General features: G+C 44.8%; 1 protein-coding gene across 1 annotated transcript; it reads right to left on the bottom strand.

Annotated features, from left to right (window-relative positions):
* Positions 1 to 27,307: 27,307 nt before the first annotated feature.
* On the bottom strand, positions 27,308 to 235,540 carry ACYP2 (acylphosphatase 2). The gene is made up of 4 exons (XM_040429742.1): positions 235,417 to 235,540; positions 227,382 to 227,398; positions 223,767 to 223,876; positions 27,308 to 28,341 (listed from the first exon to the last, which is right to left on the bottom strand). Exons 1-4 carry the CDS (start codon positions 235,529 to 235,531, stop codon positions 28,227 to 28,229), a joined length of 357 nt encoding a protein of 118 aa, XP_040285676.1. The 5' UTR covers positions 235,532 to 235,540; the 3' UTR covers positions 27,308 to 28,226.
* Between the last annotated feature and the right edge of the window lie 24,613 nt (positions 235,541 to 260,153).

Below are 260,153 nucleotides of genomic sequence, written 5' to 3'. Positions count from 1 at the left end.
GGTGATATACAGGATGTGTATATATATATATATATATATACTGTGATTTATATTACTGGGCGTCACTGGTGTACTGGTATAGCCGGTGATATACAGGACGTGTATATATATATATATACTGTGATTTATATTACTGGGCGCCGCTGGTGTACTGGTATAGCCGGTGATATACAGGATGTGTATATATATATATACTGTGATTTATATTACTGGGCGTCACTGGTGTACAGGTATAGCCGGTGATATACAGGATGTGTATATATATATATATATATATACTGTGATTTATATTACTGGGCGTCACTGGTGTACTGGTATAGCCGGTGATATACAGGACGTGTATATATATATATATACTGTGATTTATATTACTGGGCGCCGCTGGTGTACTGGTATAGCCGGTGATATACAGGATGTGTATATATATATATACTGTGATTTATATTACTGGGCGCCGCTGGTGTACTGGTATAGCCGGTGATATACAGTGTGTGTGTATATATATACTGTGATTTATATATACTGGGCGTCACTGGTATACTGGTATAGCCGGTGATATACAGTATGTGTATATATATATATATACTGTGATTTATATTACTGAGCGCCGCTGGTGTACTGGTATAGCCGGTGATATACAGTATGTGTATATATATATATATACTGTGATTTATATTACTGGGCGCCGCTGGTGTACTGGTATAGCCGGTGATATACAGGACGTGTATATATATATATACTGTGATTTATATTACTGGGCGTCACTGGTATAGCCGGTGATATACAGGATGTGTATATATATATATACTGTGATTTATATTACTGGGCGTCACTGGTATAGCCGGTGATATACACGATGTGTATATATATATATACTGTGATTTATATTACTGGGCGTCACTGGTGTACAGGTATAGCCGGTGATATACAGGATGTGTATATATATACTGTGATTTATATTACTGGGCGTCACTGGTGTACTGGTATAGCCGGTGATATACAGGACGTGTATATATATATATATACTGTGATTTATATTACTGGGCGTCACTGGTATAGCCGGTGATATACAGGATGTGTATATATATACTGTGATTTATATTACTGGGCGTCACTGGTGTACTGGTATAGCCGGTGATATACAGGATATGTATATATACTGTGATTTATATTACTGGGCGTCGCTGGTGTACTGGTATAGCCGGTGATATACAGGATGTGTATATATATATATATATATACTGTGATTTATATTACTGGGCGTCACTGGTGTACAGGTATAGCCGGTGATATACAGGATGTGTATATATATATATATATATATACTGTGATTTATATTACTGGGCGTCACTGGTGTACTGGTATAGCCGGTGATATACAGGACGTGTATATATATATATATACTGTGATTTATATTACTGGGCGCCGCTGGTGTACTGGTATAGCCGGTGATATACAGGATGTGTATATATATATATACTGTGATTTATATTACTGGGCGCCGCTGGTGTACTGGTATAGCCGGTGATATACAGTGTGTGTGTATATATATACTGTGATTTATATATACTGGGCGTCACTGGTATACTGGTATAGCCGGTGATATACAGTATGTGTATATATATATATATACTGTGATTTATATTACTGAGCGCCGCTGGTGTACTGGTATAGCCGGTGATATACAGTATGTGTATATATATATATATACTGTGATTTATATTACTGGGCGCCGCTGGTGTACTGGTATAGCCGGTGATATACAGGACGTGTATATATATATATACTGTGATTTATATTACTGGGCGTCACTGGTATAGCCGGTGATATACAGGATGTGTATATATATATATACTGTGATTTATATTACTGGGCGTCACTGGTATAGCCGGTGATATACACGATGTGTATATATATATATACTGTGATTTATATTACTGGGCGTCACTGGTGTACAGGTATAGCCGGTGATATACAGGATGTGTATATATATACTGTGATTTATATTACTGGGCGTCACTGGTGTACTGGTATAGCCGGTGATATACAGGACGTGTATATATATATATATACTGTGATTTATATTACTGGGCGTCACTGGTATAGCCGGTGATATACAGGATGTGTATATATATACTGTGATTTATATTACTGGGCGTCACTGGTGTACTGGTATAGCCGGTGATATACAGGATATGTATATATACTGTGATTTATATTACTGGGCGTCACTGGTATAGCCGGTGATATACAGGATGTGTATATATATATACTGTGATTTATATTACTGGGCGTCACTGGTATAGCCGGTGATATACAGTATGTGTATATATATATATACTGTGATTTATATTACTGGGCGTCACTGGTATAGCCGGTGATATACAGGATGTGTATATATATATATACTGTGATTTATATTACTGGGCGTCGCTGGTGTACTGGTATAGCCGGTGATATACAGTATGTGTATGGTGTACTGGTATAGCCGGTGATATACAGTATGTGTATATATATATATACTGTGATTTATATTACTGGGCGTCGCTGGTGTACTGGTATAGCCGGTGATATACAGTATGTGTATATACAGTACAGACCAAAAGTTTGGACACACTTTCTCATTCAAAGAGTTTTCTTTATTTTTATGACTATGAAGGCATCAAAACTATGAATTAACACATGTGGAATTATATACATAACAAACAAGTGTGAAACAACTGAAAATATGTCATGTTCTAGGTTCTTCAAAGTAGCCACCTTTTGCTTTGATTACTGCTTTGCACACTCTTGGCATTCTCTTGATCAGCTTCAAGAGGTAGTCCCCTGAAATGGTCTTCCAACAGTCTTGAAGGAGTTCCCAGAGATGCTTAGCACTTGTTGGCCCTTTTGCCTTCACTTTGCTGTCCAGCTCACCCCAAACCATCTCGATTGGGTTCAGGTCCGGTGACTGTGGAGGCCAGGTCATCTGGCGCAGCACCCCATCACTCTCATTCATGGTCAAATAGCCCTTACTTTCAAAGTTTTCTCAATTTTTCAGCTTACTGACTGACCTTCATTTCTTAAAGTAATGATGGCCACTCGTTTTTCTTTACTTAGCTGCTTTTTTCTTGCCATAATACAAATTCTAACAGTCTATTCAGTAGGACTATCAGCTGTGTATCCACCTGACTTCTCCTCAACGCAACTGATGGTCCTAACCCCATTTATAAGGCAAGAAATCCCACTTATTAAACCTGACAGGGCACACCTGTGAAGTGAAAACCATTTCAGGGGACTACCTCTTGAAGCTCATCAAGAGAATGCCAAGAGTGTGCAAAGCAGTAATCAAAGCAAAAGGTGGCTACTTTGAAGAACCTAGAATATGACATATTTTCAGTTGTTTCACACTTGTTTGTTATGTATATAATTCCATGTGTGTTAATTCATAGTTTTGATGCCTTCATAGTCATGAAAATAAAGAAAACTCTTTGAATGAGAAGGTGTGTCCAAACTTTTGGTCTGTACTGTATATATACAGTGATTTATATTACTGGGCATTGCTGGTGTACTGGTATAGCCAGTGATATACAGTATGTGTGTATATATATATATATATATATATATATACTGTGATTTATATTACTGGGCGTCACTGGTGTACTGGTATAGCCGGTGATATACAGTGTGTGTATATATACTGTGATTTATATTACTGGGCGTCACTGGTGTACTGATCTAGCCGGTGATATACAGTGTGTGTATAGTCCTATGGTGGAACTATTAAAGGATTATCAGATAGATAGATAGATAGATAGATAGATAGATAAACACTGTGATCTATATTATTATATTTATATATTATAATACCACACATGGTTTGGATGTGAACCCCTCAAGACCTGACTAATTTTCATATTTTCACTTTTTGCTGGTCTCCGTCATAACTTTTTGACTTTTCCGTTCACATATGACAGCTTCTTTTATTATTTTTATTTCAAGAACAAATTGTATTTTTTAATGGCACCATCTCATTTACCACATCTTATTGAGAAACAGGAAAAAATCATTTTTGGAGTGAAACTGAAAGAAAAAAAATAGCTGCAATTCCGCCATTGGCTTTTGTTTTCACGATGTTCGCAGTGCGCTAGAAATGTCATGATATCTCTAGGCCACATGCATATGGCCGTTGCCTGGCCGTGGCCATATTGTGTCCCGCAAAAAGCGAGTCCGCAATATGCAGGCACTGGCCGTGTGCTCCCTGCATCACGGATGCGGACCCATTCACTTGAATGGGTCCGCAATCCGGAGCTGCGGTGCGAAACGGAGGCACGGAACCCCACAGAAGCACTATGGAGTGCTTCCGTGGTGTTTCTGTCCGTGCTTCCGCACCGCAAAAAAATAGAATATGTTCTTTTTTTTTACTGTGCGGACAGATCACGGACCCATTCAAGTTAAATGGATCTCGATCCGTCCCGGCCGCCGCACGGTTGTTGCCTGTGCATTGGGGACCGCAAATTGATGTCCCCAATGCACAGAGCTGCCGTGTGCATGAGGCCTTATTCTGTGTGTCAATATGATTACAGCGATATCAAATTTATATAGTTTTCATTATGTTTTACTACCTTTTAAAAAAAAAAAAATTTTTTTTGTAATGCCTGATTCTGAAACTTTGCATATTTCCATCTACAGAGAGCTTTTTATAGGTACAATTTCTGGGTATAAATGACTTTTTCACTTTTTACTTATTTATTTTCAGTGTATGATGTTACAAAAAATGTTTGTTTGGATGCAGTGACATTGTTTATTTTTATATGTTAAATTGGGAATGAGAGTCATTTGCATTTTTATTTCTTTTGTTTTTATATTTACATTTTTTTTTATATTTCCAACTTTTGTTTTATTTTTATTAATACTTTTTTTTAAACTTTTTTTACTTTAATATTTTTTAAAATATTTTTTTTTCAATTAATCACTTATACCATGGACTGCAATAGTTTACTTCTGCAGTCTATAGGGATTCTCATTACCTCCTAAGTGCAGTAGCAGGCTGAGAGCCTTCACAGGCTGCCATGGCAATTGATCGTCATCCTGCAAAGTTGCTGCAGAGGGAGGGAAAGCAATAGGAGGTCAGAGGAAGCTCCCTCCGACTAAGGCCTCTTGCACACGACCGTATGTATTTTGCGGTCTGCAAAAAAAAAAACGGATCCGCAAAGAATACAGGTGACGTCCGTGTGCATTCCGTATTTTGTGAAACAGAACAGCTGGCCCCTAATAGAACAGTACTATCCTTGTCCGTTATGCGGACAATAATAGGACAAGTTCTATCTTTTAGCGAAACGGAAATACGGAAACTGAATGCACAATGGTTCCGCATATGGACCACAAACGGAAACCGCAAAAAAGGAAACGGAAATAAAATACGTTCATGTGAAAGAGACCTAATGCTTCCTTTACATCTGCAGCACAGAGATTCAGCTGTCTGAATCAAAAATGCCTAGAATTGGCCGGACAGAAACCGCAGAGTGCAGCAGTTTGTGTCTGTCCGATTCTCTGCATTTTTGCAGGAATTCAGCCGGATCTCTGCCGGACCCCATTATACTTAATGGAGCTGGTGGGCATTCCGTTTGCATCCGGCAGTGCTGGATCCAGAGAATTCCGGCAGGCTGTTCTCTGCCGGAATAGCTGCCACAGATGTGAAAGTATCCTAACCTCTCAGATGCTGTGGTCGATATTGACCACAGCACTTGAGGGGTTAATTGACTGGTATTAGCGTTATCTCCACACCCAGTCACCGTGGGTGTGCCACAGACATACGGTCACATCTAGGTGTGAAAAGTGGTTAAAAGACCAAACATTTTTTTAGCATTGCATCATCATGCTGTTTGATGTTTTTTTATGTGGGACAAGATGTATTTTTCAATGCTAACATTTTGGGGGGCACATCATTATTGATTAGATTTAGAGGGGTTTTCCGAGTGTTTTATACTGATGACCTATCCTCAGGATAAGTCATCAGTATGCGATTGGTGGGCGTTCAACTCTGGCACCTCCACCGATCAGTTGTCTGAGGACGCCGCCAGGTATGGTGAATCGCAGTTCCCAGTCTTTCCACAACTGTATCTGCGTTGACATTTGACTTTCAGCTCTTGGTGGCCCCCCTCCTCAGTGGCTGAGATGGCTGTTCCTTCGATGTCCCTGCGCTGGCTACGCCTCTGCACAGTGGTGAGGCGTGTGTCAGCACGTCCTGCCTCCTTTATGGTGTCCTCGCACAGGTCTTGAGTTTGACACATGTGGTCCAGAGGCTGGCTCTGGATTTTTCCAATATCCATAGTTTTGGAATGAGATGTTCATTACTTCCCTTTAACACTTCTGATATCTCATGAAGCTTATACCATGGATATATTTTTTACTTAAAAGCATGTATTTTTTTCTGAAAAGCATTTTTGCAATAGCCTTTTATTACAAATGGTTATGGCAGTGTTTGTGCAACCACTGTGTCAGCCATCCCTTTAACCCCTATACAGGGATTTGGACTTCGCTGCAGGGGAGCCACTTGGCCTCTACCTCTTGGAGTAGTCCCTGTGTGGTTGAAAGCTGATCCGCAGGAGCCAGAGACAGCAGTGTAGAGCACCAAGGGATCAGGCAAAACTGTAGTCAGGGCAGGCAGAGTAGGAGAAATTTGATAAACAGTCCGAGGTCAGGGCAGGCAGCAATGGTTTAATAAGGTGATCAGGCACAGGTCAGGCAGAGGAGGGTCAGAGTCAGGAAACAGGCAGAATTTAGTACATGGGCAGACAATAGAACAGCACACCTTTGCTAGACAAACTTATTGCTCAGGCACAGTCCCATTGGGGAAGGTGCCTAAAGTACCCCAAGATGACGAGCCATAGGCTGGTGAAGATTAAGGAGTGACCTGGCCTTTTAGAGCTGCAGGGGGCACGCCCAAGGGCAGAGTGGGAAAGGCTAACCTGGCAAGCAGGCCTGCATGAAGCAACAGAGCTCCCACAGGAGGCCACAGAAAACAAGAGGCAGATCCTCACTGCCAGGACCTGGAGCGATGGAGTGAGTGAGACAGCAGCTCTGTGTCTTCTGCAGCTTCTATGTATCACAGTACATAGCAAGATGCAGAATTTCATTCAAGGTACATGGACACAATCTTCTGTGCAAGAATCAGAGGCAGATAAGACGGTTGATGTGCATCTGTGAACATAGGGGGTCATTTACGAACAGATATATGGCAGATTTTGGCATATATCTGTGGCAGATTGCGGCGCAAAGGTAATACAATCTGCGACTTTTCCCTGCTCACTCCAGGTCTAAAAAAGAGGGCATGGGCGGGGAAGGGGGCGGACCGGCAGGCCCGTCTCATTTATCATTTTCTACGCCTGTTTTAGGTGTAGAAAACGGTCTAAATCTACGCCAGCTCCTTTGATTTAGACAGGCGGTGGATACGCCAAAGTTATGTACAGGTTGGTGCCTCTGCATAAATTCGGTGCATCCACAGCAAGCTAAAGGGGTATTAAGACCGGCGTCTAAAATGCCGGTCCTAATATATGACCCCATAGTGTTTTAGGTGGTGGAAATGCCACGCACAAGACAATGCTAGCTATTTTAGCCCCCCCAAATCCTCTGTGCTACTTCTACACTTGAATTTCCACCCTGATACCCGTCAAAGATCCAAAATGGATTAAATGTAATTGGAAGACTATTTCATGTTGTTAAATAATCTGTGTGCCCTAAATGCAGAGGGTGTCCTTCTGCTCAGAACTTCAATCCCATTTCCAGACATGCAGACAAGGTTTCCGCAGATACAAATGAACAACCGGCTCAATATATTACACTGTCCCTCTGAAAGATGGTTTGCTGACACTTTGAAAACAAAGTGATGACTAGTGACTAATGTGCCCTCATGACAATGGCTGATGGAGCAGATGAATAGGGCTGAATGCAGCGTCTGTCAGTGCTAATCCCCGGCCTGAATGCTGGAGTGCTGATTGCCTAAATTCATTATGTGAGCGGCATCATCCAGCATTTTGGAAGGTACGTGTGACAAGGAATGTCTCTTTGCTGTAAATGTGTTACATTTCTTGGAGGTCTGACAGTTCTTTAATTAAATCACATTTCACGTTCCTCTAGTCATCTACATGGGTGCAGTTTTGTAATAGTGGCAGGTCTTTACATTTGGGTTACAAGAGTGGGTGGTCCCCGTTCGGGACCATCATATCTTAACTAGCGCTTGCAGCCTTGTTCTAGGAGGCCTGGCATGACCAGTCTAATGCCTACGATGGGATCTATGTAATACTTCAGTTCTGCTATGGTGGTGCTCAGGGGCTGATTGGCCATAGAACTTCCAGGAAAGTTTCCCGGTGGGCCGATGCCCAGGGGGTCGCCTGAGCCCTCCTCACGGCCGGCCAGTGGAAGTTTTTGGGGATGTATTTTGTGCTGCTGGCAGTATTTTGTGATGGACTGTGGTATTTGGCTCTGTTGGGGTGGTATAATGTGCCACAATATGGTATTGCTGCCTTCCATCAATTTGGACCCAACTCCAAAAAAAGGGGCCACTTTTAGTATTTTCTCCAGGGACACTTTAAGCTCCCAGTCCGCCCCTGGTGGCACTGCAGAGAACTTGAACACTTGCTGCCAGATTCCCCTACATATCGTTGCTGATAGGTGGGTCCCAGCTTTAGACAACCCCTCGATCAGCTTCTATAAGAAGGGTCTGTTCAAAAAGGACAACCTCTTTAACTGTTCAGATAATTTTCATAGTTTTTATGAGTGTTTATTACATTTGTATGCCAGAGTAATCTTAAAGAGTGGGAAAAAAACAGACACCCCATTATGCATTCAGCTGACAGATATCTTATGTGCACAGATTAAAGTATATCCCTGCCACTTGTAATTTTTTAGGTTCAAAATGTGTATCTTTATTGAGGTCATAGCTTTGTTTTTCTGATAAACAGCTCCCAATCACTACCATAGTCATGGATTTTAAATTATATCACACTTGCCACCTGCAGCCACCACTAGAGGGAGTGTGGGAACTTACTGTATGCTGTCTTCTCATTCAATTCCATGTATAACAGTATACAGTAAGCTCCTGAGCTCCCTCTAGTGGTGACTGCAGATAGCAAGTGTGATAACATTTTAAATCAGAAAAACAAAGCTATGAGCACTATAAAGATATACTAATAAATAACAATAATATATACATATATATATATATATTACGTAGTGCATATGTGCCGATACAGGCAGTTTGGAGCTCTGTATTAGAAAATGGAGCTCCAATGACTGTAAAGATATGGCAAGGAACTAATCAACTCAGAATATTGAGCATGTCTACTTAACAAATTATATATAATGACGCATGCCCACAGATACTCTGCCCACTCTTCCATAACTGTGCCAACCAGAGTGCCCCAACTGTTAAAATAAAACACAAATCTCAGCAAATAGCCACATCTACCGTATTTATTTTAAAACATTTAAGATTTGTATTTCAGTTTTTGGCCACTACATTTAGAAAATGATGACTTTACAAGCAAAGCACTCAGTTATCTCAGTGATCTGTGTGGAGTAATAAAGTTCTAGGATTAAAGATTAGTAATGTACAAGTAAATGTTAATACACTGCGACAATTCCAATGGTAATGTGATTCAATAACGTGTGTACTAACAAATGTAATTAAAGGGGTTTTCTGAGATTTTGATACTGATCACCCCTCAGGATAGGTCATCAGTATCTGGTCAGTGGGGGTCCGATACCAGGGACCCCCGACGATCAGCTGTTTGAGAAGGCACCAGCTCTGTGGCCTTCTCACAGCTTACCAAGCACAGCGCCGCACATTGTATAGAGGCTATGCTTGGTATAGCGCTCAGACCCATTGAAGTGAATAGCGCTGAGCACGATACCAAGCCCAGCCGCTATGCAATGTACGGTGCTGTGCTTGGTAAACTGTGAGAAGGCCGCAGTGATCACACTGAGCGCCGGTGCCTTCTTAAACAGCTAATCGGCGGGGGCCCAGGATGTTGGACCCCGACTGAACCGATACTGATGACCTATTCTCAGGATAGGTGATCAGTATCAAAATCTCAGAAAACCCTTTTAGCATGTATATACGTGTACCCTTCAGGAATTTATGTGTCCAAACTATTGGGGTGATTATTGGGGGCAGTATCCCTACTAGTGGTTCTGCATTGCAGTGGACCAAGGCTTTGGTACTAGAGGACAATCAGTTACAATCAGCAGGACCTGTAGGGTCAGCCATGTATGAAATTGCAGAATTAGTTTCAAAGACGACAAAACTGACCAGGTAAGGTCTTATTTCTTCTTTTCACACTTTGTACGGAAGTGCAGATTAAAAGCACACAGCTCATACAGTATATAGAACTTTCTTGGCAACCCAAAAAATTCACATATTAGTGTTGGCAGAAGCAAAACAGAAATGTCTTTCTAATGATAATACATACTAAACCTTAATGGCTCCATTCAACAAAACGATGCCCACAATTGTTTATTCTCATGTCCTCTCTCATTCAAATATGACATCTAGTCTACATTACAGAACATCCTCAAGAAACCCCTTTTCATATAAGGAATTAAGGGATTTGAATTTGTATACAGGAGCTCTATTACTTGAGCCCTCTATCTGTTACAATCAAGAGATGGCTCTCCGAATTGGAGAAAAAGCAGGATAGCCTGGACATCCATTAATTCAGCAGTGTAGCTATATGGGTGTAGAGTAAGCTGACGCACACAGGCCTTGGTGACTGGGTCAGGGGGCTGGGGGGACCTCTGCCACACAGGGAAGGATTTGGCATTTCTGGCACTTCAAAGCTTTGTCTTTGGACTGCTAGGCTGCACCCCCGTTGGTCTGGTAAGCTTAGCAGTGCAGCCTGGGCACTTCTCCTACTGCTCTACAGCTAGGAAGGGCACCTGCGCAGTGGTACTGTATGTCAACTGCTTTTGGCCAGTAGTCACTACGTCTAAATGTTTATTCTGTCAGTAAATGTGTCTGATCAGAGCTGTAGTCGCCTGTATGGTCAACAGTGTGACGGGTTGTATTCTCCTTTGTGAAACCTCTCCCAGCATACCTTTATACCTGTTCTGGACGTACTGGAAGCTGTAGTTTCACACTGCGCTTGTGCTGTATTTATGCAGTGTGATTGGTTCTAGGGCTATACTTATGTAATGAGCTTGGTTCTGGTCCTGTATTCATGTAATGAGCTTGGTTCTGGTGCTGTACTCATGTAATGAGCTTGGTTCTGGTGCTGTATTCATGTAATGAGCTTGGTTCTGGTGCTGTATTCATGTAATGAGCTTAGTTCTGGTGCTATATTCATGTAATGAGCTTGGTTCTGGTGCTGTATTCATGTAATGAGCTTGGTTCCGGTGCTGTTTTCATGTAATGAGCTTGGTTCTGGTGCTGTATTCATGTAATGAGCTTGGTTCTGGTGCTGTATTCATGTAATGAGCTTGGTTCTGGTGCTGTATTCATGTAATGAGCTTGGTTCTGGTGCTGTATTCATGTGATGAGTTTGGTTCTGGTGCTGTATTCATGTAATGAGCTTGGTTCTGGTGCTGTATTCATGTAATGAGCTTGGTTCTGGTGCTGTATTCATGTAATGAGCTTGGTTCTGGTGCTGTATTCATGTAATGAGCTTGGTTCTGGTGCTGTATTTATGTAATGAGCTTGGTTCTGGTGCTGTATTCATGCAATGAGCTTGGTTCTGGTGCTGTATTCATGTAATGAGCTTGGTTCTGGTGCTGTATTCATGTGATGAGTTTGGTTCTGGTGCTGTATTCATGTAATGAGCTTGGTTCTGGTGCTGTATTTATGTAATGAGCTTGGTTCTGGTGCTGTATTCATGCAATGAGCTTGGTTCTGGTGCTGTATTCATGTAATGAGCTTGGTTCTGGTGCTGTATTCATGTGATGAGTTTGGTTCTGGTGCTGTATTCATGTAATGAGCTTGGTTCTGGTGCTGTATTCATGTAATGAGCTTGGTTCTGGTGCTGTATTCATGTAATGAGCTTGGTTCTGGTGCTGTATTCATGTAATGAGCTTGGTTCTGGTGCTGTATTTATGTAATGAGCTTGGTTCTGGTGCTGTATTCATGTAATGAGCTTGGTTCTGGTGCTGTATTCATGTAATGAGCTTGGTTCTGGTGCTGTATTCATGTAATGAGCTTGGTTCTGGTGCTGTATTCATGTAATGAGCTTGGTTCTGGTGCTGTATTCATGTAATGAGCTTGGTTCTGGTGCTGTATTCATGTAATGAGCTTGGTTCTGGTGCTGTATTCATGTAATGAGCTTGGTTCTGGTGCTGTATTCATGTAATGAGCTTGGTTCTGGTGCTGTATTCATGTAATAAGCTTGGTTCTGGTGCTGTATTCATGTAATGAGCTTGGTTCTGGTGCTGTATTCATGTAATGAGCTTAGTTCTGGTGCTGTATTCATGTAATGAGCTTGGTTCTGGTGCTGTATTTATGTAATGAGCTTGGTTCTGGTGCTGTATTCACGTAATGAGCTTGGTTCTGGTGCTGTATTCATGTAACGAGCTTGGTTCTGGTGCTGTATTTATGTAATGAGCTTGGTTCTGGTGCTGTATTTATGTAATGAGCTTGGTTCTGGTGCTGTATTCACGTAATGAGCTTGGTTCTGGTGCTGTATTCATGTAATGAGCTTGGTTCTGGTGCTGTATTCACGTAATGAGCTTGGTTCTGGTGCTGTATTTATGTAATGAGCTTGGTTCTGGTGCTGTATTCATGTAACGAGCTTGGTTCTGGTGCTGTATTCACGTAATGAGCTTGGTTCTGGTGCTGTATTTATGTAATGAGCTTGGTTCTGGTGCTGTATTCATGTAATGAGCTTAGTTCTGGTGCTGTATTTATGTAATGAGCTTGGTTCTGGTGCTGTATTCATGTAATGAGCTTGGTTCTGGTCCTGTAGTCATGTAATGAGCTTGGTTCTGGTGCTGTATTCATGTAATGAGCTTGGTTCTGGTGCTGTATTCATGTAATGAGCTTGGTTCTGGTGCTGTATTCACGTAATGAGCTTGGTTCTGGTGCTGTATTCATGTAATGAGCTTGGTTCTGGTGCTGTATTCATGTAATGAGCTTGGTTCTGGTGCTGTATTCATGTAATGAGCTTGGTTCTGGTGCTGTATTTATGTAATGAGCTTGGTTCTGGTGCTGTATTCATGTAATGAGCTTGGTTCTGGTGCTGTATTCATGTAATGAGCTTAGTTCTGGTGCTGTATTCATGTAATGAGCTTGGTTCTGGTGCTGTATTTATGTAATGAGCTTGGTTCTGGTGCTGTATTTATGTAATGAGCTTGGTTCTGGTGCTGTATTCATGTAATGAGCTTGGTTCTGGTGCTGTATTCATGTAATGAGCTTGGTTCTGGTGCTGTATTCATGTAATGAGCTTGGTTCTGGTGCTGTATTCATGTAATGAGCTTAGTTCTGGTGCTGTATTCATGTAATGAGCTTGGTTCTGGTGCTGTATTTATGTAATGAGCTTGGTTCTGGTGCTGTATTCACGTAATGAGCTTGGTTCTGGTGCTGTATTTATGTAAAGAGCTTGGTTCTGGTGCTGTATTCATGTAATGAGCTTGGTTCTGGTGCTGTATTCATGTAACGAGCTTGGTTCTGGTGCTGTATTCACGTAATGAGCTTGGTTCTGGTGCTGTATTCATGTAATGAGCTTGGTTCTGGTGCTGTATTCATGTAATGAGCTTGGTTCTGGTGCTGTATTCATGTAATGAGCTTGGTTCTGGTGCTGTATTCATGTAATGAGCTTGGTTCTGGTGCTGTATTCATGTAATGAGCTTGGTTCTGGTGCTGTATTCATGTAATGAGCTTGGTTCTGGTGCTGTATTCATGTAATGAGCTTGGTTCTGGTGCTGTATTCATGTAACGAGCTTGGTTCTGGTGCTGTATTCACGTAATGAGCTTGGTTCTGGTGCTGTATTTATGTAATGAGCTTGGTTCTGGTGCTGTATTCATGTAATGAGCTTGGTTCTGGTGCTGTATTCATGTAATGAGCTTGGTTCTGGTGCTGTATTCATGTAATGAGCTTGGTTCTGGTGCTGTATTCATGTAATGAGCTTGGTTCTGGTGCTGTATTCATGTAATGAGCTTGGTTCTGGTGCTGTATTCATGTAATGAGCTTAGTTCTGGTGCTGTATTCATGTAATGAGCTTGGTTCTGGTGCTGTATTTATGTAATGAGCTTGGTTCTGGTGCTGTATTCACGTAATGAGCTTGGTTCTGGTGCTGTATTCATGTAACGAGCTTGGTTCTGGTGCTGTATTCACGTAATGAGCTTGGTTCTGGTGCTGTATTCATGTAATGAGCTTGGTTCTGGTGCTGTATTTATGTAAAGAGCTTGGTTCTGGTGCTGTATTCATGTAATGAGCTTGGTTCTGGTGCTGTATTCATGTAACGAGCTTGGTTCTGGTGCTGTATTCACGTAATGAGCTTGGTTCTGGTGCTGTATTCATGTAATGAGCTTGGTTCTGGTGCTGTATTCATGTAATGAGCTTGGTTCTGGTGCTGTATTCATGTAATGAGCTTGGTTCTGGTGCTGTATTCATGTAATGAGCTTGGTTCTGGTGCTGTATTCATGTAATGAGCTTGGTTCTGGTGCTGTATTCATGTAATGAGCTTGGTTCTGGTGCTGTATTCATGTAACGAGCTTGGTTCTGGTGCTGTATTCACGTAATGAGCTTGGTTCTGGTGCTGTATTTATGTAATGAGCTTGGTTCTGGTGCTGTATTCATGTAATGAGCTTGGTTCTGGTGCTGTGTTCATGTAATGAGCTTGGTTCTGGTGCTGTATTCATGTAATGAGCTTGGTTCTGGTGCTGTATTTATGTAATGAGCTTGGTTCTGGTGCTGTATTCATGTAATGAGCTTGGTTCTGGTGCTGTGTTCATGTAATGAGCTTGGTTCTGGTGCTGTATTCATGTAATGAGCTTGGTTCTGGTGCTGTATTCATGTAATGAGCTTGGTTCTGGTGCTGTATTCATGTAATGAGCTTGGTTCTGGTGCTGTATTCATGTAATGAGCTTGGTTCTGGTGCTGTATTCATGTAATGAGCTTGGTTCTGGTGCTGTATTTATGTAATGAGCTTGGTTCTGGTGCTGTATTCATGTAATGAGCTTGGTTCTGGTGCTGTATTCATGTAATGAGCTTGGTTCTGGTGCTGTATTTATGTAATGAGCTTGGTTCTGGTGCTATATTCATGTAATTATCTTGGTTCTGGTGCTGTATTCATGTAATGAGCTTGGTTCTGGTGCTGTATTCATGTAATGAGCTTGGTTCTGGTGCTGTATTCATGTAATGAGCTTGGTTCTGGTGCTGTATTTATTTAATTATCTTGGTTCTGGTGCTGTATTCATGTAATAAGCTTGGTTCTGGTGCTGTATTCATGTAATGAGCTTGGTTCTGGTGCTGTATTCATGTAATGAGCTTAGTTCTGGTGCTGTATTCATGTAATGAGCTTGGTTCTGGTGCTGTATTCACGTAATGAGCTTGGTTCTGGTGCTGTATTCATGTAATGAGCTTGGTTCTGGTGCTGTATTTATGTAATGAGCTTGGTTCCGGTGCTGTTTTCATGTAATGAGCTTGGTTCTGGTGCTGTATTCATGTAATGAGCTTGGTTCTGGTGCTGTATTCATGTAATGAGCTTGGTTCTGGTGCTGTATTCATGTAATGAGCTTGGTTCTGGTGCTGTATTCATGTGATGAGTTTGGTTCTGGTGCTGTATTCATGTAATGAGCTTGGTTCTGGTGCTGTATTCATGTAATGAGCTTGGTTCTGGTGCTGTATTCATGTAATGAGCTTGGTTCTGGTGCTGTATTCATGTAATGAGCTTGGTTCTGGTGCTGTATTTATGTAATGAGCTTGGTTCTGGTGCTGTATTCATGTAATGAGCTTGGTTCTGGTGCTGTATTCATGTAATGAGCTTGGTTCTGGTGCTGTATTCATGTAATGAGCTTAGTTCTGGTGCTGTATTCATGTAATGAGCTTGGTTCTGGTGCTGTATTCATGTAATGAGCTTGGTTCTGGTGCTGTATTCATGTAATGAGCTTGGTTCTGGTGCTGTATTCATGTAATGAGCTTGGTTCTGGTGCTGTATTCATGTAATGAGCTTGGTTCTGGTGCTGTATTCATGTAATGAGCTTGGTTCTGGTGCTGTATTCATGTAATGAGCTTGGTTCTGGTGCTGTATTTATGTAATGAACTTGGTTCTGGTGCTGTATTCATGTAATGAGCTTGGTTCTGGTGCTGTATTCATGTAATGAGCTTGGTTCTGGTGCTGTATTCATGTAATGAGCTTGGTTCTGGTGCTGTATTCATGTAATGAGCTTGGTTCTGGTGCTGTATTCATGTAATAAGCTTGGTTCTGGTGCTGTATTCATGTAATGAGCTTGGTTCTGGTGCTGTATTCATGTAATGAGCTTAGTTCTGGTGCTGTATTCATGTAATGAGCTTGGTTCTGGTGCTGTATTTATGTAATGAGCTTGGTTCCGGTGCTGTTTTCATGTAATGAGCTTGGTTCTGGTGCTGTATTCATGTAATGAGCTTGGTTCTGGTGCTGTATTCACGTAATGAGCTTGGTTCTGGTGCTGTATTCATGTAACGAGCTTGGTTCTGGTGCTGTATTCACGTAATGAGCTTGGTTCTGGTGCTGTATTTATGTAATGAGCTTGGTTCTGGTGCTGTATTCATGTAATGAGCTTGGTTCTGGTGCTGTATTCATGTAATGAGCTTAGTTCTGGTGCTGTATTTATGTAATGAGCTTGGTTCTGGTGCTGTATTCATGTAATGAGCTTGGTTCTGGTCCTGTAGTCATGTAATGAGCTTGGTTCTGGTGCTGTATTCATGTAATGAGCTTGGTTCTGGTGCTGTATTCATGTAATGAGCTTGGTTCTGGTGCTGTATTCACGTAATGAGCTTGGTTCTGGTGCTGTATTCATGTAATGAGCTTGGTTCTGGTGCTGTATTCATGTAATGAGCTTGGTTCTGGTGCTGTATTCATGTAATGAGCTTGGTTCTGGTGCTGTATTTATGTAATGAGCTTGGTTCTGGTGCTGTATTCATGTAATGAGCTTGGTTCTGGTGCTGTATTCATGTAATGAGCTTAGTTCTGGTGCTGTATTCATGTAATGAGCTTGGTTCTGGTGCTGTATTTATGTAATGAGCTTGGTTCTGGTGCTGTATTCACGTAATGAGCTTGGTTCTGGTGCTGTATTCATGTAATGAGCTTGGTTCTGGTGCTGTATTTATGTAATGAGCTTGGTTCTGGTGCTGTATTCATGTAATGAGCTTGGTTCTGGTGCTGTATTCATGTAATGAGCTTGGTTCTGGTGCTGTATTCATGTAATGAGCTTGGTTCTGGTGCTGTATTCATGTAATGAGCTTAGTTCTGGTGCTGTATTCATGTAATGAGCTTGGTTCTGGTGCTGTATTTATGTAATGAGCTTGGTTCTGGTGCTGTATTCACGTAATGAGCTTGGTTCTGGTGCTGTATTTATGTAAAGAGCTTGGTTCTGGTGCTGTATTCATGTAATGAGCTTGGTTCTGGTGCTGTATTCATGTAACGAGCTTGGTTCTGGTGCTGTATTCACGTAATGAGCTTGGTTCTGGTGCTGTATTCATGTAATGAGCTTGGTTCTGGTGCTGTATTCATGTAATGAGCTTGGTTCTGGTGCTGTATTCATGTAATGAGCTTGGTTCTGGTGCTGTATTCATGTAATGAGCTTGGTTCTGGTGCTGTATTCATGTAATGAGCTTGGTTCTGGTGCTGTATTCATGTAATGAGCTTGGTTCTGGTGCTGTATTCATGTAATGAGCTTGGTTCTGGTGCTGTATTCATGTAACGAGCTTAGTTCTGGTGCTGTATTCACGTAATGAGCTTGGTTCTGGTGCTGTATTTATGTAATGAGCTTGGTTCTGGTGCTGTATTCATGTAATGAGCTTGGTTCTGGTGCTGTGTTCATGTAATGAGCTTGGTTCTGGTGCTGTATTCATGTAATGAGCTTGGTTCTGGTGCTGTATTCATGTAATGAGCTTGGTTCTGGTGCTGTATTCATGTAATGAGCTTGGTTCTGGTGCTGTATTCATGTAATGAGCTTGGTTCTGGTGCTGTATTCATGTAATGAGCTTAGTTCTGGTGCTGTATTCATGTAATGAGCTTGGTTCTGGTGCTGTATTTATGTAATGAGCTTGGTTCTGGTGCTGTATTCACGTAATGAGCTTGGTTCTGGTGCTGTATTCATGTAACGAGCTTGGTTCTGGTGCTGTATTCACGTAATGAGCTTGGTTCTGGTGCTGTATTCATGTAATGAGCTTGGTTCTGGTGCTGTATTTATGTAAAGAGCTTGGTTCTGGTGCTGTATTCATGTAATGAGCTTGGTTCTGGTGCTGTATTCATGTAACGAGCTTGGTTCTGGTGCTGTATTCACGTAATGAGCTTGGTTCTGGTGCTGTATTCATGTAATGAGCTTGGTTCTGGTGCTGTATTCATGTAATGAGCTTGGTTCTGGTGCTGTATTCATGTAATGAGCTTGGTTCTGGTGCTGTATTCATGTAATGAGCTTGGTTCTGGTGCTGTATTTATGTAATGAGCTTGGTTCTGGTGCTGTATTCATGTAATGAGCTTGGTTCTGGTGCTGTGTTCATGTAATGAGCTTGGTTCTGGTGCTGTATTCATGTAATGAGCTTGGTTCTGGTGCTGTATTCATGTAATGAGCTTGGTTCTGGTGCTGTATTCATGTAATGAGCTTGGTTCTGGTGCTGTATTCATGTAATTATCTTGGTTCTGGTGCTGTATTCATGTAATGAGCTTGGTTCTGGTGCTGTATTCATGTAATGAGCTTGGTTCTGGTGCTGTATTCATGTAATGAGCTTGGTTCTGGTGCTGTATTTATTTAATTATCTTGGTTCTGGTGCTGTATTCATGTAATAAGCTTGGTTCTGGTGCTGTATTCATGTAATGAGCTTGGTTCTGGTGCTGTATTCATGTAATGAGCTTAGTTCTGGTGCTGTATTCATGTAATGAGCTTGGTTCTGGTGCTGTATTCACGTAATGAGCTTGGTTCTGGTGCTGTATTCATGTAAGGAGCTTGGTTCTGGTGCTGTATTCATGTAATGAGCTTGGTTCTGGTGCTGTATTTATGTAATGAGCTTGGTTCTGGTGCTGTATTCATGTAATGAGCTTGGTTCTGGTGCTGTATTCATGTAACGAGCTTGGTTCTGGTGCTGTATTCACGTAATGAGCTTGGTTCTGGTGCTGTATTTATGTAATGAGCTTGGTTCTGGTGCTGTATTCATGTAATGAGCTTGGTTCTGGTGCTGTGTTCATGTAATGAGCTTGGTTCTGGTGCTGTATTCATGTAATGAGCTTGGTTCTGGTGCTGTATTCATGTAATGAGCTTGGTTCTGGTGCTGTATTCATGTAATGAGCTTGGTTCTGGTGCTGTATTTATGTAATGAGCTTGGTTCTGGTGCTGTATTTATGTAATGAGCTTGGTTCTGGTGCTGTATTCATGTAATGAGCTTGGTTCTGGTGCTGTATTCATGTAATGAGCTTGGTTCTGGTGCTGTATTTATGTAATGAGCTTGGTTCTGGTGCTGTATTTATGTAATGAGCTTGGTTCTGGTGCTGTATTCATGTAATGAGCTTGGTTCTGGTGCTGTATTCATGTAATGAACTTGGTTCTGGTGCTATATTCATGTAATTATCTTGGTTCTGGTGCTGTATTCATGTAATGAGCTTGGTTCTGGTGCTGTATTCATGTAATGAGCTTGGTTCTGGTGCTGTATTCATGTAATGAGCTTGGTTCTGGTGCTGTATTCATGTAATGAGCTTGGTTCTGGTGCTGTATTCATGTAATGAGCTTGGTTCTGGTGCTGTATTCATGTAATGAGCTTGGTTCTGGTGCTGTATTCATGTAATGAGCTTGGTTCTGGTGCTGTATTCATGTAATGAGCTTGGTTCTGGTGCTGTATTCATGTAATGAGCTTGGTTCTGGTGCTGTATTCATGTAATGAGCTTGGTTCTGGTGCTGTATTCATGTAATGAGCTTGGTTCTGGTGCTGTATTCATGTAATGATCTTGGTTCTGGTGCTGTATTCATGTAATGAGCTTGGTTCTGGTGCTGTATTCATGTAATGAGCTTGGTTCTGGTGCTGTATTTATGTAATGAGCTTGGTTCTGGTGCTGTATTCATGTAATGAGCTTGGTTCTGGTGCTGTATTCATGTAATGATCTTGGTTCTGGTGCTGTATTCATGTAATGAGCTTGGTTCTGGTGCTGTATTTATGTAATGAGCTTGGTTCTGGTGCTGTATTCATGTAATGAGCTTGGTTCTGGTGCTGTATTCATGTAATGAGCTTGGTTCTGGTGCTGTATTCATGTAATGAGCTTGGTTCTGGTGCTGTATTTATGGTAATGAACTTGGTTCTGGTGCTGTATTTATGTAATGAGCTTGGTTCCGGTGCTGTATTCATGTAATGAGCTTGGTTCCGGTGCTGTTTTCATGTAATGAGCTTGGTTCTGGTGCTGTATTTATGTAATGAGCTTGGTTCTGGTGCTGTATTCATGTAATGAGCTTGGTTCTGGTGCTGTATTCATGTAATGAGCTTGGTTCTGGTGCTGTATTCATGTAATGAGCTTGGTTCTGGTGCTGTATTCATGTAATGAGCTTGGTTCTGGTGCTGTATTCATGTAATGAGCTTAGTTCTGGTGCTGTATTCATGTAATGAGCTTGGTTCTGGTGCTGTATTCACGTAATGAGCTTGGTTCTGGTGCTGTATTCATGTAACGAGCTTGGTTCTGGTGCTGTATTCACGTAATGAGCTTGGTTCTGGTGCTGTATTCATGTAATGAGCTTGGTTCTGGTGCTGTATTTATGTAATGAGCTTGGTTCTGGTGCTGTATTCATGTAATGAGCTTGGTTCTGGTGCTGTATTCATGTAACGAGCTTGGTTCTGGTGCTGTATTCACGTAATGAGCTTGGTTCTGGTGCTGTATTCATGTAATGAGCTTGGTTCTGGTGCTGTATTCATGTAATGAGCTTGGTTCTGGTGCTGTATTTATGTAATGAGCTTGGTTCTGGTGCTGTATTCATGTAATGAGCTTGGTTCTGGTGCTGTATTCATGTAATGAGCTTGGTTCTGGTGCTGTATTTATGTAATGAGCTTGGTTCTGGTGCTGTATTCATGTAATGAGCTTGGTTCTGGTGCTGTATTCATGTAATGAGCTTGGTTCTGGTGCTGTATTCATGTAATGAGCTTAGTTCTGGTGCTGTATTCACGTAATGAGCTTGGTTCTGGTGCTGTATTTATGTAATGAGCTTGGTTCTGGTGCTGTATTTATGTAATGAGCTTGGTTCTGGTGCTGTATTCATGTAAGGAGCTTGGTTCTGGTGCTGTATTCATGTAATGAGCTTGGTTCTGGTGCTGTATTTATGTAATGAGCTTGGTTCTGGTGCTGTATTCATGTAATGAGCTTGGTTCTGGTGCTGTATTCATGTAACGAGCTTGGTTCTGGTGCTGTATTCACGTAATGAGCTTGGTTCTGGTGCTGTATTTATGTAATGAGCTTGGTTCTGGTGCTGTATTCATGTAATGAGCTTGGTTCTGGTGCTGTGTTCATGTAATGAGCTTGGTTCTGGTGCTGTATTCATGTAATGAGCTTGGTTCTGGTGCTGTATTCATGTAATGAGCTTGGTTCTGGTGCTGTATTCATGTAATGAGCTTGGTTCTGGTGCTGTATTCATGTAATGAGCTTGGTTCTGGTGCTGTATTTATGTAATGAGCTTGGTTCTGGTGCTGTATTCATGTAATGAGCTTGGTTCTGGTGCTGTATTCATGTAATGAGCTTGGTTCTGGTGCTGTATTTATGTAATGAGCTTGGTTCTGGTGCTGTATTCATGTAATGAGCTTGGTTCTGGTGCTGTATTCATGTAATGAGCTTGGTTCTGGTGCTGTATTCACGTAATGAGCTTGGTTCTGGTGCTGTATTCATGTAAGGAGCTTGGTTCTGGTGCTGTATTCATGTAATGAGCTTGGTTCTGGTGCTGTATTTATGTAATGAGCTTGGTTCTGGTGCTGTATTCATGTAATGAGCTTGGTTCTGGTGCTGTATTCATGTAACGAGCTTGGTTCTGGTGCTGTATTCACGTAATGAGCTTGGTTCTGGTGCTGTATTTATGTAATGAGCTTGGTTCTGGTGCTGTATTCATGTAATGAGCTTGGTTCTGGTGCTGTGTTCATGTAATGAGCTTGGTTCTGGTGCTGTATTCATGTAATGAGCTTGGTTCTGGTGCTGTATTCATGTAATGAGCTTGGTTCTGGTGCTGTATTCATGTAATGAGCTTGGTTCTGGTGCTGTATTCATGTAATGAGCTTGGTTCTGGTGCTGTATTTATGGTAATGAACTTGGTTCTGGTGCTGTATTTATGTAATGAGCTTGGTTCTGGTGCTGTATTCATGTAATGAGCTTGGTTCTGGTGCTGTATTCATGTAATGAGCTTGGTTCTGGTGCTGTATTTATGTAATGAGCTTGGTTCTGGTGCTGTATTTATGTAATGAGCTTGGTTCTGGTGCTGTATTCATGTAATGAGCTTGGTTCTGGTGCTGTATTCATGTAATGAGCTTGGTTCTGGTGCTGTATTCATGTAATGAGCTTGGTTCTGGTGCTGTATTCATGTAATGAGCTTGGTTCTGGTGCTATATTTATGTAATTATCTTGGTTCTGGTGCTGTATTCATGTAATGAGCTTGGTTCTGGTGCTGTATTCATGTAATGAACTTGGTTCTGGTGCTATATTTATGTAATTATCTTGGTTCTGGTGCTGTATTCATGTAATGAGCTTGGTTCTGGTGCTGTATTCATGTAATGAGCTTGGTTCTGGTGCTGTATTCATGTAATGAGCTTAGTTCTGGTGCTGTATTCATGTAATGAGCTTGGTTCTGGTGCTGTATTCATGTAATGAGCTTGGTTCTGGTGCTGTATTCATGTAATGAGCTTGGTTCTGGTGCTGTATTCATGTAATGAGCTTGGTTCTGGTGCTATATTTATTCAATGAGCTTGGTTCTGGTGCTGTATTCATGTAATGAGCTTGGTTCTGGTGCTATATTTATTCAATGAGCTTGGTTCTGGTGCTGTATTCATGTAATGAGCTTGGTTCTGGTGCTGTATTCATGTAATGAGCTTGGTTCTGGTGCTGTATTCATGTAATGAGCTTGGTTCTGGTGCTGTATTCATGTAATGAGCTTGGTTCTGGTGCTGTATTCATGTAATGAGCTTGGTTCTGGTGCTGTATTCATGTAATGATCTTGGTTCTGGTGCTGTATTCATGTAATGAGCTTGGTTCTGGTGCTGTATTTATGTAATGAGCTTGGTTCTGGTGCTGTATTCATGTAATGAGCTTGGTTCTGGTGCTGTATTCATGTAATGAGCTTGGTTCTGGTGCTGTATTCATGTAATGAGCTTGGTTCTGGTGCTGTATTCATGTAATGAGCTTGGTTCTGGTGCTGTATTCATGTAATGAGCTTGGTTCTGGTGCTGTATTCATGTAATGAGCTTGGTTCTGGTGCTGTATTTATGGTAATGAACTTGGTTCTGGTGCTGTATTTATGTAATGAGCTTGGTTCTGGTGCTGTATTCATGTAATGAGCTTGGTTCTGGTGCTGTATTCATGTAATGAGCTTGGTTCTGGTGCTGTATTTATGTAATGAGCTTGGTTCTGGTGCTGTATTCATGTAATGAGCTTAGTTCTGGTGCTGTATTCATGTAATGAGCTTGGTTCTGGTGCTGTATTCATGTAATGAGCTTGGTTCTGGTGCTGTATTCATGTAATGAGCTTGGTTCTGGTGCTGTATTCATGTAATGAGCTTGGTTCTGGTGCTATATTTATTCAATGAGCTTGGTTCTGGTGCTGTATTCATGTAATGAGCTTGGTTCTGGTGCTATATTTATTCAATGAGCTTGGTTCTGGTGCTGTATTCATGTAATGAGCTTGGTTCTGGTGCTGTATTCATGTAATGAGCTTGGTTCTGGTGCTGTATTCATGTAATGAGCTTGGTTCTGGTGCTGTATTCATGTAATGAGCTTGGTTCTGGTGCTGTATTCATGTAATGAGCTTGGTTCTGGTGCTGTATTCATGTAATGATCTTGGTTCTGGTGCTGTATTCATGTAATGAGCTTAGTTCTGGTGCTGTATTTATTTAATTATCTTGGTTCTGGTGCTGTATTCATGTAATAAGCTTGGTTCTGGTGCTGTATTCATGTAATGAGCTTGGTTCTGGTGCTGTATTCATGTAATGAGCTTGGTTCTGGTGCTGTATTCATGTAATGAGCTTGGTTCTGGTGCTGTATTCATGTAATGATCTTGGTTCTGGTGCTGTATTCATGTAATGAGCTTGGTTCTGGTGCTGTATTTATGTAATGAGCTTGGTTCTGGTGCTGTATTCATGTAATGAGCTTGGTTCTGGTGCTGTATTCATGTAATGAGCTTGGTTCTGGTGCTGTATTCATGTAATGAGCTTGGTTCTGGTGCTGTATTCATGTAATGAGCTTGGTTCTGGTGCTGTATTCATGTAATGAGCTTGGTTCTGGTGCTGTATTCATGTAATGAGCTTGGTTCTGGTGCTGTATTTATGGTAATGAGCTTGGTTCTGGTGCTGTATTCATGTAATGAGCTTGGTTCTGGTGCTGTATTCATGTAATGAACTTGGTTCTGGTGCTATATTCATGTAATTATCTTGGTTCTGGTGCTGTATTCATGTAATGAGCTTGGTTCTGGTGCTGTATTTATGGTAATGAACTTGGTTCTGGTGCTGTATTTATGTAATGAGCTTGGTTCTGGTGCTGTATTCATGTAATGAGCTTGGTTCTGGTGCTGTATTCATGTAATGAGCTTAGTTCTGGTGCTGTATTCATGTAATGAGCTTGGTTCTGGTGCTGTATTCATGTAATGAGCTTGGTTCTGATGCTGTATTCATGTAATGAGCTTGGTTCTGGTGCTGTATTCATGTAATGAGCTTGGTTCTGGTGCTGTATTCATGTAATGAGCTTGGTTCTGGTGCTGTATTCATGTAATGAGCTTGGTTCTGGTGCTGTATTCATGTAATGAGCTTGGTTCTGGTGCTATATTTATTCAATGAGCTTGGTTCTGGTGCTGTATTCATGTAATGAGCTTGGTTCTGGTGCTATATTTATTCAATGAGCTTGGTTCTGGTGCTGTATTCATGTAATGAGCTTGGTTCTGGTGCTGTATTCATGTAATGATCTTGGTTCTGGTGCTGTATTCATGTAATGAGCTTGGTTCTGGTGCTGTATTCATGTAATGAGCTTGGTTCTGGTGCTGTATTCATGTAATGAGCTTGGTTCTGGTGCTGTATTCATGTAATGAGCTTGGTTCTGGTGCTGTATTCATGTAATGAGCTTGGTTCTGGTGCTGTATTCATGTAATGAGCTTGGTTCTGGTGCTGTATTCATGTAATGAGCTTGGTTCTGGTGCTGTATTCATGTAATGATCTTGGTTCTGGTGCTGTATTCATGTAATGAGCTTAGTTCTGGTGCTGTATTTATTTAATTATCTTGGTTCTGGTGCTGTATTCATGTAATAAGCTTGGTTCTGGTGCTGTATTCATGTAATGAGCTTGGTTCTGGTGCTGTATTCATGTAATGAGCTTGGTTCTGGTGCTGTATTCATGTAATGAGCTTGGTTCTGGTGCTGTATTCATGTAATGATCTTGGTTCTGGTGCTGTATTCATGCAATGAGCTTGGTTCTGGTGCTGTATTCATGTAATGAGCTTGGTTCTGGTGCTGTATTCATGTGATGTGCTTGGTTCTGGTGCTGTATTCATGTAATGAGCTTGGTTCTGGTGCTGTATTCATGTAATGAGCTTGGTTCTGGTGCTGTATTCATGCAATGAGCTTGGTTCTGGTGCTGTATTCATGCAATGAGCTTGGTTCTGGTGCTGTATTCATGTAATGAGCTTGGTTCTGGTGCTGTATTCATGCAATGAGCTTGGTTCTGGTGCTGTATTCATGCAATGAGCTTGGTTCTGGTGCTGTATTCATGTAATGAGCTTGGTTCTAGTGCTGTATTTATTTAATTATCTTGGTTCTGGTGCTGTATTCATGTAATGATCTTGGTTCTGGTGCTGTATTCATGCAATGAGCTTGGTTCTGGTGCTGTATTCATGTAATGAGCTTGGTTCTGGTGCTGTATTCATGTGATGTGCTTGGTTCTGGTGCTGTATTCATGTAATGAGCTTGGTTCTGGTGCTGTATTCATGTAATGAGCTTGGTTCTGGTGCTGTATTCATGCAATGAGCTTGGTTCTGGTGCTGTATTCATGCAATGAGCTTGGTTCTGGTGCTGTATTCATGTAATGAGCTTGGTTCTGGTGCTGTATTCATGCAATGAGCTTGGTTCTGGTGCTGTATTCATGCAATGAGCTTGGTTCTGGTGCTGTATTCATGTAATGAGCTTGGTTCTGGTGCTGTATTCATGTAATGAGCTTGGTTCTAGTGCTGTATTTATTTAATTATCTTGGTTCTGGTGCTGTATTCATGTAATGAGCTTGGTTCTGGTGCTGTATTCATGCAATGAGCTTGGTTCTGGTGCTGTATTCATGTAATGAGCTTGGTTCTAGTGCTGTATTTATTTAATTATCTTGGTTCTAGTGCTGTATTTATTTAATTATCTTGGTTCTGGTGCTGTATTCATGTAATGAGCTTGGTTCTGGTGCTGTATTCATGTAATGAGCTTGGTTCAGGAGCTATTTTCAGAAGTCACCTAGCGGTATACAGCGTATGGTGCCAACTACTTCTACGCCCGCTGAATACCCTGGGTAATTGGTCAGTATCGAGATCACTTTGTTACACAGGTTTGTTATGTTTTTGGTTTCTTTTGGTTTTTCTCTTAAATCTCTTTGGATTAGAAGTCTTTATTCACCTCTCTCATTTTATAATGCAGACTTCCAATCATATTTGTCCTAGTGAATGTTTATATACTTTATATGCAAATGACACATGACATTAAAATGAAGTAAAGGCGTTTTTAAACCTGAGATAGGAGACGGTCCCCCAGAGGTGGGACCAGAACTCGCACCTGTCGGACATTTCTCTCATATCTCATACCAGGACAACCCATTTAAGCATTAGCTATGCATTCTTTTCTCCATAAGAACTTTTTAAATTGGATGCTACCAATTTAGTGTATTTAGTTCCTTATAATGGTGGCATAGGTGTGTGTGTGGGAAGGTGTGTGTGTGTGTGGGGGCTGGTCACCAAAAAGGCTTCCCGCACAGGGTGCCATGTACTAAGGCCGGCTCTGTATATGTGTTTTCTGGCATGTAGTTGATTGTGATAGAGTAGTACTATTGGGAGTTTACACAATCTGCTGCTATTATAGGGAAAACCTGTATGTGGTTGCTTATTTTTCTTACAATGGTTTGTATATAGCAAGACCGCAAAATGGCGCAATACCACCACCCAGGACACTTGCAGTAAAAGATGGAAATCTTATTTATTGAGTATTCATTGATTAAGTAAAACTACGCGTTTCGGGGATACTTAAGTCCCCTTCATCAGGTTACAAAAGACTCAATATACAATGCCAGGTACACAACAGTCACATAATGTAGAGGAGATTGTCAAAAGCAAACAAGCTCTTTAAAATTTCGATATACAAAGACAGGTGAACCCATTTGTTCATTCCCAACCATAACACGCTCCATAGAGTCAGGTGGAGAGATGCACAACCCCCTCCATTGAATTTTTTGGAAATTATGGAAACAGCTTAGTGCTGCTTTCAATATATTTCAACGAAGAGGCCAACACTTGCCCACCTCTCCATTGAACTCAGTGGAGCGTACCGTAGCTGTAAACTGATGAATGGCAGTCTATGAATCGCTTTTCTCCCAGAGGTGGGAGAACAGGGATTTTTGGCATATCCTGAATACCCCCTAAAGAGGTTGCCCACTCCATTACTATTGGTGACCTATCCTCAGGATAGGCCACCAATATCTGATTGGCGGGGATGCAACACCTAGCACCCCTGCCGATCAGCTGTTCTAAAGTAGCTCCGGCACTTTAATCCAGCATACCTTTACTTTTGTGTTATTAGTCAGCAAAACATTACAGTGCAATCATGCTATGTATGAGCTATCTGGAAGCATATTTGTTAGGATCATGTCCCTATTGTAGTATTTTGTTTTAGTATTTTGTGCTGAATCCATGGAATTGAAGACTAGGGATCTCCTTCTCATTAGAAAAGTCAGTGCGGTCGATCCTGGAGCTAGGACTTCCTACTTTGCTCAGCCAGGCTTTCCTGCAAAAAAAAAAAAAGAATAATAATTCATAATAGTGTATTTCAATGAATTACTAAAATGGACATACATGCTGGGTACAGTTCATATCACTCAGCAGCAGCCTCCAATATTTCTAGCTCAATTGTAGTGTCTTAAAAGGGGTTGTCTCACCTCAGACATTGCAGGCATATTGCTAGGATATGCCCCCAATTTCTAATAGTATCTTCAAAACGGAGGGCACATAGCGTATGCGCTGCCGCCCTTCATTCATTCCTATGGGGGTGCCGAAAATAGCCAAGTAGCAAACTCAGCTATTTTTGTCCGCCTTATTGAAATGATTGGGAGGCGTACCATGCAAACGCGGCTCACTTTTATGGGGCTGACGGAAATAGCTGAGCCAGCGCTCGGCTATATTTCCGCTCCCATAGGAATGAATGGAGGGCCACGCATGTGTGGTGCACCCTCTTTCACTTTGCGGGCTCCGTTCTAAAGATGGATAGGTGAGACCCACACCTATCAGACATTGGGGCATATTCTAGCGATATTCCCCCCAATGTCTGATGTAAGACAACCCCTTTAAAGGGTTTCTATCACTTCGTTTGACATATTTAGGTGTCAGACACTAGCGATTCGCTAGTGTCTGCTCTAACAAACCATCCTAATATGATAGGTTTTGGGGCAGCCGTTTTGCTAAAATAACAACTTATATCTATATGCTAATGAGCCTCTAGGTGCTATGGGGGCGTCATTAGCACCTAGAGGCTCCGTCTACCTTCATAAACTGCCGCCGCCCAGCGCGTCCCTCCAGCCCGCCCATCTCCTGCTGAATGCGATCCTCTCCGTGCGCGTCTCTGTTCTGCGCATGCGCAGTGAATGTCTGACCGCTTCCCTGCTCAGACATCTCCACTGCGCCTGTTCCTCGGAGCACTATGATGTCATCGGCGCAGGCGCAGTGGAGATGTCTGAGCAGGGAAGCGGTCAGACATTCACTGCGCATGCGCAGAACAGAGACGCGCACGGAGAGGATCGCATTCAGCAGGAGATGGGCGGGCTGGAGGGACGCGCTGGGCGGCGGCAGTTTAGGAAGGTAGACGGAGCCTCTAGGTGCTAATGACGCCCCCATAGCACCTAGAGGCTCATTAGCATATAGATATAAGTTGTTATTTTAGCAAAACGGCTGCCCCAAAACCTATCATATTAGGATGGTTTGTTAGAGCAGACACTAGCGGATCGCTAGTGTCTGACACCTAAATATGTCAAACGAAGTGATAGAAACCCTTTAACTATTCTGGATGTCTCTCTGCTTAAGTGCAAGATAATCCTGAATCAGGACTATGAAAAAGACAAACATGTATGTTCCCCTTTGATTCTGTATTTTGCATCTATTGTATATTTGTATGTATGAATGCGTTCTAAGCAGAATGTCTCTTTAAGAAAATTTAGACCCATGAATCCCTCTTTCTTCCTTCAGTAGAGAGTCTTGAACTGGCCACCTGCAGTTTCACTTGAAGTTGTGTTCATGTTCAATGAGGTTTGTATAATTGCCAAAATAATTAATGCTGAAGCGGTAACAGATATGGTTGATACACTTTCAGGGATTGTCCTGGGCAGCAAGCTTAATGCTGGCCTTGTATTACAGCACATAATAAAGGGAACTGGCCAATTGTATGCTGGCTGTCTATGGTGAGTATAAACTTCGGCCCAGACTTTCTCATTTGCAAAGGTCATATCTTTGTTACCCATTAAATGTCTCCTGTTTCCCAACCAATTGTTCTCCATGAGTTTGAGTTCCTGGTTAAGTTGCCGAGCCTTAGACACAGGTTTTACTTGTGTTCTTCTACGCAGCATTGGCATACAGTGTGTAGACAACTTGCCAGAACAAAAGAAAAACTTTGCGTATCTCCAGTGAAGAATAGAAACTCACACAGTAGCTTTTTCTTCAATGCAACATCTACCACTACCTACATCACTTGCAGGAAACCGTTATGAGTGCATATGCAGTACTCCAGAGGAGGGGGCACCTGCAAACTGTTTGCTGTTTAATTCTTTATATGTTATTTAAAGGGACACTGACAGGCCCAATAAGCATATTTAGGTATATATATGCATGCACAGGTCTTATCAAGTGTATTAAAATCATCTAAGTATCCCCCCTGTCCACCTTATAAATAACGAAAACTAAAGTTTCATCTCAAAATGTTTCATCTCAAAATGTGCCCAGCCAGCCGCTCCCAACTGCCGTTCTGAAGCCCCGCCCAGCTCATCAATATTCACTTCGCTGGGCGGCGGCTACAACTCTCCCCGACTCAAGATCCTGCGCATGGCCAATTCAATCCTCTGGGCACGTCCTCCGTCTAATCTTCAGTGCAGGCGCCCGGCCGGGGTCACATCGCGCCTGCGTACAGACAGTCTGCGTCTTAGAGGCCGCTGCAGCCTCTGCTTTATGCGCATGCGCCGGGCACTTGAGTCGGGAAGAGTTGTAGCCGCCGCCCAGCGAAGTGAATATTGATGAGCTGGGCGGGGCTTCAGAACGGCAGTTGGGAGCGGCTGGCTGGGCGCATTTTGAGATGAAACGCCGCCCCTTGGGCAGATTGGAGACGAGACAAGCAGGTTATAAAACTTTAGTTTTCGGTATTTATAAGGTGGACAAGGGGGATACTTAGATGATTTTAATACACTTGATAAGACCTGTACTGTCATATATATAGCTAAATATGCTTATTGGGCCTGTCGGTGTCCCTTTAATGTCATTTATGCTCTGTGTACCCAGTATGCTTATAGATGGATGTGACGGAGTTAAGCAACTCTGACACAGCCCCCTACAGGATGGTTGGCTGCTAATCCTGGATCTGCCCCTAGCTCAGTTAGTTAGAGTGAGTTGTGAGAAAGCAAAAGTAGAGGGTGGAAGCAACTCCATGTGCTCCCTCCTCACAGGATTGGATAAAGATTCCAGAGAATCATCTTCTCCGAACATTATCTACTGAATGAAAGACCTCACCATTCTTATGCAGCACTCAAGAAAGAAAGAGAGAAAGGGACAAGAAGGTTCAGAAATCTGCATGGCTGAGCATTGGAGTCCGTAATATACCTTGCTACCTAAGCAATTTCCACTTCACTGCAGTCAGGGGAATACTGTTAAGACACCCTTCACACTTGTACATGACAGTCGTATCTCTTAAAGGGAATCTGTCACCAGAATCATCACCATTAAACTAAAACGATTGTCTTGTAGCACTTACTACCTCCTTTCCAGATGTGCTTTTCCACTTTATTCTTTATGCAAATGAGCTAGTAGGGTGCCCAGAGGGGCGTTATTTTTGTTCAAAGGCGCCCAGGAACACCCTATTGAGTGCCCAGGCCCACCCCCCAGCAGAGCCCAAGCACGCCTCTCCTCGGCTCATACTCTACGGCCCCAGCAGCGGCGTTGTTTCCCCCCCCACACTAAATCTGGCTCGGTTACTGACTTTTGCACCATACGCTGACCTTCACACTTTCTAAGCCCTGCTTTGCACCCATACAAACAACATCAAGGACACTTCAACTACCGTCAGGCAGCAGCCCCAAAACCAGGGAAGAAAGGTGTGACCTCCTTTGACTGAACGGCCCTAGGGAGCAACCGGGTGAGGAAAGCCACTGTAAATGACTGTTACAGTCAGAGCCACTACCACTACCATCCTCCACTCCCGGTCCTCCTGGGCTTGTTGCACATATCTGCCATATGTTCCTTTCTTGAAGGGAAAGTCCTTTCTTTAGACTCATGCCCTTCTTTGCTTCTTGTGATGCACCCAAAGAGACCAGGGATTGGCTGCAGTGGTCATGTGTTGTTGTCAGGACTTTTCTGCTGCAGGCTAGTAAAAAGAGCCCGGTATGAGATCTGGCAGATAAGTACTTACAGTTCGTCAATGCAGTTTGATTCAGATGATTGTCCAGTTTAATCCTGGATTTGGACAATCCCTTTAAATTTCTCTCTTTGTTTATTTGAATCTTAAAGAAGTTCTGTATTCAGATGATTTTGTGCTATATGTAGATAAAAAAACTATTGAATTCTAGCTTATTATGTATGAAAAAATAGATTTTTCACATAATGAATCGTAAGTGTCTGGTATGGTATGTCATTCTGAGCATTGTTACAGAGGAGCTACAGTCCGGTTATGATCACTCTGCTTACAAGCTGTTAACTGACATGAGGGTGCAGCCACACGGCCCGGTCATGCAGAATCATATTAACTGAACTGTGAATTGTAAATTTGGTGTTTATTGTTAATGGCCATAGAGTAACCTGTAAGACTAATTTCACATCTACGCTACGGCATTCCGGTAGTCTGTTCGAGCAAAGAAGAAGACTACCAGAATGACTGTCAGCATAGCTGGACAGACCGCCAGGGCCCGCCGGATTTTCATTTACTATAATGGAATCAGTACGGTTTAAGGTATGAATTCCGGCTTTGTGTTGGGAAAATACAGCTGCATGCAGCGTTATTTTTCTGGCAGAAAGTGAGCGTTCATGCCGCAAACCTACAGGAAACTTGATGGATCCTATTATAGTGAACGGAGATCTAACAGGCTCTTGAAGTGTTTGGGTATGTCAGATACGGTAATTTCAGGAGTCTGCTCCTCTGCCGGAACAGACTACAGGAATACCGTAACGCAGATGTGGACGTAGCCTAAAACCGCATGGCCACTAACAATGACCAACAATTCAGTTCGAATCAGTTAAAATGACCCCCTTGTGGCTTAAATGTGAACATTACCTGCCCTTACATCTGAGAGAGAGACTGCTTGCATGAATCAGTGCCAATGCTTGGAATTCCCTGCTTGGGTATTTCAGCTTTCTCTTTCAGTAAAGAGTAAAAATTTAAGAAAGGCGGAAATTCAAGTCTCTTTAATCTCTGCCCCATATTAAATGACTGTAAGTGAACAAAGCTTTAAAGAATTCATTTTGGGGACGTGATGACGTAGTCACGCTACGTTGCGCCACCTCCTCCCGCCACGTTAATCTATGCTCTATCCTGGATGATCTGAGCGTTCTATCGTTTGCAAGCCCCGCTACATCTCCAGACCTCCTTAGCGTCTCTCCCGCCTCCTTGCCGTGCTGTGACTGCCTGACGCTCCGTGGAGGATTCCTTTCCCTGGTCCTTCCCTGTTCCCTTCTACCTCTCCATTCTTGGTTCTTCCGCCTCCTTGTTCTTCACTCTCCGACGGACCTAGGATTCAGGTTTGAAGAAGACGCGCTCTGCCTCCACCCTTATGTTCCCCTTTTTTTGCTTGATCGATATTCTTCCCTTCCTTTCTCTGTGTATTACCACCGACTCCCTACCTGTGTCTTATTAGATCAAAGATCTGCTCTTGGCCTCTATGATTATATTGCTAGACTGGCAATTACTACATTTTGTATGAACTTTTTTCTTTTTTTGGATGAACATTTTTTTTGTGAACGCCATCTTCCCTTTTTGACAATCAATATTCAGGTGAAACTCGAAAAATTAGAATATTGGGCAAAAGTTCATTTATTTCAGTAATGCAACTTAAAATTCGAATTTTGTGAAAAGGTTCAATATTCTAGGCTCAAAGTGTCCCACTCTAGTCAGCTAATTAATCCATACCCCCTGAGCAAAGGGTATCTGAGATTGTGACTTTGGGGTTTTCATAAGCTGTAAGCCATAATCATTCAAATTATAACAAATAAAGGCTTGAAATATCTCGCTTTGCATGTAATGAGTCTATCTCATATATTAGTTTCACCTTTTAAATTGCATTACTGAAATAAATGAACTTTGCACGATATTCAAATTTTTCGAGTTTTACCTGTAAATAAGGCAAAGAGAGGAAGGAGAGGAGATAGTCAGAAAAAAAAGAGAGAGAAGTAAGAGAAAAAAAAATGAAAAAGGAAAGAAACTAAGAAAAGTTATTATTAAAAGGGGAAAGGGGGAAAAACTGGAAGGGGAAGAGGAAGGGAGAAGAAAAAAAGGGTGAAAGAGAGAAGAAAAAAAAGAAAAGAAAGGCTCCTAAGCAAAATATGCGTTTTGCTGAATCTCCTAAAGGCTGTCACTACAAGAGTGGGACATAAAGGGTTGCAAGATGTGGATGTAGTTAAGGTGGATCCAATATAGAAGAAATTTCTGACTTTTACACTCAGGAGGTGGGAACGGAGAGAGACGATGTAACTGTTTTGTCCAAAGGCGAATCCTCACCATTGAATGAAATTGTAGGTGCGGGAAAAAAAATAACGGAGAGTTAATTAAAGTCATCTCTAACTCAACTCGGGGTAATTCAGACTGATGTGGCACTGATAAGAGATGAGGTTTCTAAAATACAGGATATAGTAACTACTATAGAGAAATCTGTAGAGGTCCTGGAGAAGGAAGTTAACCACCTCCCGTCCGCCCATTGAATATAAACGTCCAGGTGGTGGATCTCTATCTCTGAATGCACGTTTTAAAACGTCCATTCAGACATCGCAGCTGCACGCTAATCGTACAGCTGCTGATCGGGTTGCCCGCTGTCAGTGACAGCAGGGCAACCCTTAGAGAAGGCAGGGACAGTGCCCAGGTGTCCCTGCCTTCTAGATCGCTGTATACACAGCGCTCACCGAGCACTGTGCATACAGAGCAGGAAGCGCTATGCGCTTCCTGTTCCGGCCTGGCGGTCATGTGATCGCCGGGACCGGAGAGTGCAGGAGCTGTGTGAGGTCTTTCAGACACCTCGATCATCCCTGCACTAAAGCTGTACAGCGCTGTATTGCGCTGTACAGCCTCTCTGGGGGGTGCATTTTTCCTGTAACTGCGGCTACTATGTCAGCCCCAGTTACAGGAGAAATCAACTGTGAAAAAAAGTGACGTAAATGTCCCCCAGAGGTCTTGTATGACCTTATGGGGGACAAAAAGTGTAAAATAAAAAAAAAAAAAATAAAGTGTTAAATAAATAAATAAAAAAAAAGGCTTCACATGTAAAAAAAAAAATCCCCATGTAAGGAATAAAAAAAAAAGTTAAAAATTAAATACAATAGATATATTTGGTATTGCCGCGTCCGTGACGGTCAGCTCTATAAATATATCACATGATCGACCCAGTCCGATAAACACCATGAAAAGAAAAGAAAACTGTCAAAAAAAGCCATTTTTGTCACCTTACATCACAAAAAGTGCAACACTAAGTGATCAAAAAGGCGTATGCCCCACAAAATGGTACCAATAAAATCGTCACCTCATCCCACAAAAAGTGAGCCCCTACATAAGAAAATCTCTCAAAAAATAAAAAAAACTATAGCTCTCAGAAAATGGACACATTAAAACATAATTTTTTTGTTTCAAAAATGATATTATTGTGTAAAACTTAAATAAATAAGAAGTATACATATTAGGTATCGCCACGTCCGTAACGATCTGCTCTATAAAAATGTCACTTGACCGAACTCCTCAGGTGAACGCTGTAAAAATAAATAAAAAAAACCTGTGCTAAAACAACTAATTTTTTGGTCACCTTGCCCCATAAAGTGTTATAATGATTGATCAAAAAATCATATGTACCCAAAAATAGTACCAATAAAACTGGCACCTTATCCCCTAGTTTCCAAAATGGGGTCACTTCTTAGGAGTTTCTACTGTAAGGGTGCATCAGGGGGGCTTCAAATGGGACATGGCATCTAAAAACCATGTGGAGCTCCTTTCCTTCTGCGCCCTGCCGTGTGCCCATACAGCAGTTTATGACCACATGTGGGGTGTTTCTGTAAACGGCAGAATCTGGGTAATAAATATTGAGTTTTGTTTGGCTGTTAACTATCGATGTGTTAAAGAAAAAATTGGATTAATATGGAAAATCTGCCAAAAAAGTGAAATTAAAAAATGTGATCTCCATTTTCCTTTAATTCTTGTGGAGCGCCTAGAGGGTTAACAAAGTTTTATAAAATCAGTTTTAAGTAACTTGAGGGATGTAGTTTCTACAATGGGGTCATTTATGGGGGTATCCACTATGTAGGCCCCACAAAGTGACTTCAGACCTGAACTGGTCCTTTAAAAAGTGGGTTTTGGCAATTTTCTTAAAAATTAGAAAAATTCCTTCTAAACTTCTAAGCCTTCTAACATCCTAAAAAAATAAAATGACATTTTCAAAATGATGCCAACATAAAGTAGACATATGGGGAATGTTAAGTAATAAATATTTTATGAGGTATCACTGTTTTAAAAGCAGAGAAATTGAAATTTAGAAAATTGTAATCTTTCAAAATTCCTTTGGTAAATTTTCGGATTTTTTCATAAATAAAGGTGAAATATATTGACTCAAATTTATGACTATCATGAAGTACAATGTGTCATGAGAAAACAATCTCTGAATGACTTGGAAAAGTAAAAGCGTTCCAAAGTTATTACCACATAAAGTGAGATATGTCAGATTTGCAAAATTAGGCCTGGTCAGGAAGGGGGCAAATGGCCCAGATGGGAAGTGGTTAAAATGTTCAAAATGGAAATCCCTATGTTGAGGTCTGAGGGTAACACCCTTAAAAAAAGATGGTGGATCTCGAAAATAGGTCTAGGTGAAGCAATGTGAAAATAATGGGTCTACCAGAAGGTATGGAAGGGATAATCCTGGTGATATGATTAAAAATTTAATTCTGGAAAAGTTTGGAAAAGAGCATTTTTCTCCACTATTCCTTGTGGAAAGGGTCCATTGGGTCCCAGAGGGTAAACCAATTCCTGGAATGCAACCGCGGATGCTTCTTGTGAAGATACTTGGCTAACAATATAGGGACATGATTCTTAGAAGGGCAAGGGAGTGCCCCCCCATTTTTTACAATGGAAATAGACTGTCCTTTTTTCAAGATTTTTCTAAGGATATTCAAGATAAAAGACATAACTACATCGAGGTTAAGAGACGACTTCATGAAAAGAACATTAAATATTTATTTGTGTACCCAGCTAAATTGCGGATAATCTCTGACAGTGGGACTCATTTTTACAATACTTCTGACCTTGTGGTGGACTGGCTTGATCAGAATAATATCTGAAGCTTTTTTTCTTTTCTCGTCGTGGCTGGTAGGGGTGGGGGGGGAGAGAGGAGAGGTGGTCTTAGTGGAGAGATCTGTCCAGGACAGTGGCGGATCAAGAGTTGGATGGGGGGGGGGGGTTTAGAGCTTGTGGGGTGTGTTGTGATGCGTCTCCCAGGTTGGGGGGTAAGAAGTAGGAATTGTGGGGGGGGGTTTTCTCAGTTGTTTTTTCTGTTGATTGATGTCGGTTAGAATCCGAACTTGGAATGTTCGGGGGCTTGGTAATAAATTAAAAAGACAGGCCATTTGTGATTGGGTTCGGAGACACCTTCCAGCGATTGTTAGTCTAGTCTAGTAGGGACTCATCAACAGGAGATAGAATTTTTTGGGACAGTAATTACAATTCAGCAAGGACCCATTTGGTATGGGATGCATTTCAGGCCTATATAAGGGGGGGGGGGGGGGGTTAGCAACATTTCCAACTTAAGAAAGAGTTATGCTAAGAAAGAGAGAGCTGCAAGAAGCAGTGGCCACTGCTATGGATGACTATTCCACTAAGAACACAGAGCAAACTAGGGAAAATATACAGAGGACAAGTCAGGCCTTCTCTGACTTTCTTCTGGATATGGCTCAGCAAATGCTTTTTTTTTTAAGGGACAGAAATATTTTTCTGAATCTGGTCGCCCAAGGAAAAATGTTGGCCAGGGTGATCTCTACTCAGGATCCCCAAAAAGACATACCATAGTTACTATTCGCTTTCCTGAAGGCATAATTATTAAAGATCAGGAATCTATTAAAGAGGCATTTGTGAAATATTTGAGCCTAACAATGCCCACTGTGAAGGAGCCCAGCACCGCCCCGCATCCTCCGAATATCCTCCTTGCTCCCCGACGTCATAAAGTTAGTGCGCAGTAATCTCGCGATGCGTGAGCTAGCGCATGCGCAGTTCATTCCCTGAGGCTGATGCCAGCACAGGTAAGGAACACTATGCCGACACAGCGCTCTAGCTTTGTGACGTCGGGGAGCAAGGAGGAGATTCGGAGGATGCGGGGTGGTGCTGGGCTCTGGAAAAGTTAGTAACAGCTCCTTGGGCTTCTTACTTGGCTCATTTACATATTGTTCTGTCCCCAGATGCAGATCCAGTTGTTTTTCTGTGTGTTTATCAGCTTGACATTGCATTTAACTGTGTTGTAATACATTTGCATTACATTGTATGGTAACAGCACCATCTACTGATGAGTTTATGTATTTCATCCAGCCTGTTTTCCCTATGCATTATGGGAGTCCCAGGGCATTGTGGGTAGTTCCTGGTTCTTGCTGGTCTTGTGCTGGTACAGCAAGCAGCCACCATCTTATGTCTCAGGAGCCACGCGCTCTCACTGGTTTTCCTGCCCCATCATCTGTTATTCAGCCTGTTTTTAAGCATAGTCAGTAAGGACACTATCTTGTGACATTTACCATAGTTTATATATGTTACTTGTATCTGATAGCTCATTACTATCATTGTATTATCCCATGTACTGCATGTATAGCAGATTATTCTGTGTCTTATGCCATGTACCATGGATATTTATGTTCTAAAATACTACTGTTTTATTCTGTAGTTTCACCTTTCCTGTCAATCTACTATCAATAAATGAGAAAGTTAAAGCTGAACAGTTTTCTCTTCTTCAAGAAACTACATGTCAGATTACACACCGTGCTAACGTGTATGAGGACAGTATACATATATATATATAAAAAAAAAAATTGACACAACAAAATTTTTATTTTAGATCTCAATTTGGTTATCAATGGGATCAAATTCGACTGTAGAAAATCTTGAATCTTAGCGGAGATAAATATTCAAATGAGTCGGAAATCCTCAAATTACTTACTAATTACTTCGACTTCTCCTGACGATCCTCTGCTTGCTCCTCTGGTACCTTACTGCTCTCTTGGTTTTGACACGGCTTGTTTGACTTCTCTGTTGCATGTTTTTGTCTTCCCTGCACTTTGGCCAGATTCCAATAAGGTAAAATTATTATCATGTGGCGACATCTTCACCAAAGTTCTACATTGTGGACTTTTCTCCCATTCATGGTACAACCATAACTGTGATGCTATAAAATAGCCTTTGAAATAAGGAAGATTTAATACTCTGTTCCATCGGCTTATAAAAATGCTCCAATTTAAGCCTTACTCGCTTCCTCCCCCAGAGTAGATAATTGATAATTCTCTCGATCAGTTGAAAAAACTTACCTTCAATCCATACTGGGGAGTTCCTAAGCATATACAATAATTGGGGCAGGATCACCTGTCACGACCGCTATCCAGCAGCAGTCGTGTCGCACCAGACGGAGGGGAAGGGGGACCCTTATCTACGGATGGGAATAGTATGGCCACCCCTGACTAACCCTAAGCTGGCACCTGTCTGCCCTGATACCCTAGACGGGGTGTGAACCCGTGCGGCGAGCAGGATGTCTAAACCCTCAGTCACCCTAACAAGCCTAGAGTGGGGAAAGGCCGATGGGAGCACTAGTCACCATCACTCATGTCTAGGAGAACAGCAGGGGAAGACAGCAACAAACAAACTATAGCAGAGATAGACTTATCCAGTCACGAGCAGAGAAGGCGATCCCAATCACGACAGTCCACGCCGGACAAGAGTTCCACAGCAACACCATCAAACGATCTCCTTCAAAGGTCAGAATAGAACTGGAAGTAAGGACTATATCTGGCAATGACTGCAAGTGAAACTAAAACTAATATAGTAGCTGGGAGTGGCAGACAGGACTCACCTGAGAAGGATGCCTACAAACTCCCAGTCAGGACAAAAAGGTTCACAAGGCAAAACCCGGATGACATACCCTGAACCATGGAGCAAACTCACAAGCTATCGCGAGTAGCAAGTCGCTGCGACCTTCTCCTCCCAGACCTGTCTGGATCAGTCACAGTCGTGACATCACCATCTTCACCAGGGATATTCTATCGGCTCTAGATAGCGGGAGTTGGAGCCATATCTTTATTTTAGATCTCAATTTGGTTATCAATGGGATCAAATTCGACTGTAGAAAATCTTGAATCTTAGCGGAGATAATAGTACCCAAATATTCAAATGAGTCGGAAATCCTCAAATTACTTAACAACTCCTCAGTAAAAGGTTGTTATCTATGCAGGGGGCATAAGAATAGTTTTAGACCAATTAACATCAAGACCCGAAATCTCACCGAAGCAATTAACAGCTCGAATAACCCTCAGAAGTGTGGAATTAGTATGTTGTATATAAAATAAAACATCATCAGCATATAGGGAAATACGATCTTCTGTTCCCGATGTCCCGAAACTTTCAATCATAGGATCTTGCCTGACTCTAGCAGTCAGGGGCTCAATATAAATATCAAATAATAATGGAGATAGAGAACATCCTTGGCGAGTACCCCTCCCAAAAAAAAAAATACACCTCGTAAGCATCTTATTAATATTCAGCCTCGCCCTAGAAGAATAAATCTTCTAGGGCGAGGCTGTATATTAAGACCTTAACCATATTTATGAATTTACTTCCAAATCCCATCCTCTCTAAGAACTTCCAGAGGAATCTCCACTCTACCCTGTCAAAGGCCTTAGAGGCATCCAAAGACAGGATGGAGCGAGAGACCCCTCAGAGTGCTGAATATTGGTAAATTTACGTGAGGCGTTGGGAAGGGGTCAATAGTGGTGGTGCAGAGTATTGCAGCTTCAGTACCCTGCATCACCTCTACTATATGTATGGTTCACCAGTATAAGGACAGAGGTAAATGGAGAGGTGGTGCAGTTCTCACAGCTGATCAGTGGGGGTGCCAGAACCCATTGATCTGATATTGATACCCTATGATATGCTGATCCTTAAAAACCCCTTTAAGGGCTAAAAGTATCAGAGTTGCTTTCTGGTAGATTTGCTTTTCTCTTTTAGATCATTGTCTTGATGGAGCCCATTTACACATCATCTTGTAAAGTGTCTGATACAATGCACTGATCAGCTGTTCGAAGAGGACATGGCACTTTGATGAACTTTGCAGCCTCCTCACAGCATACCAAGTACAACGTCGTACATTGTATAGCGGCTGTGGTTGGTATTGCAGCCCAGGCCCATTCACTTGGGACTAAACCTCACATAGCCTATGTGACCGATGAACGTGACTTCACTGGCCTACGAAGCTGGTTGGCGGGCGGAGCCTGGAGCCAGACCCCAACATTGAGATATTGATGACCTGTCCTGAGGATAGGCCATCAATATTTTATTCCCAGAAAACCCCTTTAAATGTACATTTAGGTGGAAAGGTTTTTAATTAAAGACACAGTACTGATATTTTGCTTCTATTCTTAGTTCTAAGATTTTCCCATAAAAGTCCCAAATAACACATTCCATTGTATAGCTAACGGCGTGTTGTCACCCTCTCTAGTGTGTAATACACAAGGACCCATGCTTCCCTGGTTGGTGAGTGTAGAAAGTGCAGACTGCTAACAGGTGCACTGAACAATGATGAATGGATTTGCTGCCATACAAATATGAGAGATCTTAAGAGACAAAGCCTCCATTTATGCTTCATTATCAATTAACATACATTTTGTGAATAGTACAAAGACATACTAAAAAGATAGCACAAGTTATCATCACATGCCGTTATAAAAGCGCACATTCTTTTTTGGAAACAACCAGAGCACTTTATACAGCCATTTGTTCTGAGTCTCTGTACAGAAATACATGGAACAGAATTAACAGGAAATTTTAACAGGTTAATGACCACTCGCTGTGCATTCACATCACCGTTTAGCTTTCCATTCTTCTGATCCGTCAGAAGAAGAGAGAGAGAGAGAAAAAAAAAGCAGGATCCTGTTGCATCAGTTGTCATCCGTTTGAGCCATTTCCGTCTGAGATTGTTTTTTAGATGGGGGGGGGGGAAAGTCCTGCATGCGGTACTTTTGTTTCTGTCTAAAAAACGGATCCTAGACGGAAATGGCCAGGCCAGAGGTGGGACCCGCACCTATCAGACAATGGGGGCATATTCTAGCTATATGCCCCCCTTGTCTATGATGGGCCAACCCCTTTAAGGATCAGGTTTTTTTTTATGGACTTCTGACGGATCAGAAGAACAGAAAGCTAAACGGTGATGTGAATGTGCCCTAAATGGTATCTGGTCCTGAAGACCGGAATTACCTTCGTCCCGAACCAGTTAAACAATATGACCATGTGGTAATACATTTATATGATTGTACATGGTCCATGGTGTTATCCGTGATGTACATAATTAAATAAAAGCTGTCTGGTGGTTTTCCTGTATAATTTTATCTGTTGTGATACATAGGGGCAGATTAATTGACATGTTTATGCTAGTAAAGTGGGGCTAGAAAGTTGAAATTGATGGCACACACCATTTTCATGCATAAAATTTGGATTTATTAATACTACTCATAGATATAATTTTCTGACAGGTGTGCTTCTTTTAATAAATTTGGGGTAATTCACTCCAACAAACTTTTGCTTAGACTGGAATATGAAATGCCAGTCCACATAAATGCGGGCCATAGTGCCTTAAGTGCCAATGGACTACTAGGAATTGGGCTATGCCAGGTTCCAGGCAAATCGGTAATAACACGATAAGTGATTAGGATCAGTAGAGACCCACTTAGGGTACTTTCACACTAGCGTTTTTCTTTTCCGGCACTGAGTTCCGTCCTAGGGGATCAATACCGGAAAAGAACTGATCAGTTATATCCCCATGCATTCTGAATAGAGAGCAATCCGTTCAGGATGCATCAGGATGTCTTCAGTTCAGTCATTTTGACTGATCAGGACAGAGATAATACTGCAGCATGCTGCGGTTTTATCTCCGGACAAAAAATCTGAACACTTGCCTGAATGCCGGATCCGGCATTTATTTTTCCATAGGAATGTATTAGGGCCAGATCCGGCATTCAAAATACCGGGATGCCGGATCCGTCCTTCCAGTCTGCGCAGACCGAAAAAAAGGTGAAAAAAATAAATGCTGGATCCGTTTTTCCGGATGACACCGGAAAGACGGATCCGGCATTTCAATGCATTTGTAAGACGCATCAGGATCCTGATCAGTCTTACAAATGCCATCAGTTGGCATACGTTTTGACGGATCCGGTAGGCAGTTTCGGCGACGGAACTGCTTGCCGGATCACTCTGCTGCAAGTGTGAAAGAACCCTTAGGGTCAATTTACATGGGCGGGCTATTAGGACAATTATCTGGAATGATCATTCATGTAAACGTGCCACTGATCACCCGACAAACAAAAATGATACTGGTTTGTTGGGTGATCCGTGGTTTATGGGGTTGTGACATCGCTCTGCATAAAAAAGCATGTATTGATGAACGATTGTAATGGCGATCATTCATTCTCATACAGAAGAGGGTGGAGGTCTGTCAGACACAGATGAGTTCAGACACAGGACTGTATGTGATCAGTGGCAGCCATGTTTACTTATGTTGTTTCCTGCCTACAACAGGGAGTCTGCCGGCAAGAAATTCACTGTTAAAGCTCCTCCTATATAGTCTTCTCACGTGGCCCTGATGATCAAGAAGAGGGAGGAGCGGGCAGAGTAATCAGGAGGAGCAAGGGTGCACAGAGTGGCTTGGGACCACCCTTGGTGCACTTAACAGCATATGGATTGAAAGTACTTTTTCTCCAGAATGAAGCAAGAGATAACAAATGTCTCATGCTCATGACTGTATTTTGCATCTGTGTCCAATACACAATCTTTGCAGATAGCACACGGACCCGGTCATTTCTATGGGTGGTCAAACAATGGATGCCATTCATGTAGTGTCTGCATTTGTATATCCGTTCCACAAATTATAGAACATGTCCTGTTCTTGTCTGTATTGCAGACAAGAATAGTCATTTCTAGTGATGGGAGTGAGAAAAATGCAGATTGCGCACGGAAGGCATCAGTATTTTGCGGATCCTTGGTTTGCGGACCACAACACAGACACAGCCATGTGCATGCATTTCCTGGTGACATTCCCTTTAAGGTACATACTCTACATGTTAGAGATTGGAAAAGGCTGTATGGCGTTTGTAGATGCTGGTCTGACAGGACAGAGAACATTATACTGTGAAGTCCCAACAGAAAGAGTGTGTAATGGGGTTCTCCTGATTTATATGGTATAAACCCTTACACTCCCTTATATTGCTCCATTGCATCTACAATAAAACAATAACTCAACTTTACCAATAGTCTTGATGAAAAATATTCAACTGCAGTGTGATCCTGCAGTCATTCTCATTTCTATCTGCCATCTCTTTATTACTAAGATGGGAAAAATATTGGAGAGAGTATGACTGCAGGATCAGACTACACAAGGATTGTTTGTAGTCTGTAACCATGGAAACACATTTCTCTTCCTGGGAGCCTCTGGGACAAAACAGTAGTATATTTTTAATCAAGACTGCTTGTAAAGTTACTTAATTTTTTTTTTCTAAAAGTATCAGAACAATAAAATTGTTTTCAGTAGTGAAGATACAGATGAGCTATCTCTGCTAACTCCACCATAAATACGGTATGAGTAAGACTTGTGCTTCCATTCACTGACAACAAGCTGAGAAAACAATAGGGAAATTAAAGAATCGATTCATGCATTTACATTTTCTAACCTTTACTACAGATATATAGTAATATATTACATTGAGTGAGGTCTTAAGTTGGAAGGAATTGTGAGAAAGTCTCATTTGTTTGACATGGCAGGCGTCCATTCAGGATACGCTTGCAGTAGAAATCTGGAATGAAGGTATGAGGTCTTGATAGAGAAACACATTTGTCCATCATTTCCACAAGGTCATTTGGGAGTTAGAGGAGATACTGAGGTCACGTGGGGGCAGAATATAAATAAAGAAGGGACGTGGCCCCAAGAAAGATTATGCCATCCAATGCCCGCGGATTTCCAGGATTAATATTAAACAAAGTGAATTAACGAAATGACAGAAATAGCATTGGATTAACAGCACACATTCTATTTGTACCATAAGAAAAGTGACTGAGCGATTCACAGGCTGCCTTATGCTATTCTGCATGCTGTCATCACAATGTAAACTCCTATCGACTCTGCTTCCTTTTGTCTACATTAAGCATTGTGACTCTGTTATGTTTTCCTCGCTACAGACTTCCGGTCGCATTGTAACTCAATAATTCCATTAGCACCAGCAAGGGAACTGGAGCATACACTAAGCAGGATAGAAGGGAGGTGCATGAGAACGGCTGCACACATTCAGGCAGCTCATTCATTGCCTTCATTAGTATACATTTACTTGTCTACGTCGAGGATATATTTAGGATATCACTTAAGTAATGCACTTGAAAGCTGAAAATATATTTAGGCTGGAGATACAGTGCTGTGAAAAAGTATCTACCCCCTTCCACATACAGTACATCCCACATTATAATTTATAAGGTTCACCGCAAGTAGCTCACTGGTCTGATGTTGCAGTGGAGACCCAAGGAGATCTATGCCAATGTATATTGAGCAATAGGCAGTGACCCTGAGAATCCTGTTGAGTGGTTGAGGACCAGATTCCACTCCTGAATCGTGAACCAGACTGCTGTATTACTTACGTCTGCTGTGGGGAGTGCACCACGACCAAAAAAGGCCCTGTGTATTTTGTCATTCCAGTAACATGTTCCTCTATCAAGGGCGATTAAAAGCCATGTCACTTTGCTTGTTACTGTGGCTAGAGACCGTGACAGTACCTAGCTGCTGTGGTCCTTCTTTTATTTATGACTGTTGGCTGCTCTGTGAGATTAGCAAAGACTGTAACCATTAAGCTGTGTGCCTATCTAAGACTGTAACCATTAAGGTGTGTACCCTTCAGAGACTGTAGCCTCCAAGCTGTGTGTCCATCAGAGACTGTACCATCCAAGCTGTGTGTCCATCAGAGACTGTACCCTCCAAGTTGTGTGCCCATCAGAGACTGTAACCTCCAAGCTGTGTGCCCATCAGAGACTGTAACCTCCAAGCTGTATGCCCATCAGAGACTGTAACATCCAAGCTGTGTGCCCGTCAGAGATTGTAACCTCCAAGCTGTGTGCCCATCAGAGACTGTAACCTCCAAGCTGTGTGCCCATCAGAGACTGTAACCTCCAAGCTGTGTGCCCATCAGAAACTGTAACATCCAAGCTGTGTGCCCGTCAGAGATTGTAACCTCCAAGATGTGTGCCCATCAGAGACTGTAACCTCCAAGCTGTGTGCCCATCAGAGACTGTAACCTCCAAGCTTATTTCCTACTGAGTTGCTCTGTGAGCTCAACAGAGACTGTAACCTTTAAGCTGTGTGTCCATCGGATACTGTAAACTGCAAGCTATATGTGCCCTTTAGAGACTCTAACCTCCAAGCTGTATTTCCTTCAGAGACTGTAACCTCCACGCTGTATGCCCATCAGAGACTGTAACCTCCAAGCTATGTACCTATTCAAGACCATAACCAACACACTGCATCCTGTCATTATTTGTAACTTCCAAGCTGAGTTCCCAATTGAGACTGTAACCACCAAGCTAAGTGCCACTGTTTGTAACCAGTACGCTTTGTGCCCAGGTAAAGTTCCGTTCCTTTGAACCGTGCTGTGTCCGGCTCTACTATTGTGCCATCTCTGAGTGGGGTACTGTGTCAGGGTCAAGGGCTATACAGTAAAGGCTGACCTTCTTACATGTGGAACATACAATCAGTTCTGCCAGCGTTGCCTTCCCAGTTGTACCTTGCCAATAACCAATAGGTGCCCCATCAGTGTGGCCCGGCTCACAGCTGGAGAAGCTCAGGTGTACGGGATATATCTTTTATTACTATGGATACCATAAAAGCATTTTAGCATAGATTTTATATAAAGTATGCATGGAAGGCAGTTTCGTGGGGATATTCTTAGAGGGGAAATGATTTACTCACAGATGTAGTAGAGCTGAGTATGTTGTACAGGTTGTCAATTGTGGTTGTATCCAGTTTCCTCCCACAGTTCACACTGGTAGGTAAATTGTCTTTCTATGAATTTGGCTGTAAGATGTGTGAAGAGAGTGGTTATAATTTGTGCACAGAGCTGCAGAATATGTTGTTGCTCTGTAGGTAGCAGTAAAGTAATGTGGCAGAAGTGATTGTGAGAGAAGAATGCATTATCTCTGACTTTCCATAATTCATAGTAACACAAAAGAAATAGTTACATAAAAATGTCAGCTCTGCTACATATGCACACATATCCTTGTGTTATAGGTATCAGCCATATTGGTCTAGAACTGCCGGACTGTTAAAATCAAAAAATTTTATCGGACATCCAAAATAAGCGTGAAATGTTCTGATCTGCTTCCATGGCTAATTAAACATTCATAAGCAGTCACATTATTCACAATCTACAGACAGCGCCAAGAATAACCCAACCGCTGCAGAGATCATGCCCTGCATTGTGAGAAGCTGAATCCTACCTGAGAACTGATCTAACAGCAGATTAAAAAGAAAAGAATCCGCCCCATTCTAGACAGTATGCTTCATTGTATACCGCAGTGTGGTTGTAGATACAGTGATCAAAACATCTGATTATTCAATCTGCCCTGATGATGTATCGCTGGGGTATTCCACGCTATGTCTGATCAGTAGAGGCTGCACATGCTCCCCTATATTCCTACCAATTCCTTAAATGTGAAGGGACCTACTGCGCCATCACAATGGCTCCTTTGGCTTTTTCTCCTGACCTAGTGATGCATTGGTATTGGAACATTCTCTGCCGCTTTGCAAATGCTCAATTTCAAATCGACCGTTTTGTGTGTACAGCTCTTCTGCAGACTAATGCATGTCCACAGTAACTGACTAAGCACAAACCCTTGTAGCGTGACCTTGTGGGCTTACTTTACTCTGTCTCCTACCTCTTGCTTACCATCCAATGTATGTTGGCATTAAGTGGCGTGCCTAGGGTGTTTGGCACCCGGGGCGGGTCCTTTCTCTGGCACCCAACCCCCCCCCCCCCACCCAATACTTGACCACATACCTCTTACATCCAGGGACATCTCCTGTCATGTAGACCTCCTCTTTCCTCTTCTCCTACGTTAGACCGCCATGAGAAATTCTTTCAGCCGCATCTCGTCTCTACAGAGTTTGTAACACAGACACGTTAGATCTTTCAGTTTTTCTATCAACCTCCCTATCCTGGTGTCCCCACAGTGTCATCCTGCTGCCACCCCCAATACTGTGCCCGTTGTGCCCCCCCTGCAATGCCCCAGGTAATATACTGCTGAAAAAATAGTGACCCCAGTAGACATAATTGGGGTCATTTATCAAACTGGTGTAAAGTAGAACTGGATTTCCAAAAGAGCTGTCAAAAATGAAAGGTGGAATCTCATTGGCTGCTATGGGTAACTAAGCAAGTTTTACTTTACACCAGTTTGATAAATTACCCCAAATGTCCCTATAGTGTCCACAGCAGCTATAATGTCCCCTAGAGTGCCCCCAGTAATAATAGCACCCTATTTTGTGCTCCAGGTAATAATCCCTGTATAGTGTCCCCAGAAATAGAATTTCCCCTACAGTGCCTCCCTAACAGCAATGCCCCCCCCCCCACACAGTAATTTGCCCCACACAGTAATTTGCCCCACACTGCCCCCACACAGTAATTTGCCCCACACTGCCCCCATACAGTAATTTCCCCTACACTGAAATTTCCCCCACACAGTAATTTTCCCCACACAGTCCCCATATAGTAATTTGTCCCACACTGCCCCCACACAGTAATTTCCCCCACACAGTAATTTCCCCCACACTGCCCCCACACAGTAGTGTCCCACACAGTAATTTCCCCCACACTGCCCTATATAGTAATTTCCCCCAAACTGCCCCACAGTAATTTCCCCCACACTGTCCCCAAATAGTAATTTGCCCCATATAGTAATTTGCCCCACACAGTAATTTCCCCCACACTTCCCCCATACAGTAGTGTCCCCCACACAGTAGTGTCCCCCACAATGCCCCATATAGTAATTTGCCCCACACAGTAGTTTCCCCGCACATTGCCCCATATAGTAATTTGCCCCTCCACATAATAATCTCTCCCAGAATTATTGCTCCCACATAGTAATCCATCCCATAATAATTTGCCCCCACACAGTATCCCACCATAGTATTTCCCCCCACATGTCCTCCTGTGTCCCCCAAAGTTGGCACATAAAATAAAAATAAAATAAATAATAAATAAATAAAAGCTACCGGTAAATACTCAACTATGTCCAGGCGCTTGCTTGCAGACGAAGGTGCGCACACTTCACTGTGCTGCTGCGCCCCATCACAGGTGCGTGCGATGACGTCATCGCGCACGCCTGCGCCGGGATTTCATTACCGCATAGGCCTCAGGCCTACTAGGCCTGAAGCCTATGGATGTGATCGGCAGCGGGGCAGGCAAGGAACTATGCGCTCCCGTTCCCCGCCGCAGTATGTGGGCATCAGCGCTGCATCAATAAGCGCTTCCATCTGTATTGATGGAAGCGCTTATTGCTTATGGGCCTGGCACCCCCGTGAGAGCTGTCACTCGGGGTTGACCGCCCCCCCGTGGCACGCCACTGTTGGCAATAAGCAGGAAAAAGACGAAGGTAAGTATTACAGGACCGCATTACACAGGGTTTGTTTGTAGGCTCTTTCCATGGAGAGACAAAGGTCAGCATAGGAGCTTTAGACATGGCTACTGGCAAAGTCGCTTCATATTTCATTTTATTTGTATTGAGACAATTTAAAAAAAGTCTGCAAAGGTGAGCATAGCAATGCATGCAACTTTGGGCCACATGTAGTTGTTTCTTAAAGGGGTTGCCCCACTAAAACTATTCTACAGTTTTCAAACCAGCACCTTGATCTGAATACTTTTGTAATTGCATATAATTAAAAATTTCGCATAGCCACAGAGTTATTAAATAAAATATAGCTGTATAGCGCCACCTGCTGTTTGCTCTTTCTTTTTCCTGCTCACTGAGATGGCCGCACATGCTCAGTTTCATCCTTCAACTGCCTCCTGAGCTGTGATAGGGAGAGCATGGACACACCCCTTAGCTGCAGCAGAAAGGACACTCCCCTTAAGCTTTCAGCTTGATATAAATCTAGCAGATCAATGAATGGGGAGATCTCTGGATCTATGTGAGGTTCAGGGCTGGTTCTGGCTTTGTTAGAAAGAGATTGTCACGTACTTTATGATTTTCACTTTTTACATTAATCACGGGATAACCCCTTTAAGGTTTGTTTCACATTTGCATTTGACAGATCCAGCAGGTTGTTCCGGATCCGTCACTGCTGGACACTGCGGGGAATATTGTCCAGCTCCATTAACTATAACGGCAAATATGCCGAGTATCACCTGGACAAATACCACTGCACTGAAACTACAAAGGTGAAGCAGCTCTTCTCACTCTGCACCTTCAGGTTCCATCAGCTTCACCCCGTTTTTCCAGCATGCGGAGTACAGATCCCATATACTTTCTATGGATCCATACTCTGCATGCTGGAAAAGCTGAGCAGAGCTGATGAAACCTGAAGGTGCAGAGTGATCTGAGAAGAGTTGCTGCAACTTTTTGGTCTTGGCAAAGGTTTAGGTATCCTTTTAAAGGGGTTGTCCCATTAAAAATATTCTACAGTTTTCAAACCAGCACCTGGATCTGATTACTTTTGTAATTGCATGTAATTGAATGTCAAATGTATCTGTATAGCACCACCTGCTGTTTTTTTTCTTATTTCTTTCTCCCGCTCACTAAGATGGCCGCACATGCCCAGTTTCATTCTTCAACTGCCACCTAAGCTGTAATAAGGCAAAAGCTGCAGCAGAAAGTACACGTCCCCAGAGCTGCAGCAGAAAGGGAACACCTTCCTGAGCTGCCAGCTTGATATAAATCTAGTAGAGCAATTGGACCAATGAATGGGGAGATCTCTGGATCCATGTGAGGTACAGGGCTGGTTCTGGCTTTGTTAGAAAGAGACCGTCATGTACTATATGATGTCTGATTTATCTTTTTTACATTAACCATGGGACAACCCCCTTTAATCACCAGCGCACATTTCCTGTTCTGTTCCCTTAGGATGTATTTTTCATGAAGCGTTCACATGAGACATTACATAAAACTGTCTACATACTATCCAGTTCTTTTCATTCATTAGAGGTCACCCAGGCTGAATTCTGTGAGTTGCTGGTGTCCTGCCATTGGGTTCATTCTGTCCACATAACAATACATGGCTTGTTTTCCTCTTTATTAATTTGTGGCTGAGTGGGTGTAACAGAAATTAGGCAGATTTTAGAACTCGCTACTCCACAAACTGATGCTGCAGGAATTCATTTTGTTCCCCAGTTTTTGCTTATATGGAGACAGAGGCACAAAGAAAAATTCTGCACAGAGGCCGTACCGCTGCCCACTATGGAGCCGCCACGCTTCTGTGTTTGTCGTACAGGTCACGCCGGGTGCTGTACGCACAGAAATGTGCACTGTATATAGAATAGAGGCAGCTGCACCGCTGTTGCCTCTATGGGTCCTGGTGGTCATGTGACTGATCACGTGATTGCTAGGATGGCCACTTGCACATCCTCAAAAAGGAAGACCTCATAGGCCACGCCTTCCCCAATAAAGCAACATCCACCAACCCCACTAAGCCACACCCCCTATCACAGTAAGGCCTCATGCACACGGGCTCAATCAAACAACGCGTCCGCAATATACGGGGCCCAGCTGTTTGTGCATTGCATCACAGATGTGGACCCATTCACTTCAATGGGTCCACAATCCGGAAGGTGCAGTGCGGAACAGAGGCACGGAAGCACTATGGAGTGCTTCTGTGGGGTTTTTGTCCGTGCCTCCGTACCGGAAAAAAAAAATAGAACATGTTCTATGGTCTGCGGGCGGATCATAGACCCATTCAAGTTGAATGGATCTGCATCTGTCTGTGGAAACCGCACAGAACGGCCGGCACACGTTCGTGTGCATGACCGCTTACAGTGTCAGCAAGAGAAAAGCGGGCGGATTGATTACCACTCTTAACATCTACAACCACCTTCCTTACATCTTCAGACCACCCAGTCCTCCCAAGACCTTAACGTAAGCTCTCCGCGGGCCCGGTTTGCTTCTCTCACCTTAAATCAGTCACTAGAGTGACATCCCGCTCCGTGACTGGCTGAGTGTGATGATGCAAGCTGTTGACTTACCGTAGAGAGTAAATAGCTTACTTCAGACTAGTCTCGGAGCGAGATGTCGGCCGGCTCTAATGACTGACTGGGGGTGAGAGAAAGCTTCAGTCAGTTTGTGGCTGCAGCACACGTTCAATGTGGAGCCACAGAAAAGGAGGGTACCCAAGCATCTCTCTGGACAAGGAGCCAGGAAACAGGACTGTCCGGCCTAAAGCCAGACATCTGGCCACCCTAGTGATTGCCCAGATCCTGGCACATAGAGCCAGTTGTCAGGCCTAACTAGAAGCAGCACAGTCCTAGCAGTGACAACTGTCACTAAGAGGGCGCTATAATGTGACGTAACTAGAAATGACCGGGCCCCACAGCAAATTTTTGAATGGGCCCCCCTCCCCCAGCAACTTCTTTGCAACTCTAGACTCCTGTGCAACCCTCACTCCTGTGGATAGTCAAGATTGCGCTCTCAGAGGAGGCGCGGCAGCCGCTCCGTCCATTTCCTATAATCGAGGTAGGGAGAGAAGAAAAAAGAGGGTTAATCCTGTACTCCAAAAATAGGAGGTATGGGATGAACAGACAGGGCGCCAGAGGTAGAGGACAAAGTGGAGTGTGGAGAATAAAAATAAAATAAAATATTAAATGGTATAGTGTAGGTACTATTGAATCGGAGATCAGAGTCCAAAAAGCAGGGCAGCCTAGGTAATAAACTATCTGCAAGAAAGCAGTATAGTAAAATTGGAGAGAAGTAAAGAGAAAGAAAAATCACCAAATGGCGCCAACCGCTAATAACATGTAGTAAATGCTATGGTGTAAAGTATCCCAAAATACGGAAAAAGAAACGCTGTTAGATATATTAATAAAAAGCCCCTATGGGGTCACAAGGAGCAACTGGTATAAAAGAATATAGAGTAAAAGGTGATTAACACCGAAACTCACTTCACCAGGGAGGGGTGTAATGGGATAAAGCTCAAGACACCCAATACAACCGCCTCCCTCGCCTGGTTCGTATGTAGAGTAGTAGGAAAATACGGCAGTCCACACCAAGGGTCTTCAGGTATAATCCCTTTAATAAGTGAATAAATCAGGTAGGCTCTACCTGATTTATTCACCTATTAAAGGGATTATACCTGAAGACCCTTGGTGTGGACTGCCGTATTTTCCTACTACTCTACATACGAACCAGGCGAGGGAGGCGGTTGTATTGGGTGTCTTGAGTTTTATCCCATTACACCCCTCCCTGGTGAAGTGAGTTTCGGTGTTAATCACCTTTTACTCTATATTCTTTTATACCAGTTGCTCCTTGTGGCCCCATAGGGGCTTTTTATTAATATATCTAACAGCGTTTCTTTTCCCGTATTTTGGGATACTTTACACCATAGCATTTACTACATGTTATTAGCGGTTGGCGCCATTTGGTGATTTTTCTTTCTCTTTACTTCTCTCCATTTCCTATAATGTCATTGTATATAAAATATCATTGTATAATACTGTTGAGGGGACCCTGACAATAAAATCTTTTAGACCTCCTCCTCGTTGGGCCCCAAAGCAGCCGCTACCCCTGCTTCCCCTATAGCTACACCCCTGGGCAGAGGTATACAAAACCAAAACGGAGTTCAAAATATCATCTAAAATACAAATCCCTCAATCTTTATCGACAAAGGAACAATGTTTACATGCTTGTAAGATTAATGAGCTGGGAATCCTAATTTACCTATGATATGGCATTGAAATGGGTTTAAATAGATTGCCTGGATGGGCTTGCATTTATTTTTGCTGACAGCAAGTGACTTCCATGTTTTGTAAGGTCTCGTTCCAGACAGAAACGTTGCAGCACGGACTCGCCTTATAAATAATTCAGTCACTAAGTGCATTATGCTTCTCCTTGTTCTGTAGCTGAAGCACCTAGAAGAAAGAGCAGGGACCTTCTGATGGAACGGCGTTCAGGATATGTGGCGCCTGACATCCACTGAAGCTTCAATGCATCCCCCCGTTATTACACGTGAAATATCTGACAGCCCCTCCATATCTGCTGCTGTGCAGCTTACCTCCTTTATTATCGGAGGTAACTGGCTCGGTAGACTAGTACAATTACATTGTTGAAATAGTTCTGTAATTAGGAGTAAGTGGGAAGCCTAATGGAGAAGAGATCCTCCACGTTTTATTATTGTACGTGCAGATCACATCCAGGACTCGCTTTTCTATTTCTATGAATAGTAAATATTTGATCAGCGCTAAAGGGAATGTGTCATCAGTAAATAATCTAGTTTAAAGGGTTTCTGTCACCAGAATGAACCCTCTTAAACTGTTAGCAGAATCCAACTCTGCTATTTTTATGTTTATTGATGCCCCCCTTACTGCACAATTCTTACTTTTGTAATATGCAAATTAGCCTCTAAATGCTATTAAGAACAGCAGCTCAGACAAGATGGCCGCCCCCATAATCTAAAAAACCTACAATCAGAAAGTAAAAACAGATTCGAAAAAGTGTTACTTTCTGGTTTTCACTGGCAGAAAAATCATAGGTGACACATTCCCTTTAAAGGTCTCACTTCATAAAATGGCATTATGACTAATGGGACTGTGACACTTTTGGAGGCATTATAACTGGAGGGGCATTTTAACTATTTGGGCACTATAGGGGCCTTTTAACTACCAGGAAACTATAGGGGGCATTATAGAGTAACTACTGGAGGTACTATATGGGATATTGTAACTACTGGGGGAACAATAGAGGGGTCTTAATACTACTGGGGGCACTACAGGGGGCCTTATTAATACTCGGGCACTATAGAGAGGCCTTATTACTACTGGGAGCAGTGCACTATAATGGGCATTATTATTAGGCACACTATGGTGGGCATGACTACTAACGGGGAACATTATCATTATTGGGGGCACGGTAGGGGGTATAATTACTAATGAGGGCACTCTGGGAGAGGATAATTACTATTGGTGGGATTTCTATATTACTGTAGGGGTGCCGTGGGGATGCCGTGTGTGTACGGGGTGGTTACTTCTGGAATTTGGCACATATACATTGGGGCTTGGGCCCAGATCTTCTGAGACCCTGTCAACGCACCTGGTTCCGGTCAGTTCCTTGTCGAATAAGATATATTTTAAGCTCTCGGACAGGGAACTGCCTCCTTTTTAATCTGTAAATGGTCTATAATAAGTATTTTTGTAGTCTCCTGGCAGCTGACAGATGGTCAGTTCATTGACAGGGTCATGCCTACCATAGTGCCAAACTAAACCCCCGCTGTGGGGCCATGGTGAGAGGAGGGCTGATACTGAAACATAGAATTAGCCCCATATCAAGGGTGACACTAGGCTCGTTATTATGGTGCCAGGTTTTATAACAATAGGACCTGATGTTTGTTTCCTTTTCAATGCCCTTTTTGTTACTTTTGGGATGATTCCCCATCCTCTTGTAGGAGTCTGTAGCAGCCACATAAATCCATAATATGCACTGTCCCCACCTAGTGGCAAGAGCAGGGCATGCACGTTCACATACCTACAGACTGACAAAAGGCCATAGACTTTACATTTTACCAGTGTAATGGAGCCCAGCAGTTGGACTTCCAAAAAGCAATGGGCCAGAAATGTACATGGCAGAAAAATCACTTTTACATCTAAAGGGGTCAAATGTCTTAAAAAACAGAAGAAAAAAAGTAGTCCAGTGCATGAAAGCCCCACCAAAGTCCGCTTATGGAGAATGAACCATGAGGAAAGAAGAGGTGAGGGGCTGTATATTGGGTGTGCATAGCGGGTAACAGGGGCGTTGCTAGGGTCTCAAAAGATCCGGGGCCCAAGCCCCAACGAATATGGCCCAGTTCTCTAAGTTCCCCTCCCCCACACACCACATTTTGCTGTACTTGCTATACGGCAGCACAGACCTGTCACATTCAGGGCCTCCAGGTGACGTCTTCTCTGATGTAGATCTTCTCATCATCTTCTCCATTTGGTCAGTACAACTTCTTACAGCCACGCCTCGTCTCTGCAGAGTGTGACACACAGACATCCTAGCTCCCTCACATTTCTATCATCATCTCCCAACCTGGAGTCCTCACAGTGTTATCCTGCTGATCGCTGTGCTCCCCAATACCCCCAAATACTATCCTGAAGAAAAATTTGTGCACCCATAGTAATAGTTCTCCTCATAGTCCCACCAATAGTAATTCCCTTCTAGAATGCCCTCATTAGTAATACTGCCCCCTATAGTGCCCCCAACCGTGATAATGCTCCCCACGTATGCTCTCATTAGTAGAAGAGCCCTCCAGTATTAATAATACCCTCACAGAGCCCCCCGTAGAAATAAGGCACCCTATTGTTCCCCCAATGATAATAAAGCTTTCTACAGACCCCTCAGTAGTAATAAGGCCCCCATAGTGCTCCTAGTAGAAATAAGGCGGATTTATAAGTCCCTTACATAGAGCCCCCAGTAATAATAAGAATGCCTATAATGCCCCCTGCAGTGCCCCCTGTAGTTATATTCCTCCCTCCGCCATAGAGTCCAATGTAAATAACATCACACCATGTCTCCAGCTCCCTCCAATATACAGTCCCATGTAAATAACATCACCACCTCCCCAGCCGCCTCCAACATGCAATCCCATGTAAACATCACCCCCTCAACATTAAGTCCCATGTAAATAAGATTATTCCTCTCCACCAGCCATCTTCAACATACAGTCCCATGTAAATAACATCGCCCCCTCAACATTCAGTCCCATATAAACAATATCACTCCCTCCCACAGCCGCCATCAACATACAGTCCCATGTAAATAACATCACTGCCTCCCCAGCCCCCTCTGACATACAGTCCCATGTAAATAACATCAGCCTGCCCCCGCCCCCTCCAACATTTAGTTCCATGTAAATAATATCACTCCCTCCCCCAGCCCCCTCCAACATACAGTCCCATGTAAATAACATAATCCCCTCCCAAAGACACCTTCAACATACAGTCCCATGTAAATAACATCAGTCTGCCCCAGCCCCCTCCAACATTCAGTCCCACATAAATAACATCACTCCCTCCCCCAGCCCCCTCCAACATACAGTCCCATGTAAATAACATTACCTCCTCACCACCCACCTCCAACACACAGTTCCATGTAAATAACTTCCCTCCCTTCAGCCCTAACATACAGTCCCAGTTAAATAACCACACCTCCCAGTATTCCTCTGCCTCTCCCTTCACTTATCTCTCCTCCTGTACAGACCTTACCAGTTTCCTCCCAACATTTCTCCTCTTCACTGCCGTCCTCCCCTGCACTGGTCACATGACCTGTGATGTCATCACAGGTCCTTCAGCTCTAACAGTGCGTTAGATTCAATTGTATTGCCCTACTGAGGACAGCAATACAGTTGTATCTAGCTGGCAGGCAGGACATTCAGGGTCTGGGACAAAACATCAGGGGCCCAGGCCCCCGGTTGTTTAAACCTAGCAACGCCCCTGACGGGTAATTCCCATTATAGCCTATGGGAGTTATAGAAACAGACAATAACAGGAATATTTTTATATTTTACCTTTGTTTTTTTCTGAGCTACACTGACTTTCTTCCAAAAAAGGTGAAAGGATCAACACACAAATTTCCCAAGGAGCCTTCAGAACCCTTGATTCAGTCCTACCTGTATGCCCTTTATGTAGATTTACTGCCAAGCTAGTCAACATAGACTACTTAGCTGGTCAATGCCACTGTAACCTGCCCAAGATGCTGTACTGTACATGTATCACAGCTGTAAATATATCTAACATAATCTCAAAAATCTGATATTAGAGATCACCACCTGTTGCACTTGGTTCGCATTCATATGACCGTATACGTTTTGCTGTCTGCAAATCGCAGATTGGCAAAATACGGAGGTGGTCTGTGTGCATCCTGCACCTTTCTCAGGCTCCATTGAAAAAATGCCTACTTTTGTCTGCAAAATGGACAAAAATAAGACATTCTTTATATTTTGCGGCTTGGCCGCACAGATGCAGCCAGCACACAGATGACACTTCTGTGTGGTGTCTGCATTTTTTGCGGCCCCCGTAGAAATAAATGGATCCGTGTGCGATCCACAAAAAAATGAGGATCAGATGTGGACCAAAAATACAGTCATGTGAATGCACCCTTATGCCTCATTCACACGTCAGTGTTCGATCAGGGATTTTCATCAGGGATTTTGAGCCAAAACCATGAGCAGATCTTTCCCTTATACCTTATGTCTGTGGAGGCTCCAATCCTGGCTTTGGCTCACAATCACTGATCGAAAGCCCTGACCGAACACTGATCTGTGAATGAGGCCTTAGGCTGTGTTCACATAATGTTTATCATGTCTGCTTAGCATGTACACACCAAGCATATCCATAATGGTCCATGACCCTTACAGGAACCAAAGAGAAAGTCCTTTTGGCCTCAGATGGGGTGATGAATGCCAGTATACTGCAATAGAGTATGGAATAGTGTAGTATACTACATTACTCTGTACAACTGTATATAGGAAAAGGGCATATATGGCGCGGTATACTTTTTTTTTTTTAACATGAGAGCACATGGGTGATGGATACCGTTGTATGGCATCCATCACAGGCCTATATGTCAAATGCAGGTCATTAACATGATGTGACTACCTTGAGCTTATTAGAGGTCCAGATTAATTTTGGAACAAGAGATAAAGAAGAATGGCTTTATCGGGAGGCGCAATCCAAAATTCCTAGGCCCTAATACAAAATCCATAAAAAAACCTCAATTTTATAAACTATTTATCTGGTATCGGCTGATGTGGTTGAGAAGCCTTTGAGTTGTTCCTTACCTCATCCATGGTGCTTATGTCCCAAAAAAAGGATAATAGATTCAGTGATGTGACAATAATCATCAATTATAGCTCTGCTCATCGATCATAAAACAGCACAGAAAAATGACCAAAGAGCATTAAAGGGGTTCTCCGGGCTTTTAATATTGATGATCTATCCTCAGTATAGGTCATCAATATCAGATTGGCTGGGTGCGATGCTCGGCATCCCCGCCAATCTGCTGTATGAAGGGAAGGCGCGCCTGGCGTTCACGTGCAGTCTCCTGTCTCTCTTCCTGTCTCTGGCAAAGGTTATTGCAAACAGCGCTGCCACTGAATAGTAACAATGCTTCATCATTCAGGGATAAGGCACAAAGTGATGTCACAAAACCTGGACAACACTGTGATGTCACAGTACATGGTTAATAAACACTGACGAAAGTATACAAAAGAAAGGGATGGAGAGGAGCAAGGCTGGACATAACTGGGAAGAATTGTCAACCCAGAGGGGATCATCCAGAATAAGGCCTTCCGAGGCCTCCTTGTTAACAGTGCCTTCTCAATGTTTTTTTATAATATGGCAGATATGGTTAATGTTATTTATTTGGATGTTATAACAGTTTTTTCATAAAGAAGCTGCTGTGGCTTATATATTTTCCATTGTCATACACTATGTCAGTGTAGTTATTTCGGGGTAAACGCAAAAGAAAGGGGGCTGAGCCGGGTATTCATTGAGTAAAATACCAGCACATACACAATACCCTAGTCACACAGTAATGTCAAAGTACATAATATTCCAGTGATTTGGTGTGGATTTCACCTCTCAGACCCGCAACTATGGCCCAAGAACGGGGGCCCCATCTATCAGTATTATAAATGGAGATATGGCTGTGCATCCAAGGCACTTTCCATTCACTTCTGTGGGAGTTCCCAAAATAGCTGGTTGCACTCACTCACCATTTTTGGACTCCCTTAGAAATGACTGGAGAAAGCTGTGCAAGTGCAGCCACCTCTCCATTCACATTGGTACAAGGTGTGGCCTCGTTTTCAAGATACAGGTGCTGTCCTAAAGGTGGTGTATCCACACTCATATTCCAAATGGAAATATTTAAATATTGATCCAAGGCATATATCAAAGAGTAACGCTCCACATTATTTGCAGAATGATAATCATTCTAGTCTTTAAGAGTATCTGTCAGCAGGTTTGTACCTATGAAAATGGCTGACCAGTTGCATGTGTGCTTGGCAGCTGAAGGCATCTGTGTTGATCCCATGTTCATATGTGCCCGCACAGCTGAGAAAAATAAAGTTTTAATCTATGCAAATGAGCCTCTAGGAGCAACGGGGGCGTTGCTGTTACACTTAGACGCTCTGCTCTCTCTGCAACTGCCGAACACTCTGCACTTTGATTCACAGGACCAGCAGTTTTGCCTGTCCTTGTCAATGAAAATGCAGAGTCTAAGGCAGTTGCAGAGAAAGTTGAGTCTCTAGGTGTAACAGCAACGCCCCAGTTGCTCCTAGAGGCTAATTTGCATATATTAAAACATAATTTTTCTCAGCAATGCGGGCACATATGAACATGGGACCAACACTAATGCCTTCAGCTACTAAGCGCACATGTAACAGGTCAGCCAGTTTCATGAGTAGAAATCTGCTGACAGACACCCTTTAAATGGGTTTTCTGAGACCAAATATTGAATTGGCTTTCTGAGACCAAAAATCTTACTTTTATGCATTTTCAGGCATCTCTGGCCCTATCAAGGCAGGTGTAGCCAGGTGCGTAGCTCCCATAGAGGCAGACCACGCAGCTGCTATGAGGCCCATGAGGAAAAGGGGCCCACAGTGAACCAAAGGCCCTGTCGCCTAATTACACTCATTACTGTCCTGCTCCAGTATAGTATTCCTATCATCAGTGGAGAAAGCTAAAGGACCTGTGATGATGACATCACAGGTCCTGTACATCTAGAAAAGGAACTGCACAAAAAATGGTGTAGTTCCCAGGTTAGATAGGAGCCTCTGCCAGGACCTTTGATGACATCTTCAGCATCATCACAGGTCCTTCAACTCCCAACAGCATGGAGAAGAACTGCAAGATGAGCTCTCTGTTGAGACTAGAATAGAGTGGTAAGAGGAGGTCCTCCTTTCTCTTCATTTGCCCGCCCCCTGCCTATTTTTACTCATATCTAACTCATATGTATGGTACTGCAGACAGCTACAACCACTATTACCTCATGTACCTCACACAATAACCATATCATATAACTGATTCTACTTAGATTGTGAGCCCCATTGGGGAAAGCTGCGGAAAGCACTGCGGAATATAGTAGCGCTATATAAGTGCATAAAATAAATAAATAAAATATCTGTACACAGTGCACTATTATACCTTGTACTTGTCACATCAGTATACTGCTCTATAATATATATATATATACAGTATATATATATATATATATAGGGCTGCACGATATGGGAATTTTGTGCGATTGCGATTAGGGCCCTAAAAATTGTGATAACGATATGCGATGCAATATTTTAAGGGAATTGTGCTAGAGATCTATTTGCTTGGATTTTCAAGGCAAAATCACACACAAATTACTGATAAGGCTGAAATGTAGTTATGCTCAACTCAAGAACTGAAATGCACAGTGTTTTTCAAAATAAAACATCTTTTAATAAAGTAAATAACATATTTGCATTACTGCAAAAGTACAAAATACAAAACTTGCTATTTTCTTAATAGCACTGCACAGGAGAGATAAATAAAATAGAATAGATATAAGAACATGTGTTCATTAAAATAAGATTTTCCAAGCACTGAACAAACAGGTACTTTTTAAAGAACACCATAGTCAGCAGCAGCAATATAAGGTAATATACCATATTTTTCACCCTATAAGACGCACTGACCCATAAGACGCACCTAGGTTTTTGAGGAGAAAAATAAGAAAAAAAATATTTTGAACCAAAAGGTGTGCTTTTGGTGGGTTTTGAACTAATGGTGGTCTGTGGATGACACCATTATGGGGGATCTGTGGATGACACACTTATGGGGGGATCTGTGGATGGCACAGTTATGGAGAGGGGAGATCTGTGGATGGCACTGTTATGCAGAGATTCTGTGGATGGCACTGTTATGGGGGATCTCTGGATGGCACGGCTATGGGGGATCTCTGGATGGCACTGCTATGGGGGATCTCTGGATGGCACTGCTATGGGGGATCTCTGGATGGCACTGCTATGGGGATCTCTGGATGGCACTGCTATGGGGGATCTCTGGATGGCACTGCTATGGGGGGGGATCTGTGGATGACACTGCTATGGGGGGGATCTGTGGATGACACTGCTATGGGGGGATCTGTGGATGACACTGCTATGGGGGGGATCTATAGATGACACTGCTATAGGGGGATCTGTGGAGGACACATATATAGCATCTTATGCTTTGTGCCATCCACAGATCCCCCCCATAAACAGTGTCCCTGCAGTGTTAATGACCCCCAATACAGGGGCTGGTGGCTGGCATCTGGATTAGGAATGACAGCCAGGAGTGGAGCAGTCCCTGTATTCTAATGCACCGGCCCCGCTCACTGTTGTATAATCTTATCTAACCTGTAGGCATTGTTAAAATATAATAATCATGTGTAATCCAGCTGTATTACGTACAACTAAATTCCGTAGCAGAGAGGAGGGAGGAGGCAGGCCGGGAGGACGGGTGGGCGACGCGTCACTCACTACTTCACGCGCCCGCGCCGCCTGCTTAATTCATAAAGTGAGCGGCGCAGGTGCATGATGTAGGGAGTGACACGCCGCCCGCCCTCCTGGCCTGCCTCCTCTCTGCTACGGAACTTAGTTGTAAGTAATACAGCTGGATTACACATAATTATCATATTTTAACAATGCCTACAGGTTACATAAGATTATACAACAGTGAGCGGGGCTAGTGCAATAGAATATAGGGACTGCACCGGTCCCCGCGGTCATTCCTAATCCAGATGCCGGCCCCCAGCCCCTCCTCCCTCTGTTGATACACCCGCCGACTGCGCTGTGCGGTGGCCGTGTATCATTGTAGGTAATCGCAGCATTTTTGGGTCGGCCAAATCGCAATTGTCGATTATCGCGATACGATTGCTTTGGCGATATATTGTGCAGGCCTAATATATATATATATATATATATATATATATACACACATACTGCATCTATTATACAGTATATGTAGTATACCCATACATCTATTACACAAATATGTACAGTAGTATACCCATTGATATGTGAGGTACAAGGTACAAAACATGCAGTGTGTACAGATATATTGTATAAACAGGAGTGTACTGACATGTGAGGTACGAGGTATAATAGATTCAGTGTGTACAGATGTATAGTATATACAGGAGTGTACTGACATGTGAGGTACGAGGTATAATAGATGCAGTGTGAACAGATGTATAGTATATACAGGAGTGTACTGACATGTGAGGTACGAGGTATAATAGATGCAGTGTGTACAGATGTATAGTATTGTGGCGAAACCAACCTCGCCACTGGGTTTTGGAGGGGCCTGGCTACTAGCCTCTTGCCCCAGGATTATGGGCCCTCTCATCAGCCAGGCCTCATTTGTTCACAAAGGACTTGGACTAACTTGAACTCTCACCCCCACGAATTAGACCAGGGTTCAAGTTAGTCCATTACGTTTGGTAATTGTATTTTGTGGATTGCGTCTCAGACAATGCTCATTGTGTTAGTTAATTGCGTCTCAGACAATGCTCATTGTATTTTGTTTATTGCGTTACAGACACAGGGAAGGGGATTTTGTGTACAATTGCTGGGGAGGTTTGAATACTGTAAATGCATGTGATTGGCTGTTTTTACAAAACCCTGTGGGTGGTGGCCTTGTTGGAAGATGTGTATAAAAAGCTTGTGTGTTAGAATAAAGTGGTTGCTTTTATACCTTCATGAAGTTTTGGCTCATGTTTGGGGAATGCGATAACTACACTCTTGGGGATTGCTATATCACAATACTCCCCTGAGTATAAGCTCTTGTAAGAGGTTGTTCCTGGTTCCTGTCTCTGGATTTAGGAGAGGTTCACCCACTGGAGCCTGGAGCCTTGTCGTAGGTCCAGGGTGGGTAGGAGACGGTGAGACCTCAACCAAGCTTTGGCGGTTCGTGGGGTCTGCAGCGCTGACGGTGTCAAGTGGAGTGCTTGGAGTCCTCTGGAAGCACTAGGGGCATCTATCGACGGAGGTACCCGGTCGGGGTGCTAGGCGTTCCGTTACAAGTATATAGAGCCGTGCACTGATATTTGAGGTACAAGCTGTAATTTATACCTCACATATCAGTACACTGTTGTATATACTTTAAAGGAACGGGTAGTGGGAGGGACTATAAATGGGGCAGGGGGGCCCAGTTTAGATTCTTGCTATGGGGCCCAATTATTTCTATGTACATCCCTGGGTGTAGCACATGCCAGCCTTGGTAAAAACAGGGCCATAGTGTTCCAAAAAATGAAACGTTACTCACCAGGCCAATTTGCTGCTGTTACAGCACTACCATGATGACATCCCCAACTACTCTGTGATTGCTGCAGTCAATTACTGGCCTCAGCGGTCACGTGGGGTAGTTGGAGACGTCATCACTGCAGTACTGGAAACAATGTTGCCTGACTAATGCACGTGACTGCTAAGGCTGCAGTGATCATGTAGGGTAGTCGGGGACATCATCACTACCGTACTAGAAACAATGACCGCCAGGGAGCACAAGAGAGGTGGCACCAGGATGGTGTAGGGTCAAACCTCTTTGATTTATTAATGTGCAAATAAGGAACAACATTTACACAACTGCAGAAAGTATGTCACAGTCTATTCGTGAAGATTTATGTTTGAACTGAATATTGCTCGCTTGGTACTGAATAGAAGAATCTTCAGAGGAGAGGCATTTTCTGTACCCTTTGAAGCTGAATGCCAATTCCATCCAGTTCTCCACTTCTAATGAGTGATCTCAATAGGTGGAGAGGTTTTTTTGTTCCAAGTGGATAAGGGAACAAAAAGTACTAAATAAAATCATAATCCACTTGAAAAATAGACTGGAATTCTGACAAAAATTAGGCTACGAACCTTTTCTATATCTGAAATGTAATACATGCCTTTAGCACATTTGAAACTTACACAAAACCTTACATTTATTTTAGTTATGGCCCTTAAAGTGCTCGACTAAGAAGCAGTGCCACTTATGCAGCGAGCCCAGGAGGAGTGGAGGATAGGAGTGGTAGTGGCTCTGCAATAGTTATTCAAAGTGGCAGTCCTTACACCAATGCTCCCTGGGGCCAGGCAGTGACAAGAGGGAGCACCCATTCTTCCCCCGGGGCACACCCTGATGTTGGAGCCCCTGCCTGATGGTAGTTGTGGGTTGGGAGTTGTAGTACATTCAATAGTATCAAACACAATTCCAAACAATTCACAGTGCAATTCTTCCCATATAACAATGTAAGGTACCTTGGAACCGAACCCGAGTTTGGTATCAAGGTTTTACAGTAGTAATTAATTCACTAAGTTATTACACAAAGTCTGGCGAGACTTCGCAAAGTAGTAACTTAGGCTCATCGGAGCCAATACACTCACTATGCGGAGCTCCTGCTCCGTACAGTATTACAACTAAGTTTTATGCGAATCAACTTCGGATGAAGCATCCGAAGTCGATTCACTCATCCCTAGTAGAGATGGCTTTCTCTCTGTGGATCCCTCTGTGATTCTCTGGGATGTAGGTCTAGTCCTCTGAGGAGTGAGCACATGAAGCTTCTATCACTTCTTAAGCTAGAAGCTGACTGTCTGAATTAGGCGCAGACCTAAGTCCATCACCTAGATCCCTAGAGGGGCTTAGTCAGGATTGATGTATGCAATACATCAAACAACATTAAATAACAATTTGCAAGTACCCGATTATGGGGAACTGCACTTACCTATTCACTGGTGCACCAAGGGTCCCATCCCCACTGTGACATCATCAGTGAACTGCTGCAGCCATTCAATGGCCTCAGCTTTGATATGTCCCCCAAGCAGCACTTAATCACAGGAGCTAGTGGATTGCTGCAGTGGTGCATGTAACGACAGACGGGACATCACACTTCCAGTCCACTAGATACAAGAAGCAATGAAGATGGGATCCTTGGCGTTGGAACAGAGCACAGGTGAATAGGCAAATGGCTTTATTCCTTTAGTCATGGCCCTGAAAGTGCTCAGCCTAAAGTTGCTGTGGGTGTCAGACAACCCCTTTAAGTAGCCTTTCAAAAGTTTGGAAGTAAACGGGATAAAGCTGCTACTAAGTAGACAGCATGCAGATAGAAGGACCCATGTAATGTGAACAATGAAGGGTCTGCACCCCAGACAGCTGATCTTGCCAGGAGCAGATTAGGAACCTAAAGTGGTCCTGGAAAAGCAAAATATTAAAGTGGCCTCTTATTGTAGGTAGTTCTAAATTACCAGCAAATGTGGCCAAAAAAGTACGCAAGGTCAGCAAACCACCAGCTGTGGTCACATTGGGGCGAATGCAAAAATACAATGGAATACTGCCTTAAGGCTACTTTCACACTGGCGTTTTGGCTTTCCGTTTCTGAGATCTGTCATGGGCTCTCACAAGCGGTCCAAAACTGATCAGTTTTGCCCTAAGGCTGGTTTCACACAGGCGTCGCGGGAAAAGATACAGGTGCGTTGCGGGAACATGAGTGCAAAACATTGTAATGCGTTTTGCAGCGCGTGAGAAAAATCGGCACGTTTGGTACCCAGACCCGAACCCTGACTTCTTTACAGAAGTTCGGGTTTGGGTTAGGTGTTGTGTAGATTTTATTATTTTCCCTTATAACATGGTTATAAGGGAAAATAATAGCATTCTTAATACAGAATGCATAGTACAATAGGGCTGGAGGGGTTAAAAAAATAAATAAAAATTATTTAACTCCCCTTAATCCACTTTTTCGCGCAGCCCGGCTTCTCTTCTGACTTCATCTTTGCTGTGCAGTAGGAATAGGACCTTTGATGATGTCACTGCGCTCATCACATGGTCCATCACATGATCCATCACCAGCAAAGAAGAAGACAGAAGAGATGTCGGCTGCGCGAACAAGTGGATTAAGGGGAGTTAAATTATTTATTATTATTTTTTAACCCCTCCATCCCTATTGTACTATGCATTGTGTATTCAGAATGCTATTATTTTCCCTTATAACCATGTTATAAGGGAAAATAATAATGATCGGGTCCCCATCCCGATCGTCTCCTAGCAACCGTGCGTGAAAATCGCACCGCATCCGCACTTGCTTGCGGATGCTTGCGATTTTCACGCAGCCCCATTCACTTCTATGGGGCCTGCGTTGCGTGAAAAACGCACAATATAGAGCATGCTGCGATTTTCATGCAACGCACAAGTGATGCGTGAAAATCACCGCTCATGTGCACAGCCCCATAGAAATGAATGGGTCCGGAATCAGTGCGGGTGCAAATCTCGCCCATGTGAAAAGGGCCTAATGCATTCTGAATGGAAAAGGATCTGCTCAGAATGCATCAGTTTGCCTCCGTCCAGTCACCATTCCGCTCTGGAGGCTGCCTGCAGCATTTGCTGTACGCCTGACGAAGCGGAGCCAAACGGATCCGTTTTCTCTGACACAATAGAAAACGGATCCGTCCCTCATTGACTTTCAATGGTGTTCAAGACAGATCCGTCATGACTATAGAAGACATAATACAACTGGATCCGTTCATGACGGATGCATGCGGTTGTATTATTGTAACGGAAGAGTTTTTGCAGACCCATGACGGATCCACAAAAAACGCTAGTGTGAAAGTAGCCTGGCTCTCTGGTCCCTATACAGTATACAGCTCTGTAGTCAAATACGGAGAACCATCATTTTATACACAGCCCTACATTTGAGATACGGAGCATTATTATAATACATATAAAGTAGTACATACCACCCTATATGCGGTACTCTTACAAACTGGACGCTATGTACCACTGTAAAGTACTATACTATACTGTACTACTATCACAGTGCTATCATATCATGATATAAGGCAGAGGTTGCGGCTCATACGAACATTGTGCTCATTCTTATTAATATTGTATTTAACGAATATGAAGTCTATGCAGATGTGGAGCAGTATTAGTGATGCACTAGCTTGCTGGTTATCAATGACTTGCAGGCTCGGGTTATTGCGGTACTAAGCAGTTTTCCAGGGCGACCGGACTCATGAAATCATAACTTGATCAGCATAATGGGATTTGTCTTGCCCTTGCATCCGGCTATGGACAGTACTTACAGTGTGGAGAATTTTTCAGCATATATCTACCAAATACAAAGGCTACACACAGTGTGAACCTGGCCTTACATTAACCATGGGCAGGAAAAAAAATTATGGAGCAAATTGGAAATTCAAATTTGATATGTCTATAGCTCTGACAGAAATATGAGCACATTAACAGCTTTTTGTGAAAATGCTAAAAGTGCAGTCACAATGACTTAGTCTTCTCATATAAAGAAACAGACATATCTATATTTATTACAGACATCATGGGACTGTTCATACATTTATGGATACACAGTAACTCTGAACAGTCGTGTGAATTCCCATAATGCACTGGCATTATATGTGTCTCCCAGGCACAATGCAGAATCTAGTGCAGGAACTCATCTACCATGTCCATTTATAATATTAGTGTCCTCTTATGTGGCAGGGAAGCTTTTATCTACCTGTAGTACCCCAGAGAGGGCACTACCATTCTTACACCTAGCTACTGTCTCTAATGGCTGCCAAAGAACGTCATCTGTGTATTTAATTCCAGGTCCTCTGATACTGTGCCTTAATAATATTGTTATGCAACTCTTATTACATATAATATGCCTGGTTGTCTGGCAGGTGGCAGTGTATCTGGCAGCAAGTACCTTTAGATAGAATGGAGTTTGCCATGCCATTCTCCCCCTTTTGTGCAGAAGTTTGTGCTAGTCCTATTTCCACCAAGGGAGGGGTTGGAGGAAGATATGGTTGAGTAAAGAGTGGAGAAATTGAGAAAGGGAGTTGAGTTTTATAGTCCAAAGGTGTCAGACATGGTGCAGTGAGGGGAGCATTCCCCCCTCCTGCTGCAGAAGCCCCGGGAAGCAGCTTGTAAAGCACCCCTGGCTCCAGGCAGTTCTCAGACAGAGTAGTAAGAGGGGGTCAACGGCCAAAGGCACCCCACTCAACAGTACTAGAACTGCTACAAAGTCGAGTAACCAGACTGAAGCCAGAGATTAGCACAGCAGAAACATAAGGCAAAGTTTTCAAGTTTACCTTCTAGAAAGATTAAGTATTGTTTGGATGACACCGTTTTTTTTGCAAGTTTATTCAAGTAAAACCATTAAACTTTACCAAGTCTGGACTCTACTTACTCGACCAACTGCAGCTCCTTTGTTGCTATGGAGCCTAACCCCGGGGAGCGACAGTATCCAGGTAGGAGCACCATAACACAAACTATTAGGGCCACAACATACCACTCGGCATTCCTTAACACTGGGACCCGATCAGCCCGGGGGGTGAGGGTGAGGGCGGCCCACCACACACTCTTTCAGCACCAGGTCTGGGTACAACTGCAACCTCCACAAACCTATAGCTATGGCCTGTTTACAACTATCAACTAAGTATAGGAAGCCATTTACAATTTTTTTCAGGATTTTTCCCTGCATATGAAATATTTGACTCTAGTTGATCCATATGGCTATATGCACATGGTGTCTATTACATGCAGAGTCTCCCCAGTGACTTAGCTAAGTAGATGAGATTTTGCGGGCCCCAAAGATCCAAGAAAAAAAAAAGACATTTGGAGCCAATCACTTGCCACCAGGGTCTATTTCTTTGATTCAAAGCCTATTAGACTTTATTGATGATGTAGGGGTGAGCCCCATGAATAACTTACTCTGGCGGGTCCCCGGACCCCCAGTCCGACCCTATGTACACGGTGCAGAAGTTTTCCACATGGATTTTGAGATCTGCAGTATGTCAATTGTTTGTGCAGCTTTCAAGCGCAGGTGACTTGCAAAGGGTGAGATCTGGGGCAAATCCGCATCATAATCTGCAAGTAACACATACGGATATTGGAGTGGATTTGGAGCTGAAATGCAATAAAAAAACCTCATGAAAATTCACATAAATTACACTGCCTTGTAAGTTAACCTAAAATTGATATTCACTGGCGTATGATACAGCATGGTAGTAGATAAACTGGCTGCCTTGCAAACCAAGTACTACTACAACAATTAACACTAAGCAAAGTAACATTTACATGGAGCCTATATGTTCCCATGGGTATTGCGATTTCCTGCACAATGGAAAAACATTTCTAGAATATTCAGTTTCCTATGAATGTATACCAGGAGCACTGTATAAGGTCAGGCTTTGAGTCCCCTGGGGTCATAGATGGATGTTTTTTACATTCAGCAGTATGCAAAGAGGTATCTCCAAAGCAAAGAGCACCACCTTCTTCTTCCTGAGAATACACGTTATTGCATTTAGTTAATTATATTCTGTCTGGCTGGGTGCCATGCCTTGGATTGAGATTAGGCAGGGTACTGGCTGTTTTTTAAAGAGACCAGCCCGGTATAGAGACTCAATGGACGTGCTCCATGGTATGGAGACTTATTGGCAACGCTCCATGGGAAAACAATATGTAAAAAGGTATCTCCTAGAGAAAGAGAACCATCTCGCTAGCACCACCTTGTGGATGTGGCTCCCTATGAGTCAAAATCTGGCTTTTTAACACGTTTTGGGATATGACAAGGGAAAATAATCTAGCCAAATATCCATCCGTAGACAGCTGTTCAGGTATGCTTGCCCCTCATCAGTACGGAGTAGGATTTTGGCTGGCTGGGAGTGATGGCTTGGTTATTTGTGGAAATGCATAATCCAGCTGCATTTCACCCCCTTATCAGGGTGGTTCTATGGACTTAGATCGGAAAAACTTTTATTGTCTATATTGCCACCTGTGAACTGTACTATAGTTTTTATGCTGCTTGCCGGACCGAAGGTGGAGAAGATAAGAGTGGTGTATGAGGCAATGAGCATGATAGTAGTCCTCAAGGTGGTTAACTACAGCACTCCCACAGGCCGCGTGAGCAGTGAATGGAGGGATTCAACCCTTCTTCTACTCAGAGTACACCCTGGACTTTTGGGGTCTCCTGACTGGTGGTGGTTGGGGGTCCCTTGATGTTAGACTGAACAGTGGGTGCAAGGCAGGAGAACAGGAGGGGGTGGCAGTGATGGGGTATAGAGAACAAAGACCAGGCTGGCTTGATTATAGCAAAAGAAAGAATAGATGATAGAGAGTCACAGTACAAATACATGCAGCTTGCTCAGATCTGAAGTATTTCACAGGATAGGCTTTTCCTAAAAGGGAAGGTTGCAATGATGGTAGTAGTTCTTCCAGGGGCTCTCACTATAAAAACCAGGAATTTTCCCAAAGGACCACAGGAATGCAATTCCTCAATATCCCTCTGCAGTGCCCAACTGCAGGGTGCAGTCCTAGATTGGACAGCCAGTCCATCTGAGAAGTGTAGCGGGCAGCAGAAGCAATAAACTCAGACCACGGGCAGTAAAGTCTAAAGTCGTATTAGTACGTTACCTTCACTTACTAAGTTGAAGCTTAGCCTCCATGGTCCTCAACTATGTTCAAATTTCAATGCTTCTTTCTCTCATAGGTAGTTCTCAGCAAAGTTTTATTTTATTTTTTTCTGGTAGCTTTCACTCACAAGGATGGTGTTTCCCTGGAAAAGGATCTGCCTTGGCCTACTTGGCAGTTAGGCATATCAAACAGGTCTTTTCTCTAGCTTCCTTGCTAGCAAACTCTACTTTAAACAAGGGGAAAATGAGACCAGACCATTCCCCAGCAACTGTAACCAGGAAACTGCCAGTTAACTGTTTCCTACCTATACATAGCCTTTTTGAGTTACATAGGTCATAGATCACAACCAATATCACAGTCAAAACTCTAAGCGCTTTAGCAATGTACTTAAAATGAACCCTTTAGCAGTGTACCAGATAATCCGTGGATCACTGCAAATGCAACATTTAAGTTTGCTGTTTAACCAAACCCTGAAGCCATGTGTCATCGCTGTGTTTAACAGTAAAGTTTTCATTAAATGCAGTGTCAGCACTATTTTCCTTACTGCAACTCTATGAGCATCACACTACCCTATAGGGGAGTACTGCCCCTGAGACATGAGAAAGGTGGCACAACAGGTCATCAAGAGAAAAAGATTTTTCCATATTTAACAGTCGCCTCTTGTGACAAATCTCAGGTATAAGTGTCATCATGAGTAGAGTAAAATACACAATGTAAACCTTGAACTTATTCAATAGTTTGACTATATATTTTCTCACATATCACTAACCCCACAATCGGTTTTGGAAAATCCTATTGTTTCTGCCAAAACTTCATTTAAGTGAAAATGATTAAGTTCTCTTTATCAACATCCTGTGTTAAAATGATCACATAAACACATAAAACTCTATTTACTTTATTCCTTGGAACGTAATAATATACAATTACTCACATAAAACGTTTCCAGACTGCACAGATCCCGAGTGATAGAAAACGGGCCGTATACATCCCACTTCTTACTGTTTGATGCCGATGAGCAAATATTTAAAAGTTGGGTCAAACATTAGTTTATGGCAATTGTCATTATAATTAAGAGATGAAACTGCACACAATATTTTAAAGGGGTACCCAGGGACTTTAACAGACAGACTTTGATCAGTGTGTCTGGCTTGTGGCACCCTCACTGATCAGAAAGGGTAATTGCTATACCAGGCATAACCATTCATGTGGAAAAGTCACTGTGTAAACCAGTAAAGGGATCCTGCACTATTGTGCTGATTGGTCGGACGCTCATTAATAGTCCCCTTTAAATATATAGATACTTTCTGTCCACTTTGCACATCTTTAAAATAAAGATGATGCTCCTCCAAAGGCAAAAATAACTGACCAAAAATATCAACACGTGGAAGAGTATAGTAGTAACCCACCCCACACATCTACCTAGCTATTGTCACGGTAGGGAGCAGTAAAAGCTGAACTACCCGCCCCACCAATGCCCTCTTCCTATCTCAGTGTTTTATTTAGCTGTTTTGGTAACTACAGATTTTCATTTTACTTACCCCCTGTCCCCTGATGAGTCTGGGGTAAATACATGCAACGCATTCGGACAGTTTATATTTCTTTCTATCTAATAGGATTTATTCATCATTCCTGTAGGTAGAGACGTTCAGGGCCTTTTATACAGGGAAAGGTTCTGGACGGTGCCGCCCTTGTCAGTGCAATGACTCCGTATTAGGCAGTCATATAGGGAAAAATAGTAGTAGAAAATTGCAGCACACAGTATTTTTCTTTTGCGGTTTTAATCTTGTATCATCATATGATCATCATGATCCAGTGCAGTTACAGGGTATATAAGGCATATACAAATCAGTATGGCGACCGGACGTTTTGGCCTGTCAGGGCCTTCTTCAGCAGTCTTAATCTAAAACAAAGCAATACGTACTGATTACTGCTGATGCCAAAGAAGTCTTAATTACAGCTCTTTAAAAGTGCAGTCACACCTCATGCTATAGTTATTGTACTCTTTACCCAGCACGAACACATTCCTTATTAAATATCTTTTGCATGTAATAACTGTGATTATACATAGAATAACATTAGTTGCCAAATCTGAGTAGAACATATTGAACTATTTATATGTAATCTGAAAGGAAAAAAAACATATGAAGAGAATAGACCGGGGGGAAAAAAAATTGTGCCGAGCGAATTCGACAGCTATACAGGTTTCCTATCCCCTGTAGATGCTCTAACTGGTAACAGAATGTCTGGAAATCATTTTACTTATTCTGGAGTTAGACGTGTATTATGCTGCATTTTCTGAAATCCAGCGAATGTGTTTCGGAGAAAATGATTTAATACATAACATTTGGTGAGCTATACAGAAAGTATTACAGAGACAATGGTATCTATCACGGTCCCTCCAGTGACAGACGAAGATCTGAAGAGACTGGCTGCATGTTAGGTTATTTGACAGCCTATCTGTTTTCACTTGTTGCAGGGTTGTTGTTGGTAATGACCACACCTCTTGTCTCAGGTGTAGCTTGTGGTCATTAATGCTCCTCTATTTAGTCAGGGCTAGCTTTAGGGTTTCCTTAGATGGTCACCATTTCCCTTTCCCTAGCCTTCAGGCCTAGTTCCTGGTCAATTTCCTTCTGTTGTCATTTTGGTGTTCCTCCCCTCCCCCTATATTGTGACAGTATCACTCCTGAACTTTGTAAAGTAAAACACTTGCAGAGGTAGTTCCTTTCCTGATTACGTCCTGGAATATTTTCCAGAACTCCTGATTGATGGGATGGTAAGAGTCAAGCGATTGAAATGTTTTAATAGAATTTACAAGTGTTCGGTTTCATTGTCCGGTCTTGTGACCTTTTCTGTTGGTGGGGTTTGTTTAATCCTTTGTTTAAAACTATGACTCTCAGACATTTCCTCTTTCCTGACATAACTGAGAAAGGTGCTCAGTGCTCACGTCAAGTCATATTTAGCATTGTCTTAGCAAAAAAAGGGCGTAAAAGGTTTTGCAATGATTTATAGGACTTTATCCTTAGCCAAAGCTGTTAGGATGTACTGTTCTAGGTCTGTCAACAAAATGTGTGGTTCTGCTCAATAAATGGAAAGCTTTTCAAGTCACCACTAGACATTTTACAGTATGCTCAGTTTTAATTGTCCTGTGGTGCTCAGATATATGCATAATTCTAAAAGTACAGACTACCTATGTAGACTGAGGTAGGTGTTAAAGAACGGAATCAATATTTATCAGGAAGTCTGTACCAAGGCTGGTCTGGCCCACCAGAGTACCAGACGATCCTCCACCTGACACCATAATGGGCCCCAAATAATGGGCCCCAAAAATGATGATTACACTTACCGGTAATCGGATTTTCCTGACCCCACGATAGCACCTTAGAGAGATGGCTCCGCCCCCAGGACAGGAAACCTGCAGCATAAAAAGGTGGAGCCACTCTCCCACCTCAGTGAGTTTCCAGAGCATGAGAGGGACTCCCCTTTACGTTAGTTTAGTTCTTACACATAAATTTTTTTATTTTTTTTGTGACACCCGTGACCACACAGCCCTACACCAAGAGGGAGGGAATAAAGAGGTGCTGTCGTGGGGTCAGGAAAATCCGATTACCGGTAAGTGTAATCATCATTTTTCCCCTCCCCCACGACAGCACCTTAGAGAGAGATTTCAGTGAATAATCATCAGGGTGGGTGACAGTACTCAAGACCTTTGTGCCAAAGAGAAGGTCAGAAATAGAGTCAAGCTGAAGCCTATAGTGCTTATAGAAAGTGGACGGAGAAGACCATGTAGCAGCCCGACAAATCTGTTCAATGGATACACTGGCCCTCTCTGCCCAAGAAGTAGACACCGCCCTTGTGGAGTGAGCCCTCACAGAAATAGGAGGAGAAACACCAGACACTGAATACGCCAGGGATATAGCTTCTCTGATCCAGCGGGCAATAGATGCCTTAGAGGCTGTATTACCTTTCCTAGCCCCACCGAATAGTACAAATAAGGCGGAAGATTTTCTCCAATCTTTAGTTACTTCCAGATACTGCAAAATACACCTCTTGACATCAAGGGAATGCAGTTCCTTCTCTCTGTCATCTTTTGGTTCTGAAAAGAAAGCTGGAAGAACTACCTCCTGAGCTCTATTTGACCTAGAAGGGACCTTTGGCATAAAACCGGCATCTGGTCTGAGAACTACCCTGTCCTCTCTGATGGACATAAAAGGGGGGTTAATGGAGAGGGCCTGAATCTCCCCAACCATCCTGGCCGACGTTAAGGCTACCAACAAAACTAGCTTAAGGGTAAGCAATTTAACTGAGCAAGAATCTAGTGGCTCAAAAGGATGTTTGGTTAAGGCATTTTACACTAAGTTAAGATCCCAGGGAGGAAATCTAGAGCCTTTCACTGGCGTAATTCTGTCAACTGCCTTAAAAAACCTAACGACCCAAGGGTCCAAGGCTAAACTCCTTCTCCCTAAGACTGATAAAGCTGACACCTGAACTTTCAGTGTACTTTTTGCCAACCCGAGGGACAACCCTCTCTGTAAAAAATCTAACACCTGAACCACCGAAAACTCTAACGGCTAAGAAACCCTTTCTACGCCTAAAAAGGACAGGAACCTTTTCCAGACTTGCACATAGATAACGTTCGTCACCTCTTTCCTACTTTTCATTAGAGTGGAAATGACCTCCTCTGAGAATCCCTGACTGGCTAAAAATTACCTTTCAAATTCCACACCGAAAGATGTAGAGACTCTACTTCCGGGTGGAACACTGGACCCTGCGACAACAGGTCTGGAATCCCTGGCAGGATCCATGGGTCCGAAACTGACATGGCTCTCAAGAGGGAAAACCATGCCCTCTTCGGCCAGAAGGGAGCTATCAGGATCACTTTTGCTCCCTCGTACCTGATCTTCCTTATCACTTATGGAATCAACTGTAGAGGGGGAAAGGCATAACCTAGAGGGAAGTCCCATCTCTGGAGGAAGGCGTCCACCCCAGATGGGCACTCCTCTGGACTGAGGGAAAAGAATTTCTCTACCTTTCTGTTTTCCCTTGTGGCGAACATGTCTACTGATGGCAGACCCCATAAATCTACTAGCTGGGAGAAAATCTCTGGATTCAGCGACCATTCTCCCTGACGCAACCTGTGGCGACTCAAGAAGTCTGCTCGAGAATTCTCGACTCCTCTTATGTGAATGGCTGAGAGATGTAGGACTCTCCCCTCTATCTCCTCGAAAATCCATTCCGTCTCTCTGCGTAAGGAATCTGACCTGGTTCCTCCCTGACGATTGAGATATGAGACGACTGCCCGATTGTCGGACATTACTCTCACATGCTTGTTCAGGATCATTGGAAGAGCTGCTCTCAGGGCCAGTAAAACAGCTCGCAGTTCTTTCCGATTTGAAGAGAACAGTCTCTGACCCTGGGACCATTTTCCCTGAAAAGTCTGATCCTCCACGTGAGCCCCCCATCTCCAGAGGCTGGCATCTGTAGTTACCAATACTGGTTCCGGAAAGGACCAGGTAACTCCCTGAGTCAAATTCTCTACTTCCTTCCACCAGTTCAGGGAAGAAAGCGTTAAGTCTGATAATTTTATGATCGACTCCAGGGACGTCCCTGCCCGTTTCATAGCAGCCAGGATTTCCCCTTGTAGTTGTCGAGAGTGTCGTTGAGCCCACTGGACTGCTGGTATGCAAGATGTCAGAACTCCCAACAGGGACATAGCTTTCCTTATGGATAAGGCTTCTCCTGACTGAACCCTCTGAACTACTTCCTGAACCCCAACCACTTTCTCCTCGGTGAGGAAGGTTTTCTCCTGCCTGGAGTTCAAGACCAGACCCAAGAAAACCTGGCTTGTTGATGGCTGCATCCTGGACTTCTGGACGTTTAATAGCCACCCTAGGGACTGAAGGACCTCCATCTCCCGATTCAGCGCCTTGACACACGCCTCCCGAGACTGGGCCACCACCAGAAAATCGTCCAGGTAAGGCATAAACGTGATGTTCTCCTTCCTGATGAAGTAAGCCATCTCCGCCACTACCTTGGTAAAGATCCGAGGCGCCATAGAAAGGCCAAAAGGAAGCGCCTGGAACTGAAAGTGAAGAACACCGGACTCGGTTCTTACAGCAACCCGGAGGAATCTCTGGTGATCTGAATGTATCAGAATATGATGGTATGCATCTTTTAAATCCAGAACCGCCATATGGCAGCCCGGAGATAAAAGATATATTGCTGACCTGATCGTTTCCATTTTGAATTTTCTGGCCCTCAGAAATTTGTTCAGAAATTTGAGATTTATTATAGTCCGGTATGACCCATCTGGTTTCTTCACCAGGAACAGGGTAGAATAAAAACCTTTCCCTAGCTCCGACTCTGGGACAGGAATTAACACCTTCTTGTTTGTTAATTTTTTTTATTTCTTGCAGAATTACGAGAGAAGACCTTGAAATCACAAATCTTTCTGCGGGATATCTCAAGAATTCCAATCTTAGACCCTCCCTCAGAAGACCTATCAGCCATTTTCCTGCCATCTTCTCCCAAGCAGGAAGGAAGAATTTCAATCTTCCTCCTACTGGGATCATGGCGTCATTGCTTTCCCTGTTTTTCTGCACGGGCTGAGGCTGATCTAAACAAAAAACCTTTATTCCCAGATCTAAGCCTTGCTCCCTGGTCTCTATCTCCCGTCTGCTTTTTATTCTGAAATCTTGAGGGGTTCCGAAAGGGCCGTTTATACAGCTTGAACTGAGTGAAGGACTCCTGGGGAAATTTTTTCTTTCTATCTGCAGCTTTTTCCAGTAAAGAGTCCAGTTCAGACCCGAAAAAAAACTGGCCATCACAGGGAATACTACATAGCCTCAGCTTGGACGGCATATCCCCCCCTTTCCAATTTTTAAGCCACAAAGCCCGGCGTGCAGAATTGGAAAGGGATGCGGCTCTCGCTTCCAGTCTCACCGCGTCCACCGAGGCAATAAAGTCCGCAGCTTTATGGAAAGTGGGTAAGGATGCCAATAACTGCTCTCTAGGGCACTTGTCCCTAATCTGCCCCTCTAGTGTATCTAACCATAGTGACATAGACCTCGCAACTACCGTGGCAGCTATACTAGGCTTGAACGCAGCCGCAGAAGACTCCGAATAATTTTTAAGAGAAGAGTCTATCCTCTTATCTAAAGGGTCCCTTAAAAACCCCATATCCTCAAAAGGCAAGGAGGATCTCTTAGAAATTTTTGAAATGGCTACATCCAGTCTTGGGGCCTTATCCCAGGATGTAGAAGCCTCTTCATCAAAGGGGTACTTCCGTTTAAAGGTTTTAGAAATGAACGGCTTCTTATCCGGCTTATTCCATTCTTTCTCTATCACTGCTGAAATAGATCTATGAACAGGAAAACACCTACTCTTCCTTTCCCTAAGCCCCTCAAACACGGCATCTTCCACCGATCTGTCCTCCCTGGTATCCTCTAACTCCAGGGTAGATCGGATTACTTTTAATAATTTGTCCGTATCTTCTGCTGGAAATAGGAACTTCCTATCCTTCGTATCATCCTCAGAAGAGGAGGAATCATTAGAGCCCTCATCCACGGAGTGAGATTCACTATTTTCTGACTCCACATCCGACTCCTGCCTCGCCGATCTTCTTCTTTTCCTACCGGCTTTCAGGGACACTTTAACTTCGGACATAAGAGATTTTAAATCTTTCAGAAGACTCGGAGTCTCTTCAGCCACCGTCTTCTCAATGCACTGCTGACAGAGCTTCTTAGTGTATGAAGAAGCCAGCGAGCATTTTCAAATAGGGCATTCTTTGTTCTTTTTCTTGGCCCCCACCTTCTTAGGCACAGTCTAAGAAAAAAGAACATACCCATATTTAAGGAAATAGCCTTAACCCTTTAAGGACCAACATCAAAACTCACAATACCGGCGGCAGGATCTCAATATCTGGATTTTCAGACCTCCTTTCTTCATCCATGATAGTAGGTAATCCTGCATGTGATTAGACATTGCAACAGTTACCCTCTGCCACCAAGTGCCCCTCTCACCTGAGAGATACATAGCCTCCTGCAGACCCACCACGCCACGGACACCACTGGGACAGTAGTACTTGTTCAAAATCTTCCTTCTGACGCCCCAAATTCAGCAACAGGGTATCCGAACAAACCGGGACGCTGTCATACCTGCAAAAGCTTTTAAACATGCCGGGATGCCGAACTTCCGGTCACCTGACCGGAAGCGCACTGCCGTGGAACGCATGGAACGCAAGCACTTCCTGTCTGACGCCATCACACCGCGTCTGCATCCGGTGGCGTCCTGGCTGGTCTGCACTCTGTACTGGGGCCATCTGGCCACACACAACACCATGGTGCGGTCCTCCTCGTCTGAGGGACTGGCACCTTCTGCCCACTGTGAACCGCGAACTTCGCCGCCTCCTTCCTACTACCCTACACCTGTGGGCGAGGAACAACTTAAGGCAGGTAATTAACATGCTGCCACTGACCCTCCGGTATCTACCAGGGCTTCCAGGTCAGGACAACTGAACTGCAGGCTCCCGTACCAGGACAGGAAACCTCACTGAGGTGGGAGAGTGGCTCCACCTTTTTATGCTGCAGGTTTCCTGTCCTGGGGGCGGAGCCATCTCTCTAAGGTGCTGTCGTGGGGAGGGGAAAAAACACATTTGGCTGCCTTCGGAGCTAATCACTTGCCACTAGGGTCTATTTCAAAGCATATTAAATTGTATTAATGATATAAGGGTTGGGCCTAGAGAATACTTTATTCAGGTGGACCCCAGGTCTGACGCTGGCCAGTTTAGTAAAGCATGGAGCTCTCGTCAAACTCCACAAATTTGTAGATTTTCTCCCAAGGTTTCTAGTACATACTTCCGTACATAGAGACTCAAAAGGAGCATGCCATGTTTGATGGAAAAAAATTCTTATTCCTCTATACAGTAGAGGCCTTATGGGCTACTATTGGTCCATTCAAAATGGTGCCCTAATATGGCCATGTGCATGAGCCCTTAGCATTTCTATTCTTCGAAATAAAATTTTTAAAGTGAACCTGTCATGTGGATATTTGATTATAATCTAACTAATTATATACAATCATTAACTACTAAAAAGTACCTTAGATGTATTCACTTACTGGTGTGACAGATGGTTACCTCATAATATACACACAAAGATGCCACATGCCGCATGCCAATGAGCTGATTTGAGTCCAGCGTGATGTCATTGAGTCCAGCGTTTTTTTATTCAGTGCTATAGCCACTCCCCTGCTCACCTGCTGCTGATTCATATGGAAAAAAATGTCAATCAGCAGCAGGTAGGCGGGAAGAGTCAGGAGCTCATGAATATTCAGGACTCATCATTATCAGCTGGAGCTTTTCAATACAAGATGTTGGCAGATTGACTGGGTCAATTAAAGATAGTGACCCAGCATTTTGCTAAGAGAATCAGTCACTTATTTATGTTGCCCTTAGTTAGGACACCATAAAACTGGTGACAGGTTACACCCCTTTAAGCAGGGGTGTAACAAATAAAACAGGTGGTCAATATGGAAATATTTTCAGGTAATTAAGTAATGATGCACAACGGGGAGAACAACAGATGTTGTCCTTGGTGGGATCTGAACCTAGTACCCCAGCATTGGTGGGCACCTGTGCTAACCACTGAGTCACCATGCTGTCAATTTCATAGTTTCTTTTTTGCATTTCATAGTTTGATGTAGCACCATCCTTTGAATATCTGGATCTTATGGCAGAATTGGTGCTCTATTTTGTCCCACACAGGTGTCTTAAAGGGAATCTGTCAGCATGACCTTGGACTATTATCTGCTGTAACACATAAGGCTACTTTCACACTAGCGGCAGAACGGATCCGACAGGCTGTTCACCCTGTCGGATCCGTCCTGCCGCTATTTTGCCGTGCCGCCGGACCGCCACTAAGTCCCCATTGACTATAATGGGGACGGGGCGGAGCTCCGGCGCAGCACGGCAGTTCGTGGTGAGAGGTCGCCGGACTAAAAAGTCGGACATGCAGTACTTTTAGTCCGGCTGCCTTTCACTGTGCACTGCTGCGCCCCCGACCCCATTATAGTCAATGGGGACGGAGCGGCAGTCCGGCGGCACGGCGAAATAGCGGCAGGACGGATCCGACAGGGTGAACAGCCTGTCAGATCCGTCCTGCCGCTAGTGTGAAAGTAGCGTTAGTTGTCCTGCAGATAAGGAGTCCAGATCACTATTTTTTATTTTCATATTTTTCCCCATTCTAACATTATTAGCTGTTGTCACAGGCAGTGGCTGTGAAGCCACCAGTTTGACTTAGGGCAAATCCTAAGGGCATTACCCTGGCAGCCCCCTGATTTTTACCCTTTATCCCCTATACAGGTATTGCTGCAGGATATCTACCAGGAAGCTACCTCTTGGAATAATCCTGGTGTGGTTGATATCTAACCCATGGTGGTCAGAAACTCCAATGCAAAAGCACAGAGGAAACAGGCAATACTTGTAGTCAGTAACAGATTTAGGTCAGGACAGGCAGAGTTCATGCAAATACTTGAAACAGGTCCAAGGTCAGGTCAGGCAGAAAGGGTCAATACGGCAAACAGGTAATGGTCAGGTCAGGCAGCGGAGAGTTAGAGTCGGTAAACAGACAGAAGTTGCTACACGGGCAGACAAACAGAACAGCACACTTTATACAGTGACTAGCAAGCTAGTATATGTATTGCTCAGGACCCTCCCCCAGGGAAAAGAGGTAGGAGGGACCTGGTCAGCAGGAGCAGTCCCCGGCCTGCAGGTGAAGAAACCTATGGTGGACCGGGACTTCCAGAGCCTCATGACCCAGCAACAGCATCGGGAGGGTAAGAGATATGGCTCCTGTGCCCGTACTGGATAGCAGAACAGTGGCGGGCATGGAGCGTTGCCATAACAACTGTCAAAATTGTGCTCAAAAACATTGTAAGGACTGTCTACATGCGCACAAGAGTCCTCTCCACTATGTAACTATGTTAGCATAGCACAGTAGTCTGGAGTGTGTATTTCATCGCAGTTTTGAATTCTGACAGGGGGAGGGAGCTGCAGCAGCAAAATAAAAATAGTGATCTGGACTTCTTATCTGCAGTACTACTTATGTATCACTGCAAATAATAGTCCAGCATCATGGTGACAGATTCCTCGTAATCTGAGAATTACCTGGATTACAGGGTCCTGTTGGCAGGCCCCCACAAATCCTTATAAACAAGCGACAAAAAGGGCTTCCGTGTGCCTCCAGGTCTGTGCGGCCACGCTGCAAAAGATAAGACATGTCCTATTCTATGCCGCATCTTGCAGATCGCAAACCCATGCACACGGCCAGTGTCTGTGCTTTACGTGTGAATGAACCCTTAGTCCAATATTTCCAGAATTTTAGCCTTTGCAATGCAAAAAGGTCAAATCAGCAACAAAATCAATAAAACACTATACCACGGATCTGTGGGTTGTTTTTCAAATAAATTGTAAAACACGCTTTTCGCGTAGGCTACTGTACAATATCTTAATTAACAGTATTGAAATTAAAAGATTATAATTATCTGGCCCATGTGGAATCAATCACGAAGGCAAAACAGGGAGGCAAGGTGCATTAAAATAATGAGAGCCGACATATGAATATTATTCCTTTTCTTTTCCCTGCTGTCATATGCATAGCTTTCTCAAGTATCTGACGTGTGTCTGCATGGTTAATATACTTCATACCCCCACTTCTCCGCACAATACCCGAAATGTAGAAAATGGTTAACGTGAGATGTCATTTGGTTGCTAGGGGAGTATTCTGGCGTAACAGGAGAATATTTGAGGAATGCAGAGCCTCCCAATGGTATTTATACAAATTAATAACAACCTGCCTCTTTATTCCCAGCTTCTCCATCAAACAGGGTTAGGTGGGAGTGCTGTACTGGCGGTGAACGCTACCAGGAATGCAGGTTGAAAGAGAATAGTTTGCTATCTTATGCAGTCAAACTGTGTTCCTCTGGATTTTTAAGCCAAGTATGCTTTTAATTAATGTCAGGATTTCTGTGAGGTTGGAATACCAATACGCTTCTTTGCTATAGTTTGCACAAAGCATTAATTCAACCTCAGCATGAGCCACAGAATCGTAGGAGCAAATCGGTAATAAAATGTGTAGAACCGCTTTCGGCAGTATAGATGTGCTAGAAAATGTCTGACAGTTCTAGATCTTATCTGCACATTTTATTCACTAAAACAAACCAGATGTGAATAATGTAAAAAATAAAGATCAGATGTCCTATCCTACATGACAACCTCTTTCTAACAAAGCTAGAACCAGCCCAGTACCTCACATGGATCCAGAGATTCCCCATTCATTGATCCAATTGTTCTGCTAGATTTATTTCAAGCTGGAAACTTAGGGGAGTGATCTTTCTCAGATGGTGTGTCTTGTCTGCTGCAGCTCGTGCCAGTTGACGGATGGAACTGAGCATGTGCGTCCATCTCAGTCAGCAGGACAGAGAAATTAGTATAAAGAGCAAACAGCAGGTGGCGCTATACAGATAGATTTAATTGAATAACTACATTGCTATAATACATTTTTAATTACATGTAATTACAACAGTAGTCAGATCCAGGGGCTGGTTTGAAAACTGTAGAATATTTTTGGTGGGACAACCACCTTAACGTAGTTCATTATTATAGAAAAAAGGACACAGCCCATGGACAAGATTGCCTCTGCTTGTGCAGGATAAAATTTTTTCCTGTCTTTGCCCTAAGTCGTCATTTAACTAGAAATTAAAAGGGGTCATTTATGACCAGATATACACCACTTTTGTGACGTATATCTGGTGCAGATTCTGTCACACGCCATGGTGCGGCAGAATCTGCAACTTATTCCCCGCTCAAGCCATGTCAGAAAAAGTCGGATTGGCGTGGGGGGGGGGAAAAGGGGACGGGCTGGCAGGCCCGTCTTATTCATCAGTTTCTACGTCTGGTTTAGACGTAGAAAATGGTCTAAATGTAAAACAGCAAGGAATCAGTCTTAAATTTAGAATCTGCAGTGGATACGTGCCTAAAAATACCGTTCTTAATAAATGTGCCCCTAAATGTTTGAAATTATCATTCAGTTTTATTATTTATGACACCCCCTTTCCTGGCTGTTCCACACGTATATGTTGTAGCTGCGGCTCTGCTATATAGGACTTTCCCCCCACTTCCCATTTATTATATTGCATATCAATACAGTGGTCACATCACCTTGTCCCTTAAAGGGATGTTCAAGGTTTGCATCAACATCCTTTAAGAGGCTCTGTTGCCAGGATCAACCCAAAATAAACCAAGCATATAGTCTGGTGAGTTGATCTAGCTGAGTACTTTTTTTTTTTGTAAGTGCTGCGGTTTTGGTGAAATTTACTTTTTTATGCAAATGAGCCATTGACGCACCAAGAGGTGGACTTACATGGTTTGAGCACTGCTCCAGTGACGACCCTGGTGCTCCAAACACACCCACCTACCCTTAGATTGATAGCACTAGACTTTTACATCTAGTGCTGACTTCTTGCGCCTGTGCACCTAGCACGATGTGTGTGCACCACATGTTTTGCTGCTTGCCGATCAGCGAAGATGATTAGTGCGTATGCGCCGTGGATGTCATTACACCCCGAAGTGGAGGTGACTGCAGATGAAGCCGACGGCGCTTCCAGTTTTGGGTGTAATGACATCAAAGGTGCATGTGCACTAATCATCTTCACTGCTTGGCAAGCAGCAGAGGATGAGGTGCGCATCAACTGTGCTAGTGAACAAGTGCGCAGGAGTGAGAAGTCAGGGCTAGACATGAAGTCTGTGTTTGGAGCACCAGAGGTGACGCTGAAGCAGTGCTCAAACTGCATAAGCCTGAAAATGTCTCCAAAATGGCAGCACCTACAAAAAAAAGGTATCATCTTACTTAGGCCTCCTGCACACGACCGTTGTGTGCACCCGTGGCCGTTGTGCCGTTTTCCGTTTTTTTTCGCGGACCCATTGACTTTCAATGGGTCCGTGGAAAAATCGGAAAATGCACCGTTTTGCAGCCGCATCCGTGATCCGTGTTTCCTGGCCGTGAAAAAAATATGACCTGTCCTATTTTTTTCACGGCCAACGGTTCACGGACCCATTCAAGTCAATGGGTCCGTGAAAGAACACGGATGCACACAAGATTGGCATCCGTGTCCGTGATCCGTGGCCGTAGGTTAGTTTTTATACAGACGGATCCGAAGATCCGTCTGCATAAAAGCTTTTTCAAAGCTGAGTTTTCACTTCGTGAAAACTCAGAACCGACAGTATATTCTAACACAGAAGCGTTCCCATGGTGATGGGGACGCTTCTAGTTAGAATACACTACAAACTGTGTACAAGACTGCCCCCTGCTGCCTGGCAGCACCCGATCTCTTACAGGGGGCGTGATCAGCACAATTAACCCCTTCAGGTGCGGCACCTGAAGGGGTTAATTGTGCTGATCACGGCCCCCTGTAAGAGATCAGGGCTGCCAGGCAGCAGGGGGTAGACCCTCCCCCCCTCCCCAGTTTGAATATCATTGGTGGCCAGTGTGCCCCCCCCTCCCTCTATTGTAATAATTCGTTGGTGGCACAGTGTGCGCCCCCCCCCCTCCCTCCCTCTATTGTAATAATTTGTTGGTGGCGCAGTGTGCGCCCCCCCCCTCCCTCCCTCCCTCTATTGTAATAATTCGTTGGTGGCACAGTGTGCGCCCCCCATCGGCCCCCCCTCCCTCTATAGCATTTACAACATTGGTGGCCAGTGTGCGGCCTCCCATCTCCCCCCCCATCATTGGTGGCAGCGGAGTTCCGATCGGAGTCCCAGTTTAATCGCTGGGGCTCCGATCGGTAACCATGGCAACCAGGACGCTACTACAGTCCTGGTTGCCATGATTACTTAGCAATAGTACAATAGTAGAAGATTCATACTTACCGGCTGCTGCGATGTTCGTGTCCGGCCGGGAGCTCCACCTACTAGTAAGTGACAGGTCTGTGCGGCGCATTGCTAAATGAACTGTCACTTACCAGTAGGAGGAGCTCCCGGCCGGAAGCAGACATCGCAGCTCCCAGGTAAGTATGAATCTTTTACTATTGTACTATTGCTAGTAACCCGCTGCCACCAATGATCGGGGGGGGGGGGGGGGAGATGGGAGGCCGCACAATGGCCACCAATGTTGTTAATGCTATAGAGGGAGGGGGGGCCGATGGGGGGCGCACACTGTGCCACCAACGATTTATTACAATAGAGGGAGGAAGGGGGGGGGCGCACACTGTGCCACCAACGATTTATTACAATAGAGGGAGGAAGGGGGGGGGGGGCTCACACTGTGCCACCAACGATTTATTACAATAGAGGGAGGAAGAGGGGGGCGCACACTGTGCCACCAACGAATTATTACAATAGAGGGAGGAAGGGGGGGGGCCGCACTGGCCACCAATGATATTCAAACTGGGGAGGAAGGGGGTCTGCCCCTGCTGCCTGGCAGCCCTGATCTCTTACAGGGGGATATGATAGTACAATTAACCCCTTCAGGTGCGGCACCTGAGGGGTTAATTGTGCTGATCACGGCCCCCTGTAAGAGATCGGATGCTGCTAGGCAGCAGGGGGCAGTCATGTACACAGTTTGTAGTATATTCTAACTAGAAGCGTCCCCATCACCATGGGAACGCCTCTGTGTTAGAATATACTGTTGGAAATGAGGTTTCACGATCTAACTCATATCCGACAGTATATTCTAACATAGAGGCGTTCCCATGGTGATGGGGACGCTTCAAGTTAAAATATACCATCGTATTGGAGAAAACTCCGATCCGATGGTATAAAAGGGACTCCAGACTTTACATTGAAAGTCAATGGGGACGGATCCATTTGAAATGGCACCATATTGTGTCAACGTCAAACGGATCCGTCCCCATTGACTTGCATTGTAATTCAGGACGGATCCGTTTGGCTCCGCACGGCCAGGCGGACACCAAAACGACTTTTTTTTCATGTCCGTGGATCCTCCAAAAATCAAGGAAGACCCACGGACGAAAAAACGGTCACGGATCACGGAAAAACGGGACCCGTTTTTGCGGACCGCAAAAAAATACGTTCGTGTGCAGGAGGCCTTAACTAAATCAACCCTACCAGGCTGTATGCTTGGTTTAATAGGGTTGATCCTGGTGACAGAGCTTTTTTAAAATAATCATTTATGAACATAGCTGTAATTTTGTAATGTATTTCTTTTACCATTATTGCTCCTATCTCCCTTTCTGGACTGTGGTCACATGACCGTGTCCATGCAGCTTTTTCTTATTTTCTGTTATGTTATGTCCATACAGGGCCAGTTATAGGGCAGTGTCTATGTAACCAGCTGGTGGGAGGAGCTATAAACTAGCTGGGCATTGTTAGGGATGGTGCTGGAGCTGTGGCAGAGAAGGGAGAATTGCATCTTGGATTTGGTTCGATACAGCAGCAGGTGCTACATACAGGATTAGTTAACATAGTGAAAACACATCAGGAGAGTCCAAATTGAAAAAAAAAACATAGGGAAGATTTAAATTGGGTAAGCAACTACATGAGCATATTTGCTAAAAACCATAGAAATCCAGGAAAACCCCTTTAAATGAATTGGTCTGATGCTATACATACAAATACAGCGCCAGCTCTATTGGATGGACTGGTTTGTCATGTACAGGCTGCAGGTGCAATGTTGACAGCTAGAGGAGGAGGCATCAAAAGTAATAAAATCAGTTACAATTTATTTTTTATTTTTTGTAAAATGTCCAATTATGACCAGGGTAAAAAAAAAAAAAAAAAAAAAAAAAAAAAAGAAAGTAAACAAACTGAAATTTAGTGGCCTACCTGCCATTTCTTTATCTTTACAATAGTGCAATGGTTAGGAGACAAAACTTAAAGAGCCTCTGTCAGCATGATCAACCCTTTTGAACCTAGCATTTTGCCTGGTAGAGTTGATCTTGCTGATTAAAACAATACCTTTCTTTTAAGCTTGCACCGCTGAGGAGATGTGTGGACTTTTATATTTATGCATATTAGGTAGTTTGAGCACCCATGGGCCGGCGTAGCTCTTAGAGCACTGTTACTGCTACACTCCTCAACCCCAGTACACTCCCCCCCCCCCCCAATTGATTGACATGGTTAGACAGCCCTGTCTAATGGTGCCTGCGCTGCGGCTCAACTAGTCATTAGTGTCAGGGTGTTCCCCTGGAATGAGTGATTTTACTAATGTGTTGTGGCCAATATACAGGCATTCATTAGTGACAGTGGAGCCCCTGACCTTCCCCACCCTCCCAGCTGTTGTGCTCCTCCACTGTCTGTAAAGCACTTGGCTCCTCCATTTCTGGGTGGACTGACATCGCCGGAGCTTCACACATAGCAGAGGAGCGCAGATGCTGGGGTGGATGAAAAGGTCAGTAAATATTCTCTCCTCCCCGCAGAGCGCTCGCTCCCTTCTGCAGAGGCTCTGCTGCCACCAATGAATGCCTACATATCAGCCTCATACCACAGTATCTGAAGATTCACATATTTATACACAAAAAGATATGGGGATAGGGAGATAGATGAGATCTTAAGCAGATCAATATGAGTGGAGGAGTGAATAAACAGTTGTAGAGGTAAATTGTTGTAGCAGTTATAGTTAAGGGATGTGAAAGTTTTATAGTCCTCTGATATCCAGACCATGAATGTGATGAACCCAAGAGATCTGAGGAACAAATTAAGAGATGTAGAAGGATATAAATCCATGAGACACATTAATTCTTGATCTGAGTGTGTCAAAGGTTGTCATGAGCTTGTATTCCCAGATTCTACTGTCCTTTTGAGACTTGAAATTCCCTTTTAATATCAAAACTTTTATGGCAGTGATGATGGGCCCATGGCTACAAAAATGTTTTGGTACAGATAGATCTTTCTACCAAATGTTCTCCTGGGGATTAAAACAAGAATGAACTATTATTGCCACACAAAAAAAGAAAAAAGGAAAGAAATTGAACTCGATATGGAAAATTATTTCGGGAGACTACGCCTGAAGGAATCATAATACAGAGAAGATAGAACCCAGACAGAAAAGAATAGCAATGTGACAGCTAAGATGAGACTTGACACCTCCAACTGGTCATAACCCCTATCTCCATAAATACAGTATATTGAGTCCTGGCAATGTTGCGTTTTGAATTTTGCTATGGGGCCCCCTCTTGGCAAAAACTACTGTGTTGCAATATACAGTCTGAGAGAGCCTTGTGACTAACAAGCTTTTTAAGCAATCAAGTAAAAAAAGTTGCCAATCCCAGTAACACTTCAGCTCTCTAGGGTCCATGTCTAGGATGCCATTCATGTCTTACAACAATTTCATAATTCTTTACGACTGTGACTGTTGCTGCAAACCCAGAAGACTGACACATTTGCAGCAAGCAAATGTTTTTGTGATTGACTGTCACCACTGGCCCTGGGAGAGATCTTAGAAGTTCAGATAGACGGAAGACTCAGGAGTCTATCTGACAGATCTCTCTTGTTTTCATTGTTGCTGACAGGTTTCCACCCCTTCGCAGATGCTGCTCATTATCAGTCAGGTGGCTCTTTATATGTTCGCCTCTCACTTGTTTCCCTGCGGCTGATAGTTCTTCTGTGGAGTGCTCTGCTTGTGTGGTGGTTCTCCTGTTCCAGTTGCTTCTCAAGCTAAGTCATTTTCCCTTTCTTGGTGTGTCTGTTCTGACTAGGCATCAGGGAGACACTAGCTCCTTCAGTTTGGAAGGAGCTGGTTGCCTCTTTCCCTAAGCTGAGGGTTTGGTGCAGTGTTTCAGCAGTCTCAGGTTCCTGTGCATGTGCATTTCTACCTTTGAGATTTTTCACATGTTGTGAGCAGCTTAGGGAGAGAATCAGGGATTGCTAGGAGGTGACCTCTTTGTTCCCTAGGTTTGGGGCCTAGTCTGTTGTTGTTTTGTTGTGGTTCCCTTTGGTTGTCTTTCCTTCCCCGTACTACTCGTGACATTGACATGTTCCTGAATCCTATAATAGAGTGATGTCACAGTTGCTCACCTGAAATGAGGAATCGTCTAGGCCTGGAAGGTAGGTAAGGAGTCCAATGGCTGAGACTATCTGGATCCCTGGAGTAGTGAATGCAAGCAGTGTCGAATACCAGTCCGGGTTAGTAACAGGTAAGCACAGCAGTTAGGATAAGGCAGAAGCATGGTCAGGTAACAATCCAAATTCGGTACATGAGTAAACACAGCAGTTTAGGATAAGGCAGATGCGTGGTCAGGTAACAATTCAAATTCGGTACACGAGTAAACACAGCAGTTTAGGATAAGGCAGATGCGTGGTCAGGTAACAATCCAAATTTGGTACACGAGTAAACACAGCAGTTTAGGATAAGGCACAGGAGCTAGATAGAGGCAGGAAGTACAATAATCTAAGGTCTGGTTTATATAGGAAGTTCCAAGGTGTGACTGATTAGGCTAAACGAGCAGAGATTGTCCAAGACTAGGAAACTATTCACTAGGTTCAGGAGCAGAGCTGTCCTGAGTAGCTGGTGGTAACTCAGTGAGCAAGGCTACTGCCTGAGATATAGGAGTTTCCTGGTTCGATTCCTGACAGTACTCCCCCTCTTCCAGGATGACTTATGTGCATTCTAGAGACTAGTTTATCAGGATATTGCTGATGAAATTCTTTGAGTCTAGGGGCATGAACATTTTCTTCTGGTTCCCAAGAATTTTCCTTTGAGCCATAGCCCTTCCACTTGTTTAAATACTGTAGCTAATTCCGATGGATTCTGGAGTCCAAGATCTTTTCAACTATAAATTCTTCTTCACCATGCACTTCTACTGGTAGTGGAGGAGGCAAATGGCGGCCTGGAAAAGTATTTTTAATAAATGGTTTCAAGAGAGAACAATCAAGAGAGAATACCTTTATAGACTCAGGGAGTTTTAATCGAACGGTGACTTCATTAATTTGAGCAGAAATTTTAAATGGTCCAATATATTTCTGTCCCAATTTTGGAGACAGTACTTTCAACTTCAGATTCTTTGTGGAAAGCCATACTTTGTCTCCTATATGAAAAACAGGAGTTGATTTTCGATGTTTATCTGCGGCTTGTTTGAATCGTCTTTGAGCATTGTGCAAATTTTAAACAATTTTTTCTTTAACCTTCTGTAATGTTGTCAAGCGTTCAGTTACTGCGGGAAGAGTAGTTGTGATGGGTAAATCTGGAATGAAAACTGGATGAAGGCCTGTATTAGCATAAAAAGGACTATGAGAAGTTGAGCTATGCTCAGAGTTATTGTATGCAAACTCAGCCGTGGGGAGATAGTCTATCCAATCTTGCAGATAAGTTATGAAGCATCAAAGGTATTGTTCAAAAGTTTGATTAGTTCTTTCAGTTTGTCCATTAGATTGAGGATGAAAGGCAGATTACAGATTTACTCCTATCCCCAAGGCAGAGCAAAAGCTTTTCCAGAATTTAGAAGTGAATTGTACACCTTGATCCGATACCACGTTGTCAGGGATCCCATGTAATCAAACTTCTTCCCAAACCATAAGTTCAGCAGTTTGTTTTGCAGTGGGTATTTCATTAGTGGGAATAAAATGGGCCATCTTTGTAAGACGGTCTACGAGAACTAGGATGGGGTTCATTCCCTTAGAAGGAGGTAGATCGACCACAAAATCCATTGAGACTGAGCCCCAAGGGCGAGAAGGAACAGGAAGTGGCTGTAACCAACCTAAAGGAGAAGAGCGTGGAGTCTTATTGCGAGCACAAATCAAGCATGAGCGTGGAGTCTTTTGACATCTTTGACATCTTTCCTATAACTTGGCCACCAAAAAGAACGGGATAGAAGTTCTTTTTAATGCCCAAATGTCCAGCCAACTTCGAATCATGGATTAGTTTTATAACATCAAGTCGAGCTGTTTCTGGTACATATAATTGATGATCCAGTTGCATCCAGTATCCATCTTTGAAGCAGAGATTGACATTCCTTGTAGGATGACTAAGGAAGGAATCATTCTCATATCCATTCTTAATTAAACTCAAGTGCTCCCTAGAATGAGTTGACTCTATGAAGTTCTTTTCAGATAAAATTTTGGTTTGACGTTTGTCTTTCTGTGTAGGTTGATAAAACATCCTAGATAAAGCATCTGCTTTACCGTTTTTTGATCCACGTCGGTACGTAATGATAAACTTAAACCGAGAAAATAATAAACTCCTTCTTGCTTGTCTGAAAGATAGTCTTTTAGCACTACGGATGAATTCAAGATTTTTATGATCAGTCAGCACAGTTATAGGATTGGTAGCTCCCTCCAAGAGATGCCTCCACTCAGAAAATGCACTTTTAATTGCTAGCAGTTCTTTATTTCCAATATAGTAGTTCCTTTCAGATGAGGACATTTGGCGAGAAAAATAGGCACAAGGATGCAACATCTTATCTCCAGGACTGCTCCTATTGCAGAATCAGATGCATCAACCTCAACAGTAAATGGTAGCTCTGGATTTGGGTGAATTAATATCAGTTCAGATTTGAAGAGAGTCTTCAATTTAGTGAAAGCATCCTGAGCCTCTGATGTCCAAGCAAAATGTACTGCCTTCTTAGTGAGTGTAATGATCTTGTAAAAATCCTTTTAATTGGTGCAATGATCTTGGAAAAATTTTGGATTCATTTTCTGTAGAAGTTGGCAAAACCAATAAATCTCTGTACATCTTTTTCATTTCTTGGAATTGGCCAATCCACTACAGCCTTGATCTTTCTAGGATCCATCCTCAGACCTTCCGGGGAAATAATATATCCAAGAAATTGAATGGTTGTCTGCTCAAATTCACATTTGTCAAGTTTGATGTATAAACAGTGTTCTCGAAGCCTTTGCAGAACATTGCAGACGTGTTTGTGATGTTGTTCCAAGTTTTCTGAAAAGATTAAGATATCATCCAAGTACACAATTACAAATTGATCCAGCATATCCCTGAAAACATCATTGATAAAGTGTTGTTGTCCATACCGTGTTCTAAAGGCAGTCTTCCATTCATCTCCTGGACAAATTCGGACAAGGTTATATGCTCCTCTGAGATCAAGTTTAGTAAATATTTTAGCAGTACGAAGCCTTTCAAGTAGTTCTGGAATTAAAGGAAGAGGATACCGTTTTATTACAGTAACATTATTAAGTCTTCTATAGTCAATGCAGGGACGCAAGGTGGAATCTTTTCAACAAAGAAAAAAGGTGCTCCAGCTGGAGAAGTAGATGGCCAGATGAAGCCTTTCTTTAAATCCTCGTCCAGATATTCTTTTAAGGCCTTTAGTTCTGGTTCAGAGAGAGAGTAGATACTATCAAAGGGTATTTTAGCTCCAGGTAACAGTTCTATTGGACAATCATATGGTAACAATCCAAATTCGGTACACGAGTAAACGCAGCAGTTTAGGATAAGGCACAGTAACTAGATAGAGGCAGGAACAGGAAGCACAATAATCTGGCAAGGAGGAAGTGACAAGGTCTGGTTTATATAGGAAGTTCCAAGGTGTGACTGATTAGGCTAAACAAGCAGAGATTGTCCAACACTAGGAAACTATTCACTAGGTTCAGGAGCTGAGCTGTCCTGAGTAGCTGGTAGTAGCTCAGTGGGATACAGGAGTTTCCTGGTTCGATTCCTAACAGTGACTTTCCATAAGATGAGATGTCACAAGCAGCCCATCTTTTCATCTATGCTACACTTCCAACTCTGGTTTGTAATGTCCACAGCAAAAGAACAAACAATTCAAATACAGCAATATATATTTAAAGGGAACCTATCATCGGGATTTTGTGTATAGAGCTGAGGACATGGGTTGCTAGATGGCCGCTAGCACATCCGCAATATCCAGTCCCCATAGCTCTGTGTGCTTTTATTGTGTAAAAAAACGATTTGATACCTATGCAAATTAACCTGAGATGAGTCCTGTATGTGAGATAAGTCAGGCACAGGACTCATCTCAGGTTAATTTGCATATGTATCAAATCGGTTTTTTTCCACAATAAAAGCACACAGAGCTATGGGGACTGGGTATTGCGGATGTGCTAGCAGCCATCTAGCAACCCATGTCCTCAGCTCTATAGACCAAAATCCCGGTGACAGGTTCCCTTTAATTTACTTGTATGTGTGAAATAAAAATTACTGATATTTTGTTTTTTTATTTCAATTACTCTAATTATGGTCAAACAAATGTGTGGTTTAGTTAAATCACTATTATTACTGGTCACAAAGTGTTTCATTAACATGTTTGCAATTGGTAGTGTCACGGTCCCTCGGGTGACTGATGTCAGGAAATCAAGGAGATTGGCTGAGCATGGAGGAATCTAACAGCCTCCTTGATTTCTCTTGATTCAGTGTTGATAGGGTTAATGACCACTTCCCTTTTCTCAGCTGTTGCTCAGTGGTCATCACTTCTACCCTTTATAGTCTCACTCCACCCTTCTGACTATGCGGTTGATAGCGTCATTTGGGTTTGTCTGAGCTGGTGTGAGATCCTCTCTGGTGTTCCTGTTCTTCCATCTCTACAGAAGTTAAAGGGAACCTTTCACCAGTTTTATGGTGTCCTAACTAAGGGCAACATAAATAAGTGACTGATTCTCTTAGCACAATGCTGGGTCACTTTCTTTAATTGACCCAGTCAATCTGCCAACATCTTGTATTAAAAAGCTCCAGCTGATAATGATGAGTCCTGAATATTCATGAGCTCCTGACTCTCCCCGCCCACCTGCTGCTGAATGACAGTTTTTTTCTATATGAATCAGCAGCAGGTGGGCAGGGGAGTGGCTATAGCTCTGAATTAAATATACGCTGGACTCAATGACATCACGCTGGACTCAAATCATCTCATTAGCATGCGGCATGCGGCATCTTTGTGTGTATAGTATGAGGTAACCATCTGTCACACCAGTAAGTGAATACATCTAAGGTACTTTTTAGTAGTTAATGATTGTATATAATTAGTTAGATTATAATCAAATATCCACATGACAGGTTCCCTTTAAGTGTCGCGTTTGTTTGTATTTGTTATATTCCCTGTTGTTGTATCTGGGCCTGAGACAGAGACTTCCATTCGTCCATCTGAGGAGGAAGGGGTTGTCTCTGGTCCTATACTTATTCCAGGGCCTTATAGGAAAATCAGGGCCTAGGTATCCTGCTTATAAATAGTCCTACCTTCAAGGTCTATTCATATTGATAGGTAGTCAGGGCCCGGATTAGGGTTGTCTAGGAGGTGACCTGTTTCTTCCCTAGTTTCCAGGCCCAGTTACTGTTCCCCTTCTCTCCTGTGTTCAGTGTGGAGTTTCCCCCCCACACTGATCGTGAAATTATTAACCGCCACAAAAACCGCCATTTCGTTCAGGTCAGTGCAGCTATGGATCCTATGTCTGTACTGGTCGAACAGCTGCAGGGACTGTCTTTGGAGGTAGCTGACCTCCGCGCGACAGTCTTACGGATTCAGAGACCACAAGCGACTGGTTCCAAGGGTGGGTACCAGGCCTGCCCTGATCCTAAGGTTGCCCTCCTGGACAGATTTTCTGGGGGTAGTGACAATTTCATTCGGTTCAGGGAATCGTGTAAATTGTACTTTAAAGGGGTTCTGCACTTTGTTTTAACTGATGATCTATCCTGTAGATAGATCATCAGCTTCTGATCGGCGGGGGTCCGACACCCGGGACCCCCGCCGATCAGCTGTTTGAGAAGGCAGCGGCGCTCCAGCAGCACCGCAGCCTTCTCACTGTTTACCGCTGGCCGAGTAACAGTCACGACTAGTATAAACTAGCATGGGCGGGGCTAAGCTCTGGTCACTTGAATGGAGCTTGATACTAGTCATGACGTCACTGGGCCGGCTATAAACAGTGAGAAGGCCGCAGCGGTGCTGCTGGAGCGCCGATGCCTTCTCAAACAGCTGATTGGCGGGGGTCCCGGGTGTCGGACCCCCGCCGATCAGAAGCTGATGATCCATCCAGAGGATAGATCATCAGTTAAAACAAAGTGCAGAACCCCTTTAAGCTGCGTCCATACTCTTCTGGGGATGTGTCCACATGTGGGTTTGATCATTTCTTTGCTTAAGTATGATGCTCAGTCTTGAGATTTTTCTCTGCCGACCTGATCACCGTCCCTCCAGTCAGTAGATGAATGTTTTAGAGCCTTCGGTCTTATTTATGATGGCCCTGATTGGATCTCTCAGGCTGAGACCAAGTTACATGGCTTACGGCAGGAAGAACGCTCCGCGGAGATATATTGCTCTGAATTTAGGAGATGGGCTACGGATACGGAGTGGAATGATCCTGCTCTCTTTAGCCAGTTCTGTCAGGGTCTATCTGAGAGGCTGCAGGACGCGTTGGCCTTTCATGAAAAACCTGAGTCATTGGAAGCAGCCATGTCCCTTGCTGTACGTCTGGATAGACGCCTGAGAGGGAGATCTAAGGGTCCTTATCCTCAGGACATTCTGTCAAATAAGGTGGCGGCTTCCTTTGACACTTATGGTAAAGAGACACCTGTGGTTACGCCTTGTGAGGAGCCTATGCAGTTGGGGGGAGCTACTCCTTGGACTGCTGGTAAGAGCTCTGGTCATATGAAGGGGGGGTTTTTGTTGTGGAAAGGAGGGACATTTTGTGAATATTTGTCCGTACATTCAGCGTCAAGGTGTAAAAAAAAAAAAACACGCTTAATCCCCAAATTACTATTGGTGGTGTAGGTGGGGAGCAATAAAACTTACTTTTGTCATTTACTGGTAGTACCCGGTTTCTCCTGTCTGCTGAGGTGGCGCTAGAGTCCAAAACTGTGGAAATCAAGGTATTTATCAACAGTGGGGCTGGGGTTAACCTGATTGATGGACAGTTTGTTCGTATTCATGGGTTGACAACTAGTGCACTAGAGAGAAGCATTTCTGTCTTTGCAATTGATTCTGCACCTCTTACCCAAAAATGCCTGTCGCAGGTGGTAAATGACATCCTTTTAAGAGTGGGTGATTTCCATCAGGAATCTATCTTGTGTTATGTGTTGGAGGGTCTGCCTGCTCCGATAGTTTTGGGCTTACCATGGTTAAGCAAACATAACCCTACAATCGACTTGCAAGCGAGACAGATTCTCGATTTGGAGTGATTTTTGCATGGACAACTGTCTTAATGCGTCTTTCTCTGTGGTCACCACTAAAACTGTACCCTCGTTCATTTCCGAATTTTCTGATGTGTTTTCCGAGAGTGGTAACCAGGAGTTCCCCCCGCATAGGGAGTATGATTGTCCCGTCAATCATATTCCTGGAGCTAAACTGCTCAAATTTTGGTTGCATAATGTTTCGGAGCCCGAAAGAAAGGCTATGCGAGAGCATATCACCGAGAGCTTGGCGAAGGGTCATATAAGACGATCCAAATCCCCAGTGGCTGCTGGGTTGTTCTTTGTAAAAAAAAAAAAGATGGTACCCTTAGACCATGTCTGGACTTCCGTGAGCTCAACCGTATTTCTGTTCGTGATCCTTACCCCCTTCCTTTGATTCCGGATTTGTTTAGTCAGATTGTCAGTGCCAAGGTGTTCTCTAAATTGGATCTGAGGGGGGCATATAATCTGGTAAGGATCAGGGAGGGGGATGAGTAGAAGACCGCATTTAATACCCCTAAGGGTCATTTTGAAAAGCTGGTCAAGTAAGGCCGGACTAGAGGTTTACCCTAAGGGTAGGCCTTCATGATGAATTTGGGTGCAAGGGGCCTGGTAGGTGTAGGGTTAATGGAAGGCGGGAGGCGGAGGGGCAGGATAGTAAGGGTGGAGTTAGGGGGACTTTATTTAAGGGGCTTAGCCCGGTGGCCATTTTAGAGCAATTTGGAAAAGCATGCAGCAGGGACCTACCATGCAGTCCGTGGAGGAGATGTTGGAGCGGTTGCGAGCGGCAGGGGAGGCCCGTGGATCGGAATGGCTGCAGGGGCAGCTGGCTGGTTTACTGCAGGGGGAGGCGGCTGGTATAGCTGGCCCGCCTCCATGTGCACAATGGCTGCGGCGGGTCCGGCCGCCAGCGCGCCTTAGCCCCAGTGAAACCCCCAGGGCTCGGCGCAGGAGCCCCTCTAGGGACCCTCCACAGGCAGGGGACGGTGGGCGCATCTTGTCCCCGTCCTCCAGAGGTGGGAGGAATCCGGGTGCGCAGCGGAGCCCCGAAGGAGGTAGGGCCACCCCCTCCCTGTCTTCACCTGCAAGCAGCGCGGGATCCAGAGCTGGATCGGCGGGTTCCTTGCTCCCCCTAGTGGCAGGAATGTCCGCTCGGCGAGGGAGAGTGTGCAGCAGGAGGACGGAGCCTGTGCCAGGAGTGGCCACTAGAGGGCGCAGGGCTCCAAGGGATCACGGGCAGGTGTCTCCTGGCCTGGGACTGCAAGAAGATGTTGTGAGGGCTGAGAATTTGGGGAGCGCACCCAGCATGGATGTCGCTGGGGTGCAGACGCCGAGCGGGTCAAGCACAGCCGAGGAATCCGTGGAGTCGTTGTCACGACTGTGACTGATCCAGACAGGTCTGGGAGGAGAAGGTCGCAGCGACTTGCTACTCGCGATAGCTTGTGAGTTTGCTCTGTGGTTCAGGGTATGTCATCTGGGTTTTGCCTTGTGAACCTTTTTGTCCTGACTGGGAGTTTGTAGGCATCCTTCTCAGGTGAGTCCTGTCTGCCACTCCCAGCTACTATATTAGTTTCATTTTCACTTGCAGTCATTGCCAGATATAGTCCTTACTTCCAGTGCTACTCTGACCTTGGAAGGAGATCGTTTGATGGTGTTGCTGTGGAGCTCTTGTCCGGCGTGGACTGTCGTGATTGGGATCGCCTTCTCTGCTCGTGACTGGATAAGTCTATCTCTTATATGGTTTGTTTGTTGCTCTCTTCCCCTGCTGTTCTCCTAGACATGAGTGATGGTGACTAGTGCTCCCATCGGCCTTTCCCCACTCTAGGCTTTTGTTAGGGTGACGGAGGGTTTAGGCATCCTGCTCGCCGCACGGGTTCACACCCCGTCTAGGGTATCGGGGCAGACATGTGCCAGCTTAGGGTTAATCAGGGGTGGCCATACTATTCCCATCCGTAGATAAGGGTCCCCCTTCCCCTCCGTCTGGTGCGACACAACTGCTGCTGGGGTAGCGGTCGTGACAGTCGTCTGGGAGGACCGTTCGTCCGGAGTCAGGATCAGCGACTGATGGGTTCACAGCACCCAGGCAGCCAGGTGAGAACATGTGGGGTGCTTTGCAGACATTGGTTAGCAGCCCGGGAGGTGTGGGGGCTGGGGGAGGTCACGGGGAAATAGTGGGGGGCTTGGGGCAAATTTTGACTAGTTTGGCGGGATGGGTTTCAGGGTTGGGGGTGGCAGGTTCGTCTCCGTTACCGGCATGGGGGGTCGCTGGGGGTTTGGGTGTGGCGGCTGGGGAAAAAAGGAAGAGGACGAAAAGCGTCGGCATGGACTCATCCCGTGTACGTTCGCCAATTGGTTGCAAGCGTTTGCGATCTTGGCGAGCGTCATTGGGGAAAAGACGCCGGAGTGTTGCTCGGCCTTGTTTTGCTATCTGGATGCGATTGGGGAGGCATACAGGGTATATGGGGGTTCCGGGTGGCTTAGGTACGACGAACAATTCAGGTAGAGGAAGGCGGTTCGGCCTAATATTCAGTGGGACCATAGAGATATAATTTTATGGTTGCGGGTGACCGCACTGGGGCGGCAGGGGCAGTCCTTTCGGGGGGATACGGGAGGCGCAACGGGACAGTCTACGGTGTCAGCAGTGTCCGTCAGAGGTTTGCAAAATGCAAGTTTAAGCATGAGTGCACAACTTGCGGGGGTACCCACGGGGCTAATTGGTGCTTCAAGGGCGGTAAAAAAAGAGGGTCAGACTCGGCTACAAAAGGGTCGGACTCCAGTTTGGGTGGAAAGGCTGGAGTGGTACTTAAATAGGTATCCCAGGCGAGAGGCGGCGGAATTGTTAAAACACGGTTTTTCGAGGGGGTTTCGTATTCCGTCGAACCCATTCCCTGTCGTCGTACCGCGAAGAAATTTGCGGTCGGCTTTAGAGTATCCGGAAGTAGTCTCCGAAAAATTGGCGAAGGAGGTTGCCTTGGGCAGGATGGATGGACCATTTGAGGGAGCGCCGTTAGCTGGCTTGAGGGTGACGCCGCTGGGGCTGGTGCTTAAAAAAGAGCCGAACAAGTTCAGGCTTATACATCACTTGTCTTTCCAAAAGGGGGCGTCGGTCAATGATGGTATCGATCCGGACATTTGTTCGGTGGTCTATACGTCATTTGATGCGGCTGTGGCGCGGGTTAAAAAGCTGGGTCCTGGGACTTTGCTGGCTAAGGCCGATATCCAGGCGGCTTTTCGGTTACTCCTGGTTCACCCGGATAGTTTACACCTGTTGGGTTGTTTTTGGGATGGGGGGTATTTTGTGGATAGATGTTTGCCTATGGGTTGTTCCGTGTCATGCGTGTATTTTGAGGCATTTAGTTCATTCTTGGAATGGGTAGTGGCGGATGTGGCGGGGTGTTCATCCATTATTCATTACTTGGATGATTTTCTGTGTTTGGGACCGGCGGGCTTGCGGGTTTGTTCTCTTTTGTTGGCTACGTTGCAGTCGGTTTTTGCGGAGTTTGGGGTGCCGTTAGCTGTGGATAAGACTGAGGGTCCGGCGACGGAATTACATTTTTTAGGTATTGTGATAGATACGGAAAAAATGGAATGTCGGCTTCCGGAGGAAAAAGTGGTTGATTTGCGGGAAGGAATCGATAAGACGAGACAGACGTCAAAAGTTCGGCTGCGGGATCTGCAGTCTCTTTTGGGGAAGTTAAACTTCGCGTGTAGAATTATGCCTATGGGCCGAGTTTTTTGTCGACGGTAGGCGGCGGCTACGGCGGGGGTGGTTGCACCACATCATTTCATTAGGTTGGGGCGGGAGTTGAAAAGGGATTTGGAGGTGTGGTCTGGTTTTTTGAAAGATTTTAATGGTAGAACGTTAATGATGGGGGAGGTGGTAGATAGTTTTGATTTTGAATTATTTACAGATGCAGCTTGCGGGGTGGGGTCTGGGGTTTATTGTCATGGCCAGTGGTGTACGGCTCGTTGGCCAGGTCAGGAATTTGGCTCTCCTTGAGCTTTTTCCCATAGTTCTCGCAATGGTGTTGTGGGGGGATAGATTTAGGAACAAGAAGGTGCGGTTTCATTGCGATAACATGGGGGTGGTACAGGCGATCAATGGTTTGACAGCTTCGTCTCCACCCGCGGTTCGCTTGTTGCATCTTGTGTTGCTTTGTTTATCGTTTAATGCATGGGTGGTAGCGGTTCATGTGTCTGGGGCTTCTAACAGCATTGCGGATGCTCTTTCTCGTTTGCAGTGGGAGCGGTTTTGGCAGTTGGCTCCGGAAGCGGAAGGCCTGGAGTGTCGGGGGTCGCTGTGGGGACTATTGGAGGTACTGTAGCGGGGTTATTGCAGGCTTCATTGAGCACGAGATCCTGGGCCGCGTACGGGAAGGCTTGGAGAGAATGGGAGCAGTGGTGTTCAACTTTGGGGATGAGAGTAGACGAAGGGGAGATACCTTTACTGTTGTTCTTGGGGCACGGTAAGGAGCAAGGTTGGACGGTGGTGCAGTTGAACAAATGTGTGGCGGGCCTGGCATTTGGTTTCAAGTTACGGGGCATGGCCGACGTTACGAAGGCTTTTCATGGTGAGACAGGTATTGAAGGGTTGGAGGAGGGGTCAGCGGACGGAGGATCGAAGAAGGCCAGTGTCGTTTTCTTTACTGTTGAGGATTGGTAGACAGGTCGACTTAGTCTGTAGTTCCGTGGGGGAAGTTTGCTTGTTTCAGTTGGCTTTTTCGTTAGCCTTTTTTGGGGCTTTTCGTTTGGGGGAATTAGTGTCCAGGAGTGTTAGGGCTGTGGGGGGTCTGTATGGGGAGGATGTGGATTTGTTTCAGGACAGGGTGGTGGTCAGGCTGCGAGCATCTAAAACGGATGTGGAAGGTAGGGGGCGGTATGTTACCCTGTTTTCAGTGCCAGAGTGCTTGTTGTGCAGTGAGGTGTTTACGGGTGTATAGGGAAGGGGTGTGCTTTGATTGTGGCCCGCTGCTGAGGCATAGTGATGGATCGTTTCTTTCTAGGTTTCAATTTGTGGCGGTATTTAAAAAATATCTTGTAGGGGTTGGGGTGGACCCAGCAGATTTTACCGGTCACTCCTTCAGGATTGGGGCAGCAACTGAAGCGGCTAGGTTGGGGTTGTGTGACGATGTTATTAAAAGAATTGGGCGTTGGGAATCCATTAGGTTCCAGTCATATGTCCGTTTGGGTAGTTTGTAAGGGGAGTGATGGTGACTTGAATAGTAATGTGTTTTTCTTTTGTTTGTGATTTTATTGCAGGCTCCAGTCCGGCACTAGTTTGGATCATTGGACACTCGTTTGTTTTCTGGGGGGTGTTGAGGGCGGATGTTCGGGAAAACGGACGTCAATTGGGGTTTGGCAGAGATGTCGCGGTTGTGAAGTGGCTAGGATCTAGAGGTATGTTGTGGGGAAGTGTGCTGAAGGAGGTTCATTGGTTTGTCAGGTTGGACAGAGCTCCGGACATTTTAGTGCTCCATGTTGGGGGCAATGATTTGGGGGTTAGACCGGCGAGGGAATTGATCAGGGATATCAAATTTGATCTCTTACGGCTTTGGTCATTGTTTCCTCACATGGTTACTGTATGGTCGGATATTGTGCCTAGAAAAACTTGGCGGGAGGCGCGGTCTGTCGAAGGGGTGAACAGGGCTCGCATTAAGGTGAACAGGGCGATTGGGCGGTTTGTGGCTAAGAGTGGGGCTGTGGCAGTTAGACATGTGGATCTTGAGTCGGGCCTTGGCGGGTTTTGGAGGGCAGATGGTGTTCACCTGAATGCGGTTGGGATAGATCTGTGGTCACTGGGACTACAGGGTGGGATTGAGAGGGCCCTAGAGATGTGGAGGAACGCGCAATCATGAGGTTTGAGTGGTCAAGTTGCGCGTTGATGGCGGGGGGAGGTCCTCGGAGCTGGTGGAATGGGTTGGTGCTTGAGAATGAGAGGGCCTCAATGGTGGGGCTGGACTCTCAGGATTGGGCACTCGGTTAATCGGTGAGGCATCCATCAGTTGGTAGCTCCGAGCTGGGTGTTTACGGCTGGAGGCAAGGTGGATTGTCCAGTTGGTGGGTGTTATGGATTTATACATGTTGAGGCTTCTAGGACCTCCCTCGTCTGGGTTAATTTATTGTTAATATATTTGTATTTTTGTTTAATAAATAACGGCTGCTGTGGCCGATTCAAATCCGATTCAAGTCTCTGTGTTTTATTGGTAAGGGGCAAGTAAAAGGGTAAAGATGGAGGTATTATGTGTGAAGGGTAGTTAACAAGGGCCCGAAAGGGTCACCAATAATTCGCTCAAGTAAGGCCGGACTAGAGGTTTACCCTAAGGGTAGGCCTTCATGAGGAATTTGGGTGCAAGGGGCCTGGTAGGTGTAGGGTTAATGGGAGGCGGGAGGCGGAGGGGTGGGATAGTAAGGGTGGAGTTAGGGGGACTTTATTTAAGGGGCTTAGCCCGGTGGCCATTTTAGAGCAATTTGGAAAAGCGCCCACCCCCCTCCCTTGAATAGGAGATGTGGAGGTAGCAGGCGGTATTGGTAGAGGTTCAGAGAGTATGGGGTATGGTGAGGATTGTATGTTATGTATGTCGCGGCAGTCGAGGCGGGGGGAGGTCCTCGGAGCTGGTGGAATGGGTTGGTGCTTGAGAATGAGAGGGCCTCAATGGTGGGGCTGGACTCTCAGGATTGGGCACTCAGTTAATCGGTGAGGCATCCATCAGTTGGTGGCTCCGAGCTGGGTGTTTACGGCTGGAGGCAACGTGGATTGTCCAGTTGGTGGTTGTTATGGATTTATACATGTTGGGGCTTCTAGGACCTCCCTCGTCTGGGTTAATTTATTGTTAATATATTTGTATTTTTGTTTAATAAATAACGGCTGCTGTGGCCGATTCAAATCCGACTCAAGTCTCTGTGTTTTATTGGTAAGGGGCAAGTAAAAGGGTAAAGATGGAGGTATTACGGGTGAAGGGTAGTTAACAAGGGCCTGAAAGGGTCATCAATAATTCGCTCATGCCCTTTGGGTTAAACAACGCTCCAGCGGTTTTACAACACTTTATCAATGACATCTTTCATCATCTGGTGGGGAGATTTGTTGTTGTATATCTGGATGACATACTAATTTATTCTCTAGACATGGAGACTCATAAGGATCATGTGAGACAGGTGTTACAGATCCTAAGAGAGAATATATTGTATGCGAAGATGGAAAAATGTGTTTTTGCTGTTCAGGAAGTGCAATTCCTGGGTTACCTGCTCTCACCCTCAGGTTTTCGTATGGATCCCGAGAAAGTCCGTGCGGTGTTGGACTGGTATCGACCCGAAAATCTGAAAGCGCTTATGCGGTTTTTGGGATTCACCAACTACTACCGTAAATTAATCTTGAACTATTCAACTGTGATTAAACCTTTAACAGACATGACTAGGAAGGGGGTCGATTTCTCTGTCTGGTTGGAGGCAGCATTATAAGCCTTTTCTGCTGTAAAGGAATGTTTTGCTTCAGCCCCTATTCTGGTGCAACTGGACGTGTCTCAGCCATTCATTGTAGAGGTTGACGCATCCGAGGTAGGGGTGGGAGCAGTTTTGTTGCAAGGTCCTTCACCTAGTAAATGGCACCAATGTGCTTTTTTCTTTAAAAAACTTTCGACCACTGAAAGAAATTATTACGTGGGTAATAGGGAATTGCTGGCAATTAAGTTGACTTTTGAAGAATGGCGCCATTGGTTGGAAGGAGCAATTCATCCTATTACGGTAATTACTGATCACAAAAATCTGGCTTACCTTGAGTCGGCTAAACGACTGAATCCAAGGCAGGCCAGATGGTCGCTGTTTTTCACCAGATTTAACTTCATTGTCACCTACCGTACTGGGGTTAAGAACGTCAAGGCGGATGCTTTGTCTCACAGCTTTCCTGGGGGGGGGGGGGGGGTGATTCTAAAGATCCTAGTCCTGTTTTGTCTGAAGGGGTAGTCATATCTGCCCCATATACTGATCTTGAGGCGTTGGAGGCCCAAGAGGATGCTCCGGACTCTTGTCCTCCAGGGAAATTGTTTGTTCCTTCATACTTACGTCATAAGGTATTTGAGGAACATCACTGTACTGTCTTGGCTGGACACCCTGGGAGTAGATCCACTGTCGATCTCATCTCGTGCAGATTTTGGTGGCCGGGGCTACGTGTGTTGAGGACTATGTGTCAGCCTGTTGTACCTTTGCTCGTGCTAAGGTGACACATACTCGGCCTTCTGGATCTCTTCTTCCATTACCTATCCCGTCCAGACCTTGGATGCATTTGTCCATGGACTTTATCATGGATTCACCGAATTCTTCGGGAAAAAAACGTGATCCTGGTGGTAGTTGATCGGTTTATCAAAATGGCATATTTTATAGCATTGCCTGCTCTACCTAATGCCAAGACTCTTGCACAGGTGTTTGTCGATAGCATCGTGAAACTAAATGGCATTCCATCTGATGTGGTGTCTGATCGGGGGACTCAGTTTGTTTCCAGATTCTGGAAAGCGTTCTGTACTAAACTGGGGGTACAATTGTCCTTTTCTTCAGCTTTTTATCCTCAGTCGAACGGACAGACGCACCAATCAGAATCTGGAGACTTACTTGAGATGTTTTGTTTCGGAGAACCAGGAGGAGTGGTCTTTATTCTTGTCGTTAGCTGAGTTTGCCATTAATAACCGTATACAGGAGTCAACTGATAAGTCACCGTTTTTTGGGGGCATATGGAACCCATCCACAGTTTGGCATATTTTCTGGTTCTCAAACTTCCGTTATTCCTGAGGAGGAATGATTTTCCTGTTCTTTGTCTTCGATTTGGCGGAAAATTCTAAATAGCCTGAAAAAGATGGGCAACGGGTATAAGCGTGTGGCTGACAGGAGACGTATGAATGGTCCGGACCTGAGAGTGGGTGATTCTGTGTGGCTGTCCACAAGAAACATTAAGCTTAAGGTACCTTCTTGGAAATTGGGCCCAAGATTTATTGGTCCATATAAGATCACTGCCATTGTTAACCCTGTAGCCTTCCGTCTTGAACTTCCTCAGGCTTTGAAAATTCATAATGTATTTCATAAGTCGTTGTTGAAGAAATGTGTCGAACCTGTTGAGCCATCCTCCTTGTCTTCCGCTCCTGTCATGGTGGACGGTAATTCAGAATCTCAAATCAGCAGGATTGTGGACTCCAGATTTCTCCGTAGATCCCTCCAGTATCTCGTCCACTGGAAGCGTTACGGACCAGAGGAGAGGATGTGGGTTCCAGCGGCCGTTGTTAATGCGAATCGTCTGGTGAAGGCCTTTCACAGAGCCCATCCTGATAAGGTCGGTCCTGGGTGCCCGAAGGTCACCCGTAGAAGGGGGGGTACTGTCGCGGTCCCTCAGGTGACTGATGTCAGGAAATCAAGGAGATTGGCTGAGCATGGAGGAATCTAACAGCCTCCTTGATTTCTCTTTATTCAGTGTTGATAGGGTTAATGACCACTTCCCTTTTCTCAGCTGTTGCTCAGTGGTCATCACTTCTACCCTTTATAGTCTCACCCCACCCTTCTGACTATGCGGTTGATAGCGTCATTTGGGTTTGTCCTCTCTGGTGTGAGATCCTCTCTGGTGTTCCTGTTATTCCATCTCTACAGAAGTTAAGTGTCGCGTTTGTTTGTATTTGTTATATTCCCTGAGACAGAGACTTCCATTCATCCATCTGGGGAGGAAGGGGTTGTCTCTGGTCATATACTTATTCCAAGGTCTTATAGGAAAATCAGGGCCTAGGTATCCTGCTTATGAATATTCCTACTTTCAAGGTCTATTTATATTGATAGGTAGTCAGGGCCCGGATTAGGGTTGTCTAGGAGGTGACGTGTTTCTTCCCTAGTTTCTAGGCCAAGTTACTGTTCCCCTTCCCTCCAGTGTGGATTCCCCCCACTGATCATGACAGGTAGTTTCTTTAGTTTTACTTTTCCTACCAAGAACAGACATAAAAATATACAGAGTAGAAACATTTATATGATAATATATATATGCTCGACAGAGTTATAGCACAGAGCACCCACACAACATAGGAAATGAACCCATTAGAGTTGGAGACAAAGTACAAGTTTGGGCCCAACATCTTCCCTCTTGCAAGATCTAGTGCAGATCTAGTGTGAGAGGTGCAGCGTCAGATTGAACTTCCTTAGGGCCACCAGAAAAACTGATTCTGAAGGCCCAGGCTGTGAGCAGTGTTATTATTGCTCATCCAGAACTTCTGGTTCAGTGGTGGACACAGAATGATAAAGGCTCCAGTGAAAGATAATGACGTTAGGAAGCATTAAGTTTTCTTCACAAGATACTGTTGTGTCCCTTTTCCAGCTGGTCACCTGTATAGTTGCAAAGACTGTATATACAGGGTGTGCAGAATTATTAGGCAAGTTGTATTTTTGAGGATTAATTTTATTATTGAACAACAACCATGTTCTCAATGAACCCAAAAAACTCATTAATATCAAAGCTGAATATATTTGGAAGTAGTTTTTAGTTTGTTTTTAGTTTTAGCTATTTTAGGGGGATATCTGTGTGTGCAGGTGACTATTACTGTGCATGATTATTAGGCAACTTAACAAAAAACAAATATATACCTATTTCAATTATTTATTTTTTCCAGTGAAACCAATATAACATCTCAACATTCACAAATACACATTTCTGACATTCAAAAACAAAACAAAAACCAATCAGTGACCAATATAGCCACCTTTCTTTGCAAGGACACTCAAAAGCCTGCCATCCATGGATTCTGTCAGTGTTTTGATCTGTTCACCATCAACATTGCGTGCAGCAGCAACCACAGCCTCCCAGACACTGTTGAGAGAGGTGTACTGTTTTCCCTCCTTGTAAATCTCACATTTGATGATGGACCACAGGTTCTCAATGGGGTTCAGATCAGGTGAACAAGGAGGCCATGTCATTAGATTTTCTTCTTTTATACCCTTTCTTGCCAGCCACGCTGTGGAATACTTGGACGCGTGTGATGGAGCATTGTCCTGCATGAAAATCATGTTTTTCTTGAAGGATGCAGACTTCTTCCTGTACCACTGCTTGAAGAAGGTGTCTTCCAGAAACTGGCAGTAGGACTGGGAGTTGAGCTTGACTCCATCCTTAACCCGAAAAGGCCCCACAAGCTCATCTTTGATGATACCAGCCCAAACCAGTACTCCACCTCCACCTTGCTGGCGTCTGAGTCGGACTGGAGCTCTCTGCCCTTTACCAATCCAGCCACGGGCCCATCCATCTGGCCCATCAAGACTCACTCTCATTTCATCAGTCCATAAAACCTTCGAAAAATCAGTCTTGACGTTTCAGCTTGTGTGTCTTGTTCAGTGGTGGTCGTCTTTCAGCCTTTCTTACCTTGGCCATGTCTCTGAGTATTGCACACCTTGTGCTTTTGGGCACTCCAGTGATGTTGCAGCTCTGAAATATGGCCAAACTGGTGGCAAGTGGCATCTTGGCAGCTGCACGCTTGACTTTTCTCAGTTCATGGGCAGTTATTTTGCGCCTTGGTTTTTCCACACGCTTCTTGCGACCCTGTTGACTATTTTGAATGAAACGCTTGATTGTTCGATGATCACGCTTCAGAAGCTTTGCAATTTTAAGAGTGCTGCATCCCTCTGCAAGATATCTCACTATTTTTGACTTTTCTGAGCCTGTCAAGTCCTTCTTTTGACCCATTTTGCCAAAGGAAAGGAAGTTGCCTAATAATTATGCACACCTAATATAGGGTGTTGATGTCATTAGACCACACCCCTTCTCATTACAGAGATGCACATCACCTAATATGCTTAATTGGTAGTAGGCTTTCGAGCCTATACAGCTTGGAGTAAGACAACATGCATAAAGAGGATGATGTGGTCAAAATACTCATTTGCCTAATAATTCTGCACGCAGTGTACAATGCATTCAGGAAGTCTTTCACTTTTTTAAAAATTTTAAGTTGCGTCCTTGTACTAAATTTCCCTCGCCAATCTGCACTGAATACCCCATAGTGAGAAAGTGAAAACAGAATTTTATTAATTTTTGCTAATTTATTAACAAGAAAAAATTTCAATTTCGCATAGACATAAGTATTCAGGTTAGGACACTTGAAATTTAGCTCTGGGGTGCTCCCATTTCTCTTAATCATTCTTAAAATGTTTACACACCTTGATTAGAGTCCACTTATGGTAAATTTAGTTGATTGCACATGATTAGGAAAGACACACCCCTGTCTATATACGGTCTCAATGCAATATCAGAGCAAAAACCAAGCTATGAGGAGGAAAGAAATTCCTGTAGAGCTCAGAAACAGGATTGTGTGGAGGCACAGATCTGGAGAAGGGTACAAAATATTTCTGCTGCACTGAAAGTCCCCAAAAGAACAGTGGCTTCCATATTTCTTAAATGGAAGATGTTTGGAACAATCAGGACTCTGGTTGTGGTGAAAAGTTTAAACCTGAAAGTGTTGGCACCTAACAGAGTGATGAGAGTGGAGTTATAGAAAGCGATGAAGAGAAAGCAAAGCTATTAATTTTTTTTTGTCCACTGTATTCATTGAGGAAAATGAACCGTCAGATGAAATGCAGTGTGTCAAAGTAAACTCACCCTTAAAAGTGGCTTGTCTGACCAAGGAAGAAATGCAGTGGCATCCTAAAAAGATTAAAATAGACAAATCACCGGGTCCAGATGGCATAACCCCCATATCCTGTGAGAATTAAGTAATGTAATAGAGAGACCCTTATTTCTTATATTTAATGCCTTCATAATGACAGGGAGTGTTCCACAGGATTGGGGTTATCAAGTGTGGTGCCAATAATTGACAGGGCCTGGAAACTATAGGCTGGTAAGTCTAACATCTCTAGAGGGTAAACTGAGAGTTTTCTAAGAGATACTATTCTGGAGTATCTCAATGAAAATAAGTGTATAACATCCTAACAGCTAGGGTTCATGAGGGATCGGTCCTGTCAAACTAATTTAAAAACAATCTGGTCAAACTAATTAAATCAGTTTCTATGAGAAGATAAGTTCTAGACTTGACCAGGGTGTGTCAATGGATGCCATATATCAAAGCATTTGATACTGTGCCATATAAAAGGTTAGCACATAAAAACAGAATGCTTGGACTGGGGGACAATGTGTGTATTGGGTCACCATCACTAGTGGGTTACCTCAGGGGTCAGTATTGGGTCCTATTCTCTTCAATATATTTATTAATGATCTTGTAGAAGCCTTATACAGTAAAATATCAATTTTTGCAGACGACACTAAACTGTTTAAAGTAATTAACACAAAAGAGGACTGTACACTGCTACAGATGGATCTGGATAGATTGAGGCTTGGACAGAGAAGCAGAAGATGGGGTTTAACACTGACAAATGTAAGGTTATGCACATGGGAATAACACTGACACGTAAAAGGACAGTGTCAAGCTGCTTCTGCCAAAGCAAGGTCAATAAAATTATGCGTTACACAAAAAGGGGAATAGATGCATGTCACATGAGCATAGACCTGCTACTAGTCAGACCACACATGGAATACTGTGTACAGTTATGGTCTCCTGTGCACAAGAACGACATAGCAGAGCTGGAGAGGGGTCAGAGGAGGGCAACTAAAGTAATAACTGGAATGGGTGGACTACAGTACCCTGAAAGTTTATCAAAATTAGGGTTAGTCACTTTAGAAAAAAGACGACTGAGGGGAGAGCTAGTAACTATGTATAAATATATCAGGGGTCAGAACAGAGATCTCTCCTATCATCTATTTATCCCCAAGACTGTGATTGTGACGAGGGGACATCCTCTGCGTCTAGAGGAAAGAAGGTTTGTACACAAACATAGAAGAGGATTCTTTACAGTAAGAGCAGTGAGACTATGGAACTCTCTGCCTGAGGAGGTGGTGATGGTGAGTACAATAAAAGAGTTCAAGAGGGGCCTGGATGTATTTCTGGAGTGTAATAATATTACAGGCTATAGCTACTAGAGAGGGGTCGTTGATCCAGGGAGTTAGTCTGATTGCCTGATTGGAGTCGGGAAGGAATTTTTCCCCTAAAATGAGGAAAATTGGCTTCCACCTCATGGGATTTTGTGTCTTCCTCTAGATCAACTTGCAGGATAACAGGCTGAACTAGAAGGACAGATTTTTTTCAGCATTTCAAACTGTAATACTATGTTACATTTTTTTAAATTCCATCTCATTTAGAATTTTTCTCACCTTCCCATTACATTGTAAGCAATATTAAATTCTGTTAGAAAGTGCAACTTGTCCTGCACAAAACAAGCCTTCATATGGTTATGTGAACTGAAAAATAAAAAAGATATGGGTCCTGGAAGGCAGGGAGTAAAAACTAAAATAAAGAAACACCTGAAAAATGTAAGGAGTTAATTAATTTAGAAATTGTAAGCAGTCTTCTATAAAGAAGCATATGAGAAAAATGTAAAGATGTCGTGATGCCTGCTGTATACTCTTCATAGGTGTTAAATGTGCTGTGAACACACGGAAGCAGTAAAAGCTTCAGTAGTGAGTTGAGCAGCTGTCATTTACATAGGAAATAGGAGAATGACTCTTAGATATGAATGAGCTCTTGTACTAGTGCAGCGTAAATGCTCTCAGGGACAATCTAGACTATCTCTCGTATTGTCAGCAGTCATAAGCATTGTTTTAATGCAGACGTCTGACGAATTATCTGTATTATAAGAAATGATAACGTAGATGTACATTAAATTGACTTTTGATTTTTGAATCACAAATAACACATTTCTGTACATGCCATGAAGGGTTTCATACAGTTTTTATTTTAATAAATTGCATTCCTCAGTATTTCAGATGTTAGCTGTTAATCTATAGAAATACATGAATATCTAATAAATAGGGGGGAAATGTATGTTTGTATGGCAGAAAACTGGTACAAATGTACAAACTGGCGACATAAATTGTGACAACACTGGTCACTTTTGAAAAGTGGCATACAAGTGGGCATGGTTTGGTCTGGTAATGAGTTTCAAGACAGATTTGTCGATGTGACTGTGACTTTTTTGAAACTTAAAAAAAAAAAAAAAACTCACACTAGACGGTGGTGCAGAAAATGGGGGAGGGCAGCATTTTTTAGCTTAAAGATGCACTAAATTTATCAACCACTGTGCGACTTTTGATACATTTTGCTCACCATGTGAGTGAACCCAAAACTGTTGGGTTGTATCTTTCTTGACACATTCCTCCTATAGTGTTTGATTTAGGCCTCATGCACACGACCGTTGTTGTGTTCCGTTCCGCAAAATGGGGTTCTGTTGTTCCGTGATCCGTTTCCATTTTTGTTTCCGTGTATCTTCCTTTATTTTTGGAGGACCACGAGACATAAAGGAATGTATAAAAAAGTCTAAGACAGGTTTGCCATGCAAATGATAGGAAAAAAACGGACCCGGACGCACGGACGCGGATGACAACCTTGTGTTTTTTAGCGGTCCCATTGACTTGAATGGGTCCGCGAACCGTTTTCCGCAAAAATAATAGGACAGGTTATATTTTTTTGACGGACTGAAACCACGGACGCGGATGGCAAACGGTGCATTAGCCGAGTTTTCAACGGACCCATTGAAAATCAATGGATCCTCCCCCCCAAAATGTGTGAACCCAATCTTATTTCTGTTTCCTGAGTGTTTTTGCTACTTGTCAGGTTCCATTACTAGACAATCACTTTAGGGTGTATTCAAATGGTGCGGCCATACTGCTGTTTTTGCCATGATTTTCCAGATCCTCCAGGATCCTGCAGATATATGTATCCTTGTCAGATTTTACATAGCAGGCTTCAGTAACTGAGAAGAAGCATCTCAACAACTGCAGTAAGGGAGGCCTGACGAGACATTAGAATGATGAAAAGAATAGGAAGTAGTGGCTATCTCTGTATTAGGGATACAGTGTGTGTTATCATGAGCCACAATGCTGTGATTAGTCTGTGATTGGGCAAGGAATATTTGACCTGGTCTTAAAGTGGGTTGTCCCATCTCGCTGATTTGCTTTTATTATGTTTCTTTTAGCCTAATAATAAATGAACCCTAACCACTTAATTTTTGCTATGGCCTCCTTCTCTCCCTATTCCTAATTCTTCTTTCCCCTTGTTTATAGCTCGTTGTCATGGATTACGACCACCTCTGTGATACTGCAGCGGTGGCTGTGCTTGTGCTGTAATTTGTTTACTTGTTATTCCCTGTGCTGGCTGGGAACATGGGAGTGCACATATTTGTGCATGCGCAGCATCTTCTGAACTGGTCACCACTCTACATCACAGTAGTAAACTATGGAACAGCCGCTGGGAATGTGTACAATGTGCTGCCCCCCAGGGCCGATCGTGTCCCAGGTTTTAAGGGAAGCGTCAATTTTGACGTAAATTTGTTTTCCCTTAGTCCTAACAGCAGCACAAGTGGGGTATTTGCCCCTGTGAAGCTGGTCAGGACAGGCGGAATTTTAATGAACAAAAATTTCTGCCTAAGTATCTTAATTAACAATTAGCCAATTAAGCCCCTACCCCATATAACCCGGCCCCAACTGGACGGGGTTGCTTTATAACAAGTAAATGACAAAAAAATCATACAAGGGGAGGGAAATTTGTGTGCTGCTGTTAGGACTAAGGGAAAACAAATTTACGTCAAAATTGACGCTTCCCTTACGTCCTAACCAGCAGCACAAGTGGGGAAGTAGCAAGAACCTCACCCAAATTGGGAGGGCTCCCTACTCCCCTCTCAGGAGAGGGCGGCACTTAAAACGGATTGTCCAAAGGCCATTCCCTCCGTCTGTCTAGACTCTAGACGGTAATGCGAAATGAAGGTGTTCAGAGAACTCCAAGAAGCGGCTGCACAAATCTGATCCAGGGGAATCAGTTTCTTCTCCGCATAAGAGGTGGATACAGCCCTGGTAGAATGGGCGGAGACGAAAGAAGGAGGCGTCAAATCTTGGGACAGAAAAGCCAGACGGATTGCCTCTTTAATCCACCTACTCAGCGTGGGTTTTGAGGCCTTCAGACCCCTGTTTTTCCCTGTATAGGTCAGAAGGAGGTTTTCCGATCTTCTAAAATCGCTTGTTCTGTCCAAATATATTCTAAGACCTCTTGAAATGTCCAATGTACGGAGCCTTTCCTCCTCGGGAGAAGTTGCAGCCGGTGAAAAGGTGGGCAGACATATTGTCTGATTAATATTAGAAAAGGTAGGAACCTTTGGTAAAAAGGTTGGTAAAAACCTTAACAGGACCTTGTCCTGAAGGATTTTTAAATAGGGCTCAGAAGCCCCCAGAGCCTGAAGTTCCCCAACTCTCTTAGCTGATGTGATAGCCAGTAAGAATGTGATCTTTAGGGATAGGAACCTCAAGTCCACTTCATTCAAAGGCTCAAAAGGGGGGACACATAACCCTTTTAGAACCACCGATAAGTCCCACTGTGGGATTGGTCTCAGGACTCTGGGTTTAAGTCTTTCGGCTCCCTTCAGGAACCTCTTGATTAGGGGGTCCTGAGACATCGGTCTGCCAAGGCATGCCGATAAGGCAGAGACGTGAGCTCTGATAGTAGATGGGCTTAGACCCTTGTCTAGACCATCCTGTAGGAATTGTAGAATAGCGGAGAGAGGAGGGTCTGAGGCAACTACCTCTCTGTTATTGCACCATTGCAGGAATATTCTGTAGATTCTAGAATACTTCTTGCTTGTAGATTCCGCTCTGGAGTGAGAGATTGTTCTCAGGACCTCCACAGATAACCCTCTAGCTTCTAGAAGGGACCTGTCAATCTCCAGGCCGTCAGATTGAGTCTCCTCAGATCTAGACAGGGACCTGTGTCCTGATACACAAGGTCCTGTATTAGGGGAAGTCTCCAATAATTGCCCTGACTCATCTTCATGAGCTGGGTGAACCAAGACCTCTTTGGCCAGAATGGCATGATGGCAACCACCGAGGTCTGGTCTTGTTTGATCTTCATCAATACCCTCGGTATCATGGAAATTGGAGGGAAGATGTATGCCAGCCTGAACCTCCATGTTATGGACAGAGCGTCTATCGCTACCGGGTTGTCCTCCCTGTAAAGGGAACAGAACCTGCTCACCTTGGCGTTCAATCGGGTAGCCATCAGGTCGATTTCCGGCGTGCCCCACCGCTGGACAATCATAGAGAAGATGTTCTCGTTCAGGGACCACTCCCCTGGAACTGGTAGACCCCGACTCAGGCGATCTGCCTGTACATTGAGATCCCCTCTGATATGGACTGCCATCAGGTGGGATAGATTGATCTCTGCCCAAGAAAGAATAGAACCCGCCTCCCTCAGGAGGGTTAGGGACTTCGTCCCTCCCTGTCTGTTTAGGTAAGCGACCACAGTAGTGTTGTCTGTTCGGACTCTCACCGCCTGACCGCGGATGAGAGGAGCAAAATGAAGGAGGGCTAGTTTGACCGCTCTCAGCTCTCTCCAGTTGGATGAGAGGATTTTCTCCTGGGGATTCCAAGTACCCTGTACTGGATAGTACTCCAGATGGGCCCCCCAGCCCAGCAGAGAAGCGTCCGTGGTCAAGGTGATCCAACAAGGTTGGATCAGAGACCTCCCATCCTTTAGGTTCTTCCACCACTTGAGCGAAGAACAGACTTCTACCGACAGGGAGTGCATCCTGTCTAGGTCTTTGGGCTTGCGAGTCCAAGCTGCTAAGACCTTCTCCCTTCAGAGGGCGTAAGTGCCATAAGGCCCACGGAACTGCCTCTGCAGATGCTGACATGTGGCCTAACATCCTCATAAGAACCCTTATGGAGACTCGTCTGGGTGGCATAAGAGACTGTGCGGCTTTTATTACTTTGTCCCTCCTTTGAGGGGACAGGTATAGGGTCATCAGTTGTGAATTGATCACAAAGCCCAAGAACGTTCTCGTGGTTGACGGGACTAAGTGCGACTTGTCCCAATTTATCAACCACCCCAGACCCTGGAGAATCTGGAGAGCTTGTTGAAGCTGACTCTGCAGGACGTCTGCGTTTGCGGCCTTTAAAAGCCAATCGTCCAGGTACGGTACGACTTCTAGCCCAAGGAGCCTTAAATGGGCGACCACAGGAGCCACTACCTTTGTGAAGGTGTGCGGAGCTGAGGATATGCCGAAGGGCAATACAGCAAACTGGTAGTGCTTCACTACCCCTTGCAAGGCCACAGCAACTCTGAGATATTTCCTGTGTGCTGGGCAGATGGGAACATGAAGGTAAGCATCCTTCAGGTCTATGGTTACCATCATATCTCCTGGGTTCAGGATGTTTAAGACAGAGCGAATGGTTTCCATCCGGAAACGCTTCTTACTGATGAAGCGATTTAAATAACGTAAATCGATGATCATCCGCCAGTCTCCTGACGGTTTTGGCACCAAAAAGATGGGGGAATAAACCCCCTGCCGCCGTTCGCGAGGAGGAACCTCCTCTAATGCTCCTTTCTGTATATACTGGAGGACCGAGTCTTCCAGGATTAACTGTTTGTCGGGTGGTAGGGTCCTTGTTAGGACGAATTTGTCCCGAGGAAGGGAAATAAAATCTATTGTGTACCCTGACGCTATCACCTGTAGCACCCAAGGGTCTGGAATTTTTTGCACCCAAAAATCTTTGAATAGACTCAAACGTCCACCGACTGGGGGACTGAAAACTGTTCCTTCCTCGGGGACAACAGGGGGGAGGGGAGGGGGGTTGACGGCCTGTGGAGAGTCATAGATCAGGCTTGCGGTTTCCACGACCGCGACCCCTACCTCTTTTATTATTTTCAGAACGCCTCTGGGTTCTGCCTCCCCCCTGAAACCTTCCTCCTCCTCTACCCCTTTCTCGACCCCGAAAGGACTGCTGGGGGAGGGATTTACCCTTCTTGTCCGCTAGGTTCTCCATGAGAGCATCTAACTCGGAACCGAACAATCTACCAGGTTCGTAGGGAAGGGAGCAAAGGTTAAATTTGGACGTGTTGTCCGCCGCCCATGGTTTTAACCAGAGTGGGCGTCTACTGGCTGAAGAGAGCGCCATCGACTTGGCCGCTAATTTTAACTGTTGTTGGGAGGAGTCTGTTAAGAAATCGATCCCCAGTAGGAGGGTCTTGAATTGGTCCAAGACGTCGTCCCGGGCAACCCCAGAATCCAAGTCTGATTGGATTCTGAGAGTGCGAGCACGGATGAACTCCGATACCTCAGAGCACGCTATAGCAACCGAGGCAGAAGCGGAGGCAGCCGAGTAGTTGCGTCTAAGCGTGCACTCTGCTCGTCTATCTAAGGGGTCCTTTAGGTTGCTGCCGTCGTCTGAAGGCACTAGGGTTCTCTTGGAGAGCTTTTATATGGCCATATCCACCTTTGGAGGTGGAACCCAAACTAAGGAGTCCGCATCCTGTAGAGGGAACATTAGTTTGAATCTTTTTGTTAACACTGGCCCCTTCTCCGGGTGTTTCCACTCGGTTGCCATTAACTTCATTAAAGACTCGTCCACTTTAAAGGCCCTTGGCCCCCTAAAGGTGGACTGTGGAGCTTCCCCTTGCTCAACATCATGGTCCCTCGACCTGATGGAGCGCAATAGTCTCTGAGTCCTTTCGGCCGGAAAGAGGAAGGCCGAACTCTCCTCCTCAGAGGAAGAATTGTTCTCAATGGAGACGATGTCTTCAGACATGGGAACAGGACCAGGAGAAGCCTGTCTGGGCCTCTTGTTGGAGACTGCTCCCTTAATTTCGGCGATAGACGTATCCATGAACTGTTTCATCCATGAAAACATATCCACCATCGTTGGTTCTGGGTCCGCTCTGGGACGGCAGCCTGGACATCGATGGAATTCGTATGAATCCGGCAATGGGGTGCTGCAGGTGGAGCAGGCGAGATGTTTCTGCTTCTGGGTAGCTTTGCCTAGGACACAGAGCACAGAATAAGAATCTGGACCCAAATTGGTACAAAAAAGGGGAAGCAGTACCTTACCGTGAGGTGGCGATGCCATCTTAGAAGCAAGCAAGGTGACTTCAAGGAAAACTTCCTGGCGCAGGAGTAATCAACAGCAGAAGTCAGTTGAGCTCAGAAAACTGAGAGCAACATTGACCTGCCTCACACAGGTGCCTTAAATAGCACAAGGGGGAGGAGCTTACCGTCACTCCCCCACCCAGGGGGTGGAATCCCGGTTAGAAGGTATAAGTCTTTAATAATTATACATTATTCTCCCCATCTTATCACTTATTGGTGCCCCAGCAACCGGGGCACGAACTTTAAGCATATTGTTTTAAGCTGAAAGCGCTGAACACAGCGCTGAAGCCGGAGCCGCGGACCGGAAGTGACGAGTGTGACGCACTTCCGGTACACGCGCGATGCCGGCGGAGCGAAGCGACTGCTTCAGCGGCACACGTGGAGGGAGGCAGGGAGCCAAAACCGGCGCCATCTCCCCCCAGTAACAGGCAGAGCCTTCGGATCGCTGCAGCAGCAGGACATCCAGGAGTAATCACCAGCAGATGGAGATTCACCGGAGGCACCCGAGGTAGGCGGAGACAGGTCAGGATACCTAGGAAAAGAAAAGGCAGAATTAAAGAACATAATAACCATTTTATAACTTTATGGTCAATACTGGGAGACTCCAGTAAGGAGTCTAGCCTGTCCTGGAGTCCACAGGACAATAAAAAAGCAACCCCGTCCAGTTGGGGCCGGGTTATATGGGGTAGGGGCTTAATTGGCTAATTGTTAATTAAGATACTTAGGCAGAAATTTTTGTTCATTAAAATTCCGCCTGTCCTGACCAGCTTCACAGGGGCAAATACCCCACTTGTGCTGCTGGTTAGGACGTAAGGGAATGCCGAGTGGTGATGTGGCCTTACTAGATTCGCGTGTCACTGTGCTCTTACCTGGATACCGTTGGTCCCCAGGATTAGGCTCTGCAGCAATAGGGGAGGGTGATAGTTGGTGGAGTAAGAGTCCATAATTAGTGAAAGTTCAACAGCTTTACTTGAATAAACTTGCATCCAGACAGTATTGGGTCTTTCTCTTGGCTTCAGCAGATTTTCGGGTAAACTGGCAGGCAAACTTAAATATTCAGCTTTTTCTCTCTGCGGTGCTAAACTTAGGCTTCAGTCTGGTAGCTGGACTTTCTAACTGTTCTAGTACCTTTTGAGCAAGGTGCCTTTGGATGTTGATCCCCTCGTGATACTGTATCTGTAAGGAGTCATGGTGCTCTATGAGCTGCTTCCATTTGGAGACTCACTGCGCCATGACTTGACTTGTCTGCCTCCAACACTAGACTCGACTAGAATAGACGGACTATAATTTACCTCTCTGGAGCAGGAGAGGTAAGTGTTTTATTTTATTTTATTAAACATGAGGCAATAGGGGCTGCTGGGGGCTAACATGAGAGGCAATGGGGGCTACTGGGGTGATATGAGGCAATGGGGGCTGCTCGGGGCTAATATGAGAGGCAATGGGGGCTGATATGAGGCAATGGGGGCTGCTGGGGGATAATATGAGAGGCAATGGGGTGTGGTGGGGGCTGATGAGAGGCATATGGGGGCTGATGAAAGGGTGCTGGGGGCTAATGAGAGGCATATGGGGGCTGAATAGAGGCATGGGGCTCTTATCTGAGGTCTGATTGGGGGTCATTCACATTTGGGTTGGCGCCGAGGTCTGACTGGGGGTCTGATCTGAGGTCTTGTTGGAATCTTATTAACATTGGGGATCTGATTGGGACTGTTAGCTGAGGTCTGATTAACATTAGGGGTCTGATTAGTGGTCTGACCTGAGGTCTAATGAAAAATATTTTTTTCTTATTGTCCTCCTCTAAAACCTAGGTGCGTCTTATGGGCCGGTGCGCCTTATAGGGCGACAAATACGGTAGTGCTTAGTACTAACCTTGGGAGGGAAGATGTTTTACGTAGTACCTACCCTCCCACTCTCCCCTAGTGCTGCCTTCTTCACTGCTCTCGCTTGCACTGTAGGATCTTCCCCCCAGGTCCCGACCGGATGTGGCCGCTCCTTTTCCTGTTCAGCTGACTATCAAGCCACATCCAGTAAGTAATGTACATCTGGTATGTAAAACATCTTCCCTCCACAGGTTTGTACCATGCGCTAATTAGACAAAATACGCGGAGAACCCCTTTAAAGTTTATATCAATGACATGCCTATAACATGGAGAGAATAAGGCTCTGCCGTTGTTCGTCCCTTCACCCTTCTTCCAGCTCGTTATTAGTAGCTAAATGTAACACTGTGTAAAACAATGGCTGGCAGCAAATCAAGAAGTAATTACTGAATCTCTGTCACAAAAGCATGAGAATGTCAGAGTACATAAACATAACCCTTTGCACTCTCAGACAGCTCTTTTGATTTTTCTGAACCACAATATATTTTAAAACAAAATTGTTCTACCAGTGACATAAATTCTTCCATTGTCTCATTAACCATTCTCAAATATCATTTCACGTAGGAAGCTAAATACATTTTAACATCCTTTCTTTTCTTCTTTATTTTCTTCTACCTAAAGGGTAGTTCTGAAAATAGCCGAGCCATGGCTCACCTATTTTCCATAGTGCCATAGCAGTGGACTTTCAAAAATGGCAAAGCATGTTTGACTATTTTCAGAAGTGCCATAGCAGTCAATGGAGGGCAAACAGTATGTTTCACTTTGGGGGCCCTGTTCTGGAAATAGGAGTGGGTTCCAGAGTTGGGACCTGCACCTATCTGACATTGGTGGAATATCCTATCAATATGCCATCAATGTCCCAGATGGGAATAATGCTTTACAGTTTTTTGGGAGGGAGATTATGGCCCTTTTTAGTTAATCAATGTAGTGTTTGGTACCTAATGAATAACTTATACTCACCTGCTCATTGCCCTGGTCCATCCAGTGAACTTCCAGTCAGTTTGTTACTTCCTGTTGGGGTACGGTGGAGTCACAAGCACCACTAAAGCCAATAACCGTCCTCAGTCATGCACACGACCGTATGTATTTTGCGGTCCGCAAAAAAAAACGGATCTGCAAAAATGACAGATGACGTCCGTGTGCATTCCGTATTTTGCGGAACGGAACAGCTGGCCCCTTATACAACATTACTATCCTTGTCCGTGACGCGGACAATAATAGGACATGTTCTCTCTTTTGCGGAATGGACATACGGAAATGAAATACACACGGAGTAACTTCTGTTTATTTGCGGACCCATTGAAATGAATGGTTCCGCATACGGTTCGCAAAAAAACTGAACGGACATGGAAAGAAAATACTTTTGTGTGCATGAGCCCTAAGGAGAAAACTTGGAAAGAACTGTCAATCATCAGTAGGTAGGTAGTGAAAGAAGATCATGAATAACCATGACTCTTCTCGGGCAGTCATTATTCTTTTCCAGGTCAGGGCTATGATGAATATATCGCTGGTTTTTGGCACCCATTTACTTTTAGCTCATGAGTGACACCACTGTAAGCAGCATATCTGTCACTGCTTTTTGCTGCCATCAGTGAGGGCAGCACAAAGTTTTTGACAGGTTCTCTTTAAAGCAATGTACTCACAAAGGCAGGCAGCATTCACACTACCATGTCACGCAGGGACGGATTGGCCATAGACCTGACAGGGAAATTTCCCGGTGGGCCGATGCCCAGAGAACTGCTCAAGCTCTCCTCTCTGCCACTGGCCGGTTATATAATAAGTGGTAATTAACACTGTGAGAATCAGGTACTCATGTACCCGGCCAGCGACCACACATGTCCTCCTGAATTCAACTGCTGTGGCCCACATCTTACCTCCTAAGCCCCCCTGCTCCATACCTTAATCAAAGACAGCTGGAGGACAGCAAATGGCATCTATTGATGACCACCACAAAGGGACAGCTTTTGGGGCATTATATTGTGCATTGTGGTATATGGTTCTGATGGGATGGTATTTTGCACTATGGTATTGCTGACCCTGCCTGCTTGTGTTGCCCCGCCTTCTGTCAATTTAAACACACCTACAACATGGGGCCACTTTTAAAAAGTTTTTTTCCAGGGCCACTGTAAGTTCCCAGTCCGCCAATGATGTCACGGCCCACAAAACACGTGCACCGGCCGTGTGCACCCTGCAGACCCACTGACCTCAATGATTCTGTGATCCGCATGTTGCATGTCCTGTCTTTTTCGGCATGGCCTCACAGACCTTTGTCCACAACATGCGGATCGTGGACTCATTTATCAAAACTGGTGAAAAGGAAAACTGGCTTAGTTTTATGCCTCTGTTTGACATATACGTTACAATAAAAAAGGATACAAAAACGTAGCACACCACGTTCTTGTATCCTGCACAGTCCGGTAATAAAAACATATACAGAAATGTATACATTTTTTTTACAATGGAACTCTATGGTGAACAGATGCCACTGTATGGCATCAGTCTGAGGCATCGGTTTGACGTATACGTTTTTTGTATATGTTAAAAGGATGGGGAAAATGTGATGTGAACCCACCCTTAGTGACCCATAGCAACTAATCTGATTCCTGCTCCTTTGGAAAATGGAAGATAGAATCTGATTGGTTGCTATGGGCAACTATGCCAGTTTTGGTAAATCCCCCTGAATGAGCTCACACCCCAATGTGGGGTGCACCTGGCCGATACTTGTGATTTGCAGATCTGCGGTTTATGGTCCACAAAATAGACACGGTCGTGTGAATGTGGCCTTACGGAATGGTTTTTCTGTACAAAAATTCTGTCAAACATAGGCTTTAAAAGGAACCTGCCAGGTGGTTTATGCTGTCCTATCTGACAACTACATACACTCACCTAAAGAATTACTAGGAACACCTGTTCTATTTCTCATTAATGCAATTATCTAGTCAACCAATCACATGGCAGTTGCTTCAATGCATTTAGGGGTGTGCTCCTGGTCAAGACAATCTCCTGAACTCCAAACTGAATGTCAGAATGGGAAAGAAAGGCGATTTAAGCAATTTTGAGCGTGGCATGGTTGTTGGTGCCAGACGGGCCGGTCTGAGTATTTTACAATCTGCTCAGTTACTGGGATTTTCACGCACAACCATTTCTAGGGTTTACAAAGAATGGTGTGAAAAGAGAAAAACATCCAGTATGCGGCAGTCCTGTGGGCAAAAATGCCTTGTGGATGCTAGAGGTCAGAGGAGAATGGGCCGACTGATTCAAGCTGATAGAAGAGCAACGTTGACTGAAATAACCACTCGTTACAACCGAGGTATGCAGCAAAGCATTTGTGAAGCCACAACACGCACAACCTTGAGGCGGATGGGCTACAACAGCAGAAGACCCCACCGGGTACCACTCATCTCCACTACAAATAGGAAAAAGAGGCTACAATTTGCACGAGCTCACCAAAATTGGACTGTTGAAGACTGGAAAAATGTTGCCTGGTCTGATGAGTCTCGATTTCTGTTGAGACATTCAAATGGTAGAGTCCGAATTTGGAGTAAACAGAATGAGAACATGTATCCATCCTCTGATTGCTACTTCCAGCAGGATAATGCACCATGTCACAAAGCTCAAATCATTTCAAATTGGTTTCTTGAACATGACAATGAGTTCACTGTACTAAAATGGCCCCCACAGTCACCAGATCTCAACCCAATAGAGCATCTTTGGGATGTGGTGGAACGGGAGCTTCGTGCCCTTGATGTGCATCCCTCAAATCTCCATCAACTGCAAGATGCTATCCTATCAATATGGGCCAACATTTCTAAAGAATGCTATCAGCACCTTGTTGAATCAATGCCATGTAGAATTAAGGCAGTTCTGAAGGCAAAAGGGGGTCCAACACCGTATTAGTATGGTGTTCCTAATAATTCTTTAGGTGAGTGTATGATAGAGAAGCTGAGCTGTGTAATATATAAGTTTATATGATTTGGAACAGGATTTCTGAGTAAATCTCCTAGGAGAGACAGTAAGAGTCCTGATTACCCCACATACACAGGTTGATTGAAAACCTTCTGTGTAAACACTGATACAGGAAGAACTGTCTATAGGGGCGGACTGGGAACTTAAAGTGGCCCTGGAAAAAAAGGTTTAAGTGGCCCCATGTTGCCGGTGGGTCCAAACTGACTGAAGACGGGGCAACAAAATTAGGCAGGGTCAACATATGTAGGCAGGGACAACAGAAGTAGAAAGGGCCAGCAAAACCATAGTGAAGGGCAATATACCACCCCAGCTGAATCAAATACCACAGTGCAGCACAATACACTGCCATCTGCTCCACAGTATTCAACTGTATCACTGTCCTGAGGATGTCCATACAGTTGAATTCAGGAGGGCACCTGTGGCTGCTGGCCAGGTGCGTAAGAGAGAATCAGTTCATTATGAACCTGGCTAGCGGCTGTGAGGAGGGCTTGGGATGCCCTCCTAGGCATCGGCCCACCGGAAAATTTCCCTGCAGGGTCTATGGCGGCCCCTGGCTGTCCAGATTTACTCTGCCGTTTCATAGGACTCAACTTTTCTTTTTCCTTTATCACATCCTACTCTCTCATGTGGCAGAAGAAATCACCTGACCGCATTACTTTTTGTATCTGTTTAGTACCTTGATTGTTGGTTTACAGTTGTTTAGTTGGTCATTGGTACTGACTTTTTGCACATATTATATACCGTATTTTTCGCCCTATAAGACGCACCGACCCATAAGACGCACCTAGGTTTTTGAGGAGGAAAATAATAAAAAAAAAATTTTGAACCAATAGGTGTGCTTTTGGTGGGTTTTGAACTAATTGTGGTCTGTGGATGGCGCACTGTTATGGGGGATCTGTGGATGGCGAACTGTTATGGGGGATCTGTGGGTGACGCACTGTTATGGGGGATCTGTGGGTGACGCACTGTTATGGGGGATCTGTGGGTGACGCACTGTTATGGGGGATCTGTGGGTGACACTTATGGGGGATCTGTGGGTGACACTTATGGGGGATCTGCGGGTGACACTTATGGGGGATCTGTGGGTGACACTTATGGGGGATCTGTGGGTGGCTCTTATTGGGGTCTCTGGATGGCATTGTTATGGGGATCTGTGTATGACTGTTATGGGGGGGATCTGTGGATGACACATATATAGCATCTTATGCTATGTGTCATCCACAGATCCCCTCCATAACAGTGTCCCTGTAGTGAATGACCCTCAATACAGGGGGTGGGGGTCGCATCTGCTTTTATAATGATAGCGGGCCCGTGCAGTCACTGTATTCTACTACACGGGCCCCGCTCACTGTAATAGTTAATTAGGTATATACCGGTAATCGCATAATCAGCGCTACTTACAACTACAAGCGCTCGGTAGGTAGCAGAGAGGAGGGAGGAGGCAGGCCGGGAGCACGGGCGCTGGCAGCGTGAGTCACTACGTCATGCGCCCACGCCGCCTGCTTCATTCATAAAGTGGGCGGCGCAGGCGCATGACGTAGTGACTCACGCTGCCAGCGCCCGTCCTCCCGGCCTGCCTCCTCCCTCCTACCTACCGAGCGCTTGTAGTTGTAAGTAGCGCTGATTATGCGATTACCGGTATATACATAATTAACTATTACAGATACGATTATACAGTGAGCAGGGCCCGTGTAGTAGAATACAGTCACTGCACGGGCCCCGCTGTCATTATAAAAGCAGATGCCGGCCCCCAGCCCCTCCTCCCTCACAGCTGATACACCCGCTGCGCGGCATCGCGGCTGGTGTATCATTGAAAATTCAGCAAAATCAGCAGCATTCGCCCCATAAGACGCACTGCTATTGTTCCCCCACTTTTGGGGGGGAAAAAGTGCATCTTATAGGGCGAAAAATACGGTACATTACAGGTTAAGCTTGTAATTTATGTATTAGTATTCGTTAGCATTGTTATTGTTGTTTTGTGCGTGTTTATTTTGCTGGGGACAAAGCTTCACATACTTCCTGACAGAAAAAACAGGAAAAAGCCAGGGCACACCCTTTCCCATCCCAAAGCGCACATAGTTATGACCAAACTCAGCCAAGACAGTCCTATTTAGTGTGTGTGTCCTATAATAATTATGGTTCTGAGATATACACTCTAAATAATCATATAAAAGCTACCTCTTTCAAACATCAACCCCCATTCTTAACCTCCATTGATGGCCTTTATTTCCAGGGATTACTTCTGTATATGTTCTTGAAAGGGTGTACAGGCTAGCTTTAAAAAAGGAACATACAAATAACTATGTGATAGTCAACAAAATACACTCCTCAAAATTGAAGTTGCAACACTGAGAAGGATAATTGTGGAATTATGGAAATCACAGGCTCAACAGACATGTTAATGATATGCAAATGCTAAAAATTAAAACAAAATATTCAAAACATCTTGATTTATTCAGTGCCAAGTGTGAGTGCCACGCACAGTAATACAAACACTTACACACACTTGCACTCCTTGGCATGCTATCAATGAGGTTGTTTATGGTAGTCTGAGGAATGTTCTGTTCTGCCATGCTGAATGTACTTGGGCACACGGATCATCAAGATCCACTGCTGGCAGTTCCTTTTGCAGTTGCCAACCAATGATGTCCAAGATTTGTGGGAGATGTTTGTAGCTGGCCAGCTAAGACCTGTCCTAGGTTGCTAGTATAGCTTATATGTGTATACAGCTAGACCTGCCAATAGCCTTAATATAGTTCCTATGTTTATGTGTTAAAGACAAAAGCAGAGTTATTTACTGTGACATAATGTTTTGGATGTCATATGTTATATTTTGTGTTCACAGAAGCAGAAAAAGATAATATGCCTTTAAGATTCATTTTGTAATGTAAGGTAAGCTCAGTGACACAGCAGAAACGACAGTAAGCATAGTGTTAATCTGTTGTTGCTGGGCAGAAGTGTAGACTAATCACAGCCAGCTTCTCAGACAGCCTGTCTGGGAATTCCTCTAGCAGGAGCTGCTGGAATAATTACTCACCAGAGACAGGAGCTGAAGAGACACACAGTTCCAGTCAGAGTCCAGTTTTATGGGAACAAGAGGCCAAAATAGGTATTTAAATCAGTTATATTATGTTCCTACTGTTAGTATAGTTATTAGAACTGTATACTGAACCAGTTATATGTGTGTTTACTTACAGTTCCACCATTTCCAAATTGAAAATAAAAATTGCAAGCTACAAATTGCAAGCATTCAGATTCTATATTGCAATCCAAATTGCATACAACCATACCAGATCATACTCAACCAATCTGCAAATAGTCACTGCTAACTGCAAGTGAACTATTAGTTAGACCTCAGATATACCTTTTAGAGAGATCATAAAATGCTTAAATAACTTAAAGTGAAAGTACAGATACTCAAGAGAGAATATATCCACCATTTTATGTTGAATGACAAGATTGAACAGTTGAACCACCATCTTAATCATACCGCCATTTTGTGATATCTTTTCAACACGTGTTATGTACATGGACTATCTGCTGCGGAGGCGGCAGTGTTATATATGAAGTAAAGTTGAAGTTAATAAAGAAGTTATTTCAAGCATTTGGTGTGCTCTTTAAACCTACTGTTTCCATAGAACGGCGCTAGAGGTATTACAGAGTAATAGACAGTCTGGTTAGACTAAAAGTCAGATATCAAATTTCTTCTAATGCCACAGCGCAAAAGGCACTTCATAGTGCTGCGCCTGACATAATGTTTGGGAGACAAGTCCAGAGACGCTACAGGCCATGGTAGCACGTTTAGGGCACACAAGCTGCTCACAGTAGCAAGCGCAACATGCAGCCTAGCATTGCCCTGTTGAAAAACAGCTCCTGGGTCAGTTTGTAGAAATGGCAGTTTCAATTGTTCCATAACCAAATCCATGTGTGATGTTCCCATGTGAAGGCCTCTTCATGGTGTTGCCCACATAGTACCCAGACCAATCTCTGGCGTCCGTTGCAAAGCAGGACTCATCGCTAAAGAGGAAAAACCTCCAATCCAGTCTCCATTGCAGACTGACTGTGCACCATGATAGCCTTTGAGAGCTGTGCCATGAGGTCAATAGAACTTCTGTAACTGGACGTCTGGCTTGTAGTTCAACTACTTCTGTTGGCCTTCTGTTCAACACCTTCTGTGTAGGCACTGTTTGCCGCCCTAGGCTTGGGATGTGACGTCCAATTTCACTTGTAGTACAGAATGGATCACTACGCCATTCTTCTAATCAGACGATCTGTCTGTGCCAAGGTTTGCTTCTGTGCACCTCTTACTGTCACTCCAATTTGTCCTTGTTCTCCCAACCACCAAGACATGCAACACTGAACAGTGCTGACACATAGTGATCTGCTGGAGTGATAAACCAAGGTCTCATAGTTCAAGGATTCCGCCCTTCTCATTTTGTGACAAGTGGTGATAACTTGCACATGGACAAACAGGAAGCATCGCACAATCATCCCACCACTTGATCCAAATTTTGAGGTTTCAGGTGGCTTAAACTTTGCTTTCAATCTGGCTTTTCTAACCTTCCCACGTGCCACAGATTGGAGCTAGGTGCTTGAAAATTTGATCATCTGCAGAACTTAGCGACACCAGATACTTCCCTAGTGACCCAATCATATACCGCATGGGTGACAGATCACAGCTGCGGCCAATGATTTGCTTCAGTGGTCACGTGACACCCATCAAGAGGATGTTGATTCCCAGAGACCCTGGACCTGCTGAAGCGGCCATAGAACAATGCAACTGCGATCCAGCGGCAGGGACCAGATAAGTATAAAGCCCACCGTGGATCCAGCCACTCTGAAAAGGTCTGTTATAAAGGTTTAGTCTTGAATAGCCCCTTTAATGCAGTATTGATAACTGGTAAACTTTAAAATTACAACATGTTTATTTCTGTAATGCAGAAATATATCTATAATACACATATGGGCAGATTTACTAATGAAAATGCACTGGAATTCTGGCTAGTAAATGGGGTGCTTACTCTTCTGCCCCATTTACAGAATCCACACTCGACGCGCATTTCGCGGTCTGCTTCCTCAAGGGGTGTGGATTGGTGGTCTTAATCTTGCTGTGGTGGGACTGATTCCTGGTCAGTATGATGTATACCCTATAAATTATAACTCTTTGTTTATAATGTCTTGTACTATCTTGGTAGACCTACTCTTCTGCACTTGCTGTGATTTCTCTCAATTTCAATGTACGACCTAGGTCAGTGGTGGCGAACCTATGGCACGGGTGCCAGAGGTGGCACTCAGAGCCCTCCCTGTGGGCACCCACGCCCTGGAAAAAGTCTAATATGCCTTAGACTTTTCCTGCCATTCATCAGCACAGGGCGCACTATGAACAGCGCAGGCAGCGCACTGAATGTAGCTATTATAGCGAAGTGATAAAGTACATGGAAGATATACTATATTGGACTGTAGTATTCAGGGTAAATTGCTGTGTTGGCACCTTGTGATAAATAAGTGGGTTTTGGGTTGCCGTTTGGGCACTCGGTCTCTAAAAGGTTCGCCATCACTGACCTAGGTTATTACTAGCATTAGATATACAACTTTTACATGCATTTTCATTGGATTTTTGATAATTAGCAACCTTTGACCAGTCCATGCATTTGCACTATTGGATTTCCCACTCTTGGACTACCATTCCTATGAATTTTACATGTTTTTAACTTATTGTGTTGTGCCAATCATGTTTGTACTTTGATTACCAATAAAATTATATATATTAATTATGAATTGCGTTGGATTATGTTAATTACTATATATTAAGTCCATATATCTCTGTTGGTTCTATGTGTTGTCACATATATGGGTTAAGTACTACTATAAGGGGAAGTTTTTTTGGTGTTTCATGCATAACGGATCCGTCTGGTTTCCGTTATCCAGGATGGAAAACAAAGTCCTGTCGACAGGACTTTTTTTCCGTCCTGGATAAGGGAAACCAGACGGATCAATTCTGCTTGCCTATAGACCTTTATTATGACGGATCAAAACGGATTACCTCTAAAGTATGAATCTTTCAGGAGACAATGCAGGGCCCTCCCTTGATAGTTAATATTCCCGGAAAACCCCTTTCACCTGTCCTTTAGGTTGTATTAGACTGTATTGATATGGATACAGTAAAGGGGATTTGTTCAATTGATAAAGTTTAGTCCAACACTTTTTTAAAATAAAATAACGAAATTCTACCTCCTAGGGCTCGTTCACATGGCAGATTTTGCAAAGGCCGCAATTTTTTTTAATTTCAATGCTGCAGACCTGGTTTAGCCCCATTGAATGAAGTTAACTGCGAACAAACACCTGTCGCAGCTTCCCGGAGAATCTGTTCAGACATCGTGCCAAGAGTGAACATGCCCTTTCTTGGTGCGGTTGCGGCTTTAAACCGAACGGCAAGGCAGCTTCCCATTGAGAACAATGGAAGGCGGATTCTATCTGGCTGCTGCCCTCATTTCAGTCAAAAAACCTGTAAACAATTTAATAATTAAATAAATAAAAAACAAGAACAACCGTGTTCTACATCTACACTTTCAGTCTGTGCCACAAGCAAACAAAACTAAACAGATTGCAACAATTTTGTAGCTCTGATTCCAGCTGGAAGCTCTACAAAAGCCTCTCATTATCTCCTGATACAGAATGGCTCCCTTAAATTTATATTGATTGAAAATAGGTACTGTACTGTCATACATAGCTAGAGGCAAGTTTATAACAGGCGATCCAGTGACATGAATCGTAAATCTTTCAAATGGCAACTTAGCAGCTTAAGATACCTAATTGTATAAGTCAAGAAGAACTATCAGCAATAGTGTTTTCCCTGAAGAGCAAGGAAGCTTCAGCGGTATTGATTCAGGAACCATCTAGAAGCAAGTTTTTTGTTACAAGCAGGTTGACATCTAGTGGTTACATGTGGAACTACAACAACAAAATGTTCAGTCAGCAGTGGATCTAATGTTATTTGTATTACGTTAGGGCTGAAACGATTGCTCAATTGAATCGAGTAATTTGCCACAAAAAAATTATCGATGCAAATTTTTTTAATTGAGGATTCGTTTGTGTCATGTGACCACGGAGCGGGAGTGAAGCGCTTGCTATTACTTACCGCTTCGTGGTAACTCGCCGGCCCGTACCGCGCTGCACTGGATCCTGACACATCGTCAGGTCATAGTGCACGTAAGCGCGTACTATGACTCGACGCTGTGTGACGTCAGGATCCAGTGCAGCGCGCGGAGAAGAAGAGGAAGGAGCTGTGGAGCGGCGCCCCTACAGGAAAGGTAGGTATTTTATTTCACTGGCGCTGGGGACATGGAACTGAAGAGGGACAGCCGGCTATGGATGGCACTGCGGGACATGGAGGGGCTAATCTAATGTTACTGGGGGACATGGAGGGGCTGAATTTATGGCACTGGGGGACATGGAGGAGCTAATCTGATGGCACTGAGGGAGTGGGGGACATTGCAATGGATGGCATGGAGGGGCTGATGGCACTGGGGCAGTGCAGCTGAAGGCACTGGGGGAACAGCTGATGGCACTGGGGTGGGGGAGAGCTGAAGGCACTGGTGGAACGATGTTGATGGCACTGGGGTGGGGGGAGCTGATGGCACTGGGGGAACTGATGCACTTGGGCTGATCGCACTGGGGGGGATGAAGGGTGTTGAGGACTGATGGCAGGGGTCTGATGAGTTTTTATAAAGGAAAACAGTCTAATTCATTTTTTCTTATTAGATTTATTGATTAATCGTAAAAAATAATAGATAGAATACTCTATTACTAAAATAATCGTTTTCGGCAGCCCTACATTACGTTATGCAAGTCTTAGATCATTTTTTAAGTCAAAATGTCTGGAATGTCAATTATCCCACCAATTGTTTGGCCCTTTTATTCCAACAGATGGATAAGAATATAAAAGGCAAACCAGTAAGAATAAAATTTTTGAACCAATGACCTATCATCCGTCCAGTACAGTGCCTTGAAAAAGTATTCATACCCTTAAACTTTTCCACATTTCTTCATGTTACACCCACAAACTTAAATGTATTTTATTATTATTTTATGTGATAGAGCAAAACAAAGTAGCAAGTATGTGTGAAGTGAAAAGAAAATGATACATGGTTTTCAGATTTTTTTATGAATAAATATCTGAAAAGTATGGCGTGCATTTGTATTCAGTCCCCTGTACTCTGATACCTCTAAATAAAATCCAGTGTGACCAACTCCCTTCAGAAGTCACCTTATAGTAAATAGAGTCCCCATGTTTGTAATTTATTCTCAGTACAACTAAAGCTCTGTGAGGGCCTCAGAGGTTTGTTAGAGAACATTACTGATCAAACAGCATCATGAAAACCAAGGAACACACCAGACAGGTCAGGGATAAAGTTGCTCCAAGAGAAAGCATTAGCGAAACGATCGTCGGGTGGCTGCTTCAGACCAGGGTCAGTAGGTACAAATTGCACTTGCACTTTAAACTGTGTTTTTCTCCCCCGTTCCTTTTGCAGTCCCTGCTTGGTGTGGGCTGCACCCAGGCTTACACTCTCTTAAATGTTTGGAGTGTTTTTGTATGCATGCCCTGGGTGCTACTACTACTATATGTGCCCCACTAAGCTGATACTGCTTTATCTGTGTATGGGGGGATACTAGTCCCTTATTGGTTTGGAGCTTACTCTGTTTTTATACAATTATTTGTAACACCGTAGTGTTCCCATTATGTGCTGCTTTTGTATATGTTTTTAACTGATAAACCATTCAATATTTTTGGATATCCAATAAAGGAAATAATTAATTAAAATTGCTCTCTGTGTGGTTGCTCTTTGAGCTGTGTAGGTGATAATCAGGGATAAAGTTGTGGAGAAGTTTATAGCAGGGTTAGGTCATAAAAAAAAATATCTCAAGCTCTGAACGTCTCACGGAGCACTGTTCAATCCATCATCCGAAAATGTATGGTATGTAAGCCATTTTTGAAAGCAAGCCATAAAAAGTCCCATTTGCAGTATGCCACAAGCCATGTAGGGGACACACCAAACTTGTGGAAGAAGGTCCTCTGGTCAGATGAGACCAAAGTTGAATTTTTTGGTCTAAATGTCTTGCAGTAGTGCCGCTGCCTTTTTCTGAAGCTTAGTCTAGGCTATGTGAAGTCAGGTTCATCAGTCACAAGGCCTAGACGCAGCTCAGTCCCATTGAAGTGAATGGGGCTGAGCTGTGATACCAAACAAGGCCACTTTACAATGTACGGCTCTGGACTTGGAGAGATGAGAGAAGGCTGCGGCGCTACTGCTTTCTCAAACAGCTGATCGGCTGGGGTCCTGGGTGCTGGACTCCCACCGACCAGAGGTTTGGTCATCAGTGCAAAAATCACAGAAAACCCCTTTAAATAACAGCCTGAGTAATTACACACAGGGCTGGCATGAAGGAGTCAGTGGCTCCCTAGGTCACCACTGGGAAGGACAAACTCACACACAATATATGGATTACAAAAAACAACTTTCAATTTCTTTGCACAACCAACTGGACATCCTGTCTGTCAGGATCAACCCTACTAAACTGGTACAGTGGACCCTGCTGATTAAATGATGATTTATGTGTAGAGGAGAAAAAATACTTTTATTCTTTATGCAAATGACTGCTTTAGTGTCGGGTTCTAGCTCCTCAGTGCACTTCAGCTGCTCAGCTTTCCATTGCTGGCCATACATCTTGGTGCACTAAAACTTTGAAAGTCTCATCGACTTTCAAAAGACAGAGACAGGTATCACTTTATTCAGCAAGATTGACCTTACCTGGCATTATGCCCGTATATAAGTATAATTTTGATGGTGGGTGGTTACCATCTTTAGATTTATTCCAGAGGGTCGTTTTGGAAAGCCTTGAAATATTATCTTTTTATTTACTCCCCTTTATCACTTTTCGGGGCTAAATATCTATTTTGGAAACTGTTGCAAAGGTAGTCACACAAGCACCATTCTCTTATATCTAAAACAGGGGTCAGCAACCCTCAGTACCCTGGCCGTTGTTAAACTACAACTCCCAGCAAGCACACTTCTTGCTGTTGTCTGACCTTCCATAGAAGTGAATGAAGCAAGCTGGGAGTTGTAGTTCCACAACAGCTGGAGTGCCAGAAGTTGCTGACCCCTGGTCTAGATATCAACCTCTAAGCATTTACTTCTATAAATGTGCTTCCACAGAGCCACGTTTTTCCATCTCTTAGACCAGGAGCACCCAACGTGCCTCCAAGGGGCCATATGCGGCCTTCGATACCATTTTGTGCACCCCCCAACCATCTGGTCACAGACATGCCGGTGTGTATCTAGTGGCTGTTCACATTTATTTTTGATGTATTCTCGGTATTGATCGGAGTCCTGGAAGTGCAACTAGAACCTATCAGACATTTATGGTCTAAAACTCAAAACAACTGATATGCCATAAACCCTTAAGTTGATAATATCCTTTTAAGTTTTATTTTCACCCCTTATTAAACAAAATGTCAAAAGAAATGTCATCTTGCTCAGCGCTGTCAGCTTCCGGCTTGATAAAGGGGGTTATACCCCAAAACACGTTGTCCAAGTGAGATTTTAAATAAAGGACCATTGATAAGTCCCAACCCCACCAATTCTGGACCACATCATTCTTACTCAGCAGCTGACAGTGCAGCTCAATATGTCATTCCTTTTAAAATTTTGTTTATGCTGACCCTACCAGTCTTCCTAACCCTGGAATAGCTGGCCTAGGACATCAGGCTTGCAGTCACGTTATCCTTGTGTGGGTTATATGTGCATACTTCTTCAAAGTAAGGTGAGCAGCCATATTGCCGAGAATGAGTGCATACCCCATTGTGGAACATATTACACGTGGTCCTTTTTGTTGTTTTAAACCTCTTGCGTCAGTCTGATAATGTGTCCTCCTACCAAAAAAGTTTGTGTAACCCTGCCCTAGACCATCTGCTATCCTTTGCTAATGCTGGGTTTACAGAGATCCATGTCTGGGCCGATTATCAGGAATGAATGTTCCTATGAACGCTTTTTTTTTTATAATCGCCCATCTAAAAGTACTGGAGATCACCGAATCAAGGAACAAAACGTGTGAAACAATCGTTAACGCAGACACTGAAGGGCACGTTGTGTAGTGTGGGCAATGTGTAGGCAGGCGTTATCTTGATGGAACACCACATCAAAGTCCAAAAAAGTAGTAGGACTGGTTCCACTATGTCCTGGACATACTGAAGTCTGGCCAACTTTCCCTCCATGAACACCAGATGGGAATGACCATGGTAGCTAATGGCGCCCTAGACCATGACACCTGGTGTTGGTCCGTATGTCTCCGCACTATGCATGATGGTAGTAGGGTGCTACTGAGAACTGTGATGCGGCCATCAAGGTCAAACAATAGCGTTCAATGATGACAGAAGGTTCTGACTTGGTAGTAATGATGGCTACAAGTGTGGTTGATTGTGTTCATATGAATTTGATAGTAGCTGTAAGTGGAAAACTAGAAATAATTCATTTGGAAATCAATCTAGCGAGGACGTTTTCTCTCTTTACGTCTAGATTACAGCTATTAAGTATATTTTTAGCATTTCAGGGTAATGGTTGTTTGCTGCAGCTACAGGAGACGCTAAGCTCTCCTCCCACGGTAGGTGGATTTGGAATTGTCCCAGGGTGATGAACAAATAACATTGTCATTCAGTGTATAATGGAAACAACATGGGCACAGCACCCTAAATATAAGGTACACCTCACTTTTGGCTCGGTTTAAGGCTAAATATATCCCTATATCTTTTTTTATCCCATCAGCACAGGCATTTTTCCATCACTATAAAAGGTTATAGACAATTCATTTTTAAAATATAAATCGGAAAACCAAGTACGATTCAAACTGTAGAATTTCAGATAGGGTGAGTATGTTGCTGACAAAAAAATCCAGCACTCTAGGGCGTTATTAACATGTTGTAGTTGGGTTACAGTTTTTGGTGCTACTTTTTGTAAAGCTGTTGCAAGAAACATTGGTTTCCCCATATATTTTTAAACATGTATCTGCTTTGAAAATCTCCCATCATATAAGCTGAATATTTACATCTAACATATTTAACCAGGGATGGACTGGCCCATCAGAGGACCAGAGGATCCTCAAGTGGGCCCCGGCTCTGATCACATAGTGGGTCCCAAAGATCCCGGTGAAGAACAAATATTTAGAGCTTACTTTGGATCCAGTCACTTGCATTACATTGTACTGAGGATATAACGGATGGCCCCTGTAAGAAGGTACAAGGAATCATCGTGGATGATGGGTACATGTCACGGAGGTTCCTGGCCTCGGTGGAGAAAGAGCCGTTTTTTATTTGTCAGCAGCAGTTGCTGTTTGACACCTTGATTCTTAGAAAGGCTGTAATAGCTGATCCGGGACGGCTTTTACTGGGAGTCGTCAAAGTGCTGGGTGGGTGACTACTTCCCATGTTCCAGGCCGGGTTTTGCCAGGCATAAAAAACAGCCAGCACTGCCAGGTGGGGAGGATTACCTCCGTCTGATAGTAGAGCTCAGGAGGTCTGTGTGCTGTGATCTGAGGACTGTGTTGGGATCCGCGGCTTGAGCCGCGCTGGAGGGCTCAGACCCCTATGAGGTCAAACAGGGCGCCTAACGCCTGCCTGTGGACTTGACAAAGCAGAGCTTCCAACAGGGTGTGAATTAACACCCAGGAGAAAAGGTGACTGTTTTGTATATGAACTTTTCATGTGTGTGAACGATCACCAAGCAACTTGCGCTTTTGTTTTGCTTTCATGTATGAATAAACACTGATGTTTTGAACCAAGAACTTGTACTTTGCCTCTGTGGTGTACCCGCTAATCCTAACTACCAGAGCAAATCCCCACACCCCCAAAAATTATTTCCTCTGGTGGGCCCAAAGAACCCCAGTCCAATATTGTATTCAACTGTATACCTTATAATTTCTTTAGCAGGATCCCTTGGGATGAGCAAACCTGTGGAAGTTTGGGTTCGCCGGGTTTGGCTGAACTTCAGGTCAAAGTTTTGGCTTCGGGAACTAAACTTGACCCCGAAGTCAATGGGGACCTGAACTTCACTTTATTCATTTCCATTATTACATGGTTATATCAGAAAATAATAGCATTCTTAAGACAGAATGCAAAAGAATACGGCCACTTAGGGGTAAAAAAACAAAACAAAAAAACAACTCACCTCATCCACTTGATCAGGGCCGGTTCTAGGTGAAATGGGGCCCTGGGGCAAAAAACAATAAGGGGCCCCCCACACACACGACACTTGCTGACTTTAACGCCCCCCCCCCCCCCAATCACTACAGAAATACAGCACCCCATACCTCTTACATTCGGTGACGTCTCTTTTGATGTAGATGTTCTCTGTCCTCGTCTTCTCCTTTCAGACCTTCAGACCAAACCACCATTTTGTCGCCATTTTCCGTCTCTGTAGTATGACAAAAAAATGTTAATTTTAGTTTACTACTTTTCCATCACCCTCCCATATTCTAGACAAATCATCCTACTACCTCCAATACTTTACTGCAGAAACAGATAATACTAGTACCACACAGAGCCCCCCATATAAAATACCCCTTCTTTGTGGCCTCAGTAGAAGCCCCCATAGTGACCCATAATAATGTGCCAGTATCAAGTGCCTCTCCTACACCCCCTATGTGCCAGTAACAAGTGCCTCTCTTCCCCCCCATGTGTCATTAACAAGTGCCTCTCTTCCACCCCCCATGTGCCAGTATCAAGTGCCGACCCCCATGTACCAGTATCAAGTGCCAAACCCCCCCATGTGCTAGGATCAAGTGCCAAACCCTCCCCCCATAGGCCAGTATTAAATGCCAACCCCCCATGTGCCAGTATCAAGTGCCAACCCCTCCATGTGCCAGTATCAAGTGTCAAACCCCCCCATGTGCCAGTATCAAGTGCCAACTCCCCCCTTATGTGCCAGTATCAAGTGCCAACCCCCCCATGTGCCAGTATCAAGTGCCAACCCCCCCATGTGCCAGTATCAAGTGCCAACTCCCCCCTTATGTGCCAGTATCAAGTGCCAACCCCCATGTGCCAGGCTCAAGTGCCAACCCCCCATGTGCCAGTATCAAGTGCCAACTCCCCCCTTATGTGCCAGTATCAAGTGCCAACCCCCATGTGCCAGGATCAAGTGCCAACCCTCCCATGTGCCAGGATCAAGTGCCAAACGCACCCCCATGTGCCAGGATCAAGTGCCTCCCGCTCCCCCATGTGCCAGTCCGGTATAAAAAAAAAAAACACTTATACTTACCTCCATCACACAGCAATGCGATGCAGGCCTCTTCTGGCCTATGTCCCGCGCTATACGACTCAGGCGGCCTCTGATAAGCTGCGGGCCTTGTGCCGGCAGCCTATCAGAGGAACAATAAAGGGAGACGCCTCTCCCTCCCCTGCCCTACTGATCTAGCACAGGCATCTGTATCGCTGTCCTGAGTACGGCGATACAGATGACTATGGAGATGAACGCTTCCATAATGAAAGCGTTCATCCCCCTGTGACCTGCCCCCGCCGCGGGCCACCTCCCCGGAGCCAGAGCAAGGCCCCCACTAGCGTGAGGCCTAGTAAAAAAAAAAAGTTCGGGACCAGCCGGTGTCGGGTGGTGGGCTTGGGGGCCCCTAAGGACTCGGGGGCCCATGGGCAATTGCCACCCTTGCCTGCATGGAAGCGCTGGCCCTGGCCAGGTGAATGGATGGACAAGCTTATTGCTATGACCACCTGAAGTCTTCAAGTATAATTGGACCTGCTTGAAATACACCTCTACATACCATATACTGATTTAAAGGGAATCTTCCACCTCCAAAGTCGGTTTCAAAGTAAACATATGGTTATGAAGGGTAAGTGCCGCAAAACATAACCATATCTTTCTTGTGAAAATCTAAACTTGAGCAATAATGCTATGTATTTCTATGCAAATAAGACTTCCGGTGCACCATGGGTGGAGTCTCTGTGTTTGGTGCACTATCACTCTGCTATAACACCGACCAGCACCTCTTCCCCTTGTTTGATTGCCGGTTCCTCAGATTTCAGAGCTGGTAATGATGACACAAGGGAAGCCAGAAGCACCGAACAGAATGGCCCCAGCCCATGGTGCACCGAAAACTTTATTTGCATAAAAATAAAAAGAACCATTTCACAGGATTAGAGGACCGGATTTTCACAAGATAGATATAGTTATGTTTCAGGAGACCTACCCTACATGGCAGTATGCTTACTTTGAAACTAATTTTGGAGGTGACGGACTAGCACCTGTTTATTTGTTGACTTCATTGTATAAGCCTTTGTGGATCCAATGCAGATGTGAACAGAGCCTTATGTAGAGATTTATTTTTATAATGCAAATATTAATAATTGCCTGGTTTATCCTGCACTCAAGGAGTTAATAATAACCCTGCATTCGTGAGAATTGCATTCGGTGCATAAATGCCTGCAGATTACTTGAAAGTAGTAAAGCTTTGTCGCACACATTGGCGCGATGAGTCAGTTGTGATATAGAAATGCCATTTGAAAGAATAGGATTCCTCTTGCTCGATCACACAGTCTTTGACGTATTGTATTCTTACTGATGCTTTCTACTTAACGTGATATATAATGCTGCAAGGAAACCACGGAGCAAAGCTTCTGCAATGAAGGGTGAACACACAATATTTAAAGAGGACCTCCCACCTCTCCTGACATATCTGTAGGGCTTTTGCACACAGATGTAACCATTTTTGCAGTCTGCAAGTTGCGAATCTGCAGAACACGGATACCTGCCATGTGCGTTCTGCATTTTGCGGAACGGAACGTCCGGCCCATAATAGAACAGTTTTATCCTCGTCCATAATACGGACAAGAATAGGACCTGTTCATTTTTTTTTCTGGGTGCCTCGGAACGGACATACGGAGGCAAACAGCACACGGTCTACTGTTCGCATCTTTTGCGGCCCCATTGCAGTGAATGGGTCCGCATCCGACCCACAGAAATGCGGACAAAAACAGCGTTGTGTGCATGAGCCCTTAGTAAATGATTGTATTCCACATGAAATGAAAATTGTGAAGCATATATTCTTATGACTCTATGTTGTGTCGCTATTATTCCTACTAGAAGTTTATGAATAAAGTGCCAATTGAGTGTTACCAGTTGGGGGATTATGTGGGTGTTTACTTGCACAGTCTGACACTGTCCAATCTGTGCTTGTAGTGGCAGACTGTGCAGGGACACATCCCTTTGACAAGGGGAACGATATACAGTGGCGGAAATAATTATTTGACCCCTCACTGATTTTGTAAGTTTGTCCAATGACAAAGAAATGAAAAGTCTCAGAACAGTATCATTTCAATGGTAGGTTTATTGTAACAGTGGCAGATAGCACATCAAAAGGAAAATCGAAAAAATAACTTTAAATAAAAGATAGCAACTGATTTGCATTTCATTGAGTGAAATAAGTATTTGAACCCCTACCAACCATTAAGAGTTCTGGCTCCCACAGAGTGGTTAGACACTTCTACTCAATTAGTCACCCTCATTAAGGACACCTGTCTTAACTAGTCACCTGTATAAAAGACACCTGTCCACAGAATCAATCAATCAAGCAGACTCCAAACTCTCCAACATGGGAAAGACCAAAGAGCTGTCCAAGGATGTCAGAGACAAAATTGTAGACCTGCACAAGGCTGGAATGGGCTACAAAACCATTAGCAAGAAGCTGGGAGAGAAGGTGACAACTGTTGGTGCGATTGTTCGAAAATGGAAGGAGCACAAAATGACCATCAATCGACCTCGCTCTGGGGCTCCACGCAAGATCTCACCTCGTGGGGTGTCAATGGTTCTGAGAAAGGTGAAAAAGCATCCTAGAACTACACGGGAGGAGTTAGTTAATGACCTCAAATTAGCAGGGACCACAGTCACCAAGAAAACCATTGGAAACACATTACACCGCAATGGATTAAAATCCTGCAGGGCTCGCAAGGTCCCCCTGCTCAGGAAGGCACATGTGCAGGCCCGTCTGAAGTTTGCCAATGAACACCTGAATGATTCAGAGAGTGACTGGGAGAAGGTGCTGTGGTCTGATGAGACCAAAATAGAGCTCTTTGGCATTAACTCAACTCGCTGTGTTTGGAGGAAGAAAAATGCTGCCTATGACCCCCAAAACACCGTCCCCAGCGTCAAGCATGGGGGTGGAAACATTTTGCTTTGGGGGTGTTTTTCTGCTAAGGGCACAGGACAACTTATTCGCATAAACGGGAAAATGGACGGAGCCATGTATCGTGAAATCCTGAGCGACAACCTCCTTCCCTCTGCCAGGAAACTGAAAATGGGTCGTGGATGGGTGTTCCAGCACGACAATGACCCAAAACATACAGCAAAGGCAACAAAGGAGTGGCTCAAGAAGAAGCACATTAAGGTCATGGAGTGGCCTAGTCAGTCTCCGGACCTTAATCCAATCGAAAACCTATGGAGGGAGCTCAAGCTCAGAGTTGCACAGAGACAGCCTCGAAACCTTAGGGATTTAGAGATGATCTGCAAAGAGGAGTGGACCAACATTCCTCCTAAAATGTGCGCAAACTTGGTCATCAATTACAAGAAACGTTTGACCTCTGTGCTTGCAAACAAGGGTTTTTCCACCAAGTATTAAGTCTTTTTTTGTTAGAGGGTTCAAATACTTATTTCACTCAATGAAATGCAAATCAGTTGCTATCTTTTATTTAAAGTTATTTTTTCGATTTTCCTTTTGATGTGCTATCTGCCACTGTTACAATAAACCTACCATTGAAATGATACTGTTCTGAGACTTTTCATTTCTTTGTCATTGGACAAACTTACAAAATCAGTGAGGGGTCAAATAATTATTTCCGCCACTGTATATTAGTGTAGACAGAAATGTTATGTGTAACCTCCATATTTGCTGTATTTTCCTTCCCTCTGCTAGGATCTGTAACTGTACATTCTCTCAATGCAGGTTGAGTAGTCAGGCTCTTCCTCCTGCGCAGTCAGTGGCAGCATTGCTGACGGTCATAAGTGTGAGCCAGTTGTATTCAATGTGTCATGTGCCAGTCTGTAAATGGTACATGTGTGGCATGGGGCCTGTGTATGAATGGGGTGTGTGGCACGCTTCCTTATGTGATTGCATGCGTCCCAACTTTTGAAAAGAAGGAAGAGGGATACTATGCAGTTTTTTTTCCGTACTAGGCCACGTCTCTAACTCAGCTCAAAACATAGCTGAACACCTAATCCCACCATAAATACCCCCACATAGTAATTATTCCCCCTTTATGCCACCACACAGTATTTATGCCCACATTGTGCCCCATTCACAGATTATACCCAGATATGTGCCCCCTCACAGTAGTTATGCCCAGATATGTGCCCCCTCACAGTAGTGATGCCTAGATGTATCCCCTCACAGTAATATGCCCAGATATGTGCCCCCTCACAGTAATATGCCCAGTTGTGCCCCCTCACAGTAATATGCCCAGTTGTGCCCCCTCACAGTAATATGCCCAGCTGTGCCCCCTCACAGTAATAGGCCTAGCTGTGTCCTCTCGCAATAATATGCCAAGTAAAGTGCCCTCTTCACAGGCAGTAAAAAAATAAATAACTAAACTCCACATACTCACCTCGTTCCCCAGCAGTAGGATAGATGGAGCTCCTGGCTGGACAACCCTGCCCCCTGCCTGGACCTACTGTGTGGAGGGCAGACAGGGGGGGGGGAAGAATGATGGGGCAGAGAGCGGACGGACGGCTCTCTGCTTCATCATTACAGGCTGTTGTCTGTGCTTCCTATGGAAGCAGGGACAGCTGCCAGAGAGCGGGACATACGTACCTCCCCCGTACCAGGACCGCGGGATAGCCACTGAAATCCAGGACTGTCCTGCCGTATCTGGGACGGTTGGGAGGTAAGTGATTGGCTTGTTTTCAGTATAAGAGTGGTGCATATGTGTGGCTTGTGCATTATCTGTCTTATGTGTGAGCAGTATGACCACATGGCACGCCAGGTACTCGAACACTGCATGGCTGAAATACAACCGTGACATGACCACGCCATGTGATCGTACCCTTAGTGTTATGTTGGGCTCATGCACACGACCGTTGGCTGTATTGAGGTCCACAAATTGCAGATCCGCAAAACACGGAACCGGCCATGTGCATTTGTAACATCCCGGAGTATGTCACTAAACTCTTTCTCCCCGCTACAACATGTTAGGTGTATGTGTATTGTCATCTTGTGTAATCTAACACTGCATTCTCAATTATATGTATTATCCAGGCCTGTTTTATGTATTATGCTGTAATTTCCATGTACACCAGCAGGTGGCAGCAATATGTTTAGCAGGACCTTATCCAGTTTAGTATTGCTAGACTGGAATAGTTCATTCCAGTCTAGTCTCCCTCCCTCTTTGAGCAGAAGTGGGCTGGCCCATGTCCTGTTTCATGGGGAGGAAGGAAAGTTCTAGTTAGTGTACCAGCCACCGCGGCTAGGGGTAGGCTGCGTTAGTAGGAGCTCCCAGAAATAGGGATCTCAACCTAGGATACAGCCTCGGCTGAGGCCAAATATCCCTCTTCCCAGTCTGAGCCCTTCAGCCTCGACTGTGGACCAGCAAGCAGCTCCTCCAGAACTACAGAACTCCAGGAAGGACCATTTCCTGCCAGCAGTCCTGTGAGTAACTTATCCAGAGACCAGGAGAAGCCAAATTCCTCCTCAGCTAGTCAGGCCCACACCAAGCAGACAGACAGAGCAGAAGATAGATACCTGCCAGATTCACTAGGCATATGATAAGAAGCAGAATATATATTAATTCCTGCCACATATTGCCAATACCTGCTGGGACCCAAGACTATTGCTGTACTCGTATGGATTATGCTGCCATTAAGTAAAGACAAGTTTGATTATATCACCAGTCTGGATCTCATTCCTTATTATCAAAGTTCCTCAGTTACTCCTACGGACAACACTCATTTATTGCAAGTGAGCCAGGATCCAGGAGTCCAGCCGTACCAAGGTAGAAGACACCGTTGACACTACACCAAGACATTATCCCCACTCTGGCATTCCTCACCTGGTACGTGAGTTATATCATCTTAAAGGGCCCTGAGACTATAACCTGTGCACATTGCAATTGGCATCACGAACAAAAACTATTAATATTGCGCCAGTGTGCATCAGTCCCAATCCGGCTTACTGCACATTCTGCATTTTGCCTCTAATAGAAAAGTCCTATCCTTCTCCGTAATGTGGACAATAGTAGAACATGTTCTATCCTTTTGCGGAATGCAATGCGGGCATACAGAAACGGAATGCACACAGAGTCATTTCCCATTGAAGTGAATGGTTCTGCATACGGGCCACAAAATAAAACAGAACGGGCATGGAAAAAAAATACGTTTGTGTGCATGAGCCCTTAATGGGAGATGTTTGTCTCTTGTCTGCAGAAATATTGCCAGAAGTGAGCAAAAGTCTGGTACATGTGATGGATGATCAATGTGTAATTCAAAACCATGTGAATGGTGTGTGTGTCTGTGTCCTTTATGTGAGTGGCGCATGTGCTGTATATATCCAGTGTATGGAAAGCGCCTGACTGTATAGGGAGGGTGCTTAGGGACTGATGGTCCTCCCCCCCCTCCTTTTCCCCTTAGGGGCATTTAGGAATCTGGCCCCGTCTCAGTAATGGTTAAGTAGGTTGCAGATTAGGGTCATTGAGGGTTAATCACTGGGGAACCTCCTTAGACAGGATGAGGGCGGTGCAGGAAATCCTGAAGGTCACATACCTTCTCTCTGTCCTGGTCACTTCCTCTTGCAAGTGGAAGCAGATTGGCCCTCCCTCCCTCCCTTTGCGGTTATTCTTGGGAGGCGGGTCGAAGTGCACGGTTCTGTTCAGTTATGGATACTTGGTTATTCTGTTTTGTTTTTCTATTTTTAAGAGACCCTGCTGGGAGTCCAGCGGTTTTGGATGTTGCTCCGATGATTACAGCTTTGAAGAAGCTGCGAATTTTGGTCGAGTTTATCAATAAAGTGAAAAAAAAAAAAAAGAAGTCACAACTGGCGGCATTTGAGTACAGCGGAGATATGGTGGTTGCAGATGGAGTAACTGCCCGCTGGGAGTCCAGCGGTTGGCAGACAGCTCGGATGATTACGGTTTAACTTGCCCGCTGGGAGTCCAGCCTTTGGCATACCATTCCGATATTATGGCTTATTAAGGTTTGCCGCTTTAATAAAGAAGCTGTGGCCGATCACCATCCAGCAATAAAGTGATACAGTTGTCGTGTCTTTTGTTATGGGTCAAGGTTGGGTAAAGGGGCCAAGGGTGAGTTAAAGGTGGTATCCCCTCCCCCTGTTACCCTGGATACCAGCAGTCTGAGGCTGGTGCCCTGTGAATGAGTGGGGCATTTTCAGCATGTCGTTGTGTCATGTCCTGCATATGTCCAGTGTGTGTAGAACATGTGTGCCACGTAATCCTACATGTTAGTGGTGCTTCCTGACAATCAACTGATAGTCAGTGGAGGTGAAGACCTGCATTTACATGCAGCGATCTCCTTCACTGTATGGGGAAGAGCGATCACTAATGCCATCGCTCATCCCCATACAGAATCATTATTTGCCGGCAGCAGAGTGTTGTTTAAATGTCATGATCTGCTGCCGGCAAACGATGATTTAGGTGTCCACACCAACGATCCTATTACATGATGAACTAGAGTTTTGTTTGTTCATTGGATAGTCGGGGCACCTTTACAGCGGCAGATTATCAGTATCGCTAGTTAGCAATAATGTGCCTGAACATCGGGCAGTGTAAAGGCCCCTTATGTCTTAAAGGGGTTGTCCAAGTTATATTTATTGATGACCTATCCTCAGAATAGGTCATCAATATCAGATCGGCTGGGGTCCGACACCCGGCACCCCAGCCGATCAGCTGTTTGAAGAGAAGGCGCGCGCCTTGCCAGCGCTGCCTCCTCTTCATTGTTTACCTGCTTGCCGTTGCATCTGCAGCGGTGAGCAGGTGTAATTGCACCCAAGCCGTCCCATTCATTTCAATGGTACTGATCGCTTCTATTCACTTGTATAGGAGGGTCACCTCATACTTGGGACTGATGAGGATCTCCTTAGTCATACCATGGCAATCCTTCTTTTATGGTTTGTCTAACTGATGTGAACAGTAACCTTTAAAATAATAACAGATGTATGTGCTAAGGCATGGAGCTTAGTGGCAAGTGATTGGCTAATGGTGGCAATAAACATTAGATAAAGTGATCAAAATTGACAATTTAAACCAAAATGATCATTTTCTGGATTACTGTAAATTTAGCAGCAAACGTTTTAGCTGACCGCCAATGTCTGAAAAGAAGTCAGATGAAATTTGTATTTGATAGTTTAATGAAAGATCCTTCTTTCAAAAAAGGTTCCCAGAAATAACTTTCCTTCATGGCCTGGTTTCATTGAATATGTAAGGCCAGTTGGAACAACTGTAATGGACTAAAATGTGTACGGCGGGTCTCCGAAACCAAATGTTTGTGGTTCTACCATTAACCCACTTCTTTCTAATCTGTATGGCCACCTTATGTCTGCTCCAAATAAGGTTGATTAGTCCTGAAACTTGGGGGCCCATTATTGTGTCCGAGGCAGAAGACCTTCTGGTATGCCATTCTGATCCCAGATGTTCTAATAGTAAAAAGGGATAAAATAACCATGAAGATGCAATGTGCACACAACTTAAATTTTATATAATATATATTTTTTACATGACAGGCTGATTTACAAAGGCAAGTATAAATCAGTACTTTGAAAGGTTGGGATTTGAGAACCCCCGGCCGGGCCCATGTAACAGTAACAGCTCTTTGTACTGCAAGCCATCCGGAAAACAGACCTTCTGGCAAATGTGAGACCCTGAACTGACGAGGCAGAAAAGGAATTCTCTCATCTCCAAAAACTTCAGCAAGTGAGATATTTACATCCGCCCTGGCGGCCCCTCTGTGTTTTGGCATGTACAAGGTCGTAGTTAAAAAGAAGAAACTTCTAGAATTTAGTCTTTCATTTGCTGAGATGCAAATATCTGGAGCTCACTGCTGGGATTTTCATACTGCTGTCAATTCCAAGCCTCAATGGACAAATGGTGTCAGTAAGAAGACGAAAACGCAGCCTCTCGAAAACGCAGCCTCTCGTATAAGTAGTAAAAGCAATGTGATGTAATATAGGTCTTATGAACCTCTCTCAGGAAATAACCTGTCCATATTACTTACTAACCCTTTGAACAGTGAGATAACTTGAAAGAAGGCAGATCACGCAACTGCTACATGGCCCGAGGAAAGGGAGGGCCCTTTTTATTTTCCCAACAAGAAAACCCTGCATTAGGGGAGCTCAATACAAAGAGATTATTTCAGCTTCAATTTCAGTCAATGGTAACCATATAAATTGCTAGGCACTGAGCTCCCCCTAGGGGTGGCTGCAGGAAACAAACATTGTAATAGAAGGGACGCAGTTATTTATCATATATTTATGCCGGTTGTCTGGTGTGAGAAATATGGTGCTCAGCATAAGCGCCATCTTTATTAAGCACCTATTCCGCTTCTTCCAGCATAGAATTTGGTTACATGACTGAGCGTTTTGCGGATCTAACAAATTGTGAATCTGCAAAACATGGATACTGGCCCGTGTGTGTTCCACAATTTTTTGCGGAGCCGCTGAACGGAACTACGGATGCGGACTCATTCATACGGTCGTGTGACTGAGCCCTTAACCCCTTAAGGACTCAGCCCTATTTCACCTTAAGGACAAATCTGACCAGTGTCACTTTAAGTGGTGATAACTTTAAAACGCTTTGACTTATCCAGGCCATTCTGAGATAGTTTTTTCGTCACATATTGTACTTCATGACACTGCTAAAATGAAGTCAAAAAAATTAATTTTTATTTATAAAAAAATACCAAATTTACTAAGAAATTAAAAAAATTGCAAATTTCCAAGTTTCAATTTCTCTACTTCTATAATACATAGTAATACCTCCAAAAATAGTTATCACTTTACATTCCCCATATGTCTACTTCATGTTTGGATCATTTTGGGAATGATATTTTATTTTTTTGGGGATGTTACAAGGCTTAGAAGTTTAGAAGCAAATCTTTGAAGTTTTCAAAAACCCAATTTTTAGGGACCAGTTCAGGTCTGAAGTCACTTTGCGAGGCTTACATAATAGAAACCACCCAAAAATGACCCCATTCTATAAACTACACCCCTCAAGGTATTCAAAACTGATTTTACAAACTTTGTTAACCCTTTAGGTGTTCCACAAGAATTAATGGAAAATAGAGATGCAATTTCAAAATTTCACTTTTCTGGCAGATTTTCCATTTTAATAATTTTTTTCCAGTTACAAAGCAAGGGTTAACAGCCAAACCAAACTCAATATTTATGGCCCTGATTCTGTAGTTTACAGAAACACCCCATATGTGGTCGTAAACCGCTGTACGGGCACACGGCAGGGCGCAGAAGGAAAGGAATGCCATACGGTTTTTGGAAGGCAGATTTTGCTGGACTGTTTTTTTTGACACCATGTCCCATTTGAAGCCCCCCTGATGCACCCCTAGAGTAGAAACTCCATAAAAGTGACCCCATCTAAAAATGTACACCCCTCAAGGTATTCAAAACTGATTTTACAAACGTCGTTAACCCTTTAGGTGTTCCACAAGAGTTATTGGCAAATGGAGATGAGATTTCAGAATTTCAATTTTTTGGCAGATTTTCCATTTTAATATTTTTTTTACTTTTACAAAGCAAGGGTTAACAGACAAACAAAACTCAATATTTATGGCCCTGATTCTGTAGTTTACAGAAACACCCCATATGTGGTCGTAAACAGCTGTACGGGCACACGGCAGGGCGCAGAAGGAAAGGAATGCCATACGGTTTTTGGAAGGCAGATTTTGCTGGACAGTTTTTTTTGACACCATGTCCCATTTGAAGCCCCCCTGATGCACCCCTAGTGTAGAAACTCCAAAAAAGTGGCCCCATTTTAGAAACTATTGGATAGGGTGGCAGTATTGTTGGTACTAGTTTAGGGTACATATGATTTTTGGTTGCTCTATATTACACTTTTTGTGAGGCAAGATAACAAGAAATAGCTGTTTTGGCACCGTTTTTATTTTTTGTTATTTACAACATTCATCTGACAGGTTAGATCATGTTATATTTTTATAGACCAGGTTGTCACGGATGCAGCGATACCTAATATGTATACTTTTTTTTATTTATATAAGTTTTACACAATGATTTCATTTTTGAAGCAAAAAAAATATCATGTTTTTGTGTTTCCATAGTCTGAGAGCCATAATTTTTTCAGTTTTTGGGCGATTACCTTGGGTAGGGTATGATTTTTGCGGGGTAAAATGACGGTTTTATTGGCACTATTTTGGGGTGCGTGTGACTTTTTGATCGCTTGCTATTACACTTTTTGTGATGTAAGGTGACAAAAAATGGTTTATTTAGCAGTTTTTATTTAAAATTTTTTACGGTGTTCATCTGAGGGGTTAGGTCATGTGATATTTTTATAGAGCCGGTCGATACGGATGCGGCGATACCTAATATGTATACTTTTTTTTATTTATGTAAGTTTTACACAATGATTTCCTTTTTGAAACAAAAAAATCATGTTTTAGTGTCACCATAATCTGAGAGCCATAGTTTTTTCAGTTTTTGGGTGATTATCTTAGGTAGGGTCTCATTTTTTGCGGGATGAGATGACGGTTTGATTGGTACTATTTTGGGGTACATATGACTTTTTGATCGGTTGCTATTACACTTTTTAACACAGTTTTTATTTTAAATTTTTTACGGTGTTCATCTGAGGGGTTAGGTCATGTGATATTTTTATAGAGCCGGTCAATATGAACGCGGCGATACCAAATATGTATACTTTTTATTTTATTTATGTAAGTTTTACACAATAACAGCTTTTTTAAAACAAAAAAAATGATGTTTTAGTGTCTCCATATTCTGAGCTATAGTTTTTTATTTTTTTGGCGATTGTCTCAGGCTCATTTTTTGCGGAATGAGGTGACGGTTAGATTGGTACTATTTTGGTGGGCAAACGCCTTTTTCATCGCTTGCTGTTGTACTTTTTGTGATGTAAGGTGTCAAAAAAATGGTTGATTTAGCACAGTTTTTATTTTTTACGGTGTTCATCTGAGGGGTTAGGTCATGTGATATGTTTATAGAGCTGGTCGATACGGACGCGGCGATACCTAATATGTATACTTTTTTTTCCCCCTATTCTTCACCAATTTTTTTTTTACTTTATTTGGGGAAAATTAATTTTTTGGGGGGGGGGAAACTTTATTTTTTCAACTTTTTTTTCACTTCATTTTTTGACCCACTTTGGGACTTGAACTTTTGGGGGTCTAATCCTTTACAATGCATTCCAATACTTCTGTATTGGAATGCATTGGCTGTATGAGTTATACTGTGTGTATTACTCATATAGCTTCCGGCCTGTGAGATCCAGGGGGCTGGATCTCACAGGCTCTTCACCGGAAGGCAGCACGATGCCTTCCTTAGACATCGCGCTGCCTTCCATGCCATCGGGTCCCCGCTACAGCCGCATGGGGACCCGATGGCACCGCCGCACAGCCGCCGCAACCGCAGGTAAAAGCCGCAGACCGCAGGTCTGAATTGACCGCAGGTCTGAATTGGTCACATGACCCCCCCCCGGCGTTGTGACAGGATGCCCGCTGAATGATTTCAGCGGGCATCCTGTTACTATTAACCCCCGCCGCGCCGCAATGTCTGGTAAAATTTAGGACTCGGGAAACAGGGCGTACCGGTACACCCTAAGTCCCTAAGGGGTTAAGTGGGTGAGGTAGAGAGTGACTTTTTTTTTTGTCAAATTTCTTCTGCGGGGCGTTGTGCTTTGCATTGCCTTGGAGTGGATGTTGCATTCGTACTGGAAAATTGGGTGGAGCAGGGGGGCCCATACTAAGTTTTGCTATGTGCCGTATGAGATCTGTGTACACCCCTGCCTTTGAAGGTCCTCCATATCCTAGTTATGAAATTGGTTTTGTCCACTAGTTTATTTCAAATGTGCCATCAATGCTTAAAACCATTGTATTATTATTTTATTCATTCCATAGCTGTGTCATCAGTCACTGTCACCACTGATGTTCCCAGTCTAAATGAATCTATTTTATGTGTGTAAGTAAACCCATGCCAACACAGACTATACACACAAACGCCATACATATCCCAAAAAACTCCATACATAGGTTGCCCTTGTTTGGATTTGAATCCAGAACCCTAGTGCTGCAAGACATGAGTGCTAACTACTAATTGGTCCATTCCTGTGTGAACCTGACCCTTGGATTCCCTTACCAGGGACTGAACACCAGATTGTCTTCCTGATCATATGCTTGTTTTTCTATTTCCAGTGAAAAATGCTTAAAGAGAACCTGTCACCATAAAAATATAGTCCAATCTGCAGGCAACATGTTACAGAGATTGAGGAGCTGAGTATATTTGTGGTCATGGCTGCGGAAGATGAGACACTTCGGTGAATGGGTCGGCTGGGTAGACAATAGTAAAACTAACTAAATGGCTGGTGGTGTGCCCTTAGCCAAGTGTGCGGGTAGGCCTATAAGGGGGCAAAAAAGCAAACGTAGGAAATATATGCATATTTTATTATACATGCATGCTCAAAGAGCCAAATGACAGAAGGCTTTGGATATTCCTGCATGTGGATAAGGGATATATCGAACAAAACGTGAGGATTTCCAGCGACCCATTTTTCGGATGACATGCCCGGGCCCCCCAGGTCTGGAGGCTGCGGAAGCCGCTCTGATTCGAAAGGAATGCCCGGATATGACATTAGGATCGAAACCTAAGCCGGAAGCTAAGGATCGGATATGCGAGATGAACTGTGAGGATGTGAGTGAGCCATTTTTGAATGAAGTAAAGGACTAGCAGACGGAGCGTCACCTAACACGGTGAGAAGTTTTTTCAACACTTGAACGGGGCACCATGCATTGAAGGTCTGAAAATATTTAACCGAGAACAAAGTGATCAGACTGCCATTCTAATTGGCCCTTTGTCAATCCTCTATCTCTGAGTGAGGTGCTGGTAGATTCCCTAGGTCTTAAGAAACCATAAAAACTTAAAATACATGGCAGCCTTAATGATGGTGCTAGGATATGGCCCAAAAGGATTCCCGTCTAGTGAATTAGATAGCTTCTTGAACAGGTCGCCTGATACTTGCTGTCTAACGGAGGTGGAACCCTTGCAACTTTTCTGAATACCCTTGATGGTTGCTTTCACCGCCTGAGATGAAAAAAACAAGCAAAAAAAACTGAAGCACTATCCGGATGCTCGAGCATAAAATAATGCTGAACTCCAGCCAAGTACAATCTGATGGTATTGTAGGAGAGCTTGAGCTCCGTATGACAGTAAGCTAGAAAAGCCAAAATGTATGTAATTTTATCGGTGTTGGCCCCGGGATATGAAAGCGAGAATTTGTTAATTATTTTTTGTGTGTGCAGTTCTGTAGTTCCTGGCGGTATTGGCTAACAGTGACCTATGGATGAGAGCTTTTGCGGAGGCAATGTGGGAATTTAGTCCATTGTCAGGGTATGGAAAGCTGGCGGGGTTAGCCCTGTACGGTCCGCTTCTGGCATTACCTGGAAAAAAGCGGGAAAGTGAAATCCTTGGGCTGGAGCAGGGTACCTACAGAATCGGGATCCCTAACTGCAGACAGAAGATTATCTCCCTCCCAGGTGGACTGAGGTAGGGCTACGAGCACCGTGTGAAAACTTCCCGTGAAGCCGGAAACCAAAAACTGAACGAAGGAAGGGTCGTGGTGATCCAGCAAAAGGGATGCTAACAGCTCTACCTTGACCCCGACTAGTCAGAAATGCTTTGAAGCTCTATGAGGGCAGGTGGTTTGGGGGTGGGCCCTGAAGCAAACTGAGCAGACATGGAGAGCTCGACAATTATTGTAGATTGTAGTTATTGCAGATTTGACTTTTGCCTAGCAAAACTATAGGTCTACTTAATTATCCACTGCTGGGGCTTGCCTTTGGAAGCCAGATCGACCAGGGACGTGCCTATCTTGAGAAAGGGAAGCTAAATTGGGGCACCAATCGGACGAATGTAGAATGGACTGGCAAGATGTGCAGGAAGGAGCCTTGAGGAAGACGAAGTGCCGGCAAAAAAGCTCCATATCTAATACGGCCCAATTGGTGACGTGCCTAAACTGAGCTAGGGCGGCGGCGGCTTTGGCTGAGAAGGAGCAATGGTAGTCGTAGAAAGCTGAACCGCCATACTTATGCCCCAAACCGCCCCCTTATGCCAAAATGTCCTTCCTAATATTCTCGGGGATGAAGTGGGAAGGAGCTATGGCAGGGGTACTGGGAACCCTACCTGGAGAAGGGCAGCGAGAAGTGGAGGGGACTGAAACAGGCGGGACTGGAGTACCGGCCGTGGAGGTTCGGGACTCGACAGCCAGCAGCCGAGACTGCATGTCTGATACCGCGCTGGAGATACTGTTGATGGATGAATGCAACTGTTGCAGGGAGAGTTGGATAGTGGACATGGACACTTGCTCCTCAGCAGGAGCTGATGTGTTGGTGACCAAAAGTCTATATAGTTCAGCCTTGTTAGCGGACGCCGGATAGCGAATGCCCCGATGGTTCAGTTCAGTGATTAACTTGCTTATGGTCCAGCTTCGCAGGGACATGCAGCTAGCATGATTGGAGGGTTAAGATCCGGAAATGAGATAGCGTCTTCGATATCGGATGGGTGCGACATGATTGCAGCTGTGGAGCAATAAAAATTAAGCCTAGACTTGAACGAACCAGAGCGCCCCTCAAAAAGTGCAATAGAAAAGAAGAGGAATTGGTTTGATAGCTGAGAGCAGACGGTAGCGAGCCCACAAGACTGTGGGAGAACGACTCGGTAGAACGTGGAAGTAAGAAAAATAATGCAATGAGAGAAAGTGACCTGCTGTTAGGTGCACTGTTACCTGGATCGAGTTTAGCTGAAACCTGGTGAAAAAACACGAATGCAAATAACTATAGAAGGAATTGAATGATGGGACCTTGCAATGACATGACTAGAAAGCGAGTGGAGCAAACCTGATTGGCGTGGAACTTAATTGATGACCTGCCGGGTGAGGGCCTGGTTGTGATATGAGCTATGCAGCCTGGGTAAAGGACCGGGCTAATGACCTAGAAGCGTAAACCTGGCGGTATGGTAGATTAGCCCTGAGCGAATTTGTACTACGTGGCCTGAGAAACGTGACAGGCGGTTAATATTAGCGAACGTGACCTCGCTGGCGTGGCAGGATGGCCCTGATAATTTGAACTACGTGGCCTCAGTAATGTGACAGGCAGAAGAAATTAACAAACGTAATGTCACGCTGGACAGGATACAAGAGACCACAGAAAACCACAAACAAGTGTTTAGGCCAGAAGCTGGGGATAAAGGTCACCTCCTTACAAATCCCTACCAGCTCTCCCTAGACTACTGTGCCCACGTTCAGACCCTGAAGGTGGGAATAAACGTGCCCCCGTGCTTAAGGCTGAAGATACCCTAAGATGGTGACAGGGGAAAAGAGACAGCCTGCTTCCTCAGGACCTGGAGGAGGCAGGTGTCTCCCTAACAGCCTAGACAGAACAAACAAAAGAAAACCAAAACCAACTTATCTTGTCACAGAGCAGAAATGGCAAATCCTTCCTTCCTTCCTTCCACAGAGCAAGATAGGAGCTATAACCCGCACAGGACACTGGGAAGAGGCGTGATTTAAACTCCTACAAACGACCCCACCCAGAGCACCTGAAGGGAGGCGGATACAGCTCAACTCCAAAACAAAAACAAAAAACTACACATGTGCTGCTAACCTGGCAGACCTCCGCACATAACCTGAGCAGGGCATGACACGTAAACTTGGCCGACGTGGCAGGTTGACCCTAAACAAAATGTACTACGTGGTCTGAGTAATGTGACAGGCATATAATGAATGTGACCTGGCCGGGGTGGTAGGTTGGCCCTAATCAATTTAAGCTACGTGGCCTGAGTAACGTGACAGGCAGAAGATTTTAAGCAAACGTAAACCTGGCCGACGTGGCAAGTATACCCTGAATAAATTGTACTGCGTGGCCTGAGTAATGTGGCAGGCGGTTAACATTAACAACGTAAACCTGGCCGACGTGGCAGGTTGACCCTAAGGAATGGTACTACAAGGCCTGAGTAATGTGGCAGGCATTTAATGAACTTGACCTCGCCGGTGTGGCAGGTTGGCCCTGAACAATTTGAACTACGTGGCCTGAGTAACGTGGCAGGCGGTGGATGTTTTTTAACAAACGTAAACCTGATCGACATGGTAAGCTGACCCTAAATGAATTGTACCATATGGCCTGAGTAACGTGACAGGCAGTTAACAAACGTGACCTGGCCAGCGTGGCAGGTTAGCCCTGATCAATTTAAGCTACGTGGTCTGAGGAACGTAACAGGCAGAAGATGTTAACAAACGTAAATCTGTTGGCATAATAAAGTACATAAATAAACACAAACCTGTGAATGCAGAAGGTATAAGCAAAAAATCAACGTGAATCTTGAGCAGAACAAGCAGAAATTAGGACCGTGCCTTTGACCTAGACGAGCAAGGAGGCAAAAGTGGGGCTCATTGAACCTGGTGATGGAAGGGTTAAACCAGCAATGCACGGGACGACTCAGGCGCAGACCGGCCGTGAATTCAATGCAAACTGCTAGCCTGCAGCAAAAATTCGTACCATGTGACCAACCACATGTCCTGGCCATAACAGATCCCCCTATCCAATTTTAATAATTACTGAAAAACCACAAGCTGGAACAGACCCCCGTTAACAAGAAACAACCAGATTTATCACACCCATCATCGGTCCTGTAAAATAGAAAGCAATACAGAGAATGTGAACAGATTTGTAGTGTTACAGCTAGCATTCTCTGTCCACTTGTCCATATATTGCATCTGACATTTCATAGGTGAGTGATTCGAAAGACTAGACATTGACCCTGTCAACATGAGCCAGTAGATCTCTGAAAATGAACAGCTATATATCGGCGCTGAGGTCACGTGGTCGCGACCCGGAAGAGAGCTCCGTTGCCCGGGGAAACAGGACGCCCAAGCGGCAAAGCTCAGAGCTCGCGGCCCACGTGACCTCGCAGCGCCGGCGGGAGGAAAAGCGGCCGGAACAACCCGGCAGTGTGCGGTGGGTGGCTAAGAGAGGGACGCGGAGGCTGAAGGCAGGTAAAAGGAAGCAGGAGAGAGGGGGCGGACTTACCCGAGATACCGGTAACTTGCGCCGCCCGAGATGAAACCCCGTCGGGGCCCTGCTTACCAGAAGGCGATAAGAAGGACGTGAAACTTGGGGTGAGGATAGGCACCTGAAACGCACGCAAGGAGCATACACCCCCTGGGGGTATATATATGTATCTACGCCCCTTCCACAAATGCAGGCTGAGAAAACTCAGCCTTCTAATATGTATAGTTTTGTGGGTAAATATTCAGTTGTATTGTATTGTATTTGTATTTTATTCATTTAAAGGGATTCTGTCACCTCCATTTGGCCATATACAGCGCTTACATTGTCCTATAGCACACCTATACATGAATGTAATGGTACCTTTGTTATTTTCTCTACACTTGCAGAAGCTGGAAAAACGAAGTTTAATTCATATGCAAATGAGTACTCCCAAGTGCCTGGAGGTGGCGTTCACTGTGTAGAGCCCAGGCTGCTCTGCCTCATTTCATTGTTACTCCGCCCCAGCCTCTGCTTATGCCCGCCCTCCTATTCCCTTGCCTCATCCTTTGGTCCGGCAGAGATCCTGCGCAGTGCTTCGCCGGGGCATGCACACTGCGATGCCCGTTGTGGGAACGGCATCGCTTCAACTAGTACGCATGCGCCGGCGAGGCAGGACCATGTGAGTTAAGGAGTCATGTGGGCGGTCCTACTTAATGACTAACCGCAATATCTGCAAATGTGCATTCACATAAGGAAGACTGTCAGTCGCTCAGTAGGGCCGCCCACTTGACTCCTTAGCTTATAAAGGGCAGAGATTTAAATTAATAAAATACAAATTATACTGAATCCTTTCCCATAAAACTAAACATCAATTTGCTCAGCTTTTCCTGCTCTATAACATGCTGCTTGCAAATTGCACTGCATTTTTTTGGTGACAGGTTTCCTTTAATTAAAAGTCATTTTAGCAATTTTTATTCATGCCTTCTTTTATAGCGTAAATTCTAATTGTTAAGTATTATGTCTGAATTATTCTTAATAAACTTTAAAGGGGTTGTCTTACTTGTTAGAAGGATCCCATGACAATAAGCTGATCACAAAGTATCCTACTGTTGGGACCCGTGCAGCGCTTAGACTGGGCTGCTGTCAAAAGGAAACAACCAAGCTAAGGCCCCTTAGTGACCGCCGTAAAAAGGCGTATTGGTGGTCACTAAGGGGGTAGAATATAAAATTATATTTCTAGGCAGCAAAAAAGTCATGACATTGGGCCAGATGAAAAATGTTCAGTATTCGGAGACATTGTGCAGGAATTAAATGGCTCATCACCAAGCATCCTCCATAATGGTGTCCATCCCAGGAAGGAGATGAATCAGTCATTAAGAACACTCAGGGACGCATTTATCAAGAGAAGCAGACTTTCGCTGTTTCCGAGCTCTTGTACAGCTGCTCTGGGCCAGATTTCCAGGGTAATTGGGTTATATAATATTTATAATGTCCAGCTCTAAAGTCTTTTTTGAAACATCTTTTTGTATCTCTTTATTTGGTCACATATGTAAATACATATACAGTATAATGCACAATGCAGGACAAAGAGGGCTCAAAGTCTTGATTTGTAGGCACACTGCACTTGACTTATGATAGAGAGGTGGTATGTGCTGTGTCAGTAATAATTGCATGATTTTCCTATTTTATGATGTAAAGTCATGATTTTATGAAAGACACGGAGGTGAGTATTGCTTAACCCTTTCTTTACTGAACCACACAGCGGCAAAGAAAAAACAAGAATATAACCACCAATGGGCTGATAGCCCCGCCTATTTAGTCCCATATAAAGGAAGCTCCATCCAAGCATATCTTCCTCTTTCTTTGTCGACTTGACACCCTCAAGGAAACGCAACGAAACTCCATCCGAATAAAAACCAATAAACTGGAACCAGCCATCCAACTTGAACCAAAACATAGCTGAGACGACAGCGAAACACTGTCAGCCAACGAAGGTGATCAACCTCTCATCCGACGTTCTCCAGGTTCATCCTATGAGGAGAAAAATAAATACATAATAGTAGGGAGAACAAACGCAACCAAGGCGTCTTCAAAACAACATTGGAACAGATAATCAAGTGCAATATAAATACATACACATATCATGATATTCACAAAAACCAACGTCAACGCAGGGAGGGAGAAAGAAGGGTGGGTCAATACTCGCCTCCGTGTCTTTCATAAAATCATGACTTTACGTCATAAAATAGGAAAATCATGCAATTTTATTTCAAGACACGGAGGCTCCTATTGCTAGTTTAAAGCCGGGTGACAATAGAGGTGAACACGTGCAGATCCGGCCTAAAATAAAATTCTCTAAATGTGGATGCCCGTGACCAATCTGCCAGCCTCATGACATCCTCCAGGCGTGCTCCCGACATAGTCAAGGACGTGGCTGAGGCCCCCCAAACCGAATGTGCCGTAAAGATCGCAGTGTCTATACCAGACAGGGATAGAATCCATTTCACCCACCGAGCCAGAGTGACCGTGGTAACTGGGGCGAAAGGTCTCCGGAAGGAAATGAATAACTGTGAAGAGGACGAGGACCGAAGTGACAGAGTCCTGGATGATATTAGTCTTAGTACGTCTAGAGATGTTAAAGGTCAACCTCTCCGGAGTGAAAGAACGGGCGTCATAATCCAAAGCCCGGACATCTGAAACTCTCTTACATGAAATAAGACAAAAGAGGGTGACCAACTTGGCAGACAACTGTCGAAGTGATAAGTCCTCATTAGCAGGCCAACACCGTGGATACGTCCCAGGAACTAGTAAAACGAGGGCGAGGGGGCTGAGCGAGGCGGGAGCCCCTAAGTAACTGACATACCAAAGGATGGCGACCCGCAGGACAACCCTCAAAACCCCATATGCCCGGAAGAAATAGCCAATCTGAACACATTTATGGTGCGGTAAGCCTTGCCTTCCTCGTAAAGGGAGGAGAGGAACTGGATAACCTCACTCACAGATGCAGTAGTGGGATCCAGGTTCCGAAGGAAGCACCAATTAGCCCAGGACTGCCAGGCTGCCCGATAGGCCCTTCTGGTTCCAGGGGCCCACGCGCTTTCCAAGAGGAATCTAGCTGTCTCCGAAACCTCTTGGGATTGCCAGGATTCCCTGATACTCTGCACGCCAGCAGACGCAAGGAGCCCTCCAAAAGCAAAGGATGCGGCTGGTTCATCGGACCTACCAGCAGAGTCAGCTGGCTGGGAAGCAAGAGGGATTTGTCCATCAGCAGTTCCAGCAGTTGTGGGTACCAAGACTGGGTCCCCCAACCGGGAAGTATTAGAACAAGCTCCGATGCTTGGCGACGCACGGTGGCCAAGACTCGAGGAATCAGGGAAAACGGTGGGAAGGCGTACATCAAGTCGTCCGACCAAGGTTGAAGAAAGGCGTCCACCGCCTCCGCGGCAGGATCTGGTCTCCAGCTGAAATATCTGGGAAGTTGGGCATTCCAATGAGACGCAAAGAGGTCGATAGAAAACGGACCCCAACGTGATGAGATGGCGGAGAAAACCCCCCACATCTAACCTCCAATCGCTGGCATCTGAAATGTAGCGAGAGTTCCAATCGGCCAACGTGTTGTGGAGACCGGGAAGATATTCTGCCACTACCGACACATTGTTGGTCAGGCAATAGTCCCAAAAATCCTTTGCCAAGTGTGTCAACATGGTGGAGCGGGTCCCCCCCATCGAGTTGATGTAACAAACCGCGGAAATATTGCCCATACGGAGACGGATGCAAGTCTCGGCTCTCCCACTGGTAAAGCTGCGGATCGCAAAGGACCCTGCCAGAAGTTCCAGCGCGTTGATGTGCAGATGAGACTCGATCGCTGACCATGGACCTCCGGTAGATATTCCCTCGCAGTGGGCTCCCCAACCGTGGAGGCTGGCATCCGACTCCACCACTGTATCCGGTTGAGGGCCGAAAATTGCTTTGCCGTTCCATGCGGAAAGGTTGCCGATCCACCACTCCAGTTCGTCTCGCGTCTCTTGATCCAAGGAAATCAGATCCGCATACGCCGCACCCGCCTGCAGGTGGGCGATCTTGAGTCGTTGGAGGGCACGATAATGCAGTGGTGCAGGGAAGATGGCTTGAATCGAAGACGACAGGAGACCTATTACCCGAGCTAGATGTCTGAGAGAAATCTGCGACAAAGCCAGAGCAACTCCTTGCGAATCGTCCGAACCTTTGCCGACGGAAGGCTGAGTGTCAATGAGGTAGAACTCACCAGAAAACCGAGAAACTCCATGGTCTGGGAAGGGGTAAGACATGACTTCTCGTGGTTGATTATGAACCCCAAGCTGGAGAGGAGGTTCATAGCCATGTGAAGATGGCCCTGGAGTGTAGCACAGTCCCTGGCCATGATCAGGATGTCGTCCAGGTAAATTATAAGTCTCACCCCCCGGCTGCAGAGGTAAGCTACCACCGGCCGCATGAGTTTGGTGAAACACCAGGGGGCGGAAGACAGACCAAACGGGAGGCACGTGAAGCGCCAAATGCTCTCTTGCCAGCAAAACTGGAGAAGATCCCTGGAGGAGGGAGCAACCGGGACCATTAAATACGGATCTTTGAGGTCCAGCTTCGCCATCCAATCGTCTGGCAAAAGCATGTCCCTTAGAAGGTGGATGCCCTCCATTTTGAAGTGTCGATACCTGACAAAGGTATTCAGAGCCTTCAGGTTGATGGCAGGGAGAAAAAACCCCGCAACAAGAGCGGGGAGAAAAACGAACCAGGTGAGGGAAAAGACCACCGGGGAACACTAGGGGTGGCGGAAGGGGAAGGGGAAGGCACAACAAACCCCCTCAGACCACCAGGAGGGTAGAGGAAAAACCTAATAACAAGAGTAAAATAGGCAAATAACCTAAAAACCAATCTATTTTAAATACAAACAAATAAAAGAGGGAAAAAAACCACAAGATAATGTCAGAGGGAACACTCCCTATAGGAGAAAATATATCAAATTTGAGAATATACAGACAAAATGCCACAAAAACTGAACCATATTAGTGTGGATACTTAGCTGGGTGGCAGCAGCAAAGAAAGAGGAAGATATGCTTGGATGGAGCTTCCGTTATATGGGACTAAGGAGGCGGGCTATCAGCCCATTGGTGGTTATATTCTTGTTTTTTCTTTGCTGCTGTGTGGTTCAGTAAAGAAAGGGTTAAGCAATAGGAGCCTTCGTGTCTTGAAATAAAATCAATCATTCTGCTTCTACATAAATGCATTGATGAGGCTTAGTAATATGCACTCCTTGCCCGCTCTAATGTAAATTGCAAGCGGTTGCAAGATAGTCATTGAAAATTTGACAGGTCGTTGACAAAGAGACTAATTGCCAACTTGAGGGCCAAAATTCCCAATTAAAGCCAAACTTTGACTGAAATGAACCCCTGCCCTTAATGACACTATGCAACTTTTTTGCATTTTTCACTAAACCTCAGACTGCTGTGCTTGTTGAAAATCATGCTCACCTACTCTGTTCCAGCTACCTTCAGCAGTCCTCCAGACCCCATCTTGTAAACTTCCAGAAGGATGAGGTCACATGAGGCACTGCAGTCAATAACTAGACTCAACAATGACCGCAAGTGGCACATCAATGTGGGGATACTGGGGAGTGGTGGGGAGCATGTGAGTATGATTTTTTTTTCAACAGGTACACCACGCTGGGGTTGACAGTTAAAAAAAATTAAAAATTTTTAAAAAAAATTAAGTATTCCAGAGCCCCCCCTAGCTCCAGAAGTTTCCAGTCTGTCTAGCTGTAGTGAGGGAGGAAGAAGGAGCAGTCTCCGTGTGCTCATCTCCTACTAAAGGAGAAGGATTTGCATGGCTTCAGGGAGATAGACAGCAAGGTAACCCAGCTTAAGGGGATCCAGACCTTGCTGCTGCAGTTTGAAAATAAGTTAAGGCACCCTATGCAACCCAAAATAGTGGACACTACAGCCATGGTTGCCAGAGCACAGCTATTATCCAGAGATCCCTATAGCAGATATTTTAGCCAGAGTAATCTGAGGGCCAATGCCATGGTTATCTGCATAGCTTATGTTTACATTGCATACAAACTACTGCTGGATGTACTACAACTCCTGCACACAGTAAACTCTTGTTAAGTTTAATCTGGCCTGGTCTCTGACTCTCTTAACACTACATGCTGACCATTGCATTCCCAACACATGCCCCGTCTACCACCCTCATGGACATTAACACCATGGTCACCCCTGAACCACCATCAGGCAGGGAGCCCACAGCTACAGGGAGTGTCCTGAGAGAACACAGTGTCCCCCTCCATTACTGCATCAACCCCTGGGAGCGATGGCCTCAACCAGCATACCATGACACATCATCAGGGCCACTACCACTCATCCTGTGCTCGGGCTCCTCAGGGGCTCACTGCACTTATTCTTAGAAAAGGTCAATATCAGATAGGTGGGGGTCAGACATGCAGCACCCCCACCCATCAGCTGTTTTGGGCAGCCATGGTGACAGACACTATACAGTTTACTGAGTGGAAGCCAAAAGCTCCACGCCCTGTAGTTTCCAGCGCTGGCCTACTGCAGTGCAGCTCCCATTCACTTGGATGGAAACTGAGCTGCAGTACTATGCCACGGCCACTATACCGTGCAAGTAGCCATGCTCCATACAAAGTATAGTTTCTGGTGATATAGCTGCATGATACAGCTGATCAGTGGAAGTATTAGTATTAGATGTTGAATTCCCAGTGATCTGATACTGAAGACCTGTCCTCATGAGTAACTACTATCCCATTATTGCTACAACCACTCCAATTCCTCGCCACTTCGCCCGTGACTTGCTGCAAACATCTGGAGCTGACCCTATTGACGTCTAAGGGCTCTTTCACACCTGCGTTCTTGTCTTCCGGCATAGAGTTCCGTCGTCGGGGCTCTATGCCGGAAGAATCCTGATCAGGATTATCCCCATGCATTCTGAATGGAGTGAAATCCGTTCAGGATGCATCAGGATGTCTTCAGTTCCGGAACGGAACGTTTTTTGGCCGGAGAAAATACCGCAGCATGCTGCGCTTTTTGCTCCGGCCAAAAATCCGGAACACTTGCCGCAATGCCGGATCCGGAATTAATGCCCATTGAAAGGCATTGATCCGGATCCGGCCTTAAGCTAAACGTCGTTTCGGCGCATTGCCGGAGCCGACATTTAGCTTTTTCTGAATGGTTACCATGGCTGCCGGGACGCTAAAGTCCTGGCAGCCATGGTAAAGTGTAGCGGGGAGCGGGGGAGCAGCATACTTACCGTCCGTGCGGCTCCCGGGGCGCTCCAGAGTGAAGTCAGGGCGCCCCAAGCGCATGGATCATGTGATCGCATTGGACACGTCATCCATGCGCATGGGGCACTCTGACGTCACTCTGGAGCGCCCCGGGAGCCGCACGGACAGTAAGTATACCGCTCCCCCGCTCCCCGCTCCTACTATGGCAACCAGGACTTTAATAGCGTCATGGGTGCCATAGTAACACTGAAAGCATTTTGAAGACGGTTCCGTCTTCAAATGCTTTCAGTACACTTGCGTTTTTCCGGATCCGGAGTGTAATTCCGGCAAGTGGAGTACATGCCGGATCCGGACAACGCAAGTGTGAAAGAGCCCTAAGGGAGAGTTTTCTAGGCATGCTCAGTGACCTGTGCGGAGGTCAGTGTACAAGGAAAGAACAGATAAGCGTTGAAAATCATCTACTGTGAATGGTTGATCCTCTCTTATCTACAGTATACACAGAGGTAATTTCATTACAGGTAGGATTAGAATAACAGAAAAGCAGGTAACTGAAGTTAAGTGATCTGTATAGATCAAAAAATAGCGCCTATTATTAGGCCTATTGGCTAGTGCGAAAACTGCAGGATTTTATGGTTTTGTTTAAATATAGATATTGACATGGAAAATCAAAAATTATCAAAAATTCTTTAAAAATATGTTAAACATAAAAAGGTGATTTAAACTTTAGGTAATTTTCTGATCATACAGTCCCTTTAGAAATCTCATCCGCAGGCTGTGCAAAAAATCCATGCGGAATCTGAGCGAGAACTGACCTACAGTGTTCAGCTTATTAAAGAATTCCACAGCGTGTCAATTTATGCAGGTTTTTTTTTCTCTGTGGATTTCAAACCTTTGAAAATACATAGGGATTATTCTGCAGCAAATACAGAGAAAAGTCCACAATAGATCTACATGTGACATGTGAGGAATTTGTTTTGGAATGGAGTTAAAATTTCCTGTGGAATTTCCTCTGGTAAGAATTCACCTCGTGTGGATGTATCCTTAGAGTATGTTCAAATAATTCTATTAGCATGCAAAAAAATTCGCCTCAGAAATGGCATCAAAAATTCTATGCATTTTCTGCATTTTTTTTCGTGTGGAATTTGATGTATTTTTTAGGCCTTGTATTGAATTTCCATGTGGAATCCACACCAGGAATGGACATGTTTCTTTTTTTTTCTGTAAAGCAGATTATCACTTAACCCCTGTGGAGCAGGGCCCGAACAGCTGCTTTGGGGCCCGAACTCAGAAGAGGCCCGTCCGGGGGGAGGACTGAAAGATTTTATTGTCATAGCATCTTAAACAGTATTATACAATGAAATGATATACAGTAACAGTATATACAGTGACATGAGATACAGTATACTGTATATGTGTAGGAAATGCACGGAGCAGCTCTACTTACATTACTGCTGTGGAGGAAAATACAAATGACAGTGCAGATTTACCTCTGAAAATAATGGAAGGAAGATTAAGATCAGATTCCACAGTGCAAAACTTGCCAAAACCCAGTTGGAAAATCTGCATTGCATTAAAGAAATTTTCAAGTTGAGGATTTAAAATCCAAACTGCAATTCAAGAGAAGTGTGGATCCCATTGTGCACATTTTCTGCAGTGTATGGATGAGTTTTTTTAAAAAAAATCTTATCCAATTTGTTGCCACTGAAAAATGTTGTAGCAATTCCACTGTGGATAATCTGCAGCATATCAGTCCCATGCTGGTGTACCTTATGTAATGTATATTCTACTTTAGATTAAAGTTTTGATATGGCTTTAAAGAATCATCAACATCCAAAAAATAGACATCACATGCGCAAATCTTTATACATTGTTAATGTAGCAAAAACAGATGATTGACACCAACCACCCCTCCTACACCCAGAAACCCACACACTCATCCACAAACGTAATCATTTTATCAGAGACCTAAAATATGAAAACAGAACTGAACAACTGAGAAATAAACCAGTCTAATATGCATTTACTAGAAAACTACTTGTAAGAGGGTTGAAAACAGTCTTACAAGAAAAGTTGTATCCTTTACAGTTTAACCTGTTGCTGTAAGTTACCATTGACCATGTTATGGTGGCAGTGCCTCCCATATTGAGCTATTGTGTGATTGTTGCTGAGGACATGCCAGTTTTGTATTTTGTTGTATTTTTTGTTTGTATTTTGTAGTATTTTTATTACATGCTTTTATATAAAGCCCTCAACTAAAGTGTGTAAGTAAATGCACAATGTATCATATGTTACGTGATATCACATGTTATGTGCCTTTAAGCTGCTGTGAGACACCTGCGAACTTGTAATGATGTCACAGGTAGCCTGTGACATCATTCTGCCACTACTTATATAATCACGGTATGATATTGATGTACATATGAATGTATTGCACCGCACGGTTTATTGTGAGAAATTCAGTACATTTACTGGAAAAACTGTGCTGTGAACTGTGACTTGAAGGGGTTAATGGCTAAGACCATATATTTACGTGTTGTATTAAGGAAGGGTTAATTTCCTGTTATGAGGGAAGAGCTTAGCTAAGCCATAGGTCAGTGAAGGGGTCGTTTAAAGCTTCCTTACACTATGAGTGTGTTTCTGATATATATGGAGGTTCCGACAGAGTCTCGTGGTCAGTCAAAGCTTGCAGGCAGCTTAGACTGGGAGCTGGGGAAGTGCTGCTGGTGACAGAGCCAGGAATACTCCTCCATGATAGTCAGCTAGCAAGTGGAGGTGTGTGATACTAGTCTAAAAGGTGTAACACTTCAGGTCATACAGTGGATAGAGCCACAGAACAGCTCACCACTGAAATGGGGAAAGGTAGCCTGGATCAGGGGCAGTCAACTTGCACTTTCTTGTTCCTGCACCCTGGTAGCAGCTAGAGACCTGTGAAGAAGCGAGGTCAGGTGCTGTGCTGTGCAGTGACTACTGTGGCCTATAAAGCAGCTACAACCATCTTGCTTTGTGTCAAGCTAGATGAGACTCAATCCAGCATGAAACACCAGCCTCAGTAAATCTGCTCCAAAGTGTTTTTATTAGCAAGAAATCTATACGTTTGGTATTTTTCTAACTGTCAATGGCGGACTTTGTATACAGTAATAAATATTACAGTATACAATACATTATATGTATCCCAAATTCTGCCATTTAGAAATACAACTCCCAACCAAAACAAGCTCTAATGTGGCTATGCCAACTGAGAAACAAACAAAACAAACAGTTATGGGTTTTTAACCACTTCCCGCCACGCTAACGCCGAAAGGCGTCATTTCTGCGGCGCTCCCAGGTCACACTAACGCCAATAGGCGTCATCTCGCGTGAGCCGAGATTTCCTGTGAACGCGCGCACACAGGCGCGCGCGCTCACAGGAACGGAAGGTAAGAGAGTTGATCTCCAGCCTGCCAGCGGCGATCGTTCGCTGGCAGGCTGGAGATGTGTTTTTTTTAACCCCTAACAGGTATATTAGACGCTGTTTTGATAACAGCGTCTAATATACCTGCTACCTGGTCCTCTGGTGGTCCCCTTTGTTTGGATCGACCACCAGAGGACACAGGTAGCTCAGTAAAGTAGCACCAAGCACCACTACACTACACTACACCCCCCCCCCCCGTCACTTATTAACCCCTTATTAGCCCCTGATCACCCCATATAGACTCCCTGATTACCCCCCTGTCATTGATTACCCCCCTGTCATTGATTACCCCCCTGTAAAGCTCCATTCAGACGTCCGCATGATTTTTACGGATCCACTGATAGATGGATCGGATCCGCAAAACGCATCCGGACGTCTGAATGAAGCCTTACAGGGGCGTGATCAATGACTGTGGTGATCACCCCATATAGACTCCCTGATCACCCCCCTGTCATTGATTACACCCCTGTCATTGATCACCCCCCTGTAAAGCTCCATTCAGACGTCCGCATGATTTTTACGGATGCACTGATAGATGGATCCGATCCGCAAAACGCATCCGGACGTCTGAATGAAGCCTTACAGGGGCATGATCAATGACTGTGGTGATCACCCCATATAGACTCCCTGATCACCCCCCTGTAAAGCTCCATTCAGATGTCCGCATGATTTTTACGGATGCACTGATAGATGGATCCGATCCGCAAAACGCATCCGGACGTCTGAATGAAGCCTTACAGGGGCATGATCAATGACTGTGGTGATCACCCCATATAGACTCCCTGATCACCCCCCTGTAAAGCTCCATTCAGATGTCCGCATGATTTTTACGGATGCACTGATAGATGGATCGGATCCGCAAAACGCATCCGGACGTCTGAATGAAGCCTTACAGGGGCATGATCAATGACTGTGGTGATTACCCCCCTGTAAAGCTCCATTCAGATGTCCGCATGATTTTTACGGATGCACTGATAGATGGATCGGATCCGCAAAACGCATCCGGACGTCTGAATGAAGCCTTACAGGGGCGTGATCAATGACTGTGGTGATCACCCCATATAGACTCCCTGATCACCCCCCCTGTCATTGATCACCCCCCTGTCATTGATTACCCCCCTGTAAAGCTCCATTCAGATGTCCGCATGATTTTTACGGATGCACTGATAGATGGATCGGATCCGCAAAACGCATCCGGACGTCTGAATGAAGCCTTACAGGGGCATGATCAATGACTGTGGTTATCACCCCATATAGACTCCCTGATCACCCCCCTGTCATTGATTACACCCCTGTCATTGATCACCCCCCTGTAAGGCTCCATTCAGACATTTTTTTGGCCCAAGTTAGCGGAATTATTATTATTTTTTTCTTACAAAGTCTCATATTCCACTAACTTGTGTCAAAAAATAAAATCTCACATGAACTCACCATACCCCTCACGGAAACCAAATGCGTAAAATTTTTTAGACATTTATATTCCAGACTTCTTCTCACGCTTTAGGGCCCCTAGAATGCCAGGGCAGTATAAATACCCCACATGTGACCCCATTTCGGAAAGAAGACACCCCCAGGTATTCCGTGAGGGGCATATTGAGTCCATGAAAGATTGAAATTTTTGTCCCAAGTTAGCGGAACGGGAGACTTTGTGAGAAAAAAATTAAAAATATCAATTTCCGCTAACTTGTGCCAAAAAAAAAAAATTTCTATGAACTCGCCATGCCCCTCATTGAATACCTTGGGGTGTCTTCTTTCCAAAATGGGGTCACATGTGGGGTATTTATACTGCCCTGGCATTCTAGGGGCCCCAAAGCGTGAGAAGAAGTCTGGTATCCAAATGTCTAAAAATGCCCTCCTAAAAGGAATTTGGGCACCTTTGCGCATCTAGGCTGCAAAAAAGTGTCACACATCTGGTATCGCCGTACTCAGGAGAAGTTGGGGAATGTGTTTTGGGGTGTCATTTTACATATACCCATGCTGGGTGAGAGAAATATCTTGGTCAAATGCCAACTTTGTATAAAAAAATGGGAAAAGTTGTCTTTTGCCAAGATATTTCTCTCACCCAGCATGGGTATATGTAAAATGACACCCCAAAACACATTCCCCAACTTCTCCTGAATACGGCGATACCACATGTGTGACACTTTTTTGCAGCCTAGGTGGGCAAAGGGGCCCACATTCCAAAGAGCACCTTTAGGATTTCACAGGTCATTTACCTACTTACCACACATTAGGGCCCCTGGAAAATGCCAGGGCAGTATAACTACCCAACAAGTGACCCCATTTTGGAAAGAAGACACCCCAAGGTATTCCGTGAGGGGCATGGCGAGTTCCTAGAATTTTTTATTTTTTGTCACAAGTTAGTGGAAAATGATGATTTTTTTTTTTTTTTTTTTTTTCATACAAAGTCTCATATTCCACTAACTTGTGACAAAAAATAAAAACTTCCATGAACTCACTATGCCCATCAGCGAATACCTTGGGGTCTCTTCTTTCCAAAATGGGGTCACTTGTGGGGTAGTTATACTGCCCTGGCATTCTAGGGGCCCAAATGTGTGGTAAGGAGTTTGAAATCAAATTCTGTAAAAAATGACCTGTGAAATCCGAAAGGTGCTCTTTGGAATATGGGCCCCTTTGCCCACCTAGGCTGCAAAAACGTGTCACACATCTGGTATCCCCGTACTCAGGAGAAGGTGGGGAATGTGTTTTGGGGTGTCATTTTACATATACCCATGCTGGGTGAGAGAAATATCTTGGCAAAAGACAACTTTTCCCATTTTTTTTATACAAAGTTGGCATTTGACCAAGATATTTATCTCACCCAGCATGGGTATATGTAAAAAGACACCCCAAAACACATTCCTCAACTTCTCCTGAATACAGAGATACCAGATGTGTGACACGTTTTTGCAGCCTAGGTGGGCAAAGGGGCCCATATTCCAAAGAGCACCTTTCGGATTTCACTGGTCATTTTTTGCAGAATTTGATTTCAAACTCCTTACCACACATTCGGGCCCCTAGAATGCCAGGGCAGTATAACTACCCCACAAGTGACCCCATTTTGGAAAGAAGAGACCCCAAGGTATTTCGTGATGGGCATAGTGAGTTCATGGAAGTTTTTATTTTTTGTCACAAGTTAGTGGAATATGAGACTTTGTAAGAAAAAAAAAAAAAAAAAAAAAATCATCATTTTCCACTAACTTGTGACAAAAAATAAAAAATTCTATGAACTCACTATGCCCATCAGCGAATACCTTAGGGTGTGTACTTTCCGAAATGGGGTCATTTGTGGGGTGTTTGTACTGTCTGGCCATTGTAGAACCTCAGGAAACATGACAGGTGCTCAGAAAGTCAGAGCTGCTTCAAAAAGCGGAAATTCACATTTTTGTACCATAGTTTGTAAACGCTATAACTTTTACCCAAACCATTTTTTTTTTACCCAAACATTTTTTTTTTATCAAAGACATGTAGAACTATAAATTTAGAGCAAAATTTCTATATGGATCTCGTTTTTTTTGCAAAATTTTACAACTGAAAGTGAAAAATGTCATTTTTTTGCAAAAAAATCGTTAAATTTCGATTAATAACAAAAAAAGTAAAAATGTCAGCAGCAATGAAATACCACCAAATGAAAGCTCTATTAGTGAGAAGAAAAGGAGGTAAAATTCATTTGGGTGGTAAGTTGCATGACCGAGCAATAAACGGTGAAAGTAGTGTAGTGCCGATTTGTAAAAAAGGGCCTGGTCTTTAGGGGGGTATAAACCTGTGGTCCTTAAGTGGTTAAATGCAGGGGGGAAAAAAAACAAAACGCTGTGTCCTGAAGTTCAAAGTAGACCACGTTCATAAGGGGTTAATAAGAGGGCGCGGTCCCACTACTCCCTTTAGTGATACTGACTTGTTTGTCATTAGTAACACTTCCTTTTGGAACCAATCAAATCTATTTTGGGACCTCCCTTCTTATTTGGAACACTGGACATCCTTCCTACAGAGCAGCCAACATTTTTATTATTATTAACATATCTGGACACATGATTCGGTTATTAATATAAAGTGATTATGTTCTCAAATAATCCAAGCAAATCCATATCCAAACGGTTATCATAATAATATTAATACTAATAATAATAATTTTTATTATTATTATTGTTCTTCCTTTTCTTTTAATCAAAATCCTCATGTAAGATTTGTATGGTTTATTCACACATATCATCTTTAACAGACTATCAGACATAGGGAGTGTTCACATCAATGCTATTTTTCCTTTCTTCTGATCAGAAGATCATAAAATAAAGAATAAACGGATCCTGTGCATCAGTTACGCACATTTGGTGTCCATTTGAGCCATTTTTGTCTGCGATACGTTATTTTCTTTCCATCTAAATAAACGGCTCTCAAAAAGAAATGGCTCAAAAGGAGGCCAAATGCACATAACTGATGCACAGGATCCGTTTTTTTACAGAATCATTTTTTTCTTTAATTTTCTGTTCTTCTGATGGATCAGCAGAATGGAAAAATAACTGTGATGTGAATTCCCGTACTAGTGGGCTAGAAAATTAAAATGAACCAGGTTGCAGCATAGCTTTCGGGGCGCATAGATTGTAGTCACCTCTAGATCTGGTACCTGCTGGGGCTCAAAGGCTTTAAAAACAAGACATTGGGGAGGTGTTGACATGGTTCCCCAGTGCGGTGGGGGCGTCTGGTTGCTGGGGCAAGCAAATCAGTTGCATGGGCCTTTCAGAGATCGGCAAGGTGTGTCAGGGCTCCAGAGAGTCAGCTCCCTCAGCTGACAGCTCTGCCCATCGTGCAGTGAGGCCTACATGAAGCTTTTTCCAGCGCTGTATTTAAAGGAAATCTCTCACCAGGATAAATCGCTACTGAAGTAAAGCCATAGCCTAATAACACTGTTTGTATGTGACCTGAGGGAATGCAGTTTTGGCCTCAGAGAACTGGCAGAGGAGCCATCTTGACAAGATCCTCATAATGTAGGATTCAAAACAGCCGTAACTAAGGGGAAAACTCAAGGAAAACAGTGGTAAGTGAAGAAACGAAAGATTGCTTTATGCATAATGCTGCTGTAGCAGTGACATATTCCTTTAAAGGAAATCTGTCACCAGGATAATCGCTATTGAAGTAAAGCCATAGCCTAATAGCACTTAGTACCTTATTTCTAGATGTGCCTTTGTTCCAGCAAGGTGCCCAGAGGGGCGTCACTCTTGCAGGAAGGAGCCCAGGCACGCCTCCTGCTAGTGCCCAAGCCCATGCTGGGAGCAGGGAAAAGGGGCAGAGTTATGGCTTGAATGTGATGTAGGAGGGGTGGGTGGACACAATGTGGCAGGAGGCATGCCTGGGCTCCTTTCTGCAAGAGTGACGCCCCTCTGGGCACCTTACTGGCTCCTTTGCATACCAAATAAACTGGAATTTCAGAGAATAAAAAACATCTATTGCTGGAACAAAGGCACATCTGGAAATAAGGTACTAAGTGCTATTAGGCTATGGCTTTACTTCAATAGCGATTATCCTGGTGACAGATTTCCTTTAAAGGAATATGTTACTCCTACAGCAGCATTATGCATAAAGCAATCTTTCGTTTCTTCACTTACCACTGTTTTCCTTGAGTTTTCCCCTTAGTTACGGCTGTTTTGAATCCTACATTATGAGGATCTTCTCAAGATGGCTCCTCTGCCAGTTCTCTGAGGCCAAAACTGCATTCCCTCACTTCACATACAAACTTGCTGTAGCTAGCAGCTTCCTGGCAGCCAATCAGATTAGATTACTGAGAGACCTCACTCTGAAGCCTAATGCAGGCATGCAGTGTGAAGGACAGCCCCTCTGTCTTCCTAGCCGTAGAAAGGGACAGGAGACATTAATGAAAGCTGTTATTATAAGGTAATTACAGATCTTTTGACAATCATTGACAGACTAACTCAGGTATACATGCCTAGCTCTAATAAACTAGCAAATAAAAAAAATATGACAGTTATCCTTTAAGGTCTGCTCCTGTATGTACAGGTGCCAATGATCTGGCTCCCCCTGCTATTCCCCTACGGTTTTGCTGAAGATTCCTTTGGCTTGTTATTTTCTGGACTGGTTTGTCACTACGCTCTGCCTCTGGCGATTTGGTATTTTATTGATTTCTTGGCTCCTTGACTTGTTGGTGTGAAGGTTTCCCTGTTTGCTTCTGGCGTTTTGGTACTTCTTGGTTCATCTGGCTTTTGAGATTTTTTTTCCATATGACTACTATGTCTGTTTGTTGTTCCCTACCTGTGCGTCTTTCGCTCACATATGCCAGTGTAGGGACCGCCACCCAGTTGTGTGGTCACAGTCTAGGGTGACCGTGCAAGTAGTTAGGGAAATTGGGTCTGGAAGACTTAGGGCTGCACTCAGGGCCGGCCTTAGGTGATCAGGCGCCCGGTGAGAGCTAACCTTGTGGCGCCCCCCCCCCCCAAAAAAACAAAAAACAAAACACTGCTTGTTGCTGGCATCATGGCATAGGCTGGCTGACTATCCAACCAAGTAGTTACCAGCCCGCACACCCCAAAGGCCGGTGTAATGTTATACTTCCCTACTTCGTGAGATTTCCCTACCTTCGTCACTTCCGGTCGCACCGGACATAACGTGAGGAGGTGTGCAGCGCCGCGCAGGCGCACAACGACAGGTTAGGGAAATTTCACAGCAGAGTGCGCATGCGCCAGGAGCCTCGCCGGCGGTTAGGGTAGGAAAAAACTATGGGCCAGTGCGCAGGCGCAGTGATCGGATGGATGTTCTCAGCTGGACACCGGCCGACACTGCGCATGCACCGGGAGCCTCACCAGCGGTTAGGGAAGGGAAAAATTACGTACAGGCCAGTGCTTTTTCCCTACCCTAACCGCTGGTGAGGCTCCCAGCGCATGCGCAGTGTCGGCCGGTGTCCAGCTGAGAACATCCATCCGATCACCATGTGTATGTGATATGTGCACTGGCCCATAATTTTTCCCTACCCTAACCGCCGGCGAGGCTCCCAGCGCATGCGCACTCTGCTGTGAAATTTCCCTAACCCGTCGTTGTGCGCCTGCGCGGTGCTGAACACCTCCTCACGTCATGTCTGGTGCGACCGGAAGTGACGAGAGTAGGGAAATCTCACGAGGTAGGGAAGTATAACGTTACACCGGCCCTGGTGTGCCATCATTAATTTACCCTACTTTTCCCTCCATGGGCACAACAATGTTAGCACCTGTGCCTATAACATAGTTCAGAAGGTGCTAGAAGACACCATGGGAAGGTTTATCATTCCCCCTGCACCAGAATTGTGGCACTAAGAAGCCACCCATTTTTGCACAGGCTTTGTTTTGCTCAAACAATTGTGACTTTTTGCTCAATCTTGCCACTTTGCTAAATTGGACAGGGTATGGATCAGTTTTCTAGTGCATGTAAATTACTATAAGGTAACTTACCTTATAGTCCGGTTCGACAGTCTCCGGAGCAGTCCTTCAGTCTGTCTGGGCTGGGGCGGGCTGTAGTTGGCAGACCTTGACGTGGTAAGTGACACAGGAACAAGCGGGATGCGAGCGGAGCGCCTGCTGCTCCAGTCCTACACACTGGTCAATCAGCAGCAGGATCTTTGCGCTGCGAAAAGCTCATTGGCCAGTGTGAACTGTGAAATGGTGCAGACGTGCCAGCATGGGTGTAGGAACCCCCAAAAATCTGGGGGGGGGACAGCATTTTTGCTCGCCGGGTATATTCTTATTTAGTAAACTGCGAGTTGTTTATATCGTTACATTTTAAGTGTGTGTGTGTGTGTGTGCGTGTGTGCGTGTGTACGCCCCCCCCCCCCACCCCCACCCCCACACACACTTACAGTTCTGAAGACTCAGGGGTGCTGGCTGGCTTGGCCTCAGGGGTGCTGGCTGGCTTGGCCGGGCAGAAGGAGTGTGGGAGACTGAGGCCTTTTTCTCCAAGCTGCTCCGGATCAGTGCTCTGGGCAGCTCAGCTCTGGGCTGGAAGTGGGCACAATAAGAGAAAAATATTTTTCATTACACCTCAGGTCAGACCACCAATCAGACCCCCAATGTTAATCAGACCTCAGCTAACAGCCCCAATAAGATCCCCAATGTTAATAAGACCTCAGATCACACCTCAGCTCAGACCCCAATATGAATGACCCCCAATCAGACCTCAGATAAGAGCCCCAGTGCCTCTCATCAGCCCCCCAGTGCCTCTCATCAGCCCCCCAGTGCCTCTCATCAGCCAGTAATAACAGCCCCCCCAATCATGTGCCAGTAATAACAGCCCCCCCAAATCATGTGCCAGTAATAACAGCCCCCCCAAATCATGTGCCAGTAATAACAGCCCCCCCAAATCATGTGCCAGTAATAACAGCCCCCCCAAATCATGTGCCAGTAATAACAGCTCCCCCAAATCATGTGCCAGTAATAACAGCTCCCCCAAATCATGTGCCAGTAATAACAGCCCCCCAAATCATGTGCCAGTAATAACAGCCCCCCCAAATCATGTGCCAGTAATAACAGCCCCCCCAAATCATGTGCCAGTAATAACAGCCCCCCCAAATCATGTGCCAGTAATAACAGCCCCCCCAATCAAGTGGCAGTGTAACGGTCACGTACACACACACACAGGGGGGAGGGAAGTGACCACTGCGCTCCACCCTTACCCCTGGCCCTGCCTACTTGCCTCGTGAGTCCTAATGACAGGGGACAACTGGACGGCAATCCCTAACTTGGAATAAGTGCAGGGATGACAGACAAACAAACAACAGGACGTGAACGGACCAAGTTAATACCAGGAAAGCTGCAAAGTACAAATGGAGCAAGCAGAGAATTGTCAGGAGAAGCCGGGGTCATAAATACCAGGAGAGCAGAGAAGTACAAGAGGAGTCATAAGAGAGTAGTCAGGTGGAAGCCGAGGTCACAATACCAGGACGGATGCGCAGTACAAGAGGAGCAGGCAAAAGGATGGTCAGGGAACAGGATCAGGCAAGTATTCAGCAGTCCAACAAATAGCCAGGAACCTAGAAATTAACAGGCAACCTGTAGCCAGCAGCCTGCCTGTATTTATAGTGGGGAGTGAGGGTCATGTGACGTGGCCAGCGTCACATGACCGACAGACCAACCAGTCGAGCACCGAGTGATCAGCTCGGCGCTCAAGGCAGACTAGGAGCAGGGAGCCACCCAGCTAGTAAAGCCGCCCTGGGAATGAGGTCAAACACAGAACCTCATTCCAAAAGCTAAGCAACAGGTCTGCGGGCAATGGGGGACCAAGTGCACCTTCGGAACCCTGTGACAGGCAGTAATAGCCCCCCCCAATCAAGTGGCAGTAATAGCCACCCCAATCAAGTGGCAGTAATAGCCCCCCAATCAAGTGCCAGTAAAAAATAATTAACACTTATACTTACCTCTTTAGAGCGATGCGATGCAGGCCTCTTCCGGCCTGTCACTGTGTCCCGACTCCAGCGCTGTACGGTTCAGGCGGATCGCGCCGCCCTGCCGGCCTAGTAGTGCCGGCAGCCTATCAGAGGTACAGGAAAGGGACACACCTCCCTGCCCTGCTCCTCCGCAGCCTTCTGTTTGTATCGCTGTCCTGAGGATGGCGATACAAACAGATCACTATGGAGATGAGCGCTTCGCTTCCACAATGGAAGCGCTCACAGTGCTCCAGACTAAAAAAAATACCTAGTAGCCATTGGCTCCTGAACTGAAAAATTTAGGAGCCAAATCGAAACCGAATCAAAATTTTGGTATCGTGACAACGCTACGCCGATCAGATCGGCGTAGGGTTGTTTTGATACCAAAATTTTGATTTGCTTTCGTCACCATAAAAAAGTATTGCGATACTCAATACCGCGCAAAAAAAAAAAAAAAAACACCAAAAAAAGCCGCGTGCATTTCGGATTTTATGAAACATTCGGCCCATAATAGAACAGTCCTATCCTATTTTTTGGGGTGACAAGGTGACTAAAAAATGGCGAATGCTCACCGCATAGGAGTTATTTTTTAATAATTTAATAGTTTGGACAGCGCTATGTAATATGTTTATTTATTGTTTATATATTTTATATGTAAAATTGGGAAAGGGGGATTTAAACGTAATATTTTAGGGTACTTTCACACTAGCGTTTTTCATTTCCGGCGCTGAGTTCCATCCTAGGGGCTCTATACCAGAAAAGAACTGATCAGGCATATCCCCATGCATTCTGAATGGAGAGTAATCTGTTCAGGATGCATCAGGCTGTCTTCAGTTCAGTCATTTTGACTGATCAGGCAAAAGATAAAACCTTAGCATGTTACGGTTTTATCTCCAGCGAAAAAAACTGAAGATTTGCCTGAATGCCGGATCCGGCATTTTTCCCCATAGGAATGTATTAGTGCCAGATCTGGCATTCAAAATACCGGAATGCACCCACACTAAATCTGGACCCATTCACTTCTATGGGGCTGTGCACATGAGTGGTGATTTTCACGCATCACTTGTGCATTGCGTGAAAATCGCAGCATGCTCTATGTTGTGCGTTTTTCACGCAACGCAGGCCCCATAGAAGTTAATGGAGCTGCGTGAAAATCGCAAGCAAGTGCGGATGCGGTGCGATTTTCACGCACGGTTGCTAGGATGAAAGTCTATTCACTGTATTATTTTCCCTTATAACATGGTTATAAGGAAAATAATAGCATTCTTTAATACAGAAGGCTTGGTAGAAGGTCAATATAATAAACATTGGTGGCGCAGTGCGCCCCCCCCAATATAATAAACATTGGTGGCGCAGTGCGCCCCCCCAACACCCCAGTATGATAAACATTGGTGGCGCAGTGCGCCCCCCCAACACCCCAGTATAATAAACATTGGTGGCGCAGTGGGCCCCCCCAATATAATAAACATTGGTGGCGCAGTGTGCCCCCCCAACACCCCAGTATAATAAACATTGGTGGCGCAGTGCGCCCCCCCAATATAATAAACATTGGCGCAGTGCGCCCCCCCAATATAATAAACATTGGTGGTGCAGTGCGCCCCCCCAACACCCCAGTATAATAAACATTGGTGGCGCAGTGGGCAGTGCCAATGAGGGTTAAAAAATAATTAACTCACCTCCTCCAATTGATCGTCTCCTGTTCTTTCTTCAGGACCTGTCAAAGGACCTGTGGTGACATCACTGTGCTCATCACATGATACATCACATGATCCATCACCATGTTAATGGACCATGTGATGAGCTCAGTGACGTCACCACAGGTCCTGAAGAAAGAACAGGAGACCGGCAGCTACGCGATCAACTGGAGGAGGTGAGTTAATTCTTTTTATTATTTTTTAACCCTCATTGGCACTTCCCACTGAGCCACCAATGTTTCTTATACTGGGGTGTTGGGGGGGGGGGGGGGGGGCGCACTGTGCCACCAACGTTTCTTATACAAATACAGGAGGCGGGTGCCGGAATCAAATAGCCGGCACCCGACCTTTGTGACAGGGAGCTGCGATCAGCGGCAGTTAACCCCTCAGGTACCGCACCTGAAGGGTTAATTCAACTGCAGCTGATCGCAGCTCCCTGTCACAAAGGTCGGATGCCGGCTATTTGATTCCGGCACCCGCCTCCTGTATTTGTATTACAGGTCAGTTATCTTCATTGGTGGCGCAGTGGCCACAGCCCCTCCCCTCCTCCTCCCGTCTCTCTTCTTATTGGCAGCGGCGGGGGCAGCAGGCAGGTCAGACACAGGGGAGGAGGAATCAGGTCAGACAGGGGAGGGGGAGATGGAGGGGGCGCCCTGAGGGAGAACACAAGTGCAGCCTCGCCTGCCGCATATTACATTGCGAGCTGTCGGCCGCCCAGCGCCCCTGTTGCTATGGCGCCCTGTGCGGCCGCACAGCCCGCACACTCCTGGCTGCACTATCCCTGAGTGAGTGAAGTATACATCGCCTTATCCTGATAGGTGTAAGGACTTTCTCACATCTTCGTCAGAGGCTTTGTACGGGGCTTCCGTCCCAGTTTCTGCCAAAAGAGTGGCCAAAAAATCCTCTATGCAGGAGTTTTTTTCTGCTAAAAAAGTGGACACCCGAACTGAAAACAAACGTACCCCATTATAGTCAATGAGGTCTGTTTGGGTCAGTTGAGTTATGGACCAAATATGGCAGTTCTTTTATTTTTATCCTTTAATGTAGTGCCCTGGTTTAGCTCTGTGAAATGGTTGTTTACCCCGGAAACTGCTTGGTCATTTCAATTGACTTGATTTGAGGCACAATGCAAGACTATGGCAACTGTGAACTGCAACATTGTTTCTGTTAGAATGTGTTTCTCCAGCTTTACCACTCCCACTACAGGGTCCTAGATCATTGAGAAAGTGTATAAAAGTGGAGCCGTAAGAGCCCCTAGAGGTCTTCAGATAGGGACCAGTTTTTAGTAGGAGACACAGGGGCAGACACAGACAGCAGAGAGCCCCTGTGCAAGTAATGTACCTGGGCCCCCCGCCCCCCAAACCACACATACAGATAGAAATATATATACGAGCAAATAAAAAACATCTTGTTACTATGGGTCAATATGTTTATAATATGTAGCTATGCCCAGAGATGTGCCCCCTTCACAGTAGCTATGCCCAGATATGTGCCCCCTTCACAGTAGTTATGCCAGATATGTGCCCCCTTCACAGTAGCTATGCCTAGATATGTGCCCCCTTCACAGTAGTTATGACCAAATATGTGCCCTCTTCACAGAAGCTATGTCAGATATGTGCCCCTTCACAGTAGTTATGCCCAAATATGTGCCCCTTCACAGAAGTTATGCCAGATATGTGCCTTCTTCCAGTAGTTATGCCCAGATATGTGCCCCCTTCACAGTAATTATGTCCAGATATGTGCCACCTTCACAGTAGCTATACCCAGATATGTGCCCCCTCACAGTAGCTATGCCCAGATATGTGCCCCCTTCGCAGTAGCATTGTGATTTGTGACACTACATTGTGCTGCTGCTCTGGAGCCAGGGCCATATTTAGATTTTATGCTGCCCTAGGCACTTTAGTGCAGGCTTCCTTTCTCAAATGAAGTCCAGATTTTTTAGATAGCACATGGTAAAATCCTCTCTAGGCCTTCAGCTATCCCTCAGGACTCCCTCATACGCTTGCACAATTAAAGGGCTGACCTGCTTGGCAGCTGAAGGCATCTGTGTTGGTCCCATGTTCATATGTGTCTGCATTGCTGAGAAAAATGATGCATTATTATATGCAAACGGGGGCGTTACCATTAGTCCTAGAGGCTCCACTCTCTCTGTAACAACCGCACCCTCCGCACTTTGACATGGCCAGTAGTGATGACATTTTCATTGCTAGGCCCTATCCAAGAATACAGGGAGCGGCAGATGCAAAGAAACCAGAGCCTCTAGGTGTAACGGCAACACCCCCAGTGCTCCTAGAGGCTCATTTGCATATATATAAAAAAAATTCTCAGCAATGCTTTCACATATGAACATGGGACCACCACAAATGCCTTCAGCTGCCAAGTACACATGTAACAGGTCAGCCAGTTTCATAGGTACAAATCTACTGACAGATGCCCTTTAAAGCTTTTGTCCGGGTTCAGAGCTGAACTCGGACATACCCCTTCTCCCCCCACTCAGCCCCTCTAACATTTCATGCTCTGATGCTCTCCCTTGCCCTGCGCTGGTCCTTCAGCTATGGAGTTTAGGCACAACCAGCAGCAGATTCACAGTAAGTACTGATCAGGGTCCCCCCAAACCCAGCCAGCAGTCTCAGCTGTGGGCGTATTACTCCTCTCTGACAGTGGAGAGCTGTCAGTCCCTGTGTATTTTCGGATCTGAAAACTTGTGCCGTGCAAAAGGGCTGGGAGCTGCATGCTGAGAAAAAGGCCCTTAAAGCCTGCTGTGGACCACAGGTGGAGAAACTGCAAACCAGGTTAAGGTTTTTGTTCTGTGGACTTTTCATGGTGTGAACAAACACTTAGACTGCAAAATGTCACTTTTTGTTTTTCCTTATGTGTGAATAAAACACAATACTGTTTAAGTTAAAGACTTTGTGGTTGCCTCTATACTGCGTCCGCTATCCTGTCTACCAGAGCAAATACCCAGAATTGGTGGAGGATGCGTGCAAACGCAGTGAGGTAGGCCTGAAGGCAGAAAAGTTTTAGTTTTTCCCGGGCACGAGTCTACAGTCATGTGAAAAAATTAGGACACCCTTTGAAAGCATGTGGTTTTTTGTAACATTTTTAATAAATGGTTATTTCATCTCCGTTTCAACAATACAGAGAGATTAAAGTAATCCAACTAAACAAAGAAAACTGAAGAAAAGTCTTTTCAAGATCTTCTGTAAATGTCATTCTACAAAAATGCCTATTCTAACTGAGGAAAAAGATAGGACACCCTCACATGTATTCCCTCTTAAATTGGCTCAGATCTCACACAGGTATATCACACCAGGTGCACATAATTAGTAGATCGTTACTCTGCATGTTGAATGAGGCTTGCCCTATTTAAACCTCAGACATTTAGTTTGGTGTGCTCCTGACTGTTGAAGTGAGAGTGAGCACCATGGTGAGAGCAAAAGAGCTGTCAGAGGACTTCAGAAAAAAGATTGTAGCAGCCTATGAGTCTGGGAAGGGATTTAAAAAGATCTCAAAAGATTTTGAAATCAGCCATTCCACTGTCCGGAAGATAGTCTACAAGTGGAGGGCTTTCAAAACAACTGCCAACATGCCCAGGACTGGTCGCCCCAGCAAGTTCTCCCCAAGAGCAGACCGCAAGATGCTAAAAGAGGTATCCAAAAACCCTAAAGTGTCATCTCGAGAACTACAGCAGGCTCTGGCTACTGTTGATGTAGAAGTACATGCCTCTACAATCAGAAAGAGACTGTACAAGTTTAACTTGCATGGGAGGTGTGCAAGGAGGAAACCTTTGCTTTCCAAGAGAAACATCGAGGCCAGACTGACATTTGCCAGCGATAAAGTTGACAAAGACCAGGACTTCTGGAATAATGTTCTTTGGACAGATGAGTCCAAAATTGAATTATTTGGACACAACAGCAGAGGACATGTTTTGCGTAAACCAAACACAGCATTCCAAGAAAAGAACCTCATACCAACTGTGAAGCATGGAGGTGGAAGTGTCATGGTTTGGGGCTGCTTTGCTGCAGCAGGACCTGGTCAGATCACCATCATAGAATCCACGATGAATTCTACTGTGTATCAGAAGGTGCTTGAAGAACATGTGAGACCATCAGTTAGAAAATTAAAGCTGAAGCGGAACTGGACCATGCAACATGACAATGACCCAAAACATACTAGTAAATCAACCAAAGATTGGCTGAAAAAGACGAAATGGAGAGTCCTGGAATGGCCAAGTCAAAGTCCAGATTTGAATCCCATTGAGATGCTGTGGGGTGACTTGAAAAGGGCTGTACGTGCAAGAAACCCCTCAAACATCTCACAGCTGAAAAAGTTCTGCATTGAGGAGTGGGGTAAAATTTCCTCAGACCGATGTCGAAGACTGGTAGATGGCTACAAGAACCGTCTCACTGCAGTTATTTCAGCCAAAGGAGGTAACACTCGCTATTAGGGGCAAGGGTGTCCTATCTTTTTCCTCAGTTAGAATAGGCATTTTTGTAGAATGACATTTACAGAAGATCTTGAAAAGACTTTTCTTCAGTTTTCTTTGTTTAGTCGGATTACTTTAATCTCTCTGTATTGTTGAAACGGAGATGAAATAACCATTTATTAAAAATGTTACAAAAAACCACATGCTTTCAAAGGGTGTCCTAATTTTTTCACAAGACTGTATGTCCTATATTAAGCTGGCAAGGTTACAACCCATTTCCTTGGACAAATTGGAGGCGGTTGTGAAAGTCCTTGTAGAGGCTAACTTGCAGCAGCGGGAGGCTAACAAGCAGCAGCAGGAAATTAACCAGCTGCTATTACAACATGTGATGGCGTTGCAAGCGGCATGAGCGTCCCAGAACGTCCACGATGCCCTTAAAGCTGTCCATGTGGCAATCCCTAAGATGACCCCCTCGGATGATGTCGGGACCTATCTGGCGGTGTTCGAAAAGGTGGCCGTAAGGGAGAGGTTACCCCGAGACCAGTCGGCTGAGGTCGTTGCTCCGTTCCTGGCGTCTGGACCCCAGCAAGTGTTTTTCGATCTACCCGATGATCAACCGACTGACTACTCGACCGTAAAAGGTGAGGTCCTGGCAAGACTGGGGGTAAATGTATTGGTCCGGGCCCAGCGGGTGCACCAGTGGGAATTTAACCCGTCTGAACCCACCAGACCACAATATTATGACCTGCTACACCGGTTTCAAAAATGGCTGCAGCCTGACATATTGGCTATGCTGGACTGTCGGTTGGCGGATGTGTTCTGGAGGGCTTTGCCGTACCTTCTCCAGCACTGGATTGTCCAGGTGTCTCCTGGTAATGCCTTAGAAATGGTCGACCTGGTGGAGTGCTACAAGGCCACCAGAAAACTACAGGGGGGTTCTTTTGGGAGGGGGCCCATCAAACCCCGGAAATCTCCCCCCCAGACCCAGCAGCTGGTGCCAGCAAAAATCCATCCGGGACGTACCCCTTACATACCGATCCCCGGTGGTCTGCTGGCGGAGTCAGGAGCCTGGACACATAAGGGCCAACTGTCCCCATCTGGATGAACCCATGGATACCAACTATGGCTACCTTCACTCATTGTATGGCAGGAAGCTGTGTGCCACAGGTACCTCCGAGACTATAGACAATAGCCACTCTGACAGTGGCACTGCTGGATTCAGGGAGCCTGGTGTCCCTGGTAAGAACTGCCCTGGTGCAGCCCGCCGAGTATACTGGCCGAAAAGTCGGCGTTGTGTGCATTCATGGAGACTTGAAGGACTATCCCACCCCCCTGGTCTCTCTGTCAACAGTGGCCGGCAGGTGGACTTATGAGGTGGCCGTCGCCACAAAATTACAGTATGAACTAATAATTGGGAGAGACTTCCCACAGTGCCCGCCAATAATGTGCCAGTAAGTTTCCCGGCACTATGGCCGGACACGAAAGTTACCGATACCCGTGAGACAGATGTAACCCTAGCAGAGTGGCCCGGCTCAGGGGGGAGACCAGGACCCTGGGAACCTGAGTCCGAAGGGTTGACAGTAGGGGTGACCGCCACTTCGGTGGAAGAGGGGGAGACAACCTCGCTAAGTGTGATGGTGGAAGACATGGAGAACTTGCCGCCGGGTCCTGAGCTGGCAGACCTCAATGTCTCCAGGGATAATTTTGTTTCTGCACAACACCGGGACCCAACCCTATCCCGAGCCTGGGAAAATGTATTAATAATAGATGGGGAAGCACAACATGCGGGGGCAGAGTCTGTGTTTCCCCGTTTTGTGGTTCATCTGTATCGGGTAAACCAGCTGTGAGGTGAATCCATTGAACAGTTGGTGGTGCCCCAGGCTTATCGCAAACTCGTGTTAGAGTTAGCCCACCAGCATGTTCTCGGGGGTCATCTGGGAATGCAGAAAACATGGGACCGGATACTACAACGGTTTTACTGGCCTGGTGTGTTCAGGGAGGTAGAAGAATATTGTAAGTCTTGCCCAACCTGCCAGATAACGAGCCCCCAGCCACATTTCCGCAGTCCCCTGGTACCCCTCCCGATTATCGAGGTCCCGGAGGCGGTGCAACTGCGTCATACATCAGCCAAACTCATAGCTAAGGAGTTAATGGAGATGTTTTCTCGAGTGGGTCTGCCTAAGGAGGTTCTGACTGACCAAGGGACCCCGTTTATGTCCAAGGTCTTGAGTAAACTCTGTAAGTTGCTCCACATAAAACAGCTACGGACGTCCGTGTATCATCCGCAAACGGATGGCCTGGTAGAGAGGCTTAATCAAACATAAAAAATATGCTAAAAAGAGTGGTGTCTAAGGATGGGAGGGACTGGGACCTTCTTCCGCCCTATCTCATGTTCGCAGTACGAGAGGTGCCCCAGGCTTCTACTGGGTTCTCGCCCCTCGAACTGCTATACGGCAGACACCCTCGCGTCTGTTGGACGTGGCCAAAGAGGCGTGGGAACAACAACCCACACCGCACAAAAGTGTTGTTGAGTACGTCACCCAGATACAAGGACGGATAGAAACAGTGTTACCTCTGGTTAGGGAGCATATGGAGGCAGCGCAGTGAGCCCAGAGTAGGGTCTATAAACAGCAGGCTCGGGTCTGGAACTTTAACCCAGGTGATCGGGTATTGGTTCTGGTACCAACCGTAGACAGTAAGTTCCTAGCTAGGTGGCAGGGGCCCTACGAGGTACTTAAAAAAATTGGAGAGGTAGATTACAAGGTACACCAGCCAGGGAGGCGAAAGCTGGAGCAGGTGTACCATGTGAATCTGCTCAAACTATGGAAAGATAGGGAAACCTGTACTGAAGACCACCCGCGACCAGGGTTTCTAGGGAAAGCGGTTTTGGCCCCTCTGTCTGAAGCAAGGTAAGCGGCTGCGACAGTGAAAATTGCTGACAGCCTCTCCTCTAAACAGGCTCAGGAAGCCAGGGAGTTCAATAGTCGGAACACGGATGTGTTCTTGGACCTCCCTGGACGCACTTCCATAATCAGGCATAACATTATCACTGAGCCTCAGGCAAAAGTCCGGTTAAAACCATACCGGGTACCCGAGGTTAGAGGAGACTAAGGAACTGAGGTATGTCATTGGACGTGGAGTCATCAAGTAAATAAAATAGAGGCAATTCGGAATTGGCCCGACCTGTCACCACTAGACAAATAAAGTCGTTCCTGGGAATGGTGGGCTATTATATGAGGTTCTTTCCCCATTTTGCCACTTTAGCGGCTCCGTTGACAAGGCTCCTGAAGGGACGGAAGTCCGTGATGGTCCGCTGGAATGACCAGGCGGAAGAGGCTTTTTCCGCATTGAAGTCGGGCGTCACCAAAACCGGTGACCCGCACAGGACCGACTTCAATGCGGAAAAAGCCTCTTCCGCCTGGTCATTCCAGCGGACCATCACAGACTTCCGTCCCTTCAGGAGCCCTGTCAACGGAGCCGCTAAAGTGGCAAAATGGGGAAAGAACCTCATATAATAGCAAGATGGAGTTTGTGGTACAGACCGATGCCTCTGAAGTAGGCCTCGGAGCTGTACTCTCTCAGGAAATGAATGGGGAGAAACATCCAAACTTACCCCAGCCGAGACTAGGCACAGTATAGTGGAGAGAGAGTGCCTAGCCATTAAGTGGGCACTCAAGTCTCTCCGCTATTATCTGTTGGGGAGAAAGTTTCATCTGGTGACCGACCACTCCCCTCTCAAGTGGATGAGCCAAGCCAAAGAGAGGTATGCTTGGGTCACCAGATGGTTTTTGTCGTTACAGAACTTCAAGTTCTCAATGGAACACAGGGCAGGCTGCTTACAGGGAAACGTGGATGCCCTGTCCCGGTTACACTGTCTGGCAAGTGTTCACCCCCTCAGGGTTGAACAAAGGGGGAGGTATGTTGGAAGGCTCAAGGGTCCGTCATTGACGGAAGGTATGTGTCACCGAGGTTCCTGGCCTCGGTGAAGTAAGAGCCCGTATTTTCAAGTGTCAGTGGCAGCTAGTGCTGGTTGACACGTTGCTATGTTAGTATGGCTGTAAGCTGATCCGGGCCAGCTCTTACTGGGAGTAGCCAAAGTGCTGGGTGGGTGGCTCCTCCCCACACTCCAGGCTGGATCTTTACTGGCCTACATCAAACCCAGCCAGCAGTCTCATCTGTGGGTGGATTACTCCTCTCTGACAGTGGAGTGCTGTCAGTCCTTGTGTATTTTGGGATCTGAAAACTTGCGCCCTGCAAAAGGGCTGGGAGCCGCATGCTTAGAAACAGGCCCCTAAAGCCTACTGTGGACCACAGGTGGAGAAACTGCAAACCAGGTTAAGGTTTTTGTTCTGTGGACTTTTCATGGTGTGAACAAACACCTAGACTGCAAAATGTCACTTTTTGTTTTTCCTTATGTGTGAATAAAACACTGAACTGTTTAAGTTAAAGACTTTGTGGTTGCCTCTGTACAGCTTCCGCTAGCCTGTCTACCAGAGCAAATCCCCACACCACCTACCAATCCTTTTTATGACCTCGTCACTCTATCCCCAAACTTTTTAAACAACGCTTAAAAACCGCCAAGAACTGAAAACGCGACAAGAATAATTCATCCTCATGCTTAAGTGTAGGACCAACCTAAACCATATTCTTGCAGACACCTAACCGGGCATAACAAACAACCCAGAACCGCAAACATCTGAACACAGCTCCCTCTACCTTCCTTAACCGTTTTTTGACCTGCGGATTCTAATCACCACCCTATCTTGGAAAAGAGCAACATCTTTCCCCATTAACCCACCCATACACCGGGCACTGTTACACACCAACTCACCCAACCTAAATGCCCCCAAAAATGCAAGCGAAGAAAGCCAGCTTGAACAACTTCACCTCCCCTGCTGACCGACACACCTTATCTAATTGCGGGCCCATTTTAAGCAATAAAGAAAAAGAAACTGGCCTCCTTCTATCTTCCACCCTCTTCCCCGTCTCCATCCCCTCAAGACCTGTTTCACAAAAAATGTTTTTGTCGCATCAGGCAAACGCCTCAATTTAAAACCAAAGGCTAAACCCGCTACCCATTTATTCAACCGCGCCACCGACCAGCCGTCTTCCTTTACCTGACCTAAAAACAATAATAACGGGATATTCCCTTCATCCACCCGTGCTCCCAACTCACCACACCACTGTTCCCAATCACGCCAAGCTTTACCGTAAGTCGCCCTTGTCCCCGCACTCATTGATGCCTGTAGATGCCCTTCTATGGTACCTCCAAGAGCTCCCACAGGGACTCTGGACACGGCAACTCCTCGATATCCGCTTCCGGCGCCAGGTGACGAAACCGTCCCCACTGTGGCTCATTTTTTGGGGGTGATCTGTACATTTCAATAATACCATTTTTAAGTGTGTGTGACTTTTTGATCACTTTTTGTTACATTTTTTTGAAAGGGGAAGTTACAAAAATGACGAATTGGCCATTTTGAATTTTTTTGCTTCCATTACGCCATTAGCAGTATGGGATAAATAATGTTATATTTTAATACTATGGATTTTTTCACAGGCGGCGATGCCCATGATGTGTATTTTTTTTATTGCTCATGTATTTTTATTTTGGGGAAAGGGGGGTGATTTATATTTTTTAAAATTTTAAAAACTTTTAAACTATTTTTTAAGTCATTTTTCTAAGTGACTATAACTGGTAATCATTACATTGCCTATTGTGTTCTTTGATGGCTATATATATATATGGGTTATTCCAGTTTTAGCTATCGCAGCCTTCTTGAGGCTCCAAGCTAATACTGGTAAATAACAGGTTCCCACATCCGACATCTCAGCTGAGAAATACGGTTACGGGTGCGGGAGCGCGAAGGTCTGGTGTCCGCACCGCTCAGATGCCGTGGTTACATTTGACCACGGCATCTGAGGGGTTAAATGTATGTGATCATCATTAGGGCTGATTGTATATATCCGCCCCAGGTCTCTGCTGTTTGAAACAGCAGAAATCCAGCGCCTATGGTGCCCGCTGGTGCCATCTTTAAAGATCGCCAAGGGGTTAAAAAAAATCAATAGGCTATGTTCACATAAGGTTTTCTCTTTACAAAAGGCTTGCACACATGGAAAGCACCTGGCACATATACTGTACTTTTGGACTCCATCAGGCTAGTAAGTATCAGGATACTTTTCTTTCATATACATCTGGCAGAAAGCTCAGTCGTAATGTGAACAGAGCCTAGGGCCTCATGCACACGACCGTTATTTTGGTCCGCATCCGAGCCGCAGTTTTGCGGCTTGGATGCGGACCCATTTACTTTAATGGGGCCGCAAAAGATGCGGACAGCACTCTGTGTGCTGTCCTTATCTGTTGCTCCGTTGCTTGGTCCGCCAAAAAAAAATATAACCTGTCCTATTCTTGTCCGTTTTGTCCATTTTGCAAAGCACACACCGATCGTGTGTATGTAGCCTAAAACTGACATTTTGGAAATGCGCAGAAGCTACGAGTGCATTGAGCATTTGTTATTTCTGTGTGTAAATAGCTGCAGTTATTCTGACATTTATTGTATATGTTAAGCCCTTACTATAAGAGTGACTGCACATTGTACTGTACATTATTGCCTTTCACATATGTCTACATTTCTTACCTAGACATTTGGTTGCTATGGCAATAAAGGTGATGTTTCAATACTGATATATTATTCACAAGAATTGTAGGGTAGAAAAAGAATTTATAACGTGTCTGTTCACATTTATTATACAGTAGTACTGTGTACTACAATGGTTTACACAACCTGAATAATTAGGACGTTTCTTGTATTGTACTTGTAATTGTACATGATGAAAATAGCTTGTTCCATGGAAACCCAGCATAAGGCCCCTTTCACACGGGCGAGAATTCCACGCGGGTGAAGTGAACGCATTGCACTCGCACTGAATCCGGACCCATTCACTTCAATGGGGCTGTGCAGATGAGCGGCGATTTTCACGCATCACTTGTGCGTTGCGTGAAAATCACAGCATGTTCTATATTCTGCGTTTTTCACGCAACGCAGGCCCCATAGAAATGAATGGGCTGCATGAAAATTGCAAGCATCCGCAAGCAAGTGCGGATGCGGTGCGATTTTTCACGCATGGTTGCTAGGAGATGATAGGGATTAGCAACCCCGGACCCCATTAAAGTCTATTCACTGTATTATTTTTCCTTATTATATTGTTATAAGGGAAAATAGTAGCATTTTTAATACAGAATGCTTAGTAAAATAGAACAATAGAAACATAGAAACATAGAATGTGTCGGCAGATAAGAACCATTTGGCCCATCTAGTCTGCCCAATATACTGAATACTATGGATAACCCCCGGCCCTATCTTATATGAAGGATGGCCTTATGCCTATCCCATGCATGCTTAAAACCCCTTCACTGTATTTGCAGCTACCACTTCTGCAGGAAGGCTATTCCATGCATCCACTACTCTCTCAGTAAAGTAATACTTCCTTATATTACTTTTAAACCTTTGCCCCTCTAATTTAAAACGGTGTCCTCTTGTGGTAGTTTTTCTTCTTTTAAATATGCTCTCTTCCTTTACCGAGTTGATTCCCTTTATGTATTTAAAAGTTTCTATCATATCCCCTCTGTCTCTTCTTTCTTCCAAGATATACATATTAAGGTCCTTTAACCTTTCCTGGTAAGTTTTATCCTGCAATCCATGTACTAGTTTAGTAGCTCTTCTCTGAACTCTCTCTAGAGTATCTATATCCTTCTGGAGATATGGCCTCCAGTACTGCGCACAATACTCCAAGTGAGGTCTCACCAGTGTTCTGTACAGCGGCATAAGCACTTCACTCTTTCTACTGCTTATACCTCTCCCTATACATCCAAGCATTCTGCTGGCATTTCGTGCTGCTCTATTACATTGTCTTCCCACCTTTAAGTCTTCTGAAATAATTACTCCTAAATCCCTTTCCTCAGATACTGAGGTCAGGACTGTGTCAAATATTCTATATTCTGCCCTTGGGTTTTTACGCCCCAGGTGCATTATCTTGCACTTATCCACATTAAATTTCAGTTTCCAGAGTTCTGACCATTCTTCTAGTTTTCCTAAATCCTTTTCCATTTGGCGTTTCCCTCCAGGAACATCAACCCTGTTACATATCTTTGTGTGCCTTGAGGGGTTAAAAAATAAAAATAATTAACTCACCTCATCCACTTGATCGTGCAGCCGGCATCGTCTTCTTTCTTCTTCTTTCAGGACCTGCAAAATGACCTTTGATGACGTAATCTCACCAAGTGTTGAGCGCAGTGACTTCAGCGCAGGTCCTTCTGAAATGAATATAGAAGATCTTCTATCTTCATTCAGCAGGACCTGCGCTGACACCATCACGCTCTCCACATGGTGAGCGCGATTACGTTGTCCAAGGTCCTTTTACAGGTCCTGAAAGAAGAAGAAAGAAGACGATGCCGGCTGCGCGATCAAGTGGATGAGGTGAGTTAATTATTTTTATTTTTTAACCCCTCAAGGCACATTTTACTAAGCACTCTGTATTAAAAATGCTACTATTTTCCCTTATAACAATGTTATAACAATGTTATAAGGGAAAACAATAAAATCTACACAACACCTAACCCAAACCCGAACTTCAGTGAAGAAGTTCGGGTCTGGGTACCACATTTAGTTTTTTATCACGCACGTGCAAAATGCATTGCACTCGTACGGAAAACATTGAACAACGCAATCGCAGTCAAAATTGACTGAAATTGCGTGCGCACTCGCACGGGTTTCCCGCAATGCACTCGGGACGCATCCGGAGCAAATCCGGGGCGCCCATGTGAAAGAAGCCTAAAAATTTAGGGAAAATTTGATTCGCCGCGAAGCTGAATTTCCCTATGCTTTGTGGTAACAAATGGATTTTCCCTAAAATAGTGTAAAAAAACACAAAAAAATCATACCTCATCCATTTGAGCGCAAAGGGCCAGCCACCACCATCTTGACTGAAGATCTAGTAATCCCATGCACTGTGACATATGATGTCACCATGCTAGCCGACGTGATGACGTTATCATGGACCGCGCAATATTTCGTGCTAGATCTTCAATCAACATGGCGGCCAGCTCTTTGCAATCAAATGGATGAGGGTAAGTATGGTTTTATAAATTAAAAAAAAAAAATTGCACCAGATTATTGCTATCAGGTGCCGCGATCATGTATTAATGCGGCATCTGAGGGGTACAATGACAGGGAATGCGGCTCCCTGTCATCTCACCCACTACTTACAAAGAAATGCGCTTCGTGACAAAGTAATTCATCACAGAGCGATTATAGATATTTTTTTATTCCGTGAAGCAGCCGTGGTGCGTCCGTTTTTCACTGAAGGCTGATAGGAGATTCTTTGGAAATAAATTTTCAGCCGAGCAACGTCAGTGCATTATGGATGACACACGGATGATAAAAACGGACCAACCACGGATCCTTCACAGACATCTTCACGGATGAAACAAGTACGCTTTTTTTCACAGACGTGTCACTGACACGGAAATGTGGACGAGGCCTCACATGTCTTTTCTAAAATCCACATCCCACTTATCCCTTTTCTGAACTTTATGGATTTATGTCTTTTTTCAGCCATGTTGACTATGTAACTACTAAATATATTGATGCTACTGGGAAATCGAATTTTGATTTTAATAAGAATCTGCTTTGGAAAACAAGACCCTACCATATTATTCACTTTTCAGACGCAGGAACATATTTTGCAGACAGGTGATCGTGTTACTGTTACGCTCTATGTCTGCATGTTTCCATTTATGTGCCTCATTGCGTGTAATTGCAATGGTATGAATAAAGCCTAAAAAATCCAGAAAGGCTCTACTGTTCTCTTTAACACTCTGTCAATGATCTCATCCACACTTCTCCCTGTACGCAGATACACTTGTTACTGACACTGGTTTCTCACTTCTGTTAACATTAATCTCACTTTCCATTACAATAATATTATTGCAGCCAAATACATGGCTTTGTCATAACTGTCCTACTAAATAAAAGTGAATACAGTAAAAACCTCTATAAAACCAAAGTACATACAGTATAGCCCTACTCTGGGGTGAGGAGGCGTATATGTACTTTGGTTTTATAGAACTGGGAGCCATGCAGTTGCACAGGGCCACAAGATGATTTCTCTCTGCAGTTTTCACACTCTGAGTTCATATACATGAGACTATTGCTCCCATACATCTAGATCAAAAAGGAGAAAAGTTCAAAAATATATTTTCATACCGTATATACAGTACAGACCAAAAGTTTGGACACACCTTCTCATTCAAAGAGTTTTCTTTATTTTCATGACTATGAAGGCATCAAAACTATGAATTAACACATGTCGAATTATATACATAACAAACAAGTGTGAAACAACTGAAAATATGTCATATTCTAGGTTCTTCAAAGTAGCCACCTTTTGCTTTGATTACTGCTTTGCACACTCTTGGCATTCTCTTGATGAGCTTCAAGAGGTAGTCCCCTGAAATGGTCTTCCAACAGTCTTGAAGGAGTTCCCAGAGATGCTTAGCACTTGTTGGCCCTTTTGCCTTCACTCTGCAGTCCAGCTCACCCCAAACCATCTCGATTGGGTTCAGGTCCGGTGACTGTGGAGGCCAGGTCATCTGGCGCAGCACCCCATCACTCTCCTTCATGGTCAAATAGCCCTTACTTTCAAAGTTTTCCCAATTTTTCGGCTGACTGACTGACCTTCATTTCTTAAAGTAATGATGGCCACTCGTTTTTCTTTACTTAGCTGCTTTTTTCTTGCCATAATACCAATTCTAACAGTCTATTCAGTAGGACTATCAGCTGTGTATCCACCTGACTTCTCCTCAACGCAACTGATGGTCCCAACCCCATTTATAAGGCAAGAAATCCCACTTATTAAACCTGACAGGGCACACCTGTGAAGTGAAAACCATTTCAGTGGACTACCTCTTGAAGCTCATCAAGGGAATGCCAAGAGTGTGCAAAGCAGTAATCAAAGAAAAAGGTAGCTACTTTGAAAAACCTAGAATATGACATATTTTCAGTTGTTTCACACTTGTTTGTTATGTATATAATTCCACATGTGTTAATTCATAGTTTTGATGCCTTCAGTGTGAATCTACAATTTTCATAGTCATGAAAATAAAGAAAACTCTTTGAATGAGAAAGTGTGTCCAAACTTTTGGTCTGTACTGTATGTTCAGTGTTACTGACAATGGATCTATACATTGTGGCTGGTTGTGAGATGTCAATAGAATGGCTAGGAATAAGGGCTGTGTAGCAAACCTCCAAATGTTTTGGACGGTCAAAGAAGGACACTTATGGTTCATTGTGTGAAAGATCCATTTTTCCTGCATTTCTTATACACTTCAATAGTTTTCTCTTACGAAGTAGTGCAAAAATTATCTCAATATAGAAATTTCTAAAATTCATATTGTATCAAATAATGAAATAAAATACAAGGAGGGCTCTAATATGTACATGGGAACTAGCCAAACACTTTCTGGATCAATATTGGAAATGTAATAATGAAAATCTATACATTGGGTCAAAAAGAGTGACAATTATGGGGCAAAGAGGGACAGAGGGACTTGGGTCAAAAAGAGGGTCTGTCTCTCCAAAAGAGGGACACTTGGGGGGTCTGGTGTAATATGTTCTGGTAATAGGGACTATGCATTGTGTTTGGGAATCAAGTGTCTGGTAATCTGGTTGATGGAAATGTGAATGATGAAAAGGCGTCATTAAAATATATATTGCAGGCGGTTCTAAACATTCTATAAACTACTTTTCACTCTAAAGTGTAATTTCATCAATTATTCTAGCTCCTATGCCTCCTTGAACTGTTTTTTTTATTTTTTATTTACCTTATTTGCAGTTTTCTCTTATCCCCCATGCTTGAATCCTACTTCCTGGTTTGTCATGTGTCTACTGTCCCATCCACCTTGGTGCAGTGAGACATGTCCTGACATCAGCTGGACATGTGACAGTAACCACACCCTGTGTTTTTACCAATGACATTTGTACCAAATTGAAAAAGAAAAACATGGGAAAGATGTACATGAGGTTAGCAACTACTGTATATGAGCATACCTGTTAAAATAATAGTAATCCTGGAAAACCCCTTTAAAGGGAATCTGTCAACAGTTTTATGCTGTGAGGTTCTAACCGCTTCAGCGCACAATAAGAAGACTGATATTCATACGCTTCTGTCTTTCTTCGACCCTCTGCCACTGATTGACAGTTTTTTCCAACTGAAGGTTTTACCACTATATTAACTGGTGGAAACTCAGCGGTCAGGATCAAGTAAGTACGATTTCCTCCACAGGTCCTGCCATGCTCGGTGGTCTCCCCATAATGCTCCTGGGGTTGAACAACCCTTTTAAATAATGGCAATACACCACCATTCAAGGCATGCCTTTCAGACCATTAAAGCGGCTCTGTCACTCGGATCAACAGTATACAACCAGGCATATAGCCTGATATGGTTGCTGACGCTGATTAAACCGATACTTATCTTTCATCTATAGGTAGTAGCGTTGTGGAGAAATGTGAACTTTTATAACTATGCTAATTAGCTATTGGAGCACCAGGAGGCAGGCTTATGCAGTTCGAGCACCTCTCCAATGACGCCCCTGGTGCTCCATACTGATGCCCCTCTCCTTCAAATCACACCCCTCTCCCTTGTTGAGCCTGATGAGCAAAGATGCATACTGCACACGCGATAGGTTCAGAGATGTGAAAAGCGCATGCGCAGTATGCATTTCTGCTCATTGGGATGAAGCCAAAAATGTTGTGTGCACACTCCGTTCTAGACAGCAGGTGAGCAGGCGTGAGATCTGTCAATCTAAAGAAAGGGGGCATGATTTGAAGGACAGGGGTGTCAGTATGGAGTACGATGGACGTTGCTGGAGCAGTGCTCGAACCGCATAAGCCCGCCTCCTGTTGCTCCAATACCTCATTAGTATATTTAGAAAAGTACACATTTCTCCACAACTCTACTACCTACAGATAAAAGATAGGTAAGATAGGTATAAATCAGCTATATGCCTGGTAATATACAGTAGATCGCAGCATAGAATGAAAGGAATAGAAGAAAAACAGAAGTGGAAAGAGAAATGCAGGCAATTGTTTCAAGGCATAATAATGTTTACAATGTTACATACACAACGAATGCAGGAATCTAGAAAAGTTATAGGTGATTTATTGTCTATAACTCACGAGCCCTGCAAAGAATTACAGCAAATATAAAGTTCACAATCCTTCTGCATGGCCTCTAAACAGTAACAGGGTTCATCTGTTCAGGACTTCAAGGTTCCTGATCCAAGACACATTGTAGAAGGGAGAATGAAATAAAGATATAAAAGGTCAAATACAGTATATCCAGCATACAGCTGTTTGCTACAAATGTCCTCCCATGTAGTGAGTTCTGCTGTGTTTAAGAGCCTCGCCCCTAGGCGTACACTGTTATCCAGTCTGGACTATCACCAAACTTATCAAATTACTAAAGAAAGATAACTGTCCAGCTGCAAAAACATCTGTGCTCCTCATGAGATCTACAGCTGCCTCCACTGGCAAATATAAGAACAGAAGGTGAACGTGTGAAATACCGAACATAGCACACAACTAAAAAAGAATACAAATGCTGAGAAAAACCCTTTCTCTAAGTCCACAGGATAAAGGATCCACCGTTAGACTACCAAATAATGGAGCTTATGTTACAGAGGCTCAAAGGCTCATTAGGTTCCGCCCTATCATCTCTCTTTCCATTTGCTACTTCTATTGCTGTATTACCATGTAATGATTCACTGTGATATACAATTCCTACTAAGACCCCTGGCACTTATCTGCTATTGCAGAAAGCCCCCGAGGAGCCAGAGCAGAGGATAATAGTGGTACTGGCCCTTAATGAGATGATGTGTCACAGTGTACCTCCTCAGGCCATTGCTCTCTGGTGATCAGAGCAATGATATGGTGGTTTAAGGAATCAGAAGTAAAGGAATAAAAGTCTCTCTTTACGCAGTCACAAATATATTTTGTAATAAATCCAGTAGTAGTTTGCACAAAGTGATGAGGTATGGTGGCTGGATAAGTGGCAGTTAATGGCACCTCTGATGTTCTATCTATCTTGTTGATGACTCTCCCTTGAACTTCTAGCTAACAGCTGTGAACTGTTACTTGTGTATTTAGGTGTCCACTGTGTAATAAAGGCTTAAGGTTGGTCTGGCTTGGATGTTATCTAGGTGGTGGGTGTCTAAACAGTAGTCCCTCACCTGCAGAGTCTGTAAAGCTGTGGATTGCTGGTCACTCTGCTGACTATGAATTCTGTAGCTTTTAGGAAAGCTGTATCTTGTATTTTTTTTTTTTTTTGCAATCTTACTGGAGCAATACAGTAATGGAGTAATTCTCACAGGAGAATTGGATTAAGACTGGCCAATAAGACCCTTGGAGTAGAAGCAATTAGACATGCTTCCTTCCTCCTCACTGTGCTAACTAGAACTCCCCCTCCTGGAAGGAAGCAGGACCAGCCCACTCCTACCAAGAGGGGAGGAATGGGATAGTTAGTCTCATTCCTATTGTCAACCACTGCCAGCCATACCCTATCTGCTGATGTACAGTGCATACATGAACTTCGCAAAAACATTACATACTAAACAATTGCTGACGCCCCCAGGACTAGGGAAAGTTTCAGCTAGCCTTACATTTTCCCTACACTTGCTATGTAAATAAATGGCAGCCTGTAAACACACAGGGAAGCCAGATTAGCTCTTTTCACTGGCTAGAGAGATCCCCTTTATAATGTCTATATTTTCTAGCAGAGGAGGTAGAAAGGGGTTGAGGCTGTCTTTGTAGGACTATGGAGGGAATTTATCAAAGGCCATACACTATATGACAAAGGTTGAATTTTTTATGTTAGCACCATTTTGTGCAGAATTGTGACTTTTCAGTTTTTCCCCTCATATCTTGAAAAGTGGGCGGGGCCTATGTGGAGGGGTGTGGCTTCCCCTCTTTTAATTTATACTATCAACTTTTGTAAAATATAGCACACCAGCTTTTATGGTGCACCCACTGCCAGACGATGTGCCAAATTTAATAAGAGGCTTGCTTATAATAACAGATTTGGCGCATCTAAGGCTACTTTCACACTGCCGTTTCTAGGTCCGCCTGTGAGATCCGTTTCAAGGCTCTCACAAGCGGCCCAAAACGGATCAGTTCAGCCTCAATGCATTCTGAATGGATGCGGACGGATCCGTTTTTACTGACACAATATGGTGCAATTGAAAACAGATCCGCCTCCTATTGACTTTCAATGTAAGTCAAAACGGTTCATGGTAATGCAAACGGATCCGTTCTGAACGGATACAAGCGTTTGCATTCTAGGTGCGGATCCGTCTGTGCAGATACCAGACGGATCCGCACCTAACGCAGGTGTGAAAGTAGCCTTACTCAATGGCACTTCTTATTAAGACTGTCCCAATCCTTCTTACACATATGGAGCTGTAAATAAGATGCTGCTGACCTTATTCTTCCATCAGCCATTCAAATGAAGAGTGCACCACGTAATACATTGTCCACCATATCTCCTAGAATGGTTCTCAAATAGAGGGGGTCCCAAATGAAGGGTCAATGAACAGAGGTAGCACTACAGTAACCCGGCACAGCCACTACACAGTAAACGGAGCTATGTCGTTTTCGTGCCTGGGGAAGGAAGTGGATGGAGGGGTTAGGGCACCGGAAGTCAGGCCTCCACCAATTTACTACGGATGATAATTAAATCTTGGAGAACCCCTTTAAACACATATGACGTGCAACATATAGCAGAACTTATTCTTTTCCGTATTGTGATAGCTCATGATCATTTACTTGAAGTTCGGAAGACTACAGATAACAATCATACTGCGATATCACGATGAGTTGTGCCAGAAGATAGCTCTGCTCTGCTACAGTTGAAGATACAATATAAACTAAATGCAGATTGGGAGACAAGCAACAGCACATGGAGCATAACCATATGATTGCATATCTATAAGACTTGGGCAATTATCCCACACTGGTTATCAATGACGTGTTTCCTTAGTCTGCAAACTTGTACGGTTGTCAAATTACAAATGTGTAACCAATTACAGATGGAGACATGCTGAGAGCTGCCAGTGTGGGCAGCCATGGCTGTATCAATATAAGGATGTATGTTATGTAAGGAAAGGAGACATCTGCACTACGTCCTTCATCGCTTGCTGCTGCTTTTCTCCCAGCATCAGATCCGACGGGTGCTTTATAATTTTCTCATCGCTGAGTGCATTGCGGCCATATAACTCTATAGTAACTGTGCTGTTCCTTTCATATTGAATTTCTGCACTGTATTATTTCTTGTTTTACCTATGTTGTTTAAGTCTATTGTTCTCTGCTGCCATCTGCTGGCCGGAATTTGTATGCTGCACGCCTCGTTCGTTGTCTATAAAGTTTTATCTCTGGGCGTGGTTTTGCAGCCTTGGGCCTGGTCACTTCCTGTAGCCTTTTTCAGTGCTGCATTCCTTTGTGACTGGAGACACACACCTCGGCTTGTGAAGGCATCAGTTTTTGACCAGCAGTAGCCTCAGCAGTTAGCATCAGAAAAGACATCCACATGACAGCATCTACTGCATTCCTGTATTGCATCACTGTATGTCACTGCTCTGGATCAAATAAACCCACGTTTGATTGCATCCTCATGTCTACGTCTGGATCCATCTAACCTGAGCATCTGCCGGTCCGGTCTGCTCCACTGCTTGGATACGAAGGTAGGACAGTCACAAAGTCATTATCAGTTACACCTTCAATCGCCTTCATGTGGGGACAGAACAGTCAAAAACTGCCTTAAAGCCTTATACCCAGTCAATATCCGTCTGAATGTCCAATGCCCGGCTACAGGTTCCCTCAGAGCCCAGTGCCACACTCAGGAACCTCCCCTGCAACAGGCCCACTCCCAGCAAATCTGCCCAGCAACAGTGCACGTCCCATAAGCCTAAGGGGAAGCACGGCGTGTCCGCAGTAGATATAGTCTCGCCTGGAAGTCCTCCACTACTCGCCAAGCCACTTTCTACATCCTATATTAACCCTTGCTCGCATGATATAAGAACTGTTCACGCACGCGGGGCCTCCCTTATACCAAAACCCTGCAATTCACTAAAAGGACTTTGGGAAACACATCGGGGTGCCTCATCTGAGCCGCACTGCAATTTTCAGCCCCCAATTCAAAAGTTCATTTTCTTAAAGAGACAGCGCACCTTAAATAAAAATGGCCGAAAAGGACCTCGTACAGTTCCCCAGTGATGAAACAAAGCAAATGCAACCTGATACTGATCATTATGAAGAGCTGGAGGTAGAACCCACACTTCCAGCAGACCAAATCACTCGACCAAGGCGCTCTCTCAAACCAACTATAAAGATCACAGAAAACTATCACACCATGAAAGATGAGCTATGTGACAACCTGGAAGAGCTATGGGAACGAGTTTCCTCCCTCATATCAGGACTTAAGTCCTCCTCAGGCGATGCCACCAGTTTACAAGTTGCCGTCGGGCGGCTAAACGCAGCCCATGAAAGATACAAGAGACTGTCCACAAGGTATATAACCTTTCTAAAAGACTCTAATATTGAAGAAGCCCCGTCAGAGTTGTGCAAGGCAGAATCAATAGACAGACAAAGAGACGCCATGGTGCTGGACGCTAAAGATAAAGTGGAACTCCGCATCTCTCATTTACAAGAAACCAGATCACACAGATCACATTCATCCAAACATTCCTCGCGGTCCTACAGATCATCATGCTCTAGAAGCTCTGCCCTGAGCGACAGATTACTAGAGGCCCGCATAAATGCAGAGCTATCCAAAGTGAGGCGTTCCTTCACCGAAAAAGAAGTCCTTGCGAGAACAGAAGCACAGACGGCGGCGGCCAAGAGGGCAGAAGCGGAGGCAGAAGCCAAGAGGGCAGAAGCGGAGGCAGAAGCCAAGAGGGCAGAAGCGGAGGTAGAAGCCAAGAGGGCAGAAGCGGAGGCAAAAGCCAAGAGGGCAGAAGCAGAGGCTCGAATAAAGATCCTTGAATCAGAGAGGGAAGAGGAAATCGCTTTAGCAAGAGTAAGACTACTTGAGCAAGCATTGAGCCAAGGCCTTGATTCAGTCTGCTTACCACCAGAGGAGATAGACGATCCAGTTGATCGCACCAGCGACTACGTACTGAAACAGTTATCTGCAACACCCCCAGTGTGCAGTACCGTCCAAGCCAACAACACTGAAACCTCCAAGTCAGCTCTACCTGCAGTGGCAGCGATACCCACAGCACCCGAGCAATCCAATAACAGTTGCCCAGACGCGCCCTCTCAAGGGCAGTTATTACAGCAAGATGGCTACGAGGTGTTTCCTGGCCTACCTCCACAGCTCAAGCAGCAGTCATCAGAATCTACAGAGGCTAGACCACAGCTCAACCCTGCAGCAACATCATTCTACCCGGAAGCATCTCACCCTTTCACGCCACGCAGCCTATACGCCCCAGGGGCATCACAAGTTGTCATGGCAACAAGCAGTGAGAAATCAGATATGTCTGAGTTTGCCAGGTTTATGGTGAGCAGAGAGCTAATTAACACCAGTCTCTCAAAATTTGATGACCGTGCGGAGAGCTACAGAGCCTGGAAGGCAACCTTCAAAGCCGCCATCGCCAACCTCAACCTAACTGCAGAGCAGGAGCTCGACCTCTTGATCAACTGGCTGGGCCCAGGCTCCACAAATCGCATCAAGAGCCTTAGAACTGTCTATGTGGGACAAGCAGAAGCAGGTCTCGCTGCAGCCTGGCAGAGACTCGAACGCACCTTTGGCAGCGCAGAAGCAATAGAGAAGGCACTATTCAGGAGACTGCAGAACGTCCCCAAAATCAGTCTCAAGGATGTCCATAAGCTTCAGGATTTAAGTGATTTTCTCATGGAACTGGAGCTTGCCAAAAGAGACCCTCGTCTGTCCGGGCTGTGCTACCTGGATACAGCCCATGGGGTGAACCCAATTGTCGTGAAGTTACCATACAGCCTGCAAGAGAAGTGGGCGGCATCAGTCTCAAGGTACAAAAGAGTGCATGACGTCACTTTTCCCCCATTTATTCATTTCTGTAGATTCATCAATGAACAGTCCCAGATGAGGAATGACCCCAGCCTTGACTTCCTGGAGTTCAATACTACAGCTTCAGTGACCCCATCATCAAGGTATGAAAGTATTATACATAAACACAGAGACTTTAAGAGCAGCGTGAATGTTAGAAAGACTAACCTACCATCATCTGCAGTACCCACTGGTAGACAGTACACTACCTCATCAGGAGACAAGGCCTTCAATCGTGAATGTCCCATTCATAAAAAACCACACTCGCTGAACAAATGCAGAGGATTTAGATCCAAAACCATACAGGAGCGCAAGAAAGTCCTCACCGAGCTTGGGGTATGTTTCAGATGCTGCGCTTCATTGGAGCACATGGCTAAGGACTGTAAATCCATTATCAAGTGTGAGGAGTGTCATAGTGAAAGACATGCCTCAGCTATGCACCCAACTACACTCACAAGAGATTCACCTGCTGTCGTCACCACCAGTCCTGCTCAAAGTCATGGCGGGGAGCCCCAGAACAACGCTAACACAGCCACTGCTGTTTCCTGCTCATGCTTGGACGTATGTGGGGAGGGCCAGAGTGAGAAATGTTGTGCCCGCATATGCCTAATCAAGGTCTACCCGGAGGGGCTACCAGAAAAGGCAGTAAAAATGTATGCCATCATTGACGACCAAAGCAACCGCTCCCTAGCAGGACCTAAATTCTTTGAAGCCTTTGGAATAAAGGGACCATCAGAACCCTACATCTTAAACACCTGCTCGGGTCGCATAGAGACTAGCGGCAGGAGGGCACAAGGATTCATCGCTTGTTCCGTCAGTGGAAATACGGAAATACCTCTACCGACGCTGATCGAATGTGATCAAATACCCAACCATAGGGATGAAATTCCTACCCCGGAAGCTGCATTTCACCATCCACACCTAAGGCACCTAGCCAACGTTATCCCACCTATGGACAACAACGCCGAGATTCTACTCCTGCTTGGCAGAGACAATCTAAGGGTACACAAGGTGCGTCAACAGTGTAACGGTCTCGACTATGCACCATACGCCCAGAGACTGGACTTGGGATGGGTGGTCATAGGAAATGTATGCTTGGATCAACCAAGAATCCGCTCTTTCAAAACGTACGTGCGTGGAGATGGACGCACAACTTGCATTAAGCCTTACCCTCATCACTATGAGCTGAAAGAGAAGCCTCCAGACCTCATACAACCACCTGACGACATTCCTCCCTTTGCCGACAACTTGGGAAGATTAGTCTTTCACACAAGCAAGGACGATGATAAAGTAGCTTTGTCAGTAGAGGACAGAGAATTTTATCAAGATAATGGACAACGAGTTCCTTAAAGATGAAACCAATCACTGGGTTTCTCCATTACCCTTCCGAGCTACCAGGGTGAGACTCCCAAACAATAGGGAACAAGCTCTGTCTAGATTTAACTCTCTTCAGCGTACCATGAACAGTAAGCCTGAGATGAGAGAACACATCGTTACCTTTATCGACAAAATATTCTGCAACAACCATGCAGAACCAGCTCCATCCTTAGTGAAGAACGACGAATGCTGGTACTTGCCTTCATTTGGAGCGTATCACCCACGGAAACCTAATCAAATTAGGGTTGTTTTCGACTCAAGCGCCAAACATCAAGGTGTATCTCTTAATGATGTCCTTCTCACAGGTCCTAATCTGACGAATAACCTAGTTGGAGTGCTGATGAGGTTCAGAAAAGAGCTCGTTGCCATCACCGCCGACATTGAACAGATGTTCCACTGTTTCGTAGACAGAGAGGACCACCGGAATTTCCTCAGGTTTCTGTGGTACAAGAATAACTACACCAACGCAGAGATGGCAGAATATCTTATGAGGCTACACGTATTTGGAAACAGGCCTTCACCTGCCGTGGCAACTTACGGCCTTCGGCGATCTGCATTAGAGGGAGAATCCGAGTACGGCAAAGACGCCAGAGACTTTGTAGAAAAGGACTTCTACGTAGACGATGGACTCAAATCACTACCGACTGAAGAAGCGGCTATCGATCTGCTCAAAAGGACTCAAAGTATGTTGTACCAAGCTAAACTTAGACTACACAAAATTGCTTCAAACAGCCTGGTCGTTATGAGGGCCTTCGAATCAGGCGATCATTGTCATGGTCTTACCTGCTTGCTGCTCTCCTTCGTTTGACATGTGCTGGCGGCCATCTTGGGTTCTGGGTTTCTTGTAGCCTTCCACCCTGCGGCTCCTCCTTCCCCTGGGAGGAGCTGGATGCCTAGCTCATATATATAGGAGGTCTGTGGCTTCAGTTCCTTGCTTGGTCCTCCTGTGTTCACATGCTTCTAGACTGCTGCTGCTTCTGGTTCCTGATCCTGGCTTCGTCTGACTACCCTGCTGGTTCCTGATCCTGGCTTCGTCTGACTACCCTGCTGGTTCCTGATCCTGGCTTCGTCTGACTACCCTGCTGGTTCCTGATCCTGGCTTCGTCTGACTACCCTGCTGGTTCCTGATCCTGGCTTCGTCTGACTACCCTTCTGGTTCCTGACCTCTGGCTTCGCAAAGACTCTGCTCGGTTTCACCATCCGTTTGGACTTTTGCTTTACAGCTTTATTTTCAATAAAGCCTTCTTATTTTCACTTATCTCTTGTTGTACGTCTGGTTCATGGTTCCGTGACATTAGGACCAAGCCATGAATTCTGACGGTACAGGGCCATCCTCGCTACCCACGCTGGTTGCCAGACTTGATCAGCAGGATCACCTGTTGGGTCGGTTCGCTGTGGCGTTGCAAACCCTGCTTGAACGCACGGCTCATTTCGCTCCCGTTGCCGATGGGTCGGTTGTCGCTCCTGGGCTCGCTCCTACTGCCGCTCCGGTTGTTGCGCCAGAGTCTACCCCGACACCTGTTGTTGCGCCTGCGGTGTTTCGGGGTATGACCGGTTCTGCCCCTCTTCCACAGCGCTTTGGGGGAGAGCCAACTCAGTGCCGAGGTTTCCTTAACCAGGTGGGCATTTATTTTGAGTTGCTGCCACATGCCTTTCCTACTGAGAGATCAAAGGTGGGCTTCTTGATCTCGCTGCTCTCGGACAAGGCCTTGGCCTGGGCCAGCCCTTTATGGGAGAACAACAATCCGGTGGTTGCCGAGTTTTCCGGTTTTGTTGCTTCTCTTCGGAAGGTATTCGATGTGCCGGCTCGTGCTGCCTCTGCTGCGAAGCTCCTTATGTCCATCAGACAGGGTTCACGATCCGTAGCTGAATACGCCATTGAGTTTCGTACCCTGGCAGCAGAGGTGGGCTGGAATAATGAGGCTCTGGTCGCTGCTTTCTCTCATGGTCTCTCGGATGCCTTGAAGGATGAGGTTGCAGCTAAGGACCTACCAGTTGAGCTCGAGTCTCTTATTTCTTTCCTGATTTTGATTGACACCAGACTCAGGGAGAGACCTTCCTTTAAGGAGAACCTGCGGAGGTCTTCTAACAGTTTGGTGCCTACGTTTGCTGTCCCACCCGTGCCTCCCTCTCCTCCCACGCCTCCTGGGGATGACTTGTCTGGGGGTGAACCCATGCAGCTGGGGTTTGCTCGCCTGTCCGAGGGGGAGAGGGCACTCCGGAGACGCGAGGGCCGATGCATGTACTGTGGTCTCGGTGGGCATTTTCGGTTGGCATGTCCGAACCGTCCGGGGAACGCTCGTACCCTGAGATCCTGTCGGGGGCAGATCTTGGGTGGAGTCTCCTCGTCCCCGGTTTCCCGTGTTGACAAACCACTGATCACTGTTGTCCTCTCCTGGGTCGGGGGCTCGGTGACGACCCAGGCGTTGGTGGACTCTGGTGCTGGTGGTTTGTTCATTGATAGTGTGTTTGCTGCCGCCAATTCCATTCCTCTGCAGGCTCGAGGTTCCCCACTGGCTCTTGAGGTGATAGACGGCAGACCCCTTCTGCCGCCACACGTGACTCATGAGACCCTTCCAGTGGGGATAGCCATTGGTGCCGTTCACAGAGAGTCGGTCTGCCTCCAGGTTATTTCGTCTCCACACTACTCGGTGGTCTTGGGGTACCCCTGGCTCCAGAAGCATAATCCGACTTTCGATTGGAGATCGGTCGAGATCCTCTCGTGGTCACCGCAGTGTGGGGCTAGTTGCATCCATGGGTCTGTCAAGTTGCTGTGTACTTCCTCGGACTCTCTGTTGCCTCCTGAATACGAGGAGTACCGGGATGTATTCGATAAGGTGCGCGCGGTTGCCCTACCTCCGCACCGCCCATACGATTGTGCCATAGAGTTACAATCTGGTGCCGTTCCTCCTCGTGGCAAAGTCTATCCACTGTCGGTAGCGGAGAATGAGGCCATGGAGGAGTACGTGAGGGAGGCGCTTTCACGCGGACACATTCGCAAGTCTTCGTCCCCGGCAGGGGCTGGATTTTTCTTTGTGAAAAAGAAGGGCGGTGAGTTGAGGCCTTGCATCGATTACAGGGGTCTCAATCGCATCACGATCAAGAACGCTTACCCGATACCCTTGATTTCCGAGCTGTTCGATCGCCTTAAAGGGGCCACGGTCTTTACCAAACTCGACCTGAGGGCGGCATATAACCTGGTAAGGATCAAGGCGGGCGATGAGTGGAAGACCGCATTTAACACCAGGACCGGTCATTACGAATCCTTGGTTATGCCCTTTGGGTTGTGCAATGCGCCCGCAGTCTTTCAGGAATTCATCAACGATGTTTTCCGTGACCTGTTGCAGCAGTGTATGGTAGTCTATTTGTATGACATCTTGGTATATTCTGAATCCATGGAGGCCCACATTCTGGATGTCAGACGAGTGTTGCAACGGTTACGAGAGAACAAGCTGTTCGGTAAGCTTGAGAAATGCGAATTTCACCGATCCCAGGTAACCTTCTTAGGTTACATCATTTCCGCTGAGGGGTTCTCCATGGATCCTGAGAAGGTTTCGGCTGTCTTACAGTGGCCCCAGCCCAGTGGTCTTCGTTCCCTGCAGCGCTTTTTGGGCTTCGCCAATTATTATCGGAAGTTCATCAGGGACTTTTCCATGCTGGCCAAGCCTCTCACGGATCTGACCAGGAAGGGCAGTAATTCCCAGGTCTGGCCGCTCGAGGCCATCCGAGCTTTTGAGGCCCTAAAGTCCGCCTTTGTGTCGGCTCCGATTCTGTCGCATCCCAACCCTGGGTTGCCCTTTGTCCTCGAGGTGGACGCGTCTGAGACGGGAGTAGGCGCCCTTCTGTCTCAGCATAGAACACCAGAGGGTCCTCTGCTTCCTTGTGGGTTTTACTCCCGGAAACTGTCTTCCGCGGAGTGCAACTATCAGATTGGTGACAGGGAGTTATTGGCCATCGTGCAGGCCCTTAAAGAATGGAGGCACTTGCTCGAGGGTTCGGTGGTTCCGGTTCTCATCCTGACGGACCACAAGAATCTGACCTACCTTTCTGAGGCCAAGAGATTGACACCACGTCAGGCCAGATGGGCTCTGTTCTTGTCACGTTTTAATTACGTGGTCTCCTACCTACCCGGTTCCAAGAACATCAGGGCGGATGCCTTATCACGGCAGTACTCCGAGCTGTCCAGGGAGGAGTCGATTCCGACTTCGGTCATACCTCCGAATCAGATCCTGGCCGCCATTCGCACCAGCCTGACCTCTCCCCTGGGTGAGCAGATTTTGGCGGCTCAATCTGGTGCTCCCTCTGGGAGACCCAACGGCAGATGTTTTGTGCCTGAGGAGTCGCGCACTCGGTTGTTGCGAACCTACCATAACTCCAAGACCGCGGGGCATCCTGGAAAGAATCAGCTGTCCTGGGCTGTTTCACGTCTGTTCTGGTGGCCTTCCCTACGTTCCGACATCGCCGCATATGTAGCGGCATGCTCCGTTTGTGCCCAGAGTAAGTCCCCTCGGCACCTTCCGTTGGGCCTTCTGCAACCCATAGCCACCGGGGAGCGCCCATGGTCACACCTGGGGATGGATTTCATTGTGGACCTCCCTGCATCCCGAGGCCATACGGTCATTCTCATGATTGTGGATCGGTTTTCCAAAATGTGCCACTGTGTTCCTCTCAAGAAGTTACCCTCTGCACAAGAGTTGGCCACGATTTTTGCCAGGGAGGTCTTCCGGTTGCACGGTTTGCCTAAGGAGATTGTGTCGGATCGGGGGAGTCAGTTTGTGTCCAGGTTCTGGCGCGCCTTTTGCTCCCAGTTGGGGATTCATCTCTCCTTCTCCTCGGCCTACCACCCTCAGTCCAATGGGGCCGCAGAACGATCCAATCAGGCCTTGGAGCAATTCCTTCGTTGCTATGTCTCCGATCACCAAGACAATTGGGTTGACCTCCTGCCTTGGGCTGAGTTTGCCAGGAACACGGCGGTGAACTCTTCCTCTGGGACGTCTCCCTTCATGGCCAATTATGGGTTCCAACCTGCCGTGTTACCGGAGGTATTCTCTCCCCAGGATATTCCGGCTGTGGAGGATCACCTTTCCGTCCTACGTGCTTCTTGGGTACAGATCCAGAAGTCCCTTGAGGTCTCTGCGCAGCGCCAGAGACTCCAGGCTGATCGCAGACGAGCGCCTGCTCCTTCCTACCAGGTCGGAGACCGTGTATGGTTGTCCACCCGCAACCTCAACCTTCGAGTGCCCACTCCCAAGCTGGCGCCTCGCTTTGTTGGTCCCTTCCGAGTGCTTCGCAGGGTAAACCCGGTAGCCTATGCCCTTGCGCTTCCTCCTGGCATGCGGATCTCCAACGTGTTTCATGTCTCCCTGTTGAAGCCACTGGTGTGTAATCGTTTCACTTCCTCGGTTCCTCGGCCTCGTCCGGTCCAAGTGGGCAATCGTGAGGAATATGAGGTGAGCAATATCCTGGACTCACGCCTGGTCCGCGGTCGGTTGCAGTTTTTGGTCCATTGGCGTGGTTATGGTCCAGAGGAGCGTTCCTGGGTTCCCTCCGCAGATGTCCATGCTCCTGCCTTGCTCCGAGCCTTCCACGCACGCTTCCCTCAGAAACCGTTTTGTGCTCCGCGGAGGAGGGGCCCTTGAGGGGGAGGTACTGTCATGGTCTTACCTGCTTGCTGCTCTCCTTCGTTTGACATGTGCTGGCGGCCATCTTGGGTTCTGGGTTTCTTGTAGCCTTCCACCCTGCGGCTCCTCCTTCCCCTGGGAGGAGCTGGATGCCTAGCTCATATATATAGGAGGTCTGTGGCTTCAGTTCCTTGCTTGGTCCTCCTGTGTTCACATGCTTCTAGACTGCTGCTGCTTCTGGTTCCTGATCCTGGCTTCGTCTGACTACCCTGCTGGTTCCTGATCCTGGCTTCGTCTGACTACCCTGCTGGTTCCTGATCCTGGCTTCGTCTGACTACCCTGCTGGTTCCTGATCCTGGCTTCGTCTGACTACCCTGCTGGTTCCTGATCCTGGCTTTGTCTGACTACCCTTCTGGTTCCTGACCTCTGGCTTCGCAAAGACTCTGCTCGGTTTCACCATCCGTTTGAACTTTTGCTTTACAGCTTTATTTTCAATAAAGCCTTCTTATTTTCACTTATCTCTTGTTGTACGTCTGGTTCATGGTTCCGTGACAATCATGCACCAGGATTCAAGGACATTAACTTGGGACTGGACAGTCCACCTGTGCAGAGGAGCTTGGGCCTCAGATGGGATCTCTCGGCTGACTCTTTCGGTTTTCAGATAAGTTGTGCAGACAAGCCATTCACAAAACGAGGCGTCCTATCAGTGGTAAACAGCCTATTTGATCCGCTGGGATTTGTAGCGCCCATCACCATACAAGGTAAATCTCTACTGAGACAGTTTTCTGAAACAGTCAAGGATTGGGATACCCCACTTCCCTCCGAGAAAGAGCAAAAATGGGAAGCCTGGAAGCGATCCTTGTGTGCCTTGGATGAGATCCACATCCCGAGATGCTATATTAAAACTTCACTTTCCTCTAGCATAAAGAAAGAACTCCACGTGTTCTCGGACGCCTCCACGGAGGCAATCGCAGCGGTGGCCTATCTGAAAGTCACAGAACCCAACAACCAAAATCACGTTGGATTCGTCTTTGGTAAAGCTAAGTTAGCCCCCAAGCCCGATCATACTATTCCCAGACTGGAACTTTGTGGGACTGTGTTGGCAGTTGAGATTGCGGATTTCATACAACAAGAACTGGGTGTCGACATAGCTGAAGTCCAGTATTACACAGACAGTAAGGTCGTTTTAGGTTACATCCACAATCGGACCAAGCGATTTTATGTGTACGTTAGTAACCGCATAGAGAGAATCAGGAGGTCCTCCAAACCTGAACAATGGCACTACGTACCATCCGAACTTAATCCGGCAGATCATGCCACTAGGCCTATGTCTATAGGTTCCTTTACTAACTCTACTTTGCTTACAGGTCCAGAGTTTCTGCTTGGAGAGGCAGACGAATGTGTACAGGAAACTTTCAGCATCCAGGATCCGGATAACGATCCAGATATCCGCGCTGAAGTTAGTGCATTAGTCACTGGAACAAAGCAAACCGCCAGCTTCGGTTGTCAGCGCTTTGAACATTTCTCCAGTTGGATGAGACCCATCGAGAACGTCCCTGATGGGTGAACAGGACTGTATCTAGCTTCGCAGATCTTCTCCATTCCAAGTTGGAAAACAGGACTAATCCATGTTTGCATTCTAACATGTTATTTTTACAGGTTGTTTATATTTTATGGACATTCGTCATAGTGAAATCCCCTAAGTGAATTTCAGACGGGGAGTGTGCTGTTCCTTTCATATTGAATTTCTGCACTGTATTATTTCTTGTTTTACCTATGTTGTTTAAGTCTATTGTTCTCTGCTGCCATCTGCTGGCCGGAATTTGTATGCTGCACGCCTCGTTCGTTGTCTATAAAGTTTTATCTCTGGGCGTGGTTTTAGCAGCCTTGGGCCTGGTCACTTCCTGTAGCCTTTTTCAGTGCTGCATTCCTTTGTGACTGGAGACACACACCTTGGCTTGTGAAGGCATCAGTTTTTGACCAGCAGTTGCCTCAGCAGTTAGCCTCAGGAAAGACATCCACATGACAGCATCTACTGCATTCCTGTATTGCATCACTGTATGTCACTGCTCTGGATCAAATAAACCCACGTTTGATTGCATCCTCGTGTCTACGTCTGGATCCATCTAACCTGAGCATCTGCCGGTCCGGTCTGCTCCACTGCTTGGATACGAAGGTAGGACAGTCACAAAGTCATTATCAGTTACACCTTCAATCGCCTTTATGTGGGGACAGAACAGTAACATCAGAAAATCTAATCTAATATTGGGCATCTTCACACACGGCAACAGATGTCAATAAGGCCTCAAGCACACAAATGTATTTTGTGGTCCTCAAAAAACAGATCCACAAAAAATACGGATGACGTCCGTGTGCATTCCGTATTTTGCGGAACGGATCAGATCTTATCTGGCATGAGCTTCCAGGAATTGATTCATGCAAATTTTCTACAGGAGTCTCGAACTAGGCAAGCTGACCCCACCAGTACCAACAATAATCCATTATTTAAAGTCTCTAATAAGGACTTTTATCCGGTACAGTTGAGGTCCCTTGCCCTAGATCGATACCAAGAATTAGTAGAAAGTGATCTTTGTATATTGTATGATTCCACTAAACATGTGATGTATGATACTCCCCACCGCAAACATGAGAATTTGTCTCATAAGGAAAGGGGGGCTCTCAAAAGTCTCAAAGAGATGCACAATATAGTAATTAAGGAGGCTGACAAGGGAGGAGAGGTTGTCATTTTAGATATTGGTGTCTATAAACTCCAGGTATTATCCATGTTAAATGACCTTGACACCTACAAACCTCTATCTGGCAACCCTCTCCTCCCTTTTCAGTCTAAAATGATTACTATCTTAACTCTAGGGTTGGAGAAAGTTTTTTTTTTTACCCAGAAAGAATATGACTACATTTATGTCCAACATCCCATTGTGTCGATTTTCCATGCACTCCCGAAAGTGCACAAGGGAATATTTCCTCCCCCTTTATGCCCCATTGTAGCAGGAATCGGTTCTTTCTCTGAGAGACTTTCGGAGTGGATCGATTCCCTGCTCCAACCACTTATCTCGCATATCCCAGGTTTCCTTAGGGACACTAGGTCTGTGCTGCAGGCATTCTCGGACTTCAAATGGAAGCCTGAGTTTACCTGGATTACAGCAGATGTCACTGCTCTATACACCAGCATCCCACACAACCTAGCTTTGGTTTCTCTTCGCTGGTTCCTTAATAAATATAGTGATTATTCGGATGGGCTCCAAGAATATATGGGGATAGTGGTGGAGTTCCTCCTCCAGCACAATTTTTTCATGTTTGATTCTATATTCTATCTTCAAGTCTTCGATGGGGGCCAAATTCTCTCCCTCCATAGCCAATATTTTTATGGCATGGTGGGAGGGGTGTTTTCTCCTCATCAACACCCACCCATTCAGTGGTCTGGTGCAGTGGTATGGTCGCTACATAGATGACCTGCTTCTTGTATGGTCTGGAGATGTGGCGGCCATACCACTGTTCCTCGACTATATTAATTCATGTGTGGAGTCTATTTCCTTTTAGTCTCCAACATCACAGCAGATACATATGCTTTCGGGATTTGTGTCTGGAGGGGCACTGCACCACATCTGAATCACCACTACATAAAGAAAGGAACAAGCAGGTAACACGATATTACATGCTAATTCGTGTCATCCACCCCATACAATTCGGAGCATTCCTAAAGGTGAACTCATTCGAGATCGACGCAACTGTTTGAATATCCATTTATTCGCACAAGAAGCTAGGAATATTACAGATAGGCTAACCGGTAGGGCTTATTCTCAAAAGTCTGTTGCCTCCTCTGTCACTGAAGTCTCAGCCATGGACAGAGTTCCTCTTGTGTTTCCGAAAGTAAAATCACTGCCTCAGACAAATACCATATCAAAATGTAAACGCGATTTCACTCCCTTTGTGACACAATACAGCCTGGAATATGATCGCATATGTAAAATCATTAAGAAATATCTTCCCTTATTGTCATGCGACAGTCAATGGATGGACATTGTCAAAGGGGGAGTGAAATGTACAGCAAGAAGGGCTCCAACCTTGGGTAATTCCTTAAGTCCTAGTTTGTTCTCTGAAAAGGTTTTGCAGAGACCAACCTGGCTTAATAACAAGGGCAGCTATAAATGTGGCCATGCTAAATGCATTTGTTGCAATCATACTAGAGCCACAAAAAAGTTTAAATCCACTGCCAATAATAAGGAATTTACCATACAGTCCTATCTCAACTGCAACACAAAGTTCGCAGTGTGGCGAAACCAACCTTGCCACTGGGTTTTGGAGAGGCCTGTTTACCAGCCTCTTGCCCTAAGACTATGGCCCCGGGACATATTACCCTTCAAGAACAGTGTAACAGAACTTTACCGCATGCCTGGACTGTTAATAGGACCGAACACGGTCAGCGGTGTATACTAAAGATTCTGTGGAACTAAAATCGGATGCGCAAATACACGAACACCGCTGACCCTTACCTTCTTCCATACGGAACTTTCCGCTCCAGAGACTAAGTCCCGTTCGAAGATGGGACTTAGTCGTTTTTCTGCATGAAATTGACCGACCGCACAGCCCAAATCTATGGAACTGTTTTGGGCAGGAAATTGTGCTTGCGGTCGGTCATAAAGGACTTCCACTTAACTTTTGATCCGCTGGAGGGATTTGTGTGGTTATATTTGATGTATGCTGAGTTTAAATATGTAATTTTTATGGAGATGGAATGTATGGTATGTTTAAAAACTGTATTTTTACTGTCTGTGATAGTTATGTTAATCCATAATTATATCACAGACAGAAGGGAGGATTTTGTGTGTTTGGGTGGGGATTCCTGTCCTGTTGTTCCACATGTGTATTGGCGATTTCCCTTTGTCCTGAGAGATAATTGGATTACTCCCCGGTTGTCTCCAGGACAGAGAGGAGGAAACCATGATGCATTGCGGGGATATGTTGTGTCTGTATCCTGAATTGCTACATATCTGTCCTGTGTCGCAGTCTCCCTTCTGGTCCCGTAGGGGCGTGAACGATTGGTTGCTGTACTTACATTGCATGTGTTGTAATATATTGATTGGTTGTATTTCAAAACCCTGTGGGCAGTACTATGTTTTTGGTTTGTGAATAAAAGAGGCTGTACGCGAAGTACAGTCAGTTCCTGTTTTTATACCTTCATGAAGTCTTGGCTCATGTTAGGCTCATGGGATAACTACACTCTTGGGGATTGCTATATCACAATACTCCCCTGAGTATAAGCTCTTGTAAGAGCTTGTTCCTGGTTCCTGTCTCTGGATTTAGGAGAGGTTCAGCCACTGGAGCCTGGAGCCTTGTCATAGGTCCAGGGTGGGTAGGAGACAGCGAGACCTCCACCAAGCTTCGGCGGTTCGTGGGGTCTGCAGTGCTGACGGTGTCAAGTGGAGTGCTTGGAGTCCTCTGGAAGCACTAGGAGCATCTATCGACGGAGGTACCCGGTCGGGGTGCTAGGCGTTCCGTTACACGCAGTCTATTTGATAACATGCAAACTATGTCAGTTGCAATATGTTGGGTGCACCACGAATGAAATAAAAACTCGCATACGCAAGCATATCTCAGACATTCCACACTATGAAAACCGCAACGTGTCTGCTGTCAGCACACACTTTGCGATTTTGCATACAGGTGACACCTCCAATCTGGTGGTTCAAGGAATCGAGAGAGTTTTCCTTCCCACCAGAGGGGGCGACCATAGGAGGAAACTTTTAAATCGAGAGGCATATTGGATTTTCCAACTGGGTTCAAGACAGCCTCAAGATCTTAATAAAAGACATGATTCAATTTTACACTATTAGGGGAGTTTTCTTTCTCCCTTTTGTGTTTAGATGTTCCATTATCATTATATTTTTCTGCTTTGCCATTGTCTTTTATATATGCATCAACTACGTATTTATGTTGATGTTTTGGTTAGCACATGTGATTTTAATTTCCTCTATGTATGTTTAAAGTGATTCGACATATGTGATTGCACCTTGTGTGCAGCTCTTCACGATCATGTGATCGATTGATTGCATGGCCAGCTGTGTGAGCTGCTCATAGGATGTGATCCCATTACCAGTTCGACAAGTCATGAGGAAGGACCGATATTTGTTAGTGGTCTGAAACGCGTAACCGAACATTCCTGTTTTTGTCGAAGATTTTATGCCGCAATAAAGCTACGAATTTTCCACAATTTTTGAGCTGGATTTCCTACATTTTCAAAGTTACCATTACGCATCAGGGTGCGTCATCCGCGCTCGACTGGTAAAGGGGAAGGTGAGAGCTGCTGTGTGCTTAATGTGAAACGTTTCCTGTAGTTGCAGATCAGACGTGCACAACGGTCAGGAGTAATTCTTGACCATTCCTCTTTACAGAACTGTTTCAGTTCAGCAATATTCTTGGGATGTCTGGTGTGAATAGCTTTCTTGAGGTCATGCCACAGCATCTCAATCGGGTTGAGGTCAGGGCTCTGACTGGGCCACTACAGAAGGCGTATTTTCTTCTGTTTAAGCCATTCTGTTGTCTATTTACTTCTATGCTTTGGGTCGTTGTCCTGTTGCAACACCCATCTTCTGTTGAGCTTCAGCTGGTGGACAGATGGCCTTAAGTTCTCCTGCAAAATGTCTTGATAAACTTGGGAATTCATTTTTCCTTTGATAGCAATCCATCCAGGCCCTGACGCAGCAAAGCAGCCTCAAACCATGATGCCCCCACCACCATACTTCACAGTTGGGGTTAGGTTTTGATGTTGGTGTGCTGTGCCTCTTTTTCTCCATACATAGTGTTGTGTGTTACTTCCAAACAACTCAACTTTGGTTTCATCTGTCCACAGAATATTTTGCCAGTACTGCTGTGGAACATCCAGGTGCTCTTGTGCAAACTGTAAACGTGCAGCAATGTTTTATTTGGACAGCAGTGGCTTCCTCTGTGGTATCCTCCCATGAAATCCATTATTGTTTAGTGTTTTACATATCGTAGATTAGCTAACAGGGATGTTAGCATATGCCAGAGACTTTTGTAAGTCTTTAGCTGACACTCTAGGATTCTTCTTCACCCCATTGAGCAGTCTGCGCTGTGCTCTTGCAGTCATCTTTACAGGATGGCCACTCCTAGGGAGAGTAGCAGCAGTGCTGAACTTTCTCCATTTATAGACAATTTGTCTTACTGTGGACTGATAAACAGCAAGGCTTTTGTAGATACTTTTATAACCCCTTCCAGCTTTATGCAAGTCAACAATTCTTAATCGTAGGTCTTCTGAGAGCTCTTTTGTGCGAGGCATCATTCACATCAGGCAATGCTTCTTGTAAAAAGCAAACACAGAACTGGTGTGTATTTTTTATAGGGCAGGGCAGCTGTAACTAACACATCCAATCTCATCTCATTGATTTAACTCCAGTTGGCTGACACCTCACTCCAATTAGCTCTTGGAGATGTCATTAGTCTAGGGGTTCACATACTTTTTCCACCTGCACTGTGAATGTTTACATGGTGTGTTCAATAAAAACATGCTAACATTTAATTATTTGTGTGTTATTAGTTTAAGCAGACTGTGATTGTCTATTGTTGTGACTTAGATGAAGATCAGATCACATTTTATGACCAATTTGTGCAGAAATCCATATAATTCCAAAGGGTTCACATACTTTTTCTTGCAACTATAGTTACTACTTGGGGCTGCTACACTTCTTAGATTGGATGATGTAATTAGTTGGAGCTGAGACTTTGAGGAGAGAGGAAGCAGCAGAAAGCACCCCTGGGGACATTATTCAGCCAGCTTGAGAGCCTTATATAACCTGCCTCTGAGGAAGCAAATGAGAATTTTTTTGAAGGTAGAACAACCTGTAAAAGGAACAGAATGTAAGGGGAGATTTATTAAAACCTGTATAATGGGAAACAGGCGTAGTTGCCCAAAGATTCCATCTTTTATATTCATAGCTGAAATAAAAGGATCAATCTGATTGGCTGCCAGTTTTCCTTTGCACAAGTTTTGATAAATCTCCTCCTTTGTCTGTCATAAATTGCGGACACCCCCTGGTTTAATTGGGAAGATTCAGGGGTAGGATTAAAAATTTTAACAACAGGTTCCCTACTCAACGGCAGACACACGGCGTCATAACACATGTTTACATATATATATACACCATATATATGCAACACACATACACATAAATACACCATATACATGGTACACATACATACTGTAAATACACCATATATACACTACACACACAGACCACCCAACTAAGGAGCTTAACTATAAGTGGTGTGTGAAGCAATGGAAGTGAACATCTCCAGCTGCCCTGCCACGGCCAGACCACCGGATCGGGACTCAGCCGTTAACACAGTTCTCCGATGCAGTTGTAATTTTAACAACCGGATCTGGAGAACTGGAGGGAACTGGCTGAATCCCTTGCCTGGGAAGATTGCATTGTTAATTCAAAGAGTGACTTAGGGAGCATTTGGCCTTTCTACCAAATTCGCTGCCACTAGAACTGTAAAACTGCAACCCATGTAAGATCTGCCAGTCCATGCATGATAAAATTGTGTCTGTTGTATTTGAACTTTATTGCAAATAAAGTGAAGTTGTTTGTTGCAAAGTCAGCCTCATCATTGCATGCACCATCACTTGCAAGTTTTACGGGGACCCTGCCTTGCACCCCAAACCACCACCAGGCAGGAGAATCCCCAACACTAGGGTGTGCCCGAGGGGAACCAGGGTGCACCCCCTTCACTGTGCACCAGCCCAGGGGAAGATGGGGAGGACAATAACCACACATTGAACTACTACTACCGTCTGGCCTCTACTACCACTCCTGTCCTCCCACCCGTGCTGCTGAATATCACATACATGATTCAGATTATCTTTAGAAAAGATGTTGTATGTAACAATTGAGGTCACATTTATAAAACGTGTCTGACAGAAAAATTGCTCAATGGCAACTGATAAAAGTTCCACTTTTATCTCTCTGGGAAAGCTGCACTTTAATGGGTTGCAGTGGGCAACAAGGCCATTTTTATAAGTGAGACCCATGTTTGCACCATTATGTACTACTCTGAGAATTAAGGTCTAGTCTAAAGTGTATTTTCTGTGAAGTGGAACCACATGGCTCATTAAACCTCTGTGGCTCACAAATATAATGCAAGCTTGTACTATCGACAGCATGGAGCTCTCAATTTTTATACACAGGGCAGTAATCAGGGTCGTAGCTATAGGGGGTGCAGAGGTAGCAGTCTCTACCGGGCCCAGGAGCTTGAGGGGGCCCAAAGACCCTTGTGATGCATAAGACATGCAGTGGCCGGGTTTGAGGTGGCCCCAACACTACGCTGCTCTCCGGAAGGAATGGTGGTGCACCCCAATGGGAAATAAGTCCAGAGAGTCAGGGTCTTTTGGTGGTAGACAAGTCTGTTTTTTCCCCTCCAAAACAGGGTGGTAAACAAGTCTGGTCTTTTTTAAACCCTATGGCAGCTGTGGAAAATTACCAGCTTCTCAATCAAAGCCCTAACAGTCTCTCAGTATTCATTAACCCTTTCCACAGAGCCATGTAAATACAGTGATAATGAACAGGTGATGTATCACAACATATATATGTAAAATGCAGTTACACAGTATTAAATGGTGCAAGTTAACTCTTTTAGGTGTAATAAAGTAAGAAGTTTTAACTTTGCATAGGGGAAATAGATAAGTGTCCAAAAATGTCCAAATGTCAAAGTACTCCCTGCTCCAGGGCACTACAGACACCGGTATAAGGGGGGGGGGGGGGGGGTGTTGTGTTGTTTCAGCCTTAGCCTTAGACAGTATGAAGGCTATGTGCTTCCCTGCCCCTGGCCACAAAGCACTGAGCACTCTTGTAACAGTAATGAGGGTAGGAGCACAGTGCTGACTGAGGGGGGATGGTTTCAATAACGGATGTAACATTGGTTGCTTATCTTATTTTAGGATGACCTGGACAAACACCCCTAAAAACATACATCTTGCGTCATCTACAGCCAGGTCCATAAATATTGGGACATCGACACAATTCTAACATTTTTGGCTCTATACACCACCACAATGGATTTGAAATGAAACAAACAAGATGTGCTTTAACTGCAGACTGTCAGCTTTGATTTGATCAAATCAGGTGAACGGTGTAGGAATTACAACAAAGAAAAAATGTGGGTGATTGAGTCAGCACAACCCTGTATGCAGGTGCACATCGCTATGGTGAAATACAATGTATTTTGCGTAGGAATTACAACAGTTTGCATATGTGCCTCCCACTTGTTAAGGGACCAAAAGTAATGGGACAGAATAATAATCATAAATCAAACTTTCACTTTTTAATACTTGGTTGCAAATCCTTTGCAGTCAATTACAGCCTGAAGTCTGGAACGCATAGACATCACCAGACGCTGGGTTCCATCCCTGGTGATGCTCTGCCAGGCCTCTACTGCAACTGTCTTCAGTTTCTGCTTGTTCTTGGGGCATTTTCCCTTCAGTTTTGTCTTCAGCAAGTGAAATGCATGCTCAATCGGATTCAGGTCAGGTGATTGACTTGGCCATTGCATAACATTCCACTTCTTTCCCTTAAAAAAACTCTTTGGTTGCTTTTGCAGTATGCTTTGGGTCATTGTCCATCTGCACTGTGAAGCGCCGTCCAATGAGTTCTGAAGCATTTGGTTGAATATGAGCAAATAATATTGCCCGAAACACTTCAGAATTCATCCTGCTGCTTTTGTCAGCAGTCACATCATCAATAAATACAAGAGAACCAGTTCCATTGGGAGCCATACATGCCCACGCCATGACACTACCACCACCATACTTCATTGATGAGGTGGTATGCTTAGGATCATGAGCAGTTCCTTTCCTTCTCCATACTCTTCTCTTCCCATCACTCTGGTACAAGTTGATCTTGGTCTCATGTGTCCATAGGATGTTGTTCCAGAACTGTGAAGGCTTTTTTAGATGTCGTTTGGCAAATTCTAATCTGGCCTTCCTGTTTTTGAGGCTCGCCAATGGTTTACATCTTGTGGTGAACCCTCTGTATTCACTCTGGTGAAGTCTTCTCTTGATTGTTGACTTTGCAACACATACACCTACCTCCTGGAGAGTGTTCTTGATCTGGACAACTGTTGTGAAGGGTTTTTTTTTTTTCACCAGGGAAAGAATTCTTCGGTCATCCACCACAGTTGTTTTCCGTGGTCTTCTGGGTCTTTTGGTGTTGCAGAGCTCACCGGTGCGTTCCTTCTTTTTAAGAATGTTCCAAACAGTTGTTTTGGCCAAGCCTAATGTTTTTGCTATCTCTCTGATGGGTTTGTTTTGTTTTTCAGCCTAATGATGGCTTGCTTCACTGATAGTGACAGCTCTTTGGATCTCATCTTGAGAGTTGACAGCAACAGATTCCAAATGCAAATAGCATACTTGAAATGAACTCTGGACCTTTTATCTGCTCATTGTAATTAGGATAATGAGGGAATAACACACACCTGGCCATGGAACAGCTGAGAAGCCAATTGTCCCATTACTTTTGGTCCCTTAACAAGTGGGAGGCATATATGCAAACTGTTGTAATTCCTACACCGTTCACCTGATTTGGATGTAAATACCCTCAAATTAAAGCTGACAGTCTGCAGTTAAAGCTCATCTTGTTTGTTTCATTTCAAATCCATTGTGATGGTGTATAGAGCCAAAAATGTTAGAACTGTGTTGATGTCCCAATATTTATGGACCTGACTGTAGGTGGAAAGTGGAGGGCAAAAGTATATGTTGATTCACAGCATTTGTATCCTTATTTGAGGGCCATTCTAAGTTCCCTGGGCAGCCCACAAAATCTCCCAGAAATATACACTGTGGTGGCACATTTGTATAAGCCATGTTCACATTGAGGACCAATCCCGTGAAAAAGGTTGGGTAGTATGTCAGTCCATTTTACGGAAAAAAAACTACTTTTATTTTAATAAAAAGGATTGGCTCTGTTTTACCTGTCCAGTCAAGACAATATCAGAATATATGTGCAATATCAGAATATATGATGCTTGCTGTATTGGTAGTGAACACTAGACAGCTGATTCTTAGTTATAAATGTTTACTGGGAAAGTTGGATGAAATTCTATATGGCCACCAGATTGCAGAAATCTTAAAATACTTAGTCTATAAAATCTAGGCAACAACGCCAATTTCAATTGTTATACACATTTGCATTCAAGTAAAGTGAAGGGACCTTCATTTTAAAGATGGGTTCACCTTCACCAATATTTGTATTATATTCTCCACTAGGGAATGACTTTCCTATCAAATGACTGCATCATCCTTTCATTACTGCTAGACGTTAACGGGAGTCTGTCACAATTTTTAACCATGTATACCAAATATACCTTTGTGGAGTTTTTATCGTCGGGAGTTGTGTGAATATGAAGTTTTATTCTGCTAGATTCTGCTCCAGCAAATGCCCAGGGCAAAGCTTCACTGTGGATGCCATGGCTAATGCTGGTAATATATTCACTGTATGCAAACAGATTACCGTATTTTTCACCCTCAAAAAACTAGGTGCGTCTTATGGGCCGGTGCGGCCCATAAGATGCACCTCGTTTTTTGGGGTGGAAAAAAAATAATATATATTTTGAACCAAAAGGTGTGCTTTTGGTGGGCTTTGAACTAATGGTAGCCTGTGAATGACACTATTATGGGGGATCTGTGGATGACGCACTGTTATGGGGGATCTGTGGATGACACTTTTATGGGGGTCTGTGAATGGCACTGTTATGGGGGTTTGTAGCTGACACTGTTATGAGCGTCTGTGGATGGCACTGTTATGGGGGTATGTGGATGCACTGTTATGGGGGTCTGTGGATGACACTGTTATGGGGGTCTGTGGATGACACTGTTATGGGTGTCTGTGGATGACACTGTTATGGGTGTCTGTGGATGACACTGTTATGGGGGTCTGTGGATGACACTGTTATGGGGGTCTGTGGATGACACTGTTATGGGAGTCTGTGGCTGACACTGTTATGGGGGTCTGTGGCTGACACTGTTATGGGGCGTCTGTGGATGGCACTGTTATGGGGGCATCTGTGGATGGCATGACACTGCTATGGGGGGATCTGTGGATGACAGATCAATAGCATCTTATGCTATTTGTCATCCACAGATCCCCCCATAACAGTGTCAGCCACTTTGAATGACCCCCAATACAGGAGGTGGGGGCTGGCATCTACACTAGCTTTTTAATGGCAGCGGGGGCCCAGTGCAGTCATTGCATTCTTTTGCACCGGGCCCCGCTCACTGTACTAATGGTATCTATGGTAACTGCAGGCAATGTTTAACTATAGAATATGTTCGATCCAGCAGCCTTAGATACGGTTACCGTAGATACGATTAGTACAGTGAGCGGGGCCTGGTGCAATAGAATACAGTGACTGCACCGGGCCCCGCTGCCATTACAAAACTAGACGCTGGCCCCCAGCCCCTCCTCCCTCCTGATACACACGCCGGCCGCACTGTGCAGCATGCGGTTGGCGGTGTATCAGTGTAAACGGCAGCATTCGCCCCATAACTGCCATTTTCCTCCCACTTTTGGGGGGAAAAAGTGCGTCTTATAGGGCGAAAAATACGGTAACTAAACCACCTATAAAGGAAACATACGGTTCCACCAGTTCTATTAAAATTATACAAAGCTTTATTAAGAAGATATCTCATAAAAACGTATGTAAAATAGGGCAGCAGCTATCACACACTGAAAACAGAGGCCAATTACCGTACATGCATGTATAAATGAATCAAATATATCATATTAGTATAGTAAAGATTTATGATCACACATCTCATAATGTACAATACAGCAATACCTAGTCACAGTCACAAACCTATATAAAACATCATAGCAGTAAATGGTTAATAATGTGTGCCGATAAAGACCAAAGTGGCCCTCACACCTCAACACATGCTTCGTCATGGCATCTTGTGGAGGGGTGAGGAAACAGGGGTTATTAAGTATTTAAGGGCTATGGACACCTTTGGGCATTTTTTTTATTATTGCATTCTATTTAACCTGGGCAAAATTTTTCCTTTGGTCTTTATTAAGAATTGCCAACAAATTATCTTCTACAGTCTTCAGTTTCACTGCATCTGCAGACTGTTCTTTCTCCCTGCTCTGAAGGCTCCATCTGTAGCCCTTATCTCTAGTTCCCTGACAGCTCATAAACACTCATTTAAGCTACATTCTTATCAGTATAAGGCAAGAAGAAGAAGGAACAGTCTGAATAGGAATGGGAAGCAAACATATGCACTCAATATATGTTATATCTTATGTGCACATTACAGTTTCTTGGATTTTTGGTTAGATACACTTACATGGAATTCACTTTTTCTTCTGGTCCTTGGACTTGCCCTTGTACAGTGCCTTGTCTTGTATTTTTCACCCATCCAACCACACCAAGTTTTCTTGCTTCATCTTCTGTGTACTGCACAAAAGTACATAAAAGTACATAAAAAGTATAAAAGGTGTGCTGTTCATAGCTTTGATTTTGTTTTATTATCTACATATTTAGTTTATCTTTCATTAATACAATGCTTGCACAGATAAAATAATACAGGAGTTATAACCCACCTTCTCTAGTTTTTAGGACTGTGATGTGGTGTCATTCTGAAGCAGACCCCTCGGTGGTTTTTCTTTCACAAGGAAACCCCCTTTACATTTGTTATATCAAGCTTCCTATTAGGCTGTTAGATGAAATTAGTGGGTATTGCTGACTTTTCTCTAAGGCTAGGTCTACACATAACAGCTGGTAGGGATATGAGATTTGGTCGGTAGGTGGCTGTGAGGGTGTAGCATTAAAAATTGATTGCCAATCACTCGCTTATTGTCAAGGACTTACAGGTTTGTAGATTTACCTGCAAAACCACTTCGTTATTAACAATAAGCAAGCAATTGACAATCAGTTTTTAATAATAATGGCTTAACTTGAGTGAGAGCCCATCTTGGGATCTGAGGAGTACTATTTCCCCGTGTGGAGCACACCTAGAAGACGTATAGGCCATGCAATGCTTTTCTCTGAAAAAGGTATACAAATTAGCTTTCTGTCCATAAAGAAAAGAAAGCTGCTCCTCTAGTGCCACCAGATGTAAGGTCACAATCTTATAAGTGTTTGGCCTTTTAAACAAGCCATGAGACATAATTTAGGATTATAGCCAAACCAGTACCTCGTCTACAGACAGAAGACAATCAGGGTGATAGACCCTCATCAGTGCAGAACAGAGAGAACTGGCTTAAGCGGTGATAGGCCTTGTCAGGATCTTGAGTCTTACAGGCAATAGACTAGAGGCACTCTATTCTTTTCTTTTTGGAAAGAGGGGTCATTTGCATTCTTTTTTTGCAGAGAAACATTGCATGTGCAGTGTCCCACTCCATGTTGGAAGTGGGCCCCTTACATCTCATGTATGTCATTTTATACCATTGTATTTTCTATGTATTAAGCTGCAAATTCCCTACAACAGGCTGGTAGTTGCATTACATCCATCCACCCCTAGGTGGTGCTGGCACCACAAATATATATACCTTAGGGCAGTGGTTGCGAAACTATGGCACGGGTGCCAGAGGTGGCACCCAAAGTCCTCTCAGTGGGCACCTACGCCCTAGAAAAAGTCTATGGTGTACCAATTTGCCTTAGACTTTTCCTGCCCTTCATCAGCATAGGGCGCACTATGAACGGCACAGGCAGGCTATTATAGCTAAATGATAAAGTACATGGAAGATATACTATATTAGAATTCAGGGTAAATCGCTGTGTTGACACTTTGCGATAAATAAGTGGGTTTCGGGTTGCAGTTTGGGCACTCGGTCTCTAAAAGGTTCACCATCACTGCCTTAGGGTGTGTAGAAGGAAGGAAGTTAGCTGAGGAGTAAGGAGAGAGGTAGTGATGTGTGAGGAGCTGGAGAAGCAAATTCCAATATGTAGCTGCTGACGGAGTAGGGAGAACATCCTTACAGCTACCTAGCACAGACCAGAGTAAGCTGTGGATATAGAGAAAGTCTAGTGGAGACAGAAGCAGCATTAGCTTATGGACTCCACAGCACCAGTGACCAGGAGAAGCCTAAAAGCACCTGGACACAGCCGGAGGACTAGGCGCAAGGTTGTCCATTACCACATACCTCTAATGGATATTGTGGACCAGTGTTTCTGAAAGCAACCAGTGCAAACAATGGAGCAGAGGATTCATGCCTACCGTTAGGGAGACCGCCCTGTGGGTTGCCAAACACAAGTAAGAGTCATTTTTATATCCAGTATCTGGCGGCTAGCGTGTGGACAAAGTGAGGATGGCTAGAAGGGAACTCTCTCATACCAGCCAAAGGAAAATGTCAATGCACCTATTGTCAAGCCTGTTACTAGGATTGCAGCTAAGCCAATCGTATATGCATCATATGGGTTGTCACCCTTGCCATGTAACTACCTCAAAGCAATTGATTGAAGTAAAAAGTTCCGTTGTTCACAACAATTGACTCCTCATCCTTTTTACCACCTTCTTTTGCACCTAACGGTGCTGGCGTCACAAACACCAGGGACCCTGCCTCCACAGCACCTTAAACCATTCCACCAAGGGCACCTCAACCACCATCTGGTGGGAATCCCTGGACAACAGAGTGTGCCCGAAGGAACTGGTGCTGTCCTTCCATTCACTGCACACCAGCCCAGGGAGCTCTACAGAACAGTGAGTAAACAACTACTACCTCCATCGGCCCACCAACACTCACATATTGCCCCTGCGGCACGGTCGCTGCACATGGCCAATAATACTCCTTATGCCTACTAGATCCTCTCCACAAGGGAAAATAGTACTCCCCCTACTGCCAATAATGAATGAATGAAAAAAAGCTCTGATTTGTATGGCCAGCCTGTTTTCATCCCTTACCAGCACCCTATTGCTCTGTTTTGGTGCCCTGGCTCAGTTCGCCGATCTTGTCTGTTTACTTCCGGCTGAAGTCTGGATGGGTCCCGTGCACTGCTGCCTAAGCGGTAAGGCTACTTGGGCTTTCCCTTTCCGCTATTGAGATCCGTCATAGGAACGTTTCAGTTTTGTCCCCATTCATTGTCATTGGGACAAAACTGAACTGAACGAAGGGCACCAGAATGCATTCTGTTCCGTTTGGTTGCGTCCCCATTGCGGACAGATTAACGCTGCAAGTGTTGCATCATTTTTCTGTCCGCAATGTGGTGATCTGTCCTAACACACAATGTAAGTCAATGGGGACAGATCTGTTTTCTCTGACACAATCTGACACAATAGAAAAGAGATCCGTCCCCCAATGACTTTCAGTGGAGTTCATGACGGATCCGTCTTGGCTATTTTAAAGATAATACAACCGGATCCGTTCATAACAGATGCAGGCGGTTGTATTATCAGAACTGAAGCGTTTTTGCTGATCCAGCAAAAACGCTGGTGTGAAAGTAGCCTTACATGTCCCAAAGCGGCACATCACTGCTGGATCATGTGTCGCCTGGAGACACATCACTCGAGGCCAGCCATTGGCTGCAAGTGTGCACATGACCCTGTCCAAACCCCACCCGGAAATAAAAAGACCGGGGACTGGAAGTAGTCAGGGGGTACCAGTGGTGGGAAGCAGGTAAGTAGGGGTTTTCATGGGTACCACACGCTCTGATAGCTAGGTAAAAATGGCCATAATCCTGGAAATCCCCTATAAGGGAACCACGATTGCAATGATGGATCCGTTTTTAAACTGATCCCAGCAAGTTCTAACAGTTCTGTTCGTTTACTAGAGGTCGTAACAGTTTTTAGTCGGTTCTGATGCTTTTCATGGATAGCGTATTAGACTATGATATTCTTGCTGCCAAAAAAAACAAGCCTTTGTTCAAAAGAAATCAGTGCCTGTGTAAACATTGCCTATGACAAAGGCTAATAGTGGCTGATAGAAGGGTTAATCCATGAAAAATGAAAAAGGTGAACACTTACCATCCTGAAGCACACACCTGAAAGACAATAACAAAGTATTTTACTACACATAGTATGCTGGGAACATAGTTATCCATGGACATTTTGAATTCTAATGAAAAAAAAAAAAAACACTCCTTACCTAATCATAATAAATATACTTTTTTCACTAATTAAAACCATAGTGTAATGTAGTCCTCTGATTCAGGGCTCACGCACACAAACGTATTTTTCTTCCGTTTCCATTCTGTTTTTTTACAGGTCCGTATGCGGAACCATTAATTTAAAGGGGCTGGGAAAAAACTGAAATTACTCTGTGTGCATTCTGTGTCCGTATGTCCGTTCTGCAAAAAAATACTCAATTTTTCAGACAAGGACAGGCATTGTTACAATGGATCCGCAAAAAAAACGGATGCAACACAGACGGCACACGGATGTTAACCTTTTTTTTTCGGATCCGTGTTTTGCGGACCACAAATTACATAAGGTCATGTGCATGAGCCCTTAGTCTGTTTTTATTTTCTGATTGGAGATTGATTTTTACTTTATTTCCTGAAAATGATTATGGGGGCAGTCATGAGGGAGTAGATAAGCCGTGACCAACACATATGGTGAATGGCGTGATCATGTATTATCTATCATTATATCTGTTATCTATTAATATCCCCTATAGCTGGCGCCGGCTTCTCCATAACTTCGGTGGACCCACCGCCAGTTCTAAATGTGAGACAGCTTCCGAACTGTCTTACATTTAGACCATTTTCTATGCCTAAACCAGTCGTAGAAAATGGTAAATGAGACGGGCCTACCGGCCTGTCCCCTTCCCCGCCCATCTTTTTAGACCTGGAATGAGCGGGGAAAAGTTGCAGATTGTGCCGCAAAGGACCTTTGTGCCACAATCGGCACCAGGAAAACACCTAATATAGGTGTGTTTCTGGTTAGTAAATGACCCCCTTAGTATTGGCGCCCCTACCCCACCCAGTTTCCCAGTATGCATGCGTCAAAAACTCCCAGGCAAAACAGAACACAAAGTGCAATGCTCCAGATTTCTGATGATTTATTCTTTTAATTAAGAAGAAATTTTAATAAAGAAAATTAGTAATAAAAAAAAGTTGCCTTCCGCCTCACTGACTTCCATGTGGGAAAAAGTGGAGCAGTTGCTTCAAAAATACGGCACTAATTCTGAACAGCATATTTCTCAACTGGCATAAGTACACTGATAACAGCTCTAAATCACCGCTTTCCACAGTATATTACAAAATTGGCCCCCTGCAGCCACCACTAGGTGGAGCTCAGTGCATAGAAATTTGCTCAGTGGTTAACACTGGTGCCTTGCAGCCCTCGGGTCTTGGGTTTGAATCCGACCAAGGGCAAGATCTGCATGGAGTATGTATGTTCTCCCCGTGTTTGCGTGGGTTTCCTCCAGGTTCTCTGGTTTCCTCCCACACTCCAATAGACATACTGATAGGGGACTTAGATTGTGAGCCCCATTGGGGACAGCTTGATGCTAATGTCTGTAAAGCGCTGTGGAATATAGCAGCGCTTTATAAGTGCGTCTAATAAATAAATAATTTATACAGTTACCATTGTCTACCAAGGAAGCTGTAATAATCTGTTTGCACAGAGCTCCCTCTAGTGGGGGCTGCATGGAAATGCATTGTTTTAATGTCAGGAACAGAGAAAGGAGTTCTATGGAATGTTTGCCACTGGAGCAGGGCTGATGTATCTATAGGTACAGGTTATAGACCCCACAGGGCTGTTTTTTTAAATTTATTATAAAGTAATATCCATGGGCTGTGTATGTACTGATGAGGCAATGTATCTAAGCCTAAACGTGTTCTAAAAGCTATGCTGTCTTCTAGAAATTTTTTGTGGGTGGAGGGCAAAACATATTCCTTGGGTCTTAATCATTTACTATTCAAACAATATTGTTTTTTTATAATGAGCATAGATCCCACCCAGCATAAAGCCATCACACCTTGCTACAGAGGTGGGCCCCAGTACAAATTTCACACCTCTAGACCCTGCTAAAATCTGGTTCCATGTTGAAATGGAGCAAACATAAGTTATATTCACAAACCTTTTACAGTTAAGCGCTGCTCTGCAGGAACTGAAGGAACCTCCCCAAACCATTACATTACCAGGCAGTTATTTCTACTAGATGTCATCTCTAGACCAGATGTTACTTGTATCATTTTATAGTACAAATGTTTTATGCTGTGTTTTATGTATGTGCTCGTGCAGTACCCCCAGAACAGGATTGCTGCAAAGGGTTAATTGATGTAATGTTATCTTGTAAAATATAGTGATATAATGTATTTGAGTACCTGCGTAGCAAACTACTGAATAATTTGAAGGTAACACCTCCATTGACCTGCAAATTCATGCTGCTAACTGCCCCGGATGGGCAACAATGTGGCTGCCGCATCACGCCAGGGATGGACTGGGACAATAAAGTGGCCCTGGACTTCAGCCAGACCGGCCCACTTTATTTTTCCCAAACACACTCAAAAAAGGGGTTATGTCTCTTCAGCAAGTGGCATTTATCTTGTAGAGAAAGTTAATACAAGGCACTTACTAATGTATTGTGATTGTCCATATTGCTTCCTTTGCTGGCGGGAGTCATTTTTCCATCACATTATGCACTGCTCGTTTCCATGGTTTTGACCACCCTGTAATCCAGCAGCGGTGGTCATGCTTGCACACTATAGGAGTAGCCGGGATTGTGGGAGTGCACATAGTTTGGTGCTTTTTTCGACCACCAATGCTGGATTACAGGGAGGTCGTAACCATGATGACGAGCCATGTATAATGTGCTGGGAGACATTTTGTCTCTATGGCACTATCTGCCCTAATAGTGATACAGTGCCCACATAGAGCACGATAGTGCCCTCCTATTCACAGAAAAATAGCGCATTTGTACCCATATAGTACCTACCTAGGTGCATAGAAAGTGCCATACTTTGGCTCTATGTCGGCACTGTATGACTGTGGCCAAAGTACTGTAGGTTTTCACTTTAGGTAGGTACTGTATGGCACCATAAGCAAGAAATACACCATTTATCTGTGCATAACATGGCGCTATCTGAGCACTGTATGACCGTGGGAAGACCTGGGCATACTATGCTCAGATAAGTTGTGTATTTAGTGTCTACAGTGCCCACAAAGTGCCATATCATACCTACCTAGAGCTAAAACGTGGGCAGAAAGTGCCATACTTTGCCTATAATTATACTCTGTCTACACAAGTATGGCGCTTTCCGAGTATGGGTTCTATATGGCACTATGTGGGCACGACAGGCACTAAATGCGCCATTTATCTGTGGATAGTATGGCACTATCTGCCCACAATCATACAGTGCCCACATAGAACCAAATATCGCCGTACCCACACTATTATATGGCAGTGCCCAGAGCGCCATATGTTGACTATGTGGGCAGATAGTGCCCTACTATGCCCAGATAAATAGTGCCCTTAGTGACTGCAGTGCCACACTGTACCCACCTAGAGCCAATCTGTGCACAGAAAGTGCCATACTTTGTCCACAGTGACAAAGTGCCCTTTCTGTGCACAGTCTGGCTCCAGGTAGGTATTCTACTACACGTGGGGGCACAGCGCTCATCTCTTTAGTAAAGAGTCTTTACTACCTTACATTCAGCTCCCGCCTCCAGCCTCCAGTAACAAGTGCGGGCGGCAGCGCTCACTCACTGACGTCACGCGCCTGCGCCGCCTAGTGGGAGGAGCAGGCGTGTGACGTCAGTGAGTGAGCGCCGCCCCCACACTGCCTGCTGTTACTGGAGCTTTACCCCCCTGATGGCGGCCCTGGCCGGCCCATAATTCGATCGGCCCACCGGGATTCTCCCGGTACTCCCGATGGCCAGTCCATCGCTGCATCACGCTCTGTCCTGTGAATACCCGGCCTAACAACATTGTGGGGGACACTTATCATAGACCAGCAAAGTGCAACTACACCGATTTTTGATGAATTTATTATTTTTTTTGTTAACAAAAGATTTTTTTAAATAAAAAGTATGCAGAAACCCAGAAGGACTACTACAAAGGGTTAATTACTATTAACAGATTTAATGCAATGTTTCTTGAGTTGAATGTTGAGTAGGGGTGAGCAAGTCGACTTCGGATGAAACATCCAAAGTCGATTCGTATAAAACTTTGTTCCAATACTGTATGGAGCAGGAGCTCCTTACAGTATTAGAATTTATTGGCTCCGATGAGCCAAAGTTATTGCTTCGCGAAGTCTCGTGAGACTTCGAGCAATAACTTCATAAATTAATTTGTACTGTAAAAAAACATTTCCCGAACTCGGGTTTGGTTCCAAGGTACCACTTGGAACCGAACCCGAGTTCGGGAAATGGTTTTTTACAGTACAAATTAATTTCTGAAGTTATTGCTCGAAGTCTCACGAGACTTCGCGAAGCAATAACTTTGGCTCATCGGAGCCAATACATTCTAATACTGTACGAAGCTCCTGCTCCGTACAGTATTAGAACTAAGTTTTATGCGAATCGACTTTGGATGTTTCATTCGAAGTCAATTTGCTCATCCCTAGTTGTGAGCTGTTGGCAACCTATGGTTAACAACTTGGCAATTGTGTTAGGTTGTCAGAGTGATGGACCAGGTCCGCCCCCCGGCTAGTTAGTTGGAGTTAGAGATTCTAGCCTGAAGCAGCTTGGAGAAAAGACATTATGTGAGAGACCTCCTGGACAACTAGGCCCATGTTCAGAGAACCCTAGTCTCTAAGCCTACAATTGCCCAAATAGCAGCCATTCTACAAAGTTGTCCATAGAAAAGGAGATCAGAAAGGCCGTGCATTGGACTCAGACGGCAAGGTATTGTGCGTGTTTATGGCAGAAAGGCTGTGATGCTGTGAAAGGGAATGTTGCTAAAACATCCCCTATACTTTGAGACAGATTGACCACCCATATCTCAGTTCTGCACCACTCAGAACTGCAGAAGGATTTTACAAGAACCTTATTGAAAGTCTGTTCTGCCGAGAGACTGCAAAATGTTTTAATGAGAGGGAGTACTATAACCACCATCATTGTAGCTATCCATACATTGCTATTGCACTGCGATATACTTTGAAACTGTGTCTTGCTGCTATTTGTACTACAATCCCCATCATCAACCTAGTAAAGAGAGACTTTATTTATGAAAACCAACGGGTCTGATTATTTTCTTAAATATCCACCAGTCCTGCCTTGCACCTGGCCAAACATCAAACATGAGGGGCACCCCAACACCAGACAGGAGCTCCACAGCCAGGGTGTGCCCTGAGGGAAGAAAAGGTGCACCATCCAGTCACTGCACAGCTCTAGGGAGCCATAACCACTACTCCTATCCTCCACTCACCCCTCCTAGGCCGCCGCAATTATAATTAAAAAAACATTTACCCTCATCGTCACTCACTTTATTTGACTTCTATGTCAGAAAAAGTGGATCGGGTGCTTCATAAATATAGCCGCCTATTCTAAACACCATACTTCTCAATGCCTTTACACATAACATCTGCTTCTCATCACACAGGGTATTATACAACTAGCTGCCTACAGAGACCACTAGGGGGAGCTCAGTGCATAGGAATTTATACAGTTATCATCGATTTTCATGGCAACTGCAGAAAGGCTTTGCACTGAGCTCCCTCTAGTGGTGGCTGATGAAAAATGCAGTGAATCATTGTCAGCAACAGGAGAAGCAGTTCACTGCTGATGCCCTCCTCCACCAGGGCCCCATAGCAGACTCCTGGTTTGCTTCTATGGTTGGTATCCATTGTTTTAAACTACTCTAAAATGCATTTATTATTTGTCTTTAGTGTTTCTTCATTGACCAGTGAGGAAACTCTGGGAGAGACTGACAGGTGCCGCTGTTTTTTTGACCATCTGGCTGCTGTGATGACAGATATGGTATGTTTAATTTAGCTAAAGTATGGTACCCTCTGGATATTGGCACTATGTGGGCTCTACAGTATATTGGCACAGAAGCCCATGTGGAAAAGGTATGTCTCTGTGTTGACAAAGTATGGTGCTCTATGGGGGCTGTTTGCCACTATATAGGTCTAATATCCCATATTTACTATTGTGGCCGCGCCTAAATTCTGGCTTACAGTGACCAACATCTGGCACATATTGGCATAAAATATGCAAAATATATATTTATATATAAAATTTACTCATATTTATGAAGCAAATAAGCCTACCTTGATGAGGGATATTGCTTAGTGGGAAAGCAGTGTGTAAGTTGTGACATATTGGCGGACATTTATTAAGACGGGTGTTTTTCACGCTGGTCTTAAAGGGTTTGTCCCATCTCAGACATTGGGGGCATATCCTAGCCTAGTCTGATAGGTGCAGATCTCACCTCTGGGAGACGCACCTATGCTTATAACAGAGCCTACAAAGTCCTGGAGGACGCACCGCACATGGGCGACCACCCTCCATTCGTTCCCATGGGAGCGCCGAAAATAGTGGAGCGGTGGCCGCACTTGCACAGTGCGCTTCCCATTCATTTCAATGGAACTTCTGAAAACAGCTGAGTGTGGCGTCCTGCTATTTTCAGCTCTCCTATAGGAATGAATGGAGGGTAGCCGCATATGCACAGTGCGCCCTCCCGGACTTTGTGGGCTCCGTTCTAAGTATAGGTACAGGTCCCAGAGATGGGACAACCTGTGCTGTCTATATGGGCACTGAATAGCTTTATGTGGGTACTATATGGCTGTATATACAGTACAGACCAAAAGTTTGGACACACCTTCTCATTCAAAAAATTTTCTTTATTTTCATGACTATGAAAATTGTAGATTCACACTGAAGGCATCAAAACTATGAATTAACACGTGAGGAATTATATACATTACAAACAAGTGTGAAACAACTGAAAATATGTCATATTCTAGGTTCTTCAAAGTAGCCACCTTTTGCTTTGATTACTGCTTTACACACTCTTGGCATTCTCTTGATGAGCTTCAAGAGGTAGTCCCCTGAAACGTTTTTCACTTCACAGGTGTGCCCTGTCAGGTTTAATAAGTGGGATTTCTTGCCTTATAAATGGGGTTGGGACCATCAGTTGCGTTGAGGAGAAGTCAGGTGGATACACAGCTGATAGTCCTACTGAATAGACTGTTAGAATTTGTATTATGGCAAGAAAAAAGCAGCTAAGTAAAGAGAAACGAGTGGCCATCATTACTTTAGGAAATGAAGGTCAGTCAGTCAGCCGAAAAATTGGAAAAACTTTGAAAGTAAGGGCTATTTGACCATGAAGGAGAGTGATGGGGTGCTGCGCCAGATGACCTGGCCTCCACAGTCACCGGACCTGAACCCAATCGAGATGGGTTCAGGACCGCAGAGTGAAGGCAAAAGGGCCAACAAGTGCTAAGCATCTCTGGGAACTCCTTCAAGACTGTTGGAAGACTATTTCAGGGGACTACCTCTTGAAGCTCATCAAGAGAATGCCAAGAGTGTGCAAAGCAGTAATCAAAGCAAAAGGTGGCTACTTTGAAGAACCTAGAATATGACATATTTTCAGTTGTTTCACACTTGTTTGTTATGTATATAATTCCACATGTGTTATTTCATAGTTTTGATGCCTTCATAGTCATGAAAATAAAGAAAACTCTTTGAATGAGAAGGTGTGTCCAAACTTTTGGTCTGTACTGTACATACAGTATATACTATATGTTGGCAAAGCATGGTGCCCTCTGGGTACAGTTTGGCAATTTATGGGTACCAGATGACACCTATCATGTGCTCATGAGTGCCAAATCTTGTCTAATGCGTTTTCATGCACCCACATGTTGTCTGCGTACCCCCTGCGTACCCCCCAGGACTAGAATCTTGCTGGAGGGTCTGATGTCTGAGAAGAAGCAGTGGTTGCTGACGATGACGAGCACATTACACATACGGCCTTCTGCACCCAGTCTGCAGATCCTTCTTCATGACAAGCTATGTTTAGTAACTGTGAACGTGTCGAGCATGCAGGAAAAGCTTTGCAAATCATACAGCAATTTCAATAACAAAAGCTGTCGGAAAAAAACAGACCTACCCTGAACACGGCCAAAAACTTCATAATCTACAGATTTCAGAGTGTTTGAAGCTTTGACTAGGCCAGACATTGTCGTACAGATGAATGCAAGCAGAAGAGCATAGGCTGGAGGCATTGAGACGGCTTCCCAGCCTGACATCTCATCTTACAGGTGTCACTGTGCAGGGAGGAGCTGAGGACTGCAGCCAGGCCAGAGACCATCTGGGCACACACAAGCTTAACCGTTGCAGTGACAGGCAATCCTGGCATTATCTTAAAGAACTTAGCAGGTTGTATAACAACCCATTGAAAATGTATCAGCTCTAAAGAAACCTGGTCTCAAACATTATTACAATTTTTAAATGGGCTCTATGTACCGTATTTATGTCAAATGCTTTTATAGTGCCACATAGACCGATGCACTGTACAGAGATTGTCACCAGTCCCTGATCAGCCGCCGGACACTAAAAGTGGACACAGCCATTCACTTTGAATGGGAGCTGAGCTGCAGTACACCACATGGTCACTACATAGTGTATGGAGCTGTCGGCTTCCTGCTCCGCCCACTGTATAGTATCCGATTCTGGCAGCTGATCGGTATGAGTGCCATATGTCCAACCCCCCACCGATCTGAGGATAGCTCCTCAATATCTAAGTCCTGAAAAACCCCTTTAGAGAAGTCCAATCAAGGTCGTAGCAATAGAGGGTGCAATACACCAGCACGGTCACTACACAGTGTACGCAGCTATGTGCTTCTGGCTCCTCCTACCGTAAAGTATCCGGTGATGGTGGGTGCAGGCAGGGCCGTCTTCAATGCGGGGCAAAAGGGGCAGCTGCCCTGGGCTCAGTTGTTTCTGGGGGGCCCAAGGCAGCTGCCTCTTGAGCCCCGCTGGCCACTGGTGACGTGGGGGGCAGCGGCAGGGCATTTTATACTGGCACATTATGGGGGCACTATGGGGACATTAGCTCAACTGGGGGCATTAAAAGGGTGTATTTTTTGCACTGGCACATTATAAGGAGAATTATTACTACTGGGGGGCATTATGATGGGCTTTATTACTACTGGGGGTCTATGGGGAACATGATTACTAGTATGGGCACTATGGGAGCATTATTACTTCTGGGGCACAGTGGGGACATGTTGGGGGCACTGTAGTGTCACAACCAGACAGCTGAGAAGCTCTGACAGGAGCCGTCCAGATCCTCCTCCTTGAGTTTCTTTGTTTTGGTTTCTGTTCCTCACCTCGTTAGTCTATCTCAGCTGTCATGCAGTCGGACTGATTACTTCCCTTTAAATTCCTACCCATAAGGCAGTAGTGTGCGGCTGATACAACTTCCTGGAGTGTGTGTGCATGCTGTCCCAGTTCCCAGTTCCCTGTCCACAGTCGTCTGCAAGATAAGTTCTGTTTATGTATTTATGATTTTCTGTTTTCTGGATCCAGGTGACCCTGACTCCCTCCGTGTCTGTGTAGGGAGACGGTGGTCGTGTCCCCTCACTATTGTAGGGCCTTCAGGTCTAAGATAGCCGAGGTACGTGGATATGCGCCCATCCACCTTTGGGGTGGTCGCATAGGCTGAGCAATAAGGGAGAGCGGCAGGTCGATTGCAGGGGTCTCCCTTTTTGTTCCTTAGTTGTGGGTCCAGTGAGTCATTGTTTGTATTGTATTATCTTGTTTCCTGTACACCATCCGTGACATTATCAGCCGCCAAAACCGTCTCAAGCATGGATCCGGTTACACTTTTGGCTGAACGCTTTCAGGGTCTTGCTTTGGAGGTAGCTGATCTCCGTAAGACTTTTTCTCAGTTTTAAGTGACCGGTTCAGCTTGCGTTCATGGAGTTTGTGCTGAGCCTAAGATTTCGCTCCCGGATACGTTTTCCGGGGGTAGTGAGAATTTTGTACGTTTTAGAGAGGCTTGCAAACCCCATTTTCGCCTTCTTCCCCATTCTTCTGGTGATGAAGAACGAAGAGTGGGTATCATTATATCGCTGCTGAGGGGTAACGCTCAGTCCTGGGCCTTTTCACTGCCGGAGGGGGCACGGCCCCTCCGTTCAGTGGATGAATTCTTTTTAGCCCTGGGTCAGATATATGATGATCCGGATCGTATTGCTCTGGCTGAGTCTAAACTACGTCTGTTATGCCAGGGTAAACAATCCGCAGAGATTTACTGCTCAGAATTTCGGAGATGGGCAGCAGATACGGGTTGGAATGATGCTGCACTCCGAAGTCAATTTTGCTATGGTCTTTCAGAGGGATTGAGAGATGCATTTGCCTTTCATGAAAGACCTACCTCCTTGAATTCTGCTATGTCTCAGGCTGTTCGTATTGACAGGCGTCTTAGAGAGAGAGGAGAGATCTCTCCTTCCTGTCATACTCAGTCCCGGGACAGTGCAGCGGTCTCATTCTGTGCACAGGGGTCTCAGTCGCTGTCAGCCCCTTCTGAGCAGGAGCCCATGCAGCTGGGGTTGATTGCCTCTGACAATAGAAGATTCAGCCCGCAGGGGAGGGTTTGCTTTTGTTGTGGAGGTATAAATCATCTGGCAAATGTTTGTCCCTCTAGGAGATTCAGGCAGTTTTCTGGGAGTAATAAAGAGACAAAAAGGAAGAAATCTTTTAAGAATGTTCCGTCTGTTACTATTGGCAGGGTTGAGGCGGAAATTGAAGGTTTTCCTTTTGCTTGTAGTTCCCGTTTTGTCCTGCCTGCTAGGGTGGCGCTAGAGAGCAAGAGCATTTTTTGTGAGATTTTTGTGGATAGTGGAGCAGCTGTCAACCTCATTGATAATCAATTTGCAATAACTCATGGTTTCCAGGTATGCACTTTGGGAAGAGATATTCCTGTTTTGCTATTGATTCAGCTCCACTTTCTCAGAAATCATTAAAGGGCATAGTTCACAATATCCGTTTAATTGTGAATGATGCTCATGTTGAGGATGTGTCATGTTTCGTCCTTAGCGGTTTGCCTACTCCTCTAGTGTTGGGGCTACCCTGGCTCACTAAACATAACCCCACCATTGATTGGCAACGCAGGCAAATAAATGGTTGGAGTAACTTTTGCAGAGAGAATTGCCTCATAACATCTATTTCTGAGGTTTCTACTAAAACTGTACCACCTTTCCTCTCTGAATTTTTGGATGTCTTCTCTGAGAGTGGAGTTCAGGGTTTACCTCCGCACAGGGAGTATGATTGCCCTATTGATCTCATCCCAGGCGCCAAGCTGCCTAAATCTCGTTTATACAATCTTTCCCAACCTGAGAGGGTCGCTATGCGGGCTTATATCTCTGAGAGTCTGAGAAAAGGACACATACGACCCTCGAAGTCACCTGTTGCCGCTGGTTTTTTCTTTGTTAAGAAAAAAGATGGTTCTTTAAGACCTTGTCTGGATTTCAGGGAGCTGAACAGTATCACTATTCGTGATCCTTATCCGCTTCCTCTGATCCCGGACTTGTTTAACCAGGTTGTTGGGGCGAAAGTCTTTTCCAAATTAGACCTAAGAGGGGCATACAACCTGGTCAGGGTCAGAGAAGGAGACGAATGGAAGACGGCTTTCAATACCCCTGAGGGCCATTTTGAGAATTTAGTTATGCCTTTTGGTTTGATGAATGCCCCAGCCGTTTTTCAGCATTTCGTCAACAGCATTTTTTATCATTTAATGGGAAAATTTGTATTAGTGTATTTGGATGACATTTTGATTTTTTCTCCTGATTTCAAGACTCATAAGGAACACTTATGTCAGGTCTTACTCATCCTGCGGGAGAATAAATTATACGCGAAACTGGAAAAATGTGTGTTTGCGGTTCCAGAGATCCAATTTCTGGGGTTTCTTGTCTCCGCTTCTGGTTTTCGCATGGACCCCGAGAAGGTTCGCGCTGTGCTTGAGTGGGAGCTTCCTGAGAATCAGAAGGCGCTGATGCGTTTTTTGGGCTTTGCTAATTATTACAGGAAATTTATTTTGAATTATTCCTCTGTTGTTAAACCACTCACTGATATGACCAGAAAGGGGGTAGATTTTTCTTCCTGGTCGGTAGAGGCGCGTAAGGCCTTTTCTAATATCAAGGAGAGTTTTGCTTCCGCTCCCATCCTAGTACAACCTGATGTTTCGTTACCCTTCATAGTTGAGGTTGATGCTTCTGAGGTAGGGGTGGGTGCGGTCTTGTCTCAGGGTTCCTCTCCTGCCAAATGGCAACCGTGTGCCTTTTTCTCAAAGAAGCTCTCCTCCGCAGAGAGAAATTATGATGTGGGAGATAGGGAATTGTTGGCCATCAAGTTGGCTTTTGAGGAATGGCGCCATTGGCTAGAGGGAGCCAGACACCCTATTACCGTGTTTACTGACCATAAAAATCTGGCCTACTTGGAGTCAGCCAAGCGTCTGAACCCGAGACAGGCCAGATGGTCTTTGTTCTTTTCAAGGTTTAATTTTGTTGTTACGTTCCGCCCTGGGGTTAAGAATGTGAAGGCAGATGCCCTATCACGTTGTTTCCCGGGAGGTGGGAATTTTGAAGACCCGGGTCCCATTTTGGCTGAAGGTGTGGTGGTCTCTGCTCTTTTTCCTGAATTGGAGGCAGAGGTGCAGGCAGCTCAGTCAGAAGCTCCTGATCTTTGTCCTCCTGGGAGGTTGTTTGTGCCTCTCGCTTTGAGACACAAGATTTTTAAAGAACACCACGATACGGTCCTTGCTGGGCACCCGGGGACAAGAGCCACACTGGATCTCATTGCCCGGAGATTCTGGTGGCCTGCGCTTCGTAAGTCGGTTGAGGGTTTTGTGGCAGCTTGCGAGACTTGCGCTCGTGCCAAGGTCCCTCATTCACGGCCATCAGGTCCTCTCCTTCCTTTGCCCATTCCTTCCCGTCCTTGGACACATCTGTCCATGGACTTCATAACGGACTTGCCTCGTTCCTCGGGGAAGTCTGTGATTCTGGTGGTGGTGGACCGTTTTAGCAAAATGGTGCATTTTATCCCTTTTCCTGGTTTGCCCAATGCTAAGACGCTGGTGCAGGCATTTGTTGACCACATTGTCAAATTGCATGGGATTCCTTCAGACATAGTCTCTGATAGGGGCACGCAGTTTGTTTCCAGATTCTGGAAGGCCTTCTGTTCTCGCTTGGGGGTTCGCTTGTCATTCTCTTCTGCTTTCCATCCGCAGTCGAATGGCCAGACAGAGCGTGTCAATCAGAATCTGGAGACATATCTGCGCTGTTTTGTGGCGGAGAATCAGGAGGATTGGTGTTCTTTTTTGTCCCTTGCTGAGTTTGCTTTAAATAACCGTCGTCAGGAGTCCTCTGATAAGTCACCATTTTTTGGTGCATATGGGTTTCATCCGCAGTTTGGGACTTTCTCTGGAGAGGGCTCTTCTGGTTTGCCTGATGAGGACAGATTCTCCTCGTCTTTGTCATCTATTTGGCAAAAGATTCAGGATAATCTAAAGAACATGAGTGAGAGATATAAGCGTGTGGCGGATAGGAGACGTGTGCCTGGTCCGGACCTGAATGTTGGTGATTTGGTGTGGCTGTCTACCAAGAATATCAAATTGAAGGTTCCCTCCTGGAAGTTGGGTCCTAGGTTTATTGGGCCTTACAAGATCCTGTCTGTCATCAATCCTGTTGCCTACCGTCTTGATCTTCCTCAGACTTGGAAGATCCATAATGTTTTCCATAAGTCCTTATTGAAACCTTATGTTCAACCTATTGTACCCTCGCCTTTGCCTCCTCCTCCGATTATTGTTGATGGAAATCTTGAATTTCAGGTCTCTAGGATTGTGGATTCTCGTCTTGTCCGCGGTTCCCTCCAGTACCTCGTTCATTGGGAGGGTTATGGTCCTGAGGAGAGGATGTGGGTCCCAGTGACGGACATTAAGGCCTCTCGTCTCATCAGGGCTTTCCATAGGTCCCATCCTGAGAAGGTGGGCCCTGAGTGTCCGGAGTCCACTCCTAGAGGGAGAGGTACTGTCACAACCAGACAGCTGAGAAGCTCTGACAGGAGCCGTCCAGATCCTCCTCCTTGAGTTTCTTTGTTTTGGTTTCTGTTCCTCACCTCGTTAGTCTATCTCAGCTGTCATGCAGTCGGACTGATTACTTCCCTTTAAATTCCTACCCATAAGGCAGTAGTGTGCGGCTGATACAACTTCCTGGAGTGTGTGTGCATGCTGTCCCAGTTCCCAGTTCCCTGTCCACAGTCGTCTGCAAGATAAGTTCTGTTTATGTATTTATGATTTTCTGTTTTCTGGATCCAGGTGACCCTGACTCCCTCCGTGTCTGTGTAGGGAGCCGGTGGTCGTGTCCCCTCACTATTGTAGGGCCTTCAGGTCTAAGATAGCCGAGGTACGTGGATATGCGCCCATCCACCTTTGGGGTGGTCGCATAGGCTGAGCAATAAGGGAGAGCGGCAGGTCGATTGCAGGGGTCTCCCTTTTTGTTCCTTAGTTGTGGGTCCAGTGAGTCATTGTTTGTATTGTATTATCTTGTTTCCTGTACACCATCCGTGACATGTAGGAGCACTATTACTACCATGTGTGCTCTAGCAGAGAATTATTCCTATTGGTGGGACTTTTGGGAGCACTATTACTGTGAGGGCAGCTTAGCACAGTATCAGCTTACCACAATTATTTTTGTGGGACGTTATGTTTACACTATTAGTGTCAGGGGCACTATTTGCTGGGCGTAGTTATTTTAGGGCACTGTGTGCCAATAATTATTGAAGGGCACTATCTGCATGGTACTGCTATTATCAGGGGGTTTATCTGTTTCTGCAGTATAGTATTGGGGAGCACAGCGGCACAGTATTGGGGGTGGTAGGATGATTTGTCTAGAAGATGGGAGGATGATGTAAAAGTAGTAAACTAAGATTTTTTTGGTCAAACTGCAGAGACGAGAAATGGCTGAAAAATGGTGGTCTGGTCTGAAAGGAGAAGATGAGGAAAGAGAACATAGAAACATAGAATGCGTCGGCAGATAAGAACCATTTGGCCCATCTAGTCTGCCCAATATACTGAATACTATGAATAGCCGCTGGCCCTATCTTATATGAAGGATGGCCTTATGCCTATCCCATGCATGCTTAAACTCCTTCACTGTATTTGCAGCTACCACTTCTGCAGGAAGGCTATTCCATGCATCCACTACTCTCTCAGTAAAGTAATACTTCCTGATATTACTTTTAAACCTTTGCCCCTCTAATTTAAAACTATGTCCTCTTGTAGACGTTTTTCTTCTTTTAAAAAATATTCACTCCTCTTTTACCTTGTTGATTCCCTTTATGTATTTAAAAGTTTCTATCATATCCCCTCTGTCTCGTCTTTCTTCCAAGCTATACATGTTAAGGTCCTTTAATCTTTCCTGGTAAGTTTTATCCTGCAATCCATGTACTAGTTTAGTAGCTCTTCTCTGAACTCTCTCCAAAGTATCAATATCCTTCTGGAGATATGGTCTCCAGTACTGAGCACAATACTCCAAATGAGGTCTCACTAGTGCTCTGTAGATCGGCATGAGCACCTCCCTCTTTCTACTGGTAATTCCTCTCCCTTTACACCCAAGCATTCTGCTAGCATTTCCTGCTGCTCTATGACACTGTCTGCCTACCTTTAAGTCTTCTGAAATAATGACCCCTAAATCCCTTTCCTCAGATATTGAGGTTAGGACTGTATCACTGATTTTATATTCTGCTCTTGGGTTTTTACACCCCAGATGCATTATCTTGCACTTGTGGTCGTGGCTAAAATACGAACTTGGGCAGCGCGCCTGCCTAGAACCTAAACCGGCTGGTGTGTGCCTGGAGCCGGGTACGAGAGCAGCCTAAAAGGGGGCTGCCCTAAGGAGGACCCTTGGAATGAAGGGAATGGGTGGGTGGGTCCATGAACCGGAACGCCTACTAAGGTGAGGGAAGAGGGGTTTATAAAGGCTCAAGCCCCTCCCACAAATGCAGGCTGAACTTCAGCCTTACCAACTTGTGGTCGTGGCTAAAATACGAACTTGGGCAGCGCGCCTGCCTAGAACCTAAACCGGCTGGTGTGTGCCTGGAGCCGGGTACGAGAGCAGCCTAAAAGGAGGCAAAAGGGAAATCAACATAGTTAAGGTACAAGACTTTATTACCTTATAATACCAATGACCGAAACGCCTGCGAAATCTCCACCTGTGGGTTAGGTACAGTCTTGTGAAAAAATTAGGACACCCTTTGAAAGCATGTGGTTTTTTGTAACATTTTTAATAAATGGTTATTTCATCTCCGTTTCAACAATACAGAGAGATTAAAGTAATCCGACTAAACAAAGAAAACTGAAGAAAAGTCTTTTCAAGATCTTCTGTAAATGTCATTCTACAAAAATGCCTATTCTAACTGAGGAAAAAGATAGGACACCCTTGCCCCTAATAGCGAGTGTTACCTCCTTTGGCTGAAATAACTGCAGTGAGACGGTTCTTGTAGCCATCTACCAGTCTTCGACATCGGTCTGAGGAAATTTTACCCCACTCCTCAATGCAGAACTTTTTCAGCTGTGAGATGTTTGAGGGGTTTCTTGCACGTACAGCCCTTTTCAAGTCACCCCACAGCATCTCAATGGGATTCAAATCTGGACTTTGACTTGGCCATTCCAGGACTCTCCATTTCTTCTTTTTCAGCCAATCTTTGGTTGATTTACTAGTATGTTTTGGGTCATTGTCATGTTGCATGGTCCAGTTCCGCTTCAGCTTTAATTTTCTAACTGATGGTCTCACATGTTCTTCAAGCACCTTCTGATACACAGTAGAATTCATCGTGGATTCTATGATGGTGAGCTGACCAGGTCCTGCTGCAGCAAAGCAGCCCCAAACCATGACACTTCCACCTCCATGCTTCACAGTTGGTATGAGGTTCTTTTCTTGGAATGCTGTGTTTGGTTTACGCCAAACATGTCCTCTGCTGTTGTGTCCAAATAATTCAATTTTGGACTCATCTGTCCAAAGAACATTATTCCAGAAGTCCTGGTCTTTGTCAACTTTATCGCTGGCAAATGTCAGTCTGGCCTCGATGTTTCTCTTGGAAAGCAAAGGTTTCCTCCTTGCACACCTCCCATGCAAGTTAAACTTGTACAGTCTCTTTCTGATTGTAGAGGCATGTACTTCTACATCAACAGTAGCCAGAGCCTGCTGTAGTTCTCGAGATGACACTTTAGGGTTTTTGGATACCTCTTTTAGCATCTTGCGGTCTGCTCTTGGGGTGAACTTGCTGGGGCGACCAGTCCTGGGCATGTTGGCAGTTGTTTTGAAAGCCCTCCACTTGTAGACTATCTTCCGGACAGTGGAATGGCTGATTTCAAAATCTTTTGAGATCTTTTTAAATCCCTTCCCAGACTCATAGGCTGCTACAATCTTTTTTCTGAAGTCCTCTGACAGCTCTTTTGCTCTCACCATGGTGCTCACTCTCACTTCAACAGTCAGGAGCACACCAAACTAAATGTCTGAGGTTTAAATAGGGCAAGCCTCATTCAACATGCAGAGTAACGATCTACTAATTATGTGCACCTGGTGTGATATACCTGTGTGAGATCTGAGCCAATTTAAGAGGGAATACATGTGAGGGTGTCCTATCTTTTTCCTTAGTTAGAATAGGCATTTTTGTAGAATGACATTTACAGAAGATCTTGAAAAGACTTTTCTTCAGTTTTCTTTGTTTAGTTGGATTACTTTAATCTCTCTGTATTGTTGAAACGGAGATGAAATAACCATTTATTAAAAATGTTACAAAAAACCACATGCTTTCAAAGGGTGTCCTAATTTTTTCACATGACTGTATGTACCTGGTGAAGCAAGACGAACGCCACCTGCCCATCTTTCGGATGACATGGGCGGGGACCCCATGCCGGGAAGCCGCGGAAGCCGCTCCAATGCGGGAGGAATGGCCAGATATAGCGCCGGGGTCGAACCCCAAGCCAGCAGCAACCGTGCGGATGTGGCTGATGAACTGCGCCGTGGTGAGAGCGCTATCGAGATGTGGTAGTAGAGGGCTGTGAGGTGGAGCATCCTGGAGGGCGAGCATGAGCTGGCCAAACACCTGTACCGGGCACCATTTATTATCAGTCGGGAAAACTGAACCTCCACCGGGGGCCTGTTTGACTAGTCTTGGTGGAAATTAACTTCAGCGTGTAATGGTCTAGATTCCGCACTAGCTGTTCTCTGTGCAGACTGCACCGCCCTGCCGTACTGCAAGTGAACTCGCCTGGCCTAAGGAAGCCGTAAAAGCCCAAATACATGGCAGCTTTAAAGACCAAGCTGGAGAAGGGCCCAAAAGAAGCCCCATCCAGGGCTGAAGACAATCCCCGGAACATCTCCCCAGTGACGCCCTGTCTGCGGGACAGGGGATTGGGCCTACCCTTCTGGACCCCTCGCAAGGTGGCCTTAATCGCGTGCGCAGAAAACCGGCTGGACCCGCCCCCTGGGTAGCGGAGCATAATGTGGTGTTGGACGCCCGCCAGGTACAACTTAATGGTATTGTAGGAGAGGTGGTGACAATGGGCAATGAAGGCCATGATGAAAGGAATGTCCACCAGGCCACCCTGCGGGTGCAGACGCGAAAGCTCATGGAAGGTTCTCAGGCCTGAAAGATAGTTCCTGGCCGTACTGGGGGCGAGGGACTGCTGCGCCAGGTCTCTTGCCGAAGAGACGAGCATGCCTAGTCCATTGTAAGCGAACTGAAAGCCGGGGTGGGATATCTGAGCGGCTCGGTCTCTGGCATGACCTGAAAAAAAGAGTGTGAAATTAAACCGGGATAGTGCGTCAGCTGCCACATTTTGCTGACCCGGAATGTGGCTACAATGCACGTGAAAGTTGTGTGACAGGGCCAGCCAACCAGCTGGCGCAATAGTGCCATGATTTTGGGGGACTTGGCCCTGCCCTTGGCTAAGATGTCGACCAAGGCCTGGTTGTTTGTCACGAACATCACTGGCAAGTTAGCCCAGAGGTGACCCCATGCCTGGGCTGCTGCAAAGATGGGGTAAAACTGCAACAGGGAGGAGGTGCGGATGGACCCGGCCTCCTCTAGGATAGAAGTGGGCCAACGGTCCGCTAGCCAACGGGGACCCCAAATAGCCGCGTAGCCGCAGGATGCAGCAGCATCCGAAAAAATAGTCGGGCAGGAGGGAGACCAAGGAGACACAAAAAGGGAGAAGCCGTTCCATCGGGACAGGAACAATTCCCACATGGCCAGGTCTGCCATGGCCTTGCCGTCCAACCGGATGACGCTGTCCTGCTCGGGTGCTGAGGGAAGAAGCTGGAGCAGCCCCGACACGAAGGTCCTCCCCTGGGGCATGATCCTAGAGGCAAAATTGAGCCGCCCTAGAAGAGATTGCAACTCGACTCTAGTGAGGCACCCCGTGGAAGCCACCTGGGAAATGACCTCCCGACACTGAGCGAGTTTTTCTTCCAGAAGGCTGGCCTGCAATAGAACCGAATCCAGGAGGATGCCCAGGAACGAGACCCCCGTGGTGGGACCCTCAGCCTTTGACTCCGCGACCGGAACAGCCAGACTGGTGAACATCTCCAGGAGGACGGTGAGAATGCCAGACCCGCCCTGCGGGTCCTCCACGACTAGAAAGTCATCGAGGTAGTGGATGACTGACTGGAGGCCCCCGTGATGGACCAAGATCCAATGTAGCGCCTTGGCCAGTTGGTCGAATAACCAGGGGCTACTCTTGGATCCAAACGTCTGTTGGCGAAAAAATACTGGCCGGCCCACTCAATGCCGTAGAACTGCCACAACTGAGGTTGGATGGGAAGGAGCTTAAACGCATCGGTGATGTCCACCTTTGCCCACCAAGCGCCCTTACCATGCAACAGGATGGCCTAAATTGCGTTGTGCACTGAGGAGTAATGCATGGCAAATTCCTCAGAGGGAATCAGGGAATTAAGGCTAGGGATTCCGGAAACATGAGGGGCAGACAGACATGGAGAAACTGTGAGTCAGGGGAAAAGAGTGTAGAACAACTAGGGGAGCAGCCGGAGGATGGCCCTTTAGACAGAACACCAAGACAAGGACAAGCCAGCGGAAATGTGCGCCAAGACCCACGTATCAGAGAAGGAGAAAAGTATGAGGACCTGGGCGTACCAGGGATGCACCGTACCCTGGGCGAACCAGGGAAGACACTGTGACAAGACAAGACAACCGACTGTGCCCTGGTGACAAAGATCTAAGTGGCTATGACACAATGACAACAGTGGCCTGGGCGTACCAGGAAGATGAGACCGGCCTGGGCGCAACCAGGTAGAAAGCAAGTGAAAAGAAGCAGGGCGAATCCTGCAAAGGATGGCCACCTTAGCGGTTAAGGAGGTGTATTTCCTTTTCTCCTTTTTTTTTTTTTACTATTAAACCGGAAAATTAAAAAAATGTATTTTTTATTTTTTTATTTTTTTAACTACTGCAGAAACCCTGTGGCACCCCACCTGGGATGCTAGTACGCGGAGTCCATGCGCAAGTGAAGGTGAACCTGGTCTTGAACATCACAACAGGATTAAAGCTATGGTTTGGATGCAACACTAGTGGTTTTACATTGAAGGGGTTTGCAGGCAGGAGGAGGCGCCGCGTGCGTTCCACCGTGGGACGCACGCCGCTCCCCCAGGACCGATGCCCGTCCAGACAGCCTACTCATGCCGCAAGCGTTCGCCGCATCGGCACCTGCAGGAGCCGATCAACCTCCCCCCCCCCCCGCCAGCCCAGATGAGTGTGCGCGTGCGTTTCACGTTTTTACGCCGCTGCCGTAGCAAAGGCGACCGGCAAGGGGGTGAGTCAAACATGCTGCCAGCACCGGGAGGCGCGTGCGTTCCACCCTGGAACGCACACCGCAGAGTGCCGCCTAAGTGCCTATTAGGAACCGGGCTACCGCCTGTTCCAGCCATGAGAGGGCCGCGTGCGCTCCACGGTGGAACGCACGCCGCGGACGCAGCGCCGCCAGTAGCCATGGCTGAAGGACGACTCGCCGGCCCATAGGAACAGGAAGCGCGTGCGTTCCACGCTAGAACGCACCCGCTGAACGAGGAAGTGTGCGTGTGCCGGCAGGACTGCTGCTGTCCCCTGCTCGGCTTGCACCGACCTGAAACCCAAACTTACCCACTTAATGCGGTGCTGTAGCGTGAGGCGGCCGGCGGAACGAAGCAAACACACGTCACTGTCCAACCCGAAAATCCATGAACCGGAACGCCTCCATGAACCGGAACGCCTACTAAGGTGAGGGAAGAGCGGTTTATAAAGGCTCAAGCCCCTCCCACAAATGCAGGCTGAACTTCAGCCTTACCAACTTATCAAAATTAAATTTTAGTTGCCAGATTTTTGACCATTCCTCTAGTTTTCCTAAATCCTTTTCCATTTGGTGTATCCCTCCAGGAACATCAACCCTGTTACAAATCTTTGTGTCATCAGCAAAAAGACACACCTTACCATCGAGGCCTTCTGCAATTTCGCTGATAAAGATATTAAACAATATAGGTCCCAGAACTGATCCCTGAGGTACCCCATTGGTAACAAGACCATGGTCTGAATATACTCGATTGACTACAACCCTCTGTTGTCTGTCCCTCAGCCACTGCCTAATCCATTCAACAATATGGGAGTCCAAGCACAAAGACTGTAATTTATTGATAAGCCTTCTATGTGGGACAGTATCAAAAGCCTTACTAAAGTCTAGATAAGCGATGTCTACTGCACCTCCGCCATCTATTATTTTAGTCACCCAATCAAAAAAATCAATAAGATTAGTTTGACATGATCTCCCTGAAGCAAACCCATGCTGTTTTTCATCTTTCAATCCATGGGATTTTAGATGTTCCACAATCCTCTCCTTAAGTATGGTTTTCATTAATTTCCCCACTATTGATGTCAGGCTTACTGGCCTATAGTTGCCCGATTCCTCCCTACTACCTTTCTTGTGAATGGGCACAACATTTGCTAATTTGCAATCTTTTGGGACGACTCCTGTTACCAGTGATTGGTTAAATAAATCTGTTAATGGTTTTGCTAGTTTAGGCTACTTTCACACTAGCGTTCGGGGCTCCGCTTATGAGCTCCATTTGAAGGGGCTCACAAGCGGCCCTGAAACGCATCCGTACTGCCCTAATGCATTCTGAGTGGAAGCGGATCCGCTCAGAATGCATCAGTCTGGCAGCGTTCAGCCTCCGCTCAGCAAGCGGACACCTGAACGCTGCTTGCAGCGTTCGGGTGTCCGCCTGGAGTGCAGAGGCAAGCGGATCCGTCCAGACTTACAATGTAAGTCAATGGGGACGGATCCGTTTGAAGTTGACACAGTATGGCTCAATTTTCAAACGAATCCATCCCCCATTGACTTTCAATGTAAAGTCTGGACGGATCCGTCTGAAGCTACTTTCACACTTAGAATTTTTTCTACAATATAATGCAGACGGATCCGTTCTGAACAGATCCCAAGTCTGCATTATATGAGCGGATCCGTCTGGGCAGACATCAGACGGACCCGCTCTGAACGGTAGTGTGAAAGTAGCCTTACCGCTGAGCTCTTTTAATAGCTTTGGGAGTACCACAGTGGTCTCTTCCTTTTTTTTAGCTTTACTGACAAGCCTAATGCAATTATCTGTTGCCTTCAATAGTGCCACTTTTAAGTAGTCCCATTTCTCCTGGACTCCATTGAAACTGTTCCAATCTGATAGGGACTCGTATACCTCTAATCTAAAAGAAAAGTCAGTTTTTCTAAAATCTAAAACTTTTGTTTTTGTGTGGTGTGACTCAGTCACTGTACTTATAGTAAACCACACTGACTGGTGATCACTAGATCCCAAGCTTTCCCCTACAGTAATATCAGATACCAAATTCCCATTTGTGAATACTAAATCTAAAATGGCCTCCTTCCGGGTTGGCCCCTCCACTACTTGCTGTAGAGATAATCCCAGTAGGGAATTTAGAATATCTGTACTCCTGGCAGAACTAGCTATTTTGTTTTTCCAGTTTACATCAGGAAGATTAAAGTCTCCCATAATGATAACTTCCCCTTTGAATGTCATTTTAGCTATTTCCTCAACTCGTAGATCATCTAATTCTTTGACTTGGCTAGGTGGTCTATATATCACACCTACACGAGTTACCTTATGATTATCAACCTGCAACGTAACCCAAACTGACTCTAAATTGGTCTCGCTAACTTGTATTAAATTTTATGCTATCTTTCACATACAGGGCCACCCCTCCTCCTTTATTGCCTTCTCTGTCTTTCCCATATAGAGAGAACCCTGGTATTGTTATATCCCAGTTATTACTCCCATTGAACCATGTCTCAGTAACAGCCACTAAATCTATATTCTCAGATGTCATTATAGACTCAAGTTCATTGATCTTTTTCCCTAAACTGTGAGCATTTGTAGGCAAGACTCTGAACTTGTCATTTCTTAACCTATGTGCTACTGGCATCGTCTGGCATTGTTCCGGGGGGCAGTTGGACTTCTGGATTATCACTCTTTTGCCCCCCTTTCTTAGTTTAAATGCTCCTTAGCAAATACTTTGAAACTGTTCACTGAGGACATTCGTTGCCTTGAGAGAAAGATGCAAACCATCTTTCTTGTACAGTTCTTTTCCATTCCAACGAGAGCTAACATGAGACCCAAAGCCAAACCCTTGGTTCAGACACCATTCACCAAGCCATATATTGAATTCCTTAATGCGCATCTTCCTGTCATGCTGAAGGTTATGCACAGGCAAAACTGCAGAGAATGAAACAGTCGATGCAACCTCCCGTATTTCATTACCAAGTGTGTGAAAAGCTTCCTTCACATTTGAAACCTCAATGCAAGCCAGATAATTTGTCCCAAGATGGACAATAACATCCACCTCCCTTTCCTGCTTTGCTTGCCTAAGAATATTAACATCTACATCAAAGAGACGTCACTGGATGTAAGAGGTATGTGGTGCTGTATTACCCTGTATGTAGGGGTGGATGGAGGGGTTAGTAGTACAGTACTATCTGCACATTGTAAAAAAAAAAATGTAATCTGCAAAATACTATATATTTGTGTCAGAAGTTGTGCTATTTTATTTTTAGAATAATGATACAGCCATTTTATTTGATACTTTTGTGCTGATTCTTCCCCCCCCCCTCTATTTTAAGGGACACTATAGTCACCAGAACAGTTAAATGTAGTAGTTCTGGTGTCTATAGCATGTCTCTGCAAGCTTTTTAATGTAAGCACTGCCTTTTCAGAAAAAAAGGCAGTATTTACATTACTGCCAAGGAACACCTCTAGTGGCCACTCATCATTATTACATTTTACTACTCTACGAGGTGTGTGGATTTTTTGTGTGTGTGTGTGTGTTGTGGTGGAGGGCGTGATTGCATGCTAGGGTGTGGGAAGGCGGGATCCAGGGGGCCCAAGTAAATTCTTGCCCACGGTCCAATCAATATTAAAGACGGCCCTGGATGCATGCTGCAGTTTTCTCTCCGGCCAAAAATCCTTAACACTTGCATGCGCAGACCTTTAAAAATGCAAAAAAAATAATAAAAATACCGGATCCGTTTTTCCTGAGAGACGGATCCAGTATTTTAATGCATTTGTCAGACTGATCCGGATCCAGATCCGTCTGACAAATGCCATCCGTTTGCGTCAGGATTGCTGGCGACGGAACTGCCTGCCGGAATTCTCTGCCGAAAGTGTGAAAGTACCCTAATGTATTGTGATTTTCCATATTGCCTCATTTGCTGGCTTGATTAATTTTTCCATCACATTATACACTGCCTGCTTGCATTGTTACGACCACCCCGCAATCCAGCACCGGTGGTCGTGGTTGCACACTATAGGAAAAAGCACCAAACTCTCTGGTGACCAGGACTGCAGAAGTGGACATAGGACGGCGCTTTCTCCTATAGTGTGCAAGCACGGCCACTACTGCTGGATTGCAGGGTGGTCATAACCATGGAAACAAGCAGTGCATAATGTGATGAAGCAATATGGATAATTACTATACATTAGTGAGCGGCTTGTAATAACTTTGTCTATGTGATAAACGCTATTTGTTGAAGTGAGACAACCGCTTTAATTTTAGTAAACGCAAACACACGGAAACCCAGCAGGTTTGGATTTTTGCTGTCGGTCAGAGCATCTTGTGGGTCGCAACACAATCACATTTGCTGATATTAAGTGTGATGTAGTGGCTCAACATTGCTATTTTATGTCACACGATTACATATCGTAGCCCTCGCCTAAAGAGCCAGTGAATAGCGTGTAGTTGTAAGATGCAATGCCCTATATCGTTAGCAATGCTGCTCGGGGGAATCTAAATCTTTACCGAAAAAAATGTGCACACGCAGCATCAATCCCAGAGAAGGCATTACTGTTCAATAAATACAAGATTCACCGCCAGATAACAAGCATGTGCTATGGCATCAGGGTTATACTGCACTGCAGGCTGCTGAGGCTGGAATATGAGAAGCTATTTTTATCATAGGCTTTACTGTCTACATTTACTGGTGAGCTACTGCCACCTACTGGACAGTCTCATAATGATTATCCTTTATCAAAGTGCAAAACACTGGTGTTTTCAAAGAAAAGCACAAGGGGGTCATTTATTAAACAGAAATAGGCGTATTTTTAGAAAAGATTAAGGGGCGAAGGTCCTTTGCCCTGCAATCTGCGGCTTCTCCCCACTCACGCCAGGTCTAAAAAAGCGGGCGTGGCTTGGGCAGGGAAGGAAGGCCCGTCTCATTTTCCATTTTCTAAGCCTGGTTTAGGCGTAGAAAATGGTCTAAGTGTAAGACAGCAAAGAAGCTGGCTTACATTTACAAACAGGTTAGCGCCTCTACATAACTGTGGAGGATCCATCACCAGTCCAGGGCCTTATTATCTTAATAAATGTGCCCCAAGGTTTTCACATGCAGTTTTTCAAATGTATTTTTGTTGAGCTTTTAACTCTTTCAGGACACAGCCTATTTTTATTTTTTCATTTTCCATTTTATCTCCTTACCTTCCAGGACCCATGATTTTATTTTATTTTTTCGTTTTCCATTCACATAGCTGTACGATGACTTGTTTTTTGCAGGACAAATTGGATTTTTAATGGCATCATTTAATTTACCAAAGCAGCTTGTTCTGAAAAAACAAAAAAAAATGTTTTTGTGGAGTGATGCTGGAAAAATATTGCAATTCCACCCAGGTTTTTTAGGTTTCGTTTTTACAGCGTTCACTGTGTACTAAAAATCACATGAAGACCTTATTCTGCGCTTCAGTATGATTACAGAAATACCAAGTTTATATCATTTTTATTATGTTTTACTACTTGAAAAAAAAAAACTTTGAAAAAAAAGAAAACTTTTTTTTTGCATCGCCATATACTGACCCTCGTAATTTTTTTTTATATTTCTGTCTACAGAGCTGCCTGAGGGCTTATTTTTGTAGGGCAAGCTGTAGTTTTTATTCATGCCTTTTTGGGGTACATAAGATTTTTTACATCAAAATTTTTGAGGTAGCAACACAAAATCAACCATTTTAATATTTTTTCCGTTGGCATTCACCTCTTAGGAAAATTATTTTAATAGTTCAAACATTTTTGGATGCGGCAATATGAATTATGTTTGTGTATTATTTATTATTTATTATCTTACTTATTTTTACATTACGAAAATTACGAAAGGTGTGTTTTTTAAATGCATTGACTTGAATACGCGATCTTCTGATCGCTTGTACCATAGACTTGCAATAGTATACAATTGCCATCTTTAGGCCCCTTTCACACGGGCGTTGCGGGAAAATGTGCGGGTGCGTTGCGGGAACACCCGCGATTTTTCCGCGTGAGTGCAAAACATTGTAATTCGTTTTGCACTCACGTGAGAAAAATCACGCATGTTTGGTACCCAAACCCGAACTTCTTCACAGAAGTTCGGGCTTGGGTTAGGTGTTGTGTAGATTTTATTATTTTCCCTTATAACATGGTTATAAGGGAAAATAATAGCATTCTGAATACAGAATGCTTAGTAGGTTATCAATTGAGGGTTAAAAAAAATAAAAAAATTAACTCACCTTCTCCTCTTGTTCGCGTAGGTCCCGTAGGTCCCAGTCTCTTCTTTACTTCTTTAATGATGAGCTGTGGGCTAAAGGACCTTTGGTGACGTCAGATCACATGCTCCAATCACATGGTACATCACCGTGGTGATGGACCATGTGATTGGAGCATGTGATCTGACGTCACCACAGGTCCTAGCCGATAGTTCATCTTTTGAGAAGTAAAGAAGAGACCGGGACCTACGCGAACAAGAGTAGAAGGTGAGTTAATTCTTTTTATTTTTTTTAACCCTCAATTGATCACCTACTAAGCATTCTGTATTCAGAATGCTATTATTTTCCCTTATAACCATGTTATAAGGGAAAATAATACAGTGAATACACTGTCACCTAGCAACCATGCGTGAAAATCGCACCGCATCCGCACTTGCTTGCGGATGCTTGCGATTTTCACGCAACCCCATTCACTCTTATGGGGCCTGCGTTGCGTGAAAAACGCAGAATATAGAGCATGCTGCTATTTTAATGCAACGCACAAGTGATGCGTGAAAATCACTGCTCATGTGAACAGCCCCATAGAAATGAATGGGTCGGTATTCAGTGCGGGTGCAATGCGTTCAACTCACGCATCGCATCCGCGCGGAATACTCGCCCATGTGAAAGGGGCCTTAGGATTCTGACAGGCTGTCTATTAACTTATGCCACAGGCACAGCTTAACAGGCTGTTTCCTATGGCTAGCTTGGGAGCCTTCACAAGGCCCCCGGCTGTCATAGGAACTGATTAGAGCCCCGCAAGCCCCCTCCATCTGTCTAAAAACTTAGATGCTGCGGTCACTATTGACTGCACCATGTTAAATAAGTTAGGCCCGCCTCCTCCCACTCACGTCTCACACACTTTTTGGAAAGTGTTAAAAAAGACTAAAAAAGAAACAACAGTTTTAATTTATTTTTCTAAAAATACATTTGACCCTGCCAGTTCTCCTCTTGTCAGTCTGTCTGTACAGATAGAGTAGAAAAGCAAGCCAGTTATAGCCCATAGAAGTATATGGCACTTCAGAGAATGACACATAGGGGGTCTTTAACTAACCTATATTAGGTATATTTCTGGCGTACACTTTTGCGCAGTCTTTTGCGACTTTTCCCCGCTCGCACCAGGTCTAAAAAAGTGAGCATGGCGTCGACGGCGAAGGAGACAGGCCAGCAGGCCCTTCTCATTCATCATTTTCTATGCCTGCTTTAGGCATAGAAAATGGTCTAAATCAGGCATGCTCAACCTGCGGCCCTCCAACTGGTGCAAAACTACAACTCCCATCATTCCCTGACAGCCTACAGCTATCATCCTACAGAAGGGCATTGTGGGAGTTGTAGTTTTACAACAGCTGGAGGCAGGTTGAGCATCCCTGGTCTAAATGTAAGATAGAAAGGAAGCTGGCATACATTTAGACCAGCACTGGATACGCTGAAGTTATGTGGAGGTCGGCGCCTCTACAAACTTTGGCGGATCGACCGCCAGCGCAGTGGCTTATTAAGACCGACGTCTGTTTTCCGTCTAAAGTAATGAATTAAAAATCCATCTCTTGGCAGCAAAGTTCTGAACCACTTTTAAAAAATAAATTCTACCCCTCAAAATAGAAGCTTCCACAAGCAATATACTCTAGCTTGCACAGAGACATAACTGTCTGGGTTCCATTATAGGAGATAACATTTTATTTTATTCCATGTTCATAATACAAACTAGTGGTTTAAACTGTTAAGAGGTTTTCTGACCCTTCGGCCAGTTCACATGTACACCTGAGGTTCCATTAGAGATTCTATCTCAATATGAAACAAAATAGCACAGCATGCAGGACTATTTTGTCTGGTAAAATGACAGACTCCCAAACAGAAACCCAACGGACCCCATTATAGTCAATGTAGCCCACCCAGCCCTCTATTATGTGCCACATCTGGCACTTCTGTTATTTTTGTTGTTTTGCTCCTATAAGGCAGCCAGGGACCCCGGGTCATCAGCCCTATGACCAGGGAGCCAGACGGATGACTGAGCCACATACCCTAGGATGCCAGCCCTTTGGTCAGGGTACCAGCCTTCTGAGAAAGAGAAGGACAGCTAACTCAGGTTTTTCCTCAGCAGAGAACCTTTTGCTACCAAATGGGAAACTGGACAAGCCAGCTCAGTGCATTGTCTCACTACTTTAGTACACGTGCAAGGGTTAACTTGCACTATGATTGATGCCATTATTTACACTTATACCTTTTTATATTGTTGAACTGCATTTTATATTTTATTGCAATATATCCTGTTCATTTGCACTGTTATTGCACTATATCTGCCATGCACTGTGGAAAGGGTAAATACACAGCTAACTAATACTGAGAGACTTTGGAACTTTCTAGTTATGCACGGAGAAGTTAGAATTCAACAATTATTATAAAGGACTATACAACGTTTTGTAGGAAAAAACAGACACCAGACCTGTCTGGTTTAGCTTTGTTGTTTTTGTCTGAAGACTTGTTTATGTCTGGAAAAACTGCTTAGCCATTTCCATATACTTGTATTGAAACTCAATACGAGTCTGTGATGCACTGAAATTGCGATATTGTTTATTGTTTTGACTGTGCTTTTCCACTCCACCCCTCGCACTAGAAGGTATAAGGATGAAGGGAAACAGCTCTCCTTGTCTGAACACTGTATGTGTAGATTAAATTAAATATCTGGACTGACATTCTGCTGTTTGGCCACAAGATGCCCCTGTTTCCTAAACACTGCTAACAGGCTGCATATATTTCCATATTAATGAGAGCTGGAGTTACACAGAGCCTGGAGAGGAAGAGAAAGGGAGCATCCATCTTAGAGGGAGCTGAGACTGAGGAACTGTGTCAGCAGAGAATCCGACGGCATCCAGGTGTGGGAGCATCCCTCAGTGACCAGAGCGGCAGCTAAGTGAAGCTGATCGCGTCCAAGACCCTGATCCTGACCAGAGGAACGAGGATTGCTTCCAGGAACACTGATGAGGGCTGAGGAGCAAAGCTACATACACTGCGGGACCGCATGCTTTTTGGAGAGGCATTTGTTCTGTTCAGAGTCACCAGCGGATGCAGAGGAAACCCGGGTCAGTAAGATCATGCATGCACCTAATTACAGTGTTGACTGAGACCAGGCCTGTAGTGAGTTAGTTAGGGTCTCTGTGTCAGGCCACAAGTGTTGCTATTGTTCATTGCAAGAACTCCATAATTTAAAGGAACATTTCAAACTGGAGAGCTGATAAACTTCCCACAAACTCAAGCCAGGCTGACATTTTGCTCAGAAGGAATACTCAGGAGGGGGAATACTGTAGAGCTTTGTGAGATTGTAAGCTGTTGTGCTGTACCGCAGGCTAGCATGCACGTTTTGGCAAAAGCTGCTGGTGGAGTTGTTTTCCTTGTTCATGACTTTGCTGTATCCTGGGGATCCCACCCTGATACACGTCTTGGCGTAGTCGGCAGGATACAACGACTGCTATGGACGGGAACGTGGCGGGAGTCCTTTCCCCGGCGCCAATGGCACCAGTCCAGGACCCAGCTCAGGGTGCGCCAGTGCAAGGCCAACTTGCCCCAACACCGCTGATACAGCTTGCCCCCGCCATGCACGCCCCAGTACGGTACATTCCCGTGAGGGCGCTGTTGCGTCATCTGCCAAAATTTGATGGTAAAAACTGGATGTTGCAGGACTAGACTGAAAGGGTGCGAAGTACGGTTAGAATGTGTAACCTGACCACCGAGCTGCTGTCAGAGGATGCGTTGGGGGCTCTAGAGGGTGATGTCAGAGGGACAGTGATGGTAAGGCCCGAATCCAAGAGAGATACCCTAGAGAAAATATTCTCACTGCTGGAGAGAGCCCGGGGGGGGGGGGGGGGGTGTGTACTAAAGTAGTGCAGTTGCGGAGCCACTTCTTCAACCGACCACAGCGAGAGGGCGGAACCCTGATACTAGAATGCCCTACAGGAGACGTTAAATGAAATACAGCGGCGAGACCCAGAGACCATGGGAGCCTTCCGGGAGGTGGACCGCCTACTACGAGACCAGTTCATAGTGGGGTTCTGCAACAAGTTCTTACAGGACAAATTGCAAAAGATGATTCAGACTACGCCCAACGTGACATTCTACAGCGTCTACCTAGCCGCCGTGGAGAGAGAGGAAGAGCACATGCCTGTGGCGGCGAGAGTAGTGATAGGCACCTATGCTACATGAGGTTGGTCTGTATCTGAAGACTCAGAGTCCTTAGAGGATGTGGTCCAGGCCCTGCAGAACGAATTGAGAGAACTTCTGCTGGAAGTGTCCCAGATGAAGGCAGGATCACCCCGGCCTCTGAAAATGACCCCAGCACCCCGCCCCACTCCACCAAGGATAACTCAGGTGCGGGGGCTTGTCAAAAGAGGGCCCCTCTGCTGGGCATGTCGACAGTACGGCCATATGGCAGAGAGTGCCCAGAACAGATTAAGTTTCAGCCGACGTTAAACTTCCGACCACCGCAATAGCTTGGCGTCCTGTGGCGGTACACCAGAAGCTAAGCCCTATGCGTGAGGAACACGATCTGTATGCCAGCAGCCCCATTATGGAAGCTGAGTTGGAAGGCCAGAAGGTAAGCTGCCTAGTTAATATAGGGTAGGAGTGCACCTTTAAGCCTCTGGAGTTCTTCGAAGGACACTTTGGACATATGATGGAGCCGGACGAAGCGAGTGTCATCAGTAGTGATGTCGCAAACATAAAATTTCCCATTCGCGAACGGCAAACGCGAATTTTTGAAAATGTTCGCGAACGGGCGAACCGCTATTGACTTCAATAGGCAGGCGAATTTTAAAACACACAGGGACTCTTTCTAGCCACAGTAGTGATGGAAAAGTTGTTTCAAGGGGACTAACACCTGGACTGTGGCATGCCGGAGGGGGATCCATGGCAAAACTCCGATGGAAAATTACATAGTTGACGCAGAGTTGGCTTTTAATCCATAAAGGGCATAAATCACCTAACAATCCAAAATTTTTTTGAACAACGTGCTTTAAAACATCCAGTGTGTGTATACGATCAGGTATGATGCTGTATCGATCCGGTAGTGTAAGGGTTACGCCCGCTTCACAGACATTGACAGACCAAACTCCCCTTTTAATGCACCGCAAACAGTCCATTTGCCCAACCGCAAACTCCCCATTTGTACAAGGTTGGATACCAAGCTAGCCATGTCCCGTTGATGTCATTGAAGGTTTCTTCCTCCACCCAGCCACGTACAACACCAAGGGAGATGGTTAAAAAAACGCTGGCTCCCTCCCCTTTGTTTTAATCCACAGTCACTGCGTCTGCGCCGTGCAATTTACTGTCACACCCGATATGAGTGGTATTTTCTGTAGTACTATTCTCATCAGTTTAATCCCTGTTACGTCCCCAATCTGGGGTCCATTTATTGAATTGAATTTTAGAACGGGGAGATGGTTAAAAAAACGCTGGCTCCCTCCCCTTTGTTTTAATCCACAGTCACTGCGTCTGCGCCGTGCAATTTACTGTCACACCCGATATGAGTGGTATTTTCTGTAGTTCTCTTCTCATCAGTTTAATCCCTGTTACGTCCCATATCAGGGATTGCCTTTTGTGAAAAAAAATTTAGGCCGGGTACCTTCGACTGCCTTCACAGTGACAGACCAAACTCTGATACACCAAACTGAATTGATTTTAGGAACCGGGAGATGGAAAAAGCAGCTTGGTCGGTCCTCTTACTCCCAAGTTGGGGCATTGCGCGTGCACGGAGCAATGTGCTGTGACACCC

This window comes from Bufo bufo, chromosome 4 (genome assembly GCF_905171765.1).
Source record: "Bufo bufo chromosome 4, aBufBuf1.1, whole genome shotgun sequence".
NCBI lineage: Eukaryota > Metazoa > Chordata > Amphibia > Anura > Bufonidae > Bufo > Bufo bufo.
This window is presented reverse-complemented; position numbering and strand designations above follow the sequence as displayed.

What these genes read in the sequence shown, in the direction of transcription:
- ACYP2 (XM_040429742.1), bottom strand. Translation starts at nt 235,531, where the DNA reads ATGCCTCCAGCCTATGCTCTTCTGCTTGCATTCATCTGTACGACAATG. An exon ending in GAAGAAAAAGTGAATTCCAT is followed by an intron (nt 28,342 to 223,766) that starts GTAAGTGTATCT and finishes TTTTTTTTGCAG; the next exon opens with GAAAGCCTGGCTGAGCAAAG.